This window comes from Homo sapiens, chromosome 9 (assembly GCF_000001405.40).
Source record: "Homo sapiens chromosome 9, GRCh38.p14 Primary Assembly".
In the NCBI taxonomy this organism is placed as follows: domain Eukaryota; kingdom Metazoa; phylum Chordata; class Mammalia; order Primates; family Hominidae; genus Homo; species Homo sapiens.
In genome coordinates this window covers 6,124,444-6,389,398 of record NC_000009.12, presented here as the reverse complement: position 1 = coordinate 6,389,398, position 264,955 = coordinate 6,124,444, and the positions used below count along the sequence as shown (strand labels likewise).

Genomic DNA, 264,955 nt, shown 5'->3' with positions numbered 1-264,955 from the left:
AAAGGGCATTCAATTAGGAAAAGAGGAAGTCAAATTGTCCCTGTTTGCAGACGACATGATTGTATATCTAGAGAACCCCATCATCTCAGCCCAAAATCTCCTTAAGCTGATAAGCAACTTCAGCAAAGTCTCAGGATACAAAATCAATGTACAAAAATCACAAGCATTCTTATACACCAATAACAGACAGAGAGCCAAATCATGAGTGAACTCTCATTCACAATTGCTTCAAAGAATAAAATACCTAGGAATCCAACTTACAAGGGATGTGAAGGACCTCTTCAAGGAGAACTACAAACCACTGCTCAATGAAATGAAAGAGGATACAAACAAATGGAAGAACATTCCATGCTCATGGGTAGGAAGAATCAATAACGTGAAAATGGCCATACTGCCCAAGGTCATTTGTAGATTCAATGCCATCCCCATCAACCTACCAATGACTTTCTTCACAGAATTGGAAACAACTACTTTAAAGTTCATATGGAACCAAAAAAGAGCCCGCATCGCCAAGTCAATCCTAAGCCAAAAGAACAAAGCTGGAGGCATCACGCTACCTGACTTCAAACTATACAACAAGGCTACAGTAATCAAAACAGCATGGTACTGGTACCAACACACAGATATAGATCAATGGAACAGAACAGAGCCCTCAGAAATAATGCCGCATATCTACAACTATCTGATCTTTGACAAACCTGAGAAAAACAAGCAATGGGGAAAGGATTTCCTATTTAATAAATGGTGCTGGGAAAACTGGCTAGCCATATGTAGAAAGCTGAAACTGGATCCCTTCCTTACACCTTATACAAAAATTAATTCAAGATGGATTAAAGACTTAAACGTTAGACCTAAAACCATAAAAACCCTAGAAGACAACCTAGGCATTCCCATTCAGGACATAGGCATGGGCAAGGACTTTATGTCTAAAACACCAAAAGCAATGGCAACAAAAGCCAAAATTGACAAATGGGATCCAGTTAAACTAAAGAGCTTCTGCACAACAAAAGAAACTACCATCAGAGTGAACAGGCAACCTACAAAATGGGAGAAAATTTTCGCAACGTACTTATCTGACAAAGGGCTAATATCCAGAATCCACAATGAACTCAAACAAATTTACAAGAAAAAAAAAACAACCCTATCAAAAAGTGGGCAAAGGATATGAACAGACACTTCTCAAAAGAAGACATTTATGCAGCCAATAGACACATGAAAAAATGCTCATCATCACTGGCCATCAGAGAAATGCAAATCAAAACCACAATGAGATACCATCTCACAGCAGTTAGAATGGTGATCATTAAAAAGTCAGGAAACAACAGGTGCTGGAGAGGATGTGGAGAAATAGGAACACTTTTACACTGTTGGTGGGACTGTAAACTAGTTCAACCATTGTGGAAGTCAGTGTGGCGATTCCTCAGGGATCTAGAACTAGAAATACCATTTGACCCAGCCATCCCATTACTGGGTATATACCCAAAGGACTATAAATCATGCTGCTATAAAGACACATGCACACGTATGTTTATTGCGGCACTATTCACAATAGCAAAGACTTGGAACCAACCCAAATGTCCAACAATGATAGACTGGATTAAGAAAATGTGGCACATATACACCATGGAATACTATGCACCATAAAAAATGATGAGTTCATGTCCTTTGTAGGGACATGGATGAAACTGGAAATCATCATTCTCAGTAAACTATTGCAAGGACAAAAAAGCAAACACCGTATGTTCTCACTCATAGATGGGAATTAAACAGTGAGAACACATGGACACAGGAAGGGGAACATCACACACTGGGGACTGTTGTGGGGTGGGGGAGGGGGGAGGGATAGCATTAGGAGATATACCTAATGCTAAATGACGAGTTAATGGGTGCAGCGCACCAGCATGGCACATGTATACATACGTAACTAACCTGCACATTGTGCATATGTACCCTAAAACGTAAAGTATAATAATAATTTAAAAAAATGTGTCTTTGTCTAGTTATGGTATCAGGGTAATACTGGCCTCATAGAATGAGTTTGGAAGTAGTCCCTCCTCCTCTATTTTTTAAAAGTAGTTTGAGTAGGATTGGTACTTACCAAACATCTTTAAATGTTTGGTAAAATTCAGCAGTGAAGCTATTGGATCCTGGGCTGTACTTTGCTGGGAGAATTTTCATTACAGCTTTGATGTCATTTCTTGTTATGGGTCTGTTCAGATTTTGGATTTCTTCATGGTTCAATTTTGGTAGGTTGTACATGTCTAGATATTTATCCATTTCTTCTAGATTTTCCAGTGTATTGATATATTGTTGCTCATAGTAGCCACTAAGGATCCTTTCAATTTCTGTGGCATCAGTGGGAGAAAAGCATGTCTTCTTTTTCATCTGTGATTTTATTTATTTGAGTCTTCTCTCTTTTTTTTCAGTTAGTCTGGCTAAAGTTTTGTTGATTTTGTTCACTTTTTCAGAAAACTAACTTTTCAATTTATTGATTTTTATATTGTTTTCTTCATTTCAGTTTCATTCATTTCTGCTCTGATCCTTATTCTTTTCTTTCTTCTAGTAATTTTGGGTTTGGTTTGCTATTGCTTTTTTTTTTCTTTAAGATGCACCATTAGATTGTTTATTTGAAGTTTTTCTTCTTTTTTGATGTTGGCACTTCTTATAAAGTTTTCTATTTGTACTGTTTTGGCTGTTTCCCATAGGTTTGGTATATTTTGTTTTCATTATTATTTGTTTCAAGAAATGTTTAAATTTTCTTCTTAATTTCTTCATTGACCCACTGCTCATTCAGGAGCATATTGTTTCATTTGCGTATGTTTGTATAGTTTCCAAAATTCCTTGTTATTGATTTCTAGTTTTATTTTATTGTTGTTGGAGAGGATTCTTAATTTCTTTTTTTTTAATTTTTAAGACTTGTTTTGTGGCATAACATATGGCCTATCCTTGACAATATTCCATGTGCTGAACAGAAGAATGTATATTTTGCAGCCATTGGATGAAATGCTCTGGAAACATCTGTTAGGTCCATTTGGTCTACAGCACAGATTAAATCTGATGTTTCTTTGTTGATTTTCTTTCAGGATGATCTATCCAATGTTGTAAGTTAGGTGTTGAGGTCTCCAGCTATTATCATATTGGGGTCTATCTATCTCTCTCTCTTTTTTTTTTGAGATGGAGTTTTGCTCTTTTTGCCCAGGCTGGAGTGCAATGGTGTGATCTCGGCTCACCGCAAACTCCGCCTCCCAGGTTCAAGCGATTCTCCTGCCTCAGACTCCCAAGTAGCTGGGATTACAGGCATGCACCACCACGCCTGGCTAATTTTGTATTTTTTAGTACAGACAGGGTTCCTACATGTTGGCCAGGCTGGTCTCGAACTCTTGACCTCAGGTGATCTGCCCGCCTCGGCTTCCCAAAGTGCTGGGATTACAGGCATGAGCCACCACGCCCAGCCTGGGTCTATCTGTCTCTTTAGCTCTAATAATATTTGCTTTATATATCTGGGTGCTCCAGTATTGGGTGCATGTATATTTACAACTGTTATACCCTCTTGCTGAGTTGACCCCTTTACTATTATATAATGACCTTCTTTGTCTCTTTTTATAGTTTTTGTCTTGAAATTTAATTTGTCTGATATAAGTATAGCTACTTCTGCTTTTTTTTTTTGGTTTCCATTTGCATGTCACAGAATATTATAACATTGTAATTGTGTGTAAACTACTTATATCTTTCTTGAGTAGAAAGACTAAAAGATGAACCAGTCTATGTGTGTCTTTAGGCAACAGACTGTTGGGTCTTTTTTTTTTCTCTCTCTCTCTCTTTTCCTTTTTGAGACAGGGTCTCACTTTGTCACTCAGGCTGGAGTGCAGTGGTGTGAACATGGCTCACTGCAGCCATGACCTCCTGTGCTCAAGAGATCCTCTCACCTCAGCTTCCCGAGTAGCTGGGACTACAAGCACTTGCCACCATGCCCAGCTAAGTTTTAGTTTTTTTTTTTTTTTTTTTTTTTTTTTTTGCAAAAACAGGGTTTTGTCATGTTACACAGGCTGGTCTTGAATTCCTGAGCTTAAGCAATCCATCCACCTTGGCCTCCCAAAGTGCTGGAATTATAGGCATGAGCCTCTGAGCCCAGCCTCTATGTCTTTTTATTGGAGAGTTTAGTCCATTTACATTCAATGTTACTGATAAGTAAGGACTTACTCCAGCCATTTCTTTCTAGTTGTTTTATAGTCTTCTCTTTCTTCTTTTCTTCCTTTCTGTCTTCCTTTTAGTGAAGGTGATTTTCTCTGGTTGTATGCTTTAATTTCTTGCTGTTAATTTTTTTTGTGTATGTTATATGTTTCTTGATTTAAGGTTATCATGAGACTTACACATAATGAGACAGCCAGGTGGGAGGGACAACTTGGAGAAACTCCAACCAGCCTGTCCGCTGGGGTGGAGCCTCTGGAGGTTCATGCCATTTTCAGCGAGAAGGAGGCTGACCCCTCCTCTTCCTGTGTGGAACCTGAGATTCAAACAGCAGGTGGGAAGCACTCTAACAGGGACTCTGTTTTAGCAAGAGTCCCTGTTTCCTCCTTTTCTTCCTTTTCACCCAATAAAACCCTGCTTTACTCACCCCTCAGTCTGTGAGCCTAAATTTTTGTGGCTGTGGGACAGACAAGGACCCCATCCTTAGCTGAACTAAGGAAAAGTCCTGCAATAATTTGGCACCCAGTGTGGGGCTCAAGAAGTGGTGAGTGAAATGGGAACTCAAAACCTGTCCTGTTGCTTCTAAGCCTTTTCATCCTCAGACTTTTGAGGGTGGGGGAAACCATGCCTCCACCCCTTATCACTCCCAGGTCTTTTCATGGCCTTTTCCCTCCTTTTTCGGGACTGACTGGTGAGCAGCAGCTACCCTCCACCCGCCAACTCGCTGCCAGGCTTGAACATATGGCCCAAGGCACTGGGGGTAGCTGGCTGGCGTTTTCTGCCATGAACCATTGGAGCCTTCCCCTTCCCTGGCCAAGAGATTCAGCAACATCAGAAAATAATTAAACTTTTCTCCCTGGTGGAGAAACCACTTCCATAAGAATAAGAGGTTTTTCCCCAGGCAGTTTTAAACTATTTTTTTTCTTTCCCCTTCTCTATCCCATCCACAAGTTAACTTTTAAAGTTTATTTTTTTTCTTTTAGAATATATTTTGCTAGGCCAGTCCATCCAACTATCACTGTTTATATTTTCTGCGAAGTTTTGGTTATGAAATCAAGCCTCCATCTTGTTTTACATTCTGACTCTTATAACTTTGGTGGCAAGGCTTTGTTTAGCAATCCTGTCTTAGGGAATAAGTTTCTTTCTGGTTTGATATCTGCATGTTTTCCTAGTGCTGACTCTTAAAGGGCCCCACCCAGTGCCTGGGTTTTCTTCTGCCTGTGTGTGTGTGTACTGTGTGTGATGTCTGTAAAAAGAGCTCTAATTAATTTGGCCTAAAGAAAGACAAGCACTTAGATCTAATATTGTTTAAAGGGAAGTTAAAAGCTGTGGTACCTTTCAGTTCACATGAGTTTAATCTTTTTTTTTTCCTTCTTTCTTTCTTTTTTGATGGAGTCTTGCTCTGTCATCCAGGCTGGAGTGCAGTCGCATGATCTCAGCTCACTGCAAGCTCCACCTTCATGCCATTCTCCTGCCTCAGCCTCCCAAGCAGCTGGGACTACGGGTGCCCACCAACACGCTTGGCTAATTTTTTGTATTTTTAGTTGAGACAGGGTTTCACAGTGTTAGCCGGGATGGTCTGGATCTCGTGATCTTCCCACCTCAGCCTCCCAAAGTGCTGGAATTACAGGCGTGAGCCAGACTTTAATCTTTAAGAAAAAGTTCACATGACTTTAAGAAATAAAAATAGCACTAAAGACTATTGGTAAAATGCAGGTCAGATGCAAGGTTTGCTAAGTGTTTGAGATTACAAATTGCCTTTTGGGTTTTGAGAACTATTTGACTTGCTAGCTTCACAACTGGTAAGGCCTGGGGACATGTGGAACTAACCATGTCCTTAACTAAGAAGACTAACCTTGGCTGTAGTTAGCACACAATTAAGGCAACTTACCAAGTTTTACCTTAAAGTTAAAAATTGCTAGGAGTTAATTGGAGCTACTGGAAATAGATTTACATTTAAGGTGTGTAAGAACAGTAAAATGTGTTTTTTAGTAAACGGTTATAAGAAGGCATGGAAATATAAACTTTTGCCTAGGGTTAAAGGATTGTTTTGAGTTAAATTAGGAAAAAGTTGAAGGTTCAGAGAAGTGGTGGAAGAACTGTGGAAATCTTGCAGAAGAGGTTCTTTGTGTGAACATATTGTCTAAATTCCAAAAAGGGCATTATCTGGTTTTTCTGTAAATTGAGCATTGAAATAAAAGCATAACAAGGCTTTCCTAAGGCACTAATCTGCTCTATGGCAAAATTTATAAAGGGTTATAAAAGGTTTATGCTTCTTTAAAATTTCTGAGTCATCATTTTGGCAAAATAAATAACTTATGGTAGTCTGGAATTCTATTTCATAATACCAAGTGTTTTAAACCTCGAACATTTAACAGCCTTCCCAAAATAAAACTTCAGTTACAAAATTGTCTTCCCTGGCACCTGGCTTTTTGAATACATCAGAAGGCCCTTGAAGTGTCCAGAAAAGAGACATAAAAAGGATTATTCAACATGTCTAGGTACATGGGATTGCCAAAATGATGCTCAATCTTCTTTAGGTTATATCTTGCTGAATAATGCTAATATATGTTCCAAAATTGTATGGGATTTCTAAAATTCTAATGTCTGAGTATATGCTATTGATCATAATTAAGGTTTTTATGTTAAGTTATTGTAAGCCATGGAGACAACCAAACTTCTTAGTCAATTTTTTTTCTCACTGTAACTATGCTGGATATTTTCCTATTCACAGACAATTTTTGTCTTGTTTTAATCCTTTTTTTCTTTATATATATATGTTTTTTATTATACTTCAAGTTCTAGGGTACATGTGCACAATGTGCAGGTTAGTTACATATGTATACATGTGCCATGTTGGTGTGCTGCACCCATTAACTCGTCATTTACATTAGGTATATCTCCTAATGCTATCCCTCCCTCCTCCCCCGACCCCACAACAGGCCCTGGTGTGTGATGTTCCCCTTCCTGTGTCCAAATGTTCTCATTGTTCAATTCCCACCTATGAGTAAAAACATGTGGTGTGTGGTTTTTGTCCTTGCAATAGTTTCCTGAGAATGATGGTTTCCAGCTTCATCCATGTCCCTACAAAGGACATGAACTCATCATTTTTTATGGCTGCATAGTATTCCATGGTGCATATGTGCCACATTTTCTTAATCCAGTCTATCATTGTTGGACATTTGGGTTGGTTCCAAGTCTTTGCTATTGTGAATAGTGCCGCAGTAAACATACGTGTGCGTGTATCTTCATAGCAGCATGATTTATAATCCTTTGGGTATATACCCAGTAATGGGATGGCTGGGTCAAATGATATTTCTACTTCAAGATCCCTGAGGAATCACCACACTGACTTCCACAATGGTTGAACAAGTTTACACTCCCACCAAGAGTGTAAAAGCATTCCTATTTCTCCACAGCCTCTACAGCACCTGTTGTTTCCTGACTTTTTAGTGATCACCATTCTAACTGGTGTAAGATGATATCTCATTGTGGTTTTGATTTGCATTTCTCTGATGGCCAGTGATGATGAGCATTTTTTCATGTGTCTGTTGGCTGCATAAATGTCTTCTTTTGAGAAGTGTCTGTTCATATCCTTCACCCACTTGTTGATGGGGTTCTTTGTTTTTTTCTTGTAAGTTTGTTTGAGTTCTTTGTAGATTCTGGATATTAGCCCTTTGTCAGATGAGTAGGTTGCAAAAATTTTCTCCCATTCTGTAGGTTGCCTGTTCGCTCTGATGGTAGTTTCTTTTGCTGTGCAGAAGCTCTTTAGTTTAGTTAGATCCCGTTTCTCAATTTTGGCTTTCGTTGCCATTGCTTTTGGTGTTTTTAGACATGAAGTCCTTGCCCATGCTTGTGTCCTGAATGATATTGCCTAGGTTGTCTTCTAGGGTTTTTATGGTTTTAGGTCTAACATTTAAGCCTTTAATCCATCTTGAATTAATTTTTGTATAAGGTGTAAGGAAGGGATCCAGTTTCAGCTTTCTACATACGGCTAGCCAGCTTTCCCAGCACCATTTGTTAAATAGGGAATCCTTTCCCCATTTCTTGTTTTTGTCAGGTTTGTCAAAGATCAGATGGTTGTAGTAGTGTGGTATTATTTCTGAGGGCTTTGTTCTGTTCCACTGGTCTATATCTGTGTTTTGGTGCCAGTACCATGCTGTTTTGGTTACTGTAGCCTTTTAGTATATAGTTTGAAGTCAGGTAGCGTGATGCCTCCAGCTTTATTCTTTTGGCTTAAGATTGACTTGGCAATGCGGGCTCTTTTTTGGTTCCATATGAACTTTAAAGTAGTTTTTTCAAACTCTGTGAAGAAAGTCATTGGTAGCTTGATGGGGATAGCATTGAATCTATAAATGACCTTGGGCAGTATGGCCATTTTCACGATATTGATTCTTCCTATCCATGAGCATGGAATGTTCTTCCATTTGTTTGTATCCTCTTTTATTTCATTGAGCAGTGGTTTGTAGTTCTCCTTGAAGAGGTCCTTCACATCCCTTGTAAGTTGCATTCCTAGGTATTTTATTTTCTTAGAAGCAATTGTGAATGGGAGTTCAGTCATAATGTGGCTCTCTGTTTGTCTATTATTGATGTATAGGAATGCTTGTGATTTTTGCACAGTGATTTTGTATCCTGAGACTTTGCTGAAGTTGCTTATCAGCTTAAGGAGATTTTGGGCTGAGACAATGGGGTTTTCTAGATATACAATCATGTCATCTGCAAACAGGGACAATTTGACTTCCTCTTTTCCTAATTGAATGCCCTTTATTTCCTTCTCCTGCCTGATTGCCCTGGCCAGAACTTCCAACACTATGTTGAATAGGAGTGGCGAGAGAGGGCATCCTTGTCTTGTGCCAGTTTTCAAAGGGAATGCTTCCAGTTTTTGCCCATTCAGTATGATAATGACTGTGGGTTTGTCATAAATAGCTCTTATTATTTTGAGATACGTCCCATCAATACCTAATTTATTGAACATTTTTAGCATGAAGAGTTGCTGAATTTTGTTGAAGGCCTTTTCTGCATCTATTGAGATAATCATGTGTTTTTTGTCTTTGGTTCTGTTTCTATGATGGATTACGTTTATTGATTTTCATATGTTGAACCAGCCATGCATCCCAGGGATGAAGCCCACTTGATTGTGGTGGATAAGCTTTTTGATGTGCTGCTGGATTCAGTTTGCCAGTATTTTATTGAGGATTTTCGCATTGATGTTCATCAGGGATATTGGTCTAAAATTCTCTTTTTTGTGTGTGTGTCTCTGCCAGGCTTTGTTATCAGGATGATGCTGGCCCCATAAAATGAGTTAGGGAGGATTCCCTATTTTTCTACTGATTGAAATAGTTTCAGAAGGAATGGTACCGGCTCCTCCTTGTACCTCTGGTAGAATTTGGCTGTGAATCCGTCTGGTCCTGGACTTTTTTTGGTTGGTAGGCTATTAATTATTGCCTCAATTTCAGAGACTGTTGTTGGTCTATTCAGGGATTCAACTTCTTCCTGTTTTAGTCTTGGGAGGGTGTATGTGTCAAGGAATTTATCCGTTTCTTCTAGATTTTCCAGTTTATTTGCCTAGAGATGTTCATAGTATTCTCTGATGGTAGTTTGTATTTTGTGGGTTGAGTGGTGATATCCCCTTTATCATTTTTTATTGCATCTATTTGATTCTTCTCTCTTTTCTTCTTTATTAGTCTTGCTAGCAGTCTATCAATTTTGTTGATCTCTTCAAAAAACCAGCTCCTGGATTCATTGATTTTTTGAAGGATTTTTTGAAGGATTTTTTGTGTCTCTATTTCCTTCAGTTCTGCTCTGATCTTAGTTATTTCTTGCCTTCTGCTAGCTTTTGAATGTGTTTGCCCTTGATTCTGTAGTTCTTTTAATTGTGATGTTAGGGTGTCAATTTTAGATCTTTCCTGCTTTCTCTTGTGGGCATTTAGTACTATAAATTTCCCTCTACACACTGCTTTAAATGTGTCCCAGAGATTCTGGTATGTTGTGTCTTTGTTCTCATTGGTTTCAAAGAACATCTTTATTTCTGCCTTTATTTTGTTATGTACCCAATAGTCATTCAGGAGCAGGTTGTTCAGTGTCCATGTAGTTGAGCGGTTTTGAGTGAGTTTCTTAATCCTGAGTTCTAGTTTGATTGTACTATGGTCTGAGAGACAGTTTGTTATAATTTCTGTTCTTTTACATTTGCTGAGTTGTGCTTTACTTCCAACTATGTGATCAGTTTTGGAATAGGTGCTGTGTGGTGCTGAGAAGAATGTATATTCTGTTGATTTGGGGTGGAGAGTTCTGTAGATGTCTATTAGGTCCACTTGATGCAGGGCTGAGTTCAATTCCTGGATATCCTTGTTAACTTTCTGACTCGTTGATATGTCTAATGTTGACAGTGGGGTGTTAAAGTCTCCCATTATTATTGTGTGGGAGTCTAAGTCTCTTTGTAAGTTTCTAAGGAGTTGCTTTATGAATCTGGGTGCTCCTGTATTGGGTGCATATATATTTAGGATAGTTAGCTCTTCTTGTTGAATTGATCCCCTTACCATTATGTAATGGCCTTCTTTGTCTCTTTTGATCTTTGTTGGTTTAAAGTCTGTTTTATCAGAGACTAGGATTGCAACCCCTGCCTTTTTTTGTTTTCCATTTGCTTGGTAGATCTTCCTGCATCCCTTTATTTTGAGCCTATGTGTGTCTCTGCACGTGAGATGGGTTTCCTGAATACAGCACAGTGATGGGTCTTGACTTTATCCAATTTGCCAGTCTGTGTCTTTTAATTGGAGCATTTAGTCCATTTACATTTAAAGGTAATATTGTTATGTGTGAATTTGATCCTGTCATTATGATGTTAGCTGGTTATTTTTCTCATTAGGTGATGCAGTTTCTTCCTAGCATCAATGGTCTTTACAATTTGGCATGTTTTTGCAGTGGCTCATACCGGTTGTTCCTTTCCACGTTTAGTGCTTCATTCAGGAGCTCTTTTAGGGCAGGCCTCGTGGCGACATATTCTCTCAGCATTTGCTTGTCTGTAAAGGATTTTATTTGTCCTTCACTTACGAAGCTTAGTTTGGCTGGATATGAAATTCTGGGTTGAAAATTCTTTTCTTTAAGAATGTTGAATATTGGTCCCCACTGTCTTCTGGCTTGTAGAGTTTCTGCCGAGAGATCAGTTGTTAGTCTGATGGGCTTCCCTTTGTGGGTAACCCGACCTTTCTCTCAGGCCGCCCTTAACATTTTTTCCTTCATTTCAACTTTGGTGAATCTGACAATTCTGTGTCTTGGAGTTGCTCTTCTCGGGGAGTATCTTTGTGGCGTTCTCTGTATTTCCTGAATTTGAATGTTGGCCTGCCTTGGTAGATTGGGGAAGTTCTCCTGGATAATATCCTGCAGAGTGTTTTCCAACTTGGTTCCATTCTCCCCGTCACTTTCAGGTACACCAATCAGACGTAGATTTGGTGTTTTCACATAGTCCTATATTTCTTGGAGGCTTTGTTCGTTTCTTTTTATCCTTTTTTCTCTAAACTTCTTTTCTCACTTCATTTCATTCATTTCATCTTCCATCACTGATACCCTTTCTTCTAGTTGATCACATCGGGTACTGAGGCTTCTGCATTCCTCACATAGCTCTCGTGCCTTGGTTTTCAGCTCCATCAGGTCCTTTAAGGACTTCTCTGCATTAGTTATTCTACTTATCCATTCGTCTAATTTTTTTTCAAAGCTTTTAACTTCTTTGCCATTGGTTCGAATTTCCTCCTTTAGCTCAGAGTAGTTTGATCGTCTGAAGCCTTCTTCTCTCAACTCGTCAAAGTCATTCTCCATTCAGCTTTGTTCCATTGCTGGTGAGGAGCTGCATTCCTTTGGAGGAGGAGAGGCACTCTGATTTTTAGAGTTTCCAGTTTTTCTGCTCTTTTTTTCCCCCATCTTTGTGGTTTTATCTACCTTTGGTCTTTGATGATGGTGATGTACAGATGGGTTTTTGGTGTGGATGTCCTTTCTATTTGTTAGTTTTCCTTCTAACAGACAGGACCCTCAGCTGCAGGTCTGTTGGAGTTTGCTAGAGGTCCACTCCAGATGCTGTTTTCCTGGGTATCAGCAGCAGTGGCTGCAGAACAGTGGATATTGATGAACCACAGATGCTGCTGCCTGATCGTTCCTCTGGAAGTTCTGTCTCAGAGGAGTACCCAGCTGTGTGAGGTGCCAGTCCACCCCCTTCTGGGGGGTGCCTCCCAGTTAGGCTACTTGGGGGTCAGGGACCCACTTGAGAAGGCAGTCTGCCTGTTCTCAGATCTCAAGCTGCGTGCTGGGACAACTACTACTCTCTTCAAAGCTGTCAGACAGGGACATTTAAGTCTGCAGAGGTTACTGCTCTCTTTTTGTTTGTCTGTGCCCTGCCCCCAGAGGTGGAGCCTACAGATACAGGCAGGCCTCCTTGAGCTGTGGTGGGCTCCACCCAGTTCGAGCTTCCTGGCAACTTTGTTTACCTAATCAAACAACTAACTGGGCAGTGGTGGGTGCCCCTCCCCCAGCCTCGCTGCCGCCTTGCAGTTTGATCTTGGACTGCTGTGTTAGCAATGAGTGAGACTCCGTGGGTGTAGGACCCTCCGAGCCAGGTGCGGGATATAATCTCCTGGTGTGCTGTTTTTTAAGCCGGTCGGAAAAGCGCAGTATTAGGGTGGGAGTGACCCGATTTTCCAGGTGCCATCTGTCACCCCTTTCTTTGACTAGGAAAGGGAATTCCCTGACCCCTTGCACTTCCCGGGTGAGGTGATGCGTCGCCCTGCTTTGGCTCGCGCACAGTGCGCTGCACCCACTGTCCTGCACCTACTGTCTGGCACTCCCCAGTGAGATGAACCTGGTACCTCAGTTGGAAATGCAGAAATCACCCGTCTTCTGCATCACTCACACTGGGATCTGTAGACCGGAGCTGTTCCTATTTGGCCATCTTGGCTCCTCCCCTGATGCAGTTTCTTCCTAGCATTGATGGTCTTTATAATTTGGCACGTTTTTGCAGTGGCTCATACCAGTTGTTCCTTTCCATGTTTAGTGCTTCCTTTAGGAGCTCTTTTAGGGCAGGCCTGGTGGTGACAAAATCTCTCAGCATTTGCTTGTCTGTAGAGGATTTTATTTCTCCTTCATGTATGAAGTTTAGTTTGGCTGGATATGAAATTCTGGGTTGAAAATTCTTTTCTTTTAGAATGTTGAAAATTGCCCCCACTCTCTTCTGGCTTGTAGAGTTTCTGCCGAGAGATCAGTTGTTAGTCTGATGGGCTTCCCTTTTTGGGTAACCCAACCTTTCTCTCTGGCTGCCCTTAACATTTTTTCCTTCATTTCAACTTTGGTGAATCTGACAATTCTGTGTCTTGGAGTTGCTCTTCTCAAGGAGTATCCTTGTGGCGTTCTCTGTATTTCCTGAATTTGAATGTTGGCCTGCCTTGCTAGATTGGGGAAGTTCTCCTGGATAATATCCTGCAGAATGTTTACCAGCTTGGTTCCATTCTCCCCGTCACTTTCAGGTACAGCAATCAGACGTAGATTTGGTCTTTTCACATAGTCCCATATTTCTTGGAGGTTTTGTTCATTTCTTTTTATTCTTTTTTCTCTAAACTTCTCGCTTCATTTCATTCATTTGATCTTCCATCACTGATACCCTTTCTTCCAGTTGATCAAATCGGCTACTGAAGCTTGTGCATTCATCACGTATCCTTGTGCCGTGGTTTTCAGCTCCATCAGGTCTTTTAAGGACTTCTCTGCATTGGTTATTCTAGTTAGCCATTAGTCTAATCTTTTTTCAAGGTTTTTAACTTCTCTGTGATGGGTTCAAACTTCCTCCTTTAGCTCGGAGAAGTTTGATCATCTGAAGCCTTCTTCTCTCAACTCGTCAAAGTCATTCTCCGTCCAGCTTTGTTCCATTGCTGGTGAGGAGCTGCATTCCTTTGGAGGAGGAGAGGCGCTCTGATTTTTAGAATTTTGTTTTTCTGTTCTGTTTTTTCCCCTCTTTGTGGCTTTATCTACCTTTGGTCTTTGATGATGGTGACGTACAGATGGGATTTTGGTGTGGATATCCTTTCTGTTTATTAGTTTACCTTCTAACAGTCAGGACCCTCAGCTGCAGGTGTGTTGGAGTTTGCTGGAGGTCCACTCCAGACCCTGTTTGCCTGGTTATCAGCAGCAGAGGCTGCAGAACAGCGAATATTGCTGAACAGCAAATGTTGCTGTCTGATTGTTCCTCTGGAGGTTTCGTCTCAGAGGGGTACCCGGCCATGTGAGGTGTCAGTCTGCCCCTACTGGGAGGTGCCTCCCAGATAGGATACTCAGGGGTCAGGGACCCACCTGAGGAGGCAGTCTGTCCATTCTCAGATCTCAAGCTGCGTGCTGGGAGAACCACTACTCTCTTCAAAGCTGTCAGACAGGGAAGTTTAAGTCTGCAGAAGTTTCTGCTGCCTTTTGTTCAGCTGTGCCCTGCCCCCAGAGGTAGAGTCTACAGAGGCAGGCAGGTCTCCTTGAGCTGTGGTGGGCTCCACCCAGTTCAAGCTTCCCAGATGCTTTGTTTACCTACTCAAGCCTCAGCAATGGCCGACGCCCTTCCCCCAGCCTCGCTGCTGCCTTGCAGTTCGATCTCAGACTGCTGTGCTAGCAATGAGTGAGGCTCTGTGCGTGTGGGACCCTCCAAGCCATGTGCGGGATATAATCTCCTGGTGTGCCATTTGCTAAGACCATTGGAAAAGTGTAGTATTAGGGTGGGAGTCACCTGATTTTCCAGGCGCCGTCTGTCACAGCTTTGCTTGGCTATGAAAGGGAATTCCCTGACCCCTTGTGCTTCCTGGGTGAGGCGATGCTTTGCCCTGCTTCAGCTCATGCTCAGTGCGCTGCACTCACTGTCCTGCACCCACTGTCCAACGAGCCCCAGTGAGATGAACCCGGTACCTCAGTTGGAAATGCAGAAATCACCTGTCTTCTGCGTCACTCACGCTGGGAGCTGTAGACTGGAGCTGTTCCTATTCAGCCATCTTGGAGAAAAACCTTTTAATCCTTTCAAAGATGGTTTATAATAAGCTATAGAACTTTAACAGGTGCTCTCACATACAGGCTTCTGATAACTTTAGAGATTGTAACATTGGAATAAAGGAAAATGTACAGGACTCATAAAGAGCAGAAATATTCATGAATATCAGGGAAAACAAGATTTATCTAAATGGACTAACTCAGGAAGCTGAAGCAAACCTTTTTTTTTTTTTTTGAGACGGAGTCTAGCTCTGTCACTGAGGCTGGAGTGCAGTGGTGGGTCTCGGCTCACTGCAACCTTCACCTCCTGGTTTCAAGTGATTCGCCTCCCTCAGCCTCCTGAGTAGCTGAGAGTACAGACTTGTGCCACCATGCCTGGCTAAATTTTGTATTTTTAATAGAGATGAGGTTCTCCATGTTGGCCTGGCTGGTCTCAAATTCCTGACTTCAAGTGATCTGCCTGCCTGGGCCTCCCAAAAATGCTGGGATTACACGTGTGAGCCACTGCGCCCAGCCTTAAGCAAATTTTTTTTTTACTTTTGCTTGGAATATTACTGATCCTTGTTTTGTTTTTCAGAGTCAAGGAAACTTATTTTGAACTATTTATGGCCTTTAATAATTAAGTAAGGTATACACTCCTGTGATCAAAATTTGGAGCATGTTTGTTTCTCTCTGCCCGGTTCCTCTAGAATTTGGAGACTATCTGTGAGTATTCTTATGGCAATATAGTTGTTTGCATCAGTGCAATAAGAATTCATTTTTCTTTTGCAACAGAACACAATTGGAGAAAGTGGTTATTTTACCAAGGCTTTGACTGGAAGGATTTGCTTCTCTTTAAGGAGTCAATCTCAACTTGCAGAGCCAATAAAAGCTCATTGGGGAAACTGGCCTCATACCTTTGTCTATCCATTCCCTATACAGGGTTCCTGACCTGTGGTCAGTAAAGAATGTCACTTTCTAACAGGTTCAGGAGCTCCAAGTTTATTTTGGGACCTTAACAGGAAAGGATCACTGAATTCACAGATGTTTGAGGATACAAACCCTTGGTTGGGCTCAACTTTAAAAGGTATTATCTGAGATTACTTGTAGAAGAAACTTCCATCAAAGCCACTCCAAAAGGCCTATGTAGAAATAATTATTCTTGCCACACTTTATGCAAATAATCAGACCAAGTATAAGACTAAGGTCTGTTCTGAAAACCATTCAGTCCTATGATGATTTTTTAACAAAAATGAGGACTGGAGAGAGAGAAATCATGTTTCAAAACTTATCATACATTTATCATTAAATTCTAAACTCATTACTTGTTTTTAAACCCTGCTTGCCCCTGTGAACCAACCAGCAATCCCTGGCTGCAGCTCAAAAAGAACAAAAGGGATGGGTAATGTTAAAATCTGAATCAGTATTCTAGTTGAGCAATTATCCTGCAAATCCTGCAAGGTGATGGGAATAAATAGGATACCCAACACTCGGAGGTTTCCTTTTTGGGAAAGTAAGACCAAGGGAGCTAACCAAAGTGAAACACCATGCACCCAAATCTTAGCAAGCATAACTATAGCCACCAGTTATCTGGTTGTGTCACAAGACATTCTTTCCTGTCCGTTGTTGGAGGAGGACTTAGTTCCACAGTTTCATCTTAGCATAGTTCCACAGTTTCATCTTAGCATTTGGTTTATGACAAGGAGTCCATGCAACCCCCCGAGACATATTTTTGTCCCAAACTCAATTCCAAGCTTTGGGTCAAAGCCCTATGAAAGAAAACTGGATCTAATGGATCCAGAGCCAAATGACAACAGAGGTTAAAAGGCACAGCGCAGGTAAGCATGGCTGATTCCTGCCAATTAAGCCAAGCCCAAGCTTCCTGTTTCATGGATAAAGGCCACGTTAATATCCATGGCATAAATGAGATCTAGGGAACTCCAAGGCTACTGATAGTAGGGTGAATAGAGGCATACATGAGATTGGATAATTCCTATTCTCTAGGAACCCCCTGCTTCATGGGTGCAAGCTGCTTTGGCAATCATGGTGGGACCTGCCAAGGTCACCGGGATTCAGGGATGCAAGGATGGAAGAGGGAAAGAGGACGCTCTTCCTTCCCTCCCTCATGTACCTTGGGTATCTGCTAGGAGGAGAAGGAAACCAGGGATACCTGCTTCCCTCTTTCTAGATGGGTAGCCATTCATCTTCAGTCTGTACCTCTTTTGAATGCATCCTGAACCCTGAGACTCCTTTGAAAAAAAAAGCCTTCTTTTTTTCCTTTCTTCTCCTCTGTCCTCTTTTCACAGATAGGCAATTGTGCCTCCAGGACACTCACCTCAGATGTGTCCTCCAAACTGGAAAAAGTTAATTTCCCAAACCTTAAACTGGTTGGCTTAGGATTGGACTCAGGGGAAGAGAACCCAGAAGCCCAACATGCCAGCGAAAGGGTAAAGTTTCTCTGCCAGTCAGGCTTTTGGCCTCCCTCTCTCTGAAAGCTGGTAAAAGGCCACGGAATCCTTACCCCTCCCCTTATTTCATTTTATACATGTTTTCTAATAACCCAGTTTGTCTGTTCTTGCCTTCAGGCCATCAAACTCCAAGCAATCATGCAACCGGAGCCTCTGACGATGGCCCCTTCTGCTGGGAACCCTTAAATAGGCCTCTGAGGGAACTTTGATTGCTGTTTCCCAAAACAGTGCCCTCTGTCACAGGAAGCAGTTAAGATCAGTCTTTGTCCTTAATCTAACAGCAGTTAGATGTACTTCTTTAGAGAGGGTAATGAGACAGCCAGGTGGAGGGGTTCCCTGGAGAAACTCCAACTAACCTGTCCACTGGGTGGAGGCTTCAGACCTCATGCAAGTCTGAAATCCAATAGGGCAGTCATAAAACCTTAAAGTTCCAAAATGATCTCCTCTGACTCCATGTCTCACATCTAGGGCATGCTGATGCAAGAAGTGGGCTCTCACAGCCTTGGGTGGGTCCACTCCTGTAGCTTTGCAGGGCACAGCCCCCTTCCCAGCTGCTTCCACAAGCTGGTATTGAGTGTCGGTGGCTTTTCCAGGCACACAATGCAAGCTGTTGGTGGACCTACCATTCTGGGATCTGGAGGATGGTGGCCCTCTTCTGATAGCTCCACCAGGCAGTGCCCCACTGGGGACTCTGTGTGGGGGCTCTGACCCCACATTTCCCTTCTGTACTGCCCTGGCAGAGGTTGTCCACGAGGGCCCCACCCTTGCAGCAAACTTCTGCCTGGACATCCAGGTGTTTTCGTACATCCTCTGAAATCCAGGTGGAGGTTCCCAAACCTCAATTTTTGACTTCTGTGCAACTGCAGAGTCAACACCATGTTGAGGCTGCCAAGGCTTGGGGCTTGCACCCTCTGAAGCCATGGCCTGAGTGCTGTACCTTGGCCCCTTTTAGCTACAGCTAGAGCAGCTGGGACATAGGGCACCAAGTCTCTAGGCTGCACACAGCAGAGGCCCTGGGCCTAGCCCAGAAAACCATTTTTTTCTTCTAGGCTAGTGGGCCTCTGTTAAATTTATCCAATAGGGCTAGGTGCAGTGGCTCACACCTGTAATCCCAGCATTTTGGGAGGCTGAGGCAGTTGAATCACTTGAGCCCAGGAGTTCGAGACCCACCTGGGCAACATGGCAAAACCTCCTCTCTACAAAAAAAATACAAAAATTAGCTGAGAATGGTGGCGCCCACTTGTAGTCCCAGCTACTTGGGAGGCTGAGGTGGGAGGATCACTTGAGTCCAGGAGGCAGAGGATACAGTGAGCTGGGATCATGCCACTGGGGACCAGCCTATGACAGGGTGAGACCCTGTCTCAAAATAAAGAAAGAAAGAAATTTATCTGATAGGATTCTGAATTCCTTCTCTGTGTTATCTTGAATTTCACTGAATTTCTTTAACACAGCTATTTTGAATTCTCTCTCTGAAAGGTCACATATCTCTGTCTCTCCATAATTGGTCCCTGGTGACTTATTTAGTTCATTTGGTGAGGTCATGTTTTCCTACATGGTCTTGATTCTTGTGGATGTTTGTCAGTGTCTGGGCTTTAAGGAGTTAAGTATTCATTGTAGTCTTCACAGTCTGGGCTTGTTGTACCCACCCTTCTTGGGAAGACTTTCCAGGTGTTCAAAGGGACTTGGGTGTTGTGATTTAAGCTTTTGCCTATGGCAGCCATACCTGCATTAGGGGGCACCCCAAGCGCAGTATTGCTGTTGCTTTTGTAAGCTCATAGAAGTACCATATTGGTGGACTTGGATAAGATCCAGAAGAATTCTCTGGATTACCAGGCATAAGACTCTTGTTGTCTTCCCTTACTTTCTCCCACACAAACAGAGTCTCTTTCTGTGCTGAGCTGCCTAGAGCTAGGGGAGGGGTGACACAAGCACCATTGTGGCCCCCAGCATTCAGATTGTGCTGGGTTAGACCTGAAGCCAGCATAGCACTGGGTCTTGCTCAAGGCCTTTGGTAACCACTGCCTAGCTATACTGCCTATATTCACTCATGGCACTAGGGCTCTTCAATCAGCAGGTAGTAAAGCCAGCCAGGACTTTGTCTTCCCTTCAGGGCAGCAAGATCCTCCCCAGCCCCAGGCAGGTCCAGAAATTCCATCTGGGAGACAGGGCCCGGAGTTTGAAACCCAAGAAATCCACCTGGTGCTCTATCCCATTGTGGCTAAGCTGGCACTGAAACAACAAGACAAAGTCCTTCCCACTCTTCCCTCCCCTTTCTGCAGGCATAGGAGCCTCTCCTTGCATCCTTCATCACCCCAGGCCCATGGGGAGTAGTACCAGGGTGCTACTGATGTCCACTTAAGGCCCAAGGGCTCTTCAGTCAGCTTGTAGTGAATGCTGCCAAGCCTGGGACTCACCCTTTAGGGCAGCGGGCTCCCCTTTGGCTCAAGGTAAGTCCAGAAATGCCATCCAAAAACCAAGGCCTGGAATCAGGGACCCTAAGAGCCTGCTTGGTGCTCTACCCCATGGAGGCCAAGTTAGTACCTAAGCTACAAGACAAAGTCCTCTTTACTCTTCACTTCACCTTTCTCAGGCAGGAACCTCTCCCCATAGCCACCACAGCTAGGAATGTGCTGCATCACACCTGAAGCCAGCACATCTCTGAGTCTTACCCAAGGCCCATGGAGAGTACTGCCTGGATATTGCTGCTGATTATTCAGGAATCAAAGGCTCTTTGGTCAGCAAGTGATGAATCCTGCCAGAACTGGGCCCTTCCCTTCAAGTCACTGAGTTCCCTTCTGGCCCAGGGTGTGTCTAGAAATATCATCTGGTAGCTAGAGCCTGAAATAGGGGTATCAGGACTCTGCCCAGTGCCCTATCCTACTGTGTCTTAGCTGGTATCCAAGATGTACGACAAAGTCTTCTTTACCCGTCCCTCTTCTCTCCTCAAATGGAGGAAGGAACATCTCCTGAAGCTGCAAACTGTGCTGCCTGAGGTTGAGGGAGGGGTGGTGCAAGCACTCCCTTGGACACCCTGGCTGGTGTCTTACCAGGTTGCTTGTCCCCCAAATCCAGTGGTTCCGAGCCCAGCATAGCACCAAGACTTGCCCAGTAATTGTAATCCTTGTGGCCTAATTAACTTGAAACTGCCTTTCAAGTTTGTTTAGGATGCTGGAGTACTTTAGCCTGTGGTGGCAAGGCTTGCCATAACTTAGGTTCCAACTACTGGGATAGGTGATTCCCCTCTGGGTATGTCTGGTCTAAATGCTCCTCTGCAGATGTCAGCTAAGTTCTGCCAAGTGTTGCTTTCCACTGTGACAGGGCAGCACTGAGTTCCAGTGCAAAACTGTACTCCCCCTCCCTCAAGTGCACAGATTCTCTCCATGCCACATAGCTGCTGCCCTGGGATGAGGGAGTGGTGGCCCTGGAAATTCAAGACTGTCTTTCCTAACCTCCTCAGTGCCTCTTTCAGTGATACTAAGTTAAAACCAGGTATTGTGATCACTCATGTGATTTTGGCTCTTATGAAGATGCTTTTTTGTATGGATAGTTGTTTGATTTGGTGTTCCTGTGGGGAGGATGATTGGTGGAGGCTTCTATCCAGCTGTCTTGCTCTGCCTCCTCCTCGTGTAAATGAAATTTTAGTGCTAAGGAATTTATTATTGTTGACAATGGGTTCCCTGATTACAATGGTCTATGTAATCACTCCTGGATAAATGACATCTACAATAAATTGTCTAAGATTTTTACTTTTTCTGTTTTTAAGGCAGAGCAAGAACCGAAAAAATTTATAAAGCAATCTGAGTATAGAGTTATTCACAGTTGCTACCCCTCCCCCAATCTTTTACTCCTGATTTGACATCATTTCTATATGTGTAATTTGCCTTTAGAATCTGTCCAAAGTATTCAAATTTCTTTTCCCTGAAACAACTCTTTTTCTTTTATTTTACATAATATTATAAATCAATCAGCATAAAAGTTTTTAGAAGACACACAAAACTGACCCTTAGTTAGCAGATGATTCACAATTTCAAGAGCAGATGAAAGAGTAGCCTATTGCCATTAAGAACTTGATGGGCCATGGCCAGCAGTGGGTTTTATAGAGGGAAAAGAGTGTCAGTTTATCTGGTGACTCGGGTAACTTAGAGTTGCTTGAGAGTGTCTACTAAACTGCCTTCCAGGAGAGTTTTATTGATTTGCCCTCTTAGCAGCAGTGTATGAGGGTGCTCGTCTCCTTTTACCCTGGTTCTCAAACTAGTGTTCACAAGAATCACTTAGAGAGCTTTGTTAAAAATATGTAGATTCTTGACATGCCATACTAACAGATTCTGATTTGGGGCAAGTCCAAAATGTCTGCAAAAAAGCGCACCAGGCATTTCTTAAGTAGATGTTAGTAAAAATGTTTAACTCAAGGATGAGATACTATGATTCTTATTTGTCCACAGTCTTCTAATCATTTGGTTACAATAACAAAGTAACCCATCTAGCTAATTCCGTTTCTTTATCCAAACTATTATTCCCAATCTATTGTTTCTAGATAAATGACTCTCAGGAAAAGAATTCTCTTGGCCCATGTTTTCTGGTGATAGTGATTTTGACAATCTCATGTTTAGATTTCTTAAAACAATTGAAGCTAGAGGTTTGAAAAGTCTAAATGCATCTTAGCAGTAGAGGTATATCCTCTGAGGCACACCATGTAGGTTTTTCACAAAGTTGGATTAGAATTTGGAGGTAACTCAGCTAATTTAGATTCTTGACTATAATATTAAACAATTTCTGAATAGCAAGCTCCTCTTAGTTTTAACACAAAGTCACTTTGCCATTAAACTGAATTTAAATAAACCTAAAGCAGGTAGACTGAGGTTCTCCCTCCCTCCTTCCCTCCCTCCCTCCCTTACTCCCTCCCTCCCTTCCTTCCTTCTCTCTTTATCTTTCTCTTTCTCTTTATGATGGGGTCTCACTTTGTCACCCAGCCTGAAGTGCAGTGGCATGATCTTGGCTCACTGCAACCTCCACCTTCCAGGGTCAGGTGATCCTCCCACCTCAGCCTCCCAAGTAGCTGTTATCTTTCTCTTTCTCTTTATGATGGGGTCTCACTTTGTCACCCAGCCTGAAGTGCAGTGGCATGATCTTGGCTCACTGCAACCTCCACCTTCCAGGGTCAGGTGATCCTCCCACCTCAGCCTCCCAAGTAGCTGGGATTAGAGGCACATGCCACCACATCTGGCTAATTTTTCTGTTTTTTGTAGGACAGGGTTTCACCATGTTGCCCAGACTGGTCTCAAACTCCTGGGCTCAAGGGATCTGCTTGTCTCAGCCTCTGAAAGTGCTGGGATTACAAGCGTCAGCTACCACACCTGGCCCAGGAGTTTGTTTTCTAAAAGTCACATATCTAATGTCAATAATGCTAAAACCTGAATTTGTAATAAGTAGGAGGTAATGCCTGTTATCCCCTAAATAACAACAACAATAACAACAAACACCCATTTCTCTTTGGACAGTGGAAAACCAGAGCTAATTTACTAACTCCTTTAGAGGTTCAGCAGCTTCATCCATCTTGACTAAATTGTAGTGTAGCTATCCAGTGCTTTGCAGAGAAGAGTGGGAGATATTTATCAGGTTTTCTTGCTATTTTGTAAAGGTTGAGGGAATGGTACCCAGCTGCAAAGGAAGATGCTTTTCTTACTGAGGTGAAGGTTTTTTGAACTTTCCTTTCCAAACCAGGGCCCTAGGACACTGAGTCGGCCTGAAGAGCCAGGGCTGGCCTGCTAGAGTCAATGAATGTTAGCAAGAGAATGCCCAGGGGTCTGGGCAGAGTTGAAATCTGAAGAGAGTATCTGTGGCTCTAGAAGGCCAAAGTAGGAGTCACAGAAGGCCTGACTCCATCTGTGAATCAGGCAGGGAACTGTTAAATGCCCTAGCCTACTCAAAGAAGTGTGAGACAAAATACATGAACACGAGTCAGAAAATCCAGGGCTCCACTAAACAGGAAATTTGTTGAGAGAATCACCTGGGAAAACAAAGAGTTGTTATCAGAGGATCTCTTAGTGAAGTTTGACAGAAAAGAGAACTAATGTTTATTGATGCTATCTTATATATATCTCATTGAACATAATCATCATTTCTCCAGAAGTTAAAAAATGCTTGAAATAAAAGGCCAAAGAAAGTTAGTAAGTAATAAGTAAGTAAATGAATGAATGAATGAATAAATGAGTGAAAGGCAGTAAAGGTACTAGCTTTATAAGGCTCACTTTTGCATCTATGGTATTGTATGATGGTATGGAATATTCTAGACAAGAGAATTGGCTGATGCCAAATAGTGATATGTATCAGACACTATACAGCCCTTAGTTCGTGGATGTCCTGACAAAGACTCTATTTGGCCAAACTTGGGCTCTTTTTGACTAAGCCTCAACCTTGGCCTATAAGAGTTGCAGACACTCAGTATAAATGATTTCATTCATCTCCCTTCCCACCTCCCCCCACAGCCTCCTGCCACCCAAACACACAATAAGAGAACCGAACAAACCCTAGCATAGTTTGTAGCTCAAGGTCTTATCCTGGGATGACCTGCAGCCCTCTCCTTCCTTTTAAGTTTCTACTTGGGAAAGCTCAAGGCTGCCAAAAGAATTTATTTCAGTCAACACCTGAAGATAGGGGAACAATCTCCTAGTCTCTGTGGGAGGGTAGGAGCCTAACTTAGATAAGCACCAGTTAGCAAACCCACATGGCTTAATCACATTGACCAACCCACCAACCCACTTTTTGTAATTTCTCACTTCCCTGACTGCTCAAGCCCCAGCTCATTTCTCCTCCTTACTCCCTCATTCTCTGTTTAAAACACCAGTGACTTCTACATGGACTGAAGTTGAGCTCTGATTACACTGGACTGTCTTCCCTACTGCAGTAATTACTGAGTAGAATCTGACTTTAGTTTCTTTAACTAGTGTGTCCAGGTTGGTTTCTCTTTGACAGTTTTTATAAGTTTGTATGGCTCTAGTTGTGAGATGTCATTTTCCCCTCACTTGTGCTAGGTTATGTGCCTTTACAGATCCGTCTAACCCTATGGGTTCCATGGTTCTTGGCTGCTAATGGCAGGAACTTTAGACCCCTATCTGATCCATCTGGAACTAAGGGATGCCCAGAGAGAACACGGAAGTACTGAGGCATTATGCCCTGTGGGGCAAACTTGGCTAAAAAGAGACAGGAGTCAGAAAGGAGAAGCAGATAAATTGTCCACCTTCTTCTCCCTGACAGATGATTTCAAGACACAGGACTCATGTGGTCTTTCTTGAAAGATCCCATGACACTGAGCGATTAGTTGCGTGCCTTGTAAAGCTGTGGTCAGCTTAGTAATACACTCCTTTGTGTTTGCCCTTTCTCCTTCCCTGCCCTACTGTTTAATTAATTAACTAATTTATTTATTTATTTTTGAGATAGAGTCTCACTCTGTCGCCCAGGCTGGAGTGCAGTGGCACGATCTGTGCTCACTGCAACCCCTGTCTCCCAGGTTCAGGTGATTCTCCTGCCTTAGCCTCCCAAGTAGCTGGGAGGTGACTGCCACTGCGCCCAGCTAATTTCTGTATTTTTAGTAGAGACAGGGTTTCACCATGTTGACCAGGCTGGTCTTGAACCTCTGATCTTAGGTGATCCACCTGCCTCAGCCTCCCAAAGTGCTGGGATTACAGGCGTGAGCCACCATGCCTGGCCTATTTTTTATTTTTATTTTTTTTGAGACAGAGTCTTGCTCTGTTGCCCAGGCTGGAGTGCAGTGGTGGGATCTCAGCTCACTGCAACCTCTATCTCCTGGGATCAAGTGATTATCCTGCCTCAGCCTCCCGAGCAGCTGGGACTACAGGTATGCACCACCATGCCCAGCTAGTTTTTGTATTTTTAGTAGAGACAGGGTCTCATCATGTTGGGCAGGCTGGTCTAAAACTCCTGGCCTCAAGTGATCCACCCACCTCAGCCTCCCAAAGTGTGGGGATTACAGGTGTGAGCCATCACACCCAGCCTTTTTTTTTTTTTTTTTTTTTTTTTTTTAAAGACGGCATCTCTGTCTGTCACCTAGGCTGGAGCATAGTGGCATGAGCACAGCTCACTGCAGCCTCAAACTTATGGGCTCAGGCAATCCTCTCACCTCAGTCTCCTGAGTACCTAGGACCACAGGTGCATGCTACCATATCCAGCTAATTTTTTTTTTTTGAGACGGTGTCTCGCACTGTCACCCAGGCTGGAGTGCAGTAGTGTGATCTCTGCTCACTTCAACCTCTCCCTCTTGGGTTCAAGTGATTCTCCTGCCTCAGCCTTCCGAGTAGCTGGGATTACAGGCACTCACCACCATGCCCAGCTAATTTTTTGTATTTTTAGTAGAGACAGGGTTTCACTATGTTGGCCAGGCTGGTCTCGAAACTCCTGACATTGTGATCTGCCTGCCTCGGCCTCCCAAAGTGCTGGGATTACAGGCATGAGCCACTGCGCCTGGCCAATTTTTAAATTTTCTATATAGACAGGGTCTCACTCTGTTGCCAAGCTGGGCTCAAGTGATCCTCCTGCCTTGGCCTCCCAAAGTGCTGGTATTACAGGCATGAGCTGCCACGCTCAGCGCTATTCCTCTTTTTCCCTCACTCTTTCTTCCCTGCACCCTCTAATAAAATATTAGCATAAAAGCTTTCCCTCAGGCTTTGTTTTTTTTTTTTTTAGGGAACTAAGGCTAAGCAAATGAATTCTAGTGTTTGCCCAAAAAAGCAAACTCTCAGGATGGAATTTCAATTGCCTATTGACTAAAGGCAATGGAGACCCCATTGCTAGTGGCAAGTGGAGCCATAATAACCTCTTGCAGTGGGATCACAATTTATGCAGCTTTTGCTTGTGGTTTATTGGGAGGAGATACAAAGCAGAAGGAGAGGCATTGGGAGATCAGCATGTGGAAAATTGTAAGGCTGTATGGGTGGCTAATTTTGGTGTCAGTGCCAGTCTTATAAAAAGAGAATGGTAGGCTCAGGAAAGCTAATTGTGAACTTAAGGGATCCTCTAAAAACCAGAGGTCTCAATAGCAGTAGGGCCTCAGGGTAGAACAAATAGAAAATCAGATCCAGATTCTAATTATAAGGACAGTAGAGATGTAAAGGAAATTAAATTTGCAGCTTCAATGAATATACTATATTATAGTCTGGTCCCAGATGGTGAAGAGGGCACACAGACTTGGGATAAGGCTATCTGAATGAATAAACCTAAGAATCCTGAACTGAAAATTCACCTGAAGTTTCTGGGCCAATGCAATCCATCTGCTCCCCTTTGCTAAAGGATAACTGCTTCCCCCTGCCTAGAGACTATGCAAGAATCTCACCTAAAGCAGGTGCCTAACAAGATGATATTTGCTCGCCTCACAAGCTGCCTCCACCACACCCGACTGCTTCCAGGCCAATAACCAGGATTGTACTTCAGCATAGCCTGAGAGGGAAGGTACAGTCCTTGCTCAGGGAAGAAATAGCTTACTTATCAAACAAATGGCTGAATTTGACCATTATATACAAGCAGGAAACCCAGCAACATGTGTAGAAGTTGATTTTGAGGATATCACGTTGGGGGAAAAATATAAAGATGAATAGGAGAGAATTCACTGGTTATGGGATCTTCTCCCATGACTCGGGATTCAGTGTTCTGGGACCTAGGGCTGGTCTAAATATACTATTAGGTTGGCTCCTTGAAGCTTGGACATGATAATGCCCTAGAGTATGTGAGTAAAGTTGTCAGACATCTTGGCATTATATTGAGTAAACGGGACATATGAATCAAAGATGTAGGAACTTTAGAATGGATATATCTGAGAATCCATTACTAACTGTCTTCTCTGGAAGGAGCCAGAGAAAATTCATATTTCCAAAACAATGGGAGATATACTAATATTGGGTATATTCCTTTCTTTAGGAAGCTTGCTGGTACCTGTTCTCTGCAGTTCATGGAATCAGGCTGCCTAATATCAATGGGGATGATGGGATTCCAGAATGATAGAGACCAGTGGCAGGACTTAATTCTCAGAGGTGGGATGGACATAATTATTGTAATGGGCATCAGAGTCAGGGTGGTTATTAGAGTGTTTTGACCTACATGAATATGTGGCAATTTTAGGGGCAAGATAAATGGATAACTGACCAGGTTGTTGCCTGATTTGTATGACAAAAGAGAATTGAAAGCTGGAAAGTAGAAAGCTGACATCAGTACTGCTATGGAAAAATCACCCAGTCCCAAGAACTAAATTGATTTATAGACCTAGAGGCCATTGACTCAAGAGGAAATCCTCCCCTTGAAGAAGAACCTGGTAATGCCACCAAATATTTTTGTGATCCTTCCCTAAAAGGACCAGTGGCCATTTATCAGAATAACTGTGCCAGAGGGAAAGGGAATATCCAGGCTTTTAAAATCTGTGAGATATAAAGCCTAAGCTGGTACTTACATTAGGAGATCCTGAATGCCATTCTGGTCCTCTAGTTACAATAGGAGTTATGGTGGTCAGATGATAAATGGAGTCTTAGCCCCAATTCACTTCACAGTAGAATTAGTGAGTAGTTATTTTCCTAGTCCTTGAATATATAAATGGAAAGAGTATCAAGTGGAACAGATATCAGACCCCTCACATGAGTTCCCTGCACTGTGTAAATGAACAACTGTTATTTTCAGAAAAGCCAAGTAGAAGTGTCAGAAACTGACTATACCCTCACCCTCAGACAAGAATGTAAATTAAAACCATATCTTAACCCAGAAAATATTGCAGGAATTAGCACCACTATCAGACTTGAAGAATGTAGGCCTGTAGGAGAGGGGTAAGGTGGTCCTCATCCCATTCCCTTTCAATTCTTGCCACTTCTCTTAAAACCAGATGGATCATAGCAGATGATGGTGAGCCCCCATATGCCCAGTCTGGTGGTGGTTCCACTCATGTCAGGGGATAGGATATGATTATGATTATTATTATTATTATTGTTTTTTGAGATGGAGTTTTGCTCTTGTTGCCCGGGCTGGAGTGCAATGGTGCAATCTTGGCTTACTGCAACCTCCACCTCCTGGGTTCAAGTGATTCTCCTGCTTCAGCCTCCCCAGTAGCTGGGATTACAGGGCCCACCACCACGCCCGGCTAATTTTTGTATTTTTAGTAGAGATGGGGTTTCACCATGTTGGCCAGGCTGGTCTCGAACTGCTGACCTCAAGTGATCCACCCGCCTCAGCCTCCCAAAGTACTGGGATTACAAGCATGAGCTACTGCGCCCGGCAGATATGATCATCTTTACAGAAGCACATCAATTTATCCTCTAGGATTTATGCAGGATCAGTTTATTAATGCTTTTTTTTCTAATTTCCATTAGTAGGAGGAATCAAATCAATTTGGCTTTACAGGACAGGCAGGCACAGCATGAATTTAATGTCTCTTGGGGCAAATTTTGCCAACGGGAGAAAGGAGATGGGAAAAAGCTGGTAGATAAATTCCTTGCCCTTCAAAGATTCCAAGAGGCCTGGGTACGGTGGCTCATGTCTGTAATCCCAGCACTTTGGGAGGCCGAGGCGGGTGGATCACTTGAGGTCAGGAGTTCGAGACCAGCCTGGCTAACATGATGAAACCCTGTCTCCACTAAAAATACAAAAATTAGCCAGGCGTGGTGGCTCGCGCCTGTAATCCCAACTACTCGGGAGGCTGAGGCAGGAGAATTGCTTCAATCCGAGAGGCAGAGGCGGAGGTTGCAGTGAGCTGAGATCACACCACTGCACTCCAGCCTGGGCAACACAGTGAGACTCCATCTCAATAAAAAACATAGCAAAACAAACAAAACAAAACCAAAAAAACCCACAAAGATTCCAAGGGGCAGGGATTCCAACTAGCCTCTCTGGTGATATCCCACGTTACCAAGAAACTTGTTAGATCTCTTTCATAGGTGTGGCCAGCTCAGTAAACACACAATCAATCTTGTGTTACTATTTTCTCCTTTCCTGCCTCACCTGCCTTTTCCCCTCACTCTTACCTCCCTGGGACTGAATCGCTAACAAAGAATTAGCACAAAGTTTGCTTCATGTTCTGTTTTCTAAGAAATCTGAGCTAAGAAAATGGCCATCACTCTCGCCTTACCCAACCAGGTGGTTGACTTTAGAAAGGAAAACAACTATGTAGATAAGCAGAAGTGAGTTTTTGAAATACAGTTTCTCTCTGCTATTTCTATAAAAATTAATAGAGAGAATGAAGTAAAAATCAAAGATTGCTTTTAAAAGTTAACAGCAGGTGGCATTTAGAAATACTTGCACAACAGAAATATGAACTCTATTTTCCTCTGGAATAACTAGCCAGATGTCTTAGCTTATAAATTGACTTACTATTCCTTAATAAAATTAACATTAATTGGAGGTATAGAGGCTTTGAATAGCCATGTAGCATCTGATAACTTTTATTTACATTTATCATGTAATATGTATCAGCAAGCCAGTGTTCATGAGCAGTTCTTTTTAAGATAGCAAGTACTAAATATTTAAAATCTCTGTGCCAGAATCCAAATATGATTGGCATTCTGATTTGGAAAATATTTTAAGGAGACAGTTTCTACCATTAATGATAAAAGTTGGGTTGTAGCATTAGTTTAGCAGCCAACCTGTGAAATGCTGAGTTTAATCCTCAAACCTCTGAGGTGCTGGGCGTATTTGGAAGACCTGGAGCAAGTTCCTGCATTTTCAGTGAAAAAGGCAAGAATTAAAGGCCTCTTGGGGGAGACAAGCTCTGAGGTTCCCAGGCTTTCTGGTTTAACAAAGCTTTGGTGTACCTTCAGGGCACAGCTGAAGGTACAGCTTTTAATTTAACTCTATTTTTCTGAGCAGAACTAACTAAACATGTTGAGTAATTTTATTTCTTTGTTTAATTGTCATTTTCCATTTCACTGTATTCCATAATATGCTGTGTAACAGAGTCTAGAGATGTACATACCAGTGAGCGTGGTCTCTGCAGGGGGTTGGACCTAGGGAAGAGGGTTTGCAGGCCCTAGGAGCATTTTTGAGGCTACTTGGGCAGAGCATTCTGTGGTCCCAGGAATCCCAAGTGTGATCTGGAAGTGTGGGAGGTATTGGGTCCTGCTAGGCATATCCCTTGGCATGTAGACCTCACCCTACAGTGAAGGAGTTTGCAGAAAGAAATTCAGCAAGATGGGACCCTATAAAGTTCGGGACTCAGGGCAGGTCCTGGATCTTGAGGTGGTACCAGAGCTTGGCATAATCAGGGAACAAAAAGACTGTTGAGGCTGGATAAAAGTAAGCATAGGAAGCTTGGTAATAAGATAAATTGATGAGCCAAACCTTGAAGACCATGAGAAGGTGTTTGGATTTTTGTTTTGTTGGGATGGTTGTCTGCCAGTCAGACGGCACTTACAGCTGCAGACCCTTAAGTGGGAGCTGACTTGGGATCTTGTATGAGTTTATCTGCAAAGCTTTGAGACAAGACCTTCTGCAAAAAGAGCTTGAGATTTTAGCTAGTCTGTGGTCAAGTAGAGGTTAAAGTAGGCCATAATATAAGGACGTAGCCAAAATGATATCACAGCCCTGAGGAAGGAGCTTTTCTATTATATGACTTACTGATGCACACACTTGGGCCTAGAACTGGAAACAGTACCTGTTCCAGCTAACCCAAGAGCTGGGCAGGAGGTAGAAGGCTGCACACTTTGCTATGAGGCTGACAAATCTGGCTGAGTATCCTTTTGTGTTTCATGATGGCTTCGCCTTTACTTACAAACACCCTGAGATTTTTTACAGCAATACCCTTGGATGCCCTCATTTGCCTCTTACCTTTTTATAAACTGAATCCAGTTTGTCTGACATTTCAATCTCTGGTATTTGGGTTACATATTAGTTCTCTGTCTTGCCAGCTTTCAAATGTAGCCTTCTCTAATGGATTCTGACTTACTTGGCCTTTCTGACCTCCTGATGCCACATAGCAAATACTGTTCCATTTTTGTCCCCTTGGAAAGTAACTTTTACCCTAGCTAGAACAACCTCTGCCTCTCAGCAAGGCGAAATTGAATATTTTGTTTTGGGCCACTGAATTCAGAGAAATCTGCTTGATTGCCCTGGCAACAAGGCAATGGTCTGCTTTTTTTTTTTTTTAATCTTTTTTTTTTTTTTTACCTTTTTTTTTTGTCCCTGAACCTAGGGAATAAGATATTACAGGAGGAAAATTCAGACCCCTGAGGACAGGCTTCTGCTGGGTTCACCCAATCAGTTGAGGTTGGGATGGAGATACAGCTGGGGCTAGCAGCTGCTGTGGGAAGCCAAGTCTACCTCTATTCAACAATCCAGAGGGATTCAGAGGCAATTCAGCAAAAACTCTCTGAAATCAAACAGTCATAATGATTTATGAATATCCAGAGCTTTGGTTGGGAACGGGCAAGGGCATTGGTGGGTGCAAACTGATTATGTTTCCAACACATTGTACTTTAGGAGACATGGAGGGTGACGGTCCTGCTCCTGAAGCCCCACAGTCATTTTTGGAGGGGGTAAATGAAGGTCTACCCACAAGAACTGATAGGCATTGCTCATCTACCAGGAGGAAGGGTTAAGACCTCCACAGCTTTTTCAGCTATCCTGGGGGAAGTGAGAGGGACTAATACAAACTTTCACAGTTCAGCCACAGCCTAAAGAAAGGATTATGCAATGAGCTGGCTCAGGTCACCAGGTTTGAGCCTCCCAGTATTAACAAGCTTCTGTGCAAGGCTAGAGGTGAGACTGGCACACAACCATGCCTCTTCTTTTTCTTGGGTGGTAGCAGAGTAGTGTGTATGTACATGTCCATTTGTTTCTGCCTGTCTCCCTATCCTTAAGCAGGTCATCTATATTCCTACAAGATGTAATTCCTGTTCTTGATGCAGACTGCATTATTCATACTCTACTTCTAAAAGATGCTTGCTTAAAGAATATCTATTGCACAAAAAGTGTATATTATTTTAATTTTAGAGGTTTTTTTAAACTGGTGATAATATTCAAGAATGCCTTCCTTTAGCAAATGGCCTCTTCCTTATAGAGAAAACCTTTAGAAATGCTTTGCATGTGATGTTGCATTATACAGAAGCCCCTGGGCAATCTTTGGTAATAATGGCTAATGTTTAATAGTGGCAGCAGAACTTCTGCCATTTGGGAGGCAACAGAGTAGCTAAGAACTTGGCTCTGAGTCAGGTGGACCTGGATTCAAATGTCTGCGGTGCCATTTATAAGTTATGAAGACTTGGGCAAGTTCCTTAACATCTGCCTTGATTTTCTCATTTGTAAAATGGGAGTATTAATTCCTTTCTCAAAGGGCTTTACTGAGAATTAGAGAAGATAATATATGTGAAGTCCTTGGCACATAGCAAGTACTCAAATGCATGATATGGACATTTACTGGACTCTATCACTGTCCTCACACTGATTAATAATCTTTAAATATTTGCAGAACATAGGTGCAGTGGCTGTAAGCTGAGCTACTTGAGAGGCTGAGGTGGGAGGATAGCTTAAGCCCAGGAGTTCAAGTCCAGCCTGAGCAACACAGTGAGACCTTGATTTCTAAAAAAAAAAAAAAAGTGCAGGACATTTCTTACATGTGAAAATGTTTGTTACTGAAGTGTCATATGAAAAAGCCTGTTTTCAAATCATGATGTAGTTTCTTTTTTTCAGAAAAACTTGCAGTGTGGAAATATTCTCATGTACTAGAAATTGATTCCATTGTTTTGCTAAGGGCCTCCCAAAAAGGATAAATATGATTTGGTGGCCTAGCTTGCATATAAACAATGAGCTAGAGCTCACTTAGTAATGGCATCTTTTCAGGGTTAACTAGACTTTCAGCTTCACTGAGAAGACTGCATGAGTCATTTTCTCTCTGTTTCACGTGCTCTTTCACACAGTTATGCTAAAGCAGCTAAAATGCAGTTTAATAATTTGAATTTAGACAAACTTAACTCTCTGAACTTCAGTAAAGTGTATTTGTATCAGATATGCTTTAGTTTTCATGATCAAAAAGCCCAAAGAAGCTAAAATTAAACTTCCTTCCGACTTTTACTCATTCCTTTACATTTCTAAGCAAGTGAGACTCAAAATCATGGCTTTGATTCTATAGGAATCAGTGAATGTGCCAGCCAGAGGCCTCAGAATTCTTTAAAACCTGACCAGAAGGAAGGGAACGTATTTCTTGATCTCCAGAATGATCAAAAGGCAATATGAAAAGCTCTCAAGCAAAAAGGATACAAAATTATTCCTTGTCTTATGAATCTAACAGGTCCAAAAGATGTCAATACATCTTCCTCCCTCATTTGAGGGTTACACAAGCAGTCCCCATGTCAGAATGGCAGAATTCCAGCGGTTCGTTTGCAGAAGTAAGTTCTGTGGGACTCAGGATGCGTTCTCCATAGTAACCACATTATGTCTGCCTGGTGGTTAGCTAGGTTTAATCCATAATCCTCTGAAGTAGAGTTCCAGAATTACAGGACTTGACCACCTCATTTTTTTTTTTTTTTTTTTGAGATGGAGTCTTGCTCTGTCACCAAGGCTGGAGTGCAGTGGCACGATCTCGGCTCACTGCAACCTCCATCTCCTGGGTTCAAGCAATTCTTCTGCCTCAGCCTCCCCAGTAGCTGAGATTACAGGTGTGTACCACCATGCCTAGCTAATTTTTGTATTTTTAGAAGAGACGGGGTTTCACCATGTTGGCCAGGCTGGTCTTGAACTCCTGACCTTGTGATCCACCCGCCTCGGCCTCCCAAACTGCTGGGATTACAGGCTTGAGCCACTGCACCTGGCCCATGAAGAGTATTTTTATAGGAAGATGTGTGGGACCAGCTAAGGATGCCAGGCATGGGGGAATCTTCCTTTCCCCAACTTCCCTCATTTCTGAGCCTCTGTAGCCTAGGGCAGAAAATTCTCCCTAGAAGATGATTGGGAGGAAGGTAATGAGATGTGGAGCTGGAGGCCTTCAGAGTTTGGGAGTTGGAGGATGCCACCTCGTGAGAAGCTGTGAGTCTTTCTTGATCAGCTTGGGCAGCTCCTGGCTTACTTCCTTTCTTTTCATCTGCTGACCCTCAACATTGATCCTCTTGCTTCTCCCTTCACTGCCACAAACAACCTCTTCCTTGAGAGAAGCATTTTTCTCTTCTCATTTTAGATCAGAATAGAGTCCCCTCTACTTGCCTGGCTTGGAAGTAAATACATGGATTTAGTCCCATACTCTATGGAGTTAAAAAATTTCCCTGACCCTTTTCTTGTATTGCAAATTATTTCTACAGGTAAGGTTTAAGCCCTCATTAATGGCAAATATTTTTCAACTTAAGGAACTGGTGTAAAATTCATCCACATTTCAGGGGGAATCCTAGATTTAGGCTTTCATAAACATTTCTTCAAGAGTTGTGGCTGATGGAGGTATGGGGGTGAAGAACATCACAATGAAGTTTGTGTAGTGCAGAATAGTGTAAAATGACCATGTGAGTAGCACCCCCTTGTGTTGAAGAAGAGGTGTGAGTGTGGGAGGTTGCTGGAAGAAGGGGTGTATTACAGATATTCTTTTTATTCCTTTTCGCTAAATCCCTTCCTGCAGGGGCAGGAGCCCGGGATGCAGGGTTGGGCTGCTCAGAGACTGCTGAGTAAAGTAATTCAAGAGACAGTACCTCGGAGTAAAAACCACAACTAAGATGCCATCAAAAGGGACCATGGAGAGAGGTGAAATTCAAGTGGCAAAGGGATGGACAGTAGGGGAAGGTTGGCCCAAGCAAGAGATTTCCAGTGGAGTCTGAAGAGACTCCTTGAGCTGTCACCTGGAAGAGCACGCTAAGGATTTTCTTTTCTAAAACTCTGAAGTTCTAGAAGGGAAGGAAACTTTTTTTTTTCTTTTAGAGATGGGGTGTCACTCTGTCACCCAGGCTGGAATGCAGTGGTGCAATCATAACCCACTGAAGCCTCGAACTTGAACTGAGGCTCAAGCAATCCTCCCACCTCAGCCTCCCTGGTAGCTGGGACCACAGGCATGTGCCACCATACCCAGCTAATTTTTGTTTTTTATAGAGACAGGGTCTTGCTATGTTGCCCAGGCTGGTTTTCAGCTCCTGGGCTTAAGCGGTTGTTCTGCCTCAGCTTCCCAAAGCACTGGAATTATAGGCATGAGCCACTATGCTCAGGCAGAAGGAAACTTTTGAAGGAGCTGAGTAGACTTGCGTATCTTTCCTTAGATCACCATCAATCCTGCCTGGGCTAAGGTCAAAAGAGTGTCAGAACAGAATACTTTAAAGCATTCTGGAGGCAACACCTGAGCAGGTGAGGTGAGCAGAGGATTAAGAGCCAGGAGGCTGGCCGGGCGTGGTGGCTCACGCCTGTAATCCCAGCACTTTGGGAGGCCGAGGTGGATGGATCACGAGGTCAGGAGATCGAGACCATCCTGGCTAACAAGGTGAAACCCCGTCTCTACTAAAAATACAAAAAATTAGCCGGGCGTGGTGGCGGGCGCCTGTAGTCCTAGCTACTCGGGAGGCTGAGGTAAGATGGCGTGAACCCGGGAGGTGGAGGTTGCAGTGAGCCGAGACCGCCACTGCACTCCAGCCTGGGTGACAGAGCGAGACTCCATCTCAAAAAAAGAAAGAAAAAAAAAAAGAGCCACGAGGCTTAACAACCAGATCTATGGCAGAATTAGTCTTTGGCTTCCTTCATGCTCTTCAGTTTTTAGCGTCTTAAGATGCCTTCTTGGTTTGGATGAATTTGCCTTTCTGACTCCAGCTACCCTGATCTTTTGTTGAAGCTGTAATTTGTCATCATGCTTACCCCATTTCTAAGCATAAGCCAGGTCCCTCTTCTTGGCTCAGCCCTGCCTCCTTCCTGTCCCATGGAGTTTGGTCTGAGGAAGACTCAGTCAATTCCTGAGCTTTCTTTCTTCTTGTCATTTATTTATTGATCACTTGCTGTGTGTCGGATACTGCACTGAATGCTGGGGATTAGGGATTCAACATATAAATTTGGGGAGGGACGTAATTTATTCCATACAGATGTGAGGGAATTAGCTATATGGATATCCGAAGGAAGAACATTTATTTTAATCACATACAAAAATAATTAGAACCTCCATTGCCTTTCAGACAAGGCCCAGGTCGATTAGTTGGTTGGAGGGTCAGGTGTTATAAATATGCCATATAATGGATAAGGAGGGTGGTGGTCTATATTCAGAATCCTTGTTCAAACCCCATTTCTGCCACTTATTAGCAGTGTGTTTTTGGGAAAGTTACTTTACCTCATAGGGAAGGAAAAATATCTTTCCTTCTACCTATTTTAGGTTCATGGCTAAGGTCCCTGTAACAACATGCAGATTAATAAGAGAAAAGCCCGCAAATTTATTTAATGTAAGTTTTACATGACTTGGAGACTTCATACAGAAATAAAAATCTGAAGAAACCATTAAACCTGAGGGTTGTGTGTGGGTTTTTTTTAATGCTAGGTTTGATGAAGAATGGGTAGTTGTGGAGAAATATGACAGGAAAAAGGGTGTGATCTAATGGTAATAAACTGGGAGAAACTTAGCAAGTCCTTGGAATCTTAACAAGTCAGATTCTTCTCTGTGACCCTTTATCTTCAGAGATAAAGATGTTCCTCTTTCCCAGGCATAGGAAGACACTTCTCACATGAGGGTCTTATAACCTGCTTCAGGGAAAGGTCAGAAAATCCTTCCTAGGTTTTATGACCTGCTTGATGGGAGAAGGGAGGGAGATGAGGAAAGTGAGACTTGCCTTCCTGCTTCTGCTGTTTTCTCAAATTTCTTTTCTTTCCTTTTTTTTTTTTAAAGGGATAGGGTTTCACTCTCTTGCCCAGGTTGGAATGCAGTGGTGTGATCATAGCTCACTGCACCCTTGAAACCCTGGGCTCAAGCAACCTTCTTCCTGCCTCAGCCTCCTGAGTACCTGGGATTACAGGTGCCCAGATTGTTTTCTCAAATTTCTTCAGCTTAAAATGTTCACAATGCTGAGGTGCCATATTTTTGGGGTAGCATGTCCTGAGCCCCATCAATTTCTTTGAGTCTTGGTTTCTTAATCTGTAAAACAGGAATAATTAAAAACCTATCTTAAAGAGCTATAATAAGGATTAAATGAATTAAGGCATGAAAAACATTAGAATAGTTCCTTGTCCACAGTAAGTGGCATATAAATGCTAGCTTTTATTTTTATAAATATGTTTGCCTCCTTGACAAATGTACATATTGCAAATTGGCCAATCTTTGGTGACCCCAAACATGTGAGTTGCCTATCTTCTTCTATAAGATTCTGATGTGCTTATCAGGCTTTCTTACTTAGCGAGCAAGAAGGTCAGAGATCAAGGGGCAAACTAAGTCAGAAAAAATCTGTTAGGAAAAGATAAGAGGCATTTGATGGGAATACCTGGTTTAAATACCAAGTTTTAAGGGCCACAGGTAGGCTCAAAATTTGGGCTGCAGAGAGCCAAAGGTTTGGAGTCAGACAGAAGCAAGGACTTTAGAGGGAGAAAAAAGGTTCAGCGTGACAGCAGGCCAGGAATAAAAGAAGGTGTCCACAATGACTGCTGCGAAGGTGCACCCCTTTCTCAGCTCCTCAACCAACCCCATCAGGAGGCTACGTGAAAGGCTCTGGTGAGAGTCGAGGGTATGTAAATAGGCTGGTAAATAGTTATGCTGGGTCTTAAGCTTGCAATGGATATATGGATGTTTATTATGTTGTAATTTAATTTACTTCCCCCCCAATGTGAACATAAACTCCATGAAGACAGTTGTTTTTTTTTTTTTAAGAGACAGGGTCTTGCTCTGACCCTGTCTGGAGTGCAGTGGTGTGACTGTAACTAACTCACTGTAAGCTCAAACTCCTGGGTTTAAGCCATCCTTCTGCCTCAACCACCTAATTAACTAGGACTCGAGGCATGCGCCACAGCACCTGGCTAATTAAAAAAAATTTTTTTGGCCGGGTGCAGTGGCTCACACCTGCGGCCAAGGTGGGTGGATCACCTGACGTCAGGAGTTCCAGACCAGCCTGGCCAACATGGTGAAAGCCCCATCTCTGCTAAAAACACAAAAATTAGCCAGGTGTGGTAGCTCGTGCCTGTAATCCCAGCTACTCTAGAGGCTGAGGCAGGAGAATTACTTGAACCCAGGAGGAAGAGGTTGCAGTGAGCCGAGATTGTGCCACTGCACTCCAGGCTGGGCGACAGAGTGAGACAGGGTCTTGCTATGTTGCTGAGGCTAGTCTTGAACTCCTGGCCTCAAGTCATCCTCCTGCCTTGGCCTCCCAAAGTGCTGGGATTATAGGCATGAGCCACCACACTGCCTAAAACAGAATTTTGGTCTGTTTTGCTCCCTGCTGTATCCCTAGCACCTAAACTGTACCTGACACATGGTAAAAATGCAACAAATATTTGTTGGGTGAACAGATAAACTTTTTCATAAAACAAAAATAATATGCTATGAACATAGGCTCTTCCTCCTAGTCAGGGTGGTAGTGTTTCCCTAGCTTTCCCACTGGTTCCCAAGACTGCCCTTCTGATCCATAACTTTCTAGTGAGAACAGTTACCAGAGTTTTGACAACAGTGACCCTAAATCCAGAACCCAGTTAATGAGACTCTCAGGTTCCCCTCACAGGGTTGTTAAGGGAGATTGAAGTGGCATAGGGTTAATAATATGGTCTGGGTGAGCTGAGGGCACCAGAAAACTGAGAGAGTAGATATACATGAAGATGTGCAGGGAGAATCAGAAGACAAGAATTGGTGATTTCTATTACCTTAACCTTGGTGACTTTTCTCATTTCTGGCAGGGGTATGAGATTTAACAAGTAGAGAGGGTTTCTGTGGTAGATAAGTTCATGACCTGATTCATACTCACTTATTTGGAATTGTATCCTGTCCCTAATCCTGGCTAAGGTGTGAGTCTAGGTGGTCACACAACTCTCTGCACCTTTCTTAAAGGAAATGCTTCCAGTCTTTCGTCATTGAGTGTTTGCTGTGAGTTTGTCATATGTGCCTTTTATTATGTTGAAGTAGTTGCCTTTTGTTCCTAATTTGTTGAGTGTTTTTTATCATGAAAGTGTACTGAATTTTGTCAAATGCTTTTTTTTTGCTTCAATTGAGATGATCATGTTTTTTTTTTGCCTCCATTCTGTTAATGTGAGGCAAAACGATCAATTATATTGATCGTTTCTATGTTGAACCATCCTTGCATTTCAAGATTAAACCCCACTTGATCATGATACAAAATCTTTTCTACTGTCCTGCTAAATTCAGTTTGCTAACATTTTATTGAGGATTTTTGCATCAATATTTATAAGGGATATTGGTCTGCAGTTTTCTTTTCTTGTAGTGATTTCTTGCTTTGATATTAGGGCAATGCTAGCCTCATAGAATGAGTTGCAAAGTATTCCCTCCTGTTCAATTTTTTTGTGAAAAGTTTGAGATGGGTTGGTATTAATTCTGTAAATGTTTGGCAGAATTCACCAGTGAAGCCATCGATCTTGGGCTTTTCTTTGTTGGGAAATTGTTTTCATTACTGATTCAATCTCAAATTAGTTGTAGATCTATCCAGATTTTTTATTTATTAATGACCCAGTCTTGGTAGATTTTGTGTTTCTAGGAATTTGTCCATTTCATCCACTTTCTCCAATTTGCTTATGTAGTCTGTTATAATCATTTTTACTTTTGTAAAATCTACAGAAATGTCTCCATTTTCATTTCTAATTTCAATAACTTGAGTCTTCTGTGTTTTTTTTCCCCATCTAGCTAACGCCTTGTCAGTTTTGTTGATCTTTCAAAAAAATCAGTTTTGGTTTCATTAATTTTCGCTGTTCTTGTTTCTATTCTCTGCCATTTATCTCTGCTCTAGTCTCTATTATTTCCTTCCATTAGCTTCGTGTTGAATTTGTATTTCTTTTTTCTAGTTTCTTAAGTTGTGAAGTTGTATAAAAATTTGATATATTTTTCATTTTTTTGTTGTAGGCATTTATAGCTATAAATTCCAACTGAGGACTGCTTTTGTGGCATCCCATAAGTTTCGGTATATTGTGTTTTGGTTTTCATTTGTTGATAAGTATTTTCTAATATACTTTGTGATATCATTTTAGCTCATTGATTATTTAAGAGTATGTTGTTTAAATTCTACAAATTTAAGAATTTTATAGTTTTACTTCTGTTATTAATGTCTAAGTTTGTTCTGTTGTGGTCGGAGAAGATATTTTTTATGACCTCTATTTTTTTTGAAATGGAGTCTTGCTCTGTTGCCCAGGCTGAAGTGCAGTGGCGTGATCTCAGCTCACTGCAAGCTCTACCTCCTGGGTTCACACCATTCTCCTGCCTCATCCTACTGAATAGCTGGGACTACAGGCACCCGCCACCAGGCCCAGCTAATTTTTTGTGTTTTTAGTAGAGATGGGGTTTCACCGTGTTAGCCAAGATGGCCTTGATCTCCTGACCTCGTGATCCGCCCACCTTGGCCTCCCAAAGTGCTGGGATTACATGTGTGAGCCACTGCACCCAGCCTATGACCTCTATCTTTTAAAATCAATTGAGACTTAACTTGTGGCCCAATATATGATCCATCCTGGGAAATGTCCCATGTGCATTTGGGAAGAATGTATATGCTGCTGTTGTTGGGTAGAGTGTTCTGTATATGTCTGTTAGATCTAGTTGGTTTATTTTGTTAAGTCCTCTCCTTCCTTGCTTATCTTCTGTCTGGTTGTTCTTTTATTTACAGTGGGATATTTAAGTCTCCAACTATTATTGTAGAACTCTCTATTTCTCCCTTTCATGCTGTCAGTTTTTGCTTCATGTATTTTGGTGGTCTGTCGTTAGGTGAGTAAATGTGTATGATTTTATATTTTCTTTCTATATTGACTCTTTTATTAATGTATAATGTCCTTTCTCTCTTATGAGCTTTTTTGATTTACAGTCTATTTTGTCTGATATTCGTATAGCAACCCCTGCTCTCTTTTTGTTACTATTTGCATGGAATTTCTTTTTCCATCTTTTCACTTTCAATCTGTTTTTGAATCTAAATTGAGTCTCTTACAGATGGCATATAGTTAGGTTACATATGTTTTACTTTTATTGTTATTTTTAACTGATACCTGATAATTGTACATACTTATGGGCTACATTGTGATATTTTGATACATGTATACAACATGTAATGCTCAAACCAGGGTAATTAGCATATCTACAATCATAAACATTTATCATTTCTTTGTGTTGAAAACATTTGAAATCAATTCTTCTAGCTATTTAAAAATATACAATAGGCCAGGCGTGGTGGCTCACGCCTGTAATCCCAGCACTTTGGGAGGCGGAGGAGGGCGGATCATGAGGTCAGGAGATCGAGACCATCCTGGCTAACACAGTGAAACCCCATCTCTACTGAAAATACAAAAAAATTATCCAGGTGTGGTGGCGGGCGCCTATAGTCCCAGCTACTCGGGAGGCTGAGGCAGGAGAATGGCATGAACCTGGGAGGCGGAGCTTACAGTGAGCTGAGATCGTGCCACTGCACTCCAGCCTGGGTGACACAGTGGACTCCGTCTCAAAAAAAAAAAAAAAATATATATATATATATATATATACACACACACACACAATAAATCATATATATATATACAATAAATTGTTATGGTCATTGTATAATGCTATAGAACATTAGAATTTATTATTCTTTTCTAGCTGTACTTTTTTATCTGTTAACCAACCTTTGTCTATCCTTCCCTCCCACCTGTCCTTCTCTGCCTCCAGTAACCAATATTCTACTCTCTATTTCTGTAAGATCAACTTTTTTAGCTTCCACATATGAGTGATAACATGTCATATTTACATTTCTGGGCTTAGCTTATTTTATTTAACAGAATGCTATCCCATCCATACTCATTCATATTGCCATGAAAGAGAATTTGGTTCTTGTTTTCTGGCTAAATAGTGTCTCATTGTGTATATATACCATATTTTCATTATACATTCATCTGTTGGTAGACACCTATGTTGATACAATAACTTGGCTATTATGAATAGTGCTTCAGTAAACCTGGAAGTGCAGATGTCTCTTCAACATACTAATTTTGTTTCCTTTGGATATGTACCCAGTAGTGGAATTGCTGGATCATATGGTAGTTCTATTTTTAGTTTTTTGATGATAATTTATACTGTTTTCCATATAACTATACTAATCTACATTCCCACCAACAGTGTAAAAGAGTTCTCCTTACTCTGAATCCTCACCAGCATTTTAAAAAATTAATAGTCATTCAAATTGGGACGAGATGATATTTCATTGTGGTTTTATTTGTATTTACCTGATGATTAGTGATGTTGAGCACGTTTTTCACATACCTGTGGGCAATTCATATGTCTCCTTTTGATAAATGTCTATTTGGTTCATTTTACCAGTTAAAAATTGGTTTATTTGGTATTTTTGCTGCTGACTTGTTTTAGTTCCTTGTATTTTCTGGATATTAATCCCTTGTCAGATGACTAGTTTGTAAATATTTTCTCCAAGTTTTCTGTATGTTGTCTTCACTCTGTTGATTGTTTCTCTTGCTATGGTAGTTTGATATAATGCGATTTGTCTATTTTCTCTTCATTACCTGTACTTTTGAGGTCTTCAACATGAAATATTTGCTCAGACCAATGTCTTAAGTATTTCCCCTATATTTTATTCTAATAGTTTCATAGTTTCAGGTCATAAGTCTTTAATCCATTTTGAGTTGATTTTTGTACATGGTGGGAGATAGGGGTCTGGTTTTCTTTTTCTTTTTTCTTTTTCATTTTTTTGAGACAGGTTCTCACTATGTCACTCAGGCTGGAGTGCAGTGGTATGATCTCAGCTCACTGCAACCTCTGCCTCCCAGGCTCAGGCGATCTTCCCACCTCAGCCTCCTGAGTAGCTGGGATTACAGGCTTGCACCACCACACCTGACTAATTTTTTATGTTTTTTGTAGAGAAAGGGTTTCACCATGTTGCCCAGGCTGGTCATGAACTTCTGGGCTCAAGTGATCTGCTTGCCCTGGCCTCCCAAGGTGCTGGGACTACAGGTGCGAGCCATCAATGCCTGGCCTGGTTTTATTGTTCTCTTTATGGATATCCAGTTTTCCCAGCACGATTTATTGACAAGACTGTTCCTTTCTCTATCAGTGTTTTTGGTTTCTTTGTCAAAAATCAATAGGCAGGCTGGGCATGGTGGCTTACACCTGTAATCCCAGCACTTTGGGAGGCCAACACAAGAGGATTGCTAGAGGTCAGGAGTTGGAGACCAGCTTGGTCCACATAGCAAAACCTTATCTCTCTAAAAGAAAAGAAAAGCCAATAACAAATTAGCTAGCTATGGTGGCCTGTGCCTGTAATCCAGCTACTCAGGAGGTTGGGGTGGGAGGATCATTTGAGCCCAGGAGTTCAAGTCTGCATTGAGCTGTGATCCTGCCACTGCACTCCAGCCTGGGTAATAGAGTGAGACCTTGACTCGAAAAGAAAAGAAAAAGAAAAAGAAAAAAAATTAGTTGGCTTTAAATACATGGATTTATTTCTGGGTTTTCTATTCTGTTCCATTGGTCTATATGTCTGTTCTTATGTCAGTACCATCCTATTTTGGTTATTATAGCTTTATAGTATATTTTGAAGTCTGGTTGTGTGATGCCTCCAGGTTTGTTCATTTTTTCTTTTTCATACAAATGGGGTCTTGCTATATTGCCCAGGCTGGTCTCGAACTCCTGGACTCAAGCAATCCTCCTACCTCAGCTTCCCAAAGCACTGGGATTACAGGTTTGAGCCACTATGCCTGGTTCCAACTTTATTCTTTTTGCTCAGGATTGCTTTGGCTATTCAGGATCTTCTGTGGTTCCATGCATATTTTAGTTTTTTTTTTTCTATTTTTAAAAAGAAGGAGTGTCTCTTCACTTTTGGTGTCCTCTTCAATTTCTTTCATTGTGCTTTATAGTTCTTTTTATAAAGATTTTTACCTCCTCAGTTAATTTTCTTTAGGTATTTGTTGGTAGTGATTGTAATTGGGATTGCTTTTTTGATTTCTTTTTCTGATAGTTCTCTGTTGGTGTATAGAGACATTACTGATTTTTTAATGTTGATTCTGTATCTTGCAAATTTACTGAATTTGTTGATCAGTTCTAAGAGTTTTTTTGGTGGTGCTTTTAGGTTTCTTTACACATAAGTTCATGTTGTCTGCAAACAAGAACAATTTGACTTCTTCCTTTCCAATTTGGATGTGCTTTATTTCTTTATTTTGCCTAATTGCTCTGACTCAGACTTCCAGTATTATGTCTAGTAAAAGTGGTGAAAATAGGAACCCTTGTGTTGTTCCTGATCTTAGGGGAAAGGCTTTTAATTTTTCCCAATTAGATGTGATGTTAGCTTTGGGTTTGCCATATATGGCCTTTATTATCTTGAGGTATGTTTCTCCTATACCAAGTTTGTTGTGGGTTTTTATCATAAAGTGATGTTGAATTTTATCAAATGCTTTTTCAGCATCTATTGAAATGATTATATGGTTTTTGTTCTTGGTTCTGTTAATCAGATGTATCACGTTTATTGATTTCCATATGTTGAATTATCCTTGCATCCATTGGCTAAATCTCACTTGATCATAGTGAATTATCTTTTTAATGTGCTGCTAGATTTGGTTTGCTAGTATTTTGTTGAGGATTTTTACATCTATCTTCATCAGGGATATTGGCCTATAGTTTTCTTTTTTTAAAGTTATTGTCTAGTTATGGTATCAAGGCAATGCTGGCCTCATAGAATAAGTTTGGAAGAATTCTGTCCTCCTCAATTTTCTGGAAGACTTTGAGAAGAATTGTTAATTAGTTCTTCGTTAAATGTTTGGTAGAGTTCAGCAGTGAAGCCACTGGGTCCTGGGCTTTTCTTTGATAGGAAACTTTTTATTTCTGTGGTATGAGTTGTAATGTCTCCTTTTTTTGTTTCTGATTTTTATTATTTGGATCTTTTCTCTTTTCTTGATTAGTCTAACTTGTGGAACTTTACTGATTTTATCTTTTTTAAAAAACCAGCTTTTTGTTTCATTGATACTTTTTTTTGTCTCAGTTTTATTTGTGCTTTGATCTTATTTCTTTCCTTCTAATTTTAGGTTTAGTTTGTTCTCACTTTTCTAGTTTGTTGAAATGCACTGCTATGTTGCTTATTTGAAAGCTTTCTATTTTTTCATGTAGGCATTTATTGCTATAAATTTGCTTCTTAATACTGCTTTTTCTGCATCTCATAGGTCTTGGTATGTTGTTTCTATTTTCATTTGTTTCAAAAAATTTTTAAATTTCCTTCTTAATTTCTTTATTGACCCATTAATTATTCAGGAACATGCTGCTTAATTTCCATGTATTGGTACAATTTCAAAAGTTTCTCTTTTTATTAATTTCTATTTATACTCCATTATGATCAGAAAAGATACTTAATATGATTTAAATTCTTTTAAATATATTGAGACTTGTTTTATAGTCTAACATGTAATCTCTCCTGGAGAATGGTCTATATGCTGATGAAAATAATTTGTATTCTGCAGCTGTTGGTTTAAATGTTCTGTAAATGTCTGTTAGACATTGGTCTACAGTACAGCTTAAATTCAATGTTTCTTTGCTGATTTTCTAGATGATCTGTTCAATGCTGAAAGTGGGGTGTTGAAGTCTCCAATTATTATTGTGTTGGAGTCTATCTCTCCCCTTAGATCTTATAATACTGCTTTATATATCTAGGTGCTCCAGTATTCAGTGCAGGTACATTTAGAATTGTTATATACTCCTCTTGCTGGATCGATCCCATTATCATTATATAATGACCCTCTTTATTATATCAGCTCAGCCCTAACACAACTGCTCAACTTGATCCAGGGTATTGATTCTTCAGGGGGCAATATGCCACTTCAGCTCAGGCCTGGTTGTGTGTGATTGTCCTGGGCAGCCCAGGTGCTATTTCCCTGGAATGCAAGGTACCACTTCAGGTTAGGTACTGGGGTCACGACTACTCTGGGCAGCCAAGGCACCATTTCCTGGAATGCAGAGGACTGATTCAACTTAGGCACTGGGGAGGTATGACTGACATGCCTTGCCAAGGTATCATTTTCCTAGGAAGTAGAGTACTACTTTAGCTCCAGCCCAAAGGGGCAGTGGTAGGGGTAGGTAGAGTGGCTCCACGTCTGCTTGGTTCTGTGGAGAAGGGTATAACAGCAGCTTGCATCTTGGCTTGAGTGTGTCAGGCCACTGGGATGGGGTGGTTTAGTGGTGGCTTAGCCTCAGACATGAAAGGGAGCCTTGGCTACTCAACCCCAGAGCAAGACACACTCCAGCCATGGTACCAACACTAAGATGGTATAGTGCAGTAGCTGTGTGAGCCGCAGTGTCTGCTCCTTCTCTGGGAAGAACACAGCTATGTGGACTCCAGGAAGCTCCCTTAGCTGGGTTTAGTGTCTGTGAGGACTCCAGAGGACTCCAGTGGTGAGGTCTGTAGGTGTCCAAGGAGTTGATGGGAGCTGCTGGGAACTTCTTGCTTTATTTCCTCACTATAGGAAGAAGTTCCTCCTTGTTCCCAGCTGATTCCAGTTGGGGAATGAGATGGTTCAGTCCTGGCATTTTCTTGTATTCTTTATATGGCCATCCCAAGTTTCTGTTATTCCTCTGGTGTACTTCTGCTCTCTCTCTCCACTATTTTTGTAAAAATATATCTTATTTGTTGTTCTGGCTGTCTTTGTGAGGAGGACAAGCACTAGGGCTTCTGCTGAGCCGTCTTGCTTAGATCATGTATTTTTTTTTGTTATTATACTTTAAGTTCTAGGGAACATGTGCACAACGTGCAGGTTTATTATGTATACATGTGCCATGTTGGTGTGCTGCACTTGTTAACTCGTCATTTACATTGGGTATATCTCCTAATGCTATCCCTCCACCTTCAGCCCACCCTACGACAGGCCCCGGTGTGTGATGTTCCCCACCCTGTGTCCAAGTGTTCTCATTGTTCAATTCCCACCTATAAATGAGAATATGCAGTGTTTGGTTTTCTGTCCTTGCGATAGTTTGCTCAGAATGATGGTTTCCAGCTTCATCCATGTCCCTACAAAGGACATGAACTGATCCTTTTTTATGGCTGCATAGTATTCCATGGTGTATATGTGCCACATTTTCTTAATTAGGTCTATCATTGATGGACATTTGGGTTGGTTCCAAGTCTTTGCTATTGTGAATAGTGCTGCAATAAACATACATGTGCATGTGTCTTTATAGCAGCATGATTTATAATCCTTTGGGTATATGTCCAGTAATGGGATGGCTGGGTCAAATGGTATTTCTAGTTCTAGATCCTTGAGGAATCGCCACACTGTCTTCCACAATGGTTGAACTAGTTTACAGTCCCACCAACAGTGTAAAAGTGCTCCTATTTCTCCACAGCCTCTACAGCATCTGTTGTTTCCTGACTTTTTAATGTTCACCATTCTAACTGCTGTGAGATGGTATCTCATTGTGGTTTTGATTTGCATTTCTCTGATGGCCAGTGATGATGAGCATTTTTTCATGTGTCTATTGGCTGCATAAATGTCTTCTTTTGAGAAGTGTCTGTTCATATACTTTGCCCACTTTTTGATGGGGTTGTTTGATTTTTTCTTGTAAATTTGTTTAAGTTCTTTGTAGATTCTGGATATTAGCCCTTTGTCAGATGAGTAGGTTGCAAAAATTTTCTCCCATTCTGTAGGTTGCCTGTTCACTCTGATGGTAGTTTCTTTTGCTATGCAGAAGTTCTTTGGTATAATTAGATCCCATCTGTCAATTTTGGCTTTTGTTGCCATTGCTTTTGGGGTTTTGGTCATGAAGTCCTTGCCCATGCCTATGTCCTGAATGGTATTGCCTAGGTTTTCTTCTACAGTTTTTATGGTTTTAGGTCTAACATTTAAGTCTTTAATCCATCTTGAATTAATTTTTGTATAAGGTGTAAGGAAGGGATCCAGTTGCAGCTTTCTACATATGGCCAGCCAGTTTCCCCAGCACCATTTATTAAATAGGCAATCCTTTTCCCATTTCTTGTTTTTGTCAGGTTTGTCAAAGATCAGGTGGCTGTAGCTGTGTGGTGTTATTTCTGAGGTCTCTGTTCTGTTCCATTGGCCTATATCTCTGTTTTGGTACCAGTACCATGCTGTTTTGCTTACTATAGCCTTGTAGTATAGTTTGAAGTCTGGTAGCGTGATGCCTCCAGCTTTGTTCTTTGGCTTAGGATTGTGGCAATGCAGGCTCTTTTTTGGTTCCATATGAACTTTAAAGTAGTTTTTTCCAATTCTTTGAAGAAAGTCATTGGTAACTTGATAAGGATGGCATTGAATCTATAAATTACCTTTGGCAGTATGGCCATTTTCATGATATTAATTCTTCCTATCCATGAGCATGGAATGTTCTTCCATTTGTTTGTGTCCTCTTTTATTTCATTGAGCAGTGGTTTGTAGTTCTCCTTGAAGAGGTCCTTCACATCCCTTGTAAGTTGGATTCCTAGGTATTTTATTTTCTTTGAAGCAATTGTGAATGGGAGTTCGCTCATGATTTGGCTCTCTTGTTTGTCTGTTATTGATGTATAGGAATGCTTGTTATTTTTGCACATTGATTTTGTATCCTGAGACTTTGCTGAAGTTGCTTATCAGCTTAAGGAGATTTTGGGCTGAGACGATGGGGTTTTCTAAATATCATGTCATCTGCAAATAGGGACAATTTGACTTCCTCTTTTCCTAATTGAATACCCTTTATTTCTTTCTCCTGCCTGATTGCCCTGGCCAGAACTTCTAACACCATGTTGAATAGGAGTGGTGAGGGAGGGCATCCCTGTCTTGTGCCAGTTTTGTTTTCAAAGGGAATGCTTCCAGTTTTTGCCCACTCAGTATGATATTGGCTGTCAGTTTGTCATAAATAGCTCTTATTATTTTGAGATACGTCCCATCAATACCTAGTTTATTGAAAGTTTTTAGCATGAAGGGCTGTTGAATTTTGTCAAAGGCCTTTTCTGCATCTGTTGAGATAATCGTGTGGTTTTTGTCTTTGGTTCTGTTTATATGATGGATTAAATTTATGGATTTGCATATGTTGAACCAGCCTTGCAACCCAGGGATGAAGCCAACTGGATCATGGTGGATAAGCTTTCTGATGTGCTGCTGGATTCGATTTGCCAGTATTTTATTGAGGATTTTTGCATCGATGTTCATCAGCGATATTGGTCTAAAATTCTCTTTTTTTGTTATGTCTCTGCCCGGCTTTGGTATCAGGATGATGTTGGCCTCACAAAATGAATTAGGGAGGATTCCCTCTTTTTCTATTGATTGGAATAGTTTCAGAAGAAATGGTGCCAGCTCCTCTTTGTACCTCTGGTAGAATTCGGCTGTGAATCCATCTGGTCCTGGACTTTTTTTGGTTGGTAGGCTATTAATTATTGCCTCAATTTCACAACCTGTTATTGGTCTAATCAGGGATTCAACTTCATCCTGGTTTAGTCTTAGGAGGTTGTATGTGTCCAGGAATTTATCCATTTCTTCTACATTTTCTAGTTTATTTGCGTAGAGGTGTTTATAGTATTCTCTGATGGTAGTTTGTATTTCTGTGGGATCAGTGGTGATATCGCCTTTATCATTTTTTATTGCATCTATTTGATTCTTCTCTCTTTTCTTCTTTATTAGTCTTGCTAGCAGTCTATCAATTTTGTTGATCTCTCAAAAAACCAGCTCCTGGATTCATTGATTTTTTGAAGGGTTTTTTGTGTCTCTATTTCCTTCAGTTCTGCTCTGATCTTAGTTATTTCTTGCCTTCTGCTAGCTTTTGAATGTGTTTGCTCTTGCTTCTCTAGTTCTTTTAATTGTGATGTTTGGGTGTCAGTTTTAGATCTTTCCTGCTTTCTCTTGTGGGTATTTAGTGCTATAAATTTCCCTCTACACACTGCTTTGAATGTGTCCCAGAGATTCTGGTATGTTGTGTCTTTGTTCTCATTGGTTTCAAAGAACATCTTTATTTCTGCCTTCAGAAATAAATGACTACTGTACCCAGTAGTCATTCAGGAGCGGGTTGTTCAGTTTCCATGTAGTTGAGCAGTTTTGAGTGAGTTTCTTAATCCTGAGTTCTAGTTTGATTGCACTGTGGTCTGAGAGACAGTTTGTTTTAATTTCTGTTCTTTAAAATTTGCTGAGGAGTGCTTTACTTCCAACTATGTGGTCAGTTTTGGAATACATGTGATGTGGTGCTGAGAAGAATGTGTAGTCTGTAGATTTGGGATGGAGAGTTCTGTAGATGTCTATTAGGTCCACTTGGTGCAGAGCTGAGTTCAATTCCTGGATATCCTTGTTAACGTTCTGTCTCGTTGATCTGTCTAATGTTGACAGTGGGGTGTTAAAGTCTCCCATTATTGTTGTGTGGGAGTGTAAGTCTCTTTGTAGGTCTCTAAGGACTTGCTTTATGAATCTGGGTGCTCCCGTATTGGGTGCGTATATATTTAGGATAGTTAGCTCTTCTTGTTGAATTGATCCCTTTACCATTATGTAATGGCCTTCTTTGTGTCTTTTGATCTTTGTTGGTTTAAAGTCTGTTATATCAGAGACTAGGATTGCAACCCTTGCTTTTTTCTGTTTTCCATTTGCTTGGTAGATCTTCCACCATCCCTTTATTTTGAGCCTATGTGTGTCTCTGCACATGAGATGGGTCTCCTGAATACAGCACACTGATGGGTCTTGACTCCTTATCCCATTTGCCAGTCTGTGTCTTTTAATTGGAGCATTTAGCCCATTTACATTAAGGTTAATATTGTTATGTGTGAATTTGATCCTGTCATTATGATGTTAGCTGGTTATTTTGCTCATTAGTTGATGCAGTTTCTTCCTAGCATCAATGGTCTTTACAATTTGGCATGTTTTTGCAGTGGCTTTTACCAGTTGTTCCTTTCCATGTTCACTGCTTCCTTCAGGAGCTCTTGTAAGGCAGGCCTGGTGGTGACAAGATTTCTCAGCATTTGCTTGTCTGTAAAGTATTTTATTTCTCCTTCACTTATGAAGCTTAGTTTGGCTGGATATGAAATTCTGGGTTGAAAATTCTTTTCTTTAAGAATGTTGAATATTGGCCCCCACTCTCTTCTGGCTTGTAGAGTTTCTGCCAAGAGATCCGCTGTTAGTCTTATGGGCTTCCCTTTGGGGGTAACCTGACCTTTCTCTCTGGCCGCCCTTAACATTTTTTCCTTCATTTCAACTTTGGTGAATCTGACAATTATGTGTCTTGGAGTTGCTCTTCTTGAGGAGTATCTTTGTGGTGTTCTCTGTATTTTGTGAATTTGAATGTTGGCCTCCCTTGCTAGGTTGAGGAAGTTCTCCTGGATAATATCCTGAAGAGTATTTTCCATCTTGGTTCCATTCTCCCCATCACTTTCAGGTACAGCAATCAGACATAGATTTGGTCTTTTCACATAGTCCCATATTTCTCAGAGGCTTTGTTTGTTTCTTTTTACTCTTTTTTCTCTAAACTTATCTTCTCACTTCATTTCATTTATTTGATCTTCAATCACTGATGCCCTTTCTTCTACTTGATGAAATCAGCTTCTGAAGCTTGTGCATGCGTCAGGTAGTTCTTGTGCCATGGTTTTCAGCTCCATCAGGTCATTTAAGGACTTCTCTACACTGTTTATTCTAGTTAGCCATTCGTCCAATCTTTTTTCAAGGTTTTTAGCTTCTTTGCAATGGGTTCAAATATCCTCCTTTAGCTCAGAGAAGTTTGTTATTACCAATCTTCTGAAGCCTTCTTCTCTCAACTCATCAGAGTCAATCTCCGTCCAGCTTTGTTCCGTTCCTGGTGAGCGGCTGCATTCCTTTGGAGGGGAAGAGGGGCTGTGATGTTTAGAATTTTCAGCTTTTCTGCTCTGGTTTCTCCCCATCTTTGTGGTTTTATATACCTTTGGTCTTTGATGATGGTGACGTACAGATGGGGTTTTGGTGTGGATGTGCTTTCTGTTTGTTAGTTTTCCTTCTAACAGTCAGGACCCTCAGCTGCAGGTCTGTTGGAATTTGCTGCTGGTCCACTCCAGACCCTGTTTGCCTGGGTATCACCAGTGGAGGCTGCAGGACTGCAAATATTGCAGAACAGCAGATGTTGCTGTCTGATCCTTCCTCTGGAAGCTTCGTCTCAGAGGGGCACTGGACTGTATGAGGTGTCAGTCAGCCCCTACTGGGAGGTGTCTCCTAGTTAGGCTACTCGGGGGCCAGGGACCCACTTGAGGAGGCAGTCTGTCAGTTCTCAGATCTCAGACTTGGTGCTGGGAGAACCACTACTCTCTTCAAAGCTGTTAGACAGGGACGTTTAAGTCTGCAGAAGTTTCTTCTGCCTTTTGTTCAGCTATGTCCTGCCCCCAGAGGTGGAGTCTACTGAGGCAGGCAGGCCTCCTTGAGCTGCGGTGGGCTCCACCCAGTTGGAGCTTCCTGGCCTCTTTGTTTACCTACTCAGGCCTCAGCAATAGCGGACACCCCTCCCCCAGCCTCGCTGCTGCCTTGCAATTTGATCTCAGACTGCTGTGCTAGCAGTGATTGAGGCTCTGTGGGCGAGTGACCCTTACAGCCAGGTGTGGGATATAATCTCCTGCTGTGCCATTTGCTAAGACCGTTGGAAAAGTGCAGTATTAGGGTGGGAGTGTCCCGATTTTCCAGATACAGTCTGTCATGACTTCCCTTAGGTAGGAAAGGGAATTCCTGGACCCTTGGGCTTCCCGGGTGAGGCAGTGCCCCACCCTGCTTTGTGGGCTGCACTCACTGTCTGACAAGCCCCAGTGAGATGAACCTGGTACCTCAGTTGGAAATGCAGAAATCACCTGTCTTCGGCGTTGGTCACGCTAGGAGCTGCAGACTGGAGCTGTTCCTATTTGGCTGTCTTGGAACCTCTCTAGATCATGTATTTTTATGCATTCTGGCAATCTGTGTCTTTTGATTAGAGAGTTTACTCCATTTACATTTAAAGTAATTACTGATAAGGAGGAATTTAAATCTGTCATTTTGCTGCATGTTTTTTATATGCCATGCATCTTATTTACCTTTTGTTTCCTACATTATTGTCTTCTTTTGTGTTTAATTTTTATAGTGAAATATTTAAATTCCTTTGTCATTTTCTTTTGTGTACATTCTACAGATATTTTCTTTAAGGTTGCCATGGGGATTACATTTGGTATTTAAAGTTGTAACACTCTAGGCTGGGCGCAGTGGTTCACGCCTGTAATCCTAGCACTTTCGGAGGCCGAGGTGGGTGGATTGCAAGGTCAGGAGATTGAGACCATCCTGGCTAACATGGTGAAACCCCGTCTCTACTAAAAATACCAAAACAAAATTAGCCGGGCGTGGTGGTGGGCACCTGTAGTCCCAGCTACTCAGGATGCTGAGGCGAGAGAATGGCGTGAACCTGGGAGGCGGAGCTTGCAGTGAGCCGAGATCATGCCACTGTACTCCAGCTTGGGCAACAGAGCGAGACTCCATCTCAAAAAACAAACAAAAAAACAAAACAAAAAGTTATAACACTCTAATTTGAATTTATACCATCTTAACTTCAGTAACACACAAAATCTTTGCTCCTTTATAGCTCTGCCCTCACCTCTTTTGATTGTTATTTTCACAAGATTACATTATTATACATTGTGAGTCCAAAAATGTAAATGAATACTTTCTTTAAATGTATTCATTTACATTTTGTATTTAAATGAATTTATGTATTTAAATGAATTTATGTATTTAAATGAATATATGTATTTAAATGAATATATGTATTTAAATGAATATTTCTTTAAATGTAAATTTTCATTTGAACTTTGGTGAATCTGACAATTATGTGTCTTGGAGTTGCTCTTCTCAAGGAGTATTCTCTCAAATTTTGTAGAAAATAAAATATGGAGTTACAAAGCAAAGTTACAATAATGCTAACTTTTAGATTAATATGTTTTTAAATGTATTAATCTCTTAAATTGTATAGAAAACAAAAAGTGGAGTTACAAACCATTGTTCCAGTAACACTAGCTTTTATACTTGCCTCTGTATTTACCTTTATTAACATCTTTATTTCTTTGTGTGGCTATGAGTTACAGCCACAGGTCTAGTGGTAATGAGCTAACTCAGCTTTTGTTTATCTGGAAATGTCTTAATTTCTCCCTCACTTTTAAAGGACAATTTTGCCAAATATAGGATTCTTGGATAACAGTTTTGCTTTTTGTACTTTTAGCACTTTGAATATATTGATCCACTGCCTTCTGGCCTCACAGTTTTTGTTGAAAAATCTGCTGATTATCTCATTGAGTATTTCTTGTGTGTGATGAATTGCTTTTCTCTTTCTGATTTCAAGATTCTTTCTTTGTCTTTGTCTTTCAAAGTTTGATTATAATGTGTTTTTGTGTGAGTCTCTGTCAGTGCATTTTTCTTGGAGTTTGTTAAGCTTTTTAGATGTGTATATTTACATCTTTCCTCAAATTTGTAAAGTTTTCTAACATTACTTATTTAAATATACTCTCTGCTCATTTCTCTCTGTCTCTCTCTTTTCCTTCTGGAATTCTCACATTGTTTTGTTCATCCACTTGATGGTGTCCTGTAAGTCCCTTAGGCTCTATTTACTTTTCTTCAATGTTTTTTTCCTTCTGTTCTTTAGACTCAATAATTTTCATTTTCTTTTCTCAGATTCACTAGTTCTTTCTTTTGTCTGCTCAAATCTGCTTTTGAATCCCTCCAGTGAATTTTTCATTTCAGTTATTGTTCTTCTTAACTCCAGAATTTCTTTTTCTCCCCTTAGTTTTCTATATCTTTATTTATATTTCCATTTTGTTCATGCATAATTTTCTTTTCTCCACATCTCCCTTTAGTTCTATGAGCATCTTTAAGATAGTTTTAAGGTATTTGTCTACTATATCTGCCATGTGTTCTTTTTCAGAACAAGTGGTTTATTTTTATTCTTTGAATGTGCCATACTTTCCTGTTCTTTGTATGCCTTCTGATTTTTTTTTGAAAACTGGACATTCAAATCTAGTAACATGGTAACTCTGGTAATTAGATTCCCCCCATTTCCCAGAATTTAATGTTTTTTGTTATTGTTTTTATTATTATTATTTTTTATTCTTGTAGGCTATCTCTGTTCCAAGGATTAACCTGAAATATAAATTTAAGGTCTTCTCAGGTATTTTCTGAGTTTTTCCCTGGGCATGCATAATCACTTTCTAATTTTTTCCATATATGCAGTTGTTTTTGAATGTCTGGCTCCCAAAAGAGGAAAAAGAGAAAAATGAAGAGGAGAAAAAAGAGCACTGGCCCTTTAAGTCCCTTAGAAGTCACTTCAGCTAGTGGGGAGGGGCTTGCCACAGTGGGGATAGGTACAACAACAATGGCTGCCCACCTCTTTGTCTGCATCTCTGTGAGCAGAAGCAGCAATCAATGATCGATCAGAGCACAGATCTCTAGTATCTAGAAGACATGGTCCTTTTTGCCAACCCTGGCTCTCACAAGCTATGTACAGGTTGTTCCAGAAACATATGCACATTTGCCAGTTACAAGGCTGGGACTGGGGATGTGTAGATGGTACTGTGTTCAGAGTACTGAAATTAACTACAATTTATTGTTCAAGCCTTCCCCTGGAAGTTGCAAGCCTTCAGTACATTCTAGTGTTCCAAAATTGTTACATCACATTGATTCACCAGCTCAATTGTTATCTAAGTAGAGAGACAGATTTCTTGTGCCTCCCACTCTATCATCTTTATGAAATCCTCTCTCCACAGTTGTTTCAGTAGAGTGATGCTCATCCTTTTTCCTTACATTACAGTCCGCAGGCAAGAAAGTGAAATTCTGTGCCCAGATGCAAATCCTTAGCGGAATCAACCTGTGCCATCATTGTCCCCTTGATAGGTGGAGCCATCAAGCACATTGCCTGGCACTATCAGGAAACCTGCACAGTTCTGGGTCAGTGGTTGCTAATCACCTCTCTTTAGTCCACACAAGCCTTGAGAGTAGAGCATGTAATAAAAGTACGTTCTTTCAAATCTGAAACTTGGCATTTTGATGGATCAGAAAGCAGAGGAGCCTCTAGAAAATGCTGGCGAATTTCTTTGGGAGTGATGCTAGTATTTTTCTGGGGCATGTATGATACTAATGAACATAGGGCTTGGTATTCTATCATCATCCTTGCCAGCAGCATGGAAAGTGTTATCTGTGGGAAGTATAACTTTCAATTCTTGTATCTTAGTCATCTGGGCTGCTATAAACTGGGTATCTTAACAGAAATTTATCTCTTATTGTTCTGGAGGTGGATCAAGATATCTGCAGATTCAGTGTTTGGTGAAGGCCTATTTCCTGGGTTATGAATGGTGCCTTCTCACTGTGTCCTCCCATGGTGAAAAGGGCAAACAAGCTCCCTTCGGCTTGTTGATAAGCCACTTATGAGGGCTGATCACTTCCTGAAAGGCCCCATCTCCCAATACCATCACCCTGTGGTTAGGATTTCGACCTACAAATTTGGGGTGGGAAGACATAAACATCAAGGCCATGTCATCTTGTCTCGATTTTCTATCCTAATCCCTTCACTCACATGGACAATTAAAGTCCCAGAAAACTGAGAGCCTCAGGAAATTTTGTTTCAGTATCATTCCCATCTAGTAGTTCTCAGGTACTGAGCGAAACCTAAGGATGTGAATCTTTGGGTATCCACATATTCTACGAACTATTGAAAATAGCATCCTGAATTGGCCAAGTTAAATAGACTTAAGCTAGGCTACAAAATCCAAATAGGCCTAGATGAGTGGAGATGATCAAGTTTTGTGGGTAGACAGGGAAGAAGATGAAGAAAGCCAATGCATAGGAAGGGTAGAAGCTGGTGGAAAAAGGAAATCTCGAGGAAACTTTAGAGCCAGAATCCAAATGTTCATGGAAGCATTTTATTTGGTGCCCATGACCACTGATACAAAAAAGCCAAAGCAAAATGAATGTGCAACTCCAGCTTCAATAATATCAGGCCTTTTCAATTCTACATCCTTATTATCTTGCAAATTTATCCCCCCAAGCCCCGCCTCATGCAGTTGGTTCCTAAGTCTGAGAGATTCTACCTCTTAAATACTTAATCTATTTCTCTGATGACCAGAGTAATCTAAAACAAAAATTTGATAGTTACTTTTTTACTTAAGTGCTTCAATGCCTCCCATTTCCTACAGGCTTAAATATTGATATCTAATGTAGTATGTAAGACTACTTATGATTTTGCCCCCTGCTTATTTTTTCTTACTCACGTAACACCATTTCCCCTCCCTCACTCATGTAACACCATTTCCCCTTCCTCTCTAGCCACAGTGTTAGTTCCTAGAATATGCCATTCTTATACATTCCTTTGTGACTCAGTTCCTCTGCATGTTGTCTGGAATGTTCTATTCTTGTCTGTCTGGCAAACTTCTCCTAGTCCTCTAAGACTTTCTGTCTCTCTAAAGTCTTTACTGACCTACCAAGACAGAGTTGAACACCCCTTCCTCAGGACTTCTTTTATCTCTGGCACACAGCTCTATTTTAGGACTCATTGAATTATAATGATTTGAAAGTCTAAGTGTTTCTAGAGGGCACATACGATGTCTAATTCTATGCTTTCAGAACCTGGGACAGTTCTTGATACAGAGTAGGGTCTCAGATTGGCTTTGAATAAACACGATATTTTTGTTTAAAAGCAGAAGGAACTTGTGAACAAGTTCATGTTGTTGATAGTCTCTTGGATTCCATATTTGATGTCTGAAGTATATGATGTTAATTCCTTCCTTGATTTAACGTGTATTTATTGAAGATCAATCCTAAGCCAGAAATGGGAAAACAATGATCAGCAAAAATAAATATGTACTTTACTACTTTTACGGAGTTGAGAATTTATTGGGGAAACTTACTACTGTTGTAGAAATTATTAAATAAAATATAACATCTCTCAGGTTTGGCCCATGATAATAGTCTGAGATTGTCCCTAACACAAGCCTTCCTGAAATATGTCAAAGCCTTTGCCTGTTGGACTACTTTCATTTCTTGTATGCTGCAGGCTCACCTCTTGTTCTCCAGCATACAAAGCCATTTTGGTTGATAAACACAACAAATTAAAAATCGAACATGCAAAATAGTAAAACATCTTGTTTTAATCCAAGCAAAACTTTGTCTTCAGAAATCTGTGGAGGGTTGGGATACATGAGTAACTTTACAGTTTACCAGATGCTTTTGTATTTATAGTGGTATTTGGTTTTGCTTATAGGAAAACCAAAGGAATGTTGGGGGAGCATTCAAGAGTCAACAAAACAGAATCATCCTCTTAGGCTGGAGGGATTACCATTTTAGGCAGTGAGAGATTACTGAAATGTACCCATAAGGGTCCTAGTCTCTGCCCACAGCCAATAAGATGCAAACTTCTATCTCAGGCAGTGTGTCTAGAGGAGTGAAAGAGGCTCCCAGATCTTGGCATTTTGAAAATGGAAAAGGAAAACAAACAAAAAGTATATTCGTGTGAAAATCAGATATCAGAAAATTCAAACAAGCACCGTCCAGGTTCCTACTGTCTTGAGCTCTCCAGAGGGTTATATTCTGCTTCCTTCTCCTTTAGGGTTTCCTAAAAAGAAGGGCAGACTTGGAGTTAAGAGCAAAGATGTATAGTTAGGTCCATTCAAAGGCATAACAGCCAGCATCACAGGGGACAGACGTTCTTTTTAAAATGTTCCTTGAGACAGGGGTTTATCTTTCTTGAATTTGGCTATACCTGTTTTCCTCCAGCCCCTCAGCTGGAGGTGGTAACTAACTAGGAATTGCTGCCAGAGAGGCAATTTCTTCCTTTTAAGTGAAGTGCTGCTATGGCAAAGACATGCTGCTTCAAGGGTTAAACTTTAAAACACTCATTTTGATATATAAAGAAATTATAAACAAAGCACAAGGCAAAGTTGCAATTTCAGTTTGTGTTCAAAGTAGTAATAATTTCCTAAACTGACACTGTTGTTTTGCTTAGTCCAGACCTTTGAAAACAAACGAGTTTTACAAAAGCTATATTAGTAATGTAACAATTAGTGCACTACCACTATTTTCCCCTCTTTTTCTGAGTCTCAGAGAAGATGAAGTTTTCTTGATCATCTTTTTAAAATAAAAGTTGTAGGCCAGGTGAAGCTTTCAAGGTGACTTTGAGACTGAGGGAAGGAAGGAAATGGGGAAGGGAAAACAAACAAACAAACCAAAAAAACACTACAGATTACTTCATACCTCTTTCAAGCTTAAACAGAACTCTACTTTGGCTTTCTAATAAGCTAGTTTTCCAAAAGAGAGTTTGGGCTTTGGCCTAAGACCCCTCTGGAGCCACTGACTTGCCCATTAGATACAGTCTCAGGAAAGCTAATATAATGGCACATTTCGTCTACAAACTTAAGTGAAAAATAACCAGGTACAAAACTTTGGGTTCTCTATCTTAAAAGCAGCAAATATCTGTGTTCTTTTCTCAAAACTGGATTCTGTCAATTTCCTGAATTAACCACTTTACCATTGTGGTTTGCTTGCTTGTTTTTGTTGGGCAGAGTTGCAAATGTAATAAGGGAAGGGGGTCCTTGCACTGGTTTAGTACCAGGCAAGGTTACCAAGGGGGCTCATTCTGGTTCCAGAAAGTGGAGATGGTCATCCTCACTCTCCAGAACTGGGAGTGGCTCATTCCCACTCCCCGGAATCTGGAGTGGGTCTTCCCCACACCCCAAAACTGAGAGCAGATCAACCCCACCCTCCGCAGAAGAAAGACAGTCAGGGCCAAGCTCTTTTGCCCCCTGAGACTTTGGACTTGATTGTCCCCATCAGACCTTCAAAAGATCTGAATGTGGCCGACTTCTTCACGCCTCCAAGCTTCCTGCAGATGAGAGTGCCCATGGTGGACAGAGCAGCTGATGTCTTCTGTTTCACATAGGTGTTGGAGACCTGAACATCAAGCCAGCTCTTGGACAGATTCTGTCTCAGCCCTACCAAGGCGGTGAGGCCTAACTTCCTCTTGAGTTCCCCACAGCGTCTCTCTTTGGCTGCTAGTACGTGGCGTAGGGTTACAATTTCAGCCTCCAATTTAGTGAGTTTGGTTTTGAGCTCTCTTTGCTCGGGCTCTGTCAGATCCTCCAGTTCAGAAGTCGAGTGGGATTCATATGTGCCCACAGAGGTCTCTGTCCTGGCATGTGGCATGGACTGGGAAAGAAGATCTTCGTTAAGAGAGTCCAGGTCCAATTCTTGGTAGAAAGAGTCGAATTATTGGGCTGCAGAGAAATAATCTTGGCCAGCAGAGTCGAAATCTAGGCCTGCAGGCTCAGACTCTTGGCAGGTGGAGTCAGATTTCAGGCGGGAGGGATCCATGGCCCAGCTGGTACAATGGACACCTTGACAGTTGAGTTGACGACCTGGCCTGTGAAGTAGACACGCTAGCTCGTGGTGTTCACTTCCGGGTGGTGGGGGTGGGGAGCCGGGCTGGTCAGGGTTGCGGAGGTGGGACTTCCCGCCCAAACCGCGAGGCTGTAGAATCAGTGCTCAGCTGAGGCGCAACCCACACTGGCGGCATTTTGGCATTGCGAGGACCTCCTGAGGTAGGCAGTGCAGAGATTATTGTCGAAAAGAGAGGAATTTCTCCTGACATGGTAAATGACAAGCCCTGGCCTTCAAACCAAAGCGTCAGGCAACTGTTTTCCACCACACCAGCTCCAACACTTGAAAATCATTTAAACATCATTGTGCTAGTATGAATTTTCAGTTTTGCAGTTGCATTTTCTTTATTCCGCCCTACCTCCACTCACATTTCTGGAAGCATGTCTGCCTACATTCAAGGTTACCTGTTGTGGGAGGTAGTCTGCACAGTAAAGTAAAACTAGTTAAATAGGATCTATCAGAGTGTGGATCCACTCTCCCCTGCCAACCTGCCACCCCAACCTCCCCCCAACCGTAATTCTGCCGAGAGTAAACTTATGCAATGGAAAAATCAGGACGTTAATCCAGTGAGGTCTTGTGGTCGAGCTTCACTTAGCTCATTCTATGGCTGCCTATTCTCAGAGAATATTCTTGAGCAAGTCTTAGACTCTAGTGATTTTGTTGGATATTCTTGTAATTCTTGCGAGCATGATCTTGTGGAACATAATTTGATCCTCAGCAAATTTCAGCAGTTTGCCCTACTCATGCCTATGTGGCTACAATGAAGCATCCAGCTGTGCATTCAAACCAACTTCAGCCCTCCTTTGAGTTTATGTTCTATAACCCTTTCACATAATTTAGTAGTGTTTATTATTGCCTTGTCCTGAGTGGTGTGTTTCCCTAAGTTAAAAAGTGAGAATTGTTCTTGTAAACATGAAGGCTGATGGAGGATTTGGCTATGTGTTTAAAGGCCTGAAAAGGGCAGCAAGGACTCCCTAAAAACCAATTTGTTCCAGAGGGTAGACTTTTCCTCTATTGCCTGTAGAAACACTAGTGGTTTCAGGAACACTCCCAGACTCTGAATCAGAACTCCTCTTTCAAACCTGAGACTAAAGGGTAAAGAAATCCCTGAATTATGCTACATAATATAGAACACACATTGTCTCTTCAAAGTTGAGACTCCAAATCACCAAATCTGAACTTGCACTTGATTTTACTTCTCTGTATTATTTCAACCACCAACCTTGATGCCTATTTTCTTTATAAGCTTCCTCATCCTTCAGTGTATACTATGAAATCTTTTATTAAGCCTTGATTCCTTTTGACAGAGAATGGTTTTTTTTCTCATAGCAAAACTGAGCTTTTCAGACACTTAGTTGCCAGATCCCACATCAAGACATACCCTGTCATTCAAATAGGAAAATAAGAAGTCAAATTATTTCTTTTTCAGATGATATGATTCCATATCCAGAAAACCCGAAAGGCTCCACCAAAAGGCTCCTGGAACTGATAAATGACTTCAGTAAAGTTTCAGGATATAAATTCAGTATCATTTCTATATATCAATAATGTGGCCGGGCGCGGTGGCTCACACCTGTAATCCCAGCACTTTGGGAGGCTGAGGCGGGCGGATCACGAGGTCAGGAGATCGAGACCATCCCGGCTAAAACGGTGAAACCCCGTCTCTACTAAAAATACAAAAAATTAGCCGGGCGTAGTGGCGGGCGCCTGTAGTCCCAGCTACTTGGGAGGCTGAGGCAGGAGAATGGCGTGAACCCGGGAGACGGAGCTTGCAGTGAGCCGAGATCCCGCCACTGCACTCCAGCCTGGGCGACAGAGCGAGACTCCGTCTCAAAAAAAAAAAAAAAAAAAAAAAAAAAAAAAAAAAAAAATAGACAAAAGACATGAACAGACACTTTTCAGAAGAAGACATACAAGTGGCCAACAAACATATGAAAAAACATATGAGAAAATGTTCCACATCACTAATCATCAGAGAAATTCAAATCAAAACTGTAATGAGATAACATCTCACACCTGTCAGAATGGCTATTCTTAAAAAGTCAAAAAACAACAGATGTTAAGAAGGCTATGGAGAAAAGGAAATGCTTATACACTTATACACTTGTGGTGGGAATGTAAATTCAGCTACTGTGGAAAACAGTTTATAGATTTCTCAAGTAACTTAAAACAGAACTACCATTAATCCAGCAATCCCATTACTAGGTGTATATGCAAAAGAAAACAAATCATCCTATTGAAAAGACACATGCACTCATATGTTCATCACAGCACTGTTCACAATAGCAAAGACATGGAATCAACTTAGGTGCCCATCAATAGTGGATTGGATAAAGGAAATGTGGTATATATACAGCATGAAATACTACACAGGAATAAAAAAGAATGAAATCATGTCATTTCCAGGAACATGGATGCAGTTGGAGGCCATTATCCTAGGTGAATTAATGCAGGAACAGAAAACCAAATACCACATGTGCTCACTTATAAATGGGAGCTAAACATTGGATACTCATGGTCATAAAGATGACAACAATAGACACTGGGAACTACTAGAGGGGGAAGTGGGTGGGTGGGGGAAGGGTTGAAAAACTAACCACTGGGTATTCTGCTCAGTATCTGGGTGATTAAATCATTCATAACCCAAACTTTGGCATCACACAATATACCCAAGTAACAAGCCTGCACATGTACCTCTGAATCTAAAATAAAAGTAGAAAAAAAAAAAGACAATAGCCTCTGGAAAGGATGCTCCTTATTGGCAGTGTTCTGATCTCCTGAGTAAACCTGGCTAAAGAAGTAATACAATGGAACAATCCATTTTATTAGGCTTATGCATAAGCACATACGAAACAATATTTATGTTTTGAAAACATAGATCTATCAAATGAAATTTTATTTAATTTATAGTGATAGTAACCAATTGTTTGTATAAGCTATCCTTTTAAGGTGTAAAATACCAAACACTCACCCCATAATTGTAAAATTTCACATCTCTAGATGAGACAATGGAATCCTCTATATTACACAGAAAGGCTCATAAAACTTTTCATATAAAACTGAAAGCTTTTTGATGCTATTTATTTAAATACTAAAAATAGCCAAAGTATTTGATTCAGGAACTATAAAGAAAAAGCTTGAGATTATTTGTAATCCTACAGTGGTTTGATATCCTTTGTTTCCAAGGAGGACACCACTGACCCATTTTTGATAAAGAAAGAACTGAGTTATGTCTCTAGTAAGGGTGATGGATTACACTGATCTTTTGTAAAGTAAAGGTAAGTGGTATAATAAAATGATTTTTTCTCTTTATATGTAGAAGCCTGTATATATTATGTTCTATAAATAAATTCCTAAAGCTTGAATATGAAAACAAAGCCATATCCTCCAGCAGGTCTGGGTTATTTGGGAATAGAAGAAGTTAGATCGTAGTGAGTGATACTCAAGTTTGGAAATGATTAGGAACTTGTATCAGTGCCGGCAGTTTTAACCATTTGACTTATTTTGTTATAAATGATCAATATAGAGCTTTCTGATTACATTGATGATTCAGATTGCTTCTAAAGAACTGACAACTCACCTTGCAGTCTGGTCATTTGCACTGCTAGATTTAACCTAGTGAGTTCTCTAAGGCTTTATTTCTAATATTTAAACAGTTTTTTTTCTGGTGTTCAACTACTATAATTCTAGCTGAATGCAAGGAAAAATACTTAAATATCTAATTAAGCCTGAAAATAAGGCACATAGCTGAAACCCTACTCCAGTCAGAATGTTTTAAGAGTAAGAGAAAATTGGTAGTTGGGCTTTTCTTGTGGAAAGCCAGAATATTATATTTGATTTCAATTTGCAAGTTATTTTCACTACTATCTCACATCATAGCCCAGCTCCATCAATAATATATGTAGTCACCTCTCCATATTCTCCAGCATGAACAGGAATATTGACTGCAGTTTACAACAGCAAGCATTACTGCTATCAGTCTTCATATTTCAGTGGTTAAGTTGATCTTCATTTAGGATGAGGATGATATTTTCTTTCAGCAGCTCTCCTATTTGGACTAATTAGCTTAAAAATACTTAGGTGTACTATAGGTTAGGATTTTCCTGTCTGACATCAAAATATACTATCGGTGTATTAAATCAACATTAGAGCTTATTGCTGTTATTCACCCTCTTTGGTGGTATATAATGGTGGTAGGGGTACTGGGGGAATCAAATTAAGATTCAGAGTCCAGTTGTGTCTGAAGAACTGTATTCCCCTCCTCTGTCATGCCCATTTACATGGGTTAATACGTAAGGGAGGAAGGGGCTTTCAAGGAGGAAGTTTTTTTTTTTTTTTCCTCAGGTCTTAGAGGTAGAAGAGGAATCATAAGGAGAATGAGGGATGGAAAGAAGGGAAAGAAAAATGATCAAATGATGTAGGAACTTCCCTAGATTAAAAAATGAGGGTTCTTCTTGTTGAAACATAAAAGCTTTGTATATAAAGACCTATGTAGAGTAGCAAGGAATCTGTAAACACTGTATTTTTTTCCAGAGACTGGAGTGCTTGCGGAAACACTGGTGGATCTAGGTATGTTTCTCTAGTGATGATCTAGAAATTTGGGGGATGCCTTAAAATGGAGTAGGGGATGGAAAAAGGATAAGACTGCCACTTGCTTCTCACTCTCCTTCACCCACTTCAGCCCAACCAACACTCTCCTTGAATTACATGCAGTTACAGCAAAAGCATAGATTGTTGCTATGGTTTGAAAGTGTCCCCTAAAACCTATGTGTTGGAAAGTTAATCCTCAGTGCAACAGTGTTTAGAGATGGGATCTTTAAGAGATGGTTAGGTCATGAGAGCTCTGCCCTCATGAATGAATGAATGCAGTTATCACTGGAATAGGTTAATTATTCTGGGAGTGGGTTGCTGATAAATGGATGAGTTTGACTCTCTCTCTCTGTTCTCTCATGTTCTTTTGCTCTTTTACCTTCTTCCATGGGATGATGCAGCAAGAAGGCCCTCACCAGATGCTGGTGGCTTGATATTGGACTTTCCAGCCTCCAGAATCATGAGAAATAAATTTCTATTGTTTATAAATTATTCAGTCTGTGATGTTCTGTTATAGTAGCATAAAACTAAGGTAACTATGTTGCTAAAAAGTCTGTAGGGGATCCAGATTACTTGAAGGAGCCAGTGGTAGGTTTCTGTATGTATGACCCTTAACTAAGCAGGAAAATTTGGCAAGACATTTATTTGAAAGATGTACAAATTTTGAGTACCAGGAGATATATCTCCTGGATCGGGCATATATATTTTTTCTCTCCTGGGAAGGTAGGGTTCTCAGGGTGCAGGGTTAAGAGTGGCAGCAGGAGATACTTCTGTCAAGTGGCGGGACACAGAATGGACATCTACAGAAAGGACAGAGCAGAAGCACATGGAAGAGCTAGTCCTGAGCATAGAGGACTCCCAGAAGTAACTGGGGATATTCAGAGAAGGGAGTCTTGAAGTCCTGAAGCTTGGCACTGAGGGGTTGGAACTAACAAAATGTGGGGGCCAGAGTAATTAGATTCATTTGTATCTACAGGCTGTAGAAGCCTGAGGACAATCAGGTTATTTTACATTTTTATTTTATTTTATTATATTTTTGAGACAGGATCTTGCTCCATCACCAAGGCTGGAGTGCTGTGGTGCAGGCTCCTAAGCTCAAGTGATCCTCCCACCTCAGCCCTCAGCCTTCCAAGTAGCCAGGACTATAGGCAAGTGCCACCACATCTGGCTAATTAAAAATTTTTTTTAGTAGAGACGGAGTTTTACCATGTTGCCCAGGCTGGTTTTGAATTCCTGAGCTCAAGCAATCCTCCTGCCTTGGCCTCCAAAGTGCTGTGATTGTACATACACGAGTCTGGTGGCGATCAGGCTATTAATGGAAAAGTTACAATCTTTTTAAAGGTTATGGCCATTGAGGTGAATTTGCTGCAATGCAGTAAACTACAGCCTGTACTCTACTCCCTAGGAGCTTAGCTATTTTTGTCTTAAAACTGTCATGCCTTCTATAGCATAATAACTATTTTATTTCCTTGATTCTGAGGCACAATCAGTTGTAAGACATATCTTTGTTTTAATAAGAGGTTTCTAGGAGGAAAAATCTATATTGTACATTAATTTTAAGATACAATCCTGCCTTAGTCTGTTTGTGTTGCTATACGGGAATACGTGAGGCTGGGCAATTTATAAAGAAAAGAGATTTATTTGGCTCATAGTTCTGCAGGCTGTACAAGAAGCATGGTGTCAGCATCCATCTGCTTGGCTTCTGTTGAGGGCCTCATGTTGCCTCCATTCCTGATGGAAGGTGAGGGAGGAGCTAGCATCACATGGCAAGAGAAGTGCCAGGCTCTTTTCAACAACCAGTTCTCTCGGGAACTAAGGGGGAGAACTGACTCCCTCCTTTGAGAATGGCACCATACCATTCATGAAGGATCCATCCCCATGATCCAGACACCTCTCACCAGGCCCCACCTCCAACACTGGAGATCAGATTTCAACCTGAGACTTGACAGGGCCAAACAAACCATATCCAGGGCTAAGTGTGGTGGCTCACACCTGTAATCCCAGCCATTTGGGAAGGGTGAGAAGATTGCTTGAAGCCAGTAGTTCAAGCAATGACCAGCCTGAGCGAAACAGCAAGACCCCTCTCTACACAAAATTTTATTATTATTATTACTATTATTTTTATTTTTCCATAAGTTATTGGAGTACAGGTGGTATTTAGTTTCATGAGTAAGTTCTTTAGTGGTGATTTGTGAGATTTTGGTGCACATATCAACTGAGCAGTATACACTGCACCATATTTGTAGTCTTTTAATCCCTTGCCTTCCTCACACTCTTCCCCCCGAGTCCCCAAAGTCCACTGTGTCATTCTTATGCCTTTGCATCCTCATAGCTTAGCTCCCACATATCAGTGAGAACACGTGATGTTTGGTTTTTCATTTCTGAGTTACTTCACTTAGAATAATAGTCTCCAATCTCAGCCAGGTCACTGCATATGCTGTTAATTCACTCCTTTTTATGGCTGCGTAGTATTCCATCACACACACACATATATATATACACCACAGTTTCTTGATCCACTCATTGGCATTTGGGTTGGTTCCACAATTTTGCAATTGTTAATTGTGCTGCAATAAACATGCTTGTGCAAGTATCTTTTTCAAATAATGACTTCTTTTCCTCTGGGTGGATACCTAGTAATGGGATTGCTGGATCAAATAGTAGTTTTACTTTTAGTTCTTTAAAGAATCTCTACACTCTTTTCCATAGTGGCTGTACTAGTTTACATTCCCAACAGCAGTGTAGAAATGTTTCCTTTTCACTGTATCCATGCCAACATCTACTGTTTTTTGGTTTTTTGATTATGGCCATTCTTGCAGGAGTATTGCATGGTGGTTTTGATTTGCATTTCCCTGATCATTAGTGTGTGATGTTGAACATTTTTTCATTTGTTTGTTGGCCATTTGTCTATCTTCTTTTGAAAATTGTCTGTTCATGTCCTTGGCCCATTTTTTGATGTGATTGTTTGTTTTTTTCTTACTGATTTGTTAGAGTTCGTTGTAGACTCTGGATATTAGTCCTTTGTCAGATGTATAGATTGTTAAGATCTTCTCCTACTCTGTGGGTTGTCTGTTTACTCTGCTGACTGTTCCTTTTGCCATGCAAAAGCTCTTTAGTTTAATTAGGTCCCAGCTATTTATCTTTGTTTTTATTGCATTTACTTTTGGGTCATGAAATCCTTGCCTAAGCCAAAGTCTAGAAGGGGTTTTCCAATGTTATCTTCTAGAATTTTTATAGTTTCACATCTTAGGTTTAAGTCATTAATCCATCTTTAGTTGATTTTTGTATAAGGTGAGAGATGAGGATCCAGTTTCATTCTCCTACAGGTGGCTAGCCAATTATCCCAGCACTATTTGTTGAAAAGGTTATCCTTTCCCCACTTTATGTTTTTTGTTTGCTTTGTTGAAGATCAATTGACTGTAAGCATTTGGGTTTATTTTTGGGTTCTATATTCTGTTCCATTGATCTATGTGCCTATTTTTATACCAGTACCATGCTGTTTTGGTAACTATGGCCTTATAATATAGTTTGAAATAAAGTAGTGTGATACCTCCAGATTTGTTCTTTTTACTTTATCTTGCTTTGGCTATGTGGGTTATGGGCTCATTTTTGGTTCCATATGAATTTTAGAATTGTTTTTTCTAATTCTGTGAAGAATGATGGTGGTATTTTGATGGGGATTGCGTTGAATTTGTAGATTGCTTTTGGCAGTATGGTCATTTTCACAATACTGAGTCTACCCATCCATGAGCATGGGTTGTGTTAACATTTGTTTGTGTTGTGTTAACATTTGTTTGTGTTGTCTATGATTTATTTCAGCAGTGTTTTATAGTTGTCCTTGTAGAGGTCTTTCGACTCCTTTGTTAGGTATATTCTTAAGTATTTTTTTTGCAGCTATCGTAAAAGGGGTTGAGTTCTTGATTTGATTCTCCACTTGGTTGCTGTTGGTGTGCAGAAGAGCTACTGATTTTCGTACATTAATCTTGTATCTGGAAACTTTGCTGAATTCTTTTATCAGTTCTAGGAGCTTTCTGGAGGAGCCCTTAGGGTTTTCAAGGTAAATGATCTTATAGTCAGCAAACAGTGACAGTTTGACTTCCTCTTTACTGATTTGGATGCTCTTTATTTCTTTCTCTTGTCTTATTGCTCTGGCTAGGACTTTCAATACTATGTTGAAGAGGAGTGTTGAGAGTGGGCATCCTTGTCTTGTTCCAGTTCTCAGAGGGAATGCTTGCAACTTTTCCCCATTCAGTATTATGTTGGCTGTGGGTTTGTCATAGATAGCTTTTATTACATTAAGGTATGTCCCTTGTATGCTGATTTTGCTGAGAGTTTTAATCATAAAGTGATGCTGGATTTTGTCAAACTCTTTTTCTGCATCTACTGAGATGATCATGTGATTTTTGTTTTAAATTCTGTTTATGTGGTGTATCACATTTATTGACTTGCGTATGTTAAACCATCCCTTCATCCCTGGTATGGAACCCACTTGATCATAGTGGATTCTCTTTGTGATATGTTGTTGGATTTGGTTAGCTAGTATTTTGTTAAGGATTTTAGCATCTGTGTTCATCAAGGATATCAGTCTGTAGTTTTCTTTTTTGGTTATGTCCTTTCCTGGTTTTGGTATTAGGGTCATGTTGGCTTCATAGAATGAATTAAGGAGGGTTCCTTCCTGTTTCTCTATCTTGTGGAATAGTGTCAAAAGGATTGGCACCAATTCTTCTTTGAATGTCTAGTAGAATTCATCTGTGAATCCGTCTGGTCCTGGACTTTCTCTTGTTGGTAATTTTTTAATTAGCATTTCAATCTCGCTGCTTGTTAGTGGTCTGTTCAGGGTATCTAATTCTTTCTGATTTAAGCTAGGAGGGTTGTATTTTTCCAGGAATTTATCCATCTCTTCTAGGTTTTCTAGTTTATGTGTGTAAAGGTGTTTATAGTACCCTTGAATAATCTTTTGAATTTCAGTGGTGTCAGTTGTAGTATCTCCTGTTTCATTTCTTAGTGAGGTTATTTGGATTTTCTTTCTTCTTGGTTAATCTTGCTAATGGTCTACAATTTTATTTATCTTTTCAAATAACCAGCTTTTTGTTTCATTTATCTTTTGTATTGGTTTCTTCTTTGTTTGTTTTTTGAGAGGGAGTTTCACTCTATTGCCCAGGCTAGAGTGCAGTGGTGCGATCTTGGCTCACTGCAACCTCCACCTCCCAGGTTCAAGTGATTCTCCTGCCTCAGCCTCCTGAGTAGCTGGGATTACAGGCGTGTGCCACCACTCCTGGCTAATTTTTGTATTTTTAGTAGAGATGGGTTTTCCCCATGTTGGTCAGGCTGTTCTGGAACTCCTGACCTCAGGTGATCCACCTGCCTCGGCCTCCCAAAGTGCTGGGATTACAGGCTTGAGCCACTATGCCCAGCTTGTATTGTTTTTTTTTGTTGTTGTTTCAATTTCATTTAGCTCTGGTCCGATCTTGGTTATTTCTTTTATTCTGCTGGGTTAGGGTTTGGTTTGTTCTAGTTTCTCTAGTTCCTTGAGGTGTGACCTTAGATCGTCTGCTTGTGCTCTTTCAGACTTTTTGATGTAGGTGTTTAGGGCTGTGAACTTTCCTCTTAGCACTGCCTTTGCTGTATCCCAGAGGTTTCTTTTTTTTTTGAGATGGAGTCTCGCTGTGTCACCAGGCTGGAGTGCAATGGTGCGATCTCGGCTTACTGCAACCTCCGCCTCCCGGGTTCCAGTGATTCTCCTGCCTCAGCCTCCCAAGTAGCTGGGATTACAAGTGCCACCACACCCAGCTAATTTTTGTATTTTTAGCAGAGACGGGGTTTCACCATGTTGGCCGGGATGGTCTCGATCTCTTGTCCTCATGATCCGCCTGACTCGGCATCCCAAAGTGGTGGGATTTCAGGTGTGAGCCACTGCATCCGGGCCCAGAGGTTTTGATAGGTTGTGTTATTATTGTCATTCAGTTTGAAGAATTTTTAAATTTCCATCTTGATTTCGTTTTTGACTCAATGCTCATTCAGGAGCAGGTTATCTAATTTCCATGTATTTGCGTGGGTTTGAGGGCTCCTTTTGGAGTTGATTTCCAGTTTTATTCCACTGTGGTTTGAGAGAGTGCTTGACATAATTTCAATTTTCTAAAATTTATTGAGGCTCGTTTTATGGCCTATCATATTATGGTCTGTCTTGGAGAAAGTTCCATGTGCTGTTGAATAGAATGTATATTCTGTGGTTGTTGGATGAAATATTCTGTATGTATCTGTTAAGTCCATTTGTTCCAAGGTATTATTTAAATCCTTTGTTTCCTTGTTGACTTTCTGTCTTGATGGCCTGTCTAGTGTTGTCAGTGGAGTATTGAAGTCCCCCACTATTATTGTGTTGCTATCTCGTTTCTTAGGTCTGTTAGTAATTGTTTTATAAATTTGGGAGCTCCAGTGATAGGTGCATATGTTTAGGATGGTGATATTTTCCTGTTGGATGAGGCCTTTTACCATTATATAATGTACCTCTTTGTCTCTTTTAACCACTGTTGCCTTGAAGTTTATTTTGTCTGACATAAGAATAGCTACCCCTGCTGGCTTTTGGTGTCCATTTTCATGAAATGCCTTTTTTCCCCACCCCTTTACTTTAATTTTATGTGAGTCCTTTTGTGTTAGTTGAGTCTCCTGAAGGCAGCAGATAGTTGGTTGGTGAGTTCTTATCAATTCTGTGGTTCTGCATCTTCTAAGTGGAGCATTTAGGCCATTTACATTCAATGTTAGTATTGAAATGTGAGGTACTGTTGCATTCATCATGTGCTTTGTTGCCTGTGAACTTCGTTTTTTGTTTTGTTTTATTTTCTTTTGTTTTTGCTTTTTAACTTATATTTTTGTTTTATAGGTCCTGTGTGACTTATGCTTTAAAGAGGTTCTGTTTTGATGTGTTTCCAGGATTTGTTTCAAGATTTAGAGCTCCTTTTAGCAGTTCTTGTAGTGGTGGCTTGGTAATGGTGAATTCTCTCAGCATTTGTTTATCTGAAAATGACTGTATCTTTCCTTCATATATGATGCTTAGTTTCACTGCATACAAAATTCTTGGCTGATAACTGTTTTGTTTGGGGAGGCCAAAGATAGGGCCCCACTCCTTCTAGCTTGTAGGGTTTCTGCTGAGAAATCTACTGTTAATTTGATAGGTTTTCCTTTATAGGTTACCTGGTGCTTCTGTCTCACAGTTCTTAAAATTCTTTCCTTCATCTTAACTTTGGATAACCTGATGACAATGTGCCTAGGCAAAGATCTTTTTGCGATGAATTTTCAGGTGTTCTTTTTGCTTCTTGTATTTGGATATCTAGGTCTGTAGCAAGGCTGGGGAAGTTTTCTTCAATTATTCCCCCAAATATGTTTTCCAAGCTTTTAGAATTCTCTTCTTCCTCAGAAACACTAATTATTCTTAGGTTTGGTCATTTAACATAATCCCAGACTTCTTGGAGGCTTGGTTAATATTTTCTTATTCTTTTTTCTTTGCCTTTATTGGATTGGGTTAATTCGGAGACCTTGTCTTCAAGCTTTGAATTTCTTTCTTCTACTTGTTCAATTCTATTGCTGAGACTTTCCAGAGTATTTCACATTTCTACAAGTGTGTCAAAAGTTTCCTGAATTTTTTATTGTTTTTTTTCTTTAATCTGTTTCCTTGAATATTTCTCCTTTCACTTCTTGCATCATTTTTTGGATTTCCTTGCATTGGGCTTTGCCTTTCTCTGTTCCCTCCCTGATTAGCTTAATAACTAACCTCCTGAATTCTTTTTCAGGTAAATCAGGGATTTCTTCTTGGCTTGGATCCATTGCTGGTGAACTAGTGTGATTTTTGGGGAGGTGTTGAAGAGCCTTGTTTTGTCATATTACCGGGGTTAGTTTTCTGGTTCCTTCTCATTTGGGTAGCCTCTGTCAGAGGGAAGATCTAGGGCTGAAGGCTGTTGTTCAGATTCTTTTGTTGCATGAGGTGTTCCCTTGATGTATTACTCTCCCCCTTTTTCTATGGATGTGGCTTCCTGTGAGCCGAACTGCAGTAATTGTTGTCTCTCTTCTGGGTCTAGCTGCCCAGCGAGTCTACCTGCCCAGCGAGTCTACCTGGCTCTGGGCTGGTGGTGGGGGTTGTCTGCATAGAGTCCTGTGATGTGAACCATCTATGGGTCTCTCAGCCATGCTTACTAGTGCCTATTCCGGTGGAGGTGGTGGTGGGTGCAGTGGGCTCCGTGAGGGTTCTTAGCTTTGATGATTTAATGTTCTATTTTTGTGTTGGTTGGCCTCCTGCCAGGAGGTAGTGCTTTCCAGAAAGCATCAGCTATAGTAGTGTGGAGAGGGACCAGTGGTGGGCAGGGCCCTAGAACTCCCAAGATTATATGCCGTTTGTCTTCCGCTACCAGGGTAGATAGGGAAGGACCATTGGGTAGGGGTGGGGTTAGGCATGTCTGAGCTCAGACTCTCCTTGGGCAGGTCTTGCTGAGGCTGCTGTGGGGGATGAGGGTGAGATTCCCAGGTCACTGGAGTTATATACCTAGGAGGATTGTGGCTGCCTCTGCTGAGTCTTGCAGGTTGTCAGGGAAGTGGGGGAAAGCTGGCAGTCTTAGGCCTCACCCAGCTCCCATGCAAACTGAAGGGCCGGTCTCACTCCCACTGTGTCCTCCCCAACAGCCCCTAGTCTGTTTCCAGGTGGAGGGCAAGATGGGCTTGAAAACTGTCCCAATGCTATCCACCTTCCAGCTGAGAAAGAAAAGGGCTTTAGTTCTTCCCCTGTCTGTGAAGTCTGCACGCTGGATTCATGCCCTCCCCTGAGTTCTGGCCAGGAGGCTTCTCACCCCATTCAAATTGTTATAAAGTTAGGCTAGAGAATTCCTTCTCCCTGTGGAGTTTTACCCCCTGCTCCTCTGGCCACCCCCGCAATGGATCCCTGTGGTGCCAGGCAGGAACTAGCTGCTTGGGGACCCAGCGAGCCCCCAGGGCCTTTCTGCTGCTTCTTCTACCCCTGTATTTCACTTGGCTCTCTAACTTGACTCAGCTCCAGGAAAAGTCAGAAACTTCTCCTGCAAACAGACCTTCAACTTCTCCAGTGGGGGTGTGTGTTCAGGAAAGGAGGGTCTCCCTTTCCCACTTCTGCAGTTGGGGCACTCACATTATTTGGGCGTTTCTTGGGTCTTGCAGGGTCAGCCTGCTTTCTTCAGAGGGTCTCTGGGTCCTCTCGGGATTGCTGGTTCGTTCTTGCAGTCAATCTGGAGCTAAAATTCACAATGCAACCCTCTGCATGCTGCTCTGTCTGGAGCTGCAATCTAGTCCTGCCTCCCATCCACCATTATCCCAGGAGCTCTCCCTCAAAAACGTTTTTTTTAATTAGTTGGGTGTGGTAAAGCAGGACGATTGCTTGAGCCCAGGAGTTTGAAGCTGCAGCAATGATCATGCCACTGCACTCTAGCCTGGGTGACAGAGTGAGACCCTGACTCTAAAAAAAATTTTAAATAATAAAGATAAAATTAAAAACCAAACCATATACAAACCATAGCAAATCCCAATTTTAAAGACATTAAAATGTCACAAAACATCCATCTTAAAATTGAAGAAATACAGTAGTAATGCAGCAAGCTACAAACACTAGTGGTTTTGCTTGATTATTCTACTGGAATTTACAATGGACCTTCTAAAGAAATGGTACATTTCCAATGTTTTTGAAGCTCTCTGCATGTCCTTCTCATTCTTTTTTGTTTCCTCAAGTTAATCTCTACTCTAAATTTTGGGGCAATCATTTCTTTTTTTTCTTTACAAGATTTTACCACGTATATGTATATGTATCAGTAAACAATGTATTATTTGGTTTTGTCTGGTTTTGAATCTTAAAGAAATGGAATCATACCTCATGTATTCTTCTGTGATCTGCCCATTGTTTTTAATATCCATCCATGTTGATAGTTGCAATAGTTTATTCATTTTCACTACCATATAATATTTCATGGAATGCATATATCACAACATATTTATACATTCTATCATCAGTGTAAGTTGTTTAATGAGACACTGAGGGACTCAAAGGTTAGTTTCTCTGGTGTGCCATCCCAGGCTTTTGGCCTATCTGAAGTCTATTTCTGCACATGTACTTAATACTATTTTCTTCATATTTGTTCACAGTAGACTTCCCCTTCTTGAAATATATCCTGAAACATAGTCGAGTAATTACCTCTCTAGCCTCATTTCTTACCATTTCCTGTCATACACTTTATATTTCTGGCATAGCAAATTATTATAGTTCTGAAAACTGCAAGTTCACTGATATGATTTGGCTCTGTGTCCCCACCCAAATCTCATCTTGAATTGTACTCCCATAATTCCCCCATGTTGTGAGAGGGAGTTGGTGGGAGATAATTGAATCATGGGGGGCAGTTTCCCTCATGCTGTTCTCATAGTAGTGAATAAGTCTCATGAGATCTGATGGTTTTATCAGGGGCTTCTGCTTTTGCACCTTCCTCATTCTCTCTTTGCCTGCTGCCATCCATGTAAGATGGGACTTGCTGCTCCTTACCTTCTGCCATGGTTGTGAGGCTTCCCCAGCTACATGGAACTGTAAGTCCAATTAAACTCTTTCTTCTGTAAATTGCCCAGTCTCAGGTATGTTTTTATCAGCAGTGTGAAAACGGACTAATACATTCACCGTGCTCTTTTACCTTCAGGCCTTTGTCAGTTTTGCTGTCTTCCTGGAGTGCTCATCTCCTGCCTAATTCTTGCCCTCCTTTCAGGTGTCTCCTAGTTAAGGAAGCCTCCCTCCATGACATTCTAGTTTGGGGCTTTTCCTTAACAGAGGAGATGTCCTACTGTCATCTTAGGGGTTAGTCAGAGTTGCCTTTTGAAAGTGTCAAATATATTACAGAATAAAACCCCACAGTTGCACTTTGGTGCTGGGAAAGACTGTATGAAAGGTCTGTTTTATGTAGTTGTAGTTGTAATGAACAGGAAGCATGGAAATACCACTTAGAATTGTCAGTACCAACTTTTCAAATGTCTTTAGGTTAAGGCACAAATTACATACTTGTTGGTGAAAAAGAGCTGGATAAATTACATGTTATTTTCATTTGTGTTCGAGATTTTTACCTAAATTTCAGAATTTTTCTAAGAGCAACCAGACAAAACCCATCCTCTTTGCCTGGAGTTTGTTCTCTGGCATGGGAAACAAAGTCTCTCATTTGGTTCCCTCTCTGTGTTTATATCACTCTGGCTGCTTATCTGTTGGACATCTCACCAAAAAATACTTCAAGGGATGGGTGGATATGGGAAGTAAAAACCAAATTATTTGGTTACATACTTTTTAAAAAATAAGCTTTTCTTTTTAGAATAGTTTTAGATTTACATAAAAGTTGCAAAAACCCAACCTGAAGCCAAAGGGTGAGGGAACCTGTTTGATGTAATCTCTAAAGATTAGCCTTCTAGGGCATGGAATACGGTGGAAAAGAATGGAGAAAGTACAGTTTGGGTACAGTTTGAAGTTGCAGAAGCAAACTATACAGTTCAGTGATATTTAATTGTATAAATATGTAATTGTTTAATCATCTACTTTTGGGCATTTAGATTGATTCCAGATTTTCTTTTTGCTTATTATACACATTCTTTTATTTAAATCTTACATGTCTATTCCAATTTACATATGATACATTCATAGAAGTAGATTGTCTGGGCTCCGATTTTAAGATTTTTGATATATAACATCTCCAGAAGAATTTTTAGCAATTTACCTTCCACCTGCAGAATGTCAGAGAGCTTGTTTTTCTGTGTCCTCATTAATATTAGGTATTATCATTAGTCTTTGCCAGGTTAATAGAAAAATATCTTCCTGTTTTTATTTATATTTCTTTGGTTATAGTTAAATTTAAAAATAAAAAGATCTTTATTGGCCATCTGTGGCTTTGTTAAATTATCTCCTTGTTGTATAAAACACTTGCTTTCATTTGTGCCTGGTGCTCTTCAATCCACAGACCATCTGTTTTGCCCTCACCAGAGAATAAACGTTCAGCATTCTGCAGTGATCTTTACCATGGTTAGTTGACTAGAGTCTGGGGAAAGTTGTAGGGCTGTCTAACTCCTTAACAAGATTTTCAACCAGTGTTTTTAGTCCCACTTTTGCACCACTGCCCTTCTCCCTCTCATTTCTAGAGACACCTGTTGCTGCCAGTTCTTGAGATTTTTGGTGATTATGCAGTGTGATTTGCTTTGATTCTTTACTTTCTCCACTACCAGCTCAAATTTCTTGTATCTTCCATGTAGGTTGCTACTCTTCCATCTACTTTTTAGCTTCCTCATTTTTGTTGTGGTTGTCTCTTCTCCTAATCTCTTTGTCCTTACAGATTATGCCTTAAAAGCATATAATTCCCTCTACTTCATTTTAATGATCTTATTGGAGGATGTGGAGATACATTCTTGTGTTCAATCTTCCATCTTTAACAGGAAGACCTGAGTTGAAACTGTTTTACTGGGGCTTGTTAGGTTGGTAAATACTACAGATGTCTCATAGACCTGGAAAGATATAAAGAATTGCTATGTAGACCAGAGAGCCTCCAGGTTGCCTCAGATTAGTATGAGAAAGACCTCTTTATTGATGAAAATTCTTTCCACGACCTCTTGGAATATCTCTGCACTCATATTTATAAAGGTATTAAATGGTTGGGTTGCTTATGCAAAAATATTTGTGAATTTGTTCATTTGCATGCAATCGAATGACTCAGACAGGCACACATATAGCCACAATGTAGGTTAAGCCTCTCAGGAACATAGCAAAATATGGAATAACTGATGATGCATGAGCATTAGCAACCAGAATGGACAGTGGCTGAAGCAGGGTCCAAGAGGCCTTCTATGCTAGACCATCTCAGGAGGGACTAAGAGGTGGCAGGGTAAGGAAAGGAGGACACTTTGAGGACTTAGTAGAGCTGCTATGTGCCAACTAGTAAGGAAGTATTTTTATATTTTATAGTAGGTATGGCCATAATGGTGTGTATAAGTAATTATCAGTCTTTTCCCTTTTGCTTCAACTATGTTGCCCTTATATGAATTATTTTCCCTTTCTAGCAAGCTCTACATGTTGTCTGTCACTGTCTTATTTCCTCTGCTCAATGTCTTTCCCAACTTTCTACAGATGATGATTCCCATCTACAGACTCGAGCCTTCACCAATTCCTGAGGCAGTCCTGAAGATGGTGGCAGTCCAATCAGTAACACCAGCAACCTGATGCATGCTTTCCAAAAAGAGCTCAGGCTGCATAGGTAATCTCTGAGTTGCAGGTTTCCCTTCCATCCCTCAATCTTGGCTTTATGTGTAGAGTAGCCTTTGGCCTCAGTTTTCCTCCCCAGTATCTGTACCTCTGATATTTTTTGGTGCCTCCTATTTCCTTTGATTCCCCTCTTCCCCAGTCACTTCCTGTAGTATTGCTGCAAGTGGACAGACATAGCCTAGAGTCATGATATAGCTACCTATGTGGCTTTAGTTACACCTGTCATCTCAGCTCTGCTATCCATTCCTGGATTGCATTCCTTTAGCATTGATGCTTCCCCAATCTATGGCAAAGCTTTGCTGTGCCCTTTGGATGCTGTATTATACACTGTTTAGCTGCTTCTGCTTCCTTGGGACTATTGCATACTTTGTATTGGACAAATTATCTAAAAAAGTCAGTGTTCTATTAGCAAAGATAGAAGGCAGAGTGGCTGACAGGTTAGCTACCAAACAGCTTTTGGCATATCACCTACTGATATTGGAAGTTCCCAACTAGAAGGGCCCTGTAGAATATCTAATGACAGAGCTCACAGTGGGAAGTGTTACTCAGATACTCAGAGCTTCCAATTAGCTTTTTAGCCCCTCACTGTTAAATATGAGAAGGCAACCAAAGATTATCAGACATTTGAGGAAGGCTTTATATACAAAAGAAAGAAAACAAAACATACAAACATAAAAAATAATTTGGAAAAGATAAAGACAATGTAGGGAGAAGAATAACAATTTTAAATTATCATTAATATTCTTAGAGACATGAGGGAAGATATAATAATGAAAAAAGAGAACACTATAAAAGAATATTTACAGAATAAAAAGGAGGTCTTGGAAACTAAACATGTGATCACAAAAGCAATAAACTCAATGGAAGGATTAGGCAATAAAGTTGAAGACATCTCTGATGATAGAGCAAAAAGTAAAGGAAATGAAATATAAGAGTGAAAAGAAAAAAAATTAAGGCATTCTAGGAGGTCTAACACTTGAGGTTCCAAAAACAACTGGGAAAATAGAGCTGAGAAAACTGTCAGTGTAATAATTCAAGAAAATTCCCTGGAACTAAAAGAATCCATTTCAACCTAAGTTTGTAAGGTACATCACTGTGAAATTTCAGAACTCAGGAGACAAAGAGAAGATTCTATAAATTCCTAGAGAAAAAGAGAGGTTTTCTTTTTTAAAAAGGTCAAATACAACAGGCTAGGAATCAGAATGGCCTCAGATTTTTCAAAAGCAGTAGTAGAATCTAGGAGGCAATGGAGCAATGCCTTTAAAATTTAACCTAGAATTTTGTACCCAGCCAAATTATCAATCAAAAGTGAAGGCAGAATAAAGACATCTTAAGACATGCAAAATTTCATAGTTTACCTACCATGTAGACCTTTTCATACTCAGAAAGTTACTGGAGGATATGCTCCACCAAAACAAGGAAGAGGAAGACTTAGGGTACATGAAATGGGTGATACAGATGGGACCAAAGGAATTCCCAGGATTAATGATGTAGACTCTAGGATGAGGGTAATGCACTAAGGCATCGAAGGCAACTAGTTCAGATTGGAGCATTTCAGAAGACTCTGGAAAAGGCTTCTTTAAGAAGATGTAATTGATAGAATACATGATACATATGAATGTGTTAAACAGAGATTTAGGCTGCTCGCAAAGAGGTTAATTCAAATTCAAGCCAGAGAGAGAGCTGAAAGTGGATACAGACCTGCAGACTAGTTTAAGCAGGGCAGGAGATGTCAGCATAGGAGAGATACCCCCCAATAACAGGAAGGAGATTCCTTTGTTCCAAGAGCCAGATGGAATATTTGATCTTACTGGGCATTTATTGATATTGATATTTGGTTTCTCTATTCATCCTCATTTAAGAAAGAAGTTACCTCTAATGTCAAGGATATTACAATTACGGTTTTATCTTTTTTTTTTAGACAGAGTTTCGCTCTTGTTGCCCAGGAAGGAGTGCAATGGCACGATTTTGGCTCACTGCAACCTCCGCCTCCCAGGTTCAAGTGATTCTCCTGCCTCAGCTTCCCAAGTAGCTGGGATTACAGGCATGCGCCACCAGCCAGGCTAATTTTGTATTTTTAGTACAGATGGGGTTTTGCCATGTTGGCCAGGATGGTTTCGAACAGTTTTATTTTCAATTTCCATTAGCACCAAAAACATCAACCCCTTAGGCCTCAAATCTTAAAATTGTGTTATTTCTGTCCAGGCAGTTTCCCCCAAACAGACTTAGTTTCCCTGAAATACTGTGACATCAGTGACAGAAGTTATGTAACAGGTGAACATTCAGGAAACAATAATATCTGCCTTGGTGACTGTAGGTAGCTAATGGAATCTTTGCTGCAATTGCCAAGTTAGAGAAGCATTACTATAGTCTTGTTTTAGCATGCTACCAGATTTAAGTTGGTCTTTTTATGTCTCTGTTTATTTTAGGGTTGACTTGCTTGTTTTCTTATATCAGGGACTTCATAGTGATAACAACCATTTCTGTATCTCCACCTGCAATCACTTCATTTAATTCAGAACCTTCAACAACTATATGGAGATTTGTGGTCTTCTCCCTCCCCCTCTTGACTTCCCCTCCTGTGGTTTGCTCTTAGCTTTCCTACATAGGCAGAAGGGGTGTTAGGGCCCTTACTTTCTTGAAAAGAAAGAGAACAGATTCCAGGTTTTAAAAGACTATTGAGTAGGCGTAGTGGCTCACACCTGTACTCCCAGCACTTTGGAAGGCTGAGGGAGGATTGCTTGAACTTGGGAGGTCAAGATTGCAGTGAGCCAGGATTGCACCACTCCATTCCAGCCTGGACAACAGGCTTTTTCTTTCTTTTTTTTTTTTTTAAGAAAAAGAAAGAAATCCTGGCTGCAGCTGCTTTGCATTTACTGATTGACTATTTCATGCCCACTATTTATAGAGCAGTGCTTCTTAAAGTTTAAAGTACATACAACTCACCTGTGAGAATTTTGTTGAAATGCAGATGATTCCAATTCTGGGGTAGAATTTGAGAGTCTATTTCTAACAATCTCCCAGGCAATGCTGCTGCTGCTGGTATATGGACTACACTTTGAGTAGCAAGGATAAAGACCACAAATACTCAAAAGTATTAAGAAATTTGGGAGAAAAAGTATTTGGGCTTTGTTTATAAGTATCAAGCATGATTATGTGGAAAGGAACAATGGCTACCTGCTGTCTGTTCAGTATAGCTTAATGTGTTAAAAATCATATTTTATTTCAGATAATATATTAGCTGCTGTAGATCTTAGACCTGGAAATTACTGGCACTTCAGCTGGCGTAATTCTCCCTTAGATACTAGAGATCTGTTCTTCTGAGCTAGCAACGTGCAAGTATATTCTTTTAGAAGTAAAGAGTAGAGAAAGGACAGAGATAGCAGAGAGGATGTTAAGATGGAGATGGATCAACAATATTACCTGCCAAGAGCTCAAACTCAAATTTCACAAGGTTTTGGGTACATAAGAATCAGCTAGGGTACTTGAAAACAGTGCAGATCACTAGGCTGTGTGCTTAGAGATCCTAATTTGATAGGTCTGGTAGTGGGAGAGGGGAGGCAAGGATATGTATTTTAAAGAAGCACCCCAAGTGAATCTGAGGCAGTTGGTCCCTGGACCATGATTTGAGAAACATTGCATTAGAAAGACTGGTGGTAGTCTCTGTAGGAAAAGAAAAAACATATAATCACAGCCAGGAAAATATTTCCATCTATTTTGATTGGAGTCTTTTTGAGTTATAGGAGAGAAATAAAAGATATCACCCCTGGTCAGTGAGCAGACAGTTCTAGGTTATGTGTAACTATAAATTAGGCAGCTATAAACTCTGTATCAGCACTCTGAGGCAGAACTGATGTCCACAATTCATAGGAACATGGAGTTTTAGAGCTGATAGGAACCATAGAGGCTTTCCAACTCTTTTAGCTGTGACCCATAGTAAGGGATGTACTCTGATTTTTTTGTTCTGTTTAAATTAAAAAAAAATCTGGTCATGATCTATTATATTGATTTTAGCTAGTATGTTATAATTTACTACTTCAGAAACACCAGTCTAGTGCAGTCACTTCATTTAACAAATAAGAAACAAGCTTCGAGAGGTAAAATGACGTGTCCAAAAGTCACACAGCTGTGAATAGTAGATCTCAGAGCTAGAAGTCACATCTGAGGCTTTTAGTCCAATAGCCTGTCCACCATGGTCTACCATATATCTAAGTGTTTGTTTTGTTGATCTTAGCCTGTTTTTTCTCAGGACAAAGTGGTTTATTTGTATCTACTAGATTGCCTATCTAGCTGAAACATTTTGAAGAGTACAAATGTCTTTTCACTAAATGAACCACTAGATGGTAGTGTAAACTCTTCTGATGGTGGACTGTTCAATTGAGCCAAGGTGAATTCTGGTTTGTGTATTGCACATTTATCTTATAATGCTGTAGACTGCTATTCTCTATGTATAAGTTGAGCTTTATGCCCATCTTGAAGAAACTGTTTTACATTATTTTACAAGCAGGATACATTTTGTTATTTGGTATATCTTTTTTTCATTTGTGTGAAAGAGAGATTTAGAAAAACAAACTTAAGTCTTAGTGCAGTGGCTCACACCTGTAATCCCAGCACTTTAAGAGGCCGAGGCAGGAGGATCACTTGAGTCCAGGAGCTCAAGACCAACTTGGGCAAGAATAGGGAGATCCCTGTCTCTACAAAAAATTAAAAACAAACAGGCTGGGTGCAGTGGCTCACACTTGTAATCCCAGCACTTTGGGAGGCCAAGACAGGTGGGTCACCTGAGGTCAGGAGTTTGAGACTAGCCTGGCCAACATGATGAAACCCTGTCTCTACTAAAAATACAAAAATGAGCTGGGCATGGTGGCAAGTGCCTGTAATCCTAGCTACTTGGGAGGCTGAGGCAGGAGAATCTCTTTAACCCAGGAGGCGGAGGTTGCAGTGAGCCAAGATTGCACCACTGCACTCCAGCCTGGGTGACAGAGCAAGACTCTGTCTCAAAATAAAAAATAACTAAATAAATAAAAATAAAAACAAACAAACACATATGTTCCCAATATCCCCCAAAGAGCCCTCTTGTTTTGTGTTCAACAAATTTTTCTTTTCCAGATTCTGATTTTATACGACTTTAAATAATTAGTTTCTATTATTTCTATTATTCCAGGTTGAAAACTAAATTTCTTTTAGTATAGAAAATCTATGTGGGCCCTTTCAGATTTGAAATAAGCAAACAAAAACTCCAAACAACTTTATATTTATCATCTCCTAAGAAACACTCTACTTTATAAGATTTGTTTTCTTTAGTTATAGCAAGGTTGGCAGCATAAACTATGCATGTACTAGGAGCTTTTGAGGGAGGCGAATATGAACACAATGCTACTTGCAGGGGCTTCAGCGTCAGTCAGGTAGGCTGAAGAGTTGAACCCTTCTTCACAGCTTAAACCTGAAGAAAAAGAAGGAGTCAGATGGGTTGTCCTTGACACATACTCCTTTTATCCCTTTTTCCCTCCTCCTACTCAAGTTCTCCTTTTGTACAAGAAAGAAAAGTGGATTCAAGGACATAGGAAAGAGGAAAGGATAAAACATGTGATAGTTTGGCCAGGCGCAGTGGCTCATGCCTGTAATCCCAGCACTTTGGGAAGCCAAGGCAGGTGGATCCCTTGAGCTCAGGAGTTCAAGACCAGCCTCGGCAACATAGTGAAACCCTGTCTCTACAAAAAATACAAAAATTAGCCAGGCATGGTGGTGCATGTCTGTAGTCCCAGCTACTAGGGAGACTGAGGAGGGAGGATTGCTTGAGCCTGGGAGGTCAAGGCTGCAGTGAGTCATGAGTGTGCTACTGCTCTCCAGGCTAGGAACAGAGCAAGACTTTGTCTAAAAAAAAAAAAAAAAAAGATGGTTAAATTTATGTGTCAATTTGGCTGGGCCACAAAGCCCAGATATTTGGTCAAATATTATTCTAGATGTTTCTGTGAGGGTGTTTTTCAATAAGATTAACATTTAAATTGGTGGAGTTTGAGTTAAGCAAATTGCCCTCCATAATGGGGGTGGGCCTCATCCAATCAGTTGAAGGCTCTAATAGAACAAAGACTGATTGAGCAAGAAGGAACTCTGCCAGCAGACTGCCTTTGGTCTCTAATTGCAATTCTTACCTAAGTCTCCAGCCTGCTAGTCTATCTCATCCAATTTTGGACTCACTAAGCCTCCATAATCACATGAGCCAATTTCTTAAAATAACCCTCCCTTTCTCTCTATCACATCTTGTTGGTTCTGTTTCTCTGGAGACCCCTGACTAGTACACAAAGTAAAAGGTTAGGTAAGCTAGGGGACTTCAAAATGATTAACCTACCTTACAAATGAAAAATGGAATGAAAACAAATGGAAAAATAATTAGTACACTACTATTCTTCCCTCTGTCCCTCTCCCACAACTTCCACTTCTCTGAAGCCTTGACAAATGCAGGGACTAATTCTGTTTTCTGCACCGTTGTATCCATGTTGTTCACTATAATTTTTGCCATATCCTAGGCTCTTGTAAGTATTTTTTTGGCTGGATAAATGAATTGTTAGGAGTCTTAATTGTAGAACTGGGGGAAGGACTCATGCTAGTGTCACAGGAGCATGAAATTCAATGCAATTCTGATCAAAGTCTCAATTGTGTATTTAAGCCCTAAGAGCTAATTTTAAAATTCATATGTAAATGCAAAATATCAAGAATGGACAAGCCATTTTTGAAGAAATACAGGTTGGGAGGCTTGCTATACTGGAATCCTGGGTATTAGGATTTATAAAGCTACGTGTTCAAAGATAGACAAATAGATTAATGGAATAGAATAGAGAGTAAGAAATAGATCTTTGCATATATGGAAACTTAAAGCAAATCAGTGGAGAAAGAGTAGATGTTTGAATAAATGATGCCAAGGAAGTTGACTATCCATCCATGTGATAAAAATGAATTCTAGGTGCATTGATTTATTTTTTTAATTAAAAAACATTTTTTGAGACTGAGTCTTGTTCTGTTGCCCAGGCTAGAGTGAAGTGGCGCACTCTCAGCTCACTGTAACCTCTGCCTCCTGGGTTCAAGCGATTCTCCTGCCTCAGCCTCCCGAGTAGCTGGAATTACAGGCACCTGCCACCACGCCTGGCTAACTTTTGTATTTTTAGTAGAGATGGGGTTTCACCATGTTGGCCAGGCTGGTCTCAAACTCCTGACCTCAAGTGATCCACCTGCCTCAGCCTCCTGAAGTGATGGTATTACAGACGTGAGCCACTGCACCCCTTGTAGGTACATTAAGATTTAAATGTGAAAGACAAAATTATGAAATTGTTAGCAATGATATAGAAAAATGTCTTAATGACTTGAAGTAGGAGAGAATTTCTTAAATAAGAGAAAAAAGGACAAACCATAAAGGAAAAGATTCATAAATTCAACTCTATTAAGAATTTTTATTTACCAAAATACAGCAAAGAGAATGAAAACACAGGCACAAACTGGGAAAAGACATTTACAGTTGATGTAACTGACAAAAGGTCAGTACCCAGGATATACACATAACTTTTATATATCTTTTTCTAAGAGTCAATAGAAAATGGGCAAAACCTTGAATAGGCATTTCATAGTAGAGGAAAGCAGAATAGCCAATTAACCTATTAAAATATTCTACCTCATTAGTAATTAAGGAAATGCAAATTAAAACCATAACATAATACCATGTTACCCCACCCATGAGACTGGCAAAAATTAAATCTAACAATAAATAGTGTTGGTGAGAAGATGAAGCAAGAGGAACACATATACTTTGAGTGAGCATATAAACTGGTATAACCACTTTGAAAAAAATGTGGCATAAAAATGCTTATACCAACCATGATTCAGCAGTCCCACCCCCTAGAGAAACACTTGCACATTTGCACTGAGAGACATGTGAAGGAAGTGCAGGAATGTTCATAGCAGTGCAGTTTGTAATAGCAAGAAATGGAAACCAACTCAAATGTTTATTGACAGGTATAAGCCTCCCTGTTCATGAACAAGGAGGAAGGATGTTATGACTATCCCAACTGTTATATAGTTCATGAACAGTGTCTGCCATTTCATCTAACAGGAAAATTCAAAATAAATTGTTTCTTAAACTCAAGAAATGTTAACATGGTTTATTATGTTCCTTCTTTTTCCTTCCACTTTAAAAATAATTCACAAGCATTTAGGGATAAAGAGTACAGCGTCAACAACTGGCTATAAAAGAGGAATAATTTGCTGAATTGAATCTCTGCATTTTGGCAAGTCTAGAGTGGGAGTATACATGAAAAGATTTTTAAAGGCAATTTCAAGACTGACTTTGAGATCAGTTTGTCAGTCTCTAACTTGCATACGTACTCCATCTTCCTTTTGAAGCTGACTTACACCCTGGTAAAATGAGAACACAAAGGCCACGTGGAGGGTGTGGTCAGTTGTTTCTGCAATGGTAGCAGGCTAATGCCTGAGAGGACTACCTTTCTCTCATAGCTGAGCCTACTTCAGTAATTAATGAATAGAGCAGCAGTTGTAGGAATTGTTCATTTACCATCCATCAAATTATAACAGCTTTTCTAGTGAAGGCAGCAGTGTCAGGGTGAATATTTTCTCCATGTAGCTCACATATTTAAGAGTGCCCTTAAGAAAACCTAATTTTATCCACATCGTTAAAAGAATTGAATCTTACTCGTCTTTATTTATGCTCCAGATAGAAGCTATATTTCTATGTTTTTTAAAAGAAAGAAAGAAAACTCTAGGGGGAAACAGGGAGACGGGGAAGGGGAGGAGAGTCATGTTTCATATTCTAAAGAAAGAAAATATTGGAGACATTTTAGGTTGTTGTATTATGCAAAACAATAAACCCCAAGCAAACAGTCAAATACTGGAGGGGTCAGACACACTTGGCTTCTAAACCATTGTGCTTTGGGATGCCGAGCAGCAGATTCTTTTTTTCTTTTTTTAATTTTATTATTATTATACTTTAAGTTCTAGGGTACATGTGCACAGCGTGCAGGTTTGTTACATATGTATACATGTGCCATGTTGGTGTGCTGCACCCATCAACTCATCATTTAGCATTAGGTATATCTCCTAATGCTATCCCTCCCCCATCCCCTCACCCCACACCAGTCCCCAGTGTGTGATGTTCCCCTTCCTGTGTTCATGTGTTCTCATTGTTCAATTCCCACCTATGAGTGAGAACATGCGGTGTTTAGTTTTTTGTCCTTGTGATAGTTTGCTGAGAATGATGGTTTCCAGCTTCATCCATGTCCCTACAAAGGACATGAACTCATCATTTTTTATGGCTGCATATTCATGGTATACACGTATTCCGTGGTGTATATGTGCCACATTTTCTTAATCCAGTCTACCATTGTTGGACATTTGGGTTGGTTCCAAGTCTTTGCTATTGTGAATAGTGCCGCAATAAACATACATGTGCATGTGTCTTTATAGCAGCATGATTTATAATCCTTTGGGTATATACCCAGTAATGGGATGGCTGGGTCAAATGGTATTTCTAGTTCTAGATCCCTGAGGAATCGCCACACTGACTTCCACAATGGTTGAACTAGTTTACAGTCCCACCAACAGTGTAAAAGCGCTCCTATTTCTCCACAGCTTCTACAGCATCTGTTGTTTCCTGACTTTTTAATGTTCACCATTCTAACTGGTGTGAGATGGTATCTCATTGTGGTTTTGATTTGCATTTCTCTGATGGCCAGTGATGATGAGCATTTTTTCATGTGTCTATTGGCTGCATAAATGTCTTCTTTTGAGAAGTGTCTGTTCATATCCTTTGCCCACTTTTTGATGTGGTTGTTTGTTTTTTTCTTGTAAATTTGTTAAAGTTCATTGTAGATTCTGAATATTAGCCCTTTGTCAGATGAGTAGGTTGCAAAAATTTTCTCCCATTCTGTAGGTTGCCTGTTCACTCTGATGGTAGTTTCTTTTGCTGTGCAGAAGCTTTAGTTTAATTAGATCCCCTTTGTCAATTTTGGCTTTTGTTCCCATTGCTTTTGGTGTTTTAGACATGAAGTCCTTGCCCATGCCTACGTCCTGAATGGTATTGCCTAGGTTTTCTTCTACAGTTTTTATGGTTTTAGGTCTAACATGTAAGTCTTTAATCCATCTTGAATTAATTTTTGTATAAGGTGTAAGGAAGGGATCCAGTTTCAGCTTTCTACATATGGCTAGCCAGTTTTCCCAGCACCATTTATGAAATAGGGAATCCTTTCCTCATTTCTTGTTTTTGTCAGGTTTGTCAAAGATCAGATAGTTGTAGATATGCAGCATTATTTCTGAGGACTCTGTTGTGTTCCATTGGTCTATATCTCTCTTTTGGTACCAGTACCATGCTGTTTTGGTTACTGTAGCCTTGTAGTATAGTTTGAAGTCAGGTAGCATGATGCCTCCAGCTTTGTTCTTTTGGCTTAGGATTGTCTTGGCAATGTGGGATCTTTTTTGGTCCCATATGAACTTTAAAGAAGTTTTTTCCAATTCTGTGAAGAAAGTCATTGGTAGCTTGATGGAGATGGCATTGAATCAATAAATTACCTTGGGCAGTATGGCCATTTTCATGATATTGATTCTTCCTACCCATGAGCATGGAATGTTGTTCCATTTGTTTGTATCCTCTTTTATTTCATTGAGTAGTGGTTTGTAGTTCTCCTCGAAGAGGTCCTTCACATCCCTTATAAGTTGTATTCCAAGGTATTTTATTCTCTTTGAAGCAATTGTGAATGGGAGTTCACTCATGATTTGGCTCTGTGTTTGTCTGTTATTGGTGTATAAGAATGCTTGCGATTTTTGCACATTGATTTTGTATCCTGAGACTTTACTGAAGTTGCTTATCAGCTTAAGGAGATTTTGGGCTGAGACGATGGGGTTTTCTAAACATACAATCATGTCATCTACAAACAGGGACAATTTGACTTCCTCTTTTCCTAATTGAATGCTCTTTATTTCCTTCTCCTGCCTGATTGCCTTGGCCAGAATTTCCAACACTATGTTGAATAGGAGTGGTGAGAGAGGGCATCCCTGTCTTGTGCCAGTTTTCAAAGGGAATGCTTCCAGTTTTTGTCCATTCAGTATGATATTGGTTGTGGGTTTGTCATAGATAACGCTTATTATTTTGAGATACGTCCCATCAATACCTAATTTATTGAGAGTTTTTAGCATGAAGTGTTGTTGAATTTTGTCAAAGGCCTTTTCTGCATCTATTGAGATAATCGTGTGGTTTTTGTCTTTGGTTCTGTTTATATGCTGGATTATGTTTGTTGATTTTCATATGTTGAACCAGCCTTGCATCCCAGGGATGAAGCCCACTTGATCATGGTGGATAAGCTTTTTGATGTGCTGCTGGATTTGGTTTGCCAGTATATTACTGAGGATTTTTGCATCAATGTTCATCAAGGATATTGGTCTAAAATTCTCTTTTTTTGTTGTGTCTCTGCCAGGCTTTGGTATCAGAATGATGCTGGCTTCATAAAATGAGTTAGGGAGGATTCCCTCTTTTTCTATTGATTGGAATAGTTTCAGAAGGAATGGTACCAGCTCCTCCTTGTACTTCTGGTAGAATTCGGCTGTGAATCCATCTGGTCCTGGACTTTTTTTGGTTGGTAAACTATTAATTATTGCCTCAATTTCGGAGCCTGTTATTGGTCTATTCAGAGATTCAACTTCTTCCTGGTTTAGTGTTGGGAGGGTGTTTGTGTCGAGGAATTTATCCATTTCTTCTAGATTTTCTAGTTTATTTGCGTAGAGGTGTTTATAGTATTCTCTGATGGTAGTTTGTATTTCTGTGCGATCAGTGGTGATATCCCCTTTATCATTTTTTATTGTGTCTATTTGATTCTTCTCTCTTTTCTTCTTTATTAGTCTTGCTAGCAGTCTATCAATTTTGTTGATCCATTCAAAAAACCAGCTCCTGGATTCATGGATTTTTTGAAGGGTTTTTTGTGTCTCTATCTCCTTCAGTTCTGCTCTGATCTTAGTTATTTCTTGCCTTCTGCTAGCTTTTGAATGTGTTTGCTCTTGCTTCTCTGGTTCTTTTAATTGTGATGTTAGGGTGTCAATTTTGGATCTTTCCTGCTTTCTCTTGTGGGCATTTAGTGCTGTAAATTTCCCTCTACACACTGCTTTGAATGTGTCCCGGAGATTCTGGTATGTTGTGTCTTTGTTCTCATTGGTTTCAAAGAACATCTTTATTTCTGCCTTTATTTTTTTATGTACTCAGTAGTCATTCAGGAGCAGGTTGTTCAGTGTCCATGTAGTTGAGTGGTTTTGAGTGAGATTCTTAATCCTGAGTTCTAGTTTGATTGCACTGTGGTCTGAGAGACAGTTTGTTATAATTTCTGTTCTTTTACATTTGCTGAGGAGTGCTTTACTTCCAGCTATGTGGTCAATTTTGGAATAGGTGTGGTGTGGTGCTGAAAAGAATGTATATTCTGTTGATTTGGGGAGGAGAGTTCTGTAGATGTCTATTAGGTCCGCTTGGTGCAGAGCTGAGTTCAATTCCTGGATATCCTTGTTAACTTTCTGTCTCGTTGATCTGTCTAATGTTGACAGTGGGGTGTTAAAGTCTCCCATTATTATTGTGTGGGAGTCTAAGTCTCTTTGTAGGTCACTAAGGACTTGCTTTATGAATCTGGGTGCTCCCATATTGGGTGCATATATATTTAGGATAGTTAGCTCTTCTTGTTGAATTGATCCCTTTACCATTATGTAATGGCCTCCTTTGTCTCTTCTCATCTTTGTCGGTTTAAAATATGTTTTATCAGAGACTAGGATTGCAATCCCTGCCTTTTTTTGTTTTGCATTTGTTTGGTAGATCTTCCACCCTCCCTTTATTTTGAGCCTATGTGTGTCTCTGCATGTGAGATGGGTCTCCTGAATACAGCACACTGATGGGTCTTGACTCTTTATCCCATTTGCCAGTCTGTGTCTTTTAATTGGAGCATTTAGCCCATTTACATTTAAGGTTAATATTGTTATGTGTGAATCTTATCCTGTCATTATGATGTTAGCTGGTTATTTTGCTCGTTAGTTGATGCAGTTTCTTCCTAGCCTCGATGGTCTTTACAATTTGGTATGTTTTTGCAATGGCTGGTACCAGTTGTTCCTTTCCATGTTTAGTGCTTCCTTCAGGAGCTCTTTTAGGGCAGGCCTTGTGGTGACAAAATCTCTCAGTATTTGCTTGTCTGTAAAGGATTTTATTTCTCCTTCACTTATGAAGCTTAGTTTGGCTGGATATGAAATTCTGGGTTGAAAATTCTTTTCTTTAAGAATGTTGAATATTGGCCCCCACTCTCTTCTGGCTTGTAGAGTTTCTGCCGAGAGATCCGCTGTTAGTCTGATGGGCTTCCCTTTGTGGGTAACCCGACCTTTCTCTCAGGCCGCCCTTAACATTTTTTCCTTCATTTCAACTTTGGTGGATCCGACAATTATGTGTCTTGGAGTTGCTCTTCTCAAGGAGTATCTTGTTGGCATTCTCTGTATTTCCTGAATTTGAATGTTGGCCTGCCTTGCTAGATTGGGGAAGTTCTCCTGGATAATATCCTGCAGAGTGTTTTCCAACTTGGTTCCATTCTCCCTGTCACTTTCAGGTACACCAGTTAGACATCGATTTGGTCTTTCCACATAGTCCCATATTTCTTGGAGGCTTTGTTCGTTTCTTTTTATTATTTTTTCTATAAACTTCTCTTGTCACTTCATTTCATTCATTTCGTCTTCCATCACTGATACCCTTTCTTCCAGTTGATCGCATCGGCTACTGAGGCTTGTGCATTGGTCACGTAGTTCTTGTGCCATGGTTTTCAGCTCCATCAGGTCCTTTAAGGACTTCTCTGCATTGGTTATTCTAGTCAGCCATTCGTCTAATTTTTTTTCAAGGTTTTTAACTTCTTTGCCATTGGTTCGAACTTCCTCCTTTAGCTCGGAGTAGTTTGATCTTCTGAAGCCTTCTTCTCTCAACTCATCAAAGTCATTCTCCATCCAGCTTTGTTGCATTGCTGGTGAGGAGCTGCGTTCCTTTGGAGGAGGAGAGGCACTCTGATTTTTAGAGTTTCCAGTTTTTCTGCTCTGTTTTTTCCCCATCTTTGTGGTTTTATCTACCTTTGGTCTTTGATGATGGTGACATACAGATGGGTTTTTGGTGTGGATGTCCTTTCTGTTTGTTAGTTTTCCTTCTAACAGTCAGGACCTTCAGCTGCAGGTCTGTTGGATTTTGCTGGAGGTCCACTCCAGACCCTGTTTGCCTGGGTTTGAGCAGCGGTGGCTGCAGAACAGTGGATATTGGTGAACCTCAAATGCTGCTGCCTGATCGTTGGTTGCTCTGGAAGTTTTGTCTCAGAGGAGTACCCGGCCATGTGAGGTGTCAGTCTGCCCCTACTGGGGGATGCCTCCCAGTTAGGCTACTCGGGGGTCAGGGATCCACTTGAGGAGGCAGTCTGCCTGTTCTCAGATCTCAAGCTGCGTGCTAGGAGAACCACTACTCTCTTCAAAGCTGTCAGACAGGGACATTTAAGTCTGCAGAGGTTACTGCTGCCTTTTGTTTGTCTGTTCCCTGCTCCAGAGGTGGATCCTACAGAGGCAGGCAGGCCTCCTTGAGCTGTGGTGGGCTCCACCCAGTTCGAGCTTCCTGGCCACTTTGTTTACCTACTGAAGCCTGGGTAATGGCAGGCGCCCCTCCCCCAGCCTCATTACCACCTTGCAGTTTTATCTCAGCCTGCTGTGCTAGCAATGAGTGAGGCTCCATGGGCATAGGAACCTGTGAGCCAGGTGTGGGATATAATCTCCTGGTGTGCCGTTTGTTAAGCCCTTTGGAAAAGCGCAGTATTAGGGTGGGAGTGACCCGATTTTCCAGGTGATGTCTGTCACCCCTTTCTTTGACTAGGAAAGGGAATTCCCTGACCCCTTGTGCTTCGCAGGTGAGGTGATGCCTCACCCTGCTTCGGCTCACGCATGGTGCACTGCACCCACTGTCCTGCACCCACTTTCCGGCACTCCCCAGTGAGATGAACCCAGTACCTCAGTTGGAAATGCAGAAATCACCCGTCTTCTGCGTCGCTCACGCTGGGAGCTGTAGACTGGAGCTGTTCCTATTCGGCCATCTTGGCTTCACCTCCCAGCAGATTCTCAAGTTATTAAAATTTTTAAAATTATGATTTCATTGTTATTAAAATATTTAAAAGTATGATTTTGTTGTTTCAGAATGGTTAAAATATGAGTAGGAATGGGAGATTTGGCTGGTCTTTGTCCCTGGTTCTTGGAAAGGACCTCCAAATTCTTGGAAATTTCATGAGTGATGGATTGGATTAAGAAGCAACGGAATGTAATCCCAGCATTTTGGGAGGCCAAGGCAGGTGGATCACCTGAAGTCAGGAGTTGGAGACCAGCCTGGCCAACATGGTGAAACCCTGTTTCTACTAAAAATACAAAAATTAGCCAGTCGTGGTGGTGTGTACCTGTAATCCCTGCTACTCGGGAGGCTAAGGCAAGAGAATCGCTTGAACCTGGGAGGCAGAGGTTTCAGTGAGCTGAGATCGTGCCACTGCACTCCAGCCTGGGTAACAGAGTGAGACCCTGTCATAAGATAAATAAATACGTAAATAAAATAAATAAGAATGGCAATATCAGAGGGCTACAAATAGCAGGACGTATAATGGAAGAGCTTATTGCTAATATAATTGTTTGATCAATTAGCAAAATTGGGTAGAAGTTAGGGTGCTGTAAAATAATTTAAAAAATTTGGGGTTGCTTGCACACAGCTTCTAAAACCCTTAGAATATCTGTAGTCCTGAGAGTATCGGCCAGGCGCGGCGGCTCACACCTGTAATCCCAGCACCTTGGGAGGCGGAGGCGGGCGGATCACGAGGTCAAGAGATCGAGACCATCCTGGCCAACATGGTGAAATTCCGTCTCTACTAAAAATACAAAAATTAGCCAGGTGTGATGGTGGACGCCTGTAATCCCAGCTACTGAGGAGGCTAAGGCGGGAGAATCGCTTGGAGGCAGGAGAATCACTTGAACTCAGGAGGCAGAGGTTGCAGTGAGCTAAGATTGCGCCACTGCACTCCAGCGTGGTGACAGAGCGAGACTCCATCTCAAAAAATATAAAAATGAAAAGTGTCTTTTAGGCATACAGAGTGGTATAATGGATATTGGAGATTCAGAAAGAGGAAGGATAGGGGAAGCGAGGGATGAAAAATCACCATTTGGTACAATATATACTATTGGGGTGATGTGTACACTAAAAGCCCAGACTTCACCACTCTACAATTGATCTGTGCAGCCAAAACCAGTTGTACTCCTAAAGCCATTCAAATAAAAAATTAAAAAAATTAAGGAAATGAGACGTAATATAAACAAAAAACAAATAAAAACAGTTATTGTATGTTCAAAAAAGGAAGTTTCCCCACTACTTCTGGGGAAGGGAGAGGGACTGGAGATTGAGTTAGTCACCAATGGCCAATGATTTCCTCAGTCATGCCTATGTGATGAAATCTCCATAAAACCCCCTAAATGATGGGGTTCTAAGAGCTTCCAGTTTAGTGAACACATCGAAGTGCTGGGAGCGTGGCACTCCCAGAGAGGGTGTAGAAGCTCTGCACCCTTTTCCCCATACCTTGCCCTATGCCTTTGATTGTTTCTGAGCTGTATCCTTTATAAGAAACTGGTAAGAGCAACTAAAGTGTTTTCCTGAGTTCTTTGAGGCATTCTAGCAAATTATGGAACCTGAAGAGGGGGTTGTGTGAACCCCTGAACTCGTGACTTGTGTCTGGAAGTGGGGGTAGTTTTGTGGTACTGAACCCTTAAGCCTGTAGAGTCTGATACTACCTCTGGGTAGTTATTGTCAGAATTGAAGTGAATTGTGGGACACTCATTTGGTATCTGGAGAGTTGGAGAACTGGTTGGTGTGAGAACCCACCACCCCCCCCGCCCCCATATTTGGTGTCAGAAGCATTGTGAGTAAAAATAGTTCAGATGCAGTTTGTGCCCATGGGGTAGAGAGAAGCTGTTTGATCCATCTGAGACTTGTATTTGGAACCTTGGCCTCATTGGTCCCCCTTAACCAGAGCTGTCTGACAGTCTCCTTGTAAGATAAGGGCCCTCAAGGATAATAGGGAAGCAAGAAAAGTCATCTGTGATGTTAATGTGTCATATTGAAAAAAGAGGGGCCGAAAGGTGAACTAAGCATTTATCTGTTTTTTTTTTTTTTTTTTTTTTTTTTTTTTTTAAAGAGAGTCTCACTCTGTTGCCCAGGCTGCAGTGCAGTGGCATGATCTTGGAGCCTCCACCTCCCAGGTTCAAGTGATTCTCCTGTCTCAGCCTCCCGAGTAGCCAGACTTACAGGCATGAGCCACCATGCCTGGCTAATTTTTGTATTTTCAGTAGAGATGGGATTTTGCCATGTTGGCCAGACTGCTCTTGAACTCCTGACCTCAAGCGATCCACCTGCCTTGGCCTCCCAAAGTGCTGGGATTACAGGCATGAGCCACTGTGCCTGGCCACGAACTAAGCCTTTATCTGATTTCACTTGAGTATATTATAGAGTACTGCTTTGCTCAAAGGAAAATGTGAAAAGATAATTAATATTCAAACACACATATTTATTAGCCTAGCATGCTAAAAATATGTGAGCTGTGGGTCCTAGGTACCTCAGGACAGCTGATTACAGGAACACTCCTCACAGAAGGAAGGGACAGAAGAAAATGCACAGGGACTTTTAGGAAGATAAGTTGGACTGGAGGTCAGAGACTGACCCAGGGATCATCCATGAGTGTCAGTCACCTATCCTGGATACATGTGTAAATTTCGGATCTCTACCTGAGTTGGAGGCTGCTTTAAAGTTGTCTCAAATGGATTCCTCTCCAGGAGAGATGCCTGCTGAGAACTCAAAAGAACGTTCCTGATAATTTCTAAAAGATTCAATCCTTAAAACTTGTTTCCAAACAGACTTATAAGGAAGCTGATTTTTGAGGCAGAGGCCTTAAAAGTGTCATATACAAGTGGCATCATTTTAAGTCCAAAGTGAAACCCTTGATTTTAATAAGCTAGTTTATTAACTAAAGCTGTTTTCTTATGTTACAGTATTTCAGCACATTTCATTCAACATAAAAAGAATATTAAATATCCCTGGTTGTGGGAGAGTGTTTATTTTTCTCAAAATTATCTAGCATTTTGCTTACAGTGCTTTGAATATTTGACTTAAAATTATTATTGATGTTGAAGTGTAGGGTGCTGATTTAGGTCTTGATTCATATACATTTAAAGGAGGTTGGTAACCCCCTCATGGTAGAGTGAAGGGAGAAAAGGGCCAAGAGGACAAAGTACCACTGATAAAGAAGAGATTGTCAAATAGATGCATTCCTAGTCATGAATTATGCTTTTCCAAACATTTTTAAAGCAATGCCTTTGTGTCAACTCAACCCTTCTTCCCCATTTCTTGTCATAGAATGTAGCATGGCCATAGGTGAAAAAGCTTATCATTAAAGTATGAAACCATGAATTATAAGCATTTTGCCATGATGCCCTTTTATACTTATATTTTTAAAATTACTAACCAACATATAGGAGTTTAGGAATAGTGAAGATATAATTTGATTAAGTTGTAGGTAAACAGAAAGGATAATCTTAGGCTCAGAATTTCTAATATGATTACGTGAGTCTACTTTATAAACTGGTATAGCCTATGTTATTAGCCCATAAGTTACTTAAAGGACCAGTGGACCTAATTTTTGTCAGTTTTCAGTCACACTGGTGCCATTCAGGACTCCAGCTGTTTACAGGAAATATGTACTTAGCAGAGTAGTATTTTTCCTTGAAAAAAATTTGAATTCAGCCTAAATACAGAATGAATATGAATAGCTTGTGAAAAGGGTTAGAGAACAACAATATTCCTATAGTTTCTGTATTAATGCAGTAGAGACAGAGGTTCCTGACGCAGAAAGAAAACCACAAGTAAAAACTGTCAAATTAGAGCTTTAGAATATGACTTGAAAAAGTAGGGATGGGAAAACAGCATAAGAAAATATTTTTTCTTAATGAAGATGGACAGTGTTTACTTGTTTTAAAAATGTTTTGCCTATTTGCCAGCATTGTTTGAAGTAATGCACTGCTGCTACCTGGAAGATGTCTAACTTCATTTTCTACAACTCTTATGTGATTTTGCCATTGTCATCAAGATGCATTGATTTTATTTATGAGGTATATAACTTTAAATATCTAAATGCTGTATTAAGTGACTTGTTTCAAAGGAATAAATAAAGTGAAAACAAAAACAAAAACAAAAACAAAAAAGAACATTCCAACTATAGTTATATGTAGTGTAACAGTTCCTGCTCAGGGTGGATGGGATTCAGAAACTCTTAAAGGTAAAGAAGGAAAATAGCAGCAGTGATCTGAATGTTAAACTGGGGCTCTGTTCTACTTTATTCCAGGGGCCAGAGCTGGACCATTTTCACAGATGAAACTCAGCCAAGCTGTTTAATGCTTCCTTCGTATGTTTGGAAAAGTAATAAAAGGTACGATTGACCCACAGGCCACTAGAAAATTAGCTGCTCACTCTGGGGTCAGTCTGACCTTCAGGAAAACTTTTCTAATTGGAACTTGGCTATGTTTTTCCAACATAGACTTAAATCAGACCCTTCCAGAAAAGAATGGTTTGAGGAATTGTTGCTATACAGTCATCAGCTGGAGTGAGGATAGATTTATTTTGTTCACTTATTACTGTGTTCATTCAACAGATAATTTTTGAGTACCTACCATATTCTTACATTCTGCTGGAGCTAGGGCTAAAATGGTGAACATGACTGGTGTGATGCCTGTTCTCACAGAGAAGTAAACAATTATAATACCATCTAAGAAGAGTAAAGGAAGCATATTGCCAGGCAGTATACAGGAGAGGTATTCAACCAGAGTAGAGAGGTAGTGAAGATGATCAGGATACTCGTGTGTGTGTGTGTGTGTGTGTGTGTGTGTGTGTGTGTGTGTATACTTTTTAAAAAAAATTAGTGACTAATCTTTTTTTTTTACTGTCTCCATAGTTTTGCCTTTTCCAGAATGTCATATGGTTGGAATCATATGGTATATAGCCTTTTGAGATTGGCTGCTGCTTTTTTCTTGCTTTCTCTCTCTCTCTTTCTTTCTTTTCTTTTCTTTTCTTTTTTTTTTTTTTGAGATGGACTCTCGCTCTGTCACCCAGGCTGAAGTGCAATGGCATGATCTTGGCTCACTGCAACCTCTGCCTCTTGGGTTCAAGCGATTCTCCTGCCTCAGACTCTGTAGTAGCTGGGATTACAGGTGCCTGTTACCATGCCCAGGTAATTTTTTTGTATTTTTAGTAGAGACAGGGTTTCACCATGTTGGCCAGGCTGGTCTTGAACTCCTGACCTCAAGCGATCCACCCGCCTCGGCCTCCCAAAGTGCTGGGATTACAGACGTGAACCACCGCACCCAGCCCAGATTGGCTTTTTACTTAGTAATATGCATTTAAGTTGCTTCCACATCTTTTTGTGGCATGATAGCTGCTTTCCTTTTAGTTCTGAATAATATTCTATTGTCTGGATGTACCAAAGTGTATATACCTGTTCATCTACTGAAGGGCTTCTTGGTTGCTTTCAAGTTTTGGCAATTATGAATAAAGCTGCTGTAAACATTTGTGCAGGTTTTTGTGGGGACTTAAGTTTCAACTGGCTTTAATATTTTATGTCTAGTTTCCTAATCCATTTGGAGTTTATTCTTGTATGTCATGTGAGATATGAATCTAATTTTATCTTTTTCTAATGGTTACTTAGTTCTCCCAGGATAACTATTAAAAAGCCCATCTTTGCCTTAATGATTTGAGGTGTCAGCTTTATCAGATCTGAATTTCCAAATGCCCTCAAGTCTGTTCTGAGCTTTCTATCGTATTCAATTGGTTTATTTGTATATTCATGTGCCAGAACCACACTATTTTTGTTATAGAGACTTCATAGTGTGTTATAGCATCTGCTCTCTTATTATTATTTACTTGCTCTCTTTTGCTTTTTGTTTTTTGCATTCTTCTGGCTAATTTTTTATATTTGTTTTTCCATATAAGTTGTAGCTTTTTTTTTTTTTTTTTTTGAGAAGGAGTCTTGCTCTCTCACCCAGGCTGGAGTGCAGTGGCATGATCTCGGCTTACTGCAACCTCTGTCTCCCAGGTTCAAGAGATTCTCATGCCTCAGCCTTCTGAGTAGCTGGGACTACAGGTGTATGCCACCATGCCTGGCTAATTTTTTTTTTTTTTTTTTTTTTTTTTTGAGATGGAGTCTCACTCTGTCACTCAGGCTGGAGTGCAATGGCGCGATCTTGGCTTACTGCAAGCTCTGCCTCCTGGGTTCACGCCATTCTCCTGCCTCAGCCTCCCGAGTAGCTGGGACTACAGGCACCTGCCACCACGCCCAGCTAATTTTTTTTTTTTTGTATTTTTAATAGAGATGGGGTTTCACCAAGTTAGCCAGGATGGTCTCGATCTCTGAACCTTGTGATCCACCTGCCTTGGCCTCCCAAAGTGCTGGGATTACAGGCATGAGCCACCACGCCCAGCCCATGTCTGGCTAATTTTTGTATTTTTAGTAGAGACGAGGTCTTACTATGTTGGCCAGGCTGGTCCTGAACTCCTGACCTCAGGTGATCCGCCTGCCTTGGCCTCCCAAAATGCTGGGATTACATGTGTGAGCCACCACGCCTGGCTAAGTTGTAGTTTTAACTTGTCTGATACCATAAAAATGCTTACTGTTATTTTTATTGAGATTTTATTGAACTTTTAAATTAAACTAGGAAGAACTGACAATTTAATATTTAGTTTATTATCCAAGGACAGGCAATGTCTATTTGTTCAAGTCTACTTTGGTGCCTTTTGAAAGTATTTAAAAAATTCTCCACACATAGTTTTCACACATCTCACGCTAAGCTTATTAAATATTTAGTTTTCTTTGTTGTCGTCACAAGTAGTATTTGTCTAACTGGTTGTTTGTGTATATGAAGGCTGTTGATTTTTGTATGTTAATTTTATATTCTGCTACCTTATTATATTTTTAAATGTTTAAGTTAGTTTTCTTATACTTTAGGGTCATCCAGGGATACTGTCTTTCACTGGAATGTAGAAATATTTTTACTTCTTCTTTATCCATTCTTATGCTCCTAAGTAATTTCTCTTGTCTAACTGCATTGACCAGTATCCCTAATTAAGTATCGAATAGTAATCGAGATAGCAGGCATGCTGGTCTCTTTTCTGATCTTAATGGAAATGCTTCCTGTCTTTCCCAGTTAAATAAAACATCGGTTCTAGGATAGATAGATATGGATTTTAGGTATATATGATGTACTTCAGGTTTAGGTACCAGTGCCACTTGCTTTATAAAGGGAATTGGGATGTTTTGCTTGTTTTTTAATGCTCTGGAACAATTTATAGAGCACTGGGACTATCTGCTCTTTGAAGGCTTACCAAGCCTTCCCTGGAAAACCATGTGGGCTTGATAGTTTTTGTGTAAGGAGCAATTCTTACTTTCTCTATGTTTTTTCTATGGAAAGTGGTTTGTTTAAGCTAATTGTAATTTGGTAATCTGTATTTCTCTAGGAAATTATCCACTCCATCTAGTTTTTCAAATTTATTTCCATAGAGGTATACAACAAAATAGTATCTTATAATTTTTAAAATTTCTTCTTTCAGTAGTTATTTTCCCTTTGTCATTTCTTATTTTGCAGATTTGTGATTTCTTTTTTTTTTTCTGGATCACATTAGTTGGTGGCTTGTATATTTTCTTAGTTCTTTCAAAAACCCAAGATTTTAATTTATTAATTAGGTCTACTGTAATTTTCTATTCCCTTCCTCATTAATTTCTGCTTTTATCTGTATTAGTTACTTCCTTGTGCTTCTTTTTTTTTTTTTTTTTTTTTTTTGAGGCAGAGTCTCGCTCTGTTGCCTAGGCTGGAGTGTATGGCGTGACCTCAGCTCACTGCAACCTCCACCTCCCGGGTTCAAGTGATTCTCATGTCTCAGCCTCCCAAATGGGTGGGATTACAGGCGCCCACCACCACACCTGGCTAATTTTTGTACTTTTAGTAGGATGGAGTTTTGCCACGTTGGCCAGGCTGGTTTCAAACTCCTGACCTCAAGTGCTCTGCCTGCCTCAGCCTCCCAAAGTTTTGGGATTACAGGCGTGAGCCACTGTGCCCGGTCTCTTCCTTGTGCTTTATCTTGGCTTATTTTATTGTTCTGTTTTTGTTTTTTTTTTTAACCTGAAATTTTAATTCATTTATCTTCAATCATTTATCTTTACTGATTAAAAGTGTTTACTGTGCAAAGATTCTTTCCGTGATAAAATTCTAGTTAGATTCCTTTCAGCTGTTTTTTCAAGTAGGCACTATCTTTAGGTATGTCCTCAGCAAGAATCCTGCTAACTCAGCTTAGCTAGAATCCCCCACCCTCAATATTTGATTACCCTTAAATATATGATCAAATTCCTCATTCTCCGCCATCTCCCAGGTAATATCTGATTACCTTGGCCTGCTGTTAGCAAGATTCTTTTTAGGTCAGTTTAGCAAGGATTACTCTACTCTCTTAGTAATTTTCTATCTACTGACCTCCCTTACTCCCAACTCTGCTCTTTGACTATAAATTCCCCCTTTTCCTTATTCTTTTTGGAGCTGGGCCCAATCAGTCTCCTGTACTTCAAAACCTCACCGTAGTAGTCCCTGTAACTATTGCAATAGTCCTGAATAAACTCTGCTTTACTGTTTTAACAAATGTCATGGGTAATTTTTTTTTTCTTAACAGCTGCTATGGATTTTCCTCTGGTGGCTGTTATTATGTATCCCATAGATTCTGATATGTAGTTGTTTTCATTGTCATTGTTTGAATATTCTATAGTTTCAGCTGTATTTCTTCTTTCACCCAGAGTTGTTTAATAGTAGAAGATTTTAATATTTCCAGGTGGAAAGACCTTTCTGATTTTATTTTTGTAAGTATTTTCTAGTTTTATCATATTGTGATCAGGGAGTGTTGTTTGTAATATTTCTACATTATGAAAATTAGTAGTATTTTCTTTGTGATCTAATATATGACCAGTATTTGTGTTACACAGGTTCTTGAAAAGTTGCATTCTCTATTTTCAGGTATAGGGTTCAACATAACTCTAAAAGATATATGTTATTACGTATATTGTTTGGATTGGCTATCTCCTTACTTTTTGTGTCTACTTGTTTTGTGCTGAGAGTTAATATATTAAAATATTCTATTATTAACATGTTTCTAAGTCTCCTTGCAGCTCATGTAGATTTTGTTTCATAAAGTTGGTTTCTGTAGTATCTAATGCATAAATATTCTTGTTATATCTTTATCATGAATTACAGCATTTAGCATTAAAAATTATAGATTTGTTAATTTTCCTCTTGTTCATTTTTGTGGTATTCAGTGTTTTACAAGATTCTTAATCTAATGCTCTTCAAAGATGCATGCACTGCCCTCACAAATCTATTTCAAAAACTGATGAACAAATTCAGTAAAGTTGCAGGATAAAAAATCAACATACAAAAATCAGTAGCATTTTTATATGCCAAGAGTGAACAATGTAAGAAAAAAACAATGGAGCAATCCCATTTACAATAGCTGCAAATAAAACAAATACCTAGGAATTAATCAAAGAAGTAAGAGGTTTCTACAATGAAAACTATCAAATATTGATGAAAAAATTGAAAAGGACCTTAAAATTGGAAAGAGATTCCATGTTCATGGATATGAAGGACCAATATTGGTAAAATGTCCATACTATCCAAAGCAATCTACAGATTCAGTGCAATCTCTATCAAAATAACAATGACATTCTTCACAGAAATAGAAAAAACAATCCTAAAATTTATACAGAACCACAAAAGACCCAGAATAGCCAAAGCTATTCTACACGAAAAGAACAAAACTGGAGGAATCACATTACCTGATTTCAATTTATACTACAGAGCTATAGTAACCAAAACAGCATGGTACTGGCATAAAAACAGACACATAGACCAGCAGAACAGAATAGAGAAGCCAGAAATAAACCCATACATCTACAGTGAACTCATTTTCGATGAAGGTACCAATAACATATTTAATACATTGGGGAAAGGACAGTCTCTTCAATAAATGGTACTGAGAAAACTGGATACCTATATGCATAAAATGAAGTAGACCCTATCTCTCATTATATACAAAAATAAAAATGGATTAAGACTTAAGTCTAAGACCTCAAACTATGGAACTACTAAAAGAAAACATTGGAGAAACTCTCTGGGACATTGGAGTGGGCAAAGATTTCTTGAGTAATACCCCACAAGCACAGGCAACCAAAGCAAAAATGGACAAATAGGATCACATCAAGTTAAGAAGCTTCTGCACAGCAAAGGAAACAATCAACAAAGTGAAGAGACAATTCACAGAATGGGAGAAAATATTAGCAAACTATCCATCTAAAAAGGGATTAATAACTAGAATATCTAAGGAGCTCAAACAACTCTGTAGGTAAATAATCTAATAATCTGACAAAAAAATGGGAAAAATATCTGAATAGACATTTCTCAAAAGAAGATATACAAACGGCAAATAGGTATATGAAAAGGTGTACAACAGCATTGATCATCAGAGAAATGCAAATCAAAACTGCAATGAGATATCTTACCCCAGTTAAAATGGCTTTTATCCAAAAGTCAGGCAATAACAACTGCTGGTAAGGACATGGAGAAAAAGGGACCCTCATACACTGTTGGTGGAATATACAGTAGTACAACCACTACGAAAAACAGTTTGGAGGTTCCTGAAAAAGCTGAAAATAGAGCTACCATGTGATCCAGCAATCCCACTCCTAGTTACATGCTCAAAAGAAAGGAAATTGATACATTGAAGAGATATTTTCACTTCCATGTTTATTGCAGCCCTATTCACAATAGCCAAGATTTGGAAGCAACCTAAGTGTCCATGAACAGATGAATGGATAAATAAAATGTAGCATATATACACTATGGAATATTATTCAACCATAAAAAAGAATGAGATTCTGTCATTTGCAACAACATGGATGGAACTGGAGGTCATTACCTTAAGTGAAATAAGCCAGGCACACAAAGGCAAACCTTGCATGTTCTCACTTATTTGTGGGAGATAAAAATTAAAAACAACTGAACTCATGGAGAAAGAGAGTAGAATAGAATGATGGTTATCAGATGTTGGGAAGAGCAATGGGACAGGGAAAGTTGGGGAGGAGGTAGGGATGGTTAATAGGTACAAGAAAATAGAAAGAATGAATAATACCTAGTATTTGCTAGCACAACAGGGTGACTATAGTAAAAAGTAATTTGATTGTACATTCAAAAATAACTAAAAAGAGTATAATTGGTTTGTAACACAAAAGATAAATGCTTGAGGTGATAGAAACCCCATTTACCCTGATGTGATTATTATTATTGTTATTGCATGCTTGTGTCAAAATGTCTCATGTAATCCATAAATATACATACCTACTATGTACCCATAAAAATTAAAATATAATTTTTTAAAAAAACAAAGGCTTCTGTAAGGAGGACGGTTGCTTTAGGAAAGAGTTTAGTCTACTGTGGTCTTATTCACTAGAATTTAACTGACACAGTAGAAACCTTTGGCACACTATGAAGGAGCCTCTGTTTTTGAGCATGAGAATGGAAGCTGTGATGGCTCTGCCTGGCAGATTGTCAATATCTTCTCAGTTTTGGCAAGTTGCTTTGTTAGAATTTTAGATTGGCCAAGTCCTAGTATTGTCAAAAAAAACCCAACCAAACAAATAAGGGATGAAGAGTAATGGCTGAAGAGGTTTCCTAGTTGCGAGAGTTCTTTTTTTTTTTTTTTTGAGACTGAGTCTCGCTCTGTCTCCCAGGCTGGAGTGCAGTGGCGCAATCTCGGCTCACTGCAAGCTCGGCCTCCCGTGTTCACGCCATTCTCCCGCCTCAGCCTCCTGAGTAGCTGGGACTACAGGCGCCCGCCACCACGCCTGGGTAATTTTTTTTGTATTTTTAGTAGAGATGGAGTTTCATCGTGTTAGCCAGGATGGTCTCGATCTCCTGACCTCGTGATCCGCCTGCCTCGGCCTCCCAAAGTGCTGGGATTACAGGTGTGAGCCACTGCGTCTGGCCAAGAAAGTTCTTTTTTTTTTTTTTTTTTTTTTTTTAAATGATCATGTTCAGTAGCTTCTCTGGCTAGTTTGATATTTGGGTAAAGTAGCTGTTAACTATTGTGAGGATTGGGGCAGAGAGCAAAGGGGCAAAAGAAGATATAAGGCAACGAGAGAGAGGAGGAAGTTAAACTGGTTTGCTGCCTTTCCTGGCTTGCCTCTGCCCTGACTTCTAAGTCCAGGAACAAAAATTCTTGGAAGAAGTAGAGGTTAAAAATCTCTGGGAGGCTAGGATAGAGTTCAATATTGTGCTTTTCTCAGAGGCCGCATGGTGCATGACTAGGGGAACCATTCACATGAATCAGTGCAATGATGTGTGCATAAGTAGTCTGTATATCTCGTTAAAATGCTGATTTAGTATGACTGAGATGAGGTGTGAAATTTTCCATTCTTTTCTTTTCTTTCTTTTTCTTTTTCTTTCTTTCTTTTTTTTTTTTTTTTGAGACAGGGTGTTGTTCTGCCACCCAGGCCAGAGTGCGGTGGCACAATCACAGCTCACTGCAGCCTTGACCTCCCCAGGCTTGAGCGATCCTCCCATCTCAGCTGGCACTACCGGCATGGGCCACCACACCCACTAGTTTTTAAAATTTTTTGTAGAGATGGGGTTTCTCCATGTTGTCCAGGCTTGTCTTGAACTCCTGGGCTCAAGCGATTTGCCTGCCTCAGCCTCCCAGAGTGCTGGGATTATAGGTGTGAGCCACTGCACCTGGCTGAAATTCTCCATTTCTAACTTGCTCCCAGGTGAATGAGAATGTTGCATGTCTAAGAACCATATTTTAAATAGCAAGTTTCCAAGGAAATTATGCATATTAATCCTCAAAACAATCTTATAATGTAGTAGTCACTGCAGTATTTCTAATTTATACACAAGAAAGTTGAGATTAAATCACTAGCCTAGTTCACCCAACTAAGTAAGGAACAAAGCCAGGATTTAAACTCAGGTAGTCTGCATCTATCATCTACATTTACAAATATATGTATAAATTAATAAAATTTATTTTTTAGAGCAGTTTTAGGCTTATAGAAAAATTGAGTGGAAAGTAGAGAGAATTCCCACCTATACTGCTTCCTACCTCCCCACAGCTTCCTTTATAATTAGCATCTTGCATTGGTGTGTTACATTTGTTATAGTTGATGAATCAATATTGGTACATTGTTACTAACTAGAGTCCATAGTTATCAATAATGATATCAAACAAACTATTGTACTTGTTTATGTATCTACCATACTCGGCTTGTTATTATTTTAGTGTACTTGTTCTATTTGTTTTTTTGTTTGTTTGTTTGTTTCTCAGCTTAATAAAAGTTTATTTTCACAGTGCTGCAGAGGTAAGTCCCCAAACTTTACAATGCTCATTTGTTTCTCTCAAAAAGATCTCTTTTTTTAAAAAAAGGCTTTAGAATACCACACCATGTTTAAAATCCTGCAAGCTATTTTTGAAATCTAAATTAAATTCTGACAATGATAAAATGTTTGCCAGCCAATCAAAGTCCCAAACTAATTAACATTCAAAGTAAAAAAGAATCATCATTGGGATCTCATTATATTTTGATAGCTGTAAAGGCTGATTGACTTCTGTCATTCCTAGTGTTAGTGTCATAAGCAAATAATATCACTTACATTCTAGAAAAAGAAATAAGCATATTTGTCTTGTACATCTTATACACTGAGGTATAAAACCATGTTTTACCAACTTTTTTTATTAATGTACCAAATAATTTCTTCCACAATGGCAACTGTGGTAAAATCCCCCATAGCATTAGCCAACCTGCTGGCATGTTCTATGGTCTTCTAATTAATATAGTGCACAGACATTTATAAGCTACACAGCCACAGTAATTTACAAGTAACTAATAAATATTGAAATGCTGGGAATATAACAAAACTACATTCTAAATAGTTTACTTTCCCTTTTTCCTTATATTATTACTTTTATATTCATTCTTCCCACTCATTTTTTCACTAGACTCTATTAAATTTAAGATTTAAATATGGCTAAGCATAAGACAAAAGAGATGAGTGTCAACAATATAGCTGAATTTTATCAGTGTCCAAGGCACTTAAAGCTGTTCTCCAAAAGATAAGTTATTCAACCCAAGGCAAACAGAGAAAGTTGGATTTGAATCTTAGGTTCTTTATATTTTTAACTGTCAGGTCCACAGGAACATCCAAGGCTCAAGTTTTGAATGTCTACATGTCATGAAGTTAACTGGAAAAAAAAAAAAAAAAAGAAGTTAACTGGCACTAGTGGAATGTCGATTACTGAAGATGAACCCCTAGACACATTCAGCAAGACATTCAACTTGCAGAAGGCAGGGAATTTGGAGTGGTACACAATCAGATAACAAGGTTTCAAGCTCTAGTCGAAGACAAGATGATATTATACCTAAATAACAATTTCTAAGGAACTTGAATAACAATCTCTAAGGACTCTTGTCACTATATGAAGAACTTAAGTTAATGGCTCCATAATCTTAATTAAAAGGACAGCCATTTAATCAATTTTCTGCAGTGAATTATTAGACTAACTTCCTAGCATCTGGAGATTACAGTATGTTCCACCTTGAAGCTATCACAATCAAGACTATTACCTGACATGCATTCAACAAATATTCGATGACAAACAAAGTATAAGGTTAATTAATTATAAGGTTACAGAAAGTTAGGTCTCCTAACACCTAAGTGTTAAGTGGACTCAATGTTGAACCTTTTTGAGTGCCAACATGACACTCAAAGGAAATGCTCATGAACATTTCAGATTTCAGATTTGGGATGCCCAACTGGTAAGTATAACACAAATATTCCAAACTTTGAAAAAAATTATGAAATCTGAAATACTTCTTGTCCCAAGCATTTTTTGGAAAAGGGATACTCAACCTGTACCTTATAACTTCCTTATAACTTTTGGCTCTACCACTTCTATCCCTATATGGAAGCTGAAGTATGTTATTACTGCTGTTACATGACTATTTTTCTACATTGTGGTTCTATTTCTGCTAAATTATTCTTACAGTCTTTATCAATTTAAGTTTTTTAAAAAACTGCCTTTTTAGAACTCTGAAACAGTATTTAAAAATTAAATTAAAAAAATTTTAAGTTTTGTTCATCATATACAATACAATTCTGATATATGATGTTAGACAAATTATTAGCCAGGTAATTTCTGTTCACCTAGTATCAATGCTATAAAGAGCTTCAAGTGAACTTTCTTTAGTGAGATGAGTTTCAATGATCCTAAAGATGGTAAATGAACCATTATTTGTGTGTCTAAAGTGTGTACTCTTAAGAAATTATCCATAAATCAAAAACAAAAATTTAAGCAATTGTTAAATATAATGTTAACAGGAACATTGAGCAATAAATTGAAACTTTTAAATTTAACTCATATCTGCTTAGTTTTTTATTTAGTTAAGTATAAAGGCCCAGTTAATTAATCAATTCATTAGATTGGTCAAGGCATGACACTTGAACTACACAATAGGATTTAAAAAGCAGTTGGTTTTTTTAGTAGTTCTCTGGTAATCACACGCACATACACACATACACAAAAATTTGTAGAGTACTCTGAATATAGGATTTCCCCCATAATCTTGCATCTGCTGTATTTTGTAAACTATATAAACTGGACATGGCCAAATTAGAGATGTCTGATAAACTCTTATAAAGTATTTGGGAACTTCAACTGGATTCCCAAAGGATGAATTTTAAACTATAAAAAACAAATATTCATATAAAAGCACAACAGATTTAACAGACATCTTTGGAAAAAAAATCAAATTGTAACTCAATTTTCTACTTTTTCAAATACGACTAAGGAAAAAAGTTACAAGTAGTAATGTCTACCTTAAAAAAAAACACACATTAACTGGGTGATTGTGTGGGGGGTGGGGAAAGCTATACAGTATTATTGCACTCCATGAATGTGAAGAATTCCAAAATATGCCAGCACGGAAAAGCTATCTTGCATTGAGGTTTTCCAAGAGGTACAACGAGCATGCTAAGAAAGCATTTGGTCTGTACTAACAGCTTGCTCTCTTCAGTACAGGCCTTCATAATGTCAGTCAAGCTGCTCTTGGAATGATCCCTTAATGCAAAAGAGTTTTCAGTGCTGATAGGTGGTGCTATGATCGATGGTGTGGGATTGAATCCATATGCACATTGAGCTTCATTTCATTGTCAAGAATTTGAACAAGCTGTTGCATGGATGGAAGGTGACCGGATTCCAGCTTAGACCACACAGGTACATCATTTAAAGTTATCTCAAATGCACCTGTTGACATACACTGGTTCTCAATCATGTTGCTCAAGAAGAAAACCATCATACATGCATAGACCTTATTTTCTTGGCCCCACTGCCAGATGCTAGGAGCTTGCATGCCAAAGAAAGCAAAAGGATCCTTGCCAACAATTATTAAGCCTATTAATACTAGTTTGAAGACTGACAGGAAAGATGCTATGTGTCTATACATTGGTTGAGGGAGGTAATTCTCTCCTTCAATACGGATGTCTGGGTACCCCTGGCTAGTAACCCACATGTACTCCTCAAACACCCGCCTATAACCTCAGGAAACACAAATCTGGAACTTGAGCAGTGGCCCCGTGGCGTACTGCATCTTTAATCTCGCTGGGCACGCCACCCAGATTGGCCGAGGCCTCGCTCCGGACCATCACAGACACCGCCACTCTCTATGTTTTTTTCAGGGTAACTGTGAAACAGCCTCAGGCAGATTTTTCCAGGTATTCCAGAAAAAGACCTCATTATCATAGAAGGTGACAGTTCTATGTGTGTTATTGCCCCTGAAGAAATTCCAGTGGGACAAGATGTGGAGGTGGAAGACAGTAATATTGGCGATCCTGACTCTGTGTAGGCCTAGGCTAAGGTGTGTGTGTCTTAGTTTTTAACAAAAAAGTTTAAAAAGTAAAAAAAAGAATTAAAAAATTTAAAAAATAGAAAAAAGCTTATAGATAAGGATATAAATAAAATACTTTTATACAGTTGTACAATGTTTGTGTATGTAAAAAGTTATGTACATAATTGCATGTGCTATAGTTTTATATGCCTGGCAGTGCAGTAGGTTTGTTTACACCAGGATCATCACAAACATGAGGAATGTGTTGTGCTAGGATGTTATGATGATTATGTCATAAGTAGGTAATAGGAATTTTTCAGCTCCATTATAATCTTATGTGATACAGTGGTATATATGGTCCATCACTGACTGAAATGTCATTGTGTGGTGCATGACTGTAGTTGGGATCAGAGTATGTAGCCTTTCAGACTAGCTTCTTTCACTTAGTAAGTTAGGGATCCTCCATATTTTTTTGTGACTTAATAGCTCATTCCTTTTATTGCTGAATAGTATTTCACTGTCTGGATTGCCCATTCATCTATTGAAGGGCATTTTGGTTGCTTTTAATTTGGGGCCATTATGAATAAAGCTGCTATAAATGTCCATGTGTAGGTTTTTATGTGGATTTAATTTTTTAACTCAAGTATTTGACTAGAATTTAACTAAGTGTTTGAGTAATTATTTAGGAGCGAAACTGCTGGGTTATATGGTAAGACTATATTTAGTTTTGTAAGAAACTGCCAAATTGTCTTCCAAAGTGGCTGTATCATTTTGCTCCCACCCCCAATGAATGAGAATTCCTGTTGCGCAACATCCTTGCCAGCATTTGATATTATTAGTGTTTTGGATTTTGGCCATTTGAATAGGTGTGTAGTTGCATCTTATTTTAATCATGTTTTCTTTTTAACCATTATATTCTACCACCTCTCACTATAAGCAGCAGTTTGTTTTCCTGTTATTCTAGGCAAACCAAATTCCAGTCCCACTGCGGAATTTAGCATTGTACCAGACTTCAAATTGGTTAATAACAAACAAACAAAAAGACCCTATAAAAACCATTGCACTTTCAGTTCTCTCTAAAAATGTCAAAAGGTTTCACTCACAGGCTAGTACGTGAATTCCACACTGCATGGCATCAGGCCGACTGCCATTCTACTTTAGTTTTTAGTCAGGTTTATTGAGGGATAGTTTTAATACAGTAAAACTCATCATTTTAAAGTATATAGTTTGATGAGTTTTAGCAGTATACGGATGTATAACCACCACCACAATCAAGATATAGGACATTTCCATCACTGCAAAAGGTTGTCCTTTTGTAATCCATCCCTGCCCTAGGCAACCACTACTGTCTAATATAGTGTTTGGCTTTTTAGAATGCTATATAAATAGAATCATAGAGTGTGTACTCTTTTTAAATAATTTTGTTTCATACTAGTTTTTCTAGGGGTTCCATTTTCACCTCTCAGTAGATTTTACATATTTCTCATATGCCTCTGCATTTATCAGTTCATCTAGTTCTGAAGGGTTACTCAGTGTCATCTTGATCAGCCCACCATCTTCATAACAAGATTTACTGACAAGTCCTGGATTTTCTACAAGAGCTTCATTAATTTTGGTAACTTCTTCTGATAGAGGAGAATAAAGTTCAGTAGCAGCTTTCACACTTTCCAAAGCACTAAACTAGTCTCGTTTGTTCGATTTTGTCCCAATTTCAGGCATACTACAGTAAACATCTCCCAAAAAGCTTCCTGTGCAAAATTGCTGATTCCCACTGTTCCAATACCATTTTCTCTTATCCATTCATTTTTCTTTTTTTTTGGTGAATTTGTGCAACAAGGGCTGAACCTGGTCGTGGCAGCGTCGGTAGTGCCCACCCTCAGCCCTCAAGGCGGCCACGGGTTCCTAGGCCCTGTGCAAGGTGCAGGCCACGTCGCATGCTCGGCTGCTCAGCGTCAGGTGCCGATTTTTTCCTGCGTTTTCTTAGGGAAGTTTTATAGTTTTAGCTCTTATATTTAGGTCTGTGTCTTTTTAAATTAATTTTTGTGTATGACATGAAATAAAGACAGATGTTCATTTTTTCCTTCGCTTCCTTACCTTTTCTTCTTTCCTCTCCTTCCCTTCCCTCCCTCCATGCTTTTTTCCTCCTTCCCTCCCTCTCTCCCTCCGTCTTCTTTCTTACAGATGCCCTTACGGATTCTTACAGATGCCCTTACGGATTCTTACAGATGTCTTCTTTCTTACAGATTTTTTCCTGCGTTTTCTTAGGGAAGTTTTATAGTTTTAGCTCTTGTATTTAGGTCTGTGTCTTTTTAAATTAATTTTTGTGTGTGACATGAAATAAAGACAGATGTTCATTTTTTCCTTCGCTTCCTTACCTTTTCTTCTTTCCTCTCCTTCCCTTCCTTGTTTTCCTTCCCTTCCCTCCCTCCCTGCTTTTTACCTCCTTTCCTCCCTTTCTCCCCCCTTTCTTTCTTACAGATGTCCAATTATCCAAGCACCATTTGTTGAAAAAGCATCCTTTCTCCACTGATTTACATCTTTGTTGAAAGGCAATTGACCATATATGGTTGGAGCAATTTCTACACTCTTCTGTTCCACTGACTTATATGTCTATCTTTAAAGGTCACATTGTCTTCATTACTGTAGCTTTGTAGCTGGTCTCGAAATCAGGTAGTGTGAGACTTCAAGTGCTCTTTTAAACTTTTTTTAAGAGTCTCTTCTAGGTCCTTGAGATTTTCATTTAAATTTTATAATCAGCTTATCAATTTCTATTGAAAAAACTTGCTGTGGCATTGACAGGGATAGCACTAAATCTATAGATAAATTTGGAAGAATTAACATATTAATATTGATTATTTCTATGCATACATGTGGTATAGCTCTTCATTTAGTTACATCTTTAAGAACTTTTCTCAGTAATATTTTATGGTTTTTGTGGTATAGGCCTTGAAATATTTTGTTAAGTGTATTCCTATGTATTTTTTGTTTTGATTCTATTGTATATATTTTTTCACATTTTAGTTTATAATTATTTTTTGATAGTATATAAGAAATATATACTGCATACATTTTTGTATATTGGCCCTATGTCTTGTGACCTTACTAAATTTACTTGTAAGTTCTAATAACTTTTTTTCATTGCTTCTTTAGAATTTTCAATATATAAGATCATGTCATCTGCAGATAAAGATAGTTTTGCTTTTTTTTAATCTATTGGCTTTTATTTCTTCTTCTTGCCTGATTGTGCTGGTTAGTATCTCCAGTACAATATTAAAATAGACATAGTGAGAACAGACATCCTTGCTGATTGCTATAGAGGGAAAGCATTCAGCCTTTCAGAATTGAAGATGAGGTTAAATTTATGTTTTGTGTAGATGATTTTTATCATGTTGAGGAAGTTCCCTTTTATCTCTAGTTTGCTGATAGTTTTTAATCCCAAAGGGATGTTGAATTTTGCAAGTCCTTTTCTGTATTTATTAAGATATCATTTTGGTTTTGAATTTGTTGATATAATGAATTTGATTATGATTGATTTTCAAATGTGGAACCAACCCTGCATACCTGGAATAAATCACATTTAATAATGTATTATGTTTTATATATTACTGGTTTCAACTTATCAATATTTTGTTAAATATTTTTGAGTTGATATTCAGGAAGGATATTGGTTGTTCTGTTTTAGTTTCTTGAAACATATTTGGTTTTGCTATTGGGGATAATGCTGTCATCATAAAATGAGTTTTTGTTTCCCTCCTTTCTATTTTTCTGGAAAAGTTTGTGTAAAATTGGTATAATTTCTTCCTTAATTGCTGGCTAGAACTCACCTGTGAAGTCATTTAGGCCTGGAGTTCACTTTGTGGCAAAGTTTTAACTATGATTTCAATTTCTTTAATAAACATGGCTATTCAAATTATCTATTTCTTCTTCAGTGAGTGTGAGTAATGATTTCAAGGAATTTGTCCATTTCATGTAAGCTTTCAAATATATTAACAAAAATATTTTAAAAGTATTCTCTTATTGTCCTATGGGATTGATAGTGATGCCTCTTCTTTCATTCCTGATATTGATAATTTACATCTTTTTGTTGTTGTTGTTGACCAGTCTAGTGGCAGGTTTATCAGTTTTTCTGAGCTATCTAAAGAACCAGGGCTTATTTATTTGTTTTTTTGTTTGTTTGTTTGTTTTCTATTTCACTGATTTCTCCCATTTATTATATCTTTTCTTCTTGCTTTGGGTTTAATTTGCTTTTCTTTTGCTAGTTTTTAATGTGGAGGTTTATAGCACTGATTTGAGACTTTGCTAAAATAAGCATTTAATGTTGTAAACTTCCCTTTAAACATTACTCTAGCTGTGTCCCACTTATTTTGACATATTACATTTATTTTCATTTAAATAAAATATTTTCTAATTTTCGTTGTGATTTTTTTGGGGTATATAGTTATGGAAAAGTATTGTTTAATTTCCAAATACTTGGAGATTTTCCAAATATCTTTCTCTTATTGACTTCTAATTTAATTCTAATGTGGTCAGGTAAGTTTTTTGTTTTTTTTTTTAGAGAGAAACTTACTCTGTTGGCCAGGCTGGAGTGCAGTGGCATGATCTCGGCTCACTGCAACCCCTACCTCCCAAGATCAAGAGATTCTCATGCCTCAGCCTCCGGAGTAGCTAGGACTACAGTCGTGGGGACTACCATGCCCAGCTATTTTTTCTGTATTTTAGTAGAGTTGGAGTTTAGCCATGTTGGCCAGGTTGGTCTTGAACTCCTGGCCTCGAGCGATCCACCCGCTTCAGCCTCCCAAAGTGCTGGGATTGCAGGTGTGAGCCACTGCGCCCAGCCTGAGAACATACTTAATGTGATTTCAGTTGTTTTGTGTTTCTTGGTGAATGTTCTAGGTGCTTTGAAAATAATGTATATTCTGCTGTTGTTAGGTAGAGTGTTCTGTAAATGTCCACTAGGTCAATTTAGTTGATAGTGTTGTCAGTCTTCTCTATAATTAATGATTTTTTTTGGTATAATTATTCTGTCAAATACTGAAAGAACAGTCTTATAAAGTTTCTCAAACTGTTATTGGACCATTCCAGATTCTTTCCTAAACATGCCTTCCCTGGCTCAGTAGTATTTGGGCAGGACCTGTAGTAGAGCAGGCACCAGCCAAGTAATCAAATATTAGTATCCTTTGGCTGGCTCCCCAAATTTAGCCATATTTTTTTATTTTATGGGAAATGTTCACTTTTGGTTTCCAATAAATAAAGGGAAGGGGATTTTTTTCCTCTTTACAAACTTAGTGTTCCTCAAAAAGATGACTTTTTGGCCAGGTGCAGTGGCTCACACCTGTAATCCCAGCAATTTGGGAGGGCAAGGTAGGAGGATCACTTGAGGCCAGAAGCTCAAGACTAGGCTGGGCAACATAGTGAGACCTCATTTCTACAAGAAACAAGAAAAAAATTAACCAGGCGTGGTGGCACATGCCTGTAGTGACAGCAACTCAGGAGGTTGAGGCAGGAGGATCACTTAATAAGGTGGGAGGTTGAGGCTGCAGTGAGCCGTGATTACCTCTTTGCACTCCAGCCTGGGCAACAGAGCGAGACCCTGCTAAAAAAAAAAAAAGTAAGATGACTTCTATCACCTCTTAGTCCTCTTTTACAAGGAAGGGGAAGGATGTGTCAAGGGAGAGACTGCTGCCCCAAATAGCTGAATTTCAAATATTGGGTACTTTACTGTTTTTGTTTCTAGCAATGGGGTCTTGGTGATAGTTCCAGGGAAAAATAGGAAAAATTCTATTAAATAAGTTGTAGTTGCATGAAACTGAATTACTAAATCAGTTCATCCTGTTCTCCTTAAAATGCTTTACCATAATTACTTAAGATTGCTCACTGAATAGATACTGTTTAGGCCAAACTGGTAGTGTCCCAGCTAAGGCTCATTCCAAAATTCCAAACTGTTTGTTTAATGTCATGGAATAAAATAATTCTTTTAACAGAAGCAAAGGCCACTATTGCACAATATCATATTATCAGCACCAACAAGTAGAAACATAGTTAGCTCTCTTGGCTGTGTTTAACTTACAAAACACTCTGTTTGAGGACTCATACAGCTGCAATGTTCTGACCTAAGGGAGCATCTGGCCAGTTCCTCCTTTGTTTGTTTTCCTTGAGTGTGACTCTTTGACAAGTAGGCCTCTTTTGAGGGGAAAGAAAAAGGCTGGTTGGGTTTTAAATTATAAATGAATGTGGAGGAGGAGAAATAGGATTAACACTGGTTGACCTAATTTATGCTAGGCATTGTGCTAAGTGCTTACGGTCATGTCCTTATCCCATCTTCTCAAAATCCCTGTCTAAGTGATGTATTAGCCCCATTTTATAGGCAAAGAGACTGAGGTTCAGAGTGGAATGAAGTCCCATAGCTGGAAGAAATTGAAATTAGAACCAGGATCTCTCTAGTACCAAAGTTCATGCTCTTTTTTGTCTATCATGCTTCTATTAATATGGAGGCTCAACACAAAAGTAACCCACAATCCGTGGCTGCTTTATTGATTAGTTCTGTGGTTTCTGGAATGGTCCTACTCAAATGTGATTGGCAGTTGAGTCCATAAAAATGCCACATTTCTCTTTAGGTTTAGTGTGTTAAGGAAGCTTTGATCATGTCATGTACCTTAAGCAGAACCTGACTATTTTTGTCTTAGATAAATTTGACGTTGTATAATACTGACATCTCTTTGGACTCCAGCCTTTGCAAATATTAGGCTCAATGTCAGGAATGAATAGTGAGCAGCAGCTTAGGGCCTCAGCCTAGGCAAGAAGGGGGGACTAGGAAAGTCCAAAGATTGATAAAGAGAAAGCTTACAGGCAGGCAGGCAACTCCAGGTGTCAGAATTCAGGATAAAGCAAGTCTCTTTTTTATCTCAGTCTCAGATATTACAGACCCAAAAGGTCTTGCTGTGAGAGAGAAGATCATGCAAAGAAGTAACCTAAAGTCCAGGTGATCAGTGACCATGCATCATATCTAAATGGTGCTGTTCCATAGGCAATTGGAAGCACAGCTGGCTTGCAACTCAGGAAGAATATCTGGTCTGGAGAGTTATCAGTCAATAAAGGGGCAGCTAAAACCCTGGGAGCTGATGATCTTGGGCAGGGGAGTGTGGAGGGCAATGTGGAGTGAGGAATGAAGAGGGTCAGGGGTCTGAGAGTCCTTGATGTCTGTTAACTACTCCTTCCTCAACCTGCAGCAGGCTTCCAGCTGTTCTGAACACTTCCTATCCACTCTGTTAGTTAAGGAAAGGGAGGACCTTGAGATGGCTGAACACACAACAGCCAATACCGGTCAGATGAGATTGGCAGTGGTTTATTAGTCACATATACACACAGGGTGGGGAAAGAGCAACCCCACATGCCATGAGGGGCCACATAGAGCAGAGTGAACCAGCAGAGGCTTTGGGAGGCTAAACTGAGTTCAGAGGTTTGTCTATTCATGGAACTGGACATTCTAATTATTGAGTTGAGACTGTATTTGCAACTTAATATGACAGTAGGACTGTCTATTACTTAAGAATGAATGGAAAAGTATAAGAGGGAGGAGTTGAATAAAGGGATGGTGGAAGACAACTAATGTTTTGATTACCAACTGTGCTTCAAGATTTTTGAATGTACCAATTATATTTCCAACTGTATTTCCATTTAATAATCCCATTGTCAGTTGACCCTCAACCTGTCCTAACAAACTCATTATCTTCCTTCATACTAATTTCTGTTTCCCACCTCCTCATTTCTGTTTCTGACAGCGTCATTTTCTCAAGTGATACTCCTGCCTCAGCCTCCCAAAGTGCTGGGATAATAGATGTGAGCCAGCATGCCTGGCTGCTAAAATTTTTATGGAATTCTGTAGAATTCTTGTGTCTCTGTTGATGAAAAACATTGGTCTGTAGTTTTCTTGTATTGTTGTTTTTGATATCAGTGTATTTTGCCTCATAGAAAAATTAAATAAAACTTCCTCCTCTTCAGTTTTTCTGAAAGAGTTTGTATATATTTCATATTATTTCTCCTTAAATGTTTGGAAGAATTCACTAATGAAGGTTGAAGTTTTCTTATGAGATTTTGAGCTTTACATTTAATTTCCTTAATAGATAGAGGGCTATTAATGTTTCCTGTTTCTTCTTGAGTGAATCTTGGTAGTCTGTGCCTCTCAAGGAATTTGTCTGTTTTCATTACGGTTGTCAAATTTATTGATGTAGTGATGCCTATAATATTTCCATCTTATTATTTTTAATATCTTTAGAATCTCTACTGATGTTAACTCTCTTATTATGGATAATGGTAATTTGTGTCCTCTTTCTTTTTTTTTCCTGATCAGTCTAGACAAAGGTTTATCAATTTTATTGATTTTTTCAATATACAACTTTTGATTTCTCTATTTTTTTCTGACCTATTTAATATTAATAAATTATTATATAAATTTTTAGTTATCCAATTCCTGTGTCTTGGAACATCTGCACTTTTATGCAATGATCTTTTGAAGGATTTTTACTATTACATTTTTTATATTTATAATGTAATATTCTATGCATATTGCTGTGGTCCGAATGGTTGTGTCCCCCCAAGTGTTGAAATTCTAACCCCCAAGGTGATGGTATTAGGAGGCGAGACCTTTGGGAAGTTATTAGGTCATGAAGGTGGAGCCTTCATGAGTAGAATTTGTGCCTTATAAAAGAGACTCCAGAGAGTTAGGTAGCCATTCTGGCCATGTAAGGTTATGACCAAAAGATGCTGTCTAGGTTGAAAAGGCCCTTGCGAGACAATGAATCTGCCAGTGCCTTGATCTTGGATTTCCCAGCCTACAGAACTGTTAGAAATAAGTTTATGTTGTTTATAAGCTACCCAGTTAATTTTGTTATCATGGCCTGAATGAACTAAGACATATATGAAAGAATTTATGAAACCTATTTGTAGGTTGAGAAGTATAAATAAATATCTATTTCTTTCGTAGATTCGTTTTGTAGATTAATACCTGTCAGATTTCATCTTTCTGATTTCTGCTTCGTATTTTATCTCTCAGAAAATAAATTCTCTTAAAGTTGTGGAGTCATTTGATTGTGTTCTAATTGTACCTAAGAAAAAGTGTTCTTCTTATCAGTCGGGTTGGTTGGTTTTTCTAAGCTAACTTTCACTGAGTGCTTGCTATGTGCCAGGCAATTCTTATCAGTGGCCTGAGAAGCAGGTGTTACCTTCATGTCTTCTATGGGTTAAGTTTGCTTTAAGGCATATTCAACAGAAAACCCAACACTAGCTTAAGCAAACATGGGTTTATTTTTCTCTCAACATAAAGTTTGCAGTTAGTACTACAAGATTGATATGGCAGCTCTCCAATGTCACATGCGACCTGGTATCTTACATTAGTTTCCCCAGGAGGAGATCCTGAGTTAAGGATTATGATAATGTGATTTACTAAGGAAGTATTCCCAAGAAATACTGATAAGGCAGTCAGGTCAGGGCAGGGCAAGACAGGGCAGGGACAAGCAGGAATCTAAGAATGTGATCTCATGCTAAAGTGCAGAACAGGGCAGATTCAGCATGAGCCCCATGGGAGAATTTTTGAGTGAAATTTAAGACAGAGGTATTCCACCCAAGAACTGGGGAGCTGGGCTTTCAAAAGCCTTGTGAGGCTGGTGGGAGTAATGCAAACTCATAGACATTTTCATCTCTCCATGCGAGGGGGCAAAGCAGCATCAATACCACAAAGGCAATCCTTACAAGAGCTACAAATGCTGGATTTTGAAAGAACATGGAAGATAGTGGTGGTATGGGTGTGTGGCACATATGGAAATAGTATCAAATAATCCAATATAAAGAAATCCAAGGGAATTTGGACAGAGCACCAATATTGTCTACTACACCAGGATTCCTTCATCTTTCCCTCCTGCCTTTTTTTTTTTTTTGAGATAGACTCTTGCTTTGTCACCCAGGCTAGAGTACAGTGGCGTGATCTCAGCTAAATGCAGCCTCTGCCTCCCAGGTTGAAGCAATTCTCCTGCCTCAGCCTCCCGAGTAGCTGGGATTACAGGAGTGCGCCACCATACTCAGTAATTTTTGTATTTTTAGTATAGATGGGGTTTCATCATGTTGGCCAGGCTGGTCTTGAACTCCTGATCTCAAGTGATCTGCCCACCTTGGCATCCCAAAGTGCTAGGATTACAGGCGTGAGCCTGGCCGGGCCCCTCCTGCCACTTCTAATCTGTAGGCCTTTGTCCCCATGCTCATCACCTTGTGGTCAGAAGTTAGCTGCTCTGCATTCAGCATCCTATCTATGGCTCAGGCAGGAAGAGAAGGGGTAAAAGACTGAAAAAGGGCATGCCAGTCAAATATGTCTTTTTAAAAGAAGTTTTTCTTAAACCATTATCCTGCTTATATTTTATTGTCCAGAACTATGCCAAATGGTTACCCCATCTAGCTGCATGGGAATCTGGGAAAGAGTGTATTTTTAGTTGTGTGCACTGTTGTCTGGTAAAAAAAAAAAAATGAGGGTCTATTGGTAAAGCAGTAGGGATGGTGGTTGTGGATATTAGGTAGACAATTACAATATTTGGTACTCCCTATTTACAGAGGAGAAATAGATATTGAGAGAGGTTACTTACCTTACCAAAGTTGCACAGCCTATAAGCAGCAAACCAACCCTGCTCTTAATACATTGGACACTGATTCACGTGATCTCTTTGTGGGCGCATCCTCTGTGCTAGGGACTGTAATTAAACTTGGACAAGTATTTCATCTTTGTATTAGTCAGGGTTCTCCAGAGGGACAGAACCAGTAGGAGATAGATAGATATAGATATATATATATATATATAGCTATATAGATATATATATATATAGCTATATAGATATATATATATAGATATATATATATCTATATATATATACACACACACACAATGTATATATACACTCTATCTATCTATCTATCTATCTATCTATCTATCTATCTATCTATCTATCTGAGTTTATTAAGGATAATTGGCTCACACGATTAAAAGGTGAAGTCCCAAAATAGGCCATCTACAAGTTGGGGAAAAAGAGAAGCTGGTAGAGCGGTTTAGTCCAAGATAGAAAGCCTCAATTCCAGGGAGGCTGAAAGTGTGGCCTTCAGTCTGAGGCTGAAGGCCCAAGAGCCCCTGGGAGGCCACTAGTGCAAATCTCAGAGTCCAAAGCTGAAGAACCTAGAGTCTGATGTCCGAGGATAGGAGGAAAGGAAGCAAGTGCCCGGCAAGGGAAGAGAGTGAGAAGACTAAGTTAGTAAGTTTATCACCCTTCTTCCACCTGCTTTGTTCTAGTTGTGCTGGTGGCTGATTGAATGGTGCCTACCCACATTGAGGGTGGTTCTTCCTTTTTCAGTCCACTGACTCAAAAGTCAATCTTGGCAGGATGCGGTGGCTCAGCCTATAATCCCAGCACTTTGGGAGGCTGAGGTAGGCGAATCGCTTGAGCCCGGGAGTTTGAGAGCAGCCTGGACAACATAGTGAAACCCTGGCTCTACAAAAAAATGCAAATATTAGGTGGATGTGGTAGCACGTGCCTGTAGTCCCAGCTCCCCAGGAGGCTGAGGTGGGAGGATCACTTGAGCCTGGGAGGCTGAGGTTGCAGTGAGCTGAGATTGCTCCACTGCACTCCAGCCTAGGTGACAGAGTGAGACCCTGTCTCAAAAACAAACAAACAAACAAAAATGTCACTCTCCTTTGGCAACACCTTCACAGACACACCCAGAAATAATACTTTACCAGCCATGTAGGCATCCCTCAATTCAGTCAAGTTGACACCTAATATTAACCATCACAGTCATCTTGGCACTTCAGCAGGAAATAATTCATCGATCCTCCCTCTACCAACTCACAATCACTTTCATCTCTTGATTTATTTCCTCAGATTCCTAAGTCCCCATATATAATCCTGACCACTAAAGGGGTTAAAACAACTGAATTTACCCCTTTTACCTAAGACCTACATGAGGAACCTGCTTAACAAGACCTTGAGAATGGATATAAGAATAGATAGGGATGGGTGTTAGGGTATGGGGATAGACAATTCAGTTATATTTCTTTCCCTGATGACAAATCCACACTGATCTTTCTCACCTTTGTACAACTGTACTGCAGAGTTGGAGTTATAATACATATGGTACACGTTTTAGGGGGCTGGGAATGGTGGCTCACGCCTGTAATCCCAGAACTTTGGGAGGCCGAGGTAGGCAGATACCAAGGTCCGGAGTTCGAGACCCACCTGGCCAATATGGTGAAACCCTGTCTCTACTAAAAAAATACAAAAATTAGCTGGGCGTGCTGGCAGGCACCTGTAGTCTCAACTACCAGGGAGGCTGAGGCAGGAGAATTGCTTGAACCTAGGAGGCAGAGGTTGCCGTGAGCTGAGATCATGCCACTGCACTCCAGCTTGGGTGACAGAGTGAGACTCTGTTTAAAAAAAATAATAATAATACATATGGTACATGTTTTAATTTCCATGTGAACAAGGAGCATGGCTTAAGTTTCTTTTGTGCTGTCATGGTGCCTAGCAAAGTCACAGTACATATGGCACCTATTTGATGTATAACTGCTAGAAGATGAGATTTCAGGGCTGTATAGGCTTATACTTGAAGGGAGAAGGAGTTTTGGGACAAGCCTACTACTCCAACCACCCACTGGCATACCACAGCTGAAGATTTCTGTTTTTAAAATTATTTTTTTTAAACTTTTGTTATAGGTTAGAGGGTACAAGTGAAGGTTTGTTACATAGGTAAACTCATGTCATGGGAGTTTGTTGTACAGATTATTTCATCACCCAGGAATTAAGCCCAGTACCCAATAGTTAACTTTTCTGTTCATCTCCCTCCTCCCACCCTCCACCCTCAAGTAGACCCCAGTCTACTTGTATTTATAAATTCATAATGACCTCCAGCTCCATCCATATTCCCACAAAAGACATGATCTCATTCTTTTTCATGACTGCATAGTATTCTAGTGTGTATATGTACCACACTTTCTTTATCTAGTCTGTCACTGATGGACATTTAGGTTGATTCCGTGTCTTTGCTATTGTGAATAGTGCTGCAATGAACATTTGTGTGCATGTATATTTATGGTAGAAAGATTTGTATTCCTATTCCTCTGGGTATATACCCAGTAATGGGATTGCAGCTGAAGATTTCTATCCATCATGAAATTTTTCAGTGTGAGGCACAAGGATTGAAATTATTTTTTGGCTTATTTTGTTCTGCAGAAGTGGGGATTATGAATAAATTGTTTTAGTTTTAAATCAAGCTGCTGTTTTCAAATTAGGTTGGCAATTTTCTTTCCAAATTCCCCCTGAATCTCAACTCTTACTTATTTCTTCCCGATTCTAAGTCATTTTACTCGTTCAAATAAAATTTTCTTGACAGTATTTCAAGATAGTCAGTAAATACATAAAAACCTAAAGAAGACAAATAAAATGAGGAAAAAGTAAGTTTTGACACAATTATCCTTCCTGATACAATGAAATGAACAAATTCTTTCCAGTAATGTGTATTTGGACCATGAAAACACATACAGGTAAGTGACAAAAATGCCACCTCATATTTGAATATTTTAATCAAATTATACTGACTATAATGATGGTGGAAATTTTTTTTTTAAAAAAAGGAAACTTAAACACAGAAAATAAGTGAGCTGAGTTGAAAGTTATCTACCTAAGGAGTCAGAATGATCAGATCAAGGTTCTGGTGCAGGTACCTGTTAGATGTTTGATTCTGAGTAAAAGTCATTGAACACCTTCTTGCCACCCACCAGTATGGGCACTGACAGTACAAAGGTGAAAAAGACACAATCTCTTCTCTTGAAAATATTACTTAGTTTTGAATAACCAAAATTATCAGGTAATGACCTACTCCGGATACCAACATTGGTAGATTGGAATATGCTTACTTTCACTTAAGAATTTCAGAATATCGGGGTCTTGGTTCCAAGATGGCTGAATAGGAACAGCTCAAGTCTACAGCTCCCAGTGTGAGCGACATAGAAGACGGTGATTTCTGCACTTCCACCTGAGGTACTGGGTTCATATCACTGGGGCTAGTTGGACAGTAGGTGCAGGACAGTGGGTGCAGCCCATGGATTGTGAACTGAAGCAGGGTGAGGCATCGCCTCACCCAGGAAGCACAAGCGGCTGGGGAATTCCCTTTCCTAGCTAAGGGAAGCCATAACAGACGGCACCTGGAAAATCGGGTCACTCTCATCCTAATACTGCACTTTTCCAATGGTCTTAGCAAATGGCACACCAGGAGATTATATCCTGTGCCTTGCTCAGAGGGTCCCATGCCCACGGAGCCTTGCTCACTGCTAGCACAGCAGTCTGAGATCAAACTGCAAGATGGCAGTGAGGCTGGGGGAGGGGCGCCCGCCATTGCTGAGGCTTGAGTAGGTAAACAAAGTGGCCAAGTAGCTCTAACTGGGTGGAGCCCACCGCAGCTCAAGGAGGCCTGCCTGCCTCTGTAGACTCCACCTCTGGGGGAAGGGCATAGCTGAAGAAAAGGCAGCAGAAACTTCTGCAGACTTAAACATTCCTGTCTGACAGCTTTGAAGAGAGTAGTGGTTCTCACACCACCAAGTCTGAGATCTGAGAACTGACAGACTGCCTCCTCAAGTGGGTCCCTGACCCCTGAGTAGCCTAACTGGGAGGCACCTCCCAGTAGGGGCTGACTGACACCTCATACATCCAGGTGCCCCTCTGAGACAAAGCTTCCAGAGGAATGATTAGGCAGCAAAATTTGCCATTCTGCAACATTTGTGGTTCTGCAGCCTCCACTGGTGATAACCAGGCAAACAGGGTCTGGAGTGGACCTCCAGCAAACTCCAAGAGACCTGCAGCTGAGGGTCCTGACTGTTAGGAGGAAAACTAACAAACAGAAAGGACATCCACACCAAAACCCTATCTGTACGTCACCATCATCAAAGACCAAAGGTAGATAAAACCACAAAGATGGGGAGAAACCAGAGCAGAAAAGCTGAAAATTCTAAAAATCAGAGTGCCTCTTCTCTTCCAAAGGAACGCAGCTCCTTGCCAGGAATGGAACAAAGCTGGATAGAGAATGACTTTGACGAGTTGAGAGAAGAAGGCTTCAGAAGATCGGTAATAACAAACTTCTCTGAGCTAAAGGAGGATGTTCGAACCCATCGCAAAGAAGCTAAAAACCTTGAAAAAAGATTAGATGAATGGCTAACTAGAATAAACAGCATAGAGAACACCTTAAATGACCTGGTGGAGCTGAAAACCATGGCACGAGAACTATGTGACACATGCACAAGCTTCAGTAGCCGATTTGATCAACTGGAAGAAAGGGTATCAGTGATTGAAGACCAAATGAATGAAATGAAGCAAGAAGAGAAGTTTAGAGAAAAAAGAGTAAAAAGAAACAAATAAAGCCTCCAAGAAATATGGGACTATGTGAAAAGACCAAATCTACGTCTGATTCGTGTACCTGAAAGTGATGGGGAGAATGGAACCAAGTTGGAAAACACTCTGCAGGATATTATCCAGGAGAACATCCTCAACCTAGCAAGGGAGGCCAACATTCAAATTCACAAAATACAGAGAACACCACAAAGATACTCCTCAAGAAGAGCAACTCCAAGACACATAATTGTCAGATTCACCAAAGTTGAAATGAAGGAAAAAATGTTAAGGGCGGCCAGAGAGAAAGGTCAGGTTACCCCCAAAGGGAAGCCCATAAGACTAACAGCGGATCTCTCGGCAGAAACTCTACAAGCCAGAAAAGAGTGGGGGCCTATATTCAACATTCTTTTTTTTTTTTTTTTTGAGACGGAGTCTCGTTCTGTCGCCCAGGCGGAAGTGCTGTGGCGCGATCTCCGCTCACTGCAAGCTCCGCCTTCCGGGTTCACATCATTCTCCTGCCTCAGCCTCCCGAGTAGCTGGGACTACAGGCACCCGCCACTGCGCGTGGCTAATTTTTTTGTATTTTTAGTAGAGACGGGGTTTCACCGTGGTCTCGATCTCCTGACCTCGTGATCCGCCTGCCTCGGCCTCCCAAAGTGCTGGGATTACAGGCGTGAGCCACCGCGCCCGGCCTCAACATTCTTAAAGAAAAGAATTTTCAACCCAGAATTTCATATCCTGCCAAACTAAGCTTCATAAGTGAAGGAGAAATAAAATCCTTTACAGACAAGCAAATGCTGAGAGATTTTGTCACCACAAGCCTTGCCTTACAAGAGTTCCTGAGGAAGCACTAAACAGGGAAAGGAACAACTGGTACCAGCCATTGCAAAAACATGCCAAATTATAAAGACCATTGATGCTAGGAAGAAACTGCATCAACTAACGAGCAAAATAACCAGCTAACATCATAATGACAGGATAAGATTCACACATAACAATATTAACCTTAAATGTAAATGGGCTAAATGCTCCAATTAAAAGACACAGACTGGCAAATTGGATAAAGAGTCAAGACCCATCAGTGTGCTGTATTCAGGAGACCCATCTCACATGCAGAGACACACATAGGCTCAAAATAAAGGGATGGTGGAAGATCTACCAAGCAAATGGAAAACAAAAAAAAAGCGGGGGTTGCAATCCTAGTCTCTGGTAAACCATACTTTAAACCAACAAAGATCAGAAGAGACAAAGAAGGCCATTACATAATGGTAAAGGGATCAATTCAACAAGAAGAGCTAACTATCCTAAATATATATGCACCCAATATGGGAGCACCCAGATTCATAAAGCAAGTCCTAAGAGACCTACAAAGAGACTTAGACTCCCACACAGTAATAATGGGAGACTTTAACACCCCACTGTCAACATTAGACAGATCAACGAGACAGAAAGTTAACAAGGATATCCAGGAATTGAACTCAGCTCTGCACCAAGTGGACCTAATAGACATCTACAGAACTCCCCAAATCAACAGATTATGCATTCTTTTCAGCACCACATTGCACTTATTCCAAAATTGACCACATAGTTGGAAGTAAAGCACCCTTCAGCAAATGTAAAAGAAGAGAAATTATAACAAACTGTCTCTCAGACCACAGTGCAATCAAACTAGAACTCAGGATTAAGAAACTCACTCAAAACCACTCAACTACATGGACACTGAACACCCTGCTCCTAAATGACTACTGGGTACATAACAAAATGAAGGCAGAAATAAAGATGTTCTTTGAAACCAATGAGAACAAAGACACAACATACCAGAATCTCTGGGACACATTTAAAGCAGTGTGTATAGGGAAATTTATAGCATTAAATGCCCACAAGAGAAAGCAGGAAAGATCTAAAACTGACACCATAACATCACAATTAAAAGAACTAGAAAAGCAAGAGCTAACACATTCAAAAGCTAGCAGAAGGCAAGAAATAGCTAAGATCAGAGCAGAACTGAAGGAAATAAAGACGCAAAAAAACCTTCAAAAAAATCAATGAATCCAGGAGCTGGTGTTTTGAAAGGATCAACAAAATTGATAGACCTCTAGCAAGACTAATAAAGAAAAAGAGAAAAATCAAATAGACGCAATAAAAAATGATAAAGGAGATATCACCACTGATCCCACAGAAATACAAACTACCATCAGAAAATACTGTAAACACCTCTATGCAAATAAACTAGAAAATCTAGACGAAATGGATAAATTCCTGGACACATACACCCTCCCAAGACTAAACCAGGAAGAAGTTGAATCCCTGAACAGACCAATAACAGGCTCTGAAATTGAAGCAATAATTAATAGCCTACCAACCAAAAAAAAGTCCAGGACCAGACGGATTCATAGCTGAATTCTACCAGAGGTACAAAGAGGAGCTGGTAACATTCCTTCTGAAACTATTCCAATCAATAGAAAAAGAGGGAATCCTCCCTAACTCATTTTATGAGGCCAGCTTCATCCTGATAACAAAGCTGGGCAGAGACACAACAAAAAAAGAGAATTTTAGACGAATATCCTTGATGAATATCGATATAAAAATCCTCAATAAAATACTGGCAAACTGAATCCAGCAGCACATCAAAAAGCTTATCCTCCATGACCAAGTGGGCTTCATCCCTGGGATGCAAGGATGGTTCAACATGTGCAAATCCATAAATTTAATCCATCATATAAACAGAACCAAAGACAAAAACCACACGATTATCTCAATAGATGCAGAAAAGACCTTTGACAAAATTCAACATCCCTTCATACTAAAAACTCTCAATAAATTAGGTATTGATGGGACGTATCTCAAAATAATAAGAGCTATCTATGATAAACCCACAGCCAATATCATACTGAATGGGCAAAAACTGGAAGCATTCCCTTTGAAAACTGGCACAAGACAGGGATGCCCTCTCTCACCACTCCTATTCAACATAGTGTTGGAAGTTCTGGCCAGGGCAATCAGGCAGGAGAAAGAAATAAAGGGTATTCAATTAGGAAAAGAGGACGTCAAACTGTCCCTGTTTGTAGATGACATGATTGTATATTTAGAAAACCCCATCATCTCAGCCCAAAATCTCCTTAAGCTGATAAGCAACTTCAGCAAAGTCTCAGGATACAAAATCAATGTGCAAAAATCACAAGCATTCTTATACACCAACAACACACAAACAGAGAGCCAAATCATGAGTGAACTCCCATTCACAATTGCTTCAAAGAGAATAAAATACCTAGGAATCCAACTTACAAGGGATGTGAAGAACCTCTTCAAGGAGAACTACAAACCACTGCTCAATGAAATAAAAGAGGACACAAACAAATGGAAGAACATTCCATGTTCATGGATAGGAAGAATCAATATCATGAAAATGGCCATACTGCCCAAGGTAATTTACAGATTCAACGCCATCCCATCAAGCTACCAATGACTTTCTTCACAGAATTGGAAAAAACTACTTTAAAGTTCATATGGAACCAAAAAAGAGCCCGCATTGCCAAGACAGTCCTAAGCCAAAAGAACAAAGCTGGAGGCATCACGCTACCTGACTTCAAACTATACTACAGTAACCAAAACAGCATGGTACTGGTACCAAAACAGACATATAGACCAATGGAACAGAACAGAGCCCTCAGAAATAATACCACACATCTACATCCATCTGATCTTTGACAAACCTGACAAAAACAAGAAATGGGGAAAGATTGCCTATTTAATAAATGGTGCTGGGGAAACTGGCTAGCCATATGTAGAAAGCTGAAACTGGATCCCTTCCTTACGCCTTATACAAAAATTAATTCAAGATGGATTAAAGACTTAAATATCAGACCTAAAACCATAAAAACCCTAGAAGAAACCCTAGGCAATACCATTCAGGACATAGGCATGGGCAAGGTCTTCATGTCTAAAACACCAAAAGCAATGGCAACAAAAGCCAAAATAGACAAATGGGATCTAATGAAACCAAAGAGCTTCTGCACAGCAAAAGAAACTACCATCAGAGTGAACAGGCAACCTACAGAATGGGAGAAAATTTTTGCAATCTACCCATCTGACAAAGGGCTAATATCCAGAATCTACAAAGAATTTAAACAAATTTAGAAGAAAAACTCAAACAACCCCATCAAAAAGTGGGCAAAGTATATGAACAGACACTTTTCAAAAGAAGACATTTATGCAGCCAACAGACACATGAAAAAATGCTCATCATCTCTGGCCATTAGATAAATTCAAATCAAAACCACAATGAGATACCATCTCACACCGGGTAGAATGGTGAACATTAAAAAGTCAGGAAACAGGTGCTGGAGAGGATGTGGAGAAATAGGAACACTTTTACACTGTTGGTGGGACTGTAAGCTAGTTCAGCCATTGTGGAAGACAGTGTGGTGATTCTTCAAGGATCTAGAACTAGAAATACCATTTGACCCAGCCATCCCATTACTGGGTATATACCCAAAGGATTATAAATCATGCTGCTATAAAGACATATGCACACGTATGTTTATTGCGGCACTATTCACAATAGCAAAGACTTGGAACCAACCCAAATGTCCATCAGTGATAGAGTGGATTAAGAAAATGTGGCACATATACACCATGGAATACTATGCAGCCATAAAAAGGATGAGTTCATGTCCTTTGTAGGGACATGGATGGAGCTGGAAACCATCATTCTGAACAAACTATCGCACGGACTAAAAACCAAACACTGCATGTTCTCACTTATAGGTGGGAATTGAACAATGAAAACACTTGGACACAGAGTGGGGAACACCGCACACCAGGGCCTGTTGTGGGGTGGGGGAAGGGGGAGGGATAGCATTAGGAGATATACCCAATGTAAATGATGAGTTAATGGGTGCAGCATACCAACATGGCACATGTATACATATGTAACAAACCTGCATGTCGTGCACATGGACCCTAGAACTTAAAGTATAATAAAAAAAGAAATTTCAGAATATTGAGTCATCATATGATAAAATCATTATAGTCTCACATACATTTGGAAAATATACTTTATTCAATAATATAAACAATGTAGTAGATATATTTGATTATTTAATAATCATTTTAAGTTTATTGTACAGATGCACATGTCAATAATTAGTGTTTTTCAGATGGGATGATATACATTCTGCTTTTATTTTTATCTCTTTGGTAACAATTATTGACAGAACAATGAAACAAAGATAAATTGTTTTACAGTTGTAATACCCTTGTATGGTAATTCTCAGCCTCTTTTATCTTATATTCTACTAGCACTTACATCTAATAGGTCTCAATAAAGTAGAAATGTAAAAGTATGTATTTTCAGAAAAGGTCATATTTCATAAAGATTCTGTTACTATGTTAGTCATTTATCATAAGTGTTAAGTCTAAGAAAAGTTGTAATAGAAATTGCTAAGACTTTAAAATAAAAACTACTCCTTTAGTAGTTAAAAAATGTTATTATATGGTTGAGTATAAATTTTATTGCCCTAGTGACAGTAAAAAACAAAAACGTTTAGCAAAAAAATATTGCCATTAATAGCTTTATCTAAAATTCTACAACAGACAAAGCAGAATAAACGTTTTGGCATCCAGAGGTCAGGTGATACAGAAATGAAGTTCAGCAGGTGCAAAAGATATATCAAGGGCATGGTAGTTAAAAGAAATGAAAAGAGACAGATGTCAAATGAATATTCCACAGTAAGCAGTGTTATCAGGAAGCTGGAATACAAAAAGACTTGTGCACATGGGAAATAAGGATTAGAAGCAACTTTGCCCAATGTGACAGTGAGTATTAAAAGACATAGGTCCCTGGAAGCCAGGGTCAGAAGGGATGGTAGGCCATGGACATGAGGGACAGTCAGTTACTGAAATTTTAATGTTAATTCGGTGTCTCATCTAGGCTCTGGTAGGTTAGAAGATTTCTGGCCTTACCATGATAGTTGGATTATATGGTACTTGGATGCTCTAAAACATGTTGTGACTCAGTACTCTTTAAAAAAAAAAAAGTTTTAGCATGTTACATATTCCTAATAAGTGAAATTTTATGTCTGAACTAAAATTTACTTCACTTCCTCGTGTAAGAATGCCTTGCTTAAACTCAATATATAAAAATCAGAATTTTAAAAATTAAACAATTAGAAATGAAGTTATTCACTTTACAAATACTGGATTTATTTTTCTAAATTTTTTAGTTATCTTTACTTTTTCACACATTTATGTTACCTGGCTTGCCATGTGGGCCTTTGAAGTTCCATATCCCCTGACAGTAAGGGAGATCTGCTCTGAGTGTTGCCTAAGACATCTACAAACAAACCTGGTGTTTTATTCCAGTTGAAAAAATGATAATTCTGTGAAGCATCTGGTCTTCTTTTTACTAGCAGCTCTAGTGTTTGAGCCTATCGTTTGGAACTGTGGAAAATTATTTCTCTAAGTAGCTCTTTAAAATGGATCCCTGTCTACATAGAGACTTAAGCTATGGCTCTTTCCTCAGTGGCCTTAGCTCTAAATATGAAGTTCTTTCTGGACTGAAACTAGAGAAAAGTAAAGGTCAGACTGTATCTCTTTAGAATGTTGACCGTTTCTTTACCAATACCCTATTTAATATACTGATACTTGTATTGAAGATGCAGTTATACAGAGGGAAATAAAAGAATAACTGGAGGATTAGAAAAAATATTTTTATACATAATATGGAAAACATTCCACACATGCTAAGCACTCTTCATTTCCCTTAGATGTCACCTGTCTCTTTCTTTATCTCTCATTCCTTCTCCAGTGGTAGCATTTGGGTACTCAACCCAAGACTCACAGGTTTCCATCAACTAAGTTTCAGAGAGCTTAAACAAGATATTTTCAGTACACAAATTCTCAGAAGAGTCTACTTTAATCAGAGCAAGATGATTATCCTTTACACCTATAAACACTCCAGGATCAGTCTTGCATTCAAATGAAACACAGTTGGAGTGCATATTATGAAGGACAAAGAAGGCCTGGTCTGGCAGTGGTTTTTCACACTTATGGAGCTGAGGAAACAAGAGAGAAAGCAATCCATATGTGAATGGGAAGTTCAGAGTCAACTTTACCTGCCTGTATTGGAAACTAAAGGGGAATACTTATTTATGACTTGATATTTCTAGCAAGCTTGCTTAGTGAGTTGTGGAGGGAAGAGGGGGAGAAGTGAGTAGAGGGCCAGAGGGGTAGTGGGTGGATTTGATTTGATTCACTGATAGTCAACATAGAGAGGCAGTATGGATTAGGGTGATTGGATCTGGATGCAACAGTTCTGGATTTGTACCCTTCTTTTGACATGTACTATCTCTGAGATCTTGGGGATGTTGCTTTATCTCTCAAGCCTCATTTTTTTTAGTCTAACCAGTTTTCTAGATCAGTCAATCCTCAAAATATCTACAGACATGAGTAAATATAAATGATTATTATTTTGAGGCACTAAGTTTTGGGATGGTTTGTTACATAGCAACAGTTGACCAATACAACAACTCCATTGTAGAGTTACTGTGAGTATTAAATAAAATAATATTTGTAAAACATTTAGCCCAGTGCTTGCTATATAATAGAGCTCAGTCTAAGTAGCTCTATTATTGAGTAGTTATACATGCCAAACACTAGATTATATATGTTTAGGAATGTTTTGCTTAGGAAGATGCTGGTTACTATCCACTATTTATGTTAATAAGGCCTTACATGGCTGTGTTAGTTAGCTTTATATTTTTCTGTGTTTGTATAATTTATCTTCTATATTATGCTCTCTTCTGTTTTCTTCCATGCCTCTACCTTTGGCTTGTTTGTCAAAATAGTTATAATTACACATCATGACCAATGTAATAATGCCATTTGCTAACTAAAGAAGAATATGCAATTAATTCTATGTTCAGAATGTAGATGTTAGGTTATTTATAAATCTTGGCACATGGAAACGCTTATGACTCTCCCTTAAGCAGGCTCAGAATGGAAATTTTTTTTGTATTTGTTTAAGAAAATGATATTATACAAAGAAACGTTTCCTAGAGGAACATAGTAGTTCCTAAAGCCAAACAGAAAGGATTTGAGATCATTCTATGTAACAGTGCTTCTCAAACTTTAAGGCACATATGAATTTCCTGGAGATTTATTAAAATATGCTGATTCTGATTTATTTCTGGGGGGCTTAGAATCCTGCATTTCTAACAGGCTCCCAGGTGATGCTCTGCTGCTGGCAGAGAGCAGACTTTCAATAGCAAAGCCATACATGCCACTTTCCTCCCTTCCTTACTCTAGAAGCAAGTCATTTGTAGTAAGTGATTGTGCTTTATATACAATAGCACACAAAAAAATCCTTCTGCAAAATACCCCAACACCCAAATCTACACAAGTTGGTGGAGTCATTCATGACAGTTCTGTAATCATATATATAGATATAGATAAATTTTTTTTTTTTACCTCCACAGAGTGTTCCTTGTTGTTGGCATGCAACCAGAAGTCTTTTGTAGGACTCAGGGTTACCATTAACATCTTACCATCAACACCGTCACCTTACAATTAAGAAAGTATAAATGATAAAGTTAAGAACTGTAACTCATCTTTATTTAAATGAATTCAACACCCAGGAAAAAAGTCTAAGATGTTACATAAAATAATTACTTCATTCACTAACAGGTATCTTAGAAGTATTTGTACCCAAGTTCAAGAGGCACTGATAAGTAGAGGGTACTTATAAACCGGAGAGAAATTAGTTTTCTTATATGCTTTTTAATTGGAGAGTTGTGACCCTAATGGTTACTTCTCGGGGCATCAGCTTTCCTGTCTGCATGTAAAGCCACTCATAGTGTCACCCAATATTCATTCCTCTTTTGGGATAGTAATAGAACATTCCCCAGCTTGCCTTCTTATGGCTAAGTGTAGTAATACAACTGAGTTCTGACCAATGTGAGATAAGAGGAAGTGTTAGGTGCAACTTCTAGGTTGTACCCTTAAAGGGAAATAGAATGCATACATCTGTTTTTCTGTGTCCTGCTGACCAGGCATTGTCATGCTCCCAAGTACTCTTGAACCATGTAGATGTTGGCAGAACCACAAGATAGAAGGAGATGGGTTCCCTGGACAACTTGTTGAGCCATTGCAGCCCTGGCTAAGACAGAAAGTTTTATCTAGCATAAACCACTCTTGTTTTGGATCTGTATTAAGTGTAGCCAAAACTTTATCCTAACGATTAAGCTGTAAAATGGATGAGAATGCATCCTCTGAGAATCTAAGGTTTTACCATGAGCTTGGGTTGGAGATAACCTTCTGAGACTATCTTTTTTCCTATGGGGCAAAAAGGATTTTTTTGGATTTATCTTTACCCCATACTTAAGAATTCAAGCACTACAGCTACCCAGCCCTCCAAATTACCTGATTCATTTGAGGGGTGTTGAGACTCATAGTAACTCAGTAACACCTTATCTGAAAGAGAATGCATAAAATCCCTCTGGTGAGACACAATTTTGTTAAGTTTTCAGTTCCAACACACACATAACATCAGAAAATATCCTCCCCTTTTATTATATATCAATAAAAACAAATCTTTTGTGGTTTTGAGAAAGGTCTCAAAAATGCACGAATATGCTCTGATGAATTCTCCAATATAGTTGTTATTAAAATATTTAAAATATTTTTCATAGCAGTGGCATAAAGGTTGTACTTTGGTGATACTAATAGGGCTAGAAAGATCTGGTGGATAATTTAGAGATAGCAAATACATGTGGCCCCTCTTTCCATCTTTCACAACAGATACTGCATTTCAATGTCAGCATTCTTCTCTGATGAACGTGACAAAGCTTCTGAATCCATCTTGACATAGAAGTGGATTCAGGCACCCACTGCCAATGCATTAGAGTTAGCACACAGCATGACCTGTTTGCCATGTCTAAGTTAATCCATTGTTTAAAGTTTGGTAGATTTATTAAAATGTTTTACTTTTATTAGTCATTATTACATTATTATAGAAAAAGAAAATAATCTACCTTTCTTTTCATCTTTTTTCAAGTCTTCAACATATATCTCATAACTTTCATCCTCCAAAGCAAAAGTAATGGATTGATCATTGTATGTGCTTAGAGAAGCAAGATACTCTGTAATAGGTGAAATTCCTGTTGTTAAGAATTCAAAAATTTGTCAGGCACAATTCTTTTGGCAACCTTTTTAAAAAATGCTCCCTCAAAAAACATTTTTGCAATTTGAGTTGCATTTTGTATGTCACTGTTGGCTAGATTAAAGCCTTTGATACAAGTTTTACATAGCTAAAAGGCTGAGATGTGACCCTTGAATGGGATTAAAGGTGCTAGTGTCCTGCATGAAGGCCCTGGGAGGCCATGTGAGTGTGCTTATGGGAGGGTTTGGTGGGGAAAAAGAAAATGGAAAGCAACAGACATTGCTTGAGGAAACCTTCACTTCATGACACCACTTGGTCTGGGGACTGTGGTAAAGAAGGGACTGTATTTTGATAGACATGGATAAATAAATGTTCATCTATAAAGTATGGAGTTACCCAGAAGTTTCTGACAGTCCTGGAGAATGCGGATATAAGCCCTGTTCTCTCCTCTGGCTAAATAACAGGGACACTTAGTGCAGTGCTCCCAACTTTTAAAAAGTGTCAAAATACCCATAGAAAATGATAATATTTTTATAGCCTGCTGAGGTAAACTGGAGCAGATTTAGGGACTACTCAGATGGGGCCTGGAAAAAAATAGTATACAAAATATTAAGGAGAATGTTACATACTGAATTTGTACATGAACTTCTAAAGTAAATGATTTAGAAATACTTAATGAGAAAACTTCAGTGTTGCTTCTGGGAATTTAGGACATTTATAGCAGGAATAATGCTTGAAATGGCAAATGCAATTTCCAGGTAAAGTTGGTTTTTTTGTTTTGTTTTGTTTTTTGTTGGGTTTTTTTTTGTTTGTTTGTTTGTTTTTTTTCTGAGACAGCCGCTCTTGTTGCCCAGGCGAGAGTGCCCTGACATGATCTCGGCTCACTGCAACCTCTGTCAAGGTTCAAGCAATTCTTGTGCCTCAGCCTCACAAGTAGCTGGAATTACGGGTGCACATCACCACAACCAACAGATTTTTGTATTTTTAGTAGAGACAGGGTTTCGCCATGTTGGCCAGGCTGGTGTTGAACTCCTGACCTCAGGTGATCCATCAACCTCGGCCTCCCAAAGTGCTGGGATTACAGGTGTGAGCCACCACACCTGGCCAAGTTTTTTTTTTAATGATGATCTCTTCACTTCTTGAAGTCATCATCAACTTGGAACCTTATACAAGGAAGTGATAAAATTTAAAACCATCTTAACTACTACTTAAAATGTATAAAGTGTTAGAATTATATTTAAAAATATAATAGCTCTTTTCTTTCATGGTCAAAATATTGAAATTTGGGGGGAAAATGTGTTTTTTTCCCAAAAGATAACATATTTTCACCAAAACTAATGACCATGGGATTCCAATCCATTGCAAGTATTTCAAAATAATGATGGAGTGCTAACTAGAGAATGCATGTACATTATTAGAACAGCTACCTTGCACCTACTTTGGATACTATTAGATGGGTACATCAGCTGCAAATGGGCAGAAGTTTCTGGTACACATTAAAGACACAGACTTGGGACTGCTACCTGGAGTAGCACTTTCCGGGGTCCTGTGTCATACCTCCCTCCTCACTCCCACATCACCCCTGTAACCAGTCATACCTGTGATACTTGAATCATGAAGTGCTCTAGTATATTTCTGGACCCCTGATATACCAAAGGCAAAGCACTCCACAGTAGACTGCTGTTGACAGGCAGCGAGTACCAGATGTCTTTTGTGCTTTCTACCTGCAGACCGGATGGGATTAGGGATAGACCATCAATCCCCACTCTGCACAAATGCCCCTTTGAGGATTCCCAGTTAAGGCTGCTTGCTGAGAGTAGTGATTGACTCCAGGGCTTTGGCCACTTCATGGTCCAAAGGGATTGATACCTCTTGGCACACTTATTCCCCAGTAGAAGCACACTCATTAGAGATCAGGAGGAAGAAAACTAGTCACCCACAGTCTCAACACCCAAAAGGCAAGCACTATTAATGCTTAAACCTATTTCCTTTAAATTAAAAAAACACTTAAAAATATTGTAAACATATTTACACATAGTTATGTATCTTTTGTTTTCACTTAACATTATAACATAATCATTTCTCTCATGCTATTGAAAATTCTTTATATGCCCTTTTAAAAATAGCTAAAAACCAGTTCATCATTCTTAATATTTTCCAAAAGGAACCTTGGAGTGAGGAAAAATAATTGCATATTTAGATGTGGTAAGTGAAGGCAAACAGATACTTATCACTATTGCCAGAGAATGTACGGTTCCCCTTACCTGTTTTCAGTGAAGGCCTTTTGGTGGTTTCTCTCCTAAAGTAACAGGCCTCCTTTTTTATCATAAGGCCAGAGCGGAGCTTCATAAAGTACATGGGGCAAACTTCTTTGGCCTTCTGTTGGGATTCTAAACAATTGAAAAACTTGTGAGACTGTTTCATTCCATTCATCTTTATCCTTCTACAAATCCTGAGTGTAGCAGACCAAGAAAGCAAGTACAGGTTCACAGTATCTTATCAGAAATCCTTAACTCAGCTGTGTTTCAAAATTCGGAGTTTTTTAGATTTTAGGATTGTAATATAGAGCATATAGTGCACATATGTAGCACCCCAGAAGAGATGGGGGCAGCACCCCATAATCAAAATTAGTTAATTTTATATTGAAACATAGGAAAATTTACACAAAGTGAAATAAAGACCTTATGTTAGTTCACATCAGGAGTTAGTTGATGTGAACAAGAAATGAGTTTAGGTCATATTTTGCTGTCAAATAAGTTCTGAAAAACTTTAGGTCTTTAGAAAAAAATTTTGGTTTTCAGAATTCCATATGAGGGAGTGTGAACCTGTATCCAACATATATCAACCTTTGCCTAATTGAGGGGTATCTTTTACTCATATGAAATGTGCAATCTTTTCTCCTTGTCTAGAACACTTTTAATAATTTTGGAGGGATTGCTGAAGTCTACAAAGGTTACTGATATTAAAATAACTACCATTTGCTAAGTGTCTACAGTGGGCCAAACGCTGTGCTAATGATTTTACATATGTCTCCATTTAATTCTTCATAATAATCTTGCAAGATGGGCATTATTGTCCCCATTTTACAGATGATAATCTGAGGCTCTCAGGAGTCATGACACTTGCCCAAGATTACAGAGCTGGCGAGAAGTTGTGACTGAAGTGTGCCTAAAATCAAACCTATTCTTTCCACCACCATCCACTTACCGCCATCTAAGAAAATGCTACACTACAATTTGAGGGACTAACAAAATGCAAATTCAAATTAAATCAGTCAAAGTAAAAAAGTTAATTATTCAGTAATTATTTCATTTTGCTAAAGAAAAATCTAAGTCTCAAAAAGAAAATTAAATTTGCTACTTGGAAAATCATAAAAAGTCTTTCAGAATCAGGTAGAAAAGAAAATTGTAACACATGAGTCATAGGATCTCAATTTTTAACATTATGTAGTAAATGAATTATCAAGCAATTTATACAATGAAGTCAAATTTCAATTAGTCACAGTAATTCAGAAAATAAAATATTATTTGTGACTCTGGGATTCATTTTATGAGTTAAAAAAATTCTCCAGTGGATTTGCCTTCCTAAAATAATGCTTTTTAAAGATAAGTGGAAAAGCTTTTATTAGCTATTATTTTGAATTAATCCACATCTTGCTTCCAATTCAGATGAGTAGGTACCTTTAACTATCTTCAACTGATTTAATAAGGGGAGACCACTTAATTATATTCACACCCACTCTAGAACTCTCTACCATTGATTCTTAATGCAGAAATATCAACGGTGGTATCTTGTATTTATATTTTAGTGCTTTTACACTTACAAAGATAATTCATAAAGAAAACTAGTGCCAGAGCCAGCATTGTACTTATTCTCCTGACAAGTAATTTAATACAATACTTTACTGACTGTTGTATTAATTCATTTTCTGCTACTATCACAGAATACCATAGACTTGGTAATTTATAAAGCAAAGAAATTTGTTGGCCAGGTGCTGTGGCTCACACCTGTAATCCCAGCACTTTGGGAGGCTGAGGCAAGAAAATTGCTTGAGGCTAGACATTCAAGACCAGCCTGGGCAACACAGTAAGACCGTCTCTACAAAAAATTTAAAAAAAAAAAGTAGCTGGGCATGGTGGCCTGCTCCTGTAGTCTCAGCAACTTGGGAGGCTGAGACCAAAGGATTGCTTGAGCCTGGGAGTTTGAGGCTGTAGTGAGCTATAATCATGCCACTGCACTCCAGCCTGGGTGACAGAGTGCGACCCTGTCTCTAAAAAAAGAAAAAAAAGATAGAAATTTATTTCTTACACTTCTAGAGGCAGGCAAATCCAAGAATATTATGCTGGCATCTGGTGAGGATCATCTGATGGTGGAAGGCAGCAGTGAGTAAGTCAGAGAGGAAATCCGGAGAACTCACTTTTATAACAAACCCAGTCTCTTGATAACCAAACCACTCCCATGATAACAGCAGTAATCTGTTTATGATGGTGGAGTTCTCATGACCTAATTACATCTTAAAGATCCGACCTCTCCGGAGGTTGCAGTGAGCTGAGATAGTGCCACTGCACTCCAGTCTGGCGACAGAGCGAGACTCTGTCTCAAAAAAAAAAAAAAAAAAAAAAAGAAAAGAAAAGAAAAAAAGATCTGACCTCTCAACACTGTTACAATGGTGATTAAATTTTAGCATGAGTTTTGGTGGAAACATTCAAACCATAGCAACTATATCACATTGTCTTTTCAGAGCTAAAAGGCATAATATGATAACTGAAAGAACACTCACTCCTTATATTCTTTATATTTTAGTCAGCATCACATGGGAACGTGATAGGCATGCCTAATACTGAGTGTGGACTCTGGGGGGAACAGGATATCAGTCTTGGGTAGTTAAAAGTGAGGGTCACAATACTGAGGAAGTACTGAAGATGTGGAAGTCTTTAGGAGATAAGAAAGTTAAAGATGTACATGTGGGGGCTAGCATCTAGTAGGACAAGCACTGGTTATAGTTCAAGGATGGGGGTTACTACATTTGAAGTATTGAAAACACTTTGCATCAGGAGAATTTTGAAGAACATATGCTTTGGTGTTTTGGGAAGCTGAAAGTGTGAGGGTTGTGTTCTGGAGAGGAAAGTGCAAAGCTGGCCTGGACATGTGGACTTTGCAGGAGAGAGCACTCCACTGGGGTCAAAGAGCCAGCTCAAATGTATATAAGGGCTGTTACCACTTTCCATGTCTCTATCCTGCCTGCTCGCTGAGGGCAATGGCTTAGTATGAATTTTAAGAAAATTCCCATAGCTAATTTAATCATAACAGCAGCATGAATCCCTCAGGGATTTCTTGTGAGTAAATAGGAAGGGCCCTGGAAATCTTTCTATAATTCTGCCACTCAGAGAACTAGACTATGGCTGATAGGAAACCACAGAGGTGAATCACTCCGTCTTTCGTTTCTTCCCCAAGCACGGATTTTACCAAGGTGTCTTCTTAACTGCTTACTACCCTTGACCTGTCTGTGGCATTGGACTCTCAGGACCACTTCTTTCTTTGAACCCCTCTTTCCTTATGCCATGTCACCAGTTTCCCTAGGTTCTTCTTGTTTCTCTCTGACTACTGCACCTTGTCTCTTTGTTAGTTATCCCTCTACTGTCTGCTCATAAATGTTGGTTTTCCTCAGGGTTTTGACTTTTTTTCTTCTCTCACTCTTAAACTTTCTTCCTGGGCAATCATGCTTGCTCCAATGACTTCAATCACCTTTTTAGAGGCTGATGACTCCCCAAACTGTAACTCTATCTTTGGTCTTTTTCCTGAGCTTTCTATCTGTTTTTCTTTCTCCCCAAGTCATTTTGACCCAGCTACTTTGAAGCATAGCTGTCTCTTTCTGTGTATATCTTCTGAATTCTGGATATCTCTACCTGGGTGACCTGCAGCTACCTTAAACTAAAGTACACTGGTCTTAGTCTCTTTTCTGCTGCCATAACAAAATACCATGGACTGGGTGATTTATAAAGAAAAGAGTTTTATTTGGTGTCTGGTTCTGGAGGTTGAGAAGTCCAAGATTGAGGGGCTGTAGCTGATGAGGGCCTTCTTGCTGTGTCATCACATGGTGGAAGACATCACACATGGTGAGAGTGCACATGAGGCAAAGAAAGGATGGGGACTGAACTTCATCATTTTTATCAGAAACCCAATCCTGTAATAACTAACCCACTCCCATGACAATGGCATTAATCCATTAATGAGGGCAGAGCCTTTATTACCTAATCACCCCTTAAAGGTCCCACCTCTCTTTTTTTTTATTTTTATTTTTTTGAGATGGAGACTCGCTCTGTTGTCAGGCTGGAGTGCAGTGGTGCAATCTTGGCTCACTGCAACCTCTGCCTCCTGGGTTCCAGCAATTCTCCTGCCTCAGCTTCCTGAGTAGCTGGGACTACAGGCGTGCGCCACGGTGCCCAGCTAATTTTTGTATTTTTAGTAGAGACGGGGTTTCACCATGTTGGCAAAGATGGTCTTAATCTCTTGACCTCGTGATCCACCCACCTTGGCCTCCCAAAGTGCTGGGATTACAGGCATAAGCCACCGCACCCAGCCGGTTCCACCTCTTAATACTATCGCAATGGTAATTACATTTCAACATGAGTTTTGGAGGGGACATTCAAACCATGGCAGTCCTTATAATAAAAAATGTCTTTATCTTTTTCTGCCCCCAATATATTTCTCCTGAATTGCCTATCTTGAGAAATAGTACAACTATCTATCATTATCCACCCAATTCTTTTTTTTTTTTTTTTTTTTTTTTTTTTTTTTTTGGAGACAGAGTCTTGCTCTGTCACCCAGGCTGGAGTGCAGTGGCGTGATCTCGGCTCACTGCAAGCTCTGCCTCCCGAGTTCATGCCATTCTCCTGCCTCAGCCTCCCAAGTGGCTGGGACTACAGGCGCCCGCCACCATGCCCAGGCAATTTTTTGTATTTTTTAGTAGAGACGGGGTTTCACCGTGTTAACCAGGATGATCTCAATCTCTTGACCTCATGATCCGCCCGCCTCAGCCTCCCAAAGTTCTGGGATTACAGGCTTGAGCCACAACACCTGGCGTCTACCCAATTCTTAAATCAAAAAGCTGAGAATCATTTATTTTTCCTTCTTTCCATTCTTACAATTCATTCAATCTGTCATTAAGTCTTTTTGATTTCACCTTCTGAATATATCTGAAATCTAGTCCGTCCTCTCTATTCTGTTGTCTTAGGTCACACCTTCATCATTAGTCCCTTAGATTAATGCAGTAGACCTCTAACCAGTTTCTGTTTCTACTCTTGCCTCCTCACTTTATCATCACACTACTATCATCACACTTCACCAATGTGATCTCTGTAAAGTAAAAATATTTTATCATTCCTCAGTTCAACATTTTCAATGATTCCCTACTGTCTACAGGATAAAGTCAAATCTCCTTTACTGTAACAGATCTTCTATGGATAGACTCAAACTAAAGGGGTTGATCTCTACTCAGTTCTAGCCAACTATTGCCATGCAAGATATGGACCCAGTGTTTCTAGATCTTTGGATTTTTTTAGAGAAACTATACACATTTAGATTTTCATTAAAAATATCCTATTTTTTAAAAATTGACTCAATTAGAAAATATCAATAACACCGTTCAATCCTAATAAAATACTCCTGCTGGATGGATCTATCCCAAGGCTCCCATATTGTGACCTCTGGCTAGATCCATGAATGAAGACGGCTGGATTTTTAGGGAAGAGAAAGTGTTGATGGATGTGGGGGAAAGAAAGTAGGAGAAGAGGAAAGCCTGACCCTGGGAAGTAGGGAAGTAGCTTCCTGGAAACGGGGAAGGGAAGGGTTGTGAGAGGCTTTCCTCCAGGTCATGAAGTCCTGTACCCTGCTGGCATTAGAGGCAAAATGCCCTGTGGGTGACCACAATGTGGGACTGACTGTGGGGACACCTGCAGTGGTTGGCTACTAAGTTTTGTAGCATTGTGAACTGTGGCTTGTGTTGGATCCTGGTAGCTCAAGAGAAGAGAAGGAATTAAATGTGCTTTCTTGCCTTGTGTCTTGGCATCTTAGAGCAGCAGCTTATTTAGAAAAACAAGATATGACATATCTTGCATTTTGAGTTGAGAAGCAGTTTACACCTGTCACATACCCCAGAGATATCTGTCAAATTTTTCACCAGGATTGTTTAAATAATCACAGTTTTAGTGCAGTAACTCTATCCTGCTTGCCCCCATCTGTGGGTTTACTTTCCATGATTTCAGTTACCCACAGTGAAATACAATAAGATATTTTGAGAGAGAGAGCAGACATTCACATTATTTTCATTACAGTATGTTGTTCTAATTGCTCCACTTTTTTGTTGGTTATTGTTAATCTCTCATTGTGCCTAACTTATAAATTAAACATTATCATGGGTATGTATCTGTAGGAAAAAACATAGTATATATAGGGTTCATTACTATCCATTGTTTTAAGCATCTGTTGGGTGTCTTGGTACATATTTCCTGCAAATAAGAGGGGAGGACAATATTTAACTGAGCCAATATTATTGGAAAGAAAGATCTGTTAAGGGCCAATTAAAATAATGTGATGTATTTGTAAAGCCATACAAATGAGTTTGAGATTATTTTTATCACTGTCCTCTAAATGGTATAGGTAAGTAGTTAGGGCCACTGTTCCCTTAAAGGAGGGGTTACATTTTAACTTTTGTATCAATACCACCAACTCTGGCATAAACTCTAGCCCACTCCCTCATTCCAGTTTCTATAAAGAGCCCATACTTCCTGAGGTACAAAGAAAATGTACTTTTTATGAGAGGCAATTTAGGGATGCAAAGTCACTGAGTCACTGTTTCTACAGAGAGCATTTTGACTCAGCTACAAGTAAAAGGATTGGTTCTGCTGTGATTTCCTGGTTGTTCAGAAACCACAGTCAAATTAGTGCTTTCCCTGGTCACCAAAGAACAGTGTGGGTGGGCCACAGCCTCAGGGAAGACAGAATGAGACAGAAATGATATTAACTCTGCTTTCTTTTCTAGCCTTAAAGATGTACAGAGAAATGGAAAGGAGCATGAAGGACAAGGTTATGCCAGTCCCCACCATCATTCCTTATCCTCCATTTTCTTTCCTGTTCACCAAGGCTCCATTAACTTACTTTTGTGTTACTACTCCCATATGAAAAACAGATCCTAAAATTGCATGCTTTCTGGCCAAGTGCGGTGGTTCATGCCTGTGATCCCAGCACTTTGGGAGGCTGAGGCGGGTGGATCACTTGAGGCCAGGAGTTCAAGACCAGCCTGGCCAACCTGGTGAAACCCCATCTCTACTAAAAATACAAAAAATTAGCCAGGTATGGTGGTGTGTGCCTGTAATTCCAGCTACTTGGGAGGCTGAGACAGGAGAATCGCTTGAACCAGGAGGCAGAGGTTTTAGTGAGATGAGATGGTGCCACTGCACTTCAGCCTGGGAGACAAAGTGAGACTGTCTCAACAGAAAATAAATAAATAAATAAATTTGCATGCTTCTTTCCTAGGACAGATAATTTTAAGGATCAAAGAGTTATACAGCCCTTTAATCTCAGAGCTATAGCTGCCACCTGACTTTACTTACCTTCTGTCTTACTACAAACTCTGAGTTTGCAGCTAGATAGACTTGAGCATCATTTGTTGGTTCTGCTTTATTTCTATGGTTTGGCTTTGGTTGGTTTGGTCCCACCAAGTCTCCTGTTGAAATTTGATCCCCATTGTTGGAGGTGGGGCCTTGTGGGAGGTATTTGGATCATGGGGCAGACCACTCATGAACAGCTTGGTGCCATTCTCACAAGAGCGAATTCTCACTCTTAGTTTGCAAGATGGTTGTTGAAAAAAGGTTGGTCCCTCCTCTCCTCTTTCTCCTGCTTCTGTTCTCCCTCTGTTCTCCCCCTATGTGACCTCTGCACATACTGGTTTCCCTTCCCTTTCCATCATGAGTGGAAATAGCCTGAAGCCCTCACCAGAAGCAGATGCTAGCACCATGCTTCTTGTACAGCCTGCAGAACTGTAAACCAAATAAACCTCTTTTGTTTTTAACCCTTTCCCATTTGCCCAGAGAATAATTACTGGCAGTGCTTCTGCAGTGTTTAAGATAACTTTGCCACGAAAGATCTTGCTTTTATTATTATTTTTACATCTCTCTAGTATATCAACTTTGGAAACAAAAGACATCATTCTATTTATGTTTTTAGTAGTGGTATTTTCATTGATAAAATATAGTAATTCTTGATCGCTGAAAATGTCAAATCCTGGAAAATGTAGCATTCCTACATGTGATGTTAACATTCTTGAACACTTCTTGAACAGTTAGTTGCTTGCTGAAGTTTCATTTGGTGAATCTCATTTTTTCTGAAATAGACAATGCTGATGGTAGTTCTGTTTAGAAATAACTCCAAGAACAGTTTTTGTATTCTATTTTTGCATTGAAAATCAGATTTGCTTCAGCCTCAAAGAGATGTTTATGTAAAATTAAATAAGCGCTGGCAGCAAGCTGCACTTTTTTTTCTAAATGGAAAAAGGGTTAAATTACCCAGCTTCAGGTATATTTCTATGGTAACACAAATTGACTAAGATGATTATTCAAATATCTTCATCTGTTATTCTCTTCTTCATCAGTAGTCGCAAGTTAAGACCACATGCCTGATACCACCAAAGGTCTTAATGAATATTTGTTGAATAAAAGTGGACCTGCTTAAAAGTTTGCTAGTTTATCAGGGAAAAGGTTTTGGGGGTTTGGCAGCAGGAGGTGTGTGGAGCAAAAAGTGGTTGATATAAAAGGCTATAATTAAGTTTATCACTATTCACAGGTTCAGATTATCTCAGCTATTCCTGCCTGGTGATGTATCAAATATGCCAAAGTTGGCTATATATGGTTGGTTCAAAACCAGTCTGCTGTATTATACCCTTATGTGCCATCTCTTTTTATTTTAGTTCTTGTATTCTTAGTAGATTTTGATAAGATAGCATGTATAAACATTGGAGTATAAATATTTGATAACAGATAAAAATAGTGCGTAAAACATTCAGAGATAACTTAAGTCCTTACTTCCCAGCTTGAAACACAAGGCTTTGCTTGCTGTGTTCTTCCACTTTGCTGTGGAAATTTTGTTGGTTGAATACTTCATTTTAGGCTTCATTTTTCAGTATTCTGTTGGATTAAAATATAATATTAGTTCATTTGTCTCAACTTAAAAACAAACGGAAACAACTGTGGCTAGCTCACTACCAAATTGGTAACATAACCATATAGAGGAAATAATTATTTCAGTAAAGTTTGAACGTAGTATTCTAACTATGCATTCATGCTAGGATATGGTACTCTGCACTGCATAATGAGGCTTTGGTCAATGGATTGCACATATACAATGGTGGTCTCACAAGATTATAGTGGAGCTGATAAATTCTTATCACCTAGTGCTGTTGTAGCCATCATAACATCCTAGAACAATTCATTACTTGCGTGTTTGTGGTGATGGTGGTGTAAACAACCCACTGCACTGCCAGTTGTATAAAAGTATAGCACATACAATCATGCATAGTATATAATACTTGGTAACAAATGACTATGTTACTGGTTTATGTATTTGCTATACTATACTTTTTATCATTATTGTAGATTGTGTTCCTTCTACTTATTAAAAAACAAGTTAATTGTAAAGCAGCCTCAGGCAGTTCTGTCAAAAAGGTATTCCAGAGGAAGACATTGTTATAGGAAATGACAGCTCCATGCATGTTATTGCCCCTGAAGAACTTCCAGTAGGGCAAGATATGGAAGTGAAAGACAGTGATATTAATGATCCTGACCCTGTGTAGGCCTAGACTAGGGTGTGTGTGTTTGTGTCTTAGATTTTAAGGAAAAAGCGTAAAAAGTAAAAAATTAAAATTAAAAATGTTTAAAATAGAAAAAAGCTTATAGAATAAGGATATAAAGGAAGAAATTTTTGTACAGCTGTATGATGTTTGTATTTTAAGCTAAGTGTTATTACAAGAGTCAAAACATTAAAAAAACTAAAAGTTTATAAAGTAAAAAAGTTATAGTAAGCAAGGTTAATTTATTATGGAAAAAGGAAACAATTTTAAATAAATTTAGTGTAGTCTAAGTGTACAGTGATCATGAAGTCTATAGTCGTGGTCAGTAACGACCTACGCCTTCACATTCACTCACTACTTATTAACTCACCTAGACTCATTTTCCAGTCCTGCAAGCTCCATTCATGGTTAATTGCCCAATACAAGTGCACCATTTTTAAATCTTCATACCATATTTTTACTTTACTTTTTCTGTGTTTAGATATGTTTAGATACACAAATACCACTGTATTAGAATTGACATTTTATAATCTATTCTCTCTGAAGCCTACAACCTGAAGGCTTCCTCTGCAAATAAGAACTTTGGTTTCCACAATCCTTTATTTTAACCCAGACATTCCTTTTTATTGATCCCAGTTGACTGTAGTCTTTTATCCCTTACCCATCTCCCAGCTGAACCCCTCCACCCCACGCTTCAAGTTATCCCACCTTTCTGGACCAAATGAATGTATTTCTTAAATGTATTTGATTGAAGTCTCATGTCTCCCTAAAATGCATAAAACCAAAATGCACACCAACCACTTTGAGCACATGTTCTCAGGATCTCCTGAGGGCTTTGTCACAGGCCGTGGTCACTCATATTTGGCTCAGAATAAATCTCTTCAACTATTTTACAAAGTTGGACTCTTTTTGTAGATAGTGGAAATACTGGTACTGAAGTTCTGAGACTGTTTTGTTATACTTTAGTATAGAGCAAATAAGTAGATACATTATGTTACATGGTTTTGACTGTAGGGGAAAGGAGACACAAACATAAAAGAAGTCATGAGAAAACCTATGGAATGTTAAATATGAGTCAGCAATATCAGTGTGCCCATATCTTAGTTTCTTAGTACTTTCTCCACCGAAAGGAACAGCTGCTCCAGATCTGGAGCTGGTAAAGTAGTGGTGAACATGGAACATCCTGTTGTGCCAGAAAGCAGAGTCACTAAAAAACTAGTGAGGCTAGTTGAATAGGGAGGGGTCTAGTCATTACAGAAGGAATGATAGCATTGAAATAGGCCTCATTGTCTGGGATGCCACCCGGAGTTCTTGGTCCCACAACTGAGGAAATCAAGGAAGGTGGACACACCAAGGGTGAGGTTAGAGCAGAAGTTTAATAAATGAAAGAAGGAGAGAAAGCTCTCTGCTGCAGAGAGGGGCCCTGAAAAAGGGTTGCTATTCTATAGTGGAATACAAGGGTTTTTATAAATGAGCTAGTGGGGAGGGGGTACTTTATTTACATAAGGTGTGAAAAACTGGTTAGGACTAGGTGTGTCATTTGCAGAAGGCATGAATTTCTGACAACCCCCACGCTGTCCTTCCAGTGTGCATGTGGGCTCGTAGCCTAAGTTACTTCATGTTGTTTGACTTCCCTTACTGTGCACGTGTTGGGGATAGAATCCTCCATTGTGGACATGCCTAGCTCAGTGTAACTCCCCTTATCTGTGTAGCTGTAGGCATGTTCCAAGCATGCCCTCCTGAGCAAGCTTCCTTATTTGAATATAACCAAAAAAGGAAAGGAATGTGTTCACTGAGGCCAACTGAATGTATATGAAATTTGAAATTTGCTGATTACACAGAAGGCACTCTTTTGTGCTGGAGCTTGCTTCCTTTTCTATGTTTGCGGCTTGATCTCTCAGGCTGCTCTTTGTTAGAAGAGCAGTTCTGCCGAGGACTTTGCCCTATTTGCCTAGCTGGTTTCTTTGTTCTTTCTCTCTCAGAATCAGACAAATCACCATCTTGCAACCCCCAATTTAATACTTGATTCAAGCAAGGGACATCAATCGATGTGATACCTTGATGATCAAGCTGGGTCACTGTATCGTACTGAAAAAATATGGAGTTCTGTATCATAAATTGCAGAAAATTCCATATTCTCTTAGTATGGTTCTGCAATCTGGCTTCGACATCAGGGTATGACACTGTGCTGTGGTTTGTGGAGGGAGCAGGACTTCTTCTCCAGTCTTAAACTCTCTGACATTGCCTGCAATTCTATCAATAATTATTGCTTCTTCTTTTTAAGTATGGCCTCCTGTTTTGCCACACTACAAACAAACAAACAAACCAAATTATCCCAGCAGTGGTTACAATTTAAATCTCTTATGAGCTTCATATGAATAATCTCTTCTAGCAGTTAAAAGAAGAGCATTGAGTTCTTGGATTAGAGGACTCGTTAGAAGGTAAACTTTAGGCACCCTATTTTGTCCCTGGACAAACCTCTGGAGGCTGAAACTCCAGATGATCTTGTCTAGGTAGAACTGCTATAACATTATGTGCATGCCACCTATTTACATCCAGTCCCATGTGCAAAATCCTCAATGGTCAGCCAGTTGAAGACTACCTATTCTGTCCCTCAGTCTTGCCATGGGAGTAAATGTTGTGCTCACACAGCTTGAAGACCTCACATGAACTTTTATTTTCTTCCTCTGATTCTCCTACCTTTTTTGGTCAAGAATGCTTAGAAGCAGAGGATCTTACATATCATTTTACTGAGCCCCTAACTTTACAGATGAGTAGACTGAAACTCTGAAGATTAAGTGCCTCACCCAGGATTATGAAACAGAACCAGGAACAGAATCTAGCCTCCTGACTTCCATCTTGATGCCAGTACTTCCCTATCCTGTCTCCCTCCATTCTTTCTCCCTTTCCGCCTCAAAACAGGAAGAAAATAATCAGAACTGGGAATTTAACTCCAAACACTCAGCCTTTCTTATACACAAAGCAGTTGTCCAACTTCTTTGAAATAATAAGTTTCTGAATATGGTTGTTAATTTGTAATCACGCATTTGGAATAATAAGATAGGGAACCCAATTGTAGTTGTATTTTAAGTTGTATATAAAATAGTTTAAATAGTAACCTGCACACAGTAGATAATGAAGTAACACTTTACTAACATAAAAACTGCATTGCCTTGACGTTGTTTGTTTTCTCTTCTACCCAAAGATACTTATATCCTAGAAAAAACAATTCCTGGTCATTCAAAAAAGTTACTTTTTTTAATAATCTTAGAATATTTTAACAAAAAGTTATATTTTCAAATAAATATGGGAAATGTTCCAATCTACATTCTATCTCTAGGAGAGTCAGAGTCATGTTAGCATAGAAAAGGTGTTGATAGTCCTTTATTGAAGACTCATGGGTACCTTTGTTTAACTATTGTTTTCAGTAGTTATTTGATCTCATAACCTTTTTCTCCCGTCTTATCACCCTCATGGACTAGTTTGAGAGAACGCACTTGGAAGAACTTTGCTGTAAACCAGTATTGGCTTGTATAATTGAGCAAGATAGAGAAGCTGAAAATACCACATTTACAATGGAGTCATTGACACAGAGAAAGTCAACACCCTTTATAGAACCACATGATAAGTCAAAAGCATAGTCAGGAAATATTTTCAAATCCTATTCTGAAAAAGTATTTTCTTCAAATAACCTGCAAATTCTTTGCCTTGATCACTCTTTTCACCATTTTTTTCATACTAAAATTGACTCATTACTCCCCTATTTTTATATCAGAAATATTTCAGAACATATGGCAATAGGAACATCACTTGTTCTTTTTTGCTGCTATTCCCAATGATATACAGCAGATATCCCTGCACACTGGTTATGATACTCACCTAATTTATAAAGTGCTGGTCTCAGATGATGAGGTTTCCTGTAGTCAGCAATTGTAGTATTTAAGGCAGTTACATCCCAGTTCTACTTATATAGACACACACACACATGGATTAAGCAACATTGGATGACAGTATTGATGTATGAGGCAATGCAGATGGAGCTACTTAAATGCATTAGAACGTGTGGGAGCTTATCTTTTTCCTACCGTCAGATCCTAAACAGAGATTATTTTAGCTGTAGCACTTTCATTTTATTTATTTATTTATTTTTTGAGACAGAGTCTCCCTCTGCTGCCCAGGCTGGAGTGCAGTGGCACGATCTCAGCTCACTGCAGCCTCCACCTCCCAGATTAAAGCAATTCTTCTGTCTCAGCCTCCCAAGTAGCTGGGACTACAAGGTGTATGCCACCACACCTGGCCAATTTTTTTTGTATTTTTATAGAGATGGGGTTTCACCATGTTGGCCAGGCTGGTCCTGAACTCCTGACCGCAAGTGATCCTCCTGCCTCAGCCTCCCAAAGTGCTGGGATTACAGGCGTGAGCCACTGCACCCGGCCTAGTTGTAGCACTGTCAAAGAGTTACACTTAGTTAATCATTAACTTTTATAAAATCTTTGCAATATAGGCTCTAGGCAGTGTTTATTGCATAACATATAATATAGAAGGACACAGATTGTTTAATTTCCTTTCTCTTTTCTACAGAAAGTTGAAAACATTTAAAGTAATTTTTTTCTGATTATAAAAAAGATACATGTGCACTTAGAAAATATGTAAATGACAGGAAAGTGTATGCGTGGTAGATCCTGACATTCTTTTTTCTATGTAAAAAATTATACACATCTCTTTTATTTAAAAAATAGAATCATACTGCAAATATATTTTAAGCTTTTTTTTGCATTTTCCAATTAACACTATATCATAAATATTTTCACATATTAGAAACATTCTTTTACAAGTAACATTATAAATAGCATTCAATCATAGAAATATATCTTAACGAGTCTTTTATTGATTAACACTGGCTGTTTCCAGATTTTATTTTTGTTTTTGTTTTCTAATATTGCCAGTGTTGCAACTGACAGTTGTGTGTGTGTGTGTGTGTGTGTGTGTGTGTGTGTGTGTGTATGGGTGTGGGTGGGTGTGGGTGTATGTTGTGATTCTTTGAAAATATTTATAAGTTTATTGGTAGCATAAACTCCTAGTAGTGGAATTGCTGGATCAGAGGGTACATGTATCTTATAGCTTGACAGATATTAATGAATTGACTTCCAAAAACTTGTATTAATTAACAGTTTTGTGAACAATCCAGGGGAGTACCCTTTTCTCCATCTTTCTAGCAACAATGAGTGTCATTACCTTTGAAATGTTTGCCTTTCTAAAGAGTGTAAACTATCTGATAGTTTTGAATTTTATTCCTTTATTTCATGAGATTGAGCATCTTTTAAAAAATGTGTATTGTTAATTTCTATAAATTATTGATTTTAAGGACTCTACCTAAACTAAGAAATTAGACCCTTGTCTGTGATTTGTGTTACAACTTTTTCCCCTGTGTCATTTATGTTTAGATTTCACTAATGGCATTTTTTGGCCATACATAAGTTTTCAAATATTATGTGGTAAAATATAATCAGTGTTTTCTTTGAGAACTTCTGGTTTTGTGTTCTGCTTCAAAATACCTTTTCTCTTCCAAGATTATAAATAAATTTACTTATGATATTATCTAAAACTTTAATGTTTAATAGTTTATACATAAATCTTTGATTGACTCAGTGTTACTTTTGGTATAAAGAATAAGTCAGGGCTGGGTGTGTGTCTCATGCCTGTAATCCCAGTGCATTGGGAGGCCTAAGCAGGAGGACCACTTGAGGCCAGGAGTTCAAGACCAGCCTAGGCAACATAAAGAGATCCTGTCTCTACAGAAAAAATTTTTAAAAATTAGCTGGACTGGGTGGTGTGCACGTGCAGTCTTAGCTACTTGGGAGACTGAGGTGGGAGGATCACCTGAGCCCAGAAGTTTAAAGTTGTAGTAAGCTCTGATAGCACTATACTCCAGTCTGGACCACAGAGTGAGACTCTTGTCACCAAAAATGAAAAAAATAAAGATAGTGAAAAAAGAATACATTTGGGATTTTTTTTTCCTTCCAAATACATACCACAACTACATTTGAAATTCAGTTCAGACAAAGTGAAGTTTCACATGTTATGTTGGGACCAGTATGCAGAGGACTATGAATGCTACAATAAGGAGTTTGAATTTTATCCTGTGGACAACACGAATCTTTTGAAAGTTTCTAAAGCAAATGAGAAACATCATCTAGAGTGTGTTTTGTGAATATAATTTTATGTCTGTGTGAAGCACCATCTGAAGGAAGGAAAGAAGGAGACGGAGGCAAAAAGAATGAATAGTTAGGAGGCCAGTTAAAATATCCCAGGCAAAAAGCAGTGAGGACCTAGTGAGGGCAATGTTAATGGGACTAACGAGGAGGGGATGGAATGATGAGTGCTACAGGTACTTCATAGAGTCCTTGCAGGTTGGTGTGAGTAAGGGCCCCAGAGATTCCTGTTCTGTACCACTAAGTCATGCAGTTACCAAGTGGCTGAGTCAGGATTAAAACCCAAGTCTCACTCCCAGTTTAGGGGCACGTCTGCCACAATGCCTCCTCGGCTCTTTCTGGATGTGGGTGTACCTGCTCTGGACTGGGGATGAGGGGAAGCAGGGTGGTGAAGGGAAGTGGACATAATTCCAGTGGTTAATAATAGGAAACTCAGGTGGGGAGTTCAGTGACAGGGACAGGGAATTAGTTTGATGTAGGGCAGATGGAGTTTGAGGTACTTGAGGAACAGTTATATGGACATTTCAGCAGGGAGTTGGAACTAGGTGGCCAGAGGCCAAACTTAGCCATGTGGATTTGCTCTTCATTTGTGAAGGCATGATAGTTTATTGTGTGGGAGTGAATGAGATTGTCTTGGCTGAGTGTGGAGCAGGAAGAGAAAGCTGTAAGAAGATGAAACTCTGGAATATCTAACATGTAAGGGGAAAGAGGAGAAACGAAGTTAATAAGAAGACCAGACAGAGAAGCAGAAAAAAGAAGAGTTCATATTATGAAGGCTAAGAGAGAACACTGTCTCAAAAAGCAGGAACAGTTGGTAATGAGTACTATAGAGACCTGGTTGAAGATTAAGAGACATTGGAGGAGTCATTTAAGTATGGTGGGAATCTCAAAACAACTGCACTGGACTGCGCAGAGTGGAGAAGGAGGAAGTAAGACATTTCCAAGAAGTATAATACAGTAATGAAAGGGAACAAAGAAAGAAAGAATGGTATCTTTACACAGTAGTGTGGAGAAGGGAAGATGCTACTTACTAGCTAGGTGACCTTGGACAAGTTGCTTGATGTCTCTGAAGCCTCAGTTTCTTAATAATAATGAAAATTTTCATAATAACTGTTATATTACCCATAATAATTTCATAATTTAACTCATTAGGTTGTTGTGAGAATTAAATGAGAAGATATATTTTCAGCGCTTAGCACAGTAGCTGGTGCACAGTAGAGACTCAATATGTTTGTTATTATTATTGTCATTAATATTGAGGTTTATATTGGGATGTGATAGACTCTTGAGTATGCTTCAATGCAGAAAGAAAGTAGCCAATGAAAAGAGGAAAACTTACATAATATTTCCAGAGGAGATACAGAAGAGAGGGGGAAAGAACACAAGTGGAAGGATCAGCTTTGAAAAGGAGGAGGCACACTTCTTCCTGCAGTAGAGGAGGAACTAGTGAGAGAATGAGAGAAGATGTGAAGTTTTAAGGTCTAGGGATGTGAACTTAAGGGTCTTATAAAATGGCTTCAATCTTTGTAATGTAGGTTCTGAAAGAGACGGAGATTAAGAGAAATAAGCATTGGTTTGAAGTTTTAAGTATAAGTGGGAAAAATCTGAAACAGATCCTTAGAGAATATAAAAAAGAATTAACTTTGGAATGTGGTGTTATTGTTCAGTGAGCATAGAGTTTCAGTTTTGGAAGATGAAAAAAATGTTCTGGAGATGGAGAGTGGTTATGGTTGTACAACAATGTGAATGCCACTGAACCGTACACTTAAAAATGGTCAAAATGGTAAATTTTATATTATGTATGTTTTACCACAATTTTAAAAAATGGTTCAAAAAGGAATTTTTTAAATGGGAGTGGAGGAAGTAGAAAGATGGGAGTTTGTTCATAAACAGAAGAATTCCAGTGTTCCTTATCTTAGAGAGAAAGATGTTCTGATGATGATGGTGGTCAGAATGAGATTTTTTGGGTGAACTGCTGAGGAGTGTTAAAGAGTCAAAGCAGTCACTAAGGGTGACAACAGCAATGAAATCACCAAGGGTGACAGCAGCAGAGGCAATAGTGAACAGAAAAGGAGGTCAGGGTCCCTAGTGACCAGAAAGGAAAGAGATTAGTTTAAGTAGTTGGGCCCAGGGTTGGGGATGGGGTTAGAAAGGCTTTCTCTACTAGCCCTGGGAAATGTGCACACAAGAAAATGGAGTGGGTTTTAAGAATATGGCATCACCAGGGGAAAGTCACATTTTAGATAATCATAGGAAATAGTGCTTTTGAAGGAAAAGGAGGGAGAGAGTAAGGAGTATGCTTGTGTGTGGGTGGGGAACATCCCAGAGGAAATGACATACATTTAAATTAGGGAAACAACCTGAAAGATTTTAATCTGTCAAGAAATAATAATTAAATAAAATAATTTAAATAGAAATTTATTAGTTGGTCATTCACCTCTGAACAACAACAACAGTGAGAAATATATGAGGTATTTTCATTTTCAAAGATGCAAATTTGCGTAGTTTTCTCTTTGGCTGAAGAAATCTTCCAGAAACTTACATCCAACAAATATTGAGCACCCTTTGCATGCCAAGGACTATGTATTCCACCATCATTAACTCATGGGGTGCTGCATGAATGTTTTCATTTCACATTGTCATATTATCTACATCTGATCAGCTGGAAAATCATTTATTGAATCACTAACCTCTTATATGTCAGACAATGCTCTTTGATTAGCAATTTCCCACTTTTAAATGCTAATACCTTTAAGAATGTTAAGTTGGCTGTTGGACTTTCTTCTTTTATTGTGAATTTTACTTTCAAAATAAATTCATTTAATCAGACTGATTTGCTGTGATGAGTCTTGTTACAATGCTGAGTTTATGAGAAATTCTTACTAAAAATGCATACTCATTGTGGAAAATTTAGATAATACAGAAAAGAGAAAGTTTGACCTTTGATGTCCTAGAGAGTAAATTCTCTGAAAAGAGACACAACTGGGAATGATTGTAAGGAAATCCTAACCTCCTCGAGATCCTGAGGGCACAAATGATGCTGGATTTGCATTTGCTTGTACTACAGCATGGAGTGCTGCCTAAAAACATTAATAAATAAAATACTACTTCTAGTACTGGGCTAGGTGCTGGGGATACAGTACTGAACAAAGCAAACTGTCTTGCCCTCCTGGAGTTTACTTTCTATTGGGGAGATAGAAGTTATTCACATAGTTGTACAAATATGTTATTAATGAACAGTGATAAAAAAGAATTGGACTGGTAAAGAAGATAAAGTAGAATGGTACTAAGGTAGTGTAGTCAGAGAAGGTGACATTTAAACTGCACCCAAAGGGCGTGAGGAACATATGAAAGGGAAGAGACACAGGGAAGAGAAAACCTCAGGGGCAAAGGCCCTGAGATGGACAGAAGCCGCAGTGCTCAGTGAACAGAGAGTGCTAGTGTGGCTGGAGCAGAGCGGGCAATGGGGAGAGCATAATGTGAAGGGGCTGTAGAGAGAAGGGGACAGAAGCTTGGTTGGGCTGGGCCCTGGAGGCCAAAGGAAGAAGCTTGGATTTCATTCAGAGTGCATTGAGAAGCCAAAGAAGGGTTTTGAGTAACATGGGATGTGATTTGATTTTTATTTTTAAACTAGTGCTGTGACTATCATGTGAGAAACAGATGGAGGGCAATAAGAGGGAAGGGATGAGACCAGCCAGGAGTCTGCATTAATTCAGATGCTTAATAATGGTGGTTGTGGTGAAGATGATAATGATGATAGTAGTAGCTGCAATGTTTGGCGTCTTCTGTAAGACTGATGCTCTATGTATATTATCTCTAATGTCACTGTGTTTCTGGAGTTTGGATATGATTGTCTCCCTTTTAGAAGTGAAGAAATAGTGGCTCTTGCAAAACGTCACATAGGTAAGAAGTAGCAAAGCCAGAATCTGATATTAGGGCTATCTGGCTCTTTCTCTTAGTTCATGGAGAACATTGGTAGAATGGGGCATAATTGAATCCCAGGACCTTATATTTGATTCATCTCCTTGTCAAGCTTGGTTTCTCTTGAATGGGAAGAGGATCTATGAGGATATAGTGGGATGAATGAACATATTGCTGGGTACTGGAAGCAATACCAGTGGAATCAGTGGAAGAAGACAGGTCCTGGCTGATAAGGAGAGGAAATGGGGATTATGACTAAGTTTGCCAACACAATATGACTTCATTCTGGGAGATTTTGCAAAGGGGCAGAAGTGGAGGAGAAGCGGGGGATGGGAGCACAGGGGAGTGTGACACACCAATCCTCTACTCCCTTGGGTGTAGCAGTTTCACTTCTTTCTTAAGGGAGATTAGAATACATGATATGGAAAAAGGGAAGATAGAAGTTTGGGGAATAATGAGACAGCACCTTCCTCACCCAATCTGGATCACTTCCTGTCCCCTACCCTCCACCACTCTGAAAGTTTCCATCTGCCACTTTCCTGGACCCTGGGGAGAACACTTCTCCTAGGGAAAGGAAATACTCTATAAAGATACCTAGTAGATCAATCTATGACTCAAGCCAAAGCCCTCGTGAGAAGAGGGAGGGATAGTGTGAGATTTTAGGGAAGCTTTGTTTTATGTCTTTAAGGTAAACAGTACTTATCACTTGTAAAGTACTTCTGTGCTTTGCCATGGTTTTCCTGGATGTGGTCTTATCCAGTCATTTCTATACATTGGCACTACCTGCCCCATCAACTTTTCCAACCTTACTTACCCCTCCCTCCATACTCTCTACATTTAGACCAATTAGACTGTTTACCATTCCTCAATTCACCATGCACTTGCACACCTTCATGGCTTTGCTCAAACTATTCCTCTTGCTAGTGCTACCTCATCCCTTTGTCTGGGAAACTCTGTTTAACCATTGGAGGCCAATTCAAATGTTTTGATCTCCCTGACAACCCACAATCAAGCCGACTTTATTGTTTCCTCTCTCCCTTCCTTATCTATTATATATATAATAATAGATCCAACTCTGTTTGTTTTCCTACCTCCTCCACTGCTAGGTCCTTGGGAACAAGGGTTGTGCTTTAGTCATCTTTATTTCCCCAGAAATTATCCACAGCAGGCACTCAGTAAATGTTGTGTAATTTGGATCAGTGCTTACAGAAACCCTATAAACTAAGTAAGGCAGGCATCATCCACTAGACAGATGTGGGGACCCTACCCAAATCCCAAAGATCTGCAGAGCAGTGGAGGTAGATTCCCTGGTTGAGCTGTTATGAAGCTGGCACTACTTCACCATTTTGACTTACAGAAATGACAGTCTTAAATGCCTCAGTCTAATAGAACGCACGTCTTCTTGTTCTTGGGTCAGTGCTCTTTGTAAAGCATTTTTAAAAGCTGACTTTCCAGCTGGCCTGTGGCTCTGCAGTTTTAGTGTGACTGAACATTTCAAATTATTCAGTACAAGTTGTTTTATTCCCCTCCTGGGCCCCCTCCCATGCCTCACATACTTTGAGGGCCCCAGTGGATCAAGTCTGTAGTAATCTTTGAAGAAGCAAAGGTAGATTGGCATCCCCTTCCCAAGCTTAGACCTAGGATTTTCTCCTTTCCCTCAAGTCCCTACAGCTCTCCAGGTCTCAGTTTCCTTGTCTTCAAAACAAGGAGGGTATGTGAAAGCCAGCATTTTCCTCCTTGACTCTTTCCTGTGCTCCTGTACAGGTTCCTCATTTAGCTCATTTATTTCCTTCTCCCAGGGCCCCTTCTATACTGGCAGCTGCACTAGCCCCTTATTCACACAAAGGGTACCATCCTCAGAAAACACACAAATTCTGCCTCAGCCTTGTGATCTCCTCTTCTCCTTTCTACTAACCTTACAGCAGGACAAAATTACAGTGAAAAGAAAAGTCCACAGAGTCTGCAGCATTTTTTGGTTTTTTGTTTTTACTTGTTTTTTTCTTTAGTACCCAAATATCTGAAAGCTGATTTTTTTTTTTTTTGAGTCAGTGTTTTGCTCTGTCACCTAGGCTGGAGGGCAGTGGCATGATCATTGCCTCACTGAACTCCTAGGTTCAAGGGATCTTCCTGCCTCAGTCTTCAAGTAGCTAGGAATACAGGTGTGTGCCACCACACTCGGCTAAATTTTTATTTTTGTAGAGACAGGGTCTCGCTTTGTTGCCCAGGCTGGTCTCGAACTCCTGGCCTCAAGTGATCCTTCCACCTTGGCTTCCCAGAGCACTGGGATTACAGGTGTGAGCCACCATGCCTGGCTGTTGTTTAATGGATTCAGAAAGTTCTCACTGCTAGAAGAAAGCAATGTATGGAAAAAAAAAAACAACATGGAACATAGAGACCTTTGGTTTTAGTTTAACTCTAAAGTTGAGATCATTTTCTTCTTTTACTTTTTAAATGCATTTTACATAAAATTGGACAAGTAATGTAAAAATTCTGAATCTTGTAAAAATTCAAAGGAGTATGAAATACTTAGCAAAAGCATGTAGAGTTAAATAAAAATTCTCCTTTTTTTGTTTTTGTTTTTTATTTGAGACAGAGTCTTGGTCTGTAACCAGGACTGAAGTGCACAGCTGATTGCAACCTTGAACTCCTGGCCTCAAGTGATCCTCCTGCCTTGGTCACCCAAAGTGCTTGGATTAGAGGTATGAGCCACCATGCCTAGCTCTCCTGTATTTTTTACAATTAGCCCTTATATAGTGTTTACTATGTGCCAAGAACTGTACTAAGTGCTTCACATATTTAACTTATTCAATTATTACAGCAATCTTGTTAGGGTAGCATTATTATTATCCCTCTTTTATATATGAGGAAACTGAGGTACAGAGGGATCAAGTAAATGCCCAAGGCCTCATAGCTGAAACCCTAAGCGAACATTTTCAGAGTTCATGAGGTACTTCAGGAAAGGGGTGGAGGAATCCAAATCCGTTGCATTCCAGATCTTCCTCCCTAGCCCCTGCATCCAGAGCAGAAAACCCCTACCTAGAAAGTTTTCTAGGTAGAAGAGGTTTTACTGGTAAGAAAACAAAATTAAAAGTTTGAAAATATGTCATTAGGCCCATTCCACCTGAATTATTTGACCTTGTAAGGAGGGTGATAGACTGAGGCTCAGTTCATATACCATCAGTGGTAGTCAAGCTAGAGAAGATTTAGTAGCATTATAAGGAGAAAGCATTACACTTAATGGTTGGAAGAAGTTTTCAAAACTTTGTAAAGAGTAGAATCCTTTTCTGAAAAAAGAATATTGCATGGAAGCCTAATAGATAACAGAAGACAAAATCATTAACTTATTAATATAAATATGCTTCATAAGTTTACATTTATATTTACTCATTATAAAGTTATTTAATGAAATATGCTGTTTCCAGCATAATAATGGGTTAGTTACCATGAACAGCCCTCCTGATAAAAACAACCAAAATGCTGCAAGATGTATTTTTAAATATCTTTTCAAACAACATTGAGGGGGCATGAATGGGAGGCTAGCAAACTTGGCTTTTTTCTAAAGTTGTCTACTATATCCTAGAGACAAAGAGGAAGAATTACATAAAGAATCAGGACCAGGAGATAAAGCTTAGGATATGTCTAAGATGGAGAGTCTAACAGTAAACTGCTGCATAAACCTGGACTCTCAAAGGGCTACATTCACAATAGAAGGGTGATCAAGATAAATAAACTCGGCAGAAGGGAATACCCAGAAACCTTGTCTGTCTCAACTCCAGCCCTTGCTGGAAGGAAACACATATCTCTAAGAATTTACCTTCTCAGGACAAGTCAGCCCCTACATGGCTTTGTAGTCTGAAATCAAACTACTTGTGTGCTTCCAAAAGCCTGAAATAGAAAATTAAGTATAAAGTAGTTTTAGGTTGGCAGTGCCCCAAGGCAAATACAAGTCTTATCTTGAAGAACTCAGCTGCTACACAAACCACCAAACATTCCCACAGAAAAGTCTTCAGGACAAATGAGTAGTCTGCAGTCAAAATTTGCAAAGCAAACGAGAATACCAGACACCATGGTGAGAACCCACAAAAGGAACAGGTAGCAGAAAGCCACAAAGCCTTTGTGTATTAGAACAAGCAGAAATAACTGATTTTAATATTGTTAGATAGTATTCTAAAAGATTGAAAATATGAACAGTGAACATGTATATTTGAAAAAGATCCAAATAGAATATCTAGACATAAAAGATATATTACTGAAATTAAAACTCAATGGTTCAATTAAACAGAAGATTAAACACAAGTGAAAAGAGTCAGTGACCTAGAGAACATATCTGAAGTATTCCTTAGAATACAATCCAGAGATACTTGGAGGTGGAAAATATGAAAAGAGGGTAAAAGACTTGGAAGAAAAATGAGACTGTTTTATAACTATTTGGAATGGTAGAAGGAGATGCTAGAACAGAGATGGAACAACATTTAAAGAAATAATGGCTGACAACATTCCAGAATTGTTGAAAGATCCTAATCCTTAGATCCAAGAGTTTCAATGAATTTCAAGCAGATAGAAAGAAAGAAAGGGCTGGGGGTGGTGGCTCAAGCCTTATAGTCCCAGCACTTTTGGAAGCTGAGGTGGGATGATCTCTTGAGACCAGGAGTTTTAAGACTAGCCTGGGCAACATAGCGAGGCCCCATCTCTTAAAAAAAAATAATTAAAAAAATTAGCTGGGTGTGGTGGCACACACCTGTAGTCCCAGCTGGTGGGGAGGCTGAGGTGGGAGGATTGCTTGAGCCCAGGAGTTTGAGGCCGCAGTGAGTTAGGATTATGTCACTGCACTCTAGCCTGGGTTACAGAGCAAGAGCTTGTCTCTAAAAAGAGAGAGAGAGAAGAAAAATCCACATCTTCATATATTAGTTATGAAATTGCAGAATATTAAAGAAAAAAAGTGAGATCAGCCAGGGCATCATAATGAGCCTTCATCTCTACAAAACGTAAAAAAGAAAAATTAGCTGTGCATGGTGGTATGTGCCTATGGTCCCAGTTACTCAGGTGGATGAGGTAGGAGGGTCGCTTGAGCTAGGGAGGTCCAGGCTATAGTTAGCTGTGATCACATCACTGCACTCTAGCCCCTGGGTGACAGAGTGAGACCTTGTTTCAAAAGGAAAGAGAAAAGAGAAGATTGTAATGTCAGTCATTGAGGACAATAAAACTATTTGGAGGAGGAAAAAAATCACCCGTCCAATATGGATGGAAGTTTACAGTCTTAGAGTAGCCCTAGAACTTGTGAAATAAACATTTGATATTTGCAGAACCAAGATGCTTCTTGCAGTCAACTGAGCATTATTAAAAACTGCAGAGGTGGCCTAAAACTCCTTATTTTACAGATGAGGAAAGTGCCACTCAGAGCCGGCGGAGGGTCTTCCCCAAGGTCACACAGCTAGTAAATGGGTATGTGGTGGAGCCAGGACCAGAACTCAGGTCTCTCAACTCACAGAGCAATAGTTGTGACTGCTCTTCCCTCTATCCTGCTGCCATTTCTTTATTCAGCAACAACAAAGAAAAATAAAATGTGAAGAAAAGTAGAGTTTCAGTTTATCATGGAACTTTTTGGTGATTCCTTATGTTTCATGTATAGAATTTAATAATTGTTTGAATAATTGTTACACAGGGCAATATCCCATCACCAGGAACCAATGAAACTGCTCACATTTTTTGGATGGGGGTAAGAGGATGCAGTCTTGATTTGTTTCCTTCTAGCTTATAACACAGTGTGAGGGTAGTGTGAGAAAGTTTTAGAAAATGTGATTAAATCTCAGTCATGGAAATCAGTTCTGGCACAGCATTCTGTAGAAGGTGGTGAGGGTGACAAGAGGTGGGTGCAAATCTCAGCATATACAAAGGCTTTGCTGAGAAATACACAGGGGAAAGGCAGGTGCCAAGCCACAGCATGTATTATATATACCTGAGTCAGTAGATCAAATAAATTCACAAAACTGTAAAAAAAAAAAATCTATTCTGCCTGAGTTCACTGCTTTGGACCTGGCTTGGATTGTTTTCTGAAAAGTTCATACCTTAGATCCACAAAGGAAAACAGTTTGCAAGGGTAGGTAATGCCGATATATCAAAATGTATCACCCTGTTTGTTCATGAAAAGATACTATTGCATGTATGTGCATGTATGCATGAAAAATTATTTCTATTCATAATTCACCACAAATACATGCCAAAAAGTAGGAGAGCATTTGAAATTGGCAACAATACAATCAAACAGATTGCTTAACCAAGGGTGAGAACTTGCCTATTAAGTCACTTTTGATTCTGGGAATAGTACCCAGATTCTAAAGCCTAAAGTGGTTTGCATGACTTAATTACAAATGCTAACAAGAATAGTTCTTTGGGCAGTACTCTAAATCCTATCAGCTGATTTGCTGTTTGTTTTGAAAGAGAAGCATGAGATTTTCAGATGGCAAAGCTTTGGATTTTGATACCCATCTTCAAAACAGGATGCAATATATATCTTTAAATTAGTTCCTTTGTAGAAAAGCAGGCTAATTTGGGTATGGCACATTTCTCAAACACATAAAACATTAATAAGATATTAATTCCAGATTTTACAGTTATATAGTTAGAGCCAGTGAAAGTGTGCCTAAGTTCTATTCCCACTACATAGATATGCCACTAGATGCTACTGGAATTGGTTCTGGGAGCCTTCATCTGAAGGCAGCTTTAGGAAATAGCAAGGAATAACAAGAGGAGTTTCTGAAAGGATGAATTAAGTGCTTATATAAATAGGGAAAGAAGGACTTTAGTCTCTAAAATTTAGGACCAAGAGAAGGGGTTGGCCTAGGACTTCTGGGAACATTTTTCTCCTTGAAATAAGGGGCATGTGAGGAGTAAGCGCTTCTTGGCTTCTACTCCTTTGGCTCCTCTGAGTATCTGATGCTCAGAGCTGGGTTAACCATTTTTTCCCATGAAGAGAGATCATAGATGCTCTGAGGATGGTAGAGTAGAAGGGTGGGAAGACCCTGAGTCCTTGATGATATCCTTGATTTTTGACACCAACTCTGAAACTGCCCGACGAAACTTCTGATTAAGCGAGCAAAAAGTGTCCTTAAGTTTTAAGCCTTGTTCAGTTCTGTGTTCCCCAGTTGCAGCTAAAAGTATATCAAGTGATATAAATTATCTTTATTTTTCATGTAAGTATAATCTGCATTGACTTTTTCTAAATCCTTTAAAGAAATGGCAAACAACTAATGTATTCTGGACATTGCCTTAATAATATCTTTATGGTTGAATTGTTTAAAACATTTTAATGTTTAAATAATGTTATGTTTTAAAGAAAATTTTAGTATAACATGGATATGTAAATTCCTGTGCTAAAAATCAAGAAAATAATATTATATATGATAGAAAAACATGATATATCAAAAAATAGAAAAAATAAACTGAAAATCTTTTGTATCAGAACAAGATTTTAAAAACTTATAAGTAACTCTTTGAGGTACTCTTTTAAAAAAAAAAGTGCAGATTACCAGTAATAGTACTGTTATTACTATTCTATTTTTGCAAAACAGTAAAACATCAGTTACGTTCATTTACAAAAAATTTTTGTGTTTATAAATTTGTCTATAAAATGATTATGAATATCATATACATGTAAATCATGCCTTAAGTCATTGTGGGACAAATAGTGACAAAATGAAATGAATTGCCAAGACTTTGAAAATCAAACTTCATAAAATTCTAAAGTAAAGGAAGGAAAAATAAACACAAATTCTTGGTTGTTACCTCTGGGGGAAACCAAAGGAGATGCAATTAGGTAGTGACACAGAGGAGCCTTCAAAGGTATAAGGAATATTCTATTTTTTAAACTGGATGATAAATACACAGGTATTTGTTTTATTATTTTTCTCCAGAACTTACACTTACATATGCGTTCCACATATTAGTTTATGTGTATGATATATTTCTGAATTAAAAAGCTTGAAAGAAAGAAAATCAATCTTCAGTTAACATTCTACTCATAAAGTCAACTGTTCCCTATTCTCCAGGAACAAATGTAGCTACCAAGTAAAAAAAAAATCAGTTAATACAACATCAACACTTTCAAAATTAAAAAGAAATTGCTGCCTGAAAGCAGGAATGCATTATTTAAAATTCTGTGGTTATATTTTAAAAGAACAAGTTGGCTAGTATAAAGGGGATTCCATGTGCTAAATTGTGACAATTTGACTAAAACAAAAAATATGTGAAAGTTTTTCCTTGTGCCAAGACTAAAGTTACAGAAAGCATAACTTTTGCAGGCTTTTTTTCTCATGTTTGAGATATGCTTATTGAATAGCGACAGAAATAACTGATATTATAGAACAGGTTATGAAAAGTTTTGTAAAGCATGTAATATATTCCACAACACTTTCACTGCCACACCATTCAACTTAGCTGGCATAGTCAAAAGCCAAAATGAGAGTCCCTCTCAATGCTGGTATTTAGCTGGTATGCTGCAAGGCTGGTTCCTTTCTTATTTCTCTTTGCTAATGCCATGCCAGCTATTAAATATTTTGAATATCACCTGGGTAGAAAGCATGAGATTTTATTGTACAACCAAATGGCTGCCTGCTAACACACAACATTGTTAGATGAAATTAAATTTGATTATTACAAGCCATTTAAAACTGAAGAGTACAGAGGCTTTCTTCTCATAGATATGAAACTTCCTGGTCATTTATCTGAATAAAATAAGCCACAATCTGCACCCTGGATATTTCATTTCCATAAAGTTTTAACAGAACTGCCTTGTGCGGTGATCTAAAAATGCAACTCAAAGGTCTGGAAGCTTGACCACCATGGTATGACAAGCTTTTCACTTTGCCTCCTTTGTGGGCTACTCCAGCTATTCCCCAAATTGCTGACTTCATTATTTCTCTGTGGAATTCTTAGTTGGCTCAGCCTTACTTACCTGGTAGCTGGGCTTAGTGTGAAAGCTACTAAAATGAAAAGACTCTGTTAAACACCTCTCTTCTCCCCAAAGATAAGGCTAAATTATTTTCCCACTCTGGACAGATATGACTTCTTCTTGAGTGTACCCACTGATGCACAGAGAAATAAATATAATTGGTAGCCTTTCCTTTGCCAAGACACTTTTCATAAAATATGTACAGCGAACTGCCATTCTAGAGGTTACTAGTTGCTGCATGGTTCCACCTAGATAGTAAGGAGAACCAACGGGTCTAAACCCAGATGCTCTTTTACCAGCTTTTGCCATAAATGCCTAGAAAAAAATTGGATGCTGACAAAATAATAGACTTCTAAGTTTTATACTTTTATGAATTAAGAAATATAAAGACTTAAAAATATTTTTTTCTGTCACATCACAGTGCAAATGACCTTAATGCTTCTAAATGTTGAATCTGCTTTCATGGGCCTTATAGCACTGAGCAGAAATTCTTCCACTTGACATAATGGAAAGTAGTAATAATTGGACAGCCAGATGTAAGCATTACCTGTCAGGTCCTAGGCACGGTATCCTCCAAACATTTTTTGTAAAACAGCTTATACTCCTTTGAGTTAATAGCATCTAATTTTTTATATTAAATGACCACCACATACTGACAATTGTGATTAAGTTTCCACAAACCATATGGCTCTTGAATAAGTCAGTGAAGAAAAAATAATGCCACCATACGTGCAGGTAATATGGACCTTTTTTCTTATGGGGGAAAAAACAGGAAGCTGGAGATAGTCACCAAATTACATCAGAATGAATATTGGTACTTATTTCTGTGCCTGAAACTTGTTCAAAAGTTTAGAATGAAATATTACTAAAGGAAACTTAACAATTATGGGTCAGGTACAGTGGCTCACACCTGTAATCCCAGCACTTTGAGAGGCTGAGGCAGGAGGATTACTTAAGCCCAGGAGTTTGAGATCATCCTGGGCAACATAGTGAGACCTCATTTCTACAAAATGTAAAAAAATTAGCCAGGTGAGGCAGCACATGGCTGTGGTCTCAGCTACTTAGGAGGCTGAGGTGGGAGGATAGCCTGAGCCCCGGATGTCAAGGCTGCAGTGAGTTGTGATCGAGCTACTGCTCTCCAGCTTGGGTGACAGACTCTGTCTCAAAAATAAATAATAATAATAATAACAATAACAATAATTTACAAATATGAAGCAGTTATGCTGACTACTGATCAAGTATTGTTAAACAGGATTGCTAAAGAATGTGGACAAATAATATATATGTATAAGAGATAATGGAAAAATAAAATTTAGGGAGGAAAAACTTTGGAACTAATAAATTCAGATTTGAGGAAGTTCATGTTTGGGTCTAATAATTCTCCAAAGAAAAGAACAAGTGGAGAAAAGCATATAGTCCCCTAAAAAGAAATTACAAACAGCTTAAATAGCATTTCTTAAACAATTGCCAGTAATAAGCCAGCAGGCTAAGAAGTTAGAGTGGCTGAGATTTGAGCACAGCAGACACACAAAACTATGAAGTTCTGTTAAACTCTAAGGAAATATTGAATCTTTGCTAGGAACTATGTCGGAAATAATGAGCAAAACATTCTTACCATTGCAAAAGGTCTCAGATGCACTAATATGGCTAGGGAAAATTATGACAATCATTTAATTTATGGAATGTTCAAAGTGGAGGGGAATTAGATGTAAACTGGGTGCTGATTAAAAGTAAAGCGCTCAGCCAAGTTTGTGGGTGAACTTCTTAGTTCTGGAAATAGCAATGGGAATGGCAAAAAAAAGTTACAGAAGAGAACAATGGCTGGCAGGAACTCTTTCCCTAGGGCAAAAGGTGAATGTAGCCCTGAAGGAAATAGACAGAAGGTTTTAATGTCACTTCATCAATATTTTCATATTTGAAAATGATGGAAACTTTGAATAAGAAAATAGCTTCACAAAGAGGATTAGAGATGCACTAAATGAAGTAGTTTGGAATTGTTCTTTAGTTCTTTTTTCTTAATGGGACCTGACCCTGGACTTTAATCTCTGATCTGAAATTTACTGACTTTATGATTTTGGGTTAGTATTAAAATCTTTTCAAATCCCACTGTCTCAATTTCATAAATGGAGATAATATTTACCTCACAGAGGTGCTGTGAGGGATAATGTGGAAGATAAATGTCTCACTTTTAGTAAATGGTCAGTGATTAATAAATTACCTTTGATGACTGCTTCTAACTTGTTTTACCCATCACAACACCTGTCTTGAGTGGGATTTTGTTGCTTGTTTGTTTCACATTTTACACAAGAGAAAAAAATTCAGGCTCAGGAAAGTTAAGTAAGATCCAAAATTACACAGCTGGTCAATGATGGATGATGGACTGGAGGCCTGACTGCCTCTAAAAATTTGTGTCTTTACTATTATGCTATACTGCACTCTTCACTTAAAAAATACAAAACAAAAATAAATACCTTCGTAGGTATACTGTAATCTACCGATAATAACATGAGCAGCATGTGCCAGGAGTCCGCTATAGGGAGGAAGCGCCCCCAATTCCTCACTCCCCCTTACCACTCCCTGCATACTGAACTTTGCCTGAACTTTTTGAGGCCCACTAAGGTTGTGTCCCCTTAAAAGTTACTTTTGCTTGCAGACATCAGCACCAGAGAATCTACAGGAAACCGAAGAGATTAGACGTTCTACCATGATTTCCTGAAGTTCTTGAACCCAACCCAATCATTTTGTTGTTGATAGAATTAAGGTCCCTTTCTTTCTGCTGTTTCAGGAGTTTATATTTGGTCTTAATGTTTCTAAATGTTCCTGCTACAAACTGAGATACAAAGAAGGTGAATTCCAATGAACCTCTTGATTTCCACCATGTTTGCCAAAATTTCAACTTGAATGAAAGATACATTGATTTTGGCACAGTCTGACTGACATCTCCAGAAAAACCCTTATGGTATCAGATTTACTGACATATAAATTTTCTGATGTAGACATATATATATATATATATATATATATATATATATATATATATATGGAGAACATATATATATATGGAGAACATATATATATATGGAGAACATATATATATATGGAGAACATATATATATGGAGAACATATATATATATGGAGAACATATATATATATGGAGAACATATATATATATGGAGAACATATATATATATGGAGAACATATATATATATGGAGAACATATATATATATGGAGAACATATATATATATGGAGAACATATATATATGGGGATATATATATGGGGACATATGTATAGGGAGAAAAAATATATATATAGGGAGAATATATATGTGTATATATATATATGCATATATATATTATCTCAATGCTGACCCTTCTTCAGTATTTCCCTGTAATGATTTAATTCCCTGATGGAGCTTAACTTTTCACAATTGAATTTCATGCCTATTTCCCCGAAGTTAGTTGTAAGCTCTATTTCCTTAATCACTGGGAAACCCTGGCCAAGAGTGACATTTCCTGTTTCTCAATCTCTTCCATTGTTTTCAGTTCTGGCTATTTCAATCCCTAAGTGAAAGTTTGCCTCAGGATTCTTTTCTCTCTATAAATGGGAAAGGGAAAGAGGTGCTTTCTGGCTGTAGATACTGTAAGCTAAACAATGATGTGAAAGAGATAAACATCTAGGTTACTTAAGAAATCAATTATGAAGTAACCAATCAAAGATTGGTAGAAGGTCCAGGATCCTTTCAGAGAAGAATGGAGAAAATGTGAAATATGAGCTGAGGAAAGTGCGATGCTTGTGCTAGAAGTTCTTAACTGTTTCAGACAATACCGAGCTGTGTGATTCAGTTCAATCACCCTAAACTTTGGGAAATAGAGGATTCTGAAGTTTTCTGAACTCAGAGAGGTACATTTTCTGGGTGGAAATCAAAAGAGGAGCATTAAGTATTCAAAAGACAAATTTGAGAAGCAATAAGTAAGACTGTTGGAAACAGTATAGGACCCCAGTGTGGCACAGAAGGATGCTTCAGCGGGAGAAGCACAGTGCAGAGGAGGAAATACGGGTCTTTGCCCTAGACACTTCACTCTCAAGTCTCTGACTTGTATGCAGCCACAGGACATACTTTTGGATTTGTGCTATTTTCTTAATTAAAATAGTCTGGAGGCATATATTCATGTGTGGAAAGAAAAGGCAGAGAAAATTGTGAGGAGGCAGAAAGCAAGGAATAAAGAAAAGAAAACAATCTTCAAAGGAAAGTCTGTAAATGAAGAATAGTAGCAAAACTGATGAGCTTTTGAATTTCTCCACTTAGGGTATCAATTCCTTGTTTTTCCACAAAAGTTTATTTTTGAGGGGGTGGTACCTCTCAATTCTTGTATTTGAAACTGACAGTGAGAAATAACAGTGAGAAAATTATGACAGTGAAGGAGATCTGACATAACCAACCCCCATCATGCTTTTAACTTCCATATTGCCTTTGGTCATTCCTGGGCTTGGGCCAAGCTAACTTTGGGAGAAATTTAGGGTATGGTTTAAATGATAATAACCCTTCACCAAAAGTAAACCACCTTGGTAAAAATAATGAAAGACCACCAAGTTAGGAGTTTGAGAGGGTCCTGAATTCTGCTAAGATGTAGGCATAGTAAAATGATTACTAGCCATGATTCTGGAGGTCACAAGATTTGCAACTTCCCCAGTGACTACTGTAAATAACATCACTATTGTATAAGCTAAGATTGACCTTCAGAGATGTCTGTTCAGGCTTTTGCATTTCTGATGACCAGTGACTACTCTGTGGCTCCCACCCAGAAATAGACTCAGTGCATACACGAGGACCATTTTTCACATGCCTGTGATTTTATTCCCAACCAATCAGCAGCACCTATTCCCCTAAGCCCTTTGCCCATCAAACTAACCTTGAAAAACCCTAGCCTCCAAATTTTTGGGGAGATTTGAATAATAACTTTGAATCCTCTGTGGCATGGCTGGCTGGCCCTGTGTCAATTAAACTCTTCACTGCCATGCCATGGTTTCAGTGAATTGGTTTTGTCTGTGCAGATCAGAGATTAAAGTCCAGGGTCAGGTCCCATTAAGAAAAAAGAACTAAAGAACAATTCCAAACTACTTCATTTAGTGCATCTCTAATCCTCTTTGTGAAGCTATTTTTTATTCAAAGTTTCCATCATTTTTTTTGGAGATGACATTTAGCTCTTGTTACCCAGGCTGGAGTGTAATGGCATGATCTTGCCTCACTGCAACCTCCACCTCCTGGGTTCAAGCGATTCTCCTGCCTTAGCCTCCCGAGTAGCTGGGATTACAGGTGCCCACCACCACACCCAGCTAGTTTTGTTTGTTTGTTTTTGTATTTTTAGTAGAGACAGGGTTTCATCCTCTTGGCCAGGCTGGCTGCAAACTCCTGACCTCAGGCGATTCACCCACCTCGGCCTCCCAAAGTGTTGGGATTACAGGCTTGAACCACCACACTTAGTGATGTCCCCCTTTTACTGAAAACCACTTGTAAACAATTGCAAGCATGTTTGTCTTGAGTAAGCATTAGGAGTTAGAAGTAGAATTATCAACTTGCTTTATAAAGTTTCCAGCCTGGCAACAAAGCAAAGACCCTATCTCTACATAAACTAAAAAAATTACCCAGGCATAGTGGCGTGTGCCTGTAGTTCCAGCTGCTTGGGAAGCTGAGATGGGATGATTGCTTGAGCCCAGGAATTGGAGGCTGCAGTGAGCTAGGATCACGCCACTGTGCTCCAGCCTGCGCTACAGAGCAAGATCCCATCTCTTAAAAAACATAAAATAAAATAAAATAAAGTTTCATGGAGGGGGCAGAATTTACTATAAAAACTATTACAATCTCTTTCAGCAATTTATTAATTTTACAAATCACCCAAAGGAAAGCAAATGGAATTATAAGTTAGTAACAGCTATTGTCATTGACTTTTACTGCTATTAGCAATAATAACAAATTGGCCTTATCATTTATTTTTCAGGAAAAAAAAAAAAACACAGTTCTCCATGGTTCCCAAGGTTTAACTTTGCAAAATCTGACTAAAAATCTCCCAGAATATTCAGTCTTACCTTGTGATCTTGTTTTGATTTCTTCCCTGAAGAGCTGCAGCTCTGTGTTCGGAGGAGTCTGTAGACTCTTTTTATTAGCCAAAGTTTGGCAGAGACCCAAATTGCCTTAGAAGGGAGATCTGGGCGGGTGAGATTTTAGCAGGCTTGAAATCTCATGTAAAGAGCCAACAGAGTTACAATTCTGTCAACATCTAAGGCTCACTACTTTCTGCGTCCTCCCTCCATCTGAATATTTTAAACCAGCAATTATGATTCTTCTTCTGCCCCTAAACTTTATGTTTTGGCTCTCTTTGGAGTTGAACTCCTAAACTTCAACTTCAGCACTGTCCATTTTGAAATTCTGTTGCCATTTATATATTCACTTTTGGCCGTTGGCTTCTTAATTTACAAACTTCATTAAGAGATCAGTGTATTCTTCCAAATTCCTTTATAATAGAAATTTGCGACCCCCTTTGGCCTATCAGTAATAAGCAGCTCGTCTGCAAATAAAAGCTCTGAAATACTCTGTATTCCAACATATCTGACGGGCTTTCCTGCTCCCCACTGTTCATCTTTTCTTTCTATTCATCTCAAAAATCTCGCAGAAGATAATACTTTATCACAAAAGCAAATCCTGTACTATAGATCCCATGAGAAGTTGTTCTTCTTACCTCATGAGAAATTTTGCTCCTACTCACCCTCTCTCCATCTCGTTTGGCATCTGTAGCAGAAAATAAAGGGATGAAGTAATGCTCTTTTAAGACTTGGACTGATTCCACATCCTAAGATCACACATTGGAAGGAAGACTGCTGCTGTACTTAGAAGGATATTGTGATGGACTGTTACCCTAGCAAGCCTCTACATCCATTCAATCTACAAGATTAGAAGGGTGACCTTGAAACAAAGGGGCAGCAGAAAAAAGTTTACTGTAAAATGAAATAGGAATTTTTTAGTTTTTCTCATGGCATGTTGAAGGATAGAATGTTAGGGTTCTGGAATCCAGGGGAAAGAGAAAATGAGACAGCAACAGATGGCTGACCAGGCTTGGGAAAATGTGACTATGATGGAGTCCCCTTTGGAAAAAACAACTAAGGAACTCTGTTATCTTGTTTAAAGTTGTTTCATTTTCTGTGCAGTAATCCCCTTTAATCATCCCCAAACCTGAGCAATCATCTGCTACAAGCCATAGTGTTGCATTTGTGAGTAATGAAGAAAGATGGCTATGTCTGCCCTTTGGATAAAGCAGTGAAGCAAGCGGACAGGATGCCAACATGACAAGAATGAATCAGGAATTGAGCTGTGTGCAATAAATAGGAGGGAGGGGTGACAAGTAACAGCCAAGGGAATATTAGCATACTCTACTCTGGGAATTCTTGCAAATACTGAGGAAATTACAAAGGATGAATAATGTATCTTTATTATGTATATTGAACCCTCCTTCATTATTTCAAAAATTTCTCTTTTTATCTCTAATTATGCTTCATGCCTTAAAGTCTGCTTTGTCCATTTGTCTGCTTTCTCCATTAGCAGAGCTTTGCAAACATTCTTTTGGTTAGTATTCACATAGTGTATCTCTTTTCATCTTTTTTCTTTCAAACTTTCTGTGTCCTTACATTAAAGATGTGTCACATATAAGTAGTATACTGGTTTTTTTTCCCAGTTTGACAATAATTTGTCTTTGAACTGGAACATCTATTGTAATTATTGATATATTTGAATTTGCTTCTACTATCTTACTTTTTTTCTCTGCTATTTTGTCCCCCTGGCTTATGCTCTTTTTTGGATAAAACAATTATTTATTTATTTATTTATTTATTTTGAGATGGAGTCTCGCTCCGTCGCCCAGGCTGGAGTGCAGTGGCGTGATCTCAGCTCACTTCAAGCTCCGCCTCCCAGGTTCACACTATTCTCCTGCCTCAGCCTCCTGAGTAGCTGGGACTACAGGCGCCCGCCACCATGCCCGGCTAATTTTTTGTATTTTGTAGTAGAGACGGGGTTTCACTGTGTTAGCCAGGATGGTCTCGATCTCCTGACCTCGTGATCTGCCCCCCTTGGCCTCCCAAAGTGCTGGGATTACAGGCGTGAGCCACTGTGTCTGGCCTGGATGAAACAATTTCTAAAAATTATTCAATTTTCTCCCAGCAGTCATGAACTATAACTCTTGACTTTTTATGAAACAAGAACAAAACCAAAAAGGCTGCTAAAACCACAGCTCTGCTTTTAAGAGGCTGATTTTTTTTTTTTTTTTTTTTTTTTTTGCCTTTGCCCCCATGCAGCTGCGTAATTCGGCAAGTGTTTTGAAGAGGAAACTCATTATATGTAGGTTCAGTTCTCCAGCCCTCTCTTCTTGCTGGGGGCCTGGCCCTTCCAATTTCCAATTTTGTCTCTTCATTCCCACAACACCGATCAACAGTGATTTCTCTGTCTCCTGGCAGTGACCTCCTACCTTGGTAAAATACAGATTCCCTGCCTTGGCCAATGCTCTCGTAACTATTAAAAAGTAGCTAACTACTGTTAGCTAATCTCTCCATGGAATCTTAGCCCCTCATCCTTCGTGCTTCAGCAGCTCTCTCCTGATCTGCCTTTCTGGTTGTACTCAATGGTAATATTGGACTGCCACAAGTTACTCCATGCTATTCAAGTAGCTAGTTGAATGAAGATGAAAGCATGGCTCTAGAAGGCAGGACGACTAAGGGTTAGGTCATACAGACTTTATTCTAGTAATCGTATAATTTGTTATCTGAATCATAAATTTTTGAGAATGAAAAGAATGTTATTAATCATTTGACCAGAATAATAGGAAAACACTGAGATATGGTTACCCCAGGTTTTGTGACTTTTATAGTTCTTCATCCCTAACCCCACTACTTCCCAAATCCCAAATCTGCCTTATTAACTTCCTCCTTTCAGGGTAGATGCAAGGTATATGGGTGACTGTCTAAAATTTTGCTGACTCATAGACATATACTTGATCTGGTTGCACAATTTTATTCCCAAAGGAAGAAAGTTCAAATTGATGTTTTGCTACCAACAGACCTTAAAAAATGAAAATTTAAAGGGTATACTTCACATGGAGGAAGGTGAACCCAAATGGTAGGCCTGAATATAAGCAGAATTGAAGAATCAAAAGTATGATAGATATTGAGGTAATGCTAAGACATATTAACGGTAAATACTGACAATAATATCTTGTAAGGTTAAGAAAAACAAACTAGAACTAAATACATTACAAAAATAGCCTATATGTCTGGAGAGATGATGATAGGAATGAGAGTTCTCAAGTATATTGTATTGCTCAGGAAGAGGGTAAAAATATTGCTGAATTTTGAGCTCTGTATTCATTTTTAAATTTCTAGAAAAAATTCAGAATAATAGAAATTGGACATATAACTAACTTCCAAATGATTAGAGGAGAAAAACAGAATGAGAAAAAAATAGCAGTCTATCCAGCAGAAATCAAGAAAGAAGAGACAAAAAAGCATAGTAAAGGTAATACCAAGAGAAAAAACAAAGCATGATAGATTTAACACAAATATGTCAATAATCTCATTACATGGACTAAAGGTGCCAGTCGAAGAAGCTAAGATACTTAGACTTGAAAAGAAAAGATCCATGTAATGCTGTTTTAAAGAGACATATACTAAAGATACAAAGAAGTTACTGGTCAGGTGTGATGGTTAATACTGAGTGTCAACTTGATTGGATTGAAGGATGCAAAGTATTAATCCTGGGTGTGTCTGTGTGGGTGTTACCAAAAGGGATGAACATTTGAGTCAGTGGACTGGGGAAGGCAGATCCACCCTTAGTTATGGTAGGCACAATCTAATAAGCTTCCAGCGAATATAAAGCTGGCAGAAAAATGTAAAAAGAGAGACTAGCCTAACCTCCCAGCCTACATCTTTCTCCTGTCCTGGATGCTTCCTGCCCTCGAACATCAGACTCCAAGTTCTTCAGTTTTGAGACCCAGACTGGCTCTCCTGCTCCTCAAGCTTGCAGACAGCCTATTGTGGGAACTTGTGATTCTGTAAGTTAATACCTACTAAACTCCTTTATATATCTATTCTATTAGTTCTGTCTCTCTAGAGAACCCTGACCAATATATCGGGCATGATGGTTCCTTCCTGTAATCCCAGTGTTTTGGGTGCTGGGGTGGGCGGATTGCTTGAGCCCAGGAATTTGAGACCAGCCTGGACAATATAGTCTTTGTCTCTACAAAAGAAAATTAAAAATTAGCTAGGCATGGTGGCACATGCCTGTAGTCCCAGCTACTTGGGAGGCTGAGGCAGGAGGAGTGCTTGAGACCAGGAGTTTAAGGCTACAATGAGCTTTAAACATACCACTGCACTCTAGCCTAGGCATAGACCAAGAGTGAAACACTATCTCAAAAACAAAACAAAACAAAACAAAACAAAACAAAACAGAGGCTACTGAATAATGATAAAATTAAATTCATTGGGAAGAAATAAATCCCCACCCACAAACACCTGTTAACACAGTCTTAACTACATAAAATGAAAATAAAAGTAATTACAGAGAGAGATACAAATATCTATTATCCTAATGGGAAATTTGTTATGTCTTAGCAACGTTGTCAAGCAGGAAAAGCATTAGGAAGAATATAGAAATTTTGGTTGACACAATGAGCTGGGACACATGGATATATAAATAACACAATACAACAGGCAGAGAATACATACTCCCTTCAAGCACACATGGAACATTTGCAAAATTAAACATATTCTTATCTATCAAGTCAGTTGTAGAATTATTTCAATTGATGTCACCAAAAATGGCAGAATAAGGAACTTCAAGGTCTATCTCTCCGCAAAAACAACTAATAAGCTGGCGAAAACTGTCAAAATCAACTTTCACAGAACTCTGCATATAGTCGAAAGCTTATGACAGCCATGGAAAAGTTAATGAAGAAAGAAGAAGTTGATGCATTGCAGAAGAGAGTGCTGTGGCATTTTAAATTGCCTACTTGCTATCCCTCATCTGCCATCCCCCAGATCAATGGCAGTTATCAGGATGGTCGCCCATATTCCAGGTGCATGCTGCTAGTGCCAGAGGGACTAAATGGACCTTTTTCTCAAATAATTGTGATTGTGTGTTTCAGCCTGTCTGGGGGCTCCCTTAAGGACTAGTGTGACGAGTTGCCTTTGTTTCATCTGATTCAAAGTGTTTCCAGGGCTGGCATGGCTTCTCAGGTGGCATTTGCCAAAGGCATTAAAAGGTAAAAGTATTGGCTGCAGCAGCCTGGGGCAAGGGATAACAGTCAGAACAAGCAATAGACATATCAAAAAAGCCAGGGAAGAAAGAGGTTAGAAAAGGAGATACATGAGGGGAATAAGGACTTTGAAAAGTTCCCACATATACTGGGGAATCAAGAAGACAACACTCATTGCTAGGAAGGTAGACATGTTCAGAAAAGTCCTGAGAAGACCCCAGGCTTTCACCTCTGGCTGACTTTCAAGTTCCATGCAAGCAGGAAGTGAAGACCAAAGCAGAGTTGTAAATGGCTTTGCTATGCGTTGAAGGCATGTCCCAACACAGAGCCAATCTGAAAACACTAGGGGAATAATTTTTCTTTTTCTTTCTTCAGCTTCTATTTTTGGCTCTAGTTGTTTAAGGAAATCATTGTCATAACACTAGCTGACCACTAAGCTAATGGAACACCGACTTCAGTGACCACACATAACAAAGAATACAGACTGTAGAAAAATGTTTTAGAAAAGTCACTAAACAGACAGATAACAACAACCCACTACAAGCAACAACAACAAACCATGGGGATGTGGAGAACTGAATTTCCTGAGTTACTGTATTATAATGTGCAAAATGTCCACCTTTCAACACAAAATTATGAGACACTCAAACAATGAAGTATGGACTTTAAAAAGTGACAGTAATCATTCTTGAGAAAGACCAGATATATGACTTATTAGGCAAAGCCTTTAAATCAGCTGTCTTAAATATATTTAAAGAGCTAAAGGAAACCATGAAAATTATGTCTTTGCAAATAGAGAATATCAATAATAGAAATAATAGATATAAATTATAAAAAGGAACCAAATAGAAATTCTGAGGTTGAAAAGTAGAATAACTGAAATAAAAAATTCACTAGAGGGATTCAGTAGCAGATTTGAGCAGTCAGAAGCAAGAACCAGTGATAGGTTAATTGAAATGGTCCAGTCCGAGGAAAAGAAAGCAAAAAGAATGGGAAAAAAATGAGCAGAGTCTAAAAGGCCTGTAGGACATCATCAAGCATGCCAACAGGTGGACAATGAGAGTCCTATAGGGAAAGGAGAGAGAATGGAACAGAGAGAATATTTGGCAAAATGATGGTAAAAATGTCCCAAATTTGATTAGTAACCAAGATTTTAAACATTCGAAATACTCAATGAACTCCAAGCAGGATAACTCAAAAGATTCACACTGAGATACACTATAACCAAACGGTTAAAAGCCAAAGACAAAAAGCAAATCTGGAAAGCAGCAACTGAGATGTTTCTCACTATGTATAAGGGATACTCATGTGTAGGATTACCAGCTAGTTTCTCTTCAGAAGCCATGGAGGCCAGAAGACAGTGGGACAACATATTTAAAAGGCTGAGAGAAAAACATTGTCAACCAAAAATTCTATATCTGGAAAAACTATTCTTTAAAAATGAGAGAGTAAGTAAGACATTAAGAAATTAAGATGTTATCAGATAAAGAAAAACAGGGCAACATAGGGAGTTCATCACTAGTAGACCTGCCCTATAAGAACTGCTGCATAAATCCAGCAACATTCTAAGAAGGTTCTATGTCATAACTAAGTGAGGTTTATACCAAAAATGCAAGAGTGGTTCAACATATAACAACCAATCAATGTAATAAATCACACCCATAGAATGAAGGAAAAAACCCCACCCATATAATTATCTCAATAGATGCAGAAAAAGCTTTTGACAAAATCTGTCACCCTTTAATGATAAAAACCCTCAATGAACTAGAAAAAGAAGGGAACTTTCTCAATTGATAAAGGACATTTATGAAAAATTCACAGTGGCATTATTCTCAATGATGAAAGACTGAAAGCTTTCCTCCTAAGATGAGAAACTAGACAAGAGTGCCCATTTTCTTTTTTTGGTTTGTTTTTTGTTTGTTTGTTTGTTTTTAGCCCAACATTTTATTTTATTAAATTTTTTATATACTTTAAGTTCTGGGGTACATGTGCAGAACGTGCAGTTTTGTTTCATAGGTATACATGTGCCATGGTGGTTTGCTGCACCCATCAACTCATCATCTACTTTAGGTATTTCTCCTAATGCTATCCCTCCCCTAGTCCCTCACCCTCTGACAGGCCCCGGTATGTGATGTTCCCCTCCCTGTGTCCATGTGTTCTCATTGCTCAACTCCCACTTATGAGTGAGAACATGGGGTGTTTGATTTTCTGTGATTTTCTGTTCTTGTGTTAGTTTGCTGAGAATGATGGTTCCTAGCTTCATCCATGTCCCTGCAAAGGATATGAACTCATCCTTTTTTATGGCTGCATAGTATTCCACGGTGTATATGTGCCACATTTTCTTTATCCAGTCTATCATTGATGGACATTTGGGTTGGTTCCAAATCTTTGCTATTGTGAATAGTGCTGCAGTAAACATATGTGTGCATGTGCCTTTATAGCAGAATGATTTATAATCCTTTGGGTATATACCCAATAATGGGATTGCTGGGTCAAATAGTATTTTTAGTTCCAGATCCTTGAGGAATCACCACACTGTCTTCCACCATGGTTGAACTAATTTACACTCCCACCAACAGTGTAAAAGTGTTCCTATTTCTCCACATCCTCTCCAGCATCTGTTGTTTCCTGACATTTTAATGACCACCATTCTAACGGGCATGAGATGGTATCTCATTGTGGTTTTGATTTGCATTTCTCTAATGACCAGTGATGATGAGCATTTTTTCATATGTCTGTGGGCTGCATAGATATCTTCTTTTGAGAAGTATCTGTTCATATCCTTTGCCCGCTTTTTGATGGGGTTGTGCATTTTTTTCTTGTAAATTTAAGTTCTTTGTAGATTCTGGATATTAGCCCTTTGTCAGATGGATAGATTGCAAAAGTGTTCTCCCATTCTGTAGGTTGCCTGTTTACTCTGATGATAGTTTCTTTTGCTGTGCAGAAGCTCTTTAGTTTAATTAGATCCCATTTGTCAATTTTGGCTTTTGTTGCTATTACTTTTGGTGTTTTGGACATGAAGTCTTTGCCCATGCGTATGTCCTCAATGGTATTGCCTAGGTTTTCTTCTAGGATTTTTATGGTTTTAGGTCTTACATTTAAGTCTTTAATCCATCTTGAGTTAATTTTTGTATAAGGTATAAGGAAGGGGTCCAGTTTCAGTTTTCTGCATATGACTAGCCAGTTTTCCCAACACCATTTATTAAATAGGGGATCCTTTCCCCATTTCTTGTTTTTGTCAGGTTTGTCAAAGACCAGATGGTTGTAGATGTGTGGTGTTATTTCTGAGGCCTCTATTCTGTTCCATTGGTCTATATATCTGTTTTGGTACCAGTACCATGCTGTTTTGGTTACTGTAGCCTTGTAGTATAGTTTGAAGCCAGGTAGCGTGTTGCCTAAAGCTTTGTTCTTTTTACTTAGGATTGTTGTGGTTATGCAGGCTCTTTTTTGGTCCCATATGAAGAGTAAAGTAGTTTTTTCCAATTCTGTGAGGAAAGTCAATGGTAGCTTTATGGGGACAGCATTGAATCTATAAATTACTTTGGGCAGTATGGCCATTTTCACGATGTTGATTCTTCCTATCCATGAGCATAGAATGTTTTCCCATTCGTTTGTGTCCTCTCTTATTTCCTTGAGCAGTGTTTTGTAGTTCTCCTTGAAGAGGTTCTTCACATCCCTTGTAAACTGTATTCCTAGGTATTTTATTCTCTTTGTAGCAATTGTGACTGGGAGTTCACTCATTACTTGGCTCTCTGTTTGTCTGTTATTGGTGTATAGGAATGCTTGTGATTTTTGCACATTGATTTTGTATCCTGGGACTTTGCTGAAGTTGCTTATCAGCTTAAGGAGATTTTGGGCTGAGATGATGGGGTTTTCTAAATATACAATCATGTCATCTGCAAACAGAGACAGTTTGACTTCCTCTTTTCCTAATTGACTACGCTTTATTTCTTTCTCTTGCCTGATTGCCCTGGCCAGAACTTCCAATACTATGTTGAATAGGAGTGGTGAGACAGGGCATCCTTGTCTTGTGCCAGTTTTCAAAGGGAATGCTTCCAGTTTTTGCCCATTCAGTACGATATTGGCTGTGGGTTTGTCATAAATAGCTCTTATTATTTTGATATATGTTCCATCAATACCTAGTTTATTAAGAGTTTTTAGCACGAAGTGCTGTTGAATTTTGTCAAAGGCCTTTTCTACATCTATTGAGATAATCATGTGGTTTTTGTCATTGGTTCTGTTTATGTGATGGATTACATTTATTGATTTGCGTATGTTGAACCAGGCTTGCATCCCAGATATGAAGCCGACTTGATCATGGTGGATAAGCTTTTCGATGTGCTGCTGTATTCGGTTTACCAGTATTTTATTGAGGATTTTCGCATCAATGTTCATCAGGGATATTGGCCTGAAATTTTCTTTTTGTTGTTGTTGTGTCTCTGCCAGGTTTTGGTATCAGGATGATGCTGGCCTCAAAAAATGAGTTAGGGAGGATTCCCTCTTTTTCTATTGATTGGAATAGTTTCAGAAGGAATGGTACCAGCTTCTCTTTGTACCTCTTGTAGAATTCGGCTGTGAATCTGTCTGGTCCTGGACTTTTTTGGTTGGTAGGCTATTAATTACTGCCTCAATTTCAGAACTTGTTATTGGTCTATTCAGGGATTCGACTTCTTCCTGGTTTAGTCTTGGGAGGGTGTATGTGTCCAGGAATTTATCCATTTCTTCTAGATTTTCTAGTTTATTTGTGTAGAGGTATTTATAGTATTTTCTGATGTTAGTTTGTATTTCTGTGGGATCAGTAGTGATATCCCCTATATCTATTTTTATTGCATCTATTTTCTTCTTCTCTCTTTTCTTCTTTGTTAGTCTGGCTAGCAGTCTATCTATTTTGTTGATCTTCTAAAAAAAACCAGCTCCTGGATTCATTGATTTTTTTGAAGGGTTTTTCATGGCTCTATCTCCTTCAGTCCTGCTCTGATCTTAGTTATTTCTTGCCTTCTGCTAGCTTTTGAATTTGTTTCCTCTTGCTTCTCTAGTTCTTTTAATTTTGATGTCAGTTTGTTGATTTTAGATCTTTCCTGCTTTCTCTTGTGGGCATTTAGTGCTATAAATTTCCCTCTATACGCTGCTTTAAATGTGTCCCAGAGATTCTGGTACATTGTGTCTTTGTTCTCATTGGTTTCATAGAGCATCTTTATTTCTGCCTTCATTTCGTTATTTACCCAGTAGTCATTCAGGAGCAGGTTGTTCAATTTCCATGTAGTTGTGCGGTTTTGAGTGAGTTTCTTAATCCTGATTTCTAATTTGATTGCTCTGTGGTCTGATAGACTGTTATGATTTCCATTCTTCTGCATTTGCTGAAGAGGGTTTTACTTCCAATTATGTGGTCAATTTTAGAATAAGTGAGATGTGGTGCTGAGAAGAATGTATATTCTGTTAATTTGGGGTGGAGAGTTCTGTAGATGTCTATTAGGTCCACTTGGTCTAGAGCTGAGTTCAAGTCCTGAATATCCTTGTTAATTTTCTGTCTTGTTGATCTGTCTAATATTGACAGTTGGGTGTTAAAGTCTCCCACTATTACTGTGTGTGAGTCCAAGTCTCTTTGTAGGTCTCTAAGAACTTGCTTTATGAATCCAGGTGCTCCTGTATTGGATGCATCCTAAATATAGTTAGCTCTTCTTGTTGCACTGATCCCTTTACCATTATGTAATGCTTTTCTTTGTCTCTTTTGATCTTTGTTGGTTTAAAGTCTGTTTTATCAGAGACTAGGGTTGCAACCCCTGCTTTTTTTTGTTTTCCATTTGTTTGGTAAATGTTCCTCTATCCCTTTATTTTGAGCCTGTGTGTGTTTTGCACGTGAGATGGGTCTCCTGAATACAGCACACTGATGGGTCTTGACTCTTTATCCAATTTGCCAGTTTGTGTCTTTTAATTGGGGCATTTAGTCCATTTACATTTAAGGTTAATATTGTAATATGTGAATTTGATCCTGTCATTATGATGCTAGCGGGTTATTTTGCCCGTTAGTTGATGCAGTTTCTTCATACTGTCGATGGCCTTTACAATTTGGTATGTTTTTGCAGTGGCTGGTACCGATTGTTCCTTTCCATGTGTAGTGCTTCCTTCAGGAGCTGTTGTAAGGCAGGCCTAGAGGTGACAAAATCGCTCAGCATTTGCATGTCTGTAAAGGATTTTATTTCTGCTTTACTTATGAAGCTTAGTTTGGCAGGATGTGAAATTCTGGGTTGAAAATTCTTCTCTTTAAGAACGTTGAATATTGCCCCCCAGTCTCTTCTGGCTTGTCAGGTTTCTGGAGAGAGATCCACTGTTAGTCTGATGGGCTTCCCTTTGTGAGTAACCCGACCTTTCTCTCTGGCTGCCCTTAACATTTTTTCCTCATTTCAACCTTGGTGAATCTGACGATTATGTGTCTTGGGGTTGTTCTTCTCGAGGAGTATCTTTGAGGTGTTCTCTGTATTTCCTGAATTTGAATGTTGGCCTGTCTTGCTAGGTTGGGGAAGTTCTCCTGGATAATCTCCTGAAGAGTGTTTTCCAATGTGGTTCCATTCTCCCCATCACTTTCAGGTACACCAATCTAACGCAGGTTTGGTCTTTTCACATATTCTCATATTTCTTAGAGACTATGTTAGTCTTAGAGACTTCGTTGCTTTTCATTCTTTCTTCTCTGATCTTGTCTTCACACTTAATTTCATTAAGGTGATCTTCAACCTCTGATATCCTTTCTTCTGCCTGATCAATTCAGCTATTGATACTTGTGTATGCTTCACAAAGTTCTCATGGTGAGTTTTTCAGCTCCATCAGGTCATTTATGTTCTTCTCTAAACTAGTTATTCTAGTTAGCAATTCATCTAACCTGTTTTCAAGGTTCTTAGCTCCCTTGCATTGGATTAGAACATGCTCCTTTAGCTCAGAGGAGCTTGTTATTACCCACCTTCTGAAGCTTACTTCTGACAATTCATCACTCACTCTCCATCCAGTTTTGTTCCCCTGCTGGTGAGGAGTTGTGATCCTTTGGAGGAGAAGAGGCATTCTGGTTTTTAGAATTTGCAGCCTTTCTGCTTTGGTTTCTTCCCATCTTTTTGGATTTATCTACCTTTTGTCTTTAATGTTGGTGTCCTTCAGATGGGGTCTCTAAGTGGAGGTGCTCTTCATTTCTGTTTGTTAGTTTTCCTTCTAACAGGCCCCTCTGCTGCAGATCTGCTGGAGTTTGCTGTAGGTCCACTTCAGACCCTGTTTGCCTGGGTATCACCAGCGGAGGCTGCAGAACAGCAAAGATCGCTGCCTGTTCTTTCCTCTGGAAGCTTTGTCCCAGAGGGGCACCTGCCAGATGCCAGCCAGGGCTTTCCTGTATGAGGTGTCTTCTGAAGAATGCCCATTTTCAAAACTTTTGTTCAACATCGTACCAGAAATTTTATCCAGAACAATTAGGCAAAATAAATAAATAAATAAATAAAAGACAGACAAATTGGAAGAGGAAGAAATAAAATTATCTTTATTTGCAGATGACATAATTCTATATATAGAAAATCCCAAAGAACCCACAAAAAACTATTAGAGGTAATAAATGAATTTAGCAAAGCTACAGATACAGGAGCAGCACTTAAGAAACAATTGTATTTTTACACAATATCAATGTCTCAGAAAAGAAAATTAAGAAATCAATTTTATTTACAATTGTGTCAAAAATGAAATACTTAGGAATAAATTTAACTAAGGAGGTGAACTAATTGAATACTGAGAACTACAAAATGTTGTTGAAATAAATTTAAAAAGATTTAAATGAATGGAAAGACATCCTATGTTTATCACTAAGAAGGCTTAATATTATTAAATAGCAACATGCTTCACATTGATCTAAATATTCTACACATTCTCTAGGCCAAATTCCAGCTGGATTCTTTGTAGAAATTGAGAAGCTGATTCTAAAATTGATACAGAATTTTAGACCCAGAAAAGCCAAAACAATCTTGAAAAAGAATAAAGTTGGAGTACTCATGTTTTCCAATTTCAAACCTTACCATAAAGTAACAGTAATAAAGTATGATACTGACAGAGGATATACATATAAATAAGTGAAATAAATTTGAGAGTCCAGAAACAAACCTTCACATCTATAATCAATTGGTTCTTGACAAGGGAGTAAAAATCAATGAGGAAAGGAATTGTCTTGAGGAATAGTCTTTTTGACAGATAGTGTTGAGACAACTGAATATCAACATTCATAAGAATGAAGTTGGACCTCTGTTTCACACCATATACAAAATACATCAAAATGGATTAAAAATCTAAATGTAAGAGTTAAAGCTATAGAACTCTTAGAAGAAAATATAGGAGTAAATCTTCATGACTTTAGATTTGGTAATAGATTTTTTAGATATGACAACAAAAGCAGAAGTAAAAACAAAATAGGTAAATTGAATTTCATTACAATTATTTATTTATTTATTTGAGACAGAGTCTTGCTCTGTTGCGTAGGCTGGAGTGCAGTGGCATGATCATGGCCCACTGCAGCCTTGACCTCCTGGGCCCAAGCAATCCGCCCACCTAAGCCTCCCAAGTAGCTGGGATGATAGGTGCATGCCACTACACACAGATAATTTTTGTATGTTTTATAGAGACAGGGTTTTGCAATGTTTCCTAAGCTAATTGTCTCAAGTGATCTTCCTGCCTTGTACTCCTAAAGTGTTGGGATTATGGGCATGAGCCACCACCTCTAGGCTTCAATACAATTAAAATATTTGTGATTCAATGACACTATCAAGATAGTGAAAATACAGCGTACAGGATGGAAGGAAATATTTGCAAATCATATATCTAATAAGGATCTAATATGCAGAATATGTAAAGAACTCTTATAACTCAAAACCAAAAAGGTAACCGAATTTTAAAATGGGCAAAAGCTTTCAATGGGGATTTCTCCAAAGAAGATATACAAATGGCTAACAAGCACATGAAAACATGTTCAGTGTCATCAGTCATTGGGGAAATGCCAATCAAAACCACAGTGAAATGCTACTTTTCACCCACTAGGATGCATGTAATTTTTTTTTAAAAAAAAAGGAAAAATAACTATTGTTGAGTATGTGGAGAATATGAAACAGCTTTTACAAAAATGTCCACTTAAAAGTAATTTTTTAAAATTGAGGTAAAATTCACATGATATAAAATTAACCAATTTAAAATGTACAATTCAGTAGCATTTAGTACATTCACAATATTGTGTAACATTACCTGTGTCTAGTTCCAAACAGTTTCATCACCCCAAAAGGAAATCTTGTATGCATAAAGCATCCATTCCCCATTTTCCCTTACCTCTAGCCCCTGGCAACCATCAATTTGCTTTTTATTTCTGTGGACTGTCTTTTCTGGATATTTCATATAAATGGAATCATACATTATGTGATATTTTGTGTCTGGCTTCTTTCACTTAGCATAATGTTTTTATTCATGTTGTAGCAAGTATCAGTACCTTATTCCTTTTTATGTCTCAACAATATTCTGTTATGTCAATATACCACATTCTATTTATTTATTCATAAGTTGGTGAACATTTTAATTGATTCCACCATCTGGCTATTGTGAATGGCATTACTGTAAACATTTAGGTACAAGTTTTCATTTAAATACCTGATTTCAATTCTTCGAGTATATACTTTGGGATGGAATTGCTGGGCCATATGGTAATACCATGTGTAACTTTTTGAGGAACCGCCAAACTGTTTTATGTAGTGGCTGCACCATTTTACACTCCCAACAGAATATATGAGGGTTGCTGTTTCAAACAAACCATGTTCTCTGGTCACAAGGCAATTAAGCTAGTCCTTACAATAAAAAGATTATGATAAAACACCATTAATTTGAAAAATCCAGGTCAGGAAAGAAGTCTAGTATTTTAGGACCATTACACCAGGGTGATTATTTCATAAGAAGTCAGGTCACAATCGAGATGATAAAGATCTATGTTCTTCACATAGACCAGACCAGCTAGTAGGAAGAAAAGAGACATTCTTTCATTAATAAGTTGTGTTTGCCTTCTTGTGAAGAAACTTTCGTGGAAAGAGACTGAGCTGAAATCGAAGCACCACCATTTCCTTCCTCCCCCTTTGAAAGGGACCAGAGTTTCCTCGTGGAGGACACTGAGCGGAAGCCAGAGCAGATCCCCTAGTGACAGGCATACGAAGTCTCAGGTGACGACAGGTTGCAAGATTCTGGATGACTTAGGGCTGAAATCTACATTGTATTGTGGAGAGGTAAGGATGGTATGTCTTGAGGAAGGGAACAGGGACACCAGGAAGTGATACATAGTGAGAGTTCTGTGAGGGGAAGATGATGGGATTGAGAAGAAGGGGGAGAGAGAGAGGAGCTGAGGGATAGAAGGAAGACATTCTAGAATGCCTACCATCCCCACATGGTATGAAGAGTGAGTTACGTGCTCCACAGCCAATTCTGAAAAATTTTACTTAACACTTTTTTTTTTAGAACACGTATTTAACCCTTTAGAAAAATAATCAGTGGGTCCTCCATTAGAGGTTTGCTCATTAGCATCCAGTATATAAACATGAAAATCTCTGGAAAATGTAGTCTACCTGTGCTCCTCATGCCCCTTGTTCAGTGATCACTGGACAGATCCCAACGCGCTGTATTGTGGATTTATGGGTGAAGAGAAGTGCTGGGCAGCAGACAACTGCCCTTCCTGGGAGATCATCAAGCCAATGTTTGATTTTACTCTCAACCTGTTTGCTAGTTCATTCTTTCTTTGATAAGAGATGTAGCTAGAAAGGAAAGTGCTGCCTGTCAATTGAATGGTGCCAGGATTTAGAACTGTCTAGTCTGCTATACACCAATAAGCCTCGTTTTTGTTTGTTTTGTGGAAATCACAGAGGCCAAGTTCCCTCTCTGTTTCCATCCCTGGTGCCTAGAAAAGTAATCCATAAGCTGCACTAATTGAGAAATAGCAGGTACAGTACTCCCTGCTTATTTGCAGTTTCACTTTCTGCAGTTAACAGTGGTCTGAAAATATTACAGTATTTTGAGAATGAGAGAGAGACCACATTCATATAAATTTGATTACAGTATTTTGTTATAACTATTCTATTTTATTAGTTATTATTAATCTCTTACTGTGCCTAATTTATAAACTAAACTTTATCAAAGGTATGTATGTATGGGGGGAAACAGTATAATATAGAGGGTTTGGTACTATCCATGGTTTCAGGCATCCACTGGGGGTCTTGGAATGTAACCCCCATGGATAAGGGGGACTACTATACTTGGCATCAAATGCCCAATCTTTTCTACAGTGAGCTCTCAGGCAAGTCTGGGACAGAAAATATTCTCTCCATGCACTACTACACTTGATTTTGCTCAGTAGTTTTCAGATTTTTCTTAAAAGCACAAACTTACATCAAATAAAATCTCAACACAGAATTCATACATGTCAACATATAGATGCAGAGCTCCTGTAGTCAAAGGAGAAGTAAGGGGAATAAGATCACTATTGCTTAAACTATCCCAGTTGCGGGAGGCCTCGAGATTCTAGGATTCTGCAGAAGAGATTTGAAAACCACCAATCTATAGGAATGTCCTGCATTGGTTCATACCTGAGAAAATTCTAAGAGAAACAGCATGTTCTAAGAGAAACAGCATGTTCTAAGAGAAACAGCCTTCAGTCTTCCCCTCCCAGGAAGTTATGACAGGTGCATATCACAAGCCAGGAGAGAAGATATGTGGGAGCTACACCAAAGAAGTGTTCTTCCTTGGAGTATTGCTGGACTGAGCGTGGTGAGAAATGAGGTGGGAGAAGATAAGTCGAGGATTTGTAGTCTGACTTTGGATACAGCTTCTGTACCAGTCTATGGTCCTTTCTTCCAGATCATCTATTGTTAGGGTGGTTACTTTGGGCAACTTCATCCCCGCCATGGAACACCCCCTACTCCTTTCCACTAGTGTCGTTTTCTCATGCCACTCCCCTATGCAGAGGCATTTCCCACTTGGGCTGCCCCAACTCACGTTATTTTTCCTTTCACGCAAGGCCTTATTGTTTAACTGATTCAGCAGTAAGTTTTACCAACTGTAAGGGATGTTTTATAGAGTCTGCAAATTTCCTTATTTCTAAGGTAAATAGCCTTGAGCAATGTTTACAATCTCAGGAAGAGTGGTTCAGATCAGGAAGAGTGGTTTACAATCTCGGGAAGAGCTAAGCGGATGCTAAGCTACTTGGCACACTCAGTGGTTGCATTCTTTTCATCATCCCAGGAGTGTGCTTTTCAAGGCTCAAGATTTCCTTTACTACCTGAAAACAGGAGAGAGATTTTATTACTTTTCTATTGCTTCCATAATAAATAACCACAAACCTAGTGGCTCAAACTAATACAAATGTATAATCTTACAGGTCAGAGAAGTCCAACACCAGGCTCACCAGACAAAGATCACGGTACTGGCAGGGTTGCATTTCTTTCAAGGATGGTGCTACTTTCTGTAGCCAAGAGTCAAGAAGGAGCAGAGACTGGGCCCAGAGAACACAGCTCTAGGAAGGGGTTGTTAGGCAGCAGCTAAGGATTCAGTACAGGGAATCTGCCAACCACAAAATCCTGGTAAGGAGGAAGCTCAGGAAAGAAAAGCTCTAACCTCAGTGTATGCCCCAAGAATGATTGATCCTTCAGTAGGGGTCCCTGGATGAGAAGACAGACATATGCAACAGACCTGTGGTGTCACCACACCTGCAGCTGAGCCACACAGCCACAGATGTACCACCTACCCCGAGCCCTTATGTAACGTGAAATAGGAAGTGATATTTATCGTAATAATCTGAGGTTGTTGGCCATGAAGCATCACTTAGTGAAAGCTCACTAAATCCCACCACCTTGACTGAGAGAAAGTTTGCCCAGTGGAGCAGCCTAGAAAGTCAGCCTCTGTGGTCATAAAGCAGGGTTGTGGGAGGTGGAGAGTGGGCCTGGAGGGGTGCACAGAGGCATCCAGCCAAAAGGCCAGGGGTTTCCTTTTTTAGGCTACTGCCCTCAGCAGTCATGTCTCTCTGAGGGCCAGGAATCTAGACTGAATTGAAGCTGGCGACATAATCCCTGGGTCACTCATGTCTTTCTAGAGTGACACTGCCTCCTGGAGGAAATCCCTGATGGTGCCTCATTTTTATTTCTTTTTTTTTTTTACATCCTCCGTGTCCAGTACCTGCTCATAGGAGACACAGTAAAGATATAGGTGTTGACCAAGTGCACATGGAAAACACATTGTTGTTCTGCATCAGTGATTTTAATTAAAAAATACGCCTCTGAAAGAAAGAAAGCTCACTGGTTTGTAGTCCTTTAAACAAAGTAATGTGATATTTAGTTGAGGTTTAAGTTATTGCACCACGTCTCTAGTACAGTTCAGTGTCTTTCTATTTTTAGACAAAGGTAAACCTTATTTTTGTTTCCTTTCAGAAGGGGTATATCCACTGAGACCAGAGGCCAAACTCCCTTTGTACTTTTCTTTTTATTTTATTTTTTTTGAGATGGAGTCTTGCTTCATCACCCAGGCTGGAGTGCAATGGCGTGACTGGAATCACTGCAACCTCTGCCTCCCGGATTCAAGCAATTCTCCTGCCTCAGCCTCCCGAGTAGCTGGGACTACAGGCGCACGCCACCATGCCCAGCTAATTTTTCTATTTTTAGTAGAGACGGGGTTTTGCCATATTGCCCAGGCTGGTCTCAAACTCTTAACCTCAATGATCTGCCTGCCTCAGCCTTCCAAAGTGGCATGAGCCATTACACCCCACCGAACTCCGTTTTTCATGAGTTGGTTTTACTCTGAGTTTAATTTTCTTCTTGTTGCAATGGTATGTCTATGTGAGACTTTCATTGCAGACCTTTTGCCACAGCCAGGATGGTCACACACAAATAGGTGCCTTTCCTCATGAAAAGAGAGGATACAGCTCTGTAGATTAAATACAGTCATGTGGGTTCTACCACAGCCTTCTCTTGAACATTGGCAAATATTTCTCTCTGGAGCAAGAGTTTTCATATATTGCTTAAGATAATCTTTGTGTTTAAAAATTTTCTGCCATATTCACATGTTATTTCCTCTATATGGGTTTTTTTTCCTCACATATTTCAGAAGTTCAACCCATGTTTTTGCCACAAAGGAACATCTCTTTTGACATCTAGCCCTCCTGAACCTCCGTGTGTCGTTTCAGCCTGCTGGGTCAGGCAGTATTTCCCACATCCTTTCTGGGTTCATTGGTATGCTGGCACTGATGGATTTTCAGCTACTGATCCTTAAAGATCTTTTTACAGCCTTCAAAATTGCATATATGTTGTTTGCTGAATCTCATCTTTGTGTTCAAAATATTTCTTCAAGTTTGATTTTGTGTTGAATTTTCTGTCACAGCCACTAGTGCATAAACAGCTTTTCTCCCATATGAATCAGGATGTTGTGACTCAGGTGGTAGACCCTGAGGAAAATCTTGCCACACCCTTCATAGTCACAAATGAATGGTCTCTTCCTCGTGTGCTTGCATAGGTGCTCTTCAAGCATCTGGACCTTATTGTAATTGGTGCTACATACAGTCCTGGAAGGAGCAGATGAACTTCTTAGAGAGTGCAGGGGAAGGAGGGGACAAGGGAGTGGGACTGGTCTCTAGCGGGCCACGAGAAATGCCTAGGCAATGCTCAGGGGTGACAATGCCTCGGCACCCACCCAGATCAGGTATGCAGCCACATGGGTGCACCAGCATATGGACCCAACACACAAAGCCAGCTACTTCCAAGAGCTCATTCTGGTGCCACCAGGCCCTGGCCTGTAAACACTTATTTCTGACCCACTAGTTTCACAGAATCATCATATTATATAATTTTCCTATTGCTTTTCCACCCCATACAAGACCTTCTGGGGTTATCTCTTTAAAAAATTAATTTGAAAAGGCCCTTTTTCCCATTTTCAAAATATTTGTTGATCTAACTGTGGTATTGAAACTGCCTTTGCAAAAATTGTAACAGTGAGAAAATTATGATGTGAAAGAGATCTCACCTAACTGACTCCATCTTATTTCCAACCTCCAAACTGCCCTTGTTCATTCCTGGGCAAAGGCCAAACTAACTTTTGGGAGGACTTCAGTTTGTAGTTTAACTTTGAAACAAAGATGATAACAGCCCTTTCCAGAAATGAATGTCCTTCTTGCCTGGGGACCAGATTGCCTTTGTAAGACGAACAAATTGGCAACAAGATTAGAAATTTTGGTTTAGGAGTCACTCAGCCAGGGGCCACATGATTCCAAACCTCCCCAGTCGCTCCTAGGGATAACATCGCTATTGTAAAACCCAAGATTAGTGCTTGAAATGTTTTTCAGACCCTAAAATTCTGATGCACCAGCTAGCACCATCCAGGCCAGTAATCTGGCTAAACCAGTTCTGCAATCCTGTCCAAAAACCAAAGACAGCAAGAAGAACCCACTTTGACCCCCTGTGATTTCATCTCCAACCCAACTTCTCAGCACTCCTCATTCTCTGGCCCCCTACCGGCCAAATTGCCCTTAAAAAACTCCAATCTCTGAATTTTCTGTCTTCTGTTTAGCTGGCTGTGCATGAATTAAACTCTTTGTCTATTACAATTCCTCTGTCTTAATAAATTGAGTTTATCTGGGCAGCAGGCAAAATGAACCCACTGGGCAGTTACAGTGTGACTTGAGCAATATACCTACTCAAATGTATCTACTGTAAATACTTTGAGTCTCTAGCTCTTGGTTTATTTTCAGCTAATTCCACAGAAGCTGGGATTGTTGAAAGACCTATCTTTATTTAGTGAAAAACAATAGAAACCAAATACCCTGGATCGAGTCAGGATAGAAAAATCTAAAGCTTAGCCCTTATATCCTGTATCAGGTATCTACTAATTCTCTCCTCCTCCAATTTTGTCTTGGCTTACAGCTATTGTTAGGTAATCTGACCCTATGTAAGCGCTCAAAGATGAAGTTGTATAAGTGGCAAAATGCAGAGACTTACAGGTGTGCCCTCTTGAAAGACATTTTAGTAAATACATGTGTGGTTTCTGGCTCCTATTGTTATTGAGGCCAGGCATTCCTGCTCCCATTGGTACTGCCATGAAGTACAATGTTTGGTTTCCATTTCATCTATAAGCTATAAACTCCATGGTGAACCTCATTATACTCAAACTTGTATTTCCGTGCCTAAGGTGGGCCCTGGCACATAGGAAGGTTTATTTCCTTTTAGACTAGAAGAATTTATTTCAGTTTTGTTGTTTGTTTGTTTGTTTGGTTTCACCACCGATATGGTGGTTATAAATTCTCTTATTTTTCTTTCCCTGATACTCTTATTTCACCTTCAATAATGAAAGACATTTTTGCTGAATGCAGAATTCCAAGTGGACAAGCTTTTCCCTTGTACTTTATTTATTTATTTATTTTTTTAGTTTGATTATGCTTTTTAATATTTTTTCTAGGTTATTTAATTTATTGGTGTACATTTTTTCTTTTCTTTTTTTTCATTATTTATACTTTAAGTTTTAGGGTACATGTGCACAATGTGCAGGTTAGTTACATATGTATACATGTGCCATGCTGGTGCGCTGCACCCACTAACTCGTCATCTAGCATTAGGTATATCTCCCAATGCTATCCCTCCCCCCCACCACCCCACAACAGTCCCCAGAGTGTGATGTTCCCCTTCCTGTGTCCATGTGTTCTCATTGTTCAATTCCCACCTATGAGTGAGAATATGCGGTGTTTGGTTTTTTTGTTCTTGCGATAGTTTACTGAGAATGATGATTTCCAATTTCATCCATGTCCCTACAAAGGACATGAACTCTGTTTCACTGTCTTGTGACTCCCCTTCTATTGCTTCTTATGAGAAAGCAGCCATCATTTTAATTGTTTCCCTGTATTCAATGTGTCATTTTTCTTTGTCTTCAAATATTTTTCTTCCATAGTTTGATTATGATGTAAATAGGAGTGTTTTTTCTACTAATTCTGTCTAAGCTTCATAAATTTGTAACTATATGTTTTATGCCACGTTTAGGGAATTTGGGCCATGATTTTCCTCTCAATTCTCTCTCTCGTCTTCTTTCAGGTCTTCAGTTTTGAATTGTCTCACAGATCCATAGGCTCTGTTAATTAAAATTTATTTCTCTGCCTTCTTCAAATCAGATAATTTCTATTGACTTGTAAGTCCATTGTTTCTTTCCTCCATCATTCCATTTGGTTCTTAAGCTTACCCAGTTAATTTTATATTTCAGCTGTTTTGTTTTTCAGTTCTAGAATTTCTATTTGGGCTTTAAAAAAATAATCTCTTTTCTTCTGCTGAAATTTCCCACTTTTTATTAGCTGTGAGCATATTTTCCTTTTTACTACTGAGCATCATTTTAATATACAGTTTTAAATAATTGTTGGCCAACATCTGGGTCATCCTAGCTTGTTTTCTATTAATCTTTCTCCTATGAATTGGTCATGTTTTCCTGCTTCTTTGAATGTTGTATAATTTTTTTTTTGAGATGGAGTCTCGCTGTGTTGCCCAGGCTGGAGTGCAATAATGCAATCTCAGCTCACTGCAACCTCCGCCTCCCAGGTTCAAATGATTCTCCCGCCTCAGCCTCCTGAATAGCTGGGATTACAGGAACCCACCATCATGCCCAGCTAATTTTTGTATTTTTGTAGAGATGAGGTTTCACTGTGTTGGGCAGGTTGGTCTTGAAGTCCTGACCTCAGGTGATCTGCCTGCCTTAGCCCTCTAAAGTGCTGGGATTACAGGTGTGAGGCACTGCATCCGGCCTGAATGTTGCATAATTTTGGATTGCATCCTCAATATTGTGAATGATGTGTTGTAAAAATTCCGGAATCTGAATGTTCCTCTGAATAGTACTGATTTTAAGCATATATTTAACTTTTATAGAATGAAACTGTAACACTGTATTTCCACTGTGATGAGTGTAGCTGAAATTTTACTTCAATTCCTTTAACTTTAACTAATTTGCTTTGAGTCTTTCCCCAATAGTCATGTTCAAGGATCACTCAGAGATTTGGGAAAATTTTGTACCTAGAATATGAGACCCATTGTTTGGCTCTCTCCTTTCTGGGAGTTTCTTCTTCACTTTCCAGTGGATCTAGTTCCCCAAACACAAGTCCTTTTCTCTGATTCTTAAGCCAGTAAAACTAGGATTTTCTATAAGAGTTTTAGCCACCCCACATGGTGAAAACACACATACGCAAAATGGGAGTTGATGTCTGTTCTTTTCTGCCCAGCATTGACTTCCCTCAGTATCTATCTGTTTTTATTCTCTATTTGGTACCTTCAGTTGTTGGTTTTGGAGGAAGAAAAACATGGGTAAACTTGAAGAGAGACTGAGAGAGATTAAGCTATCTCAAGAACAGAGAGAAAAATAATGGGAAAAAAGTGTCAGAGCACCATTAACCGTGCAGACATAAGTGTAATTGGTGTACTATAAGGAGAGGAGACAGAAAATAGAGCAGAAAGTATTCAAAGAATTCATGGTCGAAGAGTCCCCAGATTTCATACAAATTATTACTCTACATATCTAAGAAACTCAATGAATTCTAAGTGAGATAGATGCAAAGAAATCCACACACAACACATTACTGTAAAAATGTTCAAAGCCAAAGCCAAAGCAAAAATATTGAAAGCGTAAGAGAAAAAGGACTGATCATGTATAGTGGAATGCCAATGATGCTTACAGCTGAATTCTCATCAGAACCAATGGATGCCAGAAGGCAAGAAGGTAACATTTTGAAGGTACTGAAAGACAAAAAGTTGTCAATCAACAAGTTTATGTCCAGCAAAACTATCTTTCAAAAAAAGGCAATTTCTCAAAGAAAATATGCAAATAGCCAACAATAAATGAAAAGAGTCAATATCATTATCTATCAGGAAATGCAAATCAAAACCACAGTGAGATATCACTTCATACATGATAGGATGGTTAAAATATAAAAGAGACATAATAACAAGTATTGAAAAAGATGTGGAGAGTTGGAACCTTCAGATCTTGCTGGTAGGGATGTGAAATGGTGCAGCCACTTTGGAAAATAATCTGGAAGTTCCTCAAAAGATTAAACGTAGAGTTCTTATATGACCCAGTTATTCACTCCTCAGTATACGCTCTACACAATGGAATATTATTCGACAGTATAAAGCAATGAAGTACTGGTACATACTGCAACATGAAGGAGCCTGTAATACATTATGTTAAGTGAAAGAAGCAAGGTACGAAAGACTACGTATCAGTGAGTTTTTTGTGTGAGTCCATTTATATGCAAGGTCCAGAATAGGCAAATCCAAAGAGATAGAAAGTAGATTAGTGGTTGCCAGGGTCTGGGGTGGGAAGAAGGGAGAGAAAGGGAGGAACTGCTAATGGGTATGGGGTTTCATCTGAGGTCATGAAAATATTCCAATATTCTGGCTGAAGTTACACAACTGTGAATATAGTATAAACACCATCGATCTGTTCACTTTTAAGTGGGTGAATTGTGTGTATGTGAATTATTAATTATTTCAATAAATCTGTTTTTTTTTTAACTAGTCGTTAAAAGCAACCACAACAGCCACCCACACAGCTGATTTCTTAAGTTAAATGCTGGTGTGATGTCTCCTCTTCATTCTCCTTGGCCTAGCCTAGGTCTTGTGAGAATGACCTCTCTGTATCATTTGTCATCACATTCAGTGGCAACAGCAGGAGCTAAATTTATTTTTTGGTTATCTTTTCATCCCTCAAATTGTCACACCTATTTTTCAAGTTCCCCAAAAATGGTAATTCTATGATAATCCTTAGTAACCATTAGCATAAAATTAAAACATTTACCTTAGGTTCTTCTACTATGCCTGCTAGAAATTTAGACTATTTATTACAGCTCTCTTTTCAAGCAAGAACAAAATCTGCCTTTTGGACCCATGTAAGGCACTATATTTTAATACCTTTGAATGCTACTATTATTTTGGGGAAACTGGAAAGGACATCGGACTGGATATCAAGAGACCTGCTTTCTAGGCCAATCTTTGTCCCTTGCTAGGACAGAGGAGAGCCATCATTCTTCATTTTATGTACATTTTTCAAAAGTAGGGAATTTTTGATAATTTGTAGTTATGACAGTTAATATTATGATGAAATATATTGAAGGAGATATGTAAAATCAAGTGTCCATTTACTCAATACTAGATTGTAACATCCGTGGCTGCACTCAAAGGGTGGCATATTTTTATGTGGGAGCTCTCCACTAGTCAATGGCACAGACCCACCACTGACCTGGCTCCATTGTCCAGTCCCACTCTTAGAGGAGAAAGGCTCTGGCCAAGACTGTTCCAGAAGGATAATACCTTTTTTTTGGTCTCTTTCCCAGATATAAGAAACCTGGTGACATTTCTGCCTCCAAATTTTTGTGTAATTTAAGAACAGTTTCCTCCTCTGAGCTTAGGTTCTCTGATCTAAAATATGAGAGGTGAGAGTCTTTAAAGCATCATCCACTACTAGTATCTTATAATTCTATTTCAGCATAAACATCTTTAATTCCCAATCTTTTCTCATGAAGACACCATCATGACCTCTTATTCTTATTTATATCTTTTGGACTCCAAATACTTCATTTTAGAGATCTAGTGCTCTGAAGGGTCAAAGGGGCACCTTGTGAAAAGCCATATTTGTCTCTTTACATTCACCATGACTTATACTAAATTATAATAAGTGTGAAATGTCTCCACGGACAGATACAAAATAATTTTGTATCTTCTGGCCAGGGTCCGGTGGCTCAATGCCTGTAATCCCAGCACTATGAGAGGGCAAGGCAGGCAGACTGCTTGAGCTCAGGAGTTTTAAGACAAGCCTGGGCAACATGGTGAAATGCTGTCTGTATCAAAAATACAAAAAACAAAAAACAAAAAATTAGCTGGGTGTGGTGACGTGCCTGTAGTCCCAGCTACTTGGAAGGCTGAGATGGGAGGATCACTTGAGTCTGGGAGGTGGAGGTTGCAGTGAGCCTAGGTTGTGCCACTGCACTCCAGCCTGGGTGACAGAGTAAGACCCTGTCTCAAATAATAATAATAATAATAATCTGTTCCATCTTCCAAGTGAATTATGAAGGTATCCACAATAAGACCAGCAGCCAGGGTTTCTCTCTTCCAAAGAGTGTGTACGAACATAATTTTTCTGAGTATAGACCTATGTTTGTGATTTGAATTAGGCTGTCACTAAGTAAGGGTTTAAAATTTGTTGTGCATCATGTTTCTCTTCTGAGAAGTGTCCTTTCTAGAAATCCCATTTAACACTCCCTGTCAGCAACTACTTCATTTTTCCTCCATATCTGACTTCCTCATGTAATCCATTTCTATTGTACCCTAGTTCCTGATAGAAGCTTGACTGAGTCAAACATCTCTGGAATGTGTCTGTGTTCATGCACCTAAGCCATAACCAAGCAAGTGCTGGGTGAAAGAGATGTAGGAAACCAAAATTTGTTGAACGCCTTTGTGCCAGGTACTTTTTACATACATTATATCATTACATATAAAACGTTACGTCATAATTTATGTAACATTCCTATGAGGGATTCTATCATCCCTATTTTACAGATAAGGAAAACTGAGGTTTGGTTAAGTTATTTGCCTAAGATAACACTGCTAATAGGTGGGGGAGCCTGGTTTAAACACAAGTCTGTTCAATTGTACTGCATCTTACTGATTGTACTCATGTGTTAACATTCCCACCAAAAGTGTAATAGTAAATCACTCTCAGTTATTAATTGGTGTTCAATTAGAAAGGCAGAATTTCTCTAGGCATTCAAACAGAGAGAATAAAATCCAAGGAGGGGCAAAAAGGGCCAGTGATGGTACCCAGAATTCAAAAGAGCTATGTTGCTGAGGTTGCCAGCATCCTTTTGTTAATGCTGCTGCTGCTGCTATTGAAACCACTGCTGCTGTTACCTTTCAAGAGGCTGAGAATTTGCACATTTACAGAAGCTGCAAGAACTTGGGAGCCCATAGTCCCCTTGATGTTACTGGACTCACTGCCAAGACGTCTGGATCCTGTGGCTGCCTGTGGCTACTGCCAGATCCAGAAACAGAAAATGGAGGATAAAATAGCTTCTCCCTTTTGCCTTCTGGTCTTTCTCTGAGACCTGCCTTTGGGAAAATCTAACTGGAAACTACCTAGTTAGGAAACTTGGGAATCTAGTTTGTAAATTTTTAGCACCTTACAATATAGAGAATATTGAAGGGCAGGAATTAAGCTAAAAGTCAGCTTTCCCAGGGAGTTGTTATTTGTTTTGTTATTTAGTTATTTGTTTTGTTATGTTTTGTGACAAAGTCTCACTCTGTCACCCAGGCTGGAGTGCAGTGGTGCAATCATGGCTCACTGCAGCCCCGACCTCCTGGCCTCAAGTTATCCTCTGGCTTCAGCCTCCCGAGTAGCTGGCACTACAGGTGTGTGCCACCAAGCATGACTAATTTTTAGAATTTTTTTTTTGTAGAGACAGAGTCCCACTATGTTTCTCAGCCTCGTCTTGAACTTCAGGGGATGATGAGCATCCCCTCTTTTCATATAAACTGTGTTGTGAGTCAGTGTCCCCGGGATGAGTGCTGCAAAGCTCAGAGGAATTCATACTAACCATTTTTCATTTTTAAATATCTACTGAAGATTCAACATTCAAAGGAAGAAAATGAATTGGTAACCTTGGGAAGGCCTGCACCTTCACTAGGAGAGGTAATTTTGGCAAAGTAAAATAGGGATCTGTCACCCAAAGATATGGAAATTGTTCCTGAGCAGAAAACACACAAACAAAACCAGCTACCCCTGCAGTCCCTGTTACCAGGTACTGTTCTCTACTTTCCTCCCTCCACCCTATAGAATATAGCCTATTCTATATTCCTCTGGGATAATGGCTTCCATTCTTCCTTCCTGGGAATTGCAGCCTAACTCTTGTCGCTAGTCTGGTGGCCTGGAGCTTGGTGACCCACCCTGGACAGTCCTTCTGAGCCTCAGACCTGGTATCTATATATTTATTGAATTATCTAGTTACTTTAGCTTGCAACTTTTGAGAGTAATTATTAAGAGCAGGTTTTGCTCAAATGTAAACAGAAGTTTTAATGAACTTTCAACTCTCTTCTTCAATCAGATAAATATTTCTTGGCATCCTCTGCACCCTGGACAGCTCCCCAAGTGACCTTCTGTTACTCACAATCTCTTCTAATTTCCATGAAAAGTGAATTAAAGCCATGACATTATCTTCCCATTTGGTCTATATCTTTCTTTACCTTCTTTCTTCCTCCCAAAGTCTGGCCCACTTCATAATAAATATCACTGTGGCTACCACTTATTGAGCACTTACTATGTTGAGCACCTACTATGTGCCTGGGGCTTTATACACAATGTTTTGTTTAATCCAGATCAGAACCCCAAAGAAGTTCTCATTACAAAGACAGAAGAATTAAGGCTCACATATCTAGTTAGTGATGAAGTTCATATTTGAGCCCAAGTCAGCCTGATTCCAAGACCTGCATTCTTTTCATAGAAGTATGGGATATGTATTACCTCCAATATGGGTACAGGAGATGCAAGAGAGGTCAGAGTCTACTTGGACTTCTTTCCAGGTCTTTGTTTCAAAAGAACACTTTAGACAAAACAGGATGTAAAAATATAAACAGAATGAGAAAAGCAGGAAATCCCCATCTTTATGATAGCTTTACTCTCAGCCTTTCAGGATGAACTTACTGATATGAATTGGCTGTGTCTCCACCCAAATTTCATCTTGAGTTGTAGTTCTCATAATCCCCACTTGTCATTAGAGGGACCCAGTGGGAGGTAATTGAATCGTGGGGGCAGGTTTTTCCCATGCTGTTTTTATGATAGTGAATAAGTCTCACAAGATCTGATGATTTTATAAAGGGCAGTTCCCCTGCACACGCTCTCTTGCCTGCTGCCATGCAAGATATGCCTTTGCTCCTCCTTCGCCTTCCACCGTGGTTGTGAGGCCACCCCAGCCATGTTGAACTGTGATTCCATTAAACCTCTTTTTCTTTTTCTTATTCCTCCCCCTTCCCCTTCCCCTTCCCCTTCACCTTCTCCCTCCCTCCCTTCCTTCCTTCCCTTTTTGTTTTTGTTTTGTTTTGTTTTGTTTTTTTGGGGATGGAGTCTCGCCCTGCCACCCAGGCTGGAGTACAGTGGCGCCATCTCGGCTCACTGCAACCTCCACCTCCCAGGTTCAAGCAATTTCCCTGCTTCAGCCTCCCAAGTAGCTGGGATTACAGGTGTAAGCCACCGTGCCTGGCTCCTAAACCTCTTTTCTTTATAAATCACCCAGTCTTGGGCAGTATGAAAATGGACTAATACACTTACATATAGCGATCCCCATATTTCTGGAGACTATGGAATTTAGCCTCTGCTTTGTTTTAGCTTGCTAATAGAAAATTAAAATGTTAAAGTTTCAAAAAAATTATTCTACAACTTCACTCAGAGGCATGACTTGGTTTGGTTTGGTTTAAAGGTGGTATCCTTTGCTGTTTAGGAGAAATAATATGTGAACTAAAAGAATCCTTTACAGTAAATATATAAAACTCATTATTTAAAGAAATATAGCACCTGCAAGTATGATAACAGCTGCCTTCATTTAGACATAGCTTTGTCTTTAGCCAGGAACCTTAATTAACTCAGGATTCTTAACACAATCCTGAGAAATACAGAGTTAGAAAGGAAGGTTGTGCACATTTACTGAGTATCTATAATGTTCCAAGCTCTGTCATTATAACCTGCTGTCTCTATTTTATTTAGTAAGTTTAAGAAAGGTTTTGAGAGGGTCATAGAAAAACATATCATTGGAGAATTATCTAGAGAACCAAAAGAGGACAAGTCTAAAAAGAGACCATGGTGAGCCTCAGTTTCAGGCCATCTTTTCTTCTCATTCTATGTATTCTCCCAGCTTCATTTTATTCATGCCAATATCTATACTTACCATTTATTAATGAATGATTCTCAAATCTACATAACAATTCAGACCTCTCCGCTAAATTCCTTTTTACATATCCAGCTGTTTTCTGAATATCTGCCTTGGATGACCCACAGGCTTCTCTGAAGTGTCATGCCCCAGATGAAAGTATTTTCCTGCCACTCAGCTCCTGTTCCTTGTTTCATGGTCCAGTGAATGGCACCACCATCCACTCTATTGCCCAAATCACCTATGCAGTTTCCTTGGCTTTTTATTTTCCCTCACTGTTCTCTATCCTACCCCATCCCCCAATCTAATAAATGGCCAAATCCTGTCAACTCTATCGTCCAAATATCTCTGGAATCTACATGCTTCTTTCCATCAGCCACTCAGCTAAGCTTTCAGGCGTTAGAGTAGCTGATTAAAAATAGCCAAAATGAAAGTAACAGTCAAACCTTGACTCCCCTTTGTTTCATTTCCCCCAGTGGAACAGTGTGTTGGTGGAGTCAACTCACTGTTTAGGGATCTCCAACCAAAAGGCACCTGCAGTTTTATGGACCCTGGAGCCAGAAGTGAGGAAGAATGGGAGGGCTGCAAGTAGAAAATATCGAGTACTGAGTCAGAGTGGGTAAAGTGTCTTCAAGCTTCCCTGAAAAGAAGAAGACTTCCAAATGGAGGTGCCTGGGCCATGAATGCAGATATGTATAAGAGCATAGCTGGCCAGGAGGCCTGAATCTTTGACTGCAACTCTCCTCAGACACTGCAATGCATTGGCTCTGTACCAAGTCTGGTGTGGGAAGGGCAGCTTTTCCTATGAGGCCTTCCAGGCAAAGCCTTTGCAATTGCCTGTGGCTGGGCCTGAAATATCACACATACGGTTTTGGCCAGGAGTTAAACTCCTCACTCCTGAACCCCAGTTCTGCTACCTGAGCCCAGGCCACCATCCTCTCTTACCTCCAGAATTACAGCAGCCTCCTTAATGGTCTCCTTGGAGCCGGTCTTTGCCATCTTCCAATCTGTTTTCCATAAAGCAGCCAGAGGGATTGTTATAAAACACAAATCTGACCTAATCATGCCTGTATCAGTCAGGGTCCCAAAAGGAAATAGACTTTAATTCAGATGGTTCAAATGAAAAGCTTTGATGAAAGGGCTACTTACAGAGGTGTGGGCAGAATGAAAGAGACTAGAAACAGGGGAAGCCATATTTATCTGTAGGTCTGAAGAGACAAGAAATAGTTACTCAGTGAAAGCTGGAGCCACAAAAGGGCTGCCTGGCAGGACCTGTGTTCAAGGAGGGATACATTTACTATCGGGTGTAGCACTGAAGCAAGGGGACCCAGGGAAAAGGCACCGCATTGGCTGAACCCATCTGGAAGCCAGTAGGCAAGGGAGAGTGGGTGACAGACCCTATGGGGATCTGATTTCCAGGGCAGAGAATGGATCTGGAGGTATGGGAAACAAAAGAACCAGTGCAACTCTTCTACTTAACACCCAGCCATGTCTTCACATTGCATGTAGGGTAAAGTCCAAGCTCCTAAATTTGGCTTCCAAAGCCTTCCTGATCTGGGCTGAGCCTTTCTTCGCAGTTTGTATTACACACTTCATCCTGAGCTCTTGCTCTGTACTTTCGCCATACTCAACTTACTTTCGTTCTCTCCTATCCAGGCCTTTGTAAGGGTTATTCTCTATCCCAGAAATATTTTCTCCAACCAACCTCTCTTTAATCTGTATACATCTTTCTCACTTTTCAGATCTCAATTTAATTGTCACTGTCTGCAGAAATTCTATTGTCACATGGCCCTGACTAAGCATAGTGTTTTCTCATGGATTTCCATATCCTTCTTCCACATCAAAGCCTCCAATAAATTTCCAGTCACTCCCACTGTACTGTAAGCCTTGCAGAGCACAGATTGTATCTATCATGTTCACTGTTGTATCACCAGAGTGTGCCTGGTACTAGGAACTACTTAAGTATATATTAAATGAATGAGAGCTTATTATATTTCATGTACTTGCCATTCATTTTTTTTCATCGATTTCCTTCTATTTCTATGTTATGTTGAGGTTTTATTAGGGGAGATGGATGAATTTTATCAACACCTTTTCAGCAAGTGTTGATATGATTATGTAGTTTATCTTCCTTAATTTGCTGTTGTAATGAGTGATAAGTGATTGATTTTAGATCATACATTTGCATTCCTAAAATATACACAACTTGGTAATATTCATTTTATTAGAGGCTAGATTTTGTTTACTAATAATTTATTTAGAATTTTTGTATCTAGATTCATTTGTAAGAGTTTTACATTTTTATATTCTCCATCTGGCTTTGGAATTAGGATTATGCTGACTTCATAAAATAAATGAAGGAGCTTAAATAGGATTAGAACTATCTGTTATTTAAGAGTTAGAGAGAGCACTGTTACGAAACATCCGGTCCTGGCACCTTGTTTTAATGGTAGATCAAAATTCACCTGAGAGGAGCCAAGATGGCCGAATAGGAACAGCTCCGGTCTCCAGCTCCCAGCGTGAGCAACGCAGAAGACGGGTGATTTCTGCATTTCCATCTGAGGTAGCGGGTTCATCTCACTAGGGAGTGCCAGACAGTGGGCGCAGGTCAGTGGGTGCGCGCACCGTGCGCCAGCGGAAGCAGGGCGAGGCATTGCCTCACTCGGAAGCGCAGAGGATCAGGGAGTTCCCTTTCCTAGTCAGAGAAAGGGGTGACAGACGGCACCTGGAAGATCAGGTCACTCGCACCCGAATACTGACGGGCTTAAAAAACAGCGCACCAGGAGATTGTGTCCCACACCTGGCTCGGAGGGTCCTACGCCCACGGAGTCTCGCTGATTGCTAGCACAGCAGTCTGAGATCAAACTGCAAGGCGGCAACGAGGCTGGGGGAGGGGCGCCCGCCATTGCCCAGGCTTGCTTAGGTAAACAAAGCAGCCAGGAAGCTCGAACTGGGTGGAGCCCACCACAGCTCAAGGAGGCCTGCCTGCCTCTGTAGGCTCCACCTCTGGGGGCAGGGCACAGACAAACAAAAAGACAGCAGTAACCTCTGCAGACTTAAGTGTCCCTGTCTGACAGCTTTGAAGAGAGCAGTGGTTCTCCCAGCACGCAGCTGGAGATCTGAGAACCGGCAGACTGCCTCCTCAAGTGGGTCCCTGACCCCTGACCCCCGAGCAGCCTAACTGGGAGGCACCCCGTAGCAGGGGCAGACTGACACCTCACACGGCAGGGTATTCCAACAGACCTGCAGCTGAGGGTCCTGTCTGTTAGAAGGAAAACTAACAAACAGAAAGGACATCCACACCAAAAACCCATCTGCACATCACCATCATTAAAGACCAAAAGTAGATAAAACCACAAAGATGGGGAAAAAACAGAGCAGAAAAACTGGAAACTGTAAAAAGCAGAGCGCCTCTCCTCCTCCAAAGGAACACAGTTCCTCACCAGCAACGGAACAAACCTGGATGGAGAATGACTTTGACGAGCTGAGAGAAGAAGGCTTCAGATGATCAAATTACTCTGAGCTATGGGACGACATTCAAACCAAAGGCAAAGAAGTTGAAAACTTTGAAAAAAATTTAGAAGAATGTATAACTAGAATAATCAATACAGAGAAGTGCTTAAAGGAGCTGATGGAGCTGAAAACCAAAGCTCGAGAACTACGTGAAGAATGCAGAAGCCTCAGGAGCCGATGCGATCAACTGGAAGAAAGGGTATCAGTGATGGAAGATGAAATGAATGAAATGAAGTGAGAAGGGAAGTTTAGAGAAAAAAGAATCAAAAGAAACGAGCAAAGCCTCCAAGAAATATGGGACTATGTGAAAAGACCAAATCTACGTCTGATTGTTGTACCTGAAAGTGACGGGGAGAATGGAACCAAGTTGGAAAACACTCTGCAGGATATTGTCCAGGAGAACTTGCCCAATCTAGCAAAGCAGGCCAACATTCAGATTCAGGAAATACAGAGAACGCCACAAAGATACTCCTCGAGAAGAGCAACTCCAAGACACATAATTGTCAGATTCACCAAAGTTGAAATGAAGGAAAAAATGTTAAGGGCAGCCAGAGAGAAAGGTCGGGTTACCCTCAAAGGGAAGCCCATCAGACTAACAGCGGATCTCTCGGCAGAAACTCTACAAGCCAGAAGAGAGTGGGGGCCAATATTCAACGTTCTTAAAGAAAAGAATTTTCAACCCAGAATTTCATATCCAGCCAAACTAAGCTTTATAAGTGAAGGAGAAATAAAATACTTTACAGACAAGCAAATGCTGAGAAATTTTGTCACCACCAGGCCTGCCCTAAAAGAGCTCCTGAAGGAAGTGCTAAACATAGAAAGGAACAACCAGTACCAGCCGCTGCAAAATCATGCCAAATTGTAAAGACCATCAAGACTAGGAAGAAACTGCATCAACTAACGAGCAAAATAACCAGCTAACATCATAATGACAGGACCAAATTCACACATAACAATATTAACTTTAAATGTAAATCGACTAAATGCTCCAATTAAAAGACACAGACTGGCAAATTGGATAAAGAGTCAAGACCCATCAGTGTGCTGTATTCAGGAAACCCATCTCATATGCAGAGACACATATAGGCTCAAAATAAAGGGATGGAGGAAAATCTACCAAGCAAATGGAAAACAAAAAAAGGCAGAGGTTGCAATCCTAGTCTCTGATAAAACAGACTTTAAACCAACAAAGATCAAAAGAGACAAAGAAGGCCATTACATAATGGTAAAGGGATCAATTCAACAAGAAGAGCTAACTATCCTAAATATATATGCACCCAATACAGGAGCACCCAGATTCATAAACCAAGTCCTGAGTGACCTACAAAGAGACTTAGACTCCCACACATTAATAATGGGAGACTTTAACACCCCACTGTCAATATTAGACAGATCAACGAGACAGAAAGTCAACAAGGATACACAGGAATTGAACTCAGCTCTGCACCAAGCAGACCTAATAGACATCTACAGAACTCTCCACCCCAAATCAACAGAATATACATTTTTTTCAGCACCACACCACACCTATTCCAAAATTGACCACATACTTGGAAGTAAAGCACTCCTCAGCAAATTTAAAAGAACAAAAATTATAACAAACTATCTCTCAGACCACAGTGCAATCAAACTAGAACTCAGGATTAAGAATCTCACTCAAAACCGCTCAACTACATGGGAACTGAGCAACCTGCTCCTGAATGACTACTGGGTACATAACGAAATGAAGGCAGAAATAAAGATGTTCTTTGAAACCAACGAGAACAAAGACACAACATACCAGAATCTCTGGGACACATTCAAAGCAGTGTGTAGAGGGAAATTTATAGCACTAAATGCCCACAAGAGAAAGCAGGAAAGATCCAAAATTGACACCCTAACATCACAATTAAAAGAACTAGAAAAGCAAGAGCAAACACATTCAAAAGCTAGCAGAAGGCAAGAAATAACTAAAATCAGAGCAGAACTGAAGGAGATAGAGACACAAAAAACCCTTCAAAAAATCCATGAATCCAGGAGCTGGTTTTTTGAAAGGATCAACAAAATTGATAGACCGCTACCAAGACTAATAAAGAAAAAAAGAGAGAAGAATCAAATAGATGCAATAAAAAATGATAAAGGGGATATCACCACCGATCCCACAGAAATACAAACTACCATCAGAGAATACTACAAACACCTCTACGCAAATAAACTAGAAAATCTAGAAGAAATGGATAAATTCCTCGACACGTACACTCTCCCAAGACTAAACCAGGAAGAAGTTGAATCTCTGAATAGACCAATAACAGGAGCTGAAATTGTGGCAATTATCAATAGCTTACCAACCAAAAAGAGTCCAGGACCAGATGGATTCACAGCTGAATTCTACCAGAGTTACAAGGAGGAACTGGTACCATTCCTTCTGAAACTATTCCAATAAATAGAAAAAGAGGGAATCCTCCCTAACTCATTTTATGAGGCCAGCATCATCCTGATACCAAAGCCGGACAGAGACACAACCAAAAAAGAGAATTTTAGACCAATATCCTTGATGAACATTGATGCAAAAATCCTCAATAAAATACTGGCAAACCGAATCCAGCAGCACATCAAAAAGCTTATCCACCATGATCAAGTGGGCTTCATCCCTGGGATGCAAGGCTGGTTCAATATATGCAAATCAATAAATGTAATCCAGCATATAAACAGAACCAAAGACAAAAACCACATGATTATCTCAATAGATGCAGAAAAGGCCTTTGACAAAATTCAACAACCCTTCATGCTAAAAACTCTCAATAAATTAGGTATTGATGGGATGTATTTCAAAATAATAAGAGCTATCTATGACAAACCCACAGCCAATATCATACTGAATGGGCAAAAACTGGAAGCATTCCCTTTGAAAACTGGCACAAGACAGGGATGCCCTCTCTCGCCACTCCTATTCAAAATAGTGTTGGAAGTTCTGGCCAGGGCAATGAGGCAGGAGAAGGAAATAAAGGGTATCCAATTAAGAAAAGAGGAAGTCAAATTGTCCCTGTTTGTAGATGACATGATTGTATATCTAGAAAACCCCATTGTCTTAGCCCAAAATCTCCTTAAGCTGATAAGCAACTTCAGCAAAGTCTCAGGATACAAAATCAATGTACAAAAATCACAAGCATTCTTATACACCAGCAACAGACAAACAGAGAGCCAAATCATGAGTGAACTCCCATTCACAATTGCTTCAAAGAAAATAAAATACCTAGGAATCAAACTTACAAGTGATGTGAAGGACCTCTTCAAGGAGAACTACAAACCACTGCTCAATGAAATAAAAGAGGATACAAACAAATGGAAGAACATTCCATGCTCATGGGTAGGAAGAATCAATATCGTGAAAATGGCCATACTGCCCAAAGTAATTTACAGATTCAATGCCATCCCCATCAAGCTACCAATGCCTTTCTTCACAGAATTGGAAAAAACTACTTTAAAGTTCATATGGAAACAAAAAAGAGCCTGCATCGCCAAGTCAATCCTAAGCCAAAAGAACAAAGCTGGAGGCATCACGCTACCTGACTTCAAACTATACTACAAGGCTACAGTAACCAAAACAGCATGGTACTGGTACCAAAACAGAGGTATGGATCAAAGGAACAGAACAGAGCCCTCAGAAATAATGCCGCATATCTACAACTATCTGATCTTTGACAAACCTGAGAAAAACGAGCAATGGGGAAAGGATTCCCTATTTAATAAATGGTGCTGGGAAAACTGGCTAGCCATATGTAGAAAGCTGAAACTGGATCCCTTCCTTACACCTTATACAAAAATCAATTCAAGATGGATTAAAGACTTAAATGTTCGACCTAAAACCATAAAAACCCTAGAAGAAAACCTAGGCATTACCATTCAGGACATAGGCATGGGCAAGGACTTCATGTCTAAAACACCAAAAGCAATGGCAACAAAAGCCAAAATTGACAAATGGGATCTAATTCAACTAAAGAGCTTCTGCACAGCAAAAGAAACTACCATCAGAGTAAACAGGCAACCCACAAAATGGGAGACAATTTTCACAACCTACTCATCTGACAAAGGGCTAATATCCAGAATCTACAATGAACTCCAACAAATTTACAAGAAAAAAACAAACAACCCCATCAAAAAGTGGGCGAAGGACATGAACAGACACTTCTCAAAAGAAGACATTTATGCAGCCAAAAAACACATGAAAAAATGCTCACCATCACTGGCCATCAGAGAAATGCAAATCAAAACCACAATGAGATACCATCTCACACCAGTTAGAATGGCAATCATTAAAAAGTCAGGAAACAACAGGTGCTGGAGAGGATGTGGAGAAATAGGTACACTTTTACACTGTTGGTGGGACTGTAAACTAGTTCAACCACTGTGGAAGTCAGTGTGGCAATTCCTCAGGGATCTAGAACTAGAAATACCATTTGACCCAGCCATTCCCATTACTGGGTATATACCCAAAGGACTATAAATCATGCTGCTATAAAGACACGTGCACACGTACGTTTATTGCGGCATTATTCACAATAGCAAAGAGTTGGAATCAACCCAAATGTCCAACAATGATAGACTGGATTAAGAAAATGTGGCACATATACACCATGGAATACTATGCAGCCATAAAAAATGATGAGTTCATGTCCTTTGTAGGGACATGGATGAAATTGGAAATCAACATTCTCAGTAAACTATGGCAAGAACAAAAAACCAAACACCGCATATTCTCACTCATAGGTGGGAATTGAACAATGAGAACACATGGACACAGGAAGGGGAATATCACACTCTGGGGACTGTTGTGGGTTGGGGGGAGGGGGGAGGGTTAGCATTGGGAGATATACCTAATGCTAGATGAGGAGTTAGTGGGTGCAGCGCACCAACATGGCACATGTATACATATGTAACTAACCTGCACATTGTGCACATGTACCCTAAAACTTAAAGTATAATAATAAAAAATAAAAAATTAAAAAATTAAAGAAAAATTCACCTGTGTTAGTTTCCTATTTCTACTGTAGCAAATTACCACAAATTTAGGGGCTTAAGACAACACAAATTTATTCTCTTATAGTTATAGAGGTCATAAGTACAAAATCAGCTTCACTGGGCTAAAGTCAAGGTGTCAGCAGGACTGCACTCCCTCTGAAGGCTCTGGAGGAGAATCCGTTTCCTTGCCTTTTCCAGCTTTTAGGGGCCATTTGCATTACATGTCTCATTGCACTTTCCTTCATTTTCAAAGGTAGCAGTATAACGTCTTCAAATCTCTCTCTGCTTCCATGATGGCATCACCCTCTACTGTGGTCAAATCTCCCTCTTTCTCCTTCTTACAAGCACACTTGTGATTATATTTAGGGCCCACCCAGCTAATACAGGATAATCTCTTCATCTAAAAAAAATTACTAATTTAATCACACCTGCAAAATCCCTTTGCCATATAAGGTAATATTCATAGGATCCAGGGATCAAGACTTCGATATATTTGGGGGCCATTATTCAGCCTACCACACTCCCTCTTATAAAGACCCTTGCAATTACATCATTGGGGCCACCTGGAATTAATGCAAGGTACTTTCTCTATGTCTAGATCCTTAACATAATCACAACTGTAAAGTTCCTTTTGCCATATAAAATAACATACTTTATTCACATATTCAGGGGTTAGAACACAGACATCTTTGGACAGCTATGGTTTATCACCTTTCAAATCTATTCTATGGAAATTGGCCTTTTAATGTTTTCTATTTCTTAGGTCAATTTTAGACATTTGTATTTTGCTAGGAAATCAGCAATTTCCTCCTGGTTCTCAAATTTGTTTTGACAGATGTGCATATAATATTCATATACATATATATATATATATATATATTTTTTTTTTTTTTTTTCTGTGACAGGGTCTCACTCTACTACCCAGGCTAGAGTACAGTGGCACAATTATAGCTCACTGCATCTTCAACCTCCTGGGCTCAAGCAATTATCCTGCCTCAGGCTCCTGAGTAGCTAGGTCTACAGGTATGAGCCACCATGCCTGGCTAGTTTTTTAGTTTTTTTGTGGGAGACAGGGTCTCACCATGGTGCACAGGCTATTTGAACTCCTGGCCCCAAGCCATCCTCCTGCCTTGGCCTCCCAAAGTGCTGGGATTACAGGCATGAGCCATCATACCTGGCTCTTACAATTTTTTAAAAAATCTCTTTCTTTGATAGTTATCATTTTTCATTCCTAATCATGTATATTTTTTCTTGTGGGCATATTTTATTTTTGCCATAATCAGGCTCATGAAGCTTGTTGTTTTTATTGGTCCTCTCAAAGGAATAGTTTTTCAGTTGATGCATTCTTCTTCCATGTAAAAAAATTTCTATTTCATCAATTTTAGCTTTTATTTTCTTAGTTTGGGTTTTTGATTGCTTTTTCTAATTTTTAAGATCGTATTTATTTATATTATCTATTTCTTTTATCCAAATAGAAATTTATTTTTCTTTCATGTGTACTTTCATTTTTCTTTCTTTCTATACTCCTATAGGCAGTATAGGAGTGTTATGGTTACTCCACCATCATTAGGACTTACAGGTTTCTTTTTGAAAAGTGTTTTTGATTTTTAAATTTTTAAAAAATTGATATTTAATAGTTGTACATGCAATATTTTGATACCTGCATATAATGTGTAATGAGAAAATCAGGGTAATCAGGATGGCCATCACTTCAAACATGTATCTTTTCTTTCTGTTGGGAGCATTACAAATCTTCTCTTCCAGCTACTTTGAAATATACAATAAGTTATTGTTAACTATAATTTCCCTACTATACATCAAATACTAGAACCTATTCCTTCTATGTTTTTGTATCCTTTAACCAACTTCTCTTCATCCCTACCTCCCTCGCCTTTCTTTTACATCCTCTGGTAAGCACCATTTTAATCTCTATCTCCATGAGATCCACTTTTTCAGCTCCCACATATGAATGAGAACATGCGATATTTGTCTTTCTGTGCCTGGCTTACCAAAGGCCTCCAGTTCCGTCCTTTCTCACTGTCTTCCTTTGTGGTTAAGTGATTTTCTCTGGTAGTATGTTTTAATTCATTGCTTTTTATTTTCAGTATATCTATCATAAGTTTTTGTTTGGTGGTTAATATGAAGATTACAAAAAATTCTATAGTTATAACAAGTTACTTAAAACTGATTCCAACTTAGCTTTGATCACAAAAAAACAAAAAGAAACAAACTAACAAAATAAAACCTTATACATATTAATTCCCCTCTCCTCACACATTTTGAATTTTTGATACTGCAATTTACATTTTTATATTGCTAATCTCTTAATAAATTGTTGTAGTTATTGTTTTTAGTAGTTTTATCTTTTAGTCTTCTTAGTAAAGATTTAATTGATTTACACACCACAATTACAATATTAGTGTAACAATCACATTGGTATCCTTTTCTTTTGGCCTAAAGAACTCTCGTTAGCATTTCTTGTAGGACAGGTCTGGTAGCAACAAATTCCCTCAGCTTTTGTTTGTCTAGGAAAGCCTTTATCTCTCCTTCGTTTCTGAAGAATAGCTTTACTGGAAACAGTATTCTTGCTTTGCAGTTTACTTCTTTCAGCACTCTGAATATATCATCTCACCTCTCCTGGCCTGTACAGTTTCTACTGAGAAGTCTGCTGCCAGGCATTTCAGATCTACCTTATCTGTTATTTGCTTCTTTTTTCTCATTGCTTTCATAATCGCTTCTTTGTCTTTGATCTTTGAGAGTTTGATTGTAATACCTAAGGGTATTCTTATATGGGTTGAAAGTGATTGGTGACCCTTGACCTTCCTGTACCTGGATATTTATATCTTTCTCCAGGTTTGGAAGGTTTATGTTATTATTTCTTTGAAAAAGCTTTCTACCTTCTTGTCTTTCTCATTTCCCTCTTTAACTAAGTAACATGAATGATTGCTCTTTTATTGTTGTCCTGTCATTCCTGTAAGCTTTCTTTATACTTTTCATTCTTTTTTCTCCTCTGACTGTATATTTTCAAATATTCTGTTTTCAAGCTCACTGATTGTTCAGCTTGATCAGTTCTGCTGATCTATTGCATTTTTCCTTTCATTCATTGTATTTTTCAGCTCCAGGATTTCTGGGTTTTTTTTTTTTTAATTATTTTAATCTCTGTTAAATTTCTCTGATACATTTCTGAATTGATTATGTGTATTTTGTAGAAGTCAATCAAGCTTCTTAAAACAGCTATTTTGTATTATTTGTCTAAGAAAGTGCATATCTCTATCCCTTTAGGGTCAGCCTCTGGCACCTTAGTTTTTCCATATGAAGAGTCATATTTCCGTGTGTGTTTTTAATGCTGTGAACATGAAATGATGTCTGCGTATTGATAGGTTAAGTATTTATTTAATATTTTAGTCTTTGTAGTCTAGCTTTCTTTGTGCTTATCCTTGTAGGGATTCTATACAGTCTGACTATTGTTTTCTCTGAGCCTCTGACCTCTGCAGCCATCTCAGCAGTAGAAGATGCTCTAAGTACAGGCTTGCTGCAAGTCTCATGAGGACTATGAGATTGGCACAGCTTTCCAGCCCAGAAGGATCAGGGGAAGACTCAAGGAGGGTACTTGGGCTGTGTGGGAATGCTGGACAGGGACCTGAATCCAGAAGACTGTCCTGGTGGCCAAGATGGATGGCTATCCCCAGTTGGGGACCCATCCCACCTGTGCATGCCTCTCAGCAGGTTTCTGCACATGTGGGATGGGTCCCCACCTGCAGCAAGGGAGGCTGGAGTTGAAATTGGTCCCTCTCAGGATCTGTTATGGGAAGGAAGCTGATGGGCCTATTTTGTTGGCTCAGACAGATATATGTCACCCAGCAGTACCCTGCACAAGCAGGGTAGTTCTTCGACTGCAGCAGGAAAGACCAAAGCTGAGGCTGGACCTCCAAGGGACCTGCTGTGAGACAGACACTGGCATGCTTATCCCAGTGGTTTATATGGGTACGCATCTTCTAGTAGGTCTCTGGATAGATGGGATAGTTCTGTGCAGCAGGGGGAGTCAGAGCGGTTACTAGGGCCCCTCAGGATCTGCTGTGGGACAAGCTGAAGAGCCCTTCTCATTGGCTTAAACAGGTATACATCTCCAAGCAGGTATCAGCATAGATGGGATAGTTCCCCAACTGCAGCAGGATGGAGTGTTGCTGAGATGGGGCCCCCTTGACATCTGCTGTGGGGCAGAACCTGGAGAGCCCTGTCTCATTGGCTCAGAGAGACACATTCTCCCAGCAAGTTTCTGTAAAGATGGAATAGTTCCTTGGTTGCAGTGTGAGAGGCCAGAGCTGAGACTGGGCCTCCTTGGTATCTGTTGTGGAACAGAGGTTTACAAGCTCTAGCCTGTCTGAGAGGCTCAGACTACTGGGCTGCAAGTTATGGGCAAGTCTCCCTCTGGATCCTTATGTAAGCAGCTCTGAGCTGGGACCTCACCTGAGGGGGCTGGAGCAGAACCAGAGAGCAACGTTCAGATTGACTGCCAACACGACTGTCAGTGGGTAGATGAGCCTTTCTATTAGTGTGCACAATTCCTTCTTGACTCCTCGGCAGATGGCTTTGGTTGCAGGATCAAGGCCAAGTGGGGTTGTATCCAAACCCCTTGGGAGACTGGGTCATTTTCTGGCTTGAACCCAGGAACAAGCTTGGTGGATCAGCCACCTATGTGTAGGTCTTCCCTCTGCAAATGATCCTCTGATGTCTTGGACTTCACTAGGGTTTCACAAACTCCTACCTCAATCCTGAGGCTCCTGCAGAGTGACTTTTTACCATGGATGGATGCAGAATTCTTATAGGGAGATATGAGCGGGTTACCTTCTATTCTGCCCTCTTGTCACTTCATTTTTATATGATATATTTCTGATTTTATTGGATGAGGATCAGAGTTTGTGGTTTTAAAAATCTTTACTGTTTTATATTTTAATGTTTTTTGCAGCAAATACAATTTTTGTACAAATCATGGTCATATAAAATATATATTGTCAATTCTAAGGATATATGCATTTATTATATCAAGTTTTGTTTGTGTTATTGTGAAAATAAGTAATTCAAAGTCAAAGCTGTTGGAACTCTAAATTATTGTGAGCCTTAAAAAATGTGAATTATGAGGCTTGAGTCACATCACAGGCTGCTGTAACCTAGGCAGCTAGAACCTTTTTTCCTCTAGTTATGGGTGAAAGCTTTTCCCTTACCTGCATTGTTTTGTAAAATGTTGTAAATGGCTGAAGGATGCCAGGGAAGACCCTCTTTCCTCTACACTATCGACTTTCATTAAAAATTAACCTCCCTCTTTCCTTTCTCACACAAAGAATTCATGGTTATCACATTGCCTTAAGATGGAATGTTAAATACACTCTTTTAAATTTGAAAGGAAATGAAAACCAGCTGTAAAGAAAAGAAAACAAGCCACACAGAAAAGAAAACAAACTGTAACTAATTAATTTGTTGTTAGAATGCTTTCATTTCCCATAATCTGTTTTCCACCCACTACTATCAAATCCTAGAGTTTTTAAAATCATATTTTAAGATCCAAGTATTGAAATATTTAGTACTCTAAGACCCAAAGATTCTTATATTTTTCCTTGCAATATGTAGTTTTTGTTTTAAAAATCCTTATTTAGAATTAAAATTATAATTTCTTGGTCACTCTGCCACTATTCACTTATATTTTTCTACATATAGAGCCAGATGTATTGCTTATTACTTCTCCTCTCCCCTCATTTTGAAATCTCTGTCCTAACATTTGTAGTTTAGCAGTGTTTTTCTCACATGAAGTATGTGATTAATGTTCTCTGAATTCCTGAGTTTCTGCAAATATATATTTTTATCCTGACAGGGCTAGACAGTGAATTTTTGGGTTTCAGCTCACTTTTGGAGGTAGCCTATAGAAATAACGTAATTCATTTTTAGATTTTAGTATGTATTCAGGAAGTTTGATGCCTATCTGATTCTTTTTCCTTTGTAAGTGTGGCAGACACACTTGGTTACCCACTCAACATCTACTGGCTTCCTAACATCAGCACTGATTTTCTCAGGTATTATCCTATTCTCCATGGTATTTATCCCATTTCTTGTTCTGGAATTGTAGATTTTGATTTGTTTAAGTCAATCATGAAAAGGTCATTTACTTCTAATTAGCTTAGGAGTGAGCATGTGACTCTGCTCTAGTCAATGATACATCAAGGAAAGTCTAGTAAGAAATATTTTTTAGAAAAGTTTTCTAGCATTTGAGATCACTACTCTATCAATTAGGAAAGTTTTCAATTCAAAATAACATAAAACAAAAATGACCTTTAAAAATTGGGGGATAGTTTTCTCAGATAGCAAAAAGCCCAGAGGCAGGCAGTTGCTGATGTTGCATTTCTGATATCAGGGCATATACATCTCTAGTTTCTTTGACCTTTCCCTCATAGTTGCAAGATGGCTGCTGCAGTTCTAGCTCCAGTCATCACTTCAAAGCAAGAAGAAGGAAAAATAGGTAGGATAATGTCTGTACCACATGCTACTGTCCTTTCATATCAAGAAAGCTTATGGTTTCCCAGAAACCATTTAGCAAAATATATTAGATTGGTCAGGGTTCTTCAGAGAAACAGAATATATATATGGAATATAATGTAAATATATATATTTACATATATGTGTGTGTACATATATATGATGAATAAATATAAATAAGGAATGGTTCACAGTATTATGAAAGCTGGCAAGTCCAATCTGCAGAATGGGTTGGCAGACTGGGGACTCAAGGATAGCTGATGTCCCACTTTAAAGGTCATCAGTCAGGAAGAGCTGATATTTCTGATGAAGTCCAAAGGCCATCTGCTGGAAAATTCTCTCTTACTCAGGGAAGAGTCAGACTTTTTGTTCTATTTAGGCCTGATAGAATAAGGCCCAGCCACATTATGGCAAGCAATTTGCTTTACAGATTAAAATGTTAATCTCATCCATAAACACCCTTGAAGATACACTCAGAATAATGTTTAAACAAACATCTGGGGACCCCATGGTCCAGTCAAGTTGACACATAAAACTAACCATCACACAAACTTCTTTCTGCTTACATCTTATAGTCCAAAATTATATCACATGGTCACCCTTGACCAAAAAGAAGTCTTAGAAAGTGTGTTTAGCTGGGCACAAAATCAAGGTTCTTTTAGTGAAGAAGAAGAGGATGGTGGATCTTGGATAGGTAATCAACAACTACTGCCACTAAGCTACTGCCACTAAGATGGTGGATCTTGGATAGGTAATCAACAGCTACTGCCACTAAGACAAGAGGAGAGACAATTCGTTTGCTGCTTTTGGACATTGTGATGCTGTAATTTTTGCCATGAAAGAAGGTAGTCTGAGGATAAAGCAGAATTATTAGTTTGAAAAAAACCTGGTCTGTCTTTACTGGTGCAGTTAGGCCACTGAATTAACTAACTCTAGAGTGGTTTTACCCCTGGGCTTTGTGTGTGTACGTGTGCACGTGTGTGTATATGAGATATGTATATATACAGTTTCCTTATTTTTAAAGTCACTTTGATGTTTCTGATACTCACCACCAGAAAGCATCTTTATTAATATAATAGCATAGATTCTTTCTGTCTGGAAGTTTTAAAATTTATCCTAAAAGTTTAGAAATTTTATCAGGCTTTTTATTTTTCCAGCATTCCTATACATAACTTGAATACTTCAAACTGCAGATTTAAAATTTTCTTAATTTCAGGAAAATTTTCTTCTAATAGTTTAGTATTATTACCTTGTCTCTATCTGTTTTTATTTCTCGTTCTAGAACTTCAGTTATCCATGGGTTAGGTTTATTTAGCCTGTAGTCTCTTGGGTTTTTTTCCCTTACAGTTCCTATCCCTGTATATTTTTTACTCTGTGTATTATGTCTCCCACTTGATCTTGCAAATACTGCCTTTTATGACACCCCAAATATCACAATTCAGCCTCTCTACCAAGCTGAATTATCCAATAATTGCTTTATGTCAAAAAACAATGAGAGGTAAGACCTACTAGTGATATATGACGCAGGATTTCAGTTTTCAACTTTCTTGCCTCCTAGTTATCCACAGACATTACAAATTTTAATATTTTTCTTTAAAGATAGATTGAACTTTAAGCAATTTTTGTTTCTGTGGGATTAGAGGAGAATAAGAATTCTAAGAATTCAGTAACATAAGACTGTGACTTTGCGATAGACGTTTTAGTGAGCTAATGTGATTCAAGTGGCCTTACAATATGTTCAACAAATATTTTGGCATTACAAAAAGAACTTTTTCAAGTTTATTTTTTAGTTTTCTTGACAAAGTGGTTAACCAAAAGGATCTTCTGTGGGTGGACAAGGATTGAGAAAACTAAATAATTAGATCCATTGAACCTATTGTGGCAGAAATGCAGTGGTTCTATATGGACCTAAACAACTGCAATGTGCACTGTGCTGCTTAAAGCACAGAGGATACAAAGAAAAATGATGCACAGTTCCTGAGTTCAAGGCCATACAATCAGAAGGAGTGTGGGGTCTCATGCACTTGACTTAGGAAAGGAAGAGCATTGAGCTCTGACATGTTCCCTCCTGATGCACCTTTAAAGGACGTATCCCTAGGTCCCAGAGAATGCAAATTTGAGGAGGTGCTCATAATATAATTTTATCTGGGAATTGGGTATAATCATTTCTTGTGTCCTGGTATCATGTCAAAATACCACTTGAAGTATTTTCTTTTCTTGATAATGGATTCTTCTCATAACCCCTCTGACAGGAAGATTAGCCTCTGAGGCTGAGGTTTATTGCCCTAGAGAAGGAAAGGCAGATACTGTCTAGGCAGAAAGAAATTGCTCAGCTCTGAGTTTAAAACCAGGCTTTTGAAAGTCCATGGTGAGAAAAGGGTTAGTTTTTACGGAAATCCCAAAACAGAACCTGGAACGTTGAACATAGATTAAATCTTAGACTGGGGACATCCTACCACACATAAAGGAGGTGACTTGGGTGGGAAGGGAGGTTCATAAATAATGGCTTGTTAGCCCCCCAGTATATTTTGATTTTGCTATATTTATATCTCTTTAAGTGCTCTTGTTATTAGGTCAAATTGTTGTTTATTTCTTCTAGCAGCTCTGGTCAGTTTTCTCCTATGGCTCATCTCCACCCTCTGGCTCCAGCAGCTTCTAGGCTCTGAACAGTTCTATAGTATGGACTGCAGTTGGGGCACTGGAACACAAGGATGTTCACAAGAATGTTCAGCAAGTTTTTTTTTCTTTCAGCCACTTTTATTTCCTTTTAGAGACAGGATCTTACTATCTTGCCCAGGGTAGTCTCCACCTTCTGGGCCCAAGCAATCTTCCCATCTCAGCTCTCCAAGTAGCTGGTAATACAGACATGTGCCACTGCACCTGTCTCAGGCACTTTTAAACAATTACGTTCTCACTTGATATGTAATTTTTGCTGCAGTAGACACTTAGCTTTTATGAATTTAACTTTTTCAATGATAACTCTTTGCAAGTGATCACACCTTCCCATCATGTGTATTCGAGATCATACCTTCCCATCATGTGTGTTTGAGTATTTTTTATTTATTGTTTCACTTATTTACATATATTTTCTTTAATTTTTTGGAGTCAGGCTCTCACTCTGTTGCCCAAGCTGGAGTGCAGTGGTGCAATCATGGCTCACTGCAGGCTCAACTTCCTGGGCTTGAAGCAATCCTCCTGCCTCAGCCTCCCAAATAGCTGAGACCACAGATACATGCCATGATGCCTGGCTCATTTTTCAATTTTTCTTTTTTTTTTTTGAGACAGAGTCTTGCTCTGTCGCCCAGGCTGGAGTGCAGTGGTGCGATCTCGGCTCCCTGCAAGCTCCGCCTCCCGGGTTCACGCCATTCTCCTGCCTCAGCCTCCCAAGTAGCTGGGACTACAGGCGCCCGCCACCAAGCCCGGCTAATTTTTTGTATTTTTTAGTAGAGACGGGGTTTCACCGTGTTAGCCAGGATGGTCTTGATCTCCTGACCTTGTGATCTGCTTGCCTCGGCCTCCCAAAGTGCTGGGATTACAGGCGTGAGCCACCGCGCCTGGCCTCAATTTTTCTTTTGTGGAGACAAGGTCTCGCTATGTTGCCCAAATTATTTAGGTCCATACAAAACCACTGCATTTCCGTGACAATAGGTTCAATGGATCAAATTCCTTAGTTTTCTCAATCCTTGTCCACTTACAGAAGATCCTTTTGGTTAACCCGTTTGCCAAGGAAACTAAAAAATAAATTTGAAAAGGTTCTTTTTGTAATGCCAAAATATTTGTTGAACAGATTGTGAGGCCACTTGAATCACTTTAGCTCACTCCTGGGCTCAAGTGATCCTGAATGAGAGTTATTTTAAAGCTGGAGTTACTTTGACAAAGAGCATGCCTCTCTGACCGCTCAGCTGTGTCTCGTCTTGCCTTTGCTGAATTTCACTCACTGTAGCATATTACATTTGTGAAAGATGGAAACGAGTTTTCACATGTGAAAAATGGCTATCAGAGGACGGGAAAACTTTAGTAGAAGTTGAAAGGGAGTTAACACCTGTGGCTTGAGAATATGCACAGAAAACAGGAGACTCTCAGTGGGATCTATGATTTGAGGGAAGGTCAGGTACCTGCCTAAACATTTCTATGTTCACAAATATGGACATTCATGACCATCTTTGAACATGTTCATGTTGTGTGTTAAAGTTTTATTGTTTTGAACCATGATTTCTTATTAGTTAATTACCCTCAAACTCAGAACAAAACTGATTAAGTTGCTCACTAACAGCATGTGATCACTTTCCAAATGTGTCTTTTTCACTTAGTTTGCAAAAAAAAAAAAAAAAAGTGTTAAAATTCTGCCTTCCAAGTCAGTTTTGATCTGGTAGCTCACATTCTTATTCTTCACAAAGAAAAATACCTTTTGTGCATGTGATTTATTGCCTCACTGAATCCTACCCCGGCAATACTTGAAATAATATTCTTTTCATATCACTCCAAGACTAATAGAGAAAGGTCCAAGTGGCAGGATACTTCCAGATATCAATTTCAGTCAAGTCCTTACCAATATAAGAAGGTCACACAACAATGAAAAATACCTTTTACTTTCTGCATCTCCTTATAGGTAGAATACACCAGCTTTAGTAGTCTGAGTTTGGAGCTGTTTTGTTTTAAATCAGAGCAGATGGTTAATTTTCTGTGTGTTTCAGGGCAGAAATTGTCATATGATAGGATGACGGCTTCCACCTATGTTTTTATAAGGTAATCTCAGCCTAATGAGAGTACAGCAGATGGGGATGGAAGCTTATACTGTGAGTTGATAAAGGGAAAACAAACCTGATCAGGGAGTGGAAAGGTTAGCTTTCCCAGCACTGAATCAAGGTTTTCATGAATGATAAAGATTATTCCCAAGTTGCTCATAGCACCCTCAGCGTGGGGTGGCTAGGAGACACCTGAAGAGGCAACCACTAATTATTCTGGTCTTGAGAAAGGCAGTGAAAGCCTCCATGGCCATGCCTGTGGTCAGTGGAAAGAATGCCACAATGGGGCATTCTCTGGGCCCACCCAGAGCAGGAGATTATACGTAGTGCAGGACCAGGCCTGAGAGCAGAGACATTTAGCAAGAGAAGCAAAAGGAGCAAAAATTACCAATATAGACAAAGAGCTGGACCCTCTTCATTGCCTGGTTAAATAACTTACCCACATTCTCACAGTTAATAAGTATAGGAAGAGCCTTGAATATTAGGTTGAGCCAAACGGCATTTCCAGTACTTGACCATACTGATGCTATACAAATGGCAATTTAATATGGCTCAACCTAATAATTCCGAACAGTAATTCAAAGCTTGTGCTGTTACAAAGAAGTTGGAAGAGTTTAGTATTTTCAAACTTTAGTAACTTAAGAATCAATTTTATGACTTTTGCTATTTCTGTGTACTGCTTTTACTATTATTATTTTCAAGATTGACTCTTAAAAAATTAGTCTCATCATAATGATCTAGGTCATCATAGCAAACACTTACACAACACTTATGATATACCAACACTTTACACATATTAATACATTGTGACTGAAATCACAGTTTTGATATGTTAGCTATATTTTCTACTATATGTTAATATAAAAACATACATATTACTTTTAAAATGTTTATCTCTACACCCCTTAAAGTCACCTCTTATACTAGATAGGGATATATATTGCACTTTGGGAAACTTTGGATTAGGGAATTCCTAAGGCTCCTTCCATCTTTAACATTTCTAACTGGTTGACCATTACCACACGGAGAAGCTGTGCCATGTAAAACTGTGCCATTAAGTGTGTGGGCTTCCTGGATTCATTCTGGCTCTGTCATTTGTTACCTAAGTCAACTTGGGCATGCCATTTAAAACTTTTTCTGTGGGGGGTAGTGGCATGCACCTGTAGTTCTAGCTACTTGGGAGGCTAAGGTAGGAGGAGTGCCAGCATGGTCAACATAGAGAGACCTGTCTCTTAAAAACAAAACAAAACAAAACAAAAAACCGCACACACAAAACCTCTGGCATACATTGGCTCCTTCCACCTCACTGGGTTGCGGTAAGTTAATGAGATAATAAATGTCAAGTGTAGGTGCTAGCTTATTTCATGCACTCAATAACTCTTCTTTATTATTGAATCACAGCTAAGGCAGGGTAATTAAGGCTGTGCTTTAGGGAAGTGAGACTTTAAGGATGCCAAAAATTAACAAATTTAAAAGCTAGTGGGGAAAAAGGGTTAATGCTCACTTTTTCACATGCTTTTCTGTCTTGGGAAAGCTGCCTTGTCATTTCCACTCCACCATTGTCTAGATTTCTCTGGAACCTGAGCCAGCCCTCTTGACATCAGGAGAAAATGCACAATGTCAAAGACTCAACTTTAAGGATAGTGACTTCAGTTCAGGTACCTTTTTGGGCATTATGGAACCATTTCCTCCCCACTATATGTAATATAGCACCACTGATTTGCAGATATGTTTCTTTCTGTTTTCCATTATTTCTAGTTAGGGCTAGTTCTCTTATCTCCTAAGATTGGACTTGGAAGGCTAAGTGAGTTTTAAAAAGGCAGTTTTTTTCTGTTTTTTTTTTTTTTTTTTTTTTTTTTTTTTTGTGGGAGTCATTCTACAATTCAGGAAAATTGCCCCATGGTGAATCAAGGTGTTCTAATAAAAGTTATCATCTATCTGAAGGCTTAAGTATTTAATAGTTGGCGCTAATAGCATTATCTGAAGTAGGCACTGTTATTAACCCTGTTTCACAGATGAGAAAAGTGAGATATAGGAAGTGAATCAAATAACCCAAAGCTACAGGGCTGATAAGTAGCAAAGGTGGGATCTGAAGCCAGACAGCCTGACTTAGAACATGTGCTCTTAGCCATATTTAACACAAAGTCTCAGCAAAATGTAACCTTCCTACTTATCCTTGCTCACAACCAGCTACTAATCAATTTAACCCCAGTTTCAGAGAAATAATATTGCATAATCATCAAAAGCAGACTCTGGAGCCTACCTCTACCATGTATAAAGTATCTGACCTTGGGCAAGTTACTTAAGTTCTCTGTGCCTTAATTTTCCTATATACAAAATGTGGATAATAATAGTACCTACTTCATAGGATTGTTGTGAATAATAAGCAGGTTTGTATATATAAGATGTCTAGGACTCATAGTAAGCACTATTCTCTATTAATAGAGAATTGGATAAATGAATTATGATACATCCATAATGTGGAATATAATGGAGTCATAAAAACTTGATTAACACAGAAATATGTTGAGTGAGGAATGCAGCTTACACAATTGAATAAGATGTTGAATAAAGCTGTGTTTGTGTATGTGTGTGCTGAGTACACATAAAGTTAACTTTGTTTTTTTGTTTATTTTATTAAAAATTACTTCTGTATTTTGAAAAAATTACAGTCAGTAATTTTCACTTAAAAGATCTTATTAGGAAATGTGGAGATTACACACACACGCGCGTGTGCACACACACACACACAGTTGAGGCCCTCAGATGTGTGCTGAGCCCTGAACTGGCGCCCTTCCTGGAATTTGATTATTCAAATGCCATTTTACCTAGTGGGCTGGAATTTAAGCTCTCCTCACTTAGCTTTAGTTCAGTGACACCTATGTTGAAGGTTTTAAATTATTTTAGATTGAAAATGCCACTGGTTCTCTATTTGGCTTGGGGTCTTTCATTGAGAGCTTTAGAAAACTTAATTTCTAGTCCACTCACAGATATCCTCCATGGTCAGAGGGAATTAACATTGGCAATTTGAAAAAGATACAATATGTATATTTCTAGAAAAAATTTAGAGGTGGCATTCTATGTTAGCTCTTTCTTTCAGAATATGAGTCCAAGGGCTATGAGATCCTTTGATTTGAAACATCCACAGAAGCACAGGAAGAAGGAATTATTCATCTATTCAACAAGCATTTCTTTGAACACTGTATGTACCAGGTTCTGTGTTAGGAAATGGAAATATGAAGATAATAAGACACAGTTCCTACCTTAAAAATGCTAATAGTTCAATGACGACTGGAGCAGGCAGGCAAACAAATCACTGGGTTAGAGTGTGAAAGGTACTGTATGGCTTATAAGAATGGGGATGATGGCTGGGTGCAGTGGCTCATGTCTGTAATCCCAGCACTTTGGGAGGCTGAGGCGGGTGGATCACCTGAGGTCAGGAGTTTGAGAACAGCCTGGCCAACATGGTAAAACCCTGTATCTACTAAAAATACAAAAAAATTACCGGGCATGGTGGCAGGCACCTGTAATCTCAGCTATTTGAGAGGTTAAGGCAGGAGAATTGCTTGAACGCGGGAGGTGGAGGTTGCAGTGAGCCAAGATCATGCCGTTGCACTCCAGCCTGGGTGACAGAGTGAGACTCTGTCTAAAGAAAAAATAAAAAATAAAAAAGAATAGGGATGACACAAAAAATGAGGTCAATTCCCAATAGATAATTGGATTTAGGAAAAAAGCCTCCCAGAAGAAGCAAGTTGTTTCTTCATAGATGGATAGATATTTGCCAAGCTGGCAAGGGGAAGAAGGGCCCTGCGGGTAGATGGAGCATCATGAGTGAAAGCAGAGAGGAATGAGAGACTCAGGAAATTTTGGGAAGCAAAATATTCTTTGGAATGTCTGGAGTTAGGGTGGAAGGATTATGGTAAAGAAAAAGATTAGGCGTTAGGACTCAAATTAGTAAATTACTTCTTCCAGCCAACCTAAGAAGTCTGGAATTTGTCATAGAGGTTATAGAGAATTCTTGAAGGGTTTTCATTAGGAAAGTAACATGATGCGATTTTCATTGTACAAAGATCACTCTGGTAGAGAGTGGATTGAGAAGAAAAGGCTGGAAGAAAGGCAAGTTGTCAGGAAATGTTTGCAGCCATTCATAGTGAAATGATGAATGAAGGCAGAAACAACAACAGGGATTGAGAGGACAGGGTGTTTGGAAGACATATTTTTGCTCAGTTATTCCTGTCTGAGAATTGGTCCTCTCTTCCTCAGGGCTGGGAAGTCCACAGCCATCTTTGTGCTATGTGTTCCTGACCTGTAGTTACAGCTGATTGGATCAGGGGGTACATTTGCCTGAGATGGATCAGTCAGGTTCTATTTCTCAGTCAGTTAGTCCCCGTGTGTGACTGAAACTGAGGATTATATAAACTGTGGGACAGCCATCTTCTATAAAACGTAAAAAGAAGTAGAGAACTGCATGGCCTCAGAAAAAGGAAAGAGAATGTAAATGACATAGAGAGAGAAACAGAGATGAAAGAACCTGTGAACTGAGAAGAGGTCGAGGGGAGAGAAAAAGACAGACAGGAAGACAGAGAGACAGATACAGAAACAAAGACAGAAATAGAATGGGAGCACTCCTTTAATTTCCAAATATTCTCCCAGGGCTTTGTTTCTTCTTATAAGTTAATGGGAAAGAGATGGTCAAGAGAATCAAAGGTCACTAGGCATGCATGGAGGTAAGCCACCATGAGGAAGAGTCAGCAGCAGCAACAAATGATAGATTTAGAGCTTTAAGAACTACAGATATGGGCATTTTCAAATACATAATGTAAGAAAGTTATGTATAAATATTTAAAGAAATAAAGCATACTTCACAAAAGATGAGTATGTAGACTATAATAAATGACTATTTTTAATACAAACAATGAAAACTTCTAGAAATGAAAGTATAATTGTAGAAATTTCTTAAATTAATGGACAAGTTAACAGTGGTTTAGGTGATTAGAGAACTGATTAACTGGAAGCAGAACAGGATAAAATGCCTAGAATTCAGGAAAGGGCAAGTGGAGGAAAAGAGAGGAGAGGAGAAGAGAAGAGATAAAAATATGAAAAAGAAGTTTATAATTTAGAAGATAGTATGAGAAGAGCTAATATATGTATAATTGGAGCCCTAGAAGAAAGGACTAAAGAAAATGAAGGAGGGACAAATTTAATGAGATAATGGCTGAGAACTTTTAGAATTGATGAAATACATGAGTCCACATGCTGAGGAAGCATATTGTATACCATTTAGGGTTTTTTTTTTTAAAAAGCAACTCATGATTAGATACATCAGAATAAAGCGATTCATGACTAGACACTGCATAATACCAAAGATAAAGATATATTTAAAGCATTGATAATGAAAAGAGAGATTACATAGAAATAAATGAAATAAGGCAGATTATGTATTTTTTCCAGTTTTTTATGATGATAAAATATACATAACATTTATCACCTTACCCTTTGTTTTTTTTTTTTTTTTGAGACAGAGTCTCACTCTGTTGCCCAGGCTGGGAGTGCAGTGGCATGATCTCGGCTCACTGCAACCTCCACCTCCCAGGTTCAAGTAATTCTCCTGCCTCAGCCTCCCAAGTAGCTGGGATTACAGGCAGGTGCCACCATGCCTGGCTTATTTTTTTGTATTTTTAGTACAGATGGGGTTTCACCATGTTGGCCAGGCTGGTCTGGAACTTCTGACCTCAGGTGATTTGCCCGCCTCAGTCTCCCAAAGTGCTGGGATTACAGGCATCAGCTACCGCACCAGGCCTCATCTTACCATTTTTAAGTATACAGTTCAGTGGTATTAAATACATTCATAATTTTGTGCAGTGATCACCACCATCCATCTCCATAACTCTTTTCATCTTGTAAAATAAAAACTCTATACCCATTAAACAAACAATAACTCCCTATTTTCTCTTGCCCCCAGCTCCTGGAAACCACTATTCTGCTTTGTTTCTATGATTTTGACTGCTCTTAAGTACCTCATATAAGTGGAATCATTCAGTGTTTGTCTTTTTTTGTGACTGGCTTGTTTCACTTAGTATAATGTCCTTAAAGTTCATCCATGTTGTTGCATATTGCAGAATTTCCTTCTTTTTTAAGGCTGAAATAATATTCTGTTGTATGGATATGCCACATTTTACTTATCCAGTCATTTGTCGATGGATATTGGATTGCTTCTGTGTTTTAGCTATTGTAAATAATGCTTCTATGAACACAAGTGTACAAATAAATCTTCGAGATACAACTTTCAATTCATTTGGGTGTAAACCCAAAAGTGAAATTGATGGTTCATATGGTAATTCTATTTTTTATTCTATTTTTAACTTTGAAAAACTGCATGCTGTTTTCCACAGTGGTTGTATAATTTTACATTTCCACCAACAGTGTACAAGTGTTCCAATTTCTGCACACCTTTGCTAACCTTTACTTTTGTTTAGTTTTGTTTTAGATAGTAACCATCCTAATGAGTGTAAAGTGGTATTTCATTGGAGTTTTGATGTGCATTTTTCTAATGATTAGTTATGTTTAGCACCTTTTCATTTATATTTCTTTTGGGAAAATGTCTATTGAACTCCTTTGCCCATTTTTGAATTGTGTTTTTTATTCATTTGTTTGTTTTTGAGTTTTAGGAGTTTGCCATGTATTCTGGATATTAATCTCTTATCAGATATATAATTTGCAGGTTATTTTCTCTCATGCTGTTGCCTTTTTTTTTTTTTTTTTTTTACTTACTGTTTAACTTGTTTCTATACAACCTGTTAAAAGGTGTGATGGCAAAAAAATATTCCAGCCACAATAGCAATTAAAAAACACACCGAATACCCCTAAAAATAAATGTGTGAGATGTATACAAAATATAAAAGAAGATTTGAGTAAATATATAAAAATATGTGTTCTTGAAGCTCTTTTTAAAAACTTCAATTCCTCTCTGAGTAATTGAGTAATTCATAGTTTACCCCACTTCCAGATGAAATTCTAGAAGAATTTAACACAATCAGAATTTAGAAATGGACAAAATTTTCCTGGTTATATTTCACCTGGGAAATTAACAAGTAAGATTACTATAAAATATTTGGAAAAAATAAGATGAGAAACAGACACTTTCTCAGCTGGGTATAAATGGATTGTAACCTAAGGAAGTAAAAAGACTGTATGAACAAGAATCAATGAACAAATTAATGAGAAAAAAAAAGGCCAAATACGGTGCCTCATGCCTGTAATCTCAGCACTTTGGGAGGCCAAGGCGGGAGGATTGCTTGAGACCAGGAATTTGAGACCAGTCTGGGCAACAGAGCGAGAAACTGTCTCTACAAAAAAAATTAAAAAATAAAAAAAAGGAAGGAAGGAAGGAAGGAAGGAAGCTAGCTGTGCATGGAAGTATGAGCCTGTCGTCTTAGCTACTCAGGAGGCTGAGGCAGGAGGATCACTTGAGCCCAAGAATTTTAGGCTGTAGCAAGCCATGATTGTACCACTGCACTCCAGCCTGAGGGACAGAGTGAGACCCTGTCTCTAAGGAAAGGGCGGGGGGCAGGAGGGTGGGATACGTGCTGAATAAATTGCTCTGAAACCATTTCAAATAATGCAAGAATTTCATGTGTAAGAAAAGAAACTCACAAGCCAATTAGAGGTGGATTATGCAGCAGATGGTGATAGTAGTTTTTCAAGCACAAATTTTTATGAAGACCAATCTATTTTTTTGTTGTTATTGCCTGTGTTTTTGCTGTCATAGCCAAGAAATCATTGCCAAGTCCAATGTTGTGAAATTTTTCCCTATGTTTTCTTCTAAGGGTTTTATTGTTTTAAGTTTTACATTTAGGTCTTTAATCCATTTTGAGTTAATTTTTGTATATAATTAGGTAAGGTTTCAACTTTATTCTTTGATATGTGGATATCTAGTTTTTCCACCACCATTTGTTGAAAAGGCTGTTCTTTCCCCCATTGAATGGTCTTGGCTTCCTTTTCAAAAATTATTTGACCATACATGCGAGGGTTTATTTTTGGGCTCCCAATCCTATTTATTTGATTTGTATGTCTGACTTTATGCCTTTATGGCACTGCCTTTATGCCAGTACCATACTGTTTCAATGACTGTCACTTTGTAGTAAATTTTGAAATTAGGAAGTGTGAGTCTTCTAGCTTTCTTCTTTCTTGAGATTGTTTTTGGTTATTCAGGATCCCTTGAAATTTCATATGAATTTTAGGATGGGTTTTTCTGCAAAATAAAAAATAAAAATCATTGAGATTTTGCTAGGGGTTGCACTGAATCTGAAGATCTCTTTCTGTAGTATTGACATTTTAACAATATTTTCTTCTAATGCACAAACATGAAATTTGTTTCAATTTCTTTATGTCTTAATTTCTTTCAGCAATGTTTTGTCGGTTTTATTGTTCAAGTCTTTTACTTATTTAGTTAATTCCTAAGTATTTTATTCATTTTGATGCTATTACAAACAGAATTTTAATAATTTCTTTTTCATATTGTTCATTTTTAGTGTATAGAAATAAAACTAATTTTTGTGTGTCGATTTTGTATCCTGCTACTTCGTTGAATTTATTTATTAGTTCCAACAGTTTTTTGTAGAATCTTTAGGGTTTTCTACATATAAAATTATATCATCTACAAACAGAGAGAATTTTACTTCTTTCTTTCCGATTTGGATACCTTTTATCTCTTCTACTTTCCTTATTTCTCTGGCTAGAACTTCTAGTACTATGTTGAATAGAAGCAGACAAAGCAGACATCTTTCCTTGTTCCTGATCTTGGAAGAAAAGCTTTCAGTCTTTCACCATTGAGTGGAAAGCTGCCATGAAAATTTTATAAATGCCCTTTATCATGTTGAGGAACTTCCCTTCTATTCCTAGTTTGTTGAGTGTTTTTATCATAAAAGGGTATAGAATTTTATCATATGCTTTTTCTGTATCAATTGAGATGATCACGTGGTTGTTTCTATTCACTGTGTAATGTGGTATATTTTGTTAATCCGTTTTCATATGTTGAATCATCCTTGCATTACAGGAATAAATACCACTTGGTAATGGTGTATATGGTATTTAGTCCTGTTAATATGGTGCTGAATCAGTTTTGTTAATATTTTGTCAAGGATTTTTCCATTAATAGTCATAATGTTAAAAGGGTTAACATTGACATTAAATAGTCAAAATATTAAAAGGGTTTTTTAAATCCTTGACAAAATATCAGCAAAATGAATTTTATGACATAATGTTCTTTTCTTGTAGTGTCTTTGACTGGCTTTGGTATCAGAGTAATGCTGGCCTTATAGAATGAGTTAGGAAGGGTTCCCTCCACAATTTTTGGGGGATAGTTTGAGAAGGATTGGTATTCTTCTCTAAATGTTTGGTGGAATTCATCAGCAAAGTCATCAGGTTCAGGGCTTTTCCTTGTCAGAAGATTTTTCATTACTAATTAAATCTTTTTACTAGTCATAGGTCTATTCAGATTATTTATTTCTCCTTGATTTAGTCTTGGTAGGCTTTCTGTTTCAAGGAATTTGTCCATTTCATCTAGGTTATCCAATTTGTCAATACCCAATTGTTCATAGTACTCTCTTATAATCCTTCCTATTTCTGTAGAATTAGCAGTAATATCCCCACTTTTGTTTCTGATTTTAGTAATTTGAGTGTTCTCTCTTTTTTTCTTAATACAACTAACTAAACATTTGTCAATTTTCTTAATCTCGTCACAGAACTAACTCTTGGTTTTGTTGATTTTTCTCTTTATTTCTATTCTTTATTTTGTTACCTCTGCTCTAATATTTATTATTTCCTTCTTTCTGCTACCTTTGAGTTTAGTTTGTTCTTCTTCTTCTTTTCTTTCTTTTCTTTTCTTTTTTTTTTTTTTTCAACAAGATCTCACTCTGTCACCCAGGCTGGAGTGCAGTGGTGCAATCATAGCTCACTGCAGCCTTGACCTCCCAGGCTCAAGCAATTCCCCAACCTCAGCCCCCTGAGTACTGAGACCACAGGCATGTGCCGCCATGCCTAGATAATGTTTGTATTTTCTGTAGAGATTGGATTTCACTATGTTGCTCAGGCTGGTCTTGAACTCCTGGGCTCAAGTGATCTGCTTGCCTTAGCCTCCCAAAATGCTGGGACTACAGGCATGAGCCACCACACCCAGCCTGTTCTTCTTATTCTAAACTTGTAAAGTTAGGATGTTGATTTGACATTTTTCTTGTTTTTTAATGTAAACAGGTATAGCTATAAATTTCCACCCACAGACTACTTTTGCTTTGTCCCATAAGATTTAGCATGTTGTGTTTTCATTTTTATTTGTCTATAAGTATTTTCTAATTTCCCCTGTGATTTTTACTTTGGTTGTTTAAGAGTTTGTTGTTTAATTTCCACAAATTTATACATTCTCCATTTCACTTCGGTTATTGATTTCTAACTTTATGTCATTTGGTCAGAGAAGATACTTTGTATGATATCCATCTTTTAAAAATCTATTGAGACTTAATTTGTGGCCTAACATATGATGTATCCTGCAAAATGTCCCATGTGCACTTGAGAAAAGTTTGTATACTGTAGTTGTTGGAGAGAGGATTGTGTATATACCTGTTAGTCTGGTTGGTTTATTGCATTGTTTAAGTCTTCTGTTTCCTTGCTTATTTTCTGTCTGGTTGTTCTCACCATTATTGCGAGTTGGGTATTGAAGTCTCCAACTATTGTTATAGAACTATCTCTTTTTCCCTTTCATTCTGTAAGCTTTTGCTTTATGTGTTTTGATGGTCTGTCCTTAGATGGGTAAATGTTTATAATTGAATATCTTCTTGCTGTGTTGGGTCTTTTATTAATATATAATGTCCTTCTTTGTCCACTATAGCCCTGTAAGTTTATTTCGCCTGGGAGCAGTGGCTCATGCCTGTGCTCCTAGCATTTTGGGAGGCCGAAGCAGGTGGAACACTTGAGCCCAGGAGTTCTAGACTAGCCTGGACAACATGGTGAAATGCCATCTTTACAAAAAAATACAAAAGTTAGCGGGGCATGGTGACGCTTACCTGTAGTCTCAGCTACTTGGGAGGCTGAGGTAGGAGGATTGCTTGAGCCTAGGAGGTCAAGGCTACAGTGAGCCAAGATTGTGCCACTGCACTCCAACCTGGGTGACAGGGTGAGACCCTGTTAAAAAAAAAAGTCTATTTTGTCTGATATTATTATACCCACTCCTACTGTGTTTTGGTTACTATTGGCATGGAATATTTTTTCCATGCTTCCACTTTTAATCTGTTTATATCTTTGGATCTAAAGTAAGTCTTTTGTAAACAGTAAATAGTCAGACCATGTATGTATCCATTCTGCTAATCCCTGTCTTTTGATGGTAGAGTTTAATCCATTTGCATTTAAAGTATATACTGATAAGGAGAAACTTAATTTTTTTCATTTTGCTATTTGTTTTTTATGGCTTATAGCTTATTTGCCTCTCATTTCCTGCATTTATTGACTGTCTTCTTTCATGTTTAGTTGATTTTTTGCAGTGAAATTTTAAAATTTCTTTCCATTTCCTTTTGTGTACATTCTTTAGCTATTTCCTTTATGGTTTAATGGGGATTGCACTTAACATCCTAAAGTTATAATACTCTAATTTGAATTTATACCAGTTTAACTTCAATAACATACAAAACTCTGTTTCTTTACAATTCTGTCCCCACCTCTTTCCGTTGTTAATGTCATAAAATTACATCTTTTTATATTTCATGCCCCAAAACATAAAGTAATAATTTATTTACATACATTAGTCTCTTAAATTATCTAGAAGATTGGCCAGACATGGTGGCTTATGCCTGTAATCCCAGCACTTTGGGAGCCCAAGGTGGTTGGATCACCTGAGGTCGTGAGTTTGAGACCAGCCTGGCCAACAAGGTGAAACCCTGTCTCTACTAAAAATACAAAAATTAGCTGGGCATGGTGACGGGCACCTGTAATCTCAACTACTGGGGAGGCAGAGGCATGAGAATCTCTTGAACCCAGGAGACAGAGGTTGCAGTGAGCCGAGATTGCACCACTGCACTCCAGCCTGGGCAACAGCGCAAGATGCGATCTCAAAAAAAAAAAAAAAAGTAGAAAATAAAATGTGGGGTGATAACCTACAGTTCATATTTGGCAGTTTACTTTAAAAGTAAACAGGGCTTCTTAAATTAACCTATCTTGGGGCAGTCTTGTGATTCATGGCAACATCCTGTTCATGAGTAAAGAATCTTATCTGAGTTTCTCAAATTATTGACGTATAATGATTAATTTATAACCTACTGACATCAAAAAGGCTGCTGATTTGTTTCTGAATCATAATGTTTTGGTGATTTGTTTCTGAATCATGAAGTTTCACTGATTGTCTTGTGCATAGAATTTTAACCTGTATGTTGCCCTGTATGTCATACTTTGCAGCCAATCTTTGTGTTGTACCCTCCAATGAAAAAGGACAACTTCACTATGAGGAGCCCCTCTCCCTTCTCCTAAACTTACTTATAAAAGCCTTCCAACTTGTAACAGATTCTGGAACACTCCCAACTTTCTGATGTGTCTTCCCAGGTTGATCCTCACATTTGGCTTCCAATAAACCTTTATCAAATTATTTCTGCCTCAACAGCCTTAATTTCTGTCAATAGGAGTTACAAGCCAAAGTTAACAATAATACTAGCTTTTAGACTAATAGTTTTTAACGTATGAATCTCAAACCATGCAAAAAACAAAAAATGGAGTTACAAACCATTGTTACAATAATACTAGCTTCTATAATTGTCCATGTATTTACCTTCATTGAGATTTTTATTTCTTCATATAGCTTTGAGTTACTGTCTAGTGTTCTTACATTTCACCTTGCAAGACGTAAGCATTTCTTGCACGGCAGGTTTAGTAGTGAACTCACTCAGCTTTTGTTTATCTGGGAATATTTTAATTGCTTCCTCGCTTTTGAAGGAGAGTTTTGCAAGATAAAAGATTCTTGATTGACAGGTTTCTTTTTCTTTTCGCACTTTGAATTTATTAACCCACTGGCTTCTGTTTTCCAAAGTTTCTGATGAGAAATCTGATGATATTCTAATTGAGGATCTCTTGTAAGTGACAAATTGCTTCTCTCTTGCCACTTTCAAGATTCTGTTTTTGTCTTTGGTTTTCAAAAGTTTGATTATAATGTGTTTTTGGGTGAGTCTCTTTAAATTCTTCTTATTTGGAGTTTGTTGAGTTCTTGTATGTTTATGTTCAAGTCTGTCATCACATTTGTGAAGCTTTCAGCCATTATTTCTTAAAATATTCTCTCTACCCGCCTCTCTCTCTAATCTTCAGAGACTCCCAAAATGTATATGATGGTGTCCTACAGCTTATCTAGGTTTTATTTATTTTTCTTCGGCCTTTTTTCTATTCCTCAGACTCAGTGATTTCCATTGTTCTATCTTCACCTTTCACTATTTTTATCTTCTGGATGCTCAAGTATGTCTTTTAGTCCTTGTAGTGAATTTTTTATCTTGGTTTTATTTTTCCACTCCTTGCTTTCTTTTTGGTTTATTTTTAGGTTTTTCTGTATCATCATTGATTTTTCCATTTTGTTCATGTATCATATATTTTTTCTGGTCTTTCTTCACATCTTTCTTTAGAATATTGAGCATCTTTAAGACATCTGTTTAAAAGTCTTCATCTAGTATATCTGACATCATATCTTTTTCAGGGATGGTTTCTGTTGATTTATTTTTTTCTTTGAATAGACCATACTTTCCTGGTTTTTGTTTTTTTTTTTTGTATGTCTTGTGATTTTTTTTTGGTTGACATTGAAAACTGGACATTTGAATCTAAAAATGTGGTAAATCTGGAAATCAAGTTCTTCTCCTTTTCCAGAGTTTGCTAGATTTAGTCATTGTTTTTGTTTACTCTTTTTTATTGTTGTATGTCTGATATATATAAACTTAAGGTCCTTTCAGGTCTTTTCTGAGCCTGAGCCTTTCCCTGGGTATGCATGGTCACTTTCTAATTTCCCCCTCTATGAAGTTGTTTCTGAAAGTCCTAGTCTTTAACGTCTGGTTCCCAAAAGGGAATCAAAAATATTAAGGGGGAAAAATGGCCCTGGTCCTTTGAATCCCCTGGAAGTCATCTCAGATGGATGGGAGGGGCTTGCAAAAAGGGTAGAGGTGAAACAATAGCTGTTCACTTCTTTGTCTGTACCACTGTGATCAGAAGCAGTGATTGGCAATCCAAATACAGATCCCCAATATTTGGAGGACAGGATCCTTTTTGTTCATTCTGGCTGCTTCAAGCTGCTACAGGAACTCCCAAAAATGACCCCAGAAGCAAGACCTAAGATTTAAAAGAAAACAGAGCTATTGGAGACTGTGAAGGGAGATACTTTGAGGGACAAAGCTGACCAAAGGAGGATGGTAGAATAAAAACATGGAAGGAATATGGATGACATTATTAAACCAATGAATTATGTATACATGGAGAAACCCTATATTGGAACTTCTTGTGTAAAACAACTTTTCCCATTCTGAGAGAGAGAGAGAGAGCATGTGTGCATGATTCAAGAAAGAATAAAGTGTATCAAATTCTGTGGGGTGGTCAAGTAGGATAAGAATGGAAAAGAGTCCTTTAGTTTTGACTATAGGAAGTTCATTGATGATCATAGTAAGAGCAGGTCAGTCTTTCATGAGACTCGGCTGCACTCTCTTACCCTTGGAATTTAGGAAGAGACACACCTCAGGAGTTGTTACTAAAAGGATATCTGTGTAAGTTGGTCTGAGTAAATTTCCTTTGCTCACAACCAAATGAATTTTGAATATGAAGTGTTATTTTTTGGAAATGTTAAAACAGGTTGAATTGAGAAGACTTAGTGAATGATTGCCACGGATGATAGAGAAAGATAGAGATTGTGACTGGCTTCTTTCACTTAGCATTGTTTCAAGGTTTGTTCATGTTGTAGCATATATCAGTACTCTATTCCTTTTAATAGCTGAATAACATTCCATTGTATGGATAGGCTACATTTCATTTATCCATTTATCAGTTGGTGGACATTTGAGTTGTGGTTAATTTTATGCATCACCTTGACCAGGCTAAGTGTTGCCCAGATAGCTGGCAAAACATTATTTTTGTGTGTGCCTGTCAGAATATTCCCAGAAGAGATTAGCAGTTGAATCGGTTGAGTAAACAAGATCACCCTCTTCAATGTAGGCAGACATCATCCACTCATTGAGGGCCCACATAGAACAAAAAGGCAGATGAAGGGCAAATTTGTTTTGTTTCTGTTTGAAATGGGACACCTTTCTCCTCCTGCCAACATTAGCAATCCTGGTTCTTGGACTGTTAGACAGACTGAATTACACCATCAGCTTCCCTGGTTCTCCAGCTTGCAGATATAAAATCGTGGGATGTATTGATCTCCATAAATCCAATTTCTATAATAAATTATTCTTATTATTGTTTAATTATATTTTATTTTATATATATATATCTCCTATTGTTTCTGTCTCTCTGGAAAACCCTAACTTCTATAGATTTTGGCATCAAGAGTGGTTCTAGAGGAATAGAATTTTACAGATGAATTTTCTGAATTGGCTCTATGATTTCTGGAATTGGGTCCCTAATTTGATTAGATTTAAAGACATTAGTGACTCTATTTCCAGTAGTAAAGAAAGTTCATGACATAACCTGCTTATAGAGATACACAAAATATCTACATTGGATATACCTAATCAACAACTTATAGAATGTAATGGGCTAAGTAACTTTATATGTTATATACTTTTAGACTTTTTTTTTTTTAAATTAGGGAACATAATGACATTTGTTTATTGCTCCTAATGTTGCTGGATAAAGTAGTGAAAGAAAAGGATGAGCTCAGATATTTGAATTCCTAGTTTAAGCACTGAACAAATGACCTAAGAATCTATAGATATACCCTCAAAGACAGCCTCATCTCCTATAGCCACAGGGCTGAAATTGCTGAAAAATCAAATGCAGAACCTTATCCTATGATTGGCTGAATTACAATGCAAGTTGAACTCCCATCCTCACAGGGTATCTACTATTAAAGTAAGGGCATTGATTGGGAAAGAATAGCATCCTATAAGTTGGGATGGGGACATACTGGAAGATCTTGATGAAGCTGGGTGCGAGGCTCCTGTATTGGTTCGAACCCCAAGAGCGTGCCAGCAGACAACACGAGGTGGCATGGAGCAACACGCTGTTTTAATGAGCTCCTGGGTGCAGGCGGGCAGAGGCCTAAAATGGCGTCAGCACCAAATGAGGATGGGGCAGGGGTTTTATAGTCTCCTGTAAACAGGAAGTGCCCCAGTCCAATGTGACTGCTACATAGTACCCAGACCACCTCTCTCTCAGTCTTCAGGGAGTACGTGTCTTCCGGCCAGCTCTCTTCCTGCTTCTGCTATCCCGCTCACGCACACTGCTGGTGCAAGTGGCCTTGCGCCTTGGCACTGAGCCTGAGGAGGAAGGAGTTATTCATTTCCTTAAGCTTTCAGGTCCCAGGGAGAATTTTTCACTGGGAACTTAGACTCCTAAATTGTGATGAGTCTTTTTTGCCAATGAAAGAGGCCTCCTCACCCCCAGAAGACGTGGCCTCTCCAACTCCAGTAGTATCTGCCTTTCCACCAATTTTTCCACCTCCATCTAAGGGCATTAACCCAGCATTTCCTGAGAAAATAGTAATGGCCTGTCCTGAGGCAGTTGCCATGCAAGACAACACTGTTTCTCCTCAGAATCCACCCCATCATCCCTCTTTGCTTCTAGAACTGTAATTAGACTCAAGTCTCAGCAGGCCCCTAAGGGTGAAGTAGAAAGTGTGACCCATGAGGAGTTGTACTACACTCCAAAAAAAAAAAAAAGGTATTAATACTTGAGTTTTCTAATTTATACAAGCAGAAATCTTGGCAACATATGCAGGAGTGGATATTAACAGTGTGGGGTAATGGTGAAAGGAACGTAAACTTGGATCATGCAGAATTTATTGATATGAACTCATTAAGTAGAGATTTTTCATGTAATGTTGCAGTTTGGGGAGTCAGAAAGGGCTCTAATTGTTTGGTTACGTGGTTGGCTAAACCATGGGCAAATTGGAAATGCCTGACCCCCACTTGTTTTAATGTAGAGGAAGGATTCAATGGCTTAGGGTGTCTTAGTCTGTTTTCTGTTGCTATAACAGAATGCCACAGACTAGGTAATTTATAAAGAAACTAAGTTTATTTAGCTCAAAGTTCTGGAGGCAGGAAGTTCAACAGCATGGCTCTAGCATCTGTTGGGGGTTTTCTTGCTGTATCATAACATGGTGGAGGGCATCACATGGCAAAAGGGCAAGAACGTGCCAGGTCAGGTCTTTCTTTCTCTTGTATAAAGCCACCAGTCTTGTCATGGAAGTTCCACTCTAAAGATCTTAACTAATCCTAATTAATGACCTTAACTAATCCTACAGGCCCCACCTCCAAAAGTCATCAATATATGAATTTGGGGATTGAGTTTCCAACACATGAAATTTGAGGGATGCATTCAAACCACAGCATGGGAATATTGAAATGTTAGAGTAGATTTGTATTTAAGACCTACTCACTCACACTGGGAGGATACAGAAGACCTATCTTTCACCATGAATGTGAGAAATACATTTGCGAGGGTAGCCCCAGCATCTGTGAAGGGCTTTGTGATAGCTCTCCTTTGTAGGCCAGACTTCAGAGTGGTAACCGTAGCCATTCAATAAGAAAACCTAAATGAATTAGGAGTGATTGGATTCCAGGATGACAGGGGCCAAATTGTGGCACTCAGCTGCCAAAAGCAAGGCGGGTGTAATTACCACAATGGACAGCAGAGTCAAAGCAACAATCGTAATAGTCTGACTCATGCAGGCCTATAACATTGGTTACTTGATCATGGTGTTCCTAGAAGTGAAATAGGATGCCTACTAAATTCTCACTTTATCTATACAAGCAAAAAACTATGTCAAGTGAACAAACATCTAACCCCAATCATAAAAACATGGCCCTTTGATCGATTTCCAGACTTAAGTCAGTTTATAGGCTCAGAACCCCTCGAATGAAGTAGAGGCTGGATTCCCTTTAGGAAGAACCCAAGTAAATTACCAAAAATGTATACTGCTAATCTTTATCCCAGCTTTCCCCAAAGGTACCTACTGCCTTTCACCAGGGTAACTGTGCGTTGGGGAAAAGAAAATAATCAGAGCTTTTGAGAACTACTTAGACACTGGCTCTGAACTGACTGATTCCAGGTGATCCAAAACATCATTGTGGCCTTCCATTCAGTCCAGAAGGTTGTAATGTTATGCACAGATGTGTAAATATGCATATCTTTTCATTCACAGTTTCTGGCTCATAACTCCCATAGTCCTTGTTACAGTCTTCTGTTATAATGTTAGGGTGTTTTAGGCCTCAGAAGCAAAAGTTTCTCTCTGACCTTCTCTGGCCCTATTTCTGACTCTCATTCTCCCTCAAGGCCATCCCTAGAAACTAGAGTCTTTCTTCCCCAGATTGAATCATAGAAACCAGAACTCTGTTTCCTGAAAGCCAGCCATAAGCCCCCACCTTTCTGTCCATAAAGAAATTATCTGAACTACCTTGTTTGATAGTAAGTCATAAGGCCTGCATTCTAGAGAGGGTCCTGTCCCATACCCTGGAGGAAGAAATGCTACACATAGAGGCCAAGAATCTAAATATAGAGGTCTTTCTGGGTTTTCCCACTCAGACTGTTACTATTAGATCATATCCTTTTTGTCCAATCACATTTCTACATGGTTTTTCATGCTTCAATCATGTCTATCCAATGAAGTCTCCATAAAAGGACAAAGAAGACTGAGTTTGGGGAGCTTCCAGATAGCTGAACACCTGGAGGTTCCTGGAGGGTGGCACACCAAACGAGTGCATGGAAGCTGTATGCCCCTTCCCCAACACCTTGCCTCTGAGCAGCTTACTGAACTCAAGTGTTTCCTTGAGGAAATTTCTAGGGGTCCTGTGGTTTCAGTGCTTCAGAACTCAAGTATTTCCTTGAGTTCTGTGAGCTCCTCTAGCAAAATAATCAAACCCCAAAAAGAGGTTGTGGGAACTCCAACTTGAAGCCAGTTGATCAGAAGTTCCAGAGGCCTGGGCTTATAACTGGTGTCTGAAGGAAGAACAGTCTTAGAGACTGAGCCCTCAACTTGTGGTTTCTGAGGTTATCTCTAGGTAGAAAGCATCAAAATTAATTGAATTGGAGGACACCTAGTTGGTACAGAATTGCTTGCTTGCTTTTTGGTGGGGAGAAATCCCCACACATTTAGTCACGGATCTTCTGTGGTGATTGTTGCTGCGATGTGAGAGCAGAGGAAAAAACAGTTTGTGGGTTTTTTATTTTTTATTTCCTAACAGAGGTCTTTGGAGGTAAGGTGATTAATGGAATTTTAGCTCAGGTTCATTTCACAGTGGGTTCAGTGGGTCCCTGAGACCATCCAGGTTATTTCCCCAGTTCTAGATGCATAATTGGAATAGACATATTTAGCAGCTGGAAGAATCCTCATATTGGTTCCATGACCTACAGAGTGAGAGCTATTTTGGTGGAAAGGCCAATTGGAGGCCATGAGAGCTCTACTTAGGAAAATAGTAAACCAAAAGCAATATTTCATCCTGGATAAATTGCAGAGATTAGTGTGAAGCCTTGAAGCATGGACAGATAGTAATTCCAACCACATCCCCATTCACCTCTCCTATTTGGCCTGTGCAGAAGACAGAGAGATCTTGAAGAATGTCAATGGATATCGTAATCTCAGCCAGGTGATGACTCCAATTGCAGCTGCTGTACCAGATGTGGTTTCATTGCTTCAGCAAATTAACGCATCTCCTGCTTCTTCATATATAGTTATTGATCTTGCAGACAGCTTTTTCTTCATACCTGTCCATAAGGCCTACTAGAGCAATTTGCCCTCAGCTGGCAAGGCCAGCGATGTGCCTTCAGTGTGCTATCTCAGGGGAATATCAACTCTCCAGCTCTATGTCATAATTTAGTTCTCAGGGAACTTGATCACCTTTCCCTTCTACGAGGGTTAATACTGGTGCATTCCATTGATGACATTATGCTGATTGGCCCCAGTTAGCAAATATAGCAACTACTCTAGACTAGTAAGACATGTGTATGCCAAAGAGTGGGAAATAAATCCAACTAGAACTCAGGGGCCTTCTTTAGTGAAATTTCTAGGGGTCCTGTGGTATGGGACATGTTTAGATAGCCCTTTTAAGGTGAAGAAAATGTTGTTGCATATGGTCCTTCGTACAGCCAAGAAAAAGGCACAATGCCTCGTGGATCTATCTGGATCTTGGAGGCAATATATTCCTCTTTTGGGTGTGTTACCCAGCCTCTTTTTCAAGTGACCAAAAAGCTACTAGTTTGATTAGGGCCCAGAACAAGAGAAGGCTCCACAACAGGTCCAGGCTGCTGTACAGGCTGCTCTGCCACTTGGGACATATGATCCAGCAGATCTAATGGTGCTTGAAGTGTTGGTGGCAGATAGGGATGCTGTTTGGAGTCTTTGCCAGGCACCTATAAGTGAATGACAGCACAAGCCTTTAGGATTTTTGAGACAGGGCCCTGCCATCACCACAGATAATGAGAGAGGCAGCTCTTTGCCTGCTGCTGGGCCTTAGTAAAAATCAACACTTGACCACAGACTACCAAGTTACCATGTGACTATAGTGGTTCATCATAACTGGGTATTATCTGATTCACCGAGACATAAAGTTGGGCATGGCATGCACAGCAACACTTCATTATCAAGTGGAAGTGGTATATACATGACTGGACCTGAGTAGGCCCTGAAAGCACAAGTAAATTACATGAAGAAGTGGGCATGGGGGTATAGATAGAACAATACTGACCATGAACTGAAAACTATTGAAGATGGGTAATAGGTTCATTATATTTTTCTGTCTGCTTTTGTATATGTTTGACACTTTTCATAAGAGGTTAAGAAAGATAAAATTATCTTTGCTATTCTTTTTTTCTTATAAAAGTATTTTAAAAATAAATCAATATATTTCAGTGTTGTAACATAATAGCCCAATGCTATATCTACGTAGCAAAAGTGAAGATTTCTGGTATTTTTATATCAACACTATGAATGACAGTACCCTTGCATTCAGCTTTGCAAGAAATTATCCTCAGGTCCACAACGATTCTTCGACAGCTGTAACACCTTTCAAATAGTAAAGATATGCGTGTATTGAAAGACTAGACAATGAAAGCCTAATAACTGAGCTGTGCATGTTTGCTATTCTTGACCCTTTGTATCCTTATATACATTTTAGAATTAGTTATTACATTCTCATTGTCCACCCCCACAAAAAATATTATTGATTTTTAAAATCAGGATTGTATTTATTGTACGGGTCAATTTTGGGAAAAAGTAATGACCTTAGAATATTTAAATCCACTTGCCCTTCTACCATTTATGACAATTGCTGACACATATAAATTTTTTATATATTAAATTCTCTGTTTACATTTACACAGTGTGTATGCCCTAAAACTTTACTGGGGCTGTTTTATACAGTCGAAATTCATTTAGATTAATTTATTTACCTTCTAAGTTGTTTTTTATTCTTTTTCATGTGTCTGCATCCATCTGTATTCATTTTTTTCTGTCTGAAGAATTCTATTATTTTCTTTGGCAGTGACAAATTCTCACAGTTTTTATTTGTCTGAAAATGTTTATTTGGCCTTCCTTTTGGAAGGCTGTGTTCTCTGAACATAGAATTTTTAGAGCTTGGCTATGTGACTTGCTTTGGCCAATGGGATGTTAGCAGATTTGAAACTGGGCTTGCCCTTTTGCATTTCTGCCATTGCCGTGAGGGAAAAAGAAATGTCCTGTATAGCCTACTGCAGAGGTTCCCAAATCCCAGTACCCAGTCCATGGCCTGTTAGGATAAGGCCGCACAGCAGTAGGTGAGCAGTGGGTTAGTGAGCGTTACCGCCTGAGCTCTGCCTCCCATCAGAGCAGTGGCAGCATTAGATTCTCATAAGAGTGTGAACCCTATTGTGAACTGCGCATGCGAGGGATCTAGGTTGCATGCTTCTTATGAGAAGCTAATGCCTGATGATTCTTATGAGGTGGAACAGTTTTATCCCCAAATCATCTCCCACTCCCCAACCGGTCTGTGGAAAAATTGTCTTCCATGAAACTGGTCCCTGATGCCAAAAAGGAGACCGCTGGCCTATTGGAGACCGCTGGCCTATTGGACCAACCTGCAGCTTGGAATCAAGCCCAGCAAGGCCCAGCTAAGTATAAAGCATAGAAGATGGTTCATGTCTGTTGAATGAATAAATGAATGAGTGAAAAAATTAATTAGAGAGATTAGAAAAGTCAAAAGAAGATTCTGGACCTGTATCTGTTTTCCTTCTCTCTGTCCATGAGTGAGCATTTGGGAATAGTGGGAAAACAATATGATGAATTATAAACTTTATTTTTTTCTATGGATTAGTATGGCTTTAACATGACCAAATTCTTGAGCTGAATATGAAAAGACTTGTCTTCTTTACCTGCCAAAGGGATTAAAGTTCATATTTGTTCCTGAATCACATATTGATTTAATAATTGCCAAGTATAGCCACAAGTTGTGAAAGCAGAAAATGCCTTGCCTTCCATAGAGCACACAATTTGTACATAATTTAGGCAGGGTGGAGAAGTGAGTGGAGGAAGCTATGGAATGAAGGATTTCCCCTGCCCTAGATATGACCATAATACAAAAGGTTTAAATTCACTTGTTAAAAGGATTAAAGTTTCATATTTGTTCCTGAAACATATACCAATGGATTAACTGCCAAGGACAGTAGACAACTTAGAAAGGAGGAAACACTCCATTCACAGTCCAGCAAAGAGCCCCAGCTTGAAATCCCTGTTCCCTGAAGTCATGGCAGCTATGCCTGGCTTGCACAAGACAGGCCTAAAGTGTCACTGTCCCTTCTCCCCTTCCCACACCCTCTTCCAAGTCTCCCAGGCAGCACTGAAATAATAATTGAGATACTTGCACTTGGCAGGATAACTGACCAATTGGAAGAATTTCTTCCAGGTCTTATGAACATTCTTAATGGAGGAAAGAGAACTATGACAGCAATGGAGTAGTCAAATTGAAAGGGCCATGGGGCAACAGTAGGCAAAGTGGACTTTTTAAGGCATCAGAGTCAAGTAAGCCCTCGGTTTACCTCATCATGCTTCTAAGAAGCTGAGTTGAGGGTTTGCCAAGTCCTAGCTGTGGCCACAGCCCAGTGTGTGAGAGAAGGGAATCCTTTGACCTGGCACTTCCATTCGGTACTTTGATTGGTTTGCCTCTTATTGTTTTAAGTGGAAAATAAATGTGGAGAAAATTTTAGGGTCATTTCAAACTGCTACCATCATCACACGTATTCCTTTACTCATTCATTTATTTTTTATTTCATTTTTCTTACAAAGTACAGGGCATTGTGCTAACACAGGGGAGTTATAAATGACTAATATATAGCACCAAGAAACCAAAATCCAGTTCACATTCAAAATAAGCAGACTGGGTTGTCAGACTTAAGGAAAAGCAGGTTCTCTGTGACTTACAAATGGCAGATAATTGGGCAAGTTACTAACCTCTCTGTCCTTCAGTTAACCCATCTAGAAAATGGGCATAACAATAATCACCTACCACGTAAAGGTGTTCTAGAAATCAAATGAGTTTAAATTAATGCTTGCAGAGCATTTAAATGATGCCTGACAGGTCTTATCCACCCAAAAGATGTTAGTTATTACCCACTCTCTGAATCATCCAAGCCAGTTTCTTAAAGCCCAGTGCCTCAATGGGTTTCACTGTTTGGTTTATTATGTGTCAATTTGTATTACTAATAAGATCAATGGGCATTAACATTTCAGTTGCTTTTGTTGAAAACATTTTGGGGGTACTTGAGCCTCCTTTGTGACTCATTCTCATTATGTTTTTCTTATATACTATTATTTATGTAATAGTTCTCTTTAAACTCATCTTTTTCTTACTTAAAGAGATTAGCCCATTTTCTTTTTTTTTAATTTTTTTATTATACTTTAACTTTTAGGGTACATGTGCACATTGTGCAGGTTAGTTACATATGTAAACATGTGCCATGCTGGTGCACTGCACCCACTAACTCGTCATCTAGCATTAGGTATATCTCCCAATGCTATCCCTCTCCCCTCCCCCCACCCCACAACAGTCCCCAGAGTGTGATATTCCCCTTCCTGTGTCCATGTGATCTCATCGTTCAATTCCCACCTATGAGTGAGAATATGCGGTGTTTGGTTTTTTGTTCTTGTGATAGTTTACTGAGAATGATGTTTTCCAGTTTCATCCATGTCCCTACAAAGGACATGAACTCATCATTTTTTATGGCTGCATAGTATTCCATGGTGTATATGTGCCACATTTTCTTAATCCAGTCTATCATTGTTGGACATTTGGGTTGGTTCCAAGTCTTTGCTATTGTGAATAATGCCGCAATAAACATATGTGTGCATGTGTCTTTATAGCAGCATGATTTATAGTCCTTTGGGTATATACCCAGTAATGGGATGGCTGGGTCAAATGGTATTTCTAGTTCTAGATCCCTGAGGAATCGCCACACTGACTTCCACAATGGTTGAACTAGTTTACAGTCCCACCAACAGTGTAAAAGTGTTCCTATTTCTCCACATCCTTTCCAGCACCTGTTGTTTCCTGACTTTTTAATGATTGCCATTCTAACTGGTGTGAGATGGTATCTCATTGTGGTTTTGATTTGCATTTCTCTGATGGCCAGTGTGGTGAGCATTTTTTCATGTGTTTTTTGGCTACATAATTAGTCTTCTTTTGAGAAGTGTCTGTTCATGTCCTTCGCCCACTTTTTGATGGGGTTGTTTGTTTTTTTCTTGTAAATTTGTTGGAGTCCATTGTAAATTCTGGATATTAGCCCTTTGTCAGATGAGTAGGTTGTGAAAATTGTCTCCCATTTTGTAGGTTGCCTGTTCACTCTGATGGTAGTTTCTTTTGCTGTGCAGAAGCTCTTTAGTTGAATTAGATCCCATTTGTCAATTTTGGCTTTTGTTGCCATTGTTTTTGGTGTTTTAGACATGAAGTCTTTGCCCATGCCTATGTCCTGAATGGTAATGCCTAGGTTTTCTTCTAGGGTTTTTATGGTTTTAGGTCGAACATTTAAGTCTTTAATCCATCTTGAATTGATTTTTGTATAAGGTGTAAGGAAGGGATCCAGTTTCAGCTTTCTACATATGGCTAGCCAGTTTTCCCAGCACCATTTATTAAATAGGGAATCCTTTCCCCATTGCTTGTTTTTCTCAGGTTTGTCAAAGATCAGATAGTTGTAGATATGCGGCGTTATTTCTGAGGGCTCTGTTCTGTTCCATGGATCTATATCTCTGTTTTGGTACCAGTACCATGCTGTTTTGGTTACTGTAGCCTTGTAGTATAGTTTGAAGTCAGGTAGTGTGATGCCTCCAGCTTTGTTCTTTTGGCTTAGGATTGACTTGGCGATGCGGGATCTTTTTTGTTTCCAAATGAACTTTAAAGTAGTTTTTTCCAATTCTGTGAAGAAAGGCATTGGTAGCTTGATGGGGATGGCATTGAATCTGTAAATTACCTTGGGCAGTATGGCCATTTTCACAATATTGATTCTTCCTAGCCATGAGCATGGAATGTTCTTCCATTTGTTTGTATCCTCTTTCATTTCATTGAGCAGTGGTTTGTAGTTCTCCTTAAAGAAGTCCTTCACATCCCTTGTAAGTTGGATTCCTAGGTATTTTATTCTCTTTGAAGCAATTGTGAATGGGAGTTCACTCATGATTTGGCTCTCTGTTTATCTGTTGCTGGTGTATAAGAATGCTTGTGATTTTTGTACATTGATTTTGTATCCTGAGACTTTGCTGAAGTTGCTTATCAGCTTAAGGAGATTTTGGGCTGAGACAATGGGGTTTTCTAGATATACAATCATGTCGTCTGCAAACAGGGACAATTTGACTTCCTCTTTTCCTAACTGAATACCCTTTATTTCCTTCTCCTGCCTCATTGCCCTGGCCAGAACTTCCAACACTATGTTGAATAGGAGTGGTGAGAGAGGGCATCCCTGTCTTGTGCCAGTTTTCAAAGGGAATGCTTCCAGTTTTTGCCCATTCAGTATGATATTGGCTGTGGGTTTGTCATAGATAGCTCTTATTATTTTGAAATACGTCCCATCAATACCTAATTTATTGAGAGTTTTTAGCATGAAGGGTGGTTGAATTTTGTCAAAGGCTTTTTTTGCATCTATTGAGATAATCATGTGGTTTTTGTCTTTGGCTCTGTTTATATGCTGGATTACATTTATTGATTTGTGTATATTGAACCAGCCTTGCATCCCAGGGATGAAGCCCACTTGATCACGGTGGATAAGCTTTTTGATGTGCTGCTGGATTCGTTTTGCCAGTATTTTATTGTGGATTTTTGCATCAATGTTCATCAAGGATATTGGTCTAAAATTCTCTTTTTTTGTTGTGTCTCTGCCTGGCTTTGGTATCAGAATGATGCTGGCCTCATAAAATGAGTTAGGGAGGAATCCCTCTTTTTCTATTTATTGGAATAGTTTCAGAAGGAATGGTACCAGTTCCTCCTGGTACCTCTGGTAGAATTCAGCTGTGAATCCATCTGGTCCTGGACTCTTTTTGGTTGGTAAGCTATTGATAATTGCCACAATTTCAGCTCCTGTTATTGGTCTATTCAGAGATTCAACTTCTTCCTGGTTTAGTCTTGGGAGAGTATATGTGTTGAGGAATTTATCCATTTCTTCTAGATTTTCTAGTTTATTTGCATAGAGGTGTTTGTAGTATTCTCTGATGGTAGTTTGTATTTCTGTGGGATCGGTGGTGATATCGCCTCTATCATTTTTTATTGCGTCTATTTGATTCTTCTCTCTTTTTTTCTTTATTAGTCTTGCTAGCAGTCTATCAATTTTGTTGATCCTTTCAAGAAACCAGCTCCTGGATTCATGGATTTTTTGAAGGGTTTTTTGTGTCTCTATTTCCTTCAGTTCTGCTCTGATTTTAGTTATTTCTTGCCTTCTGCTAGCTTTTGAATGTGTTTGCTCTTGCTTTTCTAGTTCTTTTAATTGTGATGTTAGGGTGTCAATTTTGGATCTTTCCTGCTTTCTCTTGTGGGCATTTAGTGCTATAAATTTCCCTCTACACACTGCTTTGAATGCGTCCCAGAGATTCTGGTATGTTGTGTCTTTGTTCTCGTTGGTTTCAAAGAACATCTTTATTCTGCCTTCATTTCGTTATGTACCCAGTAGTCATTCAGGAGCAGGTTGTTCAGTCTCCATGTAGTTGAGCGGTTTTGAGTGAGATTCTTAATCCTGAGTTCTAGTTTGATTGCACTGTGGTCTGAGAGATAGTTTGTTATAATTTTTGTTCTTTTACATTTGCTGAGGAGTGCTTTACTTCCAAGTATGCGGTCAATTTTGGAATAGGTGTGGTGTGGTGCTGAGAAAAATGTATATTCTGTTGATTTGGGGTGGAGAGTTCTGTAGATGTCTATTACGTCCGCTTGGTGCTGAGCTGAGTTCAATTCCTGTGTATCCTTGTTGACTTTCTGTCTCGTTGATCTGTCTAATGTTGACAGTGGGGTGGGAGTCTAAGTCTCTTTGTAGGTCACTCAGGACTTGGTTTATGAATCTGGGTGCTCCTGTATTGGGTGCATATATATTTAGGATAGTTAGCTCTTCTTGTTGAATTGATCCCTTTACCATTATGTAATGGCCTTCTTTGTCTCTTTTGATCTTTGTTGGTTTAAAGTCTGTTTTATCAGAGACTAGTATTGCAACCCCTGCCTTTTTTTGTTTTCCATTTGCTTGGTAGATCTTCCTCCATCCTTTTATTTTGAGCCTATGTGTGTCTCTGCACGTGAGATGGGTTTCCTGAATACAGCACACTGATGGGTCTTGACTCGTTATCCAATTTGCCAGTCTGTGTCTTTTAATTGGAGCATTTAGTCCATTTACATTTAAAGGTAATATTGTTATGTGTGAATTTGATCCTGTCATTATGATGTTAGCTGGTTATTTTGCTCGTTAGTTGATGCAGTTTCTTCCTAGTCTTGATGGTCTTTACATTTTGGCATGATTTTGCAGCGGCTGGTACCGGTTGTTCCTTTCCATGTTTAGCGCTTCCTTCAGGAGCTCTTTTAGGGCAGGCCTGGTGGTGACAAAATCTCTCAGCATTTGCTTGTCTGTAAAGTATTTTATTTCGCCTTCGCTTATGAAGCTTAGTTTGGCTGGATATGAAATTCTGGTTGAAAATTCTTGTCTTTAAGAATGTTGAATATTGGCCCCCACTCTCTTCTGGCTTGTAGAGTTTCTGCCGAGAGATCTGCTGTTAGTCTGATGGGCTTCCCTTTGAGGGTAACCCGACCTTTCTCTCTGGCTGCCCTTAACATTTTTTCCTTCATTTCAACTTTGGTGAATCTGACAATTATGTGTCTTGGAGTTGCTCTTCTCGAGGAGTATCTTTGTGGCGTTCTCTGTATTTCCTGAATCTGAACATTGGCCTGCCTTGCTAGACTGGGGAAGTTCTCCTAGATAATATCCTGCAGAGTGTTTTCCAACTTGGTTCCATTCTCCCCATCACTTTCAGGTACACCAATCAGACGTAGATTTGGTCTTTTCACATAGTCCCATATTTCTTGGAGGCTTTGCTCATTTCTTTTTATTCTTTTTTCTCTAAACTTCCCTTCTCGCTTCATTTCATTCATTTCATCTTCCATCGCTGATACCCTTTCTTCCAGTTGATCGCATTGGCTCCTGAGGCTTCTGCATTCTTCACGTAGTTCTCGAGCTTTGGTTTTCAGCTCCATCAGCTCCTTTAAGCACTTCTCTGTATTGGTTATTCTAGTTATACATTCTTCTAAATTTTTTTCAAAGTTTTCAACTTCTTTGCCTTTGGTTTGACTGTCCTCCCGTAGCTCAGAGTAATTTGATCGTCTGAAGCCTTCTTCTCTCAGCTCGTCAAAGTCATTCTCCATCCAGCTTTGTTCCCTTGCTGGTGAGGAACTGCCTTCTTTTGGAGGAGGAGAGGCGCTCTGCTTTTTACAGTTTCCAGTTTTTCTGTTCTGTATTTTCCCCATCTTTGTGGTTTTATCTACTTTTGGTCTTTGATGATGGTGATGTACAGATGGGTTTTTGGTGTGGATGTCCTTTCTGTTTGTTAGTTTTCCTTCTAACAGACAGGACCCTTAGCTGCAGGTCTGTTGGAATACCCTGCCGTGTGAGGTGTCAGTGTGCCCCTGCTGGGGGGTGCCTCCCAGTTAGGCTGCTCAGGGGTCAGGGGTCAGGGACCCAGTTGAGGAGGCAGTCTGCCCCTTCTCAGATCTCCAGCTGCGTGCTGGGAGAACCACTGCTCTCTTCAAAGCTGTCAGACAGGGACATTTAAGTCTGCAGAGGTTACTGCTGTCTTTTTGTTTGTCTGTGCCCTGCCCCCAGAGGTGGAGCCTACAGAGGCAGGCAGGCCTCCTTGAGCTGTGGTGGGCTCCGCCCAGTTGGAGCTTCCTGGCTGCTTTGTTTACCTAATCAAGCCTGGGCAATGGCGGGCGCCCCTCCCCCAGCCTCGCTGCCGCCTTGCAGTTTGATCTCAGACTGCTGTGCTAGCAATCAGCGAGACTCCGTGGGCGTAGGACCCTCCGAGCCAGGTGCAGGATATAATCTCGTGGTTCGCGGTTTTTTAAGCCCGTAGGAAAAGCGCAGTATTCGGGTGGGAGTGACCCGATTTTCCAGGTGCCGTCCGTCACCCCTTTCTTTGACTCGGAAAGGGAACTCCCTGACCCCTTGCGCTTCCCAAGTGAGGCAATGCCTCGCCCTGCTTCATCTGGCGCACGGTGCGCGCACCCACTGACCTGCGCCCACTGTCTGGCACTCCCTAGTGAGATGAACCCGCTACCTCAGATGGAAATGCAGAAATCACCGTCTTCTGCGTCGCTCACGCTGGGAGCTGTAGACCGGAGCTGTTCCTATTCGGCCATCTTGGCTCCTCCGATTAGCCCTTTTTCTAAACAATATTCATTAATTCATGAGCTTGATGTCCTAGAAGTATTTTTTTTTCTTTTACTGAAATACATGAAAATAAACTAATCAACATAAGCATTAAAGTAAAAGAATCCATCCATGGAATCACCTGACATCATCTTGTACTACAGCCTCTCAGAGTTTGTAGGTTCTTTAACGGTTTTATGTGATTGAAATAATTTTCTGATATGTGAATCCCTCAGACCAAGAACCTTGGCAAATGGCTGCCAGCTTTCTCTACTTAGGAGGAGGAGAGGGAGAGGAGAGATTTGATTCAGGTAAGGGACACATACTTGCTCTCTGAGAAGGCTTTTTGATTTTGAAGACCTCTTTCTATAAGTTCTTCTTGACACTCCCTTAGCCAAACACCAACTCAAACTATCTAAGTCCCAATTCCAAACTCTGGGAGACAATCAGCTGGCCTAGGTTTGGTCAACCATGGCTCGAGGAGCAAGGTCATAGTTTGGTTGCTGGGGAAAAGGTGGGCCTCTGAGGCCCTCTGAGGAAGGTTCCTGGGTAAGTCATTGGCTTGTACACTGGGCAGACCATTCAAAAGTTATACCCTTTAATCACTATTCCCTTCATTCCTGCAAATATACCCACACGTTCTCTCAGCTCATAAGTCTTAGCTCATTGTATAATATGGTTGCAAATCCTCCCATCACCTTGAGGGTTAATTTTGGGGCACACTCAGGTTTGGCAAAGAATTCTTTATCAAAATACTTTAGGTGTGGTTCGATAGCTCCAGGACAACAGAAAAGACACTGCATTTTCTATAGAAGCAATAAATTTTGGGGGGAGTGGTTAACTCCAGGCCGTTAATGTCATATTTCTCTGGTGATTCATTGTTATAGTCCATTAAAGTGCAAGATTTGTTATTGCTGCCTACTGAACAATTTTCTATTCTTCATTCTAGCAGTTTTAGACCAATAGACTGGTATGGACCCAAGACAATGCTCTCACTGGGCTAGGACAAAAATGAGAAAAATGAGGACAATGCAATATACATGTATGAGTGAAAGGTGGCCAACTATTCCCTTTTGGTAAATACTGATGTTTATTATGATATTATTCCATTCCTACTTGATTGTTAAAAGAGATGTTTGCAACCCTATGTCAGTCCTCCAAACCCAACTACAGTAACAACAAATTATAGTTCTGTGAAATCCAGAAACATGGCGACAAAAATTAACCTTAATTAACAAAATTATATCTCAGTTATTCAAGGGGCCATTAGCAATTTTTGTTTACCATATTAATGAGAACATTTGGCTGGGCATGGTGGCTCATGCCTGTGATCCCAGCACCTTGGGAGGTGGAGGTGGGCAGATCACTTGAGCCAAGGAGTTCGAGACCAGCCTGGGCAATACAGCGAAACCCTGCCTCTACAAAAAAACCTAAAAATTAGCCCGGCGTGGTGGTGCATGCCTGTCGTCCCGGATACTCTGGAGTCTGAGGTAGGAGGATCACCTGAGCTCAAGGAGGTCAAGGCTGCAGTGAGCCATGATTGTGCCACTGCACTACAGCATGGGAGATAGAGCAAGACCCCGTCACACGTGCATGCACACACACACACACGCACACACACACACAGAGGACCTTCATGATGTTCAGGGAGAATGCCAATAGGCCTCAAGATTTCTTCCTTTTTTGTAGCAGAGAGTACATACTATAGCTAAGGATAAGATTCCTTCAGGATAAGGAGGGCTCTGCCCTTGAAAGAGCTGTAAGAAAAGGAAGATCAAAGCAATTAATACATGGGCCTCTTCAAAGCAGCAAGTTTCTCAGGCAAAAAAAAAAGAAAAAAATTCTAGTTTTCATCCCTGACCTCAAAGTATCCTGGTTCTCTGCCTCATTACCCCAGATTTCCTGTATTTTAACCAGTACTCTCTGATTAAGCAATTACCAGTTCCACATCTTTCATAGCATCTGCATCTGACACCATTAGCCAGGCCCTATTGACTATTCTTGACCACATCCTGCCTTACCAGTTTCTCCTCCCCGCTAGAAATCCCAGTTTCCTTTGTGAGCCAGTCTTAACATTTGCAGTCTCTGATTGCCACACTCTCGTCTACCTACCATTTCTCAGATTTGAATGTCTTGACACTCCTGATCTATTTATTATTTAATTCATATACTGAATATTTTATCTGGACCAGGCATTTTTCTGGGTTCTGAGGACACAGATGAATGGTCTTGGTCCTTGAAGAGTGGCTGGTCTACTGCGGAAAGAGAAACAACAGTAGATGATTTTAACAGTCATATTCAAACTAGGGTCTGGGATTCCAGTGCCCACGTTGGTATTTCTGGTGAAACCAAGCAATACCTCTTTACTTGTCTCAGACCAAAGAGAAAAGAACAGAAGTGAACTGTTATGGTCCCAAGGCTTTAAGGAAAGGCTGACAATGTTTTGCAATATTTGAAATGGGTAAGTTGAGTCTTTGCTCTCCGCTCACAGCACAAAAGTAGTTCCTAGGTTCCTATACCCCTGCCCTAAGGTGGGGTGTTCTTATCTCTCAACTCTGTCTTTTAAGGGATTTGTGCCAGAGTACTGATGTAGGTGAGCTTTAAAAACAGATACAGTCCCCAAACCAGGAACCTTTTAAGAAACTGAGAGTTCACAGTTGGAGCACTTATCTCTTGCCACAATAGTGCTGTATAACAAACCATTCCCAAACTCAGTGGCTCAAAACAACCATTTATTTCAAGTCTGTGGATTCTGCTGATCTTGTCAGTGGTTCTGTCATAGCTGGGACTCACCTGTTGGTGGTTGACTGACCTTTGGTTGATGAAGACAGCCTCGGCTGGGAAGAATGGCTTTGCTACGTTGTCCTGTGGTGCAGGCAGAGGAGCAAGGGAGAGTAAACTGGGCAAGGGCTTTGAGGCCTTTGGCTTAGGGAAAGAGCACAGACACTTCTGCCACTTAGACAAGTCATAGGCCAGCCGTGATTCAAGAAATAGGGAAGTAGACTTCACTTTCTGATGAGAGTGGTTTCAAAGTCTTATCACAATGGGCATCAGTATAAGAAAGTAGAATAGAGAGGCCATTTTGTAATCAATCTACCAAACTAGACTCCCAGCTTTTTGAAAAACAGCGCCCTTTTCCTACCTCAATGCTGTGACAGAGAAAGAATGACTAAAGCCACACTACATCAGTGATGAGATGGTAGTCCAGGATACTAAAAAGTATACATCTAGTAACTCCAGGGAACAGAACAAAGCATTGTTGATGATTGGTTGAGTACACTTATGAAATGTCTTTAGGGACACCCTGAGAAAACTAGCAGTACTCAGAAAGACAATAAACGTGGTAGTCAAATCGACTCACTTTAACCAGAGGCCACTCTGGCAGAATGTTTTACCTAGCTTCTTTTTTCTTTTTGATATTTCCCTCTGTCTTCTTCCCTAACTTCCTACCATTCCCCTTTCTTTTACACAAATACTTTCAGGAGACTATTTCTTGCTTTGCCTTCTAAAAACTCAAAGTCTGAAAACAAAACAAATTGTTTAAAGAAAACAGCAATATTAATAGAGAGAATGCTTTCCCCCTAGAGACTAGAATAGGATTCCCCAGGGAAGGTCAGAGAAAAAGAAAAGGAGGTAGATGAGAGTTGAAAGGCAAGTGGTCCTCTGCCCAATTTCTGGGTGGCGTGCCTGACCAGCAAACAGAGCATACCCAAAACAGGGTTCCAGAGATAGAAGCAACAGAAAAATTCTTGAGACCTCAAGTGTGTCAGGGAAACAGCAGTGATTGCTGACCTCTTGAAGGGAGTCTCACAGACAAGCCTGAGGAATAGTATGATGGACTTGTTAAACATGCAGACTCTGGAGCCAGACTCCATGGGTTCCTGTACTAGCTCTGCCATTCACCAGCCTTTGTGACCTTGTACAAATCAGGCAACTTATGTGTCATTTGACTTCATTTGTTAAGAGAGTGCCACCTTGAATGTTGCTGTTTAAATTAAATTAATGAATGAATGTATGCAAAGTGTTTAGTTAATTCCTGGCACATGGTAACCACTATGAAAAGATAATCTGTCATTATTACTATATTATCTCAGCACCAATGTTTTTAGTCCAGTAGCCAGTTCAGCCTCTGGATGATTCCAGGGCTATCAGGGAGGCAGAGACAGATCCTAATGTACCACTGCATTCTCCAGGTCTTCACACTTTATAAGCCTCAGGGATTTAGATACAGCTCTGGTAAAAGGAGAGGAGAATCCAGATTTGCCGAAATCTTGTTTCTGCCACTCTGATGAAATAAAATCTTCAAATAAGAATGAGGTTGGATAAGAGAAAAATAAAACATTTTATTTCTTACATATCCACCTTTATGTATTAGGATGACTCCTATTTCGAGGTATGTTCTTTCAAAACCTAGTTTACGGAGAGTTTTTAGTATGAATGGATGCTGAATTTTATTGAAAGCCTTTTCTGCATTGATGGAGATAATCCTGGAGGTTTTCGTCTTTAGTTCTGTTTATGTGATGAATCACATTTATTGATTTAGATATGTTGAACCAACCTTACATCCCTGGGATAAAGCCTACTTGATTATGGTGGATAAGCTTTTTGATATGCTGCTGGATTCAGTGTGTTAGTATTTTGTTGAGGATTTTTGCATGGATCTTCATCAAGGATATTGGCCTGAAGTTTTCTTTTTTTGTTGTATCTCTGCCAGATTTTGGTATCAGGATGATGCTGACCTCATAGAATGAGTTATGGAGGAGCCCCCCTCCACCTCAAATTTTGAATGGTTTCATTAGGAATGATAAAAATTCTTTTTTGTACATCTGGTAGAATTCAGCTGTGAACCTGTCTGGTCCTGGTCCTGGGCTTTTTTTGTTGTTGTTGTTAGTAGGCTGTTTATTACTGCTTTAATTTCAGAACTCTTTATTGGTCTGTTCATGGATTCAGTTTCTTCCTGGTTCAGTGTTGGGAGGGGGTATGTGTCCAGGAATTTATCCATTTCTTCTAGATTTTCTAGTTTATGTGCATAGAGTTAGTCATAATATTCTCTGATGGCTGTTTGTATTTCTGTGGGGTCAGTGGTATATCCCCCTTGTTGTTTCTGATTGTGTTTATTTGAATCTTCTCTTTTCTTCTTTACTAGTCTAGCTAATGGTCTATCTATTTTATTAATTTTTTCAAAAAACCAGCTTCTGGACTTGTTTGTCTTTTGAATGGTTTTTTTGTTTCTCTAGCTCCCTCAGTTCAGCTCTGATTTGGGTTATTTCTTGTCTTCTGCTAGCATTGTGATTTGTTCGCTTTTGGTTTTCTAGTTCTTTTAGTTGTGATGTTAGGTTGTTAAACTTAAGATTTTTCTAATTGTAGTAAATGTGTTCAAATACACATAACATGAAGATAACTATTATAGTCTTCTTAAGCTTATAGTTTGGTGATATTAAGTATATTCACATTGTTGTGCAACCACCACCTCTATCTAGCCCCAAAACACCACCCCAAAAGGAAACTTCATACTCATTAAACAGTTATTTTTCATTCCCCTATCCCCTGACAACCACCAATCTGCCTTCTGTCTCTATAGATTTTACCTATTCTGGATATTTCATATAAATGGAATCATACAACATGTGACCCTTTGTATCTGGTTTCTTTCATTTACTATGATGTTTTCAAAGTTCAGCCATGTTGTAGCAAGTATTACTACTTCATTTCTTTACATGACCAAATAATATTTATAGTTACATGTATATCACAATTTGTTTATCCTTTCATCCTTTGATGAACATTTGGGTTGCTTTTACCTTTTGGCTACTGTGAATAGTGCTGCTTTGAACATGTATGTGCATTGATTTGTTTAAGTACATTTATTTAGGAGAATTGCTAGAGAATGCGGTGATTCTATGTTTAAGTTTTTGAGGCACTGCCAAACCATGTTTGTTTGTTTGTTTGTTTGTTTGTTTGTTTCGATGGAGTCTCACTCTGTCACCCAGGCTGGAGTGCAGTGGCGCGATCTCTGCTCACTGCCACCTCCGCCTCCCAGGTTCAAGTGATTCTCCTGCCTCAGCCTCCCGAGTAGCTGAGATTTAAGGCACGTACCACCATGCCCAGCTAATTTTTGTATTTTTAGTAGAGGTGGGGTTTTGCCATGTTGGCCAGGCTGATCTCGAACTCCTGATTACAGGTGTGAGCCACTGCACCCAGCCTGCCAAACTTTTTTCACAGCAGGAATAGGTTTTGATGGAATCCAAAGCCATATCATATTGTCCTTCTTAACATTTTATGAGTCTAGGCACCTTCTCTACCAATTTCCCTCTAGCCAACAGTTCCCAGAATTCCTCCATTCTCCTCTGGTCCCCAGAGCCTGAGCTACAGCTCATGGCTGTTATTTCCCAGCAGGCAGCTGGGGCTTCCCTTTGCTTTCTGGAAGAACCCTTGGAACATGATGCCTCTGTCCACCCTGCTCTCTTGGAACTGATTCTTGACTCTGCTCCCTATATATCACTGCAAACCTAAATCTGCCAAAATTGTCTTCAGACTTAACTTAGTTTTAGAAGTGTTTTATTGTTAAAAATAACACATACACAGAAAAAGGCATAAAACAAATGTGCCACTTAATGAATCATTAGAGGGCAAACATTCTTTTAACCAGCACCCATGAAAGGAGATAGAACCTTACCAGCCATCCCAGAAGTTCTCTATGAGGCCCCTCCCAAATACAGGCCCCTGCACCTCACTAAGAGTAATCACGGTCCTAACCTTTTGGGGAATTGCTTCCTTATTTTTATTTATAGCTTTATCACCCAAATGTGCATCTCTGTCCTCTATACTTTCAACACATCAGTAGTTGGATCTAAAGGATAATCAGAATGAAGTTTGATTTTTTAGAATGAAGAGTGCTTCAAAGTTGATGTTGGGCTGTTCGCCAAGAGGCACATACTGTCTGGTTTGCATTATCAGCAGCCCTGGAGCTCAATGTTTATATCCTTAATTCATTAGATATTGCAAAATGGTATTCCAATTCTATCATTTCTTCTTTATTTACTTTTTTGCATATTATATCAAAAGACACGTCTTCTCATCTGGTATTTAGCTATCCAATAGTACAGTTTGTATTGTAAACTCAGGATAAATGTTTGAGCCTTGCAGTTTACTTACTACTACTTTTCAAAATAAATAGTTGGTTCCTTAGCATCTTCCACAGGTCAACAATTAGGGTTGTTGTTTTTTTTTCCATCATTATATGATCTTAGCCAAAAGGCCAAGAAGTGATGGCATCATTATGAACTCAAAGTTATAAACATATTTAATATGTTTCAATCCACAACAATTATTACCGTTATTGATGCTCAGTTTGTAAGTTTTAGTTTTGACCTGTTGACCAAGTGAAGCTTGCGTAGTTACTGGGTTATATTGTAGGAGTCACCTAACTAAGTCTGAAGTGAGAAGCTTTTAAACCAGATTTTGTGCTTTAAGAATCTGTTGACAAAGCATAGGCTTCTAGCTTGGCAAAAGCATCCTGGACCACTGAAGCTCTTTCTAAGGCGGGAGTAGCTAGGGAGGGTGATTCCCTGATCCAATAGGTCTCCGCTGCCAGCTCTGCCTCCCTGCAGCCTGTGTGGTGTATTAGCTGAGCAGCACCTGCAACCCAATCCAGAAGTGAAAGCAAGATCATGTGAGCAGGAATGTGTGGGTCTTGTGTCTTGGGAGGCCTTTTCCTCTCTGCTTTTCCACCCTTCCACAGACCCTTGCATCCTCAAAGGAGATGTCTCAGCTTACCAAACCCCCTTCTCCTGATTAAAGGAAAAATAAGGAGAGAAATATTTCGATTCATAAAGATGGAAACCAAAGCGAGGTCTCCCTGAGACCTTGAACTGTGACACAGCTATTCAAAATAAGGTATCTGGTAGTTAAAAATATAAGGTAAAATTTTATGTACTGACTTAGAAATACAGGTATGTCAAAAATCTTAGTGAACTTTTAAGATTTATCTCAGAGTTATAAATGCTAAAAACTTAAAAGTTTACTTATATTTCTTTTATACTTAGCTTTGTAAACTTTGAATGTGTGACTTTTAAATTTTTTGTTTCAGTAGTGGTTGCTAATTTCAACCAGAGGGACTGAAACAGGAATTATAATTATTATTTTTTAATTTGCAAAACTATATAAGTTGGCATGAAGTTAAAATGATCAAATTTTCACATGATGGTTTGGAGGATTATCTCTGGGACATAAGATTATGAGGACATTTTTACTTGGCTGGACTTTTAAAATATTTTAAAAATCAACGCATATTTTATTTTTGATAAAAACAGTTTTATATTTTGAAATAAAAAGATTTAAAAGGAGAAATAATCAAATTTTGGATATAAAATGGTGAATTATATGTAATTTACCTACTTAAAAGTGTCTGAGTATTTGGAATTTCCAGTAGGAATAATAAATTGTCTTAACATTTTCAGTCAAGAGTGCTATGTGCTATTGGATGTGATTAGAAGTCAAGGGAGGGATATTATAAAACCAGAGAAAGTATAGTAATCATAGCCTTTAGGAGTTTACAACCTAATTTAAAAAAATAATATAGTGGAAAAGCCATGGGTTTTAGAAATATGGGGGCCTAGGTTTAAATCACTGTTTACCCGCTTACTAGGTCTTTGACCTTAGGCAAGTCTGTCTTTCAAGTCTTTGTTTCCTCAACTATACAATAGAGCTTATATCTTCTTTATAGAACTATTAGAATTAAGTAAAACAGTACAAATAAAGCTTCAAGCATAGTGCCTAATAAATTCTCAAAGCTTTCATATATCTGAAGATGTTTATTTCATCTTTAAAAAAACTTTTTTACAGAACATGAAATCTACCATCATTAAATGCATTTACAGTGTTGTGCAATTATCATCACTACCCATTTCCAGAGCTTTCAGTCATCACAAAGAACTTTTTCATTATCCCATTAAATAATAACTCCCCATTTTCCCCTTCTCCCAGCCCCTGAAACCTCTGTTATACCCTCTGTCTCTGCAAATTTAACTATTCCAGGTACCTCATTGATATGGTTTGGAGATTTGTCCCACCCAAATCTCATATGGAAATGTGATCCCCGATGTTGGAGATGGGATCTGGTGCGAGATGTTTGGGTCATGGGGGTAGTAGATCTTTCAGGAATGGCTTGGTGCCCTCCACATGTTAATGAGTGAGTTCTTGTTCTATTTGTTCACATGAGAGATGGTTGTTTCAAGAGCCTGGCACCTCCTCCCATGCTCTTTTGCTCCCTCTGTTGCTGTCTGATGCACTGGTTCCCCCTTCACCTTCTGCCATGATTGTAAGCTGTCTGAGGCCCTCACTAGAAGCTGAGAAGATGCCAGTGCCATGCTTCCTTTACAGCCTGCAGAACAGTGAGCCAACCAAACCTCTTTTCTTTATAAATTACCCAGTCTCCGGTATTCTTTTATAGAAATGCACATGGACTAACACACTCATATAAGTGGAATCATAAAATATTTGTCCTTTTGTGTTTGGCTTATTTCACTTAGCATAATGTTTTCAAGTTTCATTCATCTTATAGTATACATCCAGAAAGTCATTCCTATTTAAGGCTGAATGACATTCCATTGTATATCTACACCATATTTTGTTTATCCATTCATCTGTTGATGAACATTTGGGTTGTTTCTACCTTTCGGCTATTGTGAATAATGTGCTATTAACATGGGTGTGAAAGTATCTGAGTCCCTATGTTCAATATTTCACATGTGTATCTAGAAGTAAAATTGCTGGATCATGTGGTATTTCTATGTTGAACTTTTTTTTTTTGAGACCGAGTCTTGCTCTGTCACCAGGCTGGAGTGCAGTGGCACGATCTCGGTTCACTGCAACCTCTGCCTCCCAGGTTCAAGCGATTCCCCTGCCTCAGCCTCCTGAGTAGCTGGAACTACAGGCATGCTCCACCACGCCTGGCTGATTTTTTTGTATTTTAGTAGAGACGGGGTTTCACCATGTTGGCCAGGATGGTCTCAAACTCTTGACCTTGTGATCTGCCTGCCTTGGCCTCCCAAAGTGTTGGATTTACAGGTGTGAGCCACTGCGCCCAGCCTCTATGTTGAACTTTTTGAGGAACTGACATTGCTGTTTTCCACAGTGACTGCACCACTTTACATTCCCACTAGCAATACACCAGGATTCCCATTTCTCCACATCCTTGCCAACACTTGATTTTTCATTTCTCTGGTAATAGCCATCCTAACCAGTATGAAGTGGTTTGGATTTGCTAATCATACCCCTAATGATTAGTGATGTTGAGCATCTTTCCATATACTCATTGGCCATTTGTGTATTTTCTTTGGAGAAATGTTTATTCGAGTCATTACCCATTTTTTAATTCAGTTGTTTGTTTTTGTTAAACCTTATTTTTATATTTTGGGTATTAATCTCTTAGATATGATTTGGAAATACTTTATTTTCTTTGGGTTGTCTTTTCACTCTATTGCTGGTATCCTTTGTCACATTCCATGAATGAATAAATGAATGAATGACAACAAGATAAAGCCCAGATAGAAACTCAGATATGACTAACAAAGTCAGTACTCTCAAATACTAGCATCTGCTGCCCTAGAGCATGTAGCATGGTGTGTTTGGACCACCTGTCACCATGAACTGTTTCCTGTTCCATCCACCATCCTAGTCCTCTTGGGCTTTCCACCACGTGTGGTGTGGAAGAGTTATAGATATAAGGACATATGATCCCCTCAGGCTCTTCTTGAACCAGAATCCCCAGGTCAGTTTAGATTGGAGATGCCTCTCCTGGTTATCCAAGCTGGCTGTACAAATGTTGTAATTTGCTATGTGTGCTATTCAGTGAAGTTTGGCAAGCACTGCTTTAAGCAATCAGGCAGACAATTTAGCTTCTCTGGCTTCTTACTGTTAAGGAAGCCAAGAAGGGTAAATAAAAGGGGCGTTAAAAACAAAAAAGATGTTTTTAAAGTCTTAGAGAAATCGATATTCTTAGGCTTGAATGGATTGAATATTTAGTTACATCCATAACGGCAACAACAAAAAAGGATCCTGTGCCATTAACACAAGGACCATGTGTAGGTTAAAACAGTAACATTTCCTGTAAATCTAAAACTTTAAAAATAAAGTCTTTTAAAAAGCAACAACCACAATTACAACTACTAATAAGAAGCCTCAAGTTTTTGACCTCACGAGTACTACAGCTAAATTTGTTAGCTGATGAATATATGTTAAAGTTGACAAAGAGAAAAATTGTGAATGTGCATTAACATAATATACTAGTAAGAATCCAGAAAGTTCAGCCCTTAAGATCCATATCTATAGCATTCTTCTTCAGCTATTTTTTGACAAAGAATCTTGGGCCTTAGGAGGCACATCCCAGGTATACTTCTAATAGAA

The 264,955-nt window shown here is 39.3% G+C and overlaps 2 protein-coding genes, 1 long non-coding RNA gene and 2 pseudogenes across 21 annotated transcripts, besides 6 other annotated features; 1 reads left to right on the top strand and 4 right to left on the bottom strand.

Annotated features, from left to right (window-relative positions):
* Nucleotides 1-57,507: 57,507 nt before the first annotated feature.
* TPD52L3 (TPD52 like 3) lies at nucleotides 57,508-61,024 on the bottom strand. 4 transcript variants are annotated; one of them, XM_017015280.3, is made up of 3 exons: nucleotides 60,437-61,024; nucleotides 59,150-59,217; nucleotides 57,508-58,423 (listed from the first exon to the last, which is right to left on the bottom strand). In XM_017015280.3, exons 1-2 carry the CDS (start codon nucleotides 60,801-60,803, stop codon nucleotides 59,186-59,188), a joined length of 399 nt encoding a protein of 132 aa, XP_016870769.1. In that variant the 5' UTR covers nucleotides 60,804-61,024; the 3' UTR covers nucleotides 57,508-58,423; nucleotides 59,150-59,185. The 4 variants fall into 4 exon arrangements, with proteins under 4 accessions (XP_016870769.1, NP_001001874.2, NP_001001875.2 ...); NM_001001874.3 differs by lacking the exon at nucleotides 59,150-59,217; NM_001001875.4 differs by lacking the exon at nucleotides 57,508-58,423 and having other exon boundaries at nucleotides 58,479-59,217.
* A 106-nt stretch (nucleotides 61,025-61,130) lies between these two features.
* LOC107987046 (uncharacterized) lies at nucleotides 61,131-161,167 on the top strand. Of its 2 annotated transcripts, none has more exons than XR_001746614.2 (3): nucleotides 61,131-61,198; nucleotides 98,358-98,441; nucleotides 161,104-161,167. It is a non-coding gene; the product is annotated as an uncharacterized LOC107987046 (long non-coding RNA). The 2 variants fall into 2 exon arrangements; XR_001746613.3 differs by lacking the exon at nucleotides 161,104-161,167 and adding an exon at nucleotides 108,274-108,457.
* Nucleotides 107,410-110,803, bottom strand: SELENOTP1 (selenoprotein T pseudogene 1; annotated as a pseudogene).
* Nucleotides 131,416-174,250, bottom strand: IL33 (interleukin 33). Of its 15 annotated transcripts, none has more exons than XM_047424062.1 (10): nucleotides 174,197-174,250; nucleotides 173,547-173,665; nucleotides 152,257-152,338; nucleotides 147,614-147,715; nucleotides 138,800-138,925; nucleotides 138,134-138,259; nucleotides 136,408-136,533; nucleotides 135,797-135,847; nucleotides 134,846-134,937; nucleotides 131,416-133,431 (listed from the first exon to the last, which is right to left on the bottom strand). In XM_047424062.1, the coding sequence occupies exons 4-10, from the start codon at nucleotides 147,702-147,704 to the stop codon at nucleotides 133,231-133,233; spliced, it is 813 nt and encodes a 270-aa protein (XP_047280018.1). In that variant the 5' UTR covers nucleotides 147,705-147,715; nucleotides 152,257-152,338; nucleotides 173,547-173,665; nucleotides 174,197-174,250; the 3' UTR covers nucleotides 131,416-133,230. The 15 variants fall into 15 exon arrangements, with proteins under 15 accessions (XP_047280018.1, XP_016870774.1, XP_047280017.1 ...); XM_017015285.2 differs by having other exon boundaries at nucleotides 136,408-136,515; XM_047424061.1 differs by having other exon boundaries at nucleotides 152,257-152,294.
* Nucleotides 145,475-145,574: a silencer, noted in NCBI's record as "silent region_19763". NCBI's record gives its function as "represses an Ori minimal core promoter by ATAC-STARR-seq in GM12878 lymphoblastoid cells {active_cell/tissue: GM12878}" and the evidence as "EXISTENCE:reporter gene assay evidence [ECO:0000049][PMID:35858748]".
* On the bottom strand, nucleotides 192,545-193,465 carry GTF3AP1 (general transcription factor IIIA pseudogene 1; annotated as a pseudogene).
* Nucleotides 204,274-204,373: an enhancer, noted in NCBI's record as "active region_28185". NCBI's record gives its function as "activates an Ori minimal core promoter by ATAC-STARR-seq in GM12878 lymphoblastoid cells {active_cell/tissue: GM12878}" and the evidence as "EXISTENCE:reporter gene assay evidence [ECO:0000049][PMID:35858748]".
* Nucleotides 205,848-206,432: an enhancer, noted in NCBI's record as "NANOG-H3K27ac-H3K4me1 hESC enhancer chr9:6182967-6183551 (GRCh37/hg19 assembly coordinates)". NCBI's record gives its function as "activates a minimal SCP1, AML or CMV promoter by ChIP-STARR-seq in naive and primed H9 embryonic stem cells {active_cell/tissue: H9 hESC(naive and primed)}" and the evidence as "EXISTENCE:reporter gene assay evidence [ECO:0000049][PMID:30033119]".
* Nucleotides 206,433-207,017: an enhancer, noted in NCBI's record as "NANOG-H3K27ac-H3K4me1 hESC enhancer chr9:6182382-6182966 (GRCh37/hg19 assembly coordinates)". NCBI's record gives its function as "activates a minimal SCP1, AML or CMV promoter by ChIP-STARR-seq in primed H9 embryonic stem cells {active_cell/tissue: H9 hESC(primed)}" and the evidence as "EXISTENCE:reporter gene assay evidence [ECO:0000049][PMID:30033119]".
* Nucleotides 222,359-222,860: an enhancer, noted in NCBI's record as "H3K27ac-H3K4me1 hESC enhancer chr9:6166539-6167040 (GRCh37/hg19 assembly coordinates)". NCBI's record gives its function as "activates a minimal SCP1, AML or CMV promoter by ChIP-STARR-seq in primed H9 embryonic stem cells {active_cell/tissue: H9 hESC(primed)}" and the evidence as "EXISTENCE:reporter gene assay evidence [ECO:0000049][PMID:30033119]".
* Nucleotides 235,514-236,713: an enhancer, noted in NCBI's record as "P300/CBP strongly-dependent group 1 enhancer chr9:6152686-6153885 (GRCh37/hg19 assembly coordinates)". NCBI's record gives its function as "activates an origin of replication core promoter dependent on BRD2, BRD4, P300/CBP, MED14 and CDK7 cofactors, with strong dependence on P300/CBP, by STARR-seq in HCT116 cells {active_cell/tissue: HCT116}" and the evidence as "EXISTENCE:reporter gene assay evidence [ECO:0000049][PMID:35650434]".

Coding starts and splice junctions, on each gene's coding strand:
- TPD52L3 (NM_033516.6), bottom strand. CDS start 60,803: ATGCCACATGCCAGGACAGAGACCTCTGTGGGCACATATGAATCCCAC.
- IL33 (XM_047424062.1), bottom strand. CDS start 147,704: ATGAAGCCTAAAATGAAGTATTCAACCAACAAAATTTCCACAGCAAAG. Junction 138,926..147,613: donor CTTGTGTTTCAAGCTGGGAA/GTAAGGACTTAA, acceptor TCAATTGTTTAG/AATCCCAACAGAAGGCCAAA. Junction 134,938..135,796: donor ACACCCCTCAAATGAATCAG/GTAATTTGGAGG, acceptor CTTAATTGTAAG/GTGACGGTGTTGATGGTAAG.